General features: G+C 33.6%; 32 protein-coding genes and 3 long non-coding RNA genes across 102 annotated transcripts; 20 read left to right on the top strand and 15 right to left on the bottom strand.

Moving 5' to 3' along the window:
• Positions 1-878, top strand: LOC138941669 (uncharacterized). The gene is made up of 2 exons (XR_011448184.1): positions 1-40; positions 219-878. It is a non-coding gene; the product is annotated as an uncharacterized lncRNA (long non-coding RNA).
• Positions 879-5317: 4439 nt separating this feature from the next.
• LOC138941667 (CDK5 and ABL1 enzyme substrate 2) lies at positions 5318-14163 on the top strand. 2 transcript variants are annotated; one of them, XM_070311510.1, is made up of 10 exons: positions 5318-6412; positions 7941-8318; positions 8628-8751; positions 8837-8964; positions 9472-9510; positions 10661-10746; positions 10843-10949; positions 11037-11143; positions 11224-11428; positions 11508-14163. In XM_070311510.1, the coding sequence occupies exons 1-10, from the start codon at positions 5970-5972 to the stop codon at positions 11646-11648; spliced, it is 1758 nt and encodes a 585-aa protein (XP_070167611.1). In that variant the 5' UTR covers positions 5318-5969; the 3' UTR covers positions 11649-14163. The 2 variants fall into 2 exon arrangements, with proteins under 2 accessions (XP_070167611.1, XP_070167612.1); XM_070311511.1 differs by lacking the exon at positions 9472-9510 and having other exon boundaries at positions 5320-6412.
• Positions 14164-15666: 1503 nt separating this feature from the next.
• On the top strand, positions 15667-24379 carry LOC138941841 (piwi-like protein Siwi). Its single transcript, XM_070311725.1, has 12 exons — positions 15667-16228; positions 17582-17676; positions 18194-18220; positions 18565-18640; positions 18843-18938; positions 19197-19405; positions 19536-19721; positions 19828-19995; positions 20490-20769; positions 21441-21793; positions 21915-22323; positions 22567-24379. Exons 2-12 carry the CDS (start codon positions 17584-17586, stop codon positions 23205-23207), a joined length of 2538 nt encoding a protein of 845 aa, XP_070167826.1. The 5' UTR covers positions 15667-16228; positions 17582-17583; the 3' UTR covers positions 23208-24379.
• A 2668-nt stretch (positions 24380-27047) lies between these two features.
• Positions 27048-36235, top strand: LOC138941748 (serine/threonine-protein phosphatase 4 regulatory subunit 4). Of its 5 annotated transcripts, none has more exons than XM_070311632.1 (17): positions 27048-27327; positions 28305-28555; positions 28705-28778; positions 29080-29186; positions 29544-29773; positions 29901-30023; positions 30140-30243; positions 30493-30684; positions 30760-30918; positions 30998-31180; positions 31254-31700; positions 31783-31897; positions 32335-32374; positions 32526-32596; positions 32867-32912; positions 33189-34657; positions 35739-36235. In XM_070311632.1, the coding sequence occupies exons 1-16, from the start codon at positions 27281-27283 to the stop codon at positions 34651-34653; spliced, it is 3654 nt and encodes a 1217-aa protein (XP_070167733.1). In that variant the 5' UTR covers positions 27048-27280; the 3' UTR covers positions 34654-34657; positions 35739-36235. The 5 variants fall into 5 exon arrangements, with proteins under 5 accessions (XP_070167733.1, XP_070167732.1, XP_070167731.1 ...); XM_070311631.1 differs by lacking the exon at positions 35739-36235 and adding an exon at positions 34751-35371; XM_070311630.1 differs by lacking the exon at positions 35739-36235 and having other exon boundaries at positions 33189-35371.
• Positions 36236-45234: 8999 nt separating this feature from the next.
• On the bottom strand, positions 45235-53534 carry LOC138941759 (uncharacterized). Its single transcript, XM_070311646.1, has 6 exons — positions 53192-53534; positions 51637-51682; positions 49557-49787; positions 46484-49352; positions 45776-46007; positions 45235-45572 (listed from the first exon to the last, which is right to left on the bottom strand). Exons 1-6 carry the CDS (start codon positions 53246-53248, stop codon positions 45564-45566), a joined length of 3444 nt encoding a protein of 1147 aa, XP_070167747.1. The 5' UTR covers positions 53249-53534; the 3' UTR covers positions 45235-45563.
• A 540-nt stretch (positions 53535-54074) lies between these two features.
• Evi5 (ecotropic viral integration site 5) lies at positions 54075-78746 on the top strand. Of its 12 annotated transcripts, XR_011448208.1 has the most exons (13): positions 58332-58597; positions 61302-61492; positions 62057-62311; positions 63021-63284; positions 63498-63762; positions 64044-64406; positions 64601-65278; positions 65368-65850; positions 65936-66034; positions 70174-70329; positions 75261-75357; positions 76942-77666; positions 78554-78620. XR_011448208.1 is itself a non-coding variant. In XM_070311742.1 (12 exons), the coding sequence occupies exons 2-12, from the start codon at positions 61428-61430 to the stop codon at positions 75549-75551; spliced, it is 2847 nt and encodes a 948-aa protein (XP_070167843.1). In that variant the 5' UTR covers positions 54075-54289; positions 61302-61427; the 3' UTR covers positions 75552-76068. The 12 variants fall into 12 exon arrangements, 11 of the variants coding, with proteins under 11 accessions (XP_070167843.1, XP_070167848.1, XP_070167844.1 ...); XM_070311742.1 differs by lacking the exons at positions 58332-58597; positions 76942-77666; positions 78554-78620 and adding exons at positions 54075-54289; positions 75390-76068 and having other exon boundaries at positions 75261-75317; XM_070311743.1 differs by lacking the exon at positions 78554-78620 and having other exon boundaries at positions 76942-77736.
• A 379-nt stretch (positions 78747-79125) lies between these two features.
• Fax (failed axon connections) lies at positions 79126-108829 on the top strand. 2 transcript variants are annotated; one of them, XM_070311753.1, is made up of 4 exons: positions 79126-79713; positions 103917-104255; positions 105108-105260; positions 106001-108829. In XM_070311753.1, the coding sequence occupies exons 1-4, from the start codon at positions 79369-79371 to the stop codon at positions 106355-106357; spliced, it is 1194 nt and encodes a 397-aa protein (XP_070167854.1). In that variant the 5' UTR covers positions 79126-79368; the 3' UTR covers positions 106358-108829. The 2 variants fall into 2 exon arrangements, with proteins under 2 accessions (XP_070167854.1, XP_070167855.1); XM_070311754.1 differs by having other exon boundaries at positions 79127-79713; positions 105123-105260.
• On the bottom strand, positions 107919-117499 carry LOC138941851 (uncharacterized). 4 transcript variants are annotated; one of them, XM_070311757.1, is made up of 7 exons: positions 117421-117499; positions 114772-116325; positions 112919-113149; positions 111925-112086; positions 111615-111822; positions 110984-111179; positions 107919-110611 (listed from the first exon to the last, which is right to left on the bottom strand). In XM_070311757.1, the coding sequence occupies exons 3-7, from the start codon at positions 113099-113101 to the stop codon at positions 110419-110421; spliced, it is 942 nt and encodes a 313-aa protein (XP_070167858.1). In that variant the 5' UTR covers positions 113102-113149; positions 114772-116325; positions 117421-117499; the 3' UTR covers positions 107919-110418. The 4 variants fall into 4 exon arrangements, with proteins under 4 accessions (XP_070167858.1, XP_070167859.1, XP_070167856.1 ...); XM_070311758.1 differs by having other exon boundaries at positions 114772-116274; XM_070311755.1 differs by lacking the exon at positions 117421-117499 and having other exon boundaries at positions 114772-115489; positions 115654-116405.
• A 37-nt stretch (positions 117500-117536) lies between these two features.
• Sec61beta (Sec61 translocon subunit beta) lies at positions 117537-118498 on the bottom strand. The gene is made up of 3 exons (XM_070311759.1): positions 118215-118498; positions 117931-118127; positions 117537-117624 (listed from the first exon to the last, which is right to left on the bottom strand). Exons 1-3 carry the CDS (start codon positions 118215-118217, stop codon positions 117537-117539), a joined length of 288 nt encoding a protein of 95 aa, XP_070167860.1. The 5' UTR covers positions 118218-118498.
• Positions 118499-118920: 422 nt separating this feature from the next.
• LOC138941711 (general transcription factor 3C polypeptide 6) lies at positions 118921-123886 on the top strand. Of its 2 annotated transcripts, XM_070311576.1 has the most exons (6): positions 118921-119176; positions 119306-119564; positions 119653-119749; positions 119998-120101; positions 121646-121797; positions 123787-123886. In XM_070311576.1, exons 1-4 carry the CDS (start codon positions 119018-119020, stop codon positions 120020-120022), a joined length of 540 nt encoding a protein of 179 aa, XP_070167677.1. In that variant the 5' UTR covers positions 118921-119017; the 3' UTR covers positions 120023-120101; positions 121646-121797; positions 123787-123886. The 2 variants fall into 2 exon arrangements, with proteins under 2 accessions (XP_070167677.1, XP_070167678.1); XM_070311577.1 differs by lacking the exon at positions 119998-120101 and having other exon boundaries at positions 118926-119176.
• On the bottom strand, positions 121350-126286 carry LOC138941707 (amidophosphoribosyltransferase). 3 transcript variants are annotated; one of them, XM_070311567.1, is made up of 9 exons: positions 125904-126286; positions 125218-125358; positions 123807-124026; positions 123354-123646; positions 122974-123223; positions 122631-122870; positions 122394-122521; positions 122036-122257; positions 121350-121938 (listed from the first exon to the last, which is right to left on the bottom strand). In XM_070311567.1, the coding sequence occupies exons 3-9, from the start codon at positions 124018-124020 to the stop codon at positions 121666-121668; spliced, it is 1620 nt and encodes a 539-aa protein (XP_070167668.1). In that variant the 5' UTR covers positions 124021-124026; positions 125218-125358; positions 125904-126286; the 3' UTR covers positions 121350-121665. The 3 variants fall into 3 exon arrangements, with proteins under 3 accessions (XP_070167668.1, XP_070167670.1, XP_070167669.1); XM_070311569.1 differs by lacking the exon at positions 125904-126286 and having other exon boundaries at positions 125218-125414; XM_070311568.1 differs by lacking the exon at positions 125218-125358 and having other exon boundaries at positions 121351-121938.
• A 639-nt stretch (positions 126287-126925) lies between these two features.
• Positions 126926-131457, top strand: Paics (PAICS bifunctional enzyme). 3 transcript variants are annotated; one of them, XM_070311574.1, is made up of 7 exons: positions 126926-127034; positions 127537-127860; positions 127951-128294; positions 128377-128652; positions 129251-129395; positions 129470-129668; positions 131376-131457. In XM_070311574.1, the coding sequence occupies exons 1-6, from the start codon at positions 127028-127030 to the stop codon at positions 129628-129630; spliced, it is 1257 nt and encodes a 418-aa protein (XP_070167675.1). In that variant the 5' UTR covers positions 126926-127027; the 3' UTR covers positions 129631-129668; positions 131376-131457. The 3 variants fall into 3 exon arrangements, with proteins under 3 accessions (XP_070167675.1, XP_070167676.1, XP_070167674.1); XM_070311575.1 differs by lacking the exon at positions 131376-131457 and adding an exon at positions 130341-130566; XM_070311573.1 differs by lacking the exon at positions 131376-131457 and adding an exon at positions 129745-130246.
• LOC138941709 (xaa-Pro aminopeptidase 3) lies at positions 130286-132856 on the bottom strand. Of its 2 annotated transcripts, none has more exons than XM_070311570.1 (5): positions 132391-132856; positions 131283-132227; positions 130841-131203; positions 130563-130767; positions 130286-130357 (listed from the first exon to the last, which is right to left on the bottom strand). In XM_070311570.1, exons 1-4 carry the CDS (start codon positions 132437-132439, stop codon positions 130595-130597), a joined length of 1530 nt encoding a protein of 509 aa, XP_070167671.1. In that variant the 5' UTR covers positions 132440-132856; the 3' UTR covers positions 130286-130357; positions 130563-130594. The 2 variants fall into 2 exon arrangements, with proteins under 2 accessions (XP_070167671.1, XP_070167672.1); XM_070311571.1 differs by lacking the exon at positions 130286-130357 and having other exon boundaries at positions 130500-130767; positions 132391-132563; positions 132646-132856.
• Positions 132857-132926: 70 nt separating this feature from the next.
• Positions 132927-150688, top strand: Herc2 (E3 ubiquitin-protein ligase HERC2). Of its 4 annotated transcripts, XM_070311564.1 has the most exons (14): positions 132927-133296; positions 133586-133825; positions 134118-134318; positions 134511-134721; positions 134978-135235; positions 135466-142250; positions 142344-146600; positions 146672-146995; positions 147176-147485; positions 147611-148332; positions 148429-148867; positions 149318-149541; positions 149777-149931; positions 150007-150688. In XM_070311564.1, the coding sequence occupies exons 2-14, from the start codon at positions 133633-133635 to the stop codon at positions 150238-150240; spliced, it is 14313 nt and encodes a 4770-aa protein (XP_070167665.1). In that variant the 5' UTR covers positions 132927-133296; positions 133586-133632; the 3' UTR covers positions 150241-150688. The 4 variants fall into 4 exon arrangements, with proteins under 4 accessions (XP_070167665.1, XP_070167664.1, XP_070167663.1 ...); XM_070311563.1 differs by having other exon boundaries at positions 132927-133101; positions 135466-146600; positions 150007-150687; XM_070311562.1 differs by having other exon boundaries at positions 132927-133248; positions 135466-146600; positions 150007-150687.
• On the bottom strand, positions 150660-157249 carry LOC138941712 (peptidyl-prolyl cis-trans isomerase-like 3). 3 transcript variants are annotated; one of them, XR_011448195.1, is made up of 7 exons: positions 157095-157249; positions 156948-157022; positions 156528-156808; positions 156324-156454; positions 156034-156174; positions 153413-153575; positions 150660-153301 (listed from the first exon to the last, which is right to left on the bottom strand). XR_011448195.1 is itself a non-coding variant. In XM_070311578.1 (5 exons), the coding sequence occupies exons 1-4, from the start codon at positions 157095-157097 to the stop codon at positions 156328-156330; spliced, it is 486 nt and encodes a 161-aa protein (XP_070167679.1). In that variant the 5' UTR covers positions 157098-157249; the 3' UTR covers positions 155978-156174; positions 156324-156327. The 3 variants fall into 3 exon arrangements, 1 of the variants encoding a protein (XP_070167679.1); XR_011448196.1 differs by having other exon boundaries at positions 150660-153256; XM_070311578.1 differs by lacking the exons at positions 150660-153301; positions 153413-153575 and having other exon boundaries at positions 155978-156174.
• LOC138941706 (sarcosine dehydrogenase, mitochondrial-like) lies at positions 151454-156179 on the top strand. 2 transcript variants are annotated; one of them, XM_070311565.1, is made up of 15 exons: positions 151454-151797; positions 151921-152026; positions 152222-152475; positions 152567-152779; positions 152980-153303; positions 153422-153584; positions 153677-153824; positions 154050-154188; positions 154308-154508; positions 154608-154875; positions 154965-155094; positions 155190-155446; positions 155523-155685; positions 155791-155898; positions 155973-156179. In XM_070311565.1, exons 1-15 carry the CDS (start codon positions 151774-151776, stop codon positions 156130-156132), a joined length of 2658 nt encoding a protein of 885 aa, XP_070167666.1. In that variant the 5' UTR covers positions 151454-151773; the 3' UTR covers positions 156133-156179. The 2 variants fall into 2 exon arrangements, with proteins under 2 accessions (XP_070167666.1, XP_070167667.1); XM_070311566.1 differs by having other exon boundaries at positions 151455-151797; positions 151880-152026.
• Positions 157250-157569: 320 nt separating the features above from the next.
• On the top strand, positions 157570-176636 carry Nocte (no circadian temperature entrainment). Of its 11 annotated transcripts, none has more exons than XM_070311825.1 (18): positions 157570-158054; positions 159203-159350; positions 159573-159821; positions 160121-160277; positions 161316-161555; positions 163341-163421; positions 163516-163820; positions 163920-164430; positions 164517-167140; positions 167469-169406; positions 170062-170256; positions 170353-170661; positions 170763-170948; positions 171034-171169; positions 171255-171599; positions 171853-171998; positions 172306-172573; positions 172662-176636. In XM_070311825.1, the coding sequence occupies exons 2-18, from the start codon at positions 159258-159260 to the stop codon at positions 172814-172816; spliced, it is 7938 nt and encodes a 2645-aa protein (XP_070167926.1). In that variant the 5' UTR covers positions 157570-158054; positions 159203-159257; the 3' UTR covers positions 172817-176636. The 11 variants fall into 11 exon arrangements, with proteins under 11 accessions (XP_070167926.1, XP_070167932.1, XP_070167930.1 ...); XM_070311831.1 differs by having other exon boundaries at positions 161313-161555; positions 171853-171977; positions 172321-172573; XM_070311829.1 differs by having other exon boundaries at positions 161313-161555; positions 171853-171977.
• A 793-nt stretch (positions 176637-177429) lies between these two features.
• On the top strand, positions 177430-180305 carry LOC138941691 (protein-associating with the carboxyl-terminal domain of ezrin). The gene is made up of 5 exons (XM_070311542.1): positions 177430-177935; positions 178086-178539; positions 178642-178831; positions 178932-179068; positions 179199-180305. The coding sequence occupies exons 1-5, from the start codon at positions 177741-177743 to the stop codon at positions 180134-180136; spliced, it is 1914 nt and encodes a 637-aa protein (XP_070167643.1). The 5' UTR covers positions 177430-177740; the 3' UTR covers positions 180137-180305.
• A 583-nt stretch (positions 180306-180888) lies between these two features.
• On the top strand, positions 180889-182906 carry LOC138941878 (GSK3-beta interaction protein). The gene has a single exon (XM_070311822.1). It carries the CDS (start codon positions 180942-180944, stop codon positions 181332-181334), a length of 393 nt encoding a protein of 130 aa, XP_070167923.1. The 5' UTR covers positions 180889-180941; the 3' UTR covers positions 181335-182906.
• Positions 182907-183801: 895 nt separating this feature from the next.
• Positions 183802-195535, top strand: Dmtn (transmembrane and coiled-coil domain 2 protein Dmtn). Of its 13 annotated transcripts, none has more exons than XM_070311815.1 (12): positions 183802-184109; positions 185127-185576; positions 187140-187351; positions 187533-187764; positions 188285-188450; positions 188578-188806; positions 188972-189016; positions 189237-189319; positions 190377-190705; positions 190851-191251; positions 191568-191728; positions 191882-195535. In XM_070311815.1, exons 3-11 carry the CDS (start codon positions 187209-187211, stop codon positions 191722-191724), a joined length of 1785 nt encoding a protein of 594 aa, XP_070167916.1. In that variant the 5' UTR covers positions 183802-184109; positions 185127-185576; positions 187140-187208; the 3' UTR covers positions 191725-191728; positions 191882-195535. The 13 variants fall into 13 exon arrangements, with proteins under 13 accessions (XP_070167916.1, XP_070167913.1, XP_070167915.1 ...); XM_070311812.1 differs by having other exon boundaries at positions 184710-185576; XM_070311814.1 differs by having other exon boundaries at positions 183802-184261.
• Positions 195536-195557: 22 nt separating this feature from the next.
• On the bottom strand, positions 195558-200491 carry LOC138941875 (zinc finger protein 260). Its single transcript, XM_070311807.1, has 4 exons — positions 200056-200491; positions 199350-199784; positions 198832-199077; positions 195558-198665 (listed from the first exon to the last, which is right to left on the bottom strand). Exons 1-4 carry the CDS (start codon positions 200194-200196, stop codon positions 197202-197204), a joined length of 2286 nt encoding a protein of 761 aa, XP_070167908.1. The 5' UTR covers positions 200197-200491; the 3' UTR covers positions 195558-197201.
• A 635-nt stretch (positions 200492-201126) lies between these two features.
• LOC138941692 (RNA helicase aquarius) lies at positions 201127-223088 on the top strand. Its single transcript, XM_070311543.1, has 15 exons — positions 201127-201506; positions 201644-202280; positions 202420-202598; positions 217479-217592; positions 218006-218109; positions 218212-218323; positions 218415-218628; positions 218732-218780; positions 218877-219112; positions 219348-219735; positions 220162-220410; positions 220597-220954; positions 221031-221287; positions 221360-222494; positions 222581-223088. The coding sequence occupies exons 1-15, from the start codon at positions 201423-201425 to the stop codon at positions 222809-222811; spliced, it is 4347 nt and encodes a 1448-aa protein (XP_070167644.1). The 5' UTR covers positions 201127-201422; the 3' UTR covers positions 222812-223088.
• Mthl5 (G-protein coupled receptor Mth-like 5) lies at positions 203586-206127 on the bottom strand. The gene is made up of 2 exons (XM_070311547.1): positions 205025-206127; positions 203586-204559 (listed from the first exon to the last, which is right to left on the bottom strand). Exons 1-2 carry the CDS (start codon positions 205866-205868, stop codon positions 203907-203909), a joined length of 1497 nt encoding a protein of 498 aa, XP_070167648.1. The 5' UTR covers positions 205869-206127; the 3' UTR covers positions 203586-203906.
• Positions 206971-216352, bottom strand: LOC138941697 (G-protein coupled receptor Mth2). The gene is made up of 7 exons (XM_070311548.1): positions 215631-216352; positions 211985-212249; positions 211365-211669; positions 211115-211193; positions 210877-211037; positions 210555-210792; positions 206971-210469 (listed from the first exon to the last, which is right to left on the bottom strand). Exons 1-7 carry the CDS (start codon positions 215680-215682, stop codon positions 210271-210273), a joined length of 1299 nt encoding a protein of 432 aa, XP_070167649.1. The 5' UTR covers positions 215683-216352; the 3' UTR covers positions 206971-210270.
• LOC138941698 (uncharacterized) lies at positions 223070-225773 on the bottom strand. 2 transcript variants are annotated; one of them, XM_070311550.1, is made up of 3 exons: positions 225312-225773; positions 224666-224886; positions 223070-224270 (listed from the first exon to the last, which is right to left on the bottom strand). In XM_070311550.1, exons 1-3 carry the CDS (start codon positions 225345-225347, stop codon positions 223433-223435), a joined length of 1095 nt encoding a protein of 364 aa, XP_070167651.1. In that variant the 5' UTR covers positions 225348-225773; the 3' UTR covers positions 223070-223432. The 2 variants fall into 2 exon arrangements, with proteins under 2 accessions (XP_070167651.1, XP_070167650.1); XM_070311549.1 differs by lacking the exon at positions 225312-225773 and having other exon boundaries at positions 224666-225023.
• On the top strand, positions 224572-228593 carry LOC138941700 (protein C3orf33). Of its 3 annotated transcripts, XM_070311552.1 has the most exons (7): positions 224572-225824; positions 226057-226266; positions 226344-226403; positions 226506-226704; positions 226767-226876; positions 226982-227215; positions 227953-228593. In XM_070311552.1, exons 2-7 carry the CDS (start codon positions 226192-226194, stop codon positions 227983-227985), a joined length of 711 nt encoding a protein of 236 aa, XP_070167653.1. In that variant the 5' UTR covers positions 224572-225824; positions 226057-226191; the 3' UTR covers positions 227986-228593. The 3 variants fall into 3 exon arrangements, with proteins under 3 accessions (XP_070167653.1, XP_070167655.1, XP_070167654.1); XM_070311554.1 differs by having other exon boundaries at positions 226982-228593; XM_070311553.1 differs by lacking the exon at positions 224572-225824 and having other exon boundaries at positions 225959-226266.
• Positions 228082-234163, bottom strand: LOC138941695 (adipocyte plasma membrane-associated protein Hemomucin). Of its 6 annotated transcripts, none has more exons than XR_011448194.1 (7): positions 233689-234163; positions 233519-233596; positions 233292-233441; positions 232953-233158; positions 231301-231586; positions 228916-230299; positions 228082-228407 (listed from the first exon to the last, which is right to left on the bottom strand). XR_011448194.1 is itself a non-coding variant. In XM_070311545.1 (6 exons), the coding sequence occupies exons 2-5, from the start codon at positions 233399-233401 to the stop codon at positions 229144-229146; spliced, it is 1758 nt and encodes a 585-aa protein (XP_070167646.1). In that variant the 5' UTR covers positions 233402-233445; positions 233519-234163; the 3' UTR covers positions 228082-228407; positions 229098-229143. The 6 variants fall into 6 exon arrangements, 1 of the variants encoding a protein (XP_070167646.1); XR_011448191.1 differs by having other exon boundaries at positions 228916-228947; positions 229098-230299; positions 233292-233445; positions 233519-234162; XR_011448193.1 differs by having other exon boundaries at positions 233292-233445; positions 233689-234162.
• Positions 233561-235489, top strand: LOC138941702 (uncharacterized). Of its 2 annotated transcripts, none has more exons than XM_070311556.1 (4): positions 233561-233806; positions 234729-234901; positions 234981-235099; positions 235175-235489. In XM_070311556.1, the coding sequence occupies exons 2-4, from the start codon at positions 234868-234870 to the stop codon at positions 235397-235399; spliced, it is 378 nt and encodes a 125-aa protein (XP_070167657.1). In that variant the 5' UTR covers positions 233561-233806; positions 234729-234867; the 3' UTR covers positions 235400-235489. The 2 variants fall into 2 exon arrangements, with proteins under 2 accessions (XP_070167657.1, XP_070167656.1); XM_070311555.1 differs by lacking the exon at positions 233561-233806 and adding an exon at positions 234516-234660.
• Positions 235490-235613: 124 nt separating this feature from the next.
• Positions 235614-240071, top strand: Ttc30 (tetratricopeptide repeat domain 30). Its single transcript, XM_070311544.1, has 9 exons — positions 235614-235916; positions 236025-236090; positions 236162-236500; positions 236562-236697; positions 236791-236955; positions 237037-237305; positions 238836-239243; positions 239330-239714; positions 239792-240071. Exons 1-9 carry the CDS (start codon positions 235851-235853, stop codon positions 239932-239934), a joined length of 1977 nt encoding a protein of 658 aa, XP_070167645.1. The 5' UTR covers positions 235614-235850; the 3' UTR covers positions 239935-240071.
• On the bottom strand, positions 236055-238398 carry LOC138941699 (zinc finger CCHC domain-containing protein 17). The gene is made up of 2 exons (XM_070311551.1): positions 238183-238398; positions 236055-238098 (listed from the first exon to the last, which is right to left on the bottom strand). Exons 1-2 carry the CDS (start codon positions 238309-238311, stop codon positions 237433-237435), a joined length of 795 nt encoding a protein of 264 aa, XP_070167652.1. The 5' UTR covers positions 238312-238398; the 3' UTR covers positions 236055-237432.
• A 337-nt stretch (positions 240072-240408) lies between the features above and the next one.
• On the top strand, positions 240409-243171 carry LOC138941704 (AN1-type zinc finger protein 2A). The gene is made up of 2 exons (XM_070311560.1): positions 240409-240795; positions 241170-243171. The coding sequence occupies exon 2, from the start codon at positions 241221-241223 to the stop codon at positions 241851-241853; it is 633 nt and encodes a 210-aa protein (XP_070167661.1). The 5' UTR covers positions 240409-240795; positions 241170-241220; the 3' UTR covers positions 241854-243171.
• A 789-nt stretch (positions 243172-243960) lies between these two features.
• On the bottom strand, positions 243961-246698 carry LOC138941725 (RNA transcription, translation and transport factor protein-like). The gene is made up of 4 exons (XM_070311592.1): positions 246502-246698; positions 245842-246063; positions 245516-245614; positions 243961-245421 (listed from the first exon to the last, which is right to left on the bottom strand). The coding sequence occupies exons 1-4, from the start codon at positions 246560-246562 to the stop codon at positions 245054-245056; spliced, it is 750 nt and encodes a 249-aa protein (XP_070167693.1). The 5' UTR covers positions 246563-246698; the 3' UTR covers positions 243961-245053.
• Positions 246699-247461: 763 nt separating this feature from the next.
• Ranbpm (Ran-binding protein M) lies at positions 247462-258350 on the top strand. Of its 4 annotated transcripts, none has more exons than XM_070311641.1 (9): positions 247462-247769; positions 253041-253423; positions 253840-254027; positions 254285-254397; positions 254627-255055; positions 255378-255695; positions 255808-255991; positions 256293-256323; positions 256496-258350. In XM_070311641.1, the coding sequence occupies exons 1-7, from the start codon at positions 247562-247564 to the stop codon at positions 255939-255941; spliced, it is 1773 nt and encodes a 590-aa protein (XP_070167742.1). In that variant the 5' UTR covers positions 247462-247561; the 3' UTR covers positions 255942-255991; positions 256293-256323; positions 256496-258350. The 4 variants fall into 4 exon arrangements, with proteins under 4 accessions (XP_070167742.1, XP_070167743.1, XP_070167740.1 ...); XM_070311642.1 differs by lacking the exon at positions 256293-256323 and having other exon boundaries at positions 247463-247769; positions 256496-256625; positions 256679-258350; XM_070311639.1 differs by lacking the exon at positions 256293-256323 and having other exon boundaries at positions 247463-247769.
• Positions 252618-255722, bottom strand: LOC138941752 (uncharacterized). Of its 2 annotated transcripts, none has more exons than XR_011448200.1 (5): positions 255525-255722; positions 254593-254962; positions 253817-254459; positions 253008-253455; positions 252618-252941 (listed from the first exon to the last, which is right to left on the bottom strand). It is a non-coding gene; the product is annotated as an uncharacterized lncRNA (long non-coding RNA). The 2 variants fall into 2 exon arrangements; XR_011448201.1 differs by having other exon boundaries at positions 252618-252927.
• A 1695-nt stretch (positions 258351-260045) lies between the features above and the next one.
• LOC138941754 (uncharacterized) lies at positions 260046-261219 on the bottom strand. The gene is made up of 4 exons (XR_011448203.1): positions 261188-261219; positions 261053-261074; positions 260683-260878; positions 260046-260607 (listed from the first exon to the last, which is right to left on the bottom strand). It is a non-coding gene; the product is annotated as an uncharacterized lncRNA (long non-coding RNA).
• Positions 261220-262700: the final 1481 nt, after the last annotated feature.

Here is a 262700-nt window from a genome sequence, read left to right as displayed (position 1 = left end):
AAATAGGTTTCCGCTTCCCGCAACTACAGTTGGAGAGGAGGTAAAATTAATGCTTTCTCAAACATACTTATTCAAGAATTTGTTTCTATTGGAAAAGTTTTTATAATTTTTATGGAATAAAATCCATTAAATATTTTTGTGGATGAAATTTCGCAGTACTTCTCACATTTTTAAAAGAACTTACGATATATCTTATTAATTGTTTTTTTTTTACACAGGCTCAGGAACCATTGACAAGTCCTGGAACAAACGATTATGTTTAAGATCAATCTGTCTTCATGCAGAGGGCTTAACAGGCTATTGAAATACTATATCGACCAAGTGATAAAACCATGTAAAGAAAACCGAGATATTTGCGTCGAAAAGGTTTGTCCAAATGCATCATGCCTGCGCTCGCTCGCGAACCTGCCAACCAACTGTGATTATGTTTATTTTTTGTATCTATTTCTTTACAAATTTTAGCACTTTGTCACTCAGATATATGTATATAATGCGTTGCGTATGCAACATATTTAGATTTGTGCTCAGCGGCATAAAGGGAGAAAAATCTAAACAAACTGTTGCCAAATATGCGATCTTATCTTCATGTATCCAAGTAGTTCGATAAGAGAGTTTAAGATTCCTATTTAATATTTTTCCCATTCAGTTAAGCACACACATACAACATATGTAATTTGTAATATAACACTTTTTAGATGAATCTATATAACATCATGGCCTGGCGCACATAGCTTGTGATTCCACATGCGCTATGTATATGTAAGAAAATATCACAATTTGTTATTGTTTAATTATTTATTTAGAAATATGTAGTGTGAATGTAAACTATTTTTTTGGTAGTCTGTAGGAGCACAAGATATTACTTTTTTTTAATAGTATCTTATAGATGTAATATGTAAATAACGCGAAATCTTACACATAACTTTCCTCCTTTCTTCCCATGATGTTTGAACTACTTACAAATTATTAGACGAGCTGTTAAAACCTGATATAAAAGTTATAGTGCATACTGTGAAATAAATTATCATCAAAGTAAAATAAAGAATAAGGGAAATATGATTTTTATTATATTTATTATTATGTGGATAAAAATTATACATAAGAAAAAAAAACACGCTTTTGATTCACGATTCAAGAACATATTTTTTATTATATATGATATTCGTTTTGTTAATGATTAGATTTAATATATATATTTATTCCTTTTATTAATTATTTAAAAAGAAAATTGAAATCTGCAAGTAGAAAAAAAAAGATGCATTGGAAGGAATTTCTCCTTTTATGTCTATAAAATGAATATAATGCCATATACCATAGACATATATGTCACATATGTCTATATTTTCATGGGCGGTCCACATTGCAGAGAATGAAAATTGCTTCAGATATTATGTTATTATTTATACGTGCAATATAATAAAAGGGAAAACGATCATTGTTGTAATGATATGAGCTCAATGACACTAAATATGACTGTGCGTTCGTTAAAAGGAAAGGTACTACAACCTACTAAAGAAATCAATGTATTTATATAGAATTATTGCGTCGGGCTTAAGAATTTTATTTACTATATAAATATGAGTATGTATGTATACGTATATGTATATACACATATATATATGTACATATTTAGAGTGTTACAAAAATTGTGTATAAAAACATCGCAGCCAAAGAATTCTAAAAAATTGGATCATAAAAGTGCATACAATTCTTTTTTTATTTAAACCAATATTTTTTAAATATAAATTAAAAATTTGATTAGATGTTAAAGATTATAAACTGTTTGAAAAAAAAACAAAAAAAAACTGTGATCATCGTAAAATCATCGTTTATGCGATTTTTATGGGCAGATGACTGTTTAATTATCATTTATATAATTTTTAAAAAACTTATATTTAAAAATATTAAGTTTGAAATAAAGATGCATTTTTTGTATTCGACTTTTGTAATAATCTATATATGTATATATAAAGGATGTTCTAACAAAGGGATGTATCAGTAACGAACGAAATTATATATATTTTTAAGAAAAGTTTGAATAGACATTTTTTGTTTAATCTGTTTAATATCTGTTCCTATTTTTGTTTATTTTCAACTCTTAATTTTAATTACATCGTTAGTTAAATTTTAAAATAAAATTTCTGCTAGGAGAAAATTGCATGTATCAAGGCACTGTTGATCCATATCTTTCTTTGGAATATCCTACATATGTATATTTATAATATATTATACTATTACTATATTAAATGTGAGACAAATGCGTTCTATTAGGTAAGTTTATTAAGAGATATTGTAATATTAGATTGATAAAAAAACTGTGTATGTTGACAGATAGCAGATTGTTTTCACATAAATACAAGATTGTATGTAACAACATTTTCATATTTTTGGTGAAGTATATCTGAGAAAATTAATTTATGACTCTTAATAATTTATAGGTATTTTATCTGGTCTTATCTCTATGGGACCAAAGAACTTTGTATCCAAAACATGAATAACTTCTGGTTTTTATTTTCCCATAAAGATAAAACAATCATCAGATATAAAAAAAAAAAAAGAAAATATGATATTGAAAGTTGCGCATAATTTCATATTTTTCTAAAAAAAATTTTTGGCACTTGATTCTTCTCTATATTGATTAACAGATATCTTTCTATATCATTGTGCTTTGATTTCTATCTTGATTGATGAATGTCAATCCTATATGATACCGAGCCACTTCTACTAACTTCTCCATCCACAATCGGTTGTCTGTTAACAGGAACATAGTGCAATCGTAAGTGCAAGAAAGCAAAGTCCAAAATTAAGATAGAGGCTTGGTGGTAATTTTAATCAAAAAAAAATAGGAAGCGTATGTGTGATGAGAGAGTTGCAATTAACTTGTGTAAATCGTAAAGATATAACTTGTCCTAGCCAATCTATTTGCCAAAATTGTGTCAAACATTATTTCTATGCAACGTATGTATATGTACATATATGTACAATAGGTCTCTAAAATAGATCATCAAACTTTGCAGATGTATTCTTGGACCAATTTAAAATCGATTTTTTTTTTAATAACAATCAATAGTTCTTCATTTATATAAGCGATCTATAATGGAAAGCTTTTTTACAATTAAGAGAAATTCAAAAATTTTTTAATATATAACAAAACTTTCTCCCCCCTCCCCCCCCCCGCTCTCTCTCTCTCTCTCACGATTTAATTTAAATATATAATTTAATTAACAGAAAATTTAAATTTGAATAGTAAAAAGTTAATATAAAAATAAGATATGATATTCAATCAAATTAGCTGTTGGAAAAAAATCAATTCCAAACTGGTCACAGACTATATCTATAAGATTTGGTAACTTACTTTAGAATCATTCTATGATGTATGTATATACAGGGTGAATCTCACACACACACACACACACACACACAAATAATGTATTTATATCTGAAATATCTTTGATGCAATGATATCATTCATTCATAATTCACTCTGTATACATATTCGGAGTACACGCGTACATAAATATATATTTAAAAAAATATATATAATTTATTATAACGAGATTATTGTATAAATAAATATAAACAAAATTGCAGTAATGCCATGTGTTATTATCACACCTATAGAAGATTGCGAAATGTAAAATTTGTATATAAATAAGCCTATTTGAAAATATAAATAGTGAATCATTCTCCGACTTGTGAATCTTCTTTGAGGTTCTTGTATCAGATATAATTAGTAAGCATGATTCTCCTATTATTAGAATTACATAAAAGGATGAAAGATGTATGTGTGAAGCCTTTTTATAAAGTTAATAATAGAAGAGTTCTGTGCATTCTCTTGCAAACATATCATATATGTATGTAAGAAATATAAATTGTTTTTGTTAAATTAATATTATTTTCTACACAGCGTGGCTCGGTGAATATTTAAAAGAATTATTGAATTTTTACGTTAATTATTTTGTAAAAAAATAAACGCATTAATTGTATTTATGTTAATAATGAAAATTTATATTGATTATATCTTTTTATATACATTTATTTTGAGAACATGATTATTTTCGGTGTCGACAAATATTCCTTTTTTATATTTCATTAATAATAAAACTGACGAAAATTTTCAAAATACTCATACGTCCCGTTTTTACAGAAACAATTGATATATTATATAAATATATATGTATAACAATAGTGAGTATGAGGAATATATCTATATGCGTCTCTCGTCAGAGAGAAAATCTTCCAAAAATAGTCAAAATCTTTGACTATATAGTGACAGATCGAAATTATTACGAGAATATATTTCTGCGAGAAGTAATTCATACAAATTAAAATCAATTGCGAATTCAAATTCGGCGGTTAGTTTCTCGATATTAGGGCTACTTTCGAAAACATCAACCGTGTGCACACGAGTGTCGCGTTCTATCTTTGTTATTTACTAAAAGTTGAACAAAGATAGAACGATGCTCGGGTACTGTTTCCGAACATACTATTGGAGAACAGAATATGAATAAAGAATCCATAAAGTTAACTTCTCAATATTAATAAAAGAATATGAGTTGAAAGAATTCGAAATATCTAAATCTGTAATTTCACTAAGTCTAGTTTACTTCTTGTTGAAATATATTCTAATGACGATTTTTCGAAATTTCCTCGAGAGAAAAATGCATATATGTATACATATTCCAATAATACTCATTATTTTTTATTCATATTATGTAATATGTATATTATATATATGTTTCTCGAAAATGGAATGTACAATAAATGCTTTTCAGTTTTTCGTTTAATTATTTCATTTACGAATTATTCTATTAAATAATTACTTCCATTATTATTTTTTATAAAAGTCATAAAAAAGATAAAAATAATTTTTTTTTTTTTTTTTTTTTTTTTAGAGTTATAAATCTGCTTATATAATTATTTACTATTTTACTTAAAAATGAGATAAGAAATATGTGTACACGCATGTATCAAAAAACTACGCAATATAATTTTCGAGTTCACAATCTCCTATCATTTCTTATCTAATCCAGGGTTTACGACAGTCCGAGATATATAAACCGCATTCTTAGGCATCATTCATAATGTGCTACTACGTACGATCTATTATCATATATAGAATACAAGTTTTACTTATAATATAGTTCTATTGTTTCAATATACTTTGTTCTAATTTCGAAATGTTCCAATTTTGAATGTTGTTGCGTTATCGAGCCATGAAAAACATGATCTGTGACATATTTCCCTATGCCCTATGCCCTATGTATATACATATATATACACACTCCCCTCTACACTCGTTCCAAGCACCATTCGTATGCGGCAGGACCGGCAGAGGGCGGGAGGATAGGTCGCTCTTCTCGCTGTTGCGTAGTAGGTAAAGTCATACGGTAGACAACGTGTGTGTGTTTTGTGAAGCAGCTCGTTTGAAGAAACTACATGATGATCAGCAATATCAGTTCACGTTTCTACGTGTGCTGCACGGCTGCGATTGTAATTTATGATGTTAGAACTAAGTGTATCAATAGTGACAATGCGTTGTGATCCTAGTAGTTGTCCTTGTTCGGTAAAGTCGTCGTCGCCGCCGCCGTCGTCGTCGTCGCCGCCGTCGTCGTCGTCATCGTCGTCGTCGTCGTCGTCGTCATCGTCGCCGTCGCCGTCGTCGTCGTCGTCGTCGCCGTCGTCGTCGTCGTCGTCGTCGTCGTCGTCGCCGTCGTCGTCGCCGTCGTCGCCGTCGTCGCCGTCGTCGTCGTCGTCGTCGACGCCGTCGTCGTCGTCGTCGTCGACGTCGTCGTCGTTGTCGTCGTCGTCGTCGTCGTCGTCGTCGTCGTCGTCGTCGTCGTCGTCGTCGTTGTCATTGTCGTCGTCGTCGCCGCCGCCGCCGTCGTCGTCGCCGTTGTCATCGGACCCACGTTATCACTACTTATCTCGGTATCTGGTACCGGTATCCCGACACGGTTTATCGTGGAATGGCAGCGGCCTTAAAGAAAAATTACTCACGCAGAAGATTGGCCGCCCTCACATTCCTTTCCAACATCTCTCTTGACGGCAGTCACCGGGACACCAAGTTTGCCATCTTGTCACAAAGTGAACCGACTCACGAGCGTACGTTAAGCGATGGCCAATCAAATCAACAAACGGTGCTCGAAGTGTATCAGAGCACTGACTTTGAGGTCTCCATGGAAGAAGTTTTAGACGGTTGCACGGAAGAGGAGACGCACGATTTCTCGCAAAATGAAATGATAGAGCAAACCAACTCTCCGCTATTAGTGCACAAAGGCACCGATCATAACTCTTACAGTTCTGATTCGGATGGACTATTCACACCTGCCAAGGCAGCAGTTACCATGTTCTTAGAGCAGGAGAGAAATCATCTGCAATTGTCTTATGGCATGCATTCGTTTAGAGAACGGTAAATGTTTACTTATCAGCTGTCTACTGCTCTGACAGATGGTCGATATGTGTATTTTCTAACATTATTTAAATTCATGGAACACTTCTTTCTCTATACTCAAGAGTATATAAGTTACTTCTCGTGCAAGAGAGAGAGGTCTGTGAGAATAAACAAATTTTATAATATAATAACAAATGAGACACTTCCAAAATCTTCTTCCTCCATCGTTCCTTTAAATTGTTCAATATTAATTATCTAAAATAAAATGGTTTTTTATATTACGAGTCTTTTAATAATTATAATTATTTAATAGTTGTCAAAGAAATGTATATATTGCAGTGTAAAGTTTTACAGTTATTCTTTATTGTATTTCTATTGTTTGATTGAAGAGAGCAGATGATATAACTGAGACAATACAATCTATCACAATAGCAATATAATATGGAATAAGTTAATAATTTATATCTAAATTCTCTGAGAGACACAATAACATTCAAAAAAATATTTATATTGGATAAATAAAAGCTTTATTTTTCGCAAAATGAACTATTTATTGTAAACATCTAATTATAAATAATTATTGTTCTAAATAAGAGATATTGCTTATTAAAAATAAATTAGGGTGATAGACTTTGTTTTATCTTTTCCATTTATCTGTTTGAGAAAGCCTATGATAATTTTGTATAAATTATTAAATATTGTAAAATGACTACTATATATGTATATTATTTTGAAAATATTTGTATTAAATTAATTATATAACTTTTAGAATATAGATGACTTTAAAAAATTCAAACTGCATAGTAAACTTTATAGAATAAATTTTGTAAAATAATTGATATATAAATATTATCAAGCAAAAACTATTATGTTTTATAAATACTACAAATATTTGTAATATAAATTATGCACATTTCAAATATTTATTTAATAATAAAAAAAATGTTGATATTAAAGGTATTCGTAAATCTTTACTCTATAATGTTTCATCTATGGAAGACGTTCTTGGTACAGATAGGATTGAATGACACTTATGGATTCAGATAACATTATCAAAAGTGTACAGTATCACAAATGAAAAACATCAAGAAACTTGATTGCATTCCATTCATTGCATGCATATCTAGGGTATATTTTATGTTCAGGATGTAAAACTATTATTTCTTTATCCAGAAATTGTTTTAAAAAAGTATAGAAGCACCGGCAAATTTTGTACAATAAGAAATAATAATATTTTTATATATATGAAAGAAATTTTAGAGAGAGACAAACGCACGGATGATAACTTTATTTTTTATTTCATTTTAAATTAGATCTTAGTTCTCATATCATTTTATGTGAGTTAATTATAAAAATATTTAAAATAAAAAATTGTGAAAAAGTGATATGTAAGTTTTTGCTAATAGAAGATTCAAGGTTGACTTCAAACTAAATATATAGAGAAAAAAAGAGTAATCATATACAAATTCATCTTTTAGTATATATATTCTAATACATAAGCATTTTAATATTTTATCTATCTTGGTACAAAATTGTATATTTTCAGAACCGGAACTACCGGAAGCGACTATTCTTTACCAGAAAGACGTGTAGGCTCTTTACAATATAAGAAGCGCATAAGTCATCAAACATCTACGCTTTCGGAAGACATTAAGCATCAATACAATAGTAGCAGTGAGAGCATTGGTTCCATACATTCAAAAGCCCAATTATCAAAACCAAAGACAAAGGCAGTGAACAGTGCGCAACCTATTTCTACAAATAGTACCATAATACCAGAAGTTGCAAAGGAGTTGCGTTTATTACAACGGCCTGTGAACGGCTGTAAATTTGGAGATGATAGATTGGTCTTGGTATCAAACCAGCATGTACCATTTGTAGTATTTTCTGCTATTCCATACAACAAAGGACAACGTTCCAGTTGGTAAAGATTTCTTTCAATATACACAAATATATACTTATGTATACAAATTATCCTAGGAATATTATCTTTTTTATTATAAATTTTTTATTACGAATTAATTTACTTATAACAATAATTTATATATCATAGTTACCTAGCATATCTAGCTTTTTATCTGTAACATGATTAAGTATATAAAATTGACATATTAAAATGTCATCAATTTATTCGAGATGGTATTCTTCTTCTAGTAATTCTCTTCTAATAATTTGCAATTTAATAAAATTTACATGAATATTGCAATAAGATCCTATTTCTCATTATTTATAGGTCAGAATTACGTAAAGACACAACTCGAAGAAAAAATATTTCATCTCAAAGACCATTATCAGCAATTAATGACAGTATTGATCCATTTAGGTTGTTGGGTATAGAGCATGCTAAAGATGGCCAGGTATATTAGAAATACGTTATCTTATCCATTTAATCTAAATGTTTCTGATAGTAATAATGGTCAATTAATAATTAATTTTATATAGGAAATATCTTATGGGCAATTACTTGTACCATCTAGACAATTCCAAAGGGATAAAAAATTGAATTTTAATGAAAATGAAGCTATGGAATTAACACATTTTATACCTAATAAACATCACGTGGTACAAAGGTATATAACAAGAAATATTTTTACTAGTAATAATTTTTTTCTTTCTTTATGTTTAATTTGACACAAATCGTATAACTGAGTTATGTATATACACAAATGATATATCTCCTCTATGTGCTTTTATTTATGTATTCTATCCTTCAAATTCTTAGATAAGCTTTAGATGAACTGGAGATCTTCAAAAATGTCAAGCCATTGTTTCTAATTTTCTTTAATGTTTTTAATTATCTTTATATAAGATGTCTATAGTTTTATATATATATCTTATTGCATATTTGATAAATGTCTGTAAATATTTTCTATCAAATTTTCATTGATAGTAAAACTGGATTGCTAAGTGAAACTCACTATTTATCAAAGAATTTTTTATCTCAAATTCATAGCTTATGCAGTACTATACCTATAGACGTCTTCTTTTCATCTCTTTCAGTATCATATAATGTGTACATGCATTTCATGTGTCATATATTTGTTTTATAACAAAACATGTCAACCATCTTTTTGCAGGACAAAAACAATTACTTGGAATGTGGATCACAAAAAATGGTAAAAATTATTATACAATATATATATGTAACGAGATATATAGAAAAGCTTAGATAGATATAAACATACAATAATACGATAATACAACATATATAACATACAACAGATTTAAATGTCTACAAATCTATTTTTTTTAATCTCGTTATAATTCTGCAAAAGATGTGTTGTAAGGATCAAACATCAAACCATTCACAATCATTTTACAAATAAGAGATAATATGTTTCTCCTTTGTGCAAATGTATGAAAATTTAATGTAGATAATATATAATCTTGTTTATAATGTTTTACATATAATATATGCATATAATATATAAAATATAAACATAAAATCTTTTTAATATAATTTATTTTTAAATACATTAAAATTATATTATTAAATTACATTATCATTATTATGGGCAATATCCCTATAACAATAAACAAATTACATAACAAATTTTTATCATTTATACATGTGCATTTCTCAGGTCATCTCTTCAACATATTTACATATGTCTATCGTATAAAAAAACACATACATCTTTTTATTTATTTACAAAGATATCTAATAAATATTCACACATTATATATAGAATAATTTCACATTTTTATATGTATGAAAAAATGCTTATTTATTTGTAAGTATTCTAAAAATATAGCGTGTATATATATATATATATATATATATTTTATACACTTTAATTAATGATAGTCTGATAAATTTCTTTATTAAGAAAAAATTTTAAGTTTATTAAGAAAATCTGTACTTTGAAAAATGTGTTAGAGATTTCTGGAATATTGTATATATAATGCCAATTTAAACGTATATAAAAGAGTATACATATATACAGGATGGAGTATTATTATATATAATAATTCTTTCTTAACAAAGAAATTTATGAGAATATCATTACATTTGCATATTTTTCAGTTTTATAATTTATTTATATTGAAATAAAGCTTACTTAAAAGTTTTTGTTACAATATTTTTTTCATTTGATATTAAAAAATTAATAACATTTTTTAATTCTTTTATTAATATTTCTAATATTATTTTTTAAACTACAAATATCTATGAAGAAAAATATTACAATTCTGGAGCACATTGTATATATGTGTGTGTATATATATATATATATATATTCATATTAATCTTTTTTTTTATTTTAGGTGTTTATCTTATGATACAGCTACAAATCGGACTCATTACATAACTTCCGAGTCTCCACCATTATCTTTTAGTGCTGATTCCAAAAGTGAGCACAAAAAGAAAATATAATGTTTCTTTAAATTTTTTTATCAGATTAATGTACAATATACAAAGGTAATTATTTTATTGCATATTGTTATAGCTTATGAGTGGGATGAACAATCTGCCCAATATAATCCAAATTTATTGGATGATCCAGAACTTATTGCTGGGAAACATAGAACACTATTAACATTTACATCATATATGGTATATGTTTTAATTAATTATCACTGTTTTAGTCATAATATTTTTATATACTTTAATTAATATATATAACTCAATTTATGTATGTAGGCATCTGTTATCGATTATGTAAGACCTTCCGATTTGAAGAAAGAGTTAAATGATAAATTCAAGGAGAAATTTCCTCATATACAACTCACTCTTAGTAAGCTTCGTAGGTTAGTATATAATTCATATATTATTTATATATATTAATTTTTCCCTTTCTCCCTCTCCTACTATTAATTTCTTATTCCAGTTTAAAACGGGAAATGAGAAAAATAGCTAAATTAGAATATGGCATCGATTTACTCACTGTTGCAATGGCTTATGTATACTTTGAGAAGCTTATTCTTCGAAATATTGTGACAAAGCAAACGCGGAAATTATGCGCTGGTGCTTGTTTACTTCTCGCGGCAAAATTGAATGATGTGAAGGGTGATATTCTTAAATCGCTTATTGAGGTACTTTTATATTTTGTGTTTTATAATGTAATGAAATTTTTTCTTTACATGCAATAATTATCTTTTTTATTATTTACAGAGAATTGAGGGTATATTCCGTTTAAATCGCAAGGACTTAATTACATCTGAGTTTGCTGTGTTGGTAGCTTTAGAATTTGGTCTGCATCTGCCAACATGGGAAATATTTCCTCATTATCAACGATTGATCTATGAGTCCTGACATTCTTTCATTCTTTTTATACAATCCCAAAATGTCTCTATGAAAAAATCTCAACAGTAAAGCACATCCGTAAAAATAATCTTAATAATTTGGAAGCTATATCAACAAGCTTCAAGACATTATTACATTATATACTTGAGATATCTTCTTCGTCCATTTCTTCAATTTAATTCAATTATGTACAACAATGGTTTAATATGAAGGACCTTATCAAAGGAATAACGATTGGAAAAACAATGCTTATGAGATTCTTATTGTAATAGTTTCTGTGAGTTACCAATGTAGTACTTGCTGCATGCTGTGAATATTATTTTATATTTGATATTTAATATTATATATTTGAATATATTTAATTTCCTGTTTAAATATCAGAAAATGATTGATGTTAAAGAGAAATCATATTTAACTACGGCATGATTCAAATATTTGTAATAAGTAGGTATTATATGCGTGTAAGAGAAAGAGAAGTTTATAAAATATTTTAACTCTGAGTTGCCTTTTATGAAAAATATTATGTCAGCGGTTTTGTGTGATATGCAGTCTTTTTTAGATAAGAAAATAAAAATAAATAGATATATAATAATTTTATAAATAAGTTTATTTTGATGATTGTGCGCGTTTTTATATATTTCACTATTTTATCTGTCAAAATATATATATATATATATATATAACCTTTAATCATTTTAATTTTATAATAAGCATACTAGAGCAATGTTTGAAACAAGATACCTAAATAACTTCTTACATTTTGAATTGCTAGAGATAAAGATATGGTCAAAGAAAAATATCATAATTTTTTTTTCTTTCTACAATATCACAAATTTATCTGAAACATTTTCCTCTCTACTCAAATATAGAAAAATTATTTAGGTAACTATTTTTTGTGCATCATCTCGTGTGATTATATTGTTATATAGTTCACAAAACCGCTGCTATTTTGGTTATACAGATTCACTTCTTTAACAAAATAAAAATGTACTTGGTTTAAAAAGAGAAAGAATGTTAACAGAAAAATTGCTATATGTAAGAAAGAATAAACAAACACAAACTTGATGCTTCTTACAAAAGCATGATAATAATAAAATATTGAGTATAGATACCAAATACATATAACAAAATATTAAAATAGTTTAGAGAGTACATTTCTCACAAATGGTATGTGTTAGCATAATAGTCAAAATTTAAAATAGTATGTACTTCATGGCAGTAAATAATGACTAAAAATGTGAATAACATATAATTACTTAATTTTTTGAAATATCTTATTAATTTTACAATAAAAATATTCTCTCACATTTACAATAATAATTATGTTACATAATAATTATAGAGTATGAAAAAAAGTTTCAAAATTCCATATAAATGTTCTTTTAATGAAGTTTGTTATGTATGTAGATATATTAGATAAATCCGTGATACATTGTAAAGTTTTTAATTAAAGTTCCTCATTTTTTGTAGTGTCTATATAAAGTATTGTATTTCTGATATATCTATACAAAGAGTTACTTCAAGTTTGTATAATTTGCATTATAACATATTCATATACTTTCTTTTGATTTATAAATTAGAGATTAAAAATAATCATTAGTATTATAAGTGTTATTAAAATATGATTATGTATTTCACTTCAAAAACTTATTTGTTTTGTATAACATAAATGTAAGTAGTTGTTTTTTTAATTATTGAGTATATAGTTTATTGAAAAGTAATGTGTTTGTGTGTGTGGGGGGGGGGGGGGTACACATATATAATACCAGCTTTTTATTTTTTCAATAAGTTTCAAGTGTTTTTCCCAATTTAATCAATCATTGATAATCCTGATCAAATCGTAAATACTATAGAAGTTAAATGAGTGTGATAAAGATAAACTCTTGTGTAGCATTATAAAATAATCTATATCCTATATCATATATATTTTATTATTTTGTTGTATTTAAACTGAGCCATGTTCTTTTTAGAGATTACTAATATATTACAGATATTTTTCAGATTAGAATATATAGATGTATCCCTTATTTTTAGAAAGATATTAGGAAGGTATGAGATAGGTGTCTTTCCGAAGGGTAATTGTAATCAAGAATTGTATCGTTTTTCTCAAAAACTGATCAAGTTAAATATGCTTGATACATAGTTTTTATTTATATACTTTATACTATACAAAACCTTTCCATCATAAAAATAAACCAGTGAGACTTGTGAGAAATTGTATTTAAACTGACTTGTAGAATATGTGTTTTGTGCTCAATTATATTTATCCATATAGAATTGATATTTAGCTCAATTTTTATTTACATATATCAGCTATTAATTCTTTAGTACTGTTATATGTTCTATTCTTATATATACTACATAATTTTCACAGACAATTATTTAAGAGAAAACAAGAGCATTATAGTATTATTTTTTGTTAAATTATTAATTTTATTATAATGTGCATTATTTTCTTATAAATTGTAGCAAAATTTTTAAACATAAAATATTAGTCTGTACATGATAATATGGTAACATGCCATATATATATATATATATATATGATATATACACTATTTGTACAGTCAGCTTTAAAATTGAAAAGAAAAAAAGATAGACTCTTAGCATACTACTCTTGTAACACCAGTCAAAACATTGTAAGTAATTGAATAAGCGCTTATAGAAAACTTATGAGATAATTGGATTATTGGCTTGAAAATAAAAAATAGAATGTGTAGAGAATATTTGATGTATATCTATGTTTCGTTTAGAACTAAATATAACCATGGGATTCCGTATTTCATTCGTTGACTATGAAAACGATATTATATCACGAACTGAGAATCATTTAACCATATTTGATCCTAAGCCTGTGATGTGAATATATATCTTTTTTTGTTTGAAGATATACTGGTAGCTCTGTAATATAAATTATTTTTTATGTAAACCTCTACATTATATATAATATCACTTTTATATATTCTCTCATTTTAATATCATAAGATAAAGTATGTAATACTTCAATAATAGTCCACTAAATTTTTAATATATTCATTAATCTATCATCTTTTCTATTTTAAAAGTCAATTTTAGGCTGAAGCAACTCATTCTTATATTTATTAAAGCAAATCCCACATAGATATATATAAAATGTCTTACATTATGCATTTTTTCTCAACAATGAATTTACTGTACAAAATTTTTATATCTTGAGTTTTAGAGCTCTCTAAAAATTCAGATACCATATTAAAATTATTAAGATAAATTCTACTTGAAGATAATGAATAAGCATTATCTATTTGCATTTTTTATTAGTAAAAATTCTAATTCTTAATCATGTGTAACTCAAAAATTGATGAACCACTATTTAGAAAAATACTATTATTTTAGCATTGTCTTTGATAATGTTTAAAGAGAAAATGCACAATGTCTACATGTACATACATATATAGCAATCCATTTTACATAATATGTCACGTGTAGAAGTGACACATGTCTAGAATAAACTTTTAATAGTAATATATAAGCTATATATTCTAGTACTTAAATGGTATGTCAATTACAACAGAATCTATTCGATGATAGCATACACTTATTTTGTGCAAAGCAAATTCTTTTTGGAAGAATTTTTTTTTTCTGATTTATATATCTATAATTCATCATATGTCTGTCTACACACACACACACACACACACACACACATATATAATACTTATATCAATATTGTACCAATTATGTTGAAATATATGTGTGTACATTATATATATAAAAGACTATTTTCCATTACATATTTTGCTATTATATATATAATATTGTTATATAGATAACTTAAATAATTAGTGCTTATACTTATACATAGTGTAATATTGATTATCTATACAAGTAATGATTCTTTACATATTTCTTTATAAGATAAAAAGATTGAAACGTTTTTCTCAAAATATCTTTCAATTTTTATTATACGAATTATTTTTTGGTTATATTTATACAGGACGTTCAATCATTATCGAATTTCGATATCCAATAGCGGATTTTTTTCCTTTTAACCTTTGAAATTTATATGGAATCAACTTTATGTTAAAGGATATCTTTGTATATTGTACGTTCAAATTTATTTAGCGCGCGAAAATGCTGCTCATTGATTCGTCAATTCATATCGCATTAGCCACGCTGTTTATCTATTTTATTGCACTCTTGATTTCCTTCTTCTCATATATTTTTTCAGTTTCTTGCAATATATTAATATGTGTACCTTATGCAAGTAATATTATATCCAATGCTATGAAAATTATTCCGTTTCAATATGTTGTACATTATTTTAACTTATTCGAAAATACGACCAATAGTGTCTTTCTTCCGTGATACGTGATTGGTCACGAAAGACAAAGCGTAATAAAAGACGTTTATCTGTCGAGTGTCGAGACTGGCGAGAGTGTCGAGTGAAGCATGAAGCCTCGGGTTTGGTGAAGCCGACAACGATAACCACTTCCCACTTCCCACTTCGATACAAGTGATATTCGTGGATAGTCACGGATTCTTGCAACGTACTCTGTAGAAACGGTCCAGTTGTTAAAAGCAATAGATCTGAAATCGTGCAAAGATATCAAGTAAGTATCCGGATATATGAATATCTGATATAATTGCCAAGATTGAAAGTTTCTAGTTATCTTTATGTTTAATATCGCGACGATGTTATGAAGTTGCTTTATGAAGACGCACGTGCCTGGCTGCGTAAGCAAACAAAAGGCGCGTACTTGCTAAGGACATACTAAATTTATAACAAATAAGAAAAAACGAAACAAAAGGCGTATTGATGGTGTATGTTTGGGAATTGAGTTAGCAAATATTCCATTTATATATTTTAGTTTCTTATTCTATCGCTAAAAACGAGAAAATATATTAAAATCTTAGTTAATTTAAATTAATTTTATGGAAATGTGCATGTGTATACATAATTGTATTACAAGATTCGAAAATTGTTTAGAAATATCTTTTTTATATAATTTGTATATGTATATATTAACAATAAGAATAGCCTCTATATACTATAAAGATGGGAAAGAAAAATGTTTTTTATTTTTCACTTATAAAATTACATTGAAAATTAAAGATAGATTAGAATTTTATCAAATTTATAGAAAATCTTATGCGTAAGATCATATAAATTAACTCAAAGATGTATAAATAGATATTTTTTTAGCTGCAGAATAGTAACCACACATAAGATAAAAATTATATATATATATAATATCAAAGTATGATAAAATATTCTGTTCAAATAAATGCTACTTTAGAAGATAGTTGCAAAATTATGTAGCAAATCTACCTTTATATTCTTTATTTACAACACTACCATATTCATCATTTACAAATAATTCTTAGCATATATAAATAATTTTCTTACACTTTTTTCTCATATATTTGGAATTTATTGAATAAATTTTTCATACATTTTGAATTTGCTGAATAAACTTCTTGAATTTTAATTATATTTTGGTGAATAAGGTCAATTTTAGCAAATTAGTTTGTAATCTGATAATATTACTTTTTTTTTAAACAGATAAATTTTATCTGGTTTATTTATTTTGGAACAGATTTTAAAAATGATAATAATTAGAGCAATATTTTTTTAATAAAATGTCAATAAAGAGAAAGGTAACAAAAAACATGATCTTATAAAAGAATATTTCAAAAGTTTTAATACTATTTTTTTACATTTAATATCTCTCTATAGATAGGATGTATACTTAGGATGTATAAAAATTATTTTATATAGCTTCAAATATTCAGGAAATTATCTACTTTATAAAAAAATAAAGATTTTGATATATTTTAATCACATTTTTAAATATATCTATCTTATTTATTTAAATCGGGATAAAAATAATATGTAAGTTAAGTTATTTTAGGAACATATTATTTTATATTTTTATTTTTATTACAAAATTATTAAATTTTAGATATGTCCAGGCAAGGAGATAGAGGTTTTGATCCCTCTGAGCCATCAACTAGTAGTGGATATCGAAAGAAACCTTACTCTAGGTCATCAGAATCAGTAAGTTAAAAGTAATATAAGAACGAAACCATTCACAAGAAAGAAACTATTACATTTTTTTCCAAGTATTATTTCTAAAAAATAAAGTAAAATTTTAAATTTCAACTGTACAATTTGCATTTTTTATAATTATTTTATTCCTACAAATAAATATTATATATTGATTAGTTATTGATGAATATATTAAAATATTTTTTAAAGTATTGTTATTCAATTCATAATATATTTACATTATTTACATTTCATTGATATTTTAATTTAATTTACTAATTTTTTTAAATAATTATCTTTTTTAACCATAATTTTATATATTTATTAGAAACAATTAAATTCTTAAATAAAATAATTCTTTAATAAAATTATTATTTATTGTTTATGAGAGAGAGAGAGAGAGAGAGAGAGAGAGAATTTGAATCATATATATATATATATATATATATAATAATTATATATATATAATTATTAGTAGTATGTCTTAGTTGCATTTTTGAATTGAATATGGATTTTTTTTTTGCAGGAATATTCAGTAAAAGGACTAGTAAAGGTTAGTATGTAATTAACAATATTAGGATAACTTAACTTTAAATATATATTCTGTTTTATACTTGATATTATATATACATAAATTTAACATCTATTCTAACATATTATATTGATATGTGTGATAATGCATGAAGAAGAAACATTTTAAAAACATATTATTTTGAGAATTTTATGTTTAATATTTACTCTTTTCAATAAGAAATTTATAATTATTAACACATGTACACATTATACACATATAAATAAATTGAAAAAAAATTTGTGTGTGAATATAATATATTATTATAATTATCATTATCACAATTATCATTATTATATTTTTTTTTATTTTATTATTTTTTTAAGGATGTCAGTCAAAAAGGTGATCTAAGTATCTCTACATATTCACAACAACCTATTGAACCGGTAAAAATTAAATCAGGTATTTCATTTCCTAATCTTTTTATTATATTCTTTCATCTTAATTTATTTTAATTTTATAAGCAATGAAATTTACATTTTTAATAAACAATAACGAAATCAAAGAAATTCTTTGAAAATGTGAAAGATCTAAGAAACAAAATTAAATTTTTAAACTTACTGTATAAAAGAATTTTTTTAAAAATTTTATATGTTGTTTATAGAAAGTGGAGATGCCGTGTCGACAAAAGAAACACGTGGTCGACGCAAAATGGAAACTATTTTTGTTACCAAGCCAGCTACTTTAGTAACTAAAAAAGGTTGGTATAAGAATTTTTAAAACATTAAACTTTTATTAGTTTGTTACCATTTACATTAATTGTATATTGAAGAGACAATTTTTAATTTTGTTTACAATGTTAATATGTTTATATATATATATATATATATATATATATATATATATATATATATATATATATATATATATATATATGAATCTATTATATATTAAAAAGTGATTAATATTTATACTATACTTTTGTAATATTTAATTTTTTATTTGTATTCATTTATAGGAACGTCTGGAAAACATATAGTATTGCAAACAAATCACTTTAAAGTGCCTACAGTACCTGATTGGTGCCTTTATAAATATCGAGTTGATTTCGAACCAGAAGAAACTCGTACATATATTCGAAAAGGTTTGCTTAGACTTCATAAAGAAAAGGTTGGTGCATATATCTTTGATGGTACAACCTTGTATACAAGCTGCCGTTTACCAGATGTAAGTATTATATATCGATATATATTTCATATTACTGTTTGTATAATTAAAATATAAACGTTTTTATAAATATGTTTCATTTAAACGGGTTTATACATATGTTTCTTATAAATAAATACGAAAATTTTAGAAAATGGAACTGGTATCAACTAGACAATCTGACGATACACCTATTAAAATTATTATACGTCTAGTTGGGGACATGATGCGGGATGATTCGCATTATATACAACTTTTTAATATAATAATGAGAAAATGCTTAGAGCACTTACAATTGCAACTGGTTGGCCGTGATTATTACGATGCTCGTAACAGGGTTAATAAAAATTTATACTCATATATTAACATTTTATTAAACTCTGAAATTTTAATAATAATTTTTATATATTATATAGATAAAGATATTTGTGTATATGTTATAGATTGCCATACATCAGTTTAGACTGGAATTGTGGCCTGGCTACATTACATCCATCAGACAATATGAGCGCGACATTCTAATGTGCGCCGAAATAACACATAAAGTAATGCGTCAAGAAACTTTGTTAGATATATTAAGTGATTGCTATAGACGTGGTCAGGATTACAGGGTAGGATAAGCATCAAAACTTTTATTTGTATGCTTTACATTTTCATATTTTATTTCATACATATATACATACATAAATGCATACATACATATATAAGATTTGTATATAAAAGTTTTATAAGATATAATTTAACATGCAAGCCACACACACATACATACATACTCTTTCTTTTCTGAAGTAAATTCAACATTATTAAGCGAAATAAAAATTCATTTAAATATCTCACTTTGTTTATGAGTAATTAAATTTAAAAGTTTTATATATTTACACTGGTCATTTTCATATGAGATAAACATGTAAGGTAAAAGAAATATCAAAAATCGAGTACTCTGCGTTGATACCACTGCTTATTTGGAGAATGTCGATCTGTGACTCAAAATTAAAATCTTATATTTCCCAAAGAATAGTAGTTACTAGATTATATATTTTATATTACAAATTTACATATTTAGAAATGATAGAAGAATTTTATATATATATATATAAATTTTCAGAAAGAGTTTTGCAACAGTGTAATCGGAATTATTGCACTTACGGATTATAATAATAACACATATCGTATCGAAGATGTTGATTTTGACACAAGCCCTTCTTCAACATTTTCTATGAAGTCTGGTGAAAGTATATCTTATCAAGAGTATTACAAGAGGAGATACAATATTAGGATAACAAATGCCACACAACCAATGTTAGTGACAAGAACAAAACCAAAGGCAAGAAATGCTGGTCAAGGAGATTTGGTTTATCTAGTTCCTGAATTGTGTCGTGCTACAGGTATGTTATGTGAATATTTTGTGACATTTTTGTTATTAATGCATAATTTTTTATTTATTTATCAAATAAACATTATTTATGTAACATTTTATATTTAGGTATATGTACTGGGTGTTCTAGGGTTTACCCGACAAACTGCGGGAGCATATTTTACAAAAGGAAAGTACTCTGCGTTGATACCACTGCTTTATAGAGAGAAATGGTTTATTATAAAGTTATAAGCAAATATTGAAATGGTACATGAAATATGTAACCACGGATTTACCATTGTGCAGAATATGAAAGGTCAAACGCGTTTATCTTATCTGTGTATTTATACCATGTTTACTATGTTCAATGGCTGTTAGATTTCAATCGTATGAACTAGCAACTACCATCAAAATGCCAAGAGTTTAGAATGAGGTATACATTGATATACACTGATTCTACATAATAAAAAATCCGTTAACCATTTCATGTTTCATTCTAATATTTGCTTATAACTTTATAATAAAGCATTTCTAGCCAAACTCCGTATAATATTTTTTTCTTATTTTCACTTGTAGAATATCCTCCTAGTTTGTTGCAATTAAATCCTGGGACAGCCTATATATATATATATATATATAATAGAATTTATATATAATAAATATATATAAATTCTTCTTTGTGCACTAATGGTTATGTTATAGGTCTAACTGATAATATGAGAGAAAATTTTCACCTTATGAAAGCATTATCTATGCATACTCGTGTCTCACCTGTATCTCGGATTGATAAATTGATGAGATTTAATGAGAGACTTCGTCAAGAGGCAAGAGTTTCAGAAGAACTTAAAGACTGGAATATGAAATTAGATAGAAATTTACTTGAAGTTCCTGCTCGTATATTACCTTGCGAAAAACTTGTATTTGCTAATAATAATACCATTACCTGTATGGGAGGAGATTGGACGAGACAAATGCAAAAAGCACGTTTAGTCCACTCTGTCCATTTGAGAAACTGGGTATTAATTGGAAACCACCGAGACAAGCAAACTATAGAGGTGAATAATTTGTAATTAATCGGAACTAAATTAAATATAAAAGATAATGTAAGATGAAATAAATTGTATATTTATATTTTTTTATGTAAATTATCTTTATCTTGTTAATCTAATTTTGCAGAATTTTATGATCAAGCTAAATACAGTATCATATGGAATATCGTTCCGAATTGAACAACCACAGAAACATTGGTTGCGCGATGATAAGGCGAGTGTATATGCCGAGAATCTCGAGTATATTCTTAGCAAGAATACTCCGGATTTAGTATTGTGCGTAGTGAGCAATAATCGCAGTGATCGTTATGCAGCAATTAAAAAGAAGTGTTGTGTAGACAGACCCGTACCATCGCAGGTTATTTTACAAAAAAATTTAGACGGAAGAAACGCCATGACTATCGCTACAAAAGTAGCAATACAGATGAACTGTAAATTGGGTGGTGCAGCTTGGCATATTGAATGCCCGTTAAAAGGATTAATGACAATTGGTTTTGATATATGTCATGATTCGAACACCAAAGGCAGAGATTTTTGTAAGCATCATTTAAATATTTTTTTTTAGACATTGTGCTATTTTAAAATTCGGTGATAATAATTCTCTATATAATATTTATGTTACATTCTCTACTGTCCAAATTCCTCTATATATATATATATATATATATATATATATATATATATATATATATATATATATTTTCCATATTGTTTTACATATATACATAATTATGAATCAAATATAAACTAATTTTGCATATTGATTTATATGATTACAGTGGCTATGGTGGCAACTGTCGATCAAACGCTGACGCGATACTATAGCTCTATTACTTTATATCACAGCAGCGAGGAGCTTGTAGAGGAACTCTGTACAAGTGTATGCAAAGCTGTGCAAGCTTATCGCGTTCTAAATAAGGCTTTACCCAGGTATCTTGTAATTTATCGTGATGGCGTCAGTGACGGTCAGATACCGTATGTTTATGAGAATGAAGTAGAAAGTCTGAAAAAGAAACTTGAAGAAGTGTACTATGGTCCGAATTTCAAGATGATATTTATAATTGTGTCTAAACGAGTTAACATTCGACTTTTCCATAACAGAAACAATCCTCCGATCGGTACAGTCGTTGACGATGTTATAACCAGTCCGTTTAAATACGATTTCTTCCTTGTATCGCAAAATGTTAGACAAGGCACAGTTTCGCCAACCTCGTACAACATTGTTTCGGATAATACCGGTTTAGACGCAGAAATGATACAAAACGTGACTTACAAATTAACTCACATGTATTACAATTGCTCAAGTACCGTTCGTGTACCGGCACCTTGTCATTATGCGCAAAAACTATCGTTCTTAGTAGGACGAATTCTTCACCGACCTCCAAATACACAACTAGAAAATAAGCTGTATTTCTTGTGATATAACAAATCTCTCTTCACGATGATTTTGCTTGGTGTATTATTTTAAATAATTAAGAAAATCGTTAATTGTTTCCGTGATTTTATTTTTTTATGTCTTAAGGTTGATGTGCATTACTATTAGATTATAAGATTTTCTATATAACTTGTTACATATATATATGATGCAAAAAACTCAATTTCATATAAATATGTTACCAATATTTGATATGTTATAAATGATTAGATAATTGGATACACACAGTGTTAATGCAATGCTATTATATAAGATGGTACAATTTTTTTTAAATATCTATTTAATATTATATGGATATTAAAATAATTACTATTAGTTTAAATTTTTAATATAATAACCAAATATAACAAAGTGACTTTTTTTGTGAGCTCACAGTTAAACAGTATTACATTATGATAGATTGATACACAGGAATTATAATGACTGATATGTTTGAATAGTTTCGAATAGATTTTCAATTACTTTATTTAAAGTATATAAGTTTTTATTTATTACACATCATATATTTTTCTTCTAATAGCACCTAACCATGTATTTTTAAAATACACGGTCATATATAAGAATATATAGATGCGTTATCGTTAATACATATAATATATGACTATAAAAAAAGTAGTCAAACAATCGACATTATTTCATGTGCTATGTTCCGATTCCCCACTCGGATGTACCCGATATTATAATATATGTCACGTATCTGGGTGGGGAATCGGAATACAGTCACGGTTTAGAGAAATAGAATCTAATTACTTAATCTAAATATGTGCCATTTATCTTAGTTTTATACAATCAAATAATTATTCTATATTCAAGATACAAGATTGTTGATATCTGTACTTCGAGTTTACTAATTTACTAATTACTCTGATAATTCACCTATTTTATATGATACTTATAATGATACGGTTTTTATAATATCCATTTAATTGCCAATTGATATATGTGAGCTGAATAGGTATTTTATTATTTCAATACATGTAAAGTACATCTTATTTATATTGTACAGTGCAGTGTGTATATATTCATGTATGATCAATTATAGGAATGCGCATATGTGAGGTCTGAAGAAAATATATGAAACAATGCGATTATAAATGCATTTATTAAATAAAAAACTATTTTATAAATTTTATAATCATAAATATATTTTTGTTGTAAACTTGATAAAAATATATTTTTTCAATAGAAGAATACGAATAATTTATTGTATGACAACATCAATCTAGATAAATATGTTAGGAAATTGGGTTAACTAAAAATTATAAATTAATCTTTATTTCTTACAAAGTAGAATATTAATTGTTAATCATTTAATGTTTAACTATTATGTAATCATGGTACAGATGGCAACATTAAATATGACTTAATTTCTATCATTCTTTTTAGGCTATAAGTTGGAATCTAAATTTCATAGTGTTCTATAAAAATATATTCATATTTTTGATAAATATGCTGCATAATTTATAATTTGCTGCATTTCTACCTATATTCAATATAGTTGCAATATTCACACAACGACCTGTCATTAACATATCTTGACAGATATTCTTACAATCTGTCTTGTCGCGTTGTCTTGCCGTTTCGATTATGTTTAACGTGAATATATTTTTTGTTCTCAATAAGGATGAAATATAAATAAGATTATATAAAATTACAACACAAAGATAGAAGCAAAATCATATGAATACAAACAATCATGGAACTTGAAGAGTTTGCGAGCCTTCAATTAGATAAACCGTTACCCGATGTGAGGGTATGTAATATTATCATGTTTATCAATGATTTTTCAACATTAACATTCACGTCTTTATTATTTATGCACATGTGAATTTGTTAGAAGAAATTTTTATTATTAGCCATTTTATTCAGGAATTCAATTTCACACTTCATCAATTTTATTCAAACATTCTTGTACAGAATGAAGAACAGTTACGAAAGCACTCCTTGGATGCTAACTTAGAAAGGAGACCTATCGATAGAGCACTCCATATTCTCTTGTAAGTAGAGATTATATCTCTTAGATCTGTATATAATTAAATATAAAAATATCAGGGTTGGAAACACGTTACTCTATAAAAGTAACGCGTTATCGTTACCGTTATTTTTTTATAAAAAGTAATTCGTTACCGTTACTCGTTACTGATTTTAAAAAGTAACGCGTTTTTCGTTATGTTTTTTGTTTTTTGTAATGCTAAAATAAGCTATCGGATTATAAAATTATTTATTAATAATCAATATATTAATTTTAATAATCTATATTACAATTAAAAATTCTAAATTACTATAACTCTACTATATATAGCAAGCGTTTTTTATATTAATATCTTTATTTTTTAATACACTTATCTTTATAGGAATTTAAACTGTAATTTACAAATTTTAATTTTGTCGAAAATTTTTATCAAACATTGTTTTTAAATATTGATAAGAGAAATATTGATATTATTAAGAGTATATATTCCAATATTCACTATCAGTATTATAAAATCTATAATTTATATATATATATATATATATATATATATATATATATATATATATATATATATATATATATATACACACGTTTACTATAGATTTTCAGTTTTGACAGTGACTATCAGAATGCAGCCTATGATAGAAGGCTACAAAATATTTTTCAAAAAATACATCTATTGAATAGACATAAGGTAATAAAGAACCAAAAAATAACGATAAAAGTAACGGTTAATTCGTTACCGTTACTGTAAAAATGTAACGACATCACCGTTATCGTTACAAACAGAAAAAAGTAACGATCGTTACCGAAAAAAGTAACTGCAACGTCGTCGTTACAAGAAACGCGTTACTTCCCAATCCTGAGAAAAATAAATACATCAACTTGTTAAAGCTTGATCGGAAATATACATAATTCGCTTCCGATTACCAAATCAAGATCGACAACGCATTAATTAAGTCTCGCGAACCTGAGCTCGATTTCAGAATAGAAGATATTTCTCTCCAATGTAATATGATACAAGAATTCACGATCTCTGATATAATTATATCTGTATAAAAAAAAAAGAAATAATCCAAATTTTTAATTTAAATTTTTATAGATATTTAATTTTATGTGTACCGCACAATTTTAACATTCCATTATACATATATATATACACGATTGTAGATGATGAGGCTCCTTAAAAATATTTATTATATTCATAATAAGAAGCTATTCTAAAATAAAATAAGATTGTACAGCAGAAATAACTTTGTCAAAATTATTTATGAAGTTTTTCTAAAACTAGGAAACTATTTCTATTATCTAACAAAATAAAATCGATTTTTCAATCGCAATTCTCGAAATTAAACTTTGAATGAGAATTTTAATTAATATGTTCCTTCTTTCTCTATAGATATACATTATAATTATATACGTATATATTTCAACGTGTATTCGAATACTTTTTCTACGTGTTGAATTATTTCAAAATCGCATTTTGCTAATCGAGGCATTCTCGGACAGATTTTCGCAAAGTGTGATATTGTGAATAATCCGCTTGTGCCGATGGATTTTTTTTCCCGATGCGTCGCATCGGATTGCAGGATGACGCGATCGTTAAATCATATCTTTTGTTCACACCGGGAATTACGCAACGACGACGCCCTCGGCGTATTATACATACATAGAACGTACATACGTCACATACATGATGTATTTATGTCGCGCGATGCATCACGACGTATCTTTTCAACACCCAGTATGTGGGCCGCGTTCGTGTCGACTCGGCGTGATTCGGGCGCGTTCGTGTGACATCGACGGCAAATCAGATACAATCGATAGCGTGGAAATCGCGGACGGAGAGAGAGGCAGAGGGCAGAGAGCAGAGAGGCTGCCTCGCTTCGCTTACAATTAAGTCGCTCACTCGCGTCCAGCTAGTCTAGCTGTCAGCTGTCAGTCGTATTCTCGTATGTCGTGTCGCGTTCCTCGCATGTCATGGGAGCGCGTGTAGTGTCTACGTAGAGGAAACTTACCACAATTGATCCCTCCGCGCGTACGCTGATTGCGACATCGATGAATAAGAAGATGCGCCTCGAAAATGTTGCAAGAGGAAGATGAAGCCCTGTACGAGATCGCGTCCGATCCGTAAGTATAGTAATTGGCGGTAGTATATGATACGGTCTTTCTGTCGCAACGAAAGCCTTATACGCGTAAATCAATCGTAGGTTCATCCTTATTGTTAGTCGTGTCTGTCATCCTTATCTCATATTCCATGCGTGCGCGCGCGCGCGCTCGTGCTCGTGCACTTCTAAAAATAACGCGCGTTTAAGGAACGTGCTGTCCTGTCATAGTAAAGCGCGCTAATTATAGTCCTTTAAAGAGATGACTAAGGGAACGAGGCATTTCCCCGTGCGAGTATCGTAACACGCCAGGAACGATATGCCAGGATTGTAAGAGGTTTACAGACCCCAAGATTTTTAGGTTAACCGATCGCTTTTCGTGTAAAGCTATTTCGTTTTTTAAATGTAATCTATACTTTGCAATATACAACAAGTTTAATAGTATATTAATACTTTATTATACTTACAAAAATAGAAAATATACTAGATAATTAATAAATTAATGAAAATATAATATAGGTGATATTTAAGAATAAAATATAATAGATCACATTTCTTAAAACTTTCGATATCTCATATAAATATTTGCTTTAGATGAATTCACAAAATTATATCTCGTTATTAAGTGATTTTAAGTGATTTTCTGTTTCTTATTCATCAATTAAATTATAGTTAAATGGATGTTATAAAATGTAAATTTATCTGTTATAAGCCTTAATCTCTTTTTTTACATGTGTAGAAAATACAATTTGTGTGAAACGCTGTTGTTCATCTTTTTTTCTACAAAATATTTCTTATTTTTTTAAAGTGAAAAAATTCAGAACTGGAAACAACATATCTATGATCGTTACATCATTACTACGATATTACTACTGTATATTTAAGGGAATAGCATGTTTTATATAATTTCTCATTTAAATTGAAAACAAATGAAATATTACAAGAAGTATCTTTCATCATTTTGATTTATATCTTTTGAGAAAATATGGAAATTTTTTTTAGGAAGGGAGAAGAGATCCAAAAACTTAGCGTTATACAAAGTCTACCAAATCTTTTAGCTACCGACACGCAATCATGTATGTCTCGAGTGGTACCTAAAATGCAGCAGTCTCTGGCTACTGCATCAACCGAGTTTCACATAGCGGCATCATCTACGTTTAAAACAATTTTAGAGCAAAAGCTTGTCAGTCATAATGTTTTTAGTCAGACATTCCTTCAAAGTATATTAAATTCTCTGGAGAGTCGTGATCCAGGTAAACATATATCTAATTGTTAATTAACTAAAATAGCAATAATTGTTATTTTTATAGAATGCAAAATTTTAGAGTTAAAAATATTAAATATTATCTTCGTATTTATATTTTATTCTAATTTGCTTTGATTTTATGTGTCAATGTTAAAGTTATCTGTCATGCATGGTTGGAGACCTTACTGGATGTGATAGAGTTACTGCCGGTAGAAGTTGTAAGAGCACAGGTTTGTAAAGGCAATCTTTAGAAATCAAATATATTTAATTACATTTAAGTAGATGAGGAAAAATATACATGTTTTCAATTTATTTAATGTATATAAAATATACTTATGTCAGCAAACAATTTTATAAAAAAAATAATGCATAAAACAGTAAAGTAAAATACAATTATGCAAATAGTTTTTAAATAGAGAATTAAGAAGGAAGCGCTGTAATTGAATTGTTGAAACATTAAATTATTATTTAAATGTAATAAAGTAGCACCCATTTTTTTGGATGGATGATAACAAGAATACTCTCTTATAGATTCTTCCATTGACTATAAGTAAAGGACAGTTGTCACAACCTATCTACTCCAGGATAACGTGCAGCAGATTATTGGGAAAGATTTGTACACGATTTGATTCTGCTATGTGAGTATATTTATTTATTTATATATTTGAATATAACTAATTTTCATAATTGTAGCATGTATAATAAATTGGTATAAAAAAATTGATACAAAATTTTTAAATAAAATAATCTATTTTTAACATTATTTTCTACAGTATCTACATAAATGTATATATCAGTTATTCGAGTGTCATTAGTGGAGTTAATTTAAATCATATTTATCAAATAATCGCCTATTATTACATTCTTGTATATTATAAAAAAAAGTACTAACTAAAGATTTACATTTCATTGTTTAAATAATTTATAATTTATTGTTTATATTTTCTATTTGATAAATAAACATCCCATTATTTAACCGTTAAAATTGTTGTCAGGATACAAAAGGAAGTTTTACCAACGGTACATTCTCTCTGTCAGGATGTAAATAGCGACGTGCGCGCTAATATTTGTTTGCAATTACGTTTCGTTGCGGAGGGTCTTGGTGCTGAGTCTGTGAAACCTGCTTTACTACCGTCTTTAGTAGAATTAGCAAGTGACGAAGAAAGCAATGTAAGATACGCCTCTGTACAGACAATAGTGTATTTACTACCTCATCTTCAGGAAGGTGAGTTTTGTAAACAATATTTTAAAAAGAGCTATTTCAAATTTTAAAGAATAAATTACATGAAAGAAAGAAATATCCCTTGACACAGTAAACAACAAAAATTAACTAAAATACAAATTGTTTATAGATACAATAAAAAATATAATAGCACCACTTGTAAAAAAATTATGTGAAAATGCAGCTAAATCAGAAGATAATGTGATATGCATAATAGCTCAAGAGTTGGGAAAGCTTGTACTTTGCCTAGAAAGTAAGAGAAATTATTTTTGCATTTATATATGTTGGCGACAGTGCGTGTTTAAATAATAATATTTAAGCAGGACTTAATTGATATCTACTTAAATATAATCGAAATAATAATTTTAGAATGCTTATCAACATCAGAGAAAACATGGTTCTTAAAGTATTTTCAACAACTTGCACAGATGGGAATACCATCATTAAAGAAAGAGAAACCGCAATTTACATTTGTGAGTATATATATTTTATAAATCATACATGGAATTCTTATTAAATAAACGTTTTATATATAATACATAGTTACTCTATAAATAATAGTGTATTGTATAGTAAATAATATAGGCATATACTTGTATTGTGCAAATATATATAAATCATAAATAAACGTATTTTTATAAATTATTATGTCTTATGTAAATTGATTCGAAAAAGTATTGACATTTGATTGTAACATATCATATTTTATCTAAATTTTGTAGATTAGTAGCAATCCTACACAAGATGAAAGATACGTTGAATGCAGAAGACATTGTGCATTTAATTTGCCTGCAATGTTTATTTTTATATCAAGCTCTTCAGAAGATGTAAATGCGTTACTTACGACATTTGATGCATTGACAAATGATCATTATTATATGGTTCGGAGGACTGTTGCATGTGGAATTCACGAAGTAAGATTAAGTATGTTATGTTCATTAGATTATCATAGCAATATTGTATATATACAGTAAAGTAATAATTTATAGGTGACGAAGGTTTTAGGATCAAAAAGTGCACGGATAAGGCGAAATTTAATAAAATTATTGAAAGATGATTCGGAGGAAGTGCTTCAAGGCTTAATTCCTCATTTAGGATTGACATTAGAAACTTTAGCTGAAAATCAAACTGTTGGAACAGATAGAGTGGTAATTAAATTTTATAACGGTTTGTGATTCAAGATAATTTGTTTGTTGTTATCTTAAATTATTGTATTATCTATTATAGGATTCTAGCCTGATGGAAATAGGTAAAGCCTTATTGAAGTGTGAGGCCAAAGTCGCGAGTACATACAATTGGAGATTGGCGTCGTTAATGCATGCGCAGCTAGAGATTTTACCTAAATGTTTTCCCAGTGATTTTATATACTCGTACTTCGTGCCAATGGCTTTCTCCAGAATTTTGCATGCAGTGAGTCCATAACATTTTGTTGTTACTTAAAACATTATAGATTTAATAAACAGTTTTAATTCCAAAATTTTAGCGACCGATACCGGTACGTCTCGCCGCAGGAACACTTTTTCTTGTCCTTCTACGATACAACATGAAACCTATACAAAGAGCGGAATTGCGTAATAGAATCTTTACGGATATAGCCAATAATCCTGATTGTTATGTGAGAATGATGTTTGTTCGTATGATGATCGAAGCGTTGGAAATCTTTTCTTCCGTTTATTTTAAGGAACACTTTTTCAATGTCTTATTGAGTCTGGCCGAAGATCCAATAGCTAACATAAGAATGAAAGTAGTATCTTTACTGCCACAATTAAAGAATCAGCTGTGGATACCAATCGATAAAAAATTATTGACATCATTAGAGTCGATTGTGAGGCATTTAGTTAATAATGAAAAGGATAAAGATGTGCTATTTATGTTAAAAAGTGTCACGCAAAAATTAGACGAAATGGATGTCAAATATGAAGGCCAGACTGTAAGTAATTTAGCAAATGTGCAAATCACACATATATATATGTATGTATGTATATATTTTTTGCATACAATTTTTTGTTTAGTTAACAACGAAGCTTACCAAACAAGATATAGAAGATGCCAAAAAGTTGGAAGAGGAAAAAAAGTTGTCAGGTATAGGTGCAGGAAAGTCAGCGACTGGAAGTATAGTAAAGAAAGGTATTGATATAAATATTCATTAATATATTTATTATCTTTATTGATTAAATATTATTTAGAGTTTAGATATTTATTTGTGTGTATATATACAAATTACATATATAATTGTATATATATACATTATATATATGTAACTTTAAAAATGCATTATTAACCATACATTTTTTTTTTTTTTTGCTTTATTGTAAAATATATATTTTTAGTTTTAATGACATACACATATATACACACTTTGTTTTATTCTACACACACACACACACACACACACATACACACATATATATATATATATATAATAGACAATTTTTTTTAATGTTTAAAAGCGATTAAAATCTTATAAAGTAATAAAGATATTATTAATTAATTACATTAACAAGAAATAAATTTTTATGTTAAAAGTTAATATATTGATAAAATATAACATTATATTTTTTTAGGTTGGACAAGAACAGGAAGTGATATTTCTACAAGAGGATTGTAAGTTCAAATTTTGAATATACTAGTTTATTAAATAAGATAATAAAATAATATATCTGTGTTTGTCAGAAATTATATTATTATATATTATCTTAACTTATTTTATTGCATATTATTATTTATTAGTCAATATGTATCCAATATGTTTCAGGCAGTCAAAAGGTGAGCGTCCAGTGGTGAATAATGAAGCATCTTACGAAACAAAGTTGTTATTAATGAAATGTAAGCAACTTATATTATTTAATGATAACAGAAATTGAGAAGCGGAAATCTGTGTCCAAGTAATCCTGTCATCTGTGTTGCAAGCCCAAGCTATTTTTTAAAGTACAAATCTTTGTTTTGTGTTAACTATTAAAGGGAGCAACTAGATTAAACGAATTTTAGCTAAAACATTATTTCGAAATTAATTGAACAAGAAAAAAGATTGATAACAAAACTAATAGTAATAATTCTTATTTTAACTTGTTTTAACTAAAATTTAATGTCTTGCAGATGGAGCTGCATCATCGCGTCAAACAGTTGAAAGCTTAAAAACAAGGTAAGCAAAATTTAACATGAAAAAAGAAACTATTCCAAAGGATACAAAAAAATGACATAATTATTTATATGTGCATTCATATTGAAACAATTTACAATTATATATAACAAATTTTACAGATGGCCAAAAATTTATCTAGTTTTACACTTTATTTATTATATAAATAATATTTCATTAACATATATGTTTTAAGATAGAAAGAGTAGCATTCTATTAACATTAGCCTTATAGAAAAAATTTTAATTGTAAGTTATGCCTGCTTTATATTTCTAACAGAATTCTACTAACACACACACATCCTTGGGAAAGAGTAGGATATTTCAATTCGCATACTAATACGTCACATCTTAACTTTGAAAACGAATCATCTAATGATTATATCACGCCAAAGCTGCAATGTAGCTGCTCCAAGTTGGCTGTATTCCAGGCTCTTTTGCAATTGCCGGATACGTGCGAGCAAGAGTATAAAAATAGTGATGCTTCTCAATACGGTTCGTATTACGATACCGACAACGATCGCGCAAAGTTTCGAGAACAATCGATCCAAGCAAGCGAATATAATAACTCTTCCACCTTTGCTTCATCAAAACCTTTCCTTCTGCCGCTTGTAAGAGAAGATAATAAGCAAGAGTTGCAACAGCATTCCCTACTAACGGGGCGGGATTACTCGCATGAATTTTCTACTAATATCGGCGACAAGAACAGAGCGCCGAACTTTGCCGGTCTGAGAGCTCTCACGGACGCGGCTCACTATAATTCCTGTTGGGCTTTTAGCTCCATGCCAGAAATACCCGTGATGCAGTCGGACGATGAATTCTTAGTGGACGCTGGTATCAGAATACCCGCGCAATTCTCCGCTTCCCCGAGTGCATCTAAAATCCCGCATTTGCAAGACTTTATCGCCACGAGGAGACGACCAAACAACAGCGCGGTTCGACCTAGACGAAACAGTGTGAACTTCGATAAAGCCAAGTTCAAGAGACATTCCTCTGTTGAATACGAAGATTGCATGAAACGTAGGACAAGTGAGAATGATGATCCGTCAATGAGAAGTACACCAACTTCGATAGATTACGAAGAAGGTTTGCGACAACGTAACATGTTGAAGGAAAATCTGAGCGACCAGCAATCGTCTAAAACTAAAAGATATTCGGCGCCGTACGGAAGAACTAGGTTTGGATGGGATGCTAGCCAAGAGAGATCTGTGGACGAAAAATTTAAGAGAAATTCTTTGATACTCGATAAGGACAAATTGAGATTTGCTAATTCCAAATGCGTGCTAGATCGCACGAAACGTCATTCCACAAATTTTAGTTTGAAGCTATCCGATTCTAAAGAAACGAAGCAAAACGTGAAACGTCACAGTCTAGAAGATCATACAACGGTACATCGAGCTATAAAAGGATACTTTTCAACATTGGACGTAAACCATAATCAAGGTCTTAGCAAAATCCCATTGAGAAATGTCGAGTCTCGCAGCAGAACCGCACCCGCTACCAGAGCATCCAGCCCCGTACTCATGGAATCGCGATTTAGATTCGACGTCGAGAATTGTGACGATATTCGAAGTTCTGCTAGCGACAGACATTTAAGTAGATTTAGCTCGAGTGACGAGGAGGTCGACAAATTATGTAGGATGTTATTACACTCTCAAACAAAGAATGTAATAGCACAGAGTAGCACAAGCGGAACACCAAGAAGAGAAAGATATCCTATTCACCTGTTAATGAAGAAACTATAAAACGGTATTATTCTTTCTGTTATCTATCTCTCATATAATTTCTATATAACTCTTTTATGATTGCATTTAACAACTGTATGTTAATTTTTATATGCAGATTTCCAAATTCATTTACAACAAACCTAAATTGATTCGGGGTAATATACCATACCATATAACTGCTTTGAAGTTTCTTTGCGAAATTTATAATTGAATATAAATCTAATTTTACGTGATTAATTTTTCAGCATCTCAAATATAACATTATTGCAAGTAAATAGATAATCTCATAATGTTCAATATCTGTTATAAGCTATTTATTATTATTGCAAATAGATATTATTTATACGATATTAATATGTATTTTTATTTATTTTTGAAATTGTATCGTTGTATACTACCATTCTTTCAAATCTAAAATCACATATCTTAACATAGAACATCATTGATAATTCTGATTCTGGAATAAGAGATTTCAAGAGAGAGAGAGAGAGAGAGAAATCACAAATCTTGCAAATAATAAAATTATTTGGAAAGTCGTAGCTATATAAGAATTGTTTTTGAGAATGTATACAAACCTTAATTGGATATTGGCATTAACGAAATTAAGTTTGCATTGTATAATAACTTTATATACTTGCTAATTATATTAGCGTATCAGTTATTGTCATTGTTTTTAATTAACGCTCTATAAACAGGGTATATCTTTATAATTCATTGAGTAACATGGTAATTTTTCTGCATTGTGCCTTTTCTATACAATAATTTGCATTATTCGCTTAATGTAATGCAAGTATCTGTAAATTCTTATTTTATTCTCAATTTATATAACAAAATGTTTTCTATCCGATTGATAATATTTAGAATTATATTATAAAAAGAAGAGGATTTTTTTTCTTTTGAAAGTCAATATTTTATCTAATATTCTTTTTAGCTTTAAATTTAATGTACGTAATTACTTATATAAATAGCTTTGTGAAATATCAATTGGCGATAAGAGATGCTTTTTATTAAGAATATTTAGGCTTAATACAAAATTAATTGCCCGTAAAATGGTCCTATGTACTTATATATGAGATAAGATAATATTATATTGATTTTTTTAGTATTTTTTATTATTTGCTGAATCAAATTATGAAGAAACAACATGTACGCTTATTTCGAGGAAGACTGTTTTTTAGATTCTGCGATTTAAAATTATAGAATAAAAAAAGTAAGAGGGAGATATTTTATTTATATGTTACTTCAGAGATACATATTTAATAATATTGGCCTTTAACATAGTAAGGTTATATAATTTCTAATTATTAATAGCATTAAAAATGGTTGTTATTAAGAAAATGAGTTATTCTAGATCTTAGAATAAAATATTACTAAATGAAGATTTATTCTAGTAGCGAGCGCCTAGAATCTAGTCTGCATAAATATAATCTATGAAAAATCTGGAAAGGTATAGTTATGATTTGAGATTTGAGAAGTAATAAAATATATAATAAAATAGATTAGTAAATAAATATTTACATAATTTACATAATTTTTAATTTTAATCAAAATTGATACATGTGATCCTCAGTTATAAAGATCTGATGTATATTATTATTTTCATGCATCCGTTTCAGTATAGTTGCTATTGTTAATCATTATTTAAGTTAACGATATCATTATTTATGTTAACCTTTTATTTTTAAAATTTATTATTTATGAGAAAGATTAATTAAAAGAAGAGAATAAATGCATGATTCAATAAAAAGATCATTTCTATACAAATCAATCATAATACTTTTAAAAAGAAAGTTATTTAATATTAATACATTAAATTATTTTATTTACAAAACACTAGCTGCCTGAACATATATTTAGTTCAATTCATAGATCTCAAATTATGACTATATTTCTTTTTAATATAATACATCCAGAGTATCCCATTATGATGAATATTTTTGGAACGATGCAAAGTATATCATATCTCTGCTTTTCAAATGTATGGTTTATTGGAATCCTTTCAAGATTTGAGAGAAAATATATATATTAATAAGTATTTTCGGGTTTTTACAGATATAAGTTATGATTTTTTTGTACAAAAACATTTTCTATATGCACAAATATTTCAGACACAAATGATTTTAATGAGACTCTAAATAGGTAAAATTTGCATTTTAATTTTAATCAAACACATGCTACATTTCCGCCGAGGAAAGCATCCTTTTACATAACAGAAAAGGTTCCATTAAACTATAAGTTTAAAAAAGGAGAAAATCTATTTTGCATTTTTATAAAAATGTGAACCTCTGATATTTTTATTGGAGCCTCTTATAATGAAGAGACCTAAATGCATCCAGAGCATAATAGAGCATTTAAATAATTGTTTTTAATTTTCTTGCTGCTACTGTTGCCTGTTTTATTAATATATTTATAAATTAAGTTTAAAGAAATATAAAGCGCGATATGTTTCAATGAAACTTAAGTAAGTTATAGAGAGAAAAGAAAAAATTTTAGGTTGCATAAAGTAGACATAAATTCGTTATTGGATATTTTAATAATTCATAATTGAGCTTTTAAACACACATGGTCGAAAAATATTTTTAAGCCAAAGAGGGTTGTTAATGATATATAATGATGTACAAAGTTTCAAAGGCATTATATACACACTTGTATATACAAAATATCTTTAAAAAGGCATACGGTTATATTATTATTGGATTCATCTTTTCGCGTTAAAAATTTACGATTTAATAAAATTCTTAACGATCAACATTTTTTATTTTTTATTTTATTTTTTTTTTTTTTTTTTTTTATGTTAAAGGAATCATTACGAAAAGAATATTTTACTTTATGATTTAAACCCTTACAAAAAGTTTTTTTTTTTTTTTTTTTTTTTTTAAAGGAAAGAATAGTTTCATTTATATCTTTTTTAATATATTTTGTATATATTGTTATGTATGCGTGTGTATGTGTATATGTATATGTGTCTATATATATATATATATATATATATATATATATATATATATATATATATATATATATTTATACATATATTATTTATTTATAACTTTACAATATACAAGTGCCATTGAATTTATTAAAAAATTAGCATAAAGCACTCTCAGAATATATTGTGGATAAATAGAAATATGGATTAAAAAGTTTCAATTGTGTATATCTGATTATATTAGTATTTTATTATGTAATATGCTGTTGTATAGTATAGTGATCAGAGTTTATAGTAAATTTACAATAAGTTTTTTGACAGTGACAATTGTTTAACCAAATGGGATTTAATTTGTATTATATTTAAGATTATCTCTCTTATGATTATTTTTTTCGTTTCTGTCATATACAAATATTTACAGATGTAAAATTGTGAGCTACATAGAAACAAAAACCAGGATTTGCAGTATTTTGATTTTTAACATAGCATTTATTATTGGTATATTACGTGATATACTATAAAATCCCGTAAAAGTGTCGAAAATCTGAAGAAAACACAATTTATATTTCTCTGAAGAAAATATTATTGATATTATTTTTTTATATTACACAATACACATATATTGCACTATATATGTAGACGTTATATTTGTAGACGTTATATTTCATATAAACATTACATTTCGATAATATGATTTTTTTTGGCACAACTATAACTAGCGACGGCTTATAGTTCGGTTAAGTTTATAGATAATAGAAGATACGAAAAAAAAAGAACGACATGAACTAACGACGATTTAGAACACCAATGTTATTAACGCGCGTATATTTTCACATGTTCAAGATATAAAAATCTTTTTTGCAGTCTAATTTTTGTGCTCCAAATTCTCGTTATAAATCTATTTTTATGCAAACGAAAATGCATTCACTGTTTTAGAAAATTTTCATATATGAGAAACTTACAATTTAGAAAAATATTGTTATAAATTGTATCTTTACATATACAATAAGAAGGGAGAGAGAGACGAAGAGAAAAAGCAACGACATGAAAACTAGTGTGTACGAAAATAAGCAAATTAGCTTGACCGAAGATTATATGAATAGTTAAAGGATCAAAATGTGTGTAGAGGTAATGCGATTTTCTCTTTTTAATCTGCTTAAAAGTATTGCTATTTATTTTTGTAAAGATATATAAAATTACAAATTAATTTTTGTGCCAGAAAGTAAATAGAAATATGATTATATATATATATATACATATAGCAAAAGTTTACGCACTGTTATATTTTGTTTCTGTATATGAAGGAAAATGATTTATTAAGAGAATGTAACACATGTTATTCGTTTTATATATGTATATATATATTTTTTTTATTTCACGTTCTTTCATTTTTATTAATGAACTTATATTTTTTCTGCGAGATCGCATGACTTTTCTTCCAATTATTCACATAAATTGTCTTATTTCAAGCATTATGTATCCTGCATTAGAAGAGAAGTAAACTGTGATGACAAAAAAAGCTTATTAATTTCAAAAAAAAAAAGAAAATATTCAAGTTATACTAATGAACATACATATGGAATCGAATATATTTGTGAAACAATATTTTTATTACTTATATTACTCCTATAAAAATAAGAAATATACAAAATTGTATTTTTGTGAAGTATATCTGTAATAAAAATATAGTTAAATACGAAAGAAATAAAAATCGGACCTATGAATTATTAACAATTGTCAATATTATTGTGAACATGCTTTAATATGTTATATGCTATATCATTAATAAACCAAAAAGAAGTCTTGTTAAGTATTTGATTAATAAAACTTCTATTTATATAGCTAATACATTTCATATAAATATACAGCATATACTTCTTCTTTCCTTCATTATAATAGGGTATAGGAGGTATTAGGGGGTATTAGAATAGAGAAATTAGTTCTTTACAATTTCGCCTTTACACAATTTAGTTTTCAAATTTTATAAAAAATATTTCTTTCATATATAATTTCTTTATGTCACTATTATAGCACATTCACATATTTCTATTGTTAAATATATATACTAGAATATTTCTTTGAAATATTTGATAAGGATATCTATTTTAATGTCTTTATAATTTTAATACAGACATATTATTATGCATAAGTTTTCTCATATAATTAGATATAATATGAATATAATTTCATTAATAATATATAAGCTTTTAAGACCAAGATATTATTCTTATATAAGCGGATTTGGTTTGGAAAAGTAAAATGCAAAAGTATTTTTCAAATTCTTTATTTTTTTCTACTTTCTTAATAAATTAATGACTTCAGCTACTACGAACTGTGTGTATGAGTTATAATTTATTTTTATAGCGTACTATAATAATTTAATTAATTTCCTTCATCTTCCTACTTATCTTCTTATCATAATTACAAAAATTTGGAGTAAATAATTTTATCCTTTTCATAAAATGCATTCTACAATCTGATATTTAAGCTCCATTAGTCATTACTTATTATTATATTTTACTTTTCTTACGATCTTGCGGGATGGCCTAGAGAGAGAGTGTGATAATTTCATTACATTAATTTCAGAAAATAAAGAAAATCTGTATATACTTTTCAATCTCTCGTAACAGAGTTAAAGTTATTTGAAAGCGTTTTAGAATACATATTGTGCCTGTTTTACATATTATATCATGGATGTTTTTGTTCATAAATTATACAAAAAGTGTATACAAATAGCAGTTAACAATTAAAAAAAAAACAAAAAAAAATTCGACTTGTTTTTCAAAACAAATTTCTTTATATAAATTATGATTTTGATTCATTTAGAAGTAATAAATCAACTTAATGATAGATTATTATTTTAATTATATTTTTATTAAAAAAAAGATCACAATTTAAATAAAATTATTGATTTTTATTTTCGAAATACTATTGTATTTTCCACATTAATTTATAATATATATATAATCGGGCATAAATCTATATATAAACAAGCCTTAGATAAAATTTTTAAAAGGAATTTATATAATTCAAAGATATATGTATGAAAAATTATCGATAATTTATTCTAAGAATAAAATTTTGCGTGTGTGCTATTAGTATACACTTTTCTCAAATCCTGTAGAGAGGAAAAAAATTATTCTTTGACGGACGACTTCTCTCTTAATTTATGTAAAATTTCTCTAAATATTATCTTATATATTTCTTTTTTCATTAAACTGACGTACAAGTAGTCGTAGTGCGAAAGCGCCAGCACTTTGACAATTCCATCATGTTATTACAACACGAAGAGAATTTTATTATTTCATATAACAGATTGTCAAAGGAAATAGATCTAGTTTACTTTTCCGGACATGTGATTCTATTATCTTTAATGCATTTTTCTAATTACAAGTACACATTACTGCACGCTAAATGAGACCAGTTAATATAAATGATGTATAAAGATGACTTTTATCAAATATGAAAAGCGATATCATCAATGATCCAACTTTGAATAATTTATTTAATGGATCATCAGTTATGCATTTCTCAAAATAGCTATTTTCATATCTGATAGTGCAAGAGATAAAAAATAGCCAGTCTTATTTTCTGGTATTCACGTAACAAATATAATGAAATAGTATGTAACATAATAGGTAAATAATAAAATTAAAAATACGACAAATTATCTCTGTATCACTGATAATTTCGGAAATATATGCTATATAAATCAGATTTTAAATGCATATTATTATAAAATATACTCACAGAATGTAATTGAATCGCTATTATTTTAATATAAAAGTATTTAGAGACATATTTTGAGCGCATTTCACCATGATAAGTGTTATGTACAATTGAAATTCGTTTTTATGACATCATTTTCGAATCACAAAAAATAAAAGATTTAATATATACTAAGGCTACACCAAAACTATGTACATCGATTCTGAATAGTGCACTGGTAATACCCTTTGAAAACTTATTTCTAGTTAATATATATAATATATGTATATATTCATTTTTTTATTAATCAATGTATATCATTAATAAATTCTTAGATATGGTTTCTCGTAGCTTAAAAGCTAGCACATGTATTTAACTTTATAAATATATTCGACATACACTTATTCTCCCAAAATAACTTTAAATAATTCTCAAAGCGTGACGACTAAATAGTAAAAATGTTGCACAGTTATAATATGAAAAGTTATGAGTGAATATAGATACTGTGAGATAAAAGTGAATAAAATAATAAAAATTTGTTTATGAATGGAGATATGTGATACTTATTTATCATTTAATTTGCTCTTATTACAGTATGTTTGGCCATAAAATTACATATCGAGTTAAAAAATATGATTAAATTTTTCCTATATATTAACGAATATATCGTCCATAATTTTATCGAATTAGAAGACAATTTCAAAAATAAAATAAATCAATGAACATGTGCTTAATTTTTAGGCTATAATAATATATATAATTCCTTTGCAGTAAAAATATATCATGACTACAATATATCATACTTAATTCTTGACTAGCATGTGTTTATACGAGTGACTTCCTACTTCGTACATACGATATTAAAAACGGAAAAAATTTATCTGATCATTAAATTTAATAATATGATTTTGAACTTATCTCATTATTCTCTCTTTCTTTTTCTTCTCTACAGATTTTCTACAGAGTGTCGATGTATGAAAATGCATATTTGACATAACAAATCTATAAAAAAAATTTAAAAAGAGAGAGAGAGAGAGAGAGAGAAACATAGAGTCACTCAATAAATTTACATATGCAAGCAAATTCGCATTCAACACATTCTCATACCCAAGATGCACACATTTTCGCCTTCATTATCGCGTATGTTCATATATGTACGCGCGCATACAACGCATACATGCAAATCATAGGGTATAATGACAGCTTTATCTCATGAATAAATGTTTTGAAGGTATTACAATCTATGAATTCGAGGCCGTAAAATTCAGATAAAGAGGAATATAAATATTGTTTCTATTATACCTGCGTAAAATATCTAATAAACGATATATATACGTAAACTTCGTCGCGAAATTCAATGTGTCTTCAATGTGTATCACTTTCTATAAATCATTTTTGTATACAGTATTTCATTAAGGCTTCTACTGTCTATTTGATGTAAATGTTAAACTATAATTCCTATACACTTTAAGCAAGAACAAAAGAATATCTTCGTTTGCATGTATTGGTATTATGGGGAATATTGAATATTTTTCTTGAGGAATGCTTAGTTAGACAGAAAAACTAAACACTTTACACAGAATTGATTTCAAGTTTTGCTTAGATCTGTACATATATAAATTATACATTCTAGCGCTGCGGATATTTCTTACTATTCGTTACATCCACTATTTCTCAGTCTTGTAATAATACTACGCTTTAATACTTTTATAATTTTATATAAAAATCATTGAATGTACGTATCTATACATTGTAAAAGAACACTATGTCTTCGATTTAAATTAATACATATTGCAATAGACTTGTATGGATTTAATGTTTTTATAATAGAATGTATACACACATATGATACATAAAACATAAGGAGATAGAATCTAGAAGATACTTCTTGTATAAAACAGTATTAGATTTGGCCTAATAGAGATAAATCCATGTTTAATTAAAGGATAATATAACATAGATAAGATACGATAAGATGAGAATAAAGCAGCGCAAGACAATTTTAATGCTATACTGAAAAAAAAGTTTTTACAATCATCTAATCTAAAAAAATTAAAATCACGGAACTTTTCTAGTAAAATACTTTCATATTGTGACACAAAGTTACTAATGTTGATGAAATCCATAACTCATCCTACAATATGTATTGTCCTGCAATGTTTATAAATTTTCATTGATAGCCACAATATCTTTTTCATGATTTTTTAATTAGAAATATTAATTTGATTATTTGCCAGAAATATATAGCACGATAAATATAGAACAGAATTCTGTGTATGTATTAATTATATATCTCAGTAGGAAATAATCTAGATCGATCTCTCTTATAAATGTATAACTCTAAGTTTTTATTATTGCGTTTAATATCACTATTAATGCTAACTTCCTCAGCATGATATATTCACTGTACGTGCAATGTTATATGAATAATATTCCTTCTCATAAATTTGTAATCTCTTCTCATGATAAGAGAAGAGTAAAGAGAGGTAAAAGAAATGAGAATATGGAAGAAGCACAAAATATTATAAATATGCTCATGTATAATTTGCATATTTATATTTGTAAAAAATAATACTAAAAATAATATAAAATATAGCTTTAGATTTAATATAATTATTGTAAATATATATTATTCAATTTGATACTTTATCTAATCGTATCTAATATAAATAGTGAGACATGTACCACCAAAATAGAAATAAATATTTTTGGTAAAGGCTTTGTAAAAATATATAAAGCACGTACCATAATCACAATTAAATAATTAAGTATACGAATTATTTTAAGTACAATGCAACAATAAATGAAATTAAAATAATCGTATGAATGTAAAAAAAAAGATGGCGTTATTTGCATCTTACTTTAATTTATGATATCAAGATATTCGAGTGATCTAGTAAAAAGTAATAAAGATGTAAGACCTAAATGATTTTAAAAGATACATGTTGTAAACAAAAAAGAAAATTGGAAAAGTTCATTATATGACAAATGTCGAACTAGATCTTTACACTCAGGTTGTAAATTTTACTTAGAAATAGTTTTTAATCTATATATATATATATATATATATATATATAGTGCCGTCTTTGATTGCCCAGAGACTATGGTATTTACCATGTGTGTCTCACTAGAAAGAAGACCATTTAAAGGCTGTAACATTTTATCTTAATCTTTAAAAAGTAACTTGTAAATGTGAAAACCCTGTGAATGCTATGCGACTGATTATGTTCAGTGCATTTTTTGGTTGTACAGAATATGGATAGATAATATTTCAACCAGTGCAAACAAATGTTGTTTAATGGTATCTCTTCTAAATGAGACGAGTTTTCAAAACTTTATAGCATATGATAATCAACTATAATTGCGATGGTTTCAATACTTTGTAAACTTGTTACATTAGAGCCACTCTACTTTCCTATTTAATATACAATTTCATATGTTTCTCTCTAGCGTTTCTCAAGTCTAAGATGAAATACAAACTAGCGTTTTTAATGTTTTTACATGTTGTATTTTAAAAGAGATATAGAAGAGATAAGCTAAAACTATTTGATTCGAAGTCTTACAACTCTGTTGTATTATATATGCACTGATATCATATTGATCGATCCATAAAATTTCAAGAACTCTGACGTGAAATCTCTAAAAGTTATTAATCTCATTCAATTTTTTCGAAGATGACTGTACAATAGTCTATATAGAAGTATACTCATACAAAATAAGAAAGTATTTAAAAAACGATATACTCATATAAAGTATACAATGCATATCTTTTACATCCTAGGGCAGGATTTTTACTATACAAACTATTAGTTTCTTATTGAGCATATTTTAGAAATTGTTTGAGTCGTTGTAGGAATTGTGTTTGATTACTGACATTATTTCGACTATACGCTAGTACCTAGATTTATATATATATATTTTTTTTTTTTTTTTTTTTTTTTTTTTTTTTTTTTTTTTTTTGATTGTGCTTTTTAGAGGAAGACTTTTACGAAAACATCAATAAAAGAAACCTTTAATTTGATTAAAGAGTGCTTTCGTGTTCTTAGAATTATAATTTTTTGATTGTTATTTAATACAGTCATTTGGCATGTTATACTATGATATTGGCATGTGGCGAATGATTATATATAGATAGTTCGAAAGTAATCCCAGATATCCGCGTATAGTGTAAATAGTCACAATGCCCCAATTATAATTTCCACCATTGAAATACCCATTCTTATTCATTTTGTTTGGAATTCCTAGGAACTTCAAGTTTTTAACTCTTTTTTTTCCCCAAACAATATTACATTCAAGCTTCCTGCAATAAGAAAAAATATGATGTAATTATTGCCCATAAAAATGTCACACAAGTATAAGTAAGATTATATTTTTGATTGTAAATTATTGCTTCATGTACGCATCAAAAAAGCTTTACCGTTTTAGAGTTCGATGTTATACACAAAATGATTCACAAAATTCAATTTATTACCATCTCTCATTTTATAACATTGTAATACTTACTTCAGGAAACAGAAAGTGTTCACGAATAGGTTGTGGTTGCTCGAACGGTGAGCTGCTCATGTAACCAGGTGATGGTGACTCGCTTTTTTCTAACACTGGAGTGATATTTGCATAATTAGCAGATGCCGTTGTGAGAATTCGTCCCTGCTCTACCAAGACACTTCGATCAATTTTATAGTATTCCTTCCCACTACGAGGTCGTAGAGTGGTTGCTACTGCTCTGCCTCCTAATCTGTATATATATGATATATTTTCGTATCAATTACAAATTACATAGATAAAAAAATATACAATTGGTTTATAAGAATTAATTTATGTAGTTACAAATAGAAATTGAATTAAGACGATAGTTCTTTATGAAACAAGCTGTCTATACAATTAAAATATTCAAACAAATTGGACAGTAAGATTATAAATAGATAAAACATTTGATTCTTTGTTCCACAATTTAATTATCAAAATATTTTAAATCAAAAAACGATAACGTATTTTTACGTCCAATTAATTAAAATTTTATTAAAAAATTCATAGTAATTCAGTTATAAAAAAATTGTTTTAATAATTTAAAATATTGTACATAAGTTTGAAGAGTGTTCCATGTAATTTGTATCTCTTGATAATCATATAAATCAAGAGGTGAAAAGGGAAAAATAAGTTTCTACAATACTTGTTGCATTACAAAATACTTGTAATTATGCAAAATATTACCTTAGACTGTCGGGCGTGTCGGATGAAGAATGTGACGATAGCGATAAGGTTTCAATATAATCCGACATGTCGGAAGTACCACTACTGGTACTTCGAGAATCGATATAGGGTGTATTCGAGACTTCACCGGGACTGTTGAAACCCTTCGTGGTTTTCGGCAAACACGTAGGTATGTCAGCTTCCGCGGACGAAGATTTCGTCGGTATTTTGATCTTTTGAAATTGAAAGGAGATTTCACGAAGAGGATCGCTGGACTTGGATTTCCTCGGCAGGCTGCTGTGGTAACATGTGGGCGGTGGACTCTTGCGACAAACTTGCGACAACATATTCTGCTTTATCACCGAAATGGCGGGTCCCGTTAACGATAACTCATACTCGATAAATTCCGCCGTTCGGTGACTCAAGGAGCCAGTGGAGACGCCGGAATCGTTGCTACTCGACGAGTCTCTGTTGTGACCGGTCTTGGATGGTACGGATGACGAGCGTCGGATCTTGATAAACGACGGCTGAGACGCGACACCGACCAAGGTCTGCCCGTTCTCGTGATCGCTACTGCTGATCTTGCTCTCGGAGTTTACGTACGGGTTATGTGGCTCACCGGTTATCAGAGAATTTTTGTCCGCTTCGCTCGAACACTTATGGATGGTAAGCGTGGACGGAAATGTGTGACTCTCGTCGTCCAGATAATGCGCGGACTCGGCGGAGTAAGATCGTTTCCTGAGAAGTATATTTATGCCGCTACCGCTGGACTCTGTGACATTACCCGTGTCCAAATAACGACGCCTGAGATACGGACTGGATAACATCGCTGAACCTGGCACACGATACTCTGAGTCGGAACGCTTCTTATTCGCTTCGAGTAAAGTGGATCCCGATAATGTCGGATTGCTGGAACTTTTGATGCCACTGCAGAGCCTGGACAAGATCTCTTTGGAACAAGCATTATGAATCGGTTGCATTGGTAAATAGCTGGAGAATGGTTTCTTCGGAGTGTGCTTGTCCGGATCCATAACCAAATAATCGTTTTCCCTTTCCTTTGCGTGACCGCACTTTTCGCAAACCTTGGAAACGCTCTCGCTTGCTGGCATTTCGGGTGCCGGTTCCTTCAATTGATCCGCGAATTTCTCAATCTCTTCCTGCGAGATGCTACTCTTCGTTAATATATCTTTACTGTTTTCGTAATGTTCGAGCGATTGCGTAAAATCTATGTTCACATAATTCGCCTCCTTCGATTCTGGTTGCATGTCTATTATCGGCTCAATGTTTTCATAATTGTTCGATTTACTTGTCGTGACACAGCCGCAGCTTTCCACGGTAGTTTTCTCGTCGGTCAATTCAATTTTATTTACTCTTTTAGCGGTTGCGTAAATAGCAACTTCCCCACTGGCGTTCACTACTGGCATCTTGCCTTCACCCGAGAGTTTCACCGGATGCACCGTGACGCCGGTGGGCTCGATTCCCGCGCCGCGTCGACAATAAGGCAGGACGAAGCCGGCCCAGCTCATAACATTATGACAAGGACATCCCGAAGACCTGGGCGACTGAACTGTGAGTTTTGCGGGACATCCGCATCCTTGCAGAACTACAGCCTGCGGCACCTGAGGCGTGTCGTAATTGGGGTAAATTTTCGGCAATGTAAGACACTCTTTGATTTTTCTCGGTGTGTCATAATGCTGTTCCGGTTGGGGACCTTGCTCTAGCAGCATATGATGACCTAAAATTGTTTTCGGAATGTCGTAGTTCTCATAAGGTCCTGTGGCGCTGCGAATCATGAGCTGCTGCGATTGTTGCTGAGACTGTTGAGTTTGTTGGGGTTTTAATGCGTGTACACAGGTCTGCTGTTGCTCGGTTGGCAATGGCATCGGCGGTTTCTTAGGTTTCTTGGCAGTGACGGATTGATTGGCTATCGGTAGTGATGGCGGTTGGGACGGTTTCGGCGGTCTCGGTGGCAGCGCGCTCGGGCTCGGTGACATTCGACGAGCCGTCGTCTGCTGTGCCGTCTGAGACTGGGCGGTTTTCGATTGTGCACACTGGCATTCGATCTGTTGCGAGCCAGAGTAATCACTGTCATGACTACTACTACTGTAAGAAGATAGCGAGAGTCGATCGAAAGTACGAGGTTGCAAGTGAGATCCTAGATTGTTCACTGTACTGGCAGCTGGACTGCTTATGCCACTCATAGTGGCTGTGATCAAGGTGGACGATTTTGAGACAGTGCCGAGCTTGCTGATACAACTGGCGCATCTCTCCAGACCAGTCGCGCCTTGACGAGTGAGCGAACAGCTGCGCCACTCACCGCTAGGCTGCTGATCGGGCAGTTCTGATATCGACATCGTGTCCCTACAACTATAATCGCCATCGAGCTCCGCTGTCTGTTGTCTGCTCTCCGCGGACGACCAATACGGCGAATTCTCGTTCTTACAGCTGTCGCATCGCTCTTCGTACGTAGATGTCGAATACAAAGCGGTCGAGGGGAAGAAATCGCTGGCTCTAGTCTCTGCGCGGGAACACTGACGCCGTCCCGGGCTGTCTTGCGTCATCGATTGTTCTCTACCGAGCGGCGATCGTTTTTTCGTCGTGAGCTTTCCCTCGGCCGCCAATTGCAGCGTCTTGACTATGTCGTCTCCCTGGTCGGTTATCAGAACGTGTAGTCCTTCGCCTCGACCGCATCTAGAGCCGCCTTCGAAGCAAAATCTACCCTCGATCACACCGTACCGTCGGAGATGCGCGATCTCCCATATACCGACAAGCCGTGGATGCACGCCGACGGTGATGCAGAAACGACGATCCTGAATGTGCAAGTGCGCCGGCCCATTAGTGAACTTCGCCTTTGACGGTACCGAAGAGATGAGTATCAAGAATTGCTGATCTGCTGGGCAAAGTTGGCAAGTTAAATATACGAGGTACGATTAACTTTTTCAAACTTGTACTTTATGCATTCTAGAGAACTCTTCGCATAGGATACTGCATAACTATAATATATGCTTCCCTCTCTTCTCTCTCTCTCTCTCTCTCTCTCTCTCTCTCTCTCTCTCTCTCTCTTTCTTGCTAATGTACTTTGCGTGCAATTTACCTTCGCCCAAGTTGTTCGAGATCTTAACCTGCCACTGTATCAATCGCTCTCGCGTGTCGAACGCGAGAACGACTGTCACATCCTGGCAAATTATAGCGATTGTATTGGATTCTTTGTCAAGCGTAAAACCGCTCTCCACTCCCAGAAAATGTTGTAAGCTCAAAGACGCTTTCGTTTGGCCTTGCTTGTAACGATCCTTACTATCTCCATACAATTGTAAATGCAAGCAATCTGTTAATAAAATTAAAAAAATATTCGTTTATTTCATATATATTTTCAGAGTACAAGTGCAGTTGTAGGGCAAAACTATCTTTATTTTCCTTTTTTTCAGCTCTGGGTTTTAACATACCCGAATATATATATATATATATATATATATATATATATATATATATATATATATATTTTTTTTTTCCACATATGTTTGGCTATCTTTTTTTAGCAGTGCTTTTTGTTATGTAAGCTCTTTTTAAGATTATTTTATTTATAAGTCAATTTTTAAAACAATTCTGTATGTTCTTAACCTTTGATAAAATTATGATTTCTTTATATCAAAAATCATAGTTTATTTATTTCTGATCAGATTTTTGAAAAATGATAACAATAAAACCAATGGTTTTTAAAGAAAAGATACATAAAGATTGAAAAATATGATTTTCAAAAATTTTAATGCCTTTCTTATATGTTTAATATTTTTAAGATATATAATACATAGTAATATTGTATTATATAATGCTTGCAATTTCTTGCTAACTTTATTTTTCATAAATTAGAGAAGATTATTTTTTTATGCCGTAATGTACGTACGCGAAATAACGTGAATGCTTGATATTTTATTAATACATATAAATATAAACAAAAGGTATTCTTATACGTTTTGTTTCACATATTATTTCCTGGTACATATTAATTTATGATAAACGCAACACACGTTCCCCCGATATACAGAAATAAGTTTTGCATCACATATACCGCATTTACTTTCTCTTCGTTAACTGCTACCTAAGAAAAATTTATAAAACGCTGAGATCCTTGGTTCTAAAATAAGTTATAGGGATCACGTATTAATGGTTATTGCCAGGAGCAAAGCTGTTCTTGGAAATTTTTTGTTGCTTCAAGCAACCAATCTGTAACAGATGTGGCAGCTGCCACCCTAGGTAGATCTAAAGGGAGAGACTCTTTTGTACTGATAACAAGTAGGAAGGGTCCCTTTAAAGGGACAGAGAGAAATGGAAATAATTAACTTTTCGGCTACAAATTCCAGCAATTTGTAACACATGGAATGCAGACTGTAACTGTAACGTCCCGATCGCTATAATTCATTTTGAACAAAATGGATATTAAACAATTATATGAACGATATCTCGACTGTATTAAATTGCTAATTAACAACCTTTTTGATTACGTGCGATCGAATTTTATTCGATCGAAAAAAAAAATATATATATATATATATACATATAGCTTATTAAAAGCATATTTTGTAATAATATTATTGTATGATATGCGTGAAAACGAGAATCAATTACTAGAGTCATTTTTCGTTATAACGATGTTTTTAAGCCAATTTTGCATATCCTTGCAAAAGATAGTTGTTGGTGTTCCATTTTTATGAATATATTAGCTCGTAACAAGCTAGAACAAAATTTCCTCCGCACACAATAAATTCCATATTTTCTTAATTATAAAATCACAAAAAGTATCTTGCAAAAATAGGAATGTACTACATAGTTTGCAAATAGATACGAAGCACAGAATTTATTATGCAAATTGCCAGATACCATCCGTATCAACATGATAACGGAAGCAAAAAGTAGGAGCTTCAAGAATATATAGTATTTCCTGTTTATTATCTTGCTATCCCCCTTCCCTTTCTCCCTCCCTCGCTCCGATAATATATAATATAATATAAATGCGATAAAATAATGCAGATTTTTTACATGTCACGCCATTGATACAATCTAATCTAATTGTCAGTAATGACAAATTATTATTATAACCCGCTTAAAGATAAACGGATGACAAAACAATAAGGCTATTGCTTGCAACTGCGTTTAAGAATAAAAAAATTTTACTTTACCTGCTACTGGCGATAATTTTCGCATAACGCACCATCTTGACTTCCACTGTAAAATAAATTATGCTCGTAAGATACATTGTTTTATATATATATATTTTTTGTTAAGAATAATCGTGATAAAAATTAATAACGAAATTATATGGCTCACCTTACGAAACGTGACATAAAAGTAAACGAGGGCTCTTTTTAAATACCTTAATTCTACTACTCTCTTTTTATAGACTTGGATTAACTACTTCCCTAGCACGTCCTTAAATAATGTAATCCCGCCAACCTCGCTACAATAATGTGGTTTTTCCAAATTAGATTTTCATTTTTTAGATGTATAATCAGATCTCTCCCATTTCAAATATATGATTTCATTTACGTTAAATATATCAAGAGATAAATTGTAGTACCAATATACGTATAAATAATAAAAATTATTAAGTTAGTATATAAATAATGATAATTATTAAGATTTATATGTACATATTATAATATTTTTAAATATAATTTTTATATATATATATATAAAATATTAGTAGAGGAAAGATAATGTTATAATTCTTAACTTTCTCTCGCAATGATAAAAGAAACAAAATCACGCTATCAGTATAAATATAAAAAAAAATATATGATAACAGACACGATAAATATTGTATCTGCGTACTGATAATATACAATATAAAATTACAAATGTCACAAGAATTATTTATATATTATCATTAAAAAAACATCTTTATAAAATAGTAAGACAAGAATCATTTATTATAAAAATATATATATATGTATATAAAAAATTGGATACGCATAAAATAAAAATATTATTAGAAATATTTTCTGTAATAATCTTTTCGTTTAGTTTTTATGAATATTGTTTAATATCTACTTTCAAATATTTAACATATCTGCATATAAAAATTTATGATATAATAAAATTTCAGCTTTAACTAATAAACGCAATCTTTAATATACTATATATGTATATAAAATGTATAAAAACAAGATAGAGAAGATATATTTGTGTAACAAATTTTATGCTTTTTATTTTTAGATAAATAATCGCAAAAACACAGATGTTATTAAACAATTGTTGAATTTAAATCTCGTATCTCATATCCGTATATCGTTTTGCCAAAAATTAGATGCGACAGCTCGAAGGGGTTGCGCATCTTCTCAGGAGCATTCTATGTAAACGCGGACTTATATAAACGAGCCACCGGCGTCGCGCAAAGTGCACATATACACGCTATAAACCGCCCCCGTAATCGTTACATAATTTTTATCGCGAGCGAGAGGAGTCAGGTGATTCTCGTCGACAAGCGTCGCGTGAGAGCACGCGTATGAAATTCGCCAAACGAGCGAGACAGGCGCAGCGACACACGCCTGTCGGAAAGGCGTCGCGGATAAGATTCGCGAAATCGCAAAGGTACACGGTCGCGTGCATTATCGCGAGTTCGCGAGGGATGTGAGAATGAAAATGGAGAGAGCGCGCGATTTTTCTGCGCTCGGTGAACGTGCGTCGTACGCGAAACGCAGGCGGATACGCGGGGTACGATCCTCGGAGACTCACCTTCTTGCCGTCGCGAAATTTTACGTTTCCCTCGATAATACAACTGTTATCCACCATTGTAGAGGCCCTGGCTCCGTTACCGCACGCTGCTCCGCTGTGATATTTTTCCTCATTACCGCGTTCGATCGGCCGAGCTTACGCGACGCGACACCATTTGCGGTTTGCGTTACCCGGTATAACCGCACTGTGCCGTCCCTCCTTTTTTTCTTCTTCTTCCTCACGGAGACGGACGGGGATCACTGCGGCGTCAAGAATCACGCGGCAAAATCCATACCGCGAGCTATCAGTCCCGTGCACCGACTGCCATCTTGACGATGTCGGCTTGCTGCGCGCACTAGCAACTAGCAACTAGCACACTAGCGGACTAGTACCAGCGCGTTTCTCGCGCCGCGCGAGAAACACCTACGCGATACACCTAGCGCTCCCTGTCGGACGACAGGGGAAATCGTGCCGATAAAAGGCGGCAATTTCAAACATTGGTGTGGATTTTTCAAATTCTCATCGATCCGTAATATAGCGCTCGTCGGGGAGAAACGTACCATTTATTTGATTTTAAATTTCTTCGAAATTCTCTCCAAGTTCTAATTAATTAAAATATGCATTAGGATATCTATATACTAATAAACTAGGATATGTGGATCTTTTAATTCAGGAAAACGAAAGGTTCATTTTCATGCACCGCATTCATATATATATATATATATATATATATATATATATATATATATATTGTATATATACATGTGTAGAGATGAAGAGCTTTGAGCAAGTCTATCGATCACATGATCGATGACGTAGGCGCGCATGCGCATGAAAGTTCCGCCTGGAGAGATTTGTGATTTGTCGCAACACTGTTGTTGCTTGCAAAGCGAATTACAGTAACAAAACGATCTCATTCGTTGGTAAGATTGCGCGTAGTCGAATCCATCGTAATGACAGTTTGAGCGTTGACAGCCGTGTATACGCTCGTTAGCCGTGTAACCGTGTTAGTTGATCCCGTTCGGTCAGCAGTCGAGGAATTCGGTCGGACGCTTATTAGACGCTCCTTCGACACGCGGACGATCGTCGACGACACGCGGCAGCGCGAGTTGGCTCGAGGTAAGCGACCCGAAAACATTCGACACACGACGAAACCAGATGGCTGCGAAAAACGGCCATCCACCTGTGTGACAACCAGTTTGTTTGCTAATACGGATAACGCGGCCGTATACATATCGCTTTTCCGGTTTGTGTGCCACTTACTGCGTGTGTGTCATTATATTGTTATTTCCTCGCCGCTCTTCGTTCCTCGCTTTGACGGAACGCTCGCGTAAACGTAATCATTTATCGGTATTCGAGGTTGCCGTCTGTATTAATTGAAGAACCTAAGAGCGATAAAGGTGGGCGAGAGATGTCGGAAATTTAGAAAAGAGGGGCAGGGGGGGGGGGAGTTTCTACGAAATGAATTTTTCCGAACGAGATTATAACTGGCCTCTCTTGTATAGATCGAGGTTTTTTTTTCTTTTTTTTTTTTTTTTTTTTTTTTAAGCATAATTCTTTTTGATACGACACAGTAATGATCGAGTGAACAGAATTCAGTTAGTTATTATCTTTCAACAATTGAAAAAATATATCTTGTAATAAAATATTTGTAGTTCTACACAGTGATTGATAATAATGAGATGCATAAAATCGATAAAAAAAGGAAAAAATTTTCTAAAGAAATATTGGAGAGAAGTAAAATTAAAATGATTTATTTACATATTTATTTATATGCAATTGACTAATATATATCTTGATCTAATTTTATAATTAATAATTTTTTATAGCTACTGCATATTTAAAAAATTTAAAAGAGTATACATACTCGTCAAATATTCAATGAAATACTAAAGTATTATTATAATTATTTATACTTGTATAAGTGTACTCCATCTTAGAATTAGGTTTTGTAATTAATTATTATATCAAATTTCTGTAACATATTTTACAAATTGTAATTAAGTTGTAAATGAAAGTATCTAACTAATTTATTACTTTTCGCGTATAATTTTTCTTGGTATTATAAATAATTAATAAAGAGGAATATTATAGATATTATAGAACATTATATTGTGTTTTGAAAGTTTGTGTCTTACATCATATCGCTAGTAGGTGATGCATTTGGACAATTTTAGGTTGCCTGTTACCTAACTTGGGCAACGATACAGAACGCGTTTCATCAATGAAACTCGGAAGTAGATAGCGACCTTCAGCGCTTAAATGTCGCTGTAGATTACGGGTCGATAACTGAATACCGGATCTACGTTTCTTCCTTTCATCTATATTTTATTTGTGTTTTTGTGCGGAAACTGAGAATGAATCGACACATCCACATATAAGCCTTACAATAATTTGAATGCGACCTAATTTCTTCCATTACCTTGATTGTGAATCCTTTATGTTGTATATCGCAATTCCATTGGGCTCTGTATGCTACATTTAATCAATAATATTTTATTAATATTACTCCATATGTTCATATATTATCAAGTTTATTATATAATAATTAATATTTAAACGGAATAATATTATTATGCATTTATTATTTAGAAAGAGAATATATCTCTATTTAAGAATGGTATGTTTAAAAATCAAAATCTATTTTATCTAGAGAAATAATATAAATGCTCTCTGCACATAATATATTTATATTATGTTGCCGATAATATACAGAAAATGTAGACAAATAGAATTTTCGTGTATTTTTTACATATGTATTATTTAATTTGTACGAATATTGATCCGAACAATTTATTTCTATGATATAGTAAATTCTCGTGTTTATTTAACTAGTAAATTTATTGATGTATATTTCTACGTAAATAATACATGGGATTATCAAAGTTAATTTTTCTGCAAAATAATAAATTTTGAATTTACTGAATTTCCATTTGATAAAATGATAATTCTGGAAATACACCTTCTAAAGTTCGATTTAGCACGAAAATGACGCCAATTGCACTCAGGTAACGTTCATATATATCTAGGTGTGTCTACACACAAATGAATCATCTGACTTTTCATTGTAATTTAATTTTTTTCAATTAACATATGTGTAGATGTTTGCATTAATGTACCTACAATTGCGAAAGGACTTACAAGCTATCCGTATTTAATCTGAATTCTTTAAATAAAATCATCACAATAATCTCTTATATGATACATTTTTGTACATTTATTATAAAACTGATTTGGAGAGAATATGAATATCACAATTTTGCTTCAATATTTTAAACAAATATATAATGTAGGTTTTCTTCTGTTATTTGCTGAATAACAATACGATTATTTTATATCTTCTTTTTATTTAATTAAATCGAAATAAAAATATAAATTGAAATATTAACTAAAGACAGCGAGAATTATATTGTGGCTTATTTAAAAAATATAATAAGAATTTTTTTGTCACATATGTGCATATGGACTTTTCACACGTGTCTTAATTTTTTTCTGGAAGTATTATGTATGTGCGCGTATATTTTTATTATATATTAATTTAGGGAGATCGCTATTAAAGTCGTTGATATTTCAAATGCACTCACTTTTTTGTAAAACTATTAACTTTTGTAAAAGTATAAAAAACTTATATCCCTTTGTCATATTATTATACACATAAGCGTTTGAGGCTACGTAAATGGTGTGTAAAATTAAAGGGATAGCATTACATAATTGGCCATTTCCCGTACATGAATATATATACGCTGATTAAAACAAGAGGTTATTAAAGCAAAATTATTATGTAATTTAGCGAAATATTGATTCGACATAAATATTTATAAACGAGAAAAGATAAAGCATGTTTCTAGATTTCCTAAAGTCTTTCCTTGAGAAGATTATTAATAACTTCATTTTTATTACACTTGTTAAAATTGATTCTATAGGAAATATTTAAAATATTATTTGACCATGTATTATTTCGTATAAGAAAGACCGCAAAATTGTTACGCCATGACATAATCTAGTAAACGAGCAGACGACCGTTCCGGCAATAAACGATGACGAATGCACACGTTACACACGAATGCACTCTTTTTAGGAAAATATTCAGATACAATTATTATTGTATCGCAAAATATTGTATATACTTTTATTACTTTATTGTTTTGTAGAGATTTTTTTAAATCAGGATTATTATATTTCCTTATATACAGCTGTTAGTATTATATATAGGTATGAGTCTTTCAAAAGTCAAACTAACTCTAATTATTTAGAATTTAGAGCATTAATCATGTGTTTTGATATTAAAATGAGAAGAAACTTAAAAAAATTGATCAATTTGACTTTTAAAAAATTCATATATATTTTTGTTTCTAATTAATAAATCTCCATGTTAAATTATTTGCGATAGAATTATGTAGAATTTGTAGTATTGCAAGAAGCAACTTTTGAATATTATCTAAGCGTATATATTATTAATATTATGATATTAGTACGTAATCTATAAATAATAATTTTTACCGTCACTAATTTAGTGCAACGGAAGATCTTGACATACCACGATATTAAAGTCTAATCCATTCTTCTACTAATCTGAATTCTTTTTATATCTTTTCATATCTCTTTAGATATAAGAAGTTTTCCCAACGTGATAAGCAAGTAGTAATATTTTGTTTTACGAAAGTATATTTTCAATCATGAAATTCTTTTATCGAATCTGATTTTTTTACTGAAATTTAGACGGTTAATTTCAAATATATATGTAGATGTTTAATAATAAAAAAGTGATCTATACACACACCCACGCTAATAAAATTTTCGGTATTAAAAATGTTCTATTGTTCTTCGATAAATTGTTTGTTAAAGATATAATAATTTTATTCAGCACCTCAATATAATTTTAATTATAAAATTTCGCGCTAAAAAATCAGTTAAGTGGGTTAATAAAAGCAATATTTTCAATATTTGTGAAGCTATACAGTGAGGGAAAAATTCCAATGAGAACAACATGATATGCATGAAATTTAAAATTAATTTTCAACTAGACAGAAAATGAAGAATCTCTCGATCGTTCGAGTACTCATCATTCGCTACTCGAATATAAAGGATATAATTGGTCTCTGGAAAAAATTTAATTGAGATTTTGACGCAAAATTTTAAATATTCTATTCAATGACGAGAACGCCCAGTCGTTTTCCGCGCGACCATCGGCTCGGGGAAATCCTTTTATTTATTTGTCACGAGGCGGACGTCGCTGCGCATGTGAAGCGTCCTGGCCTGCGCGGGCTGCATCGACCCTCAAACCCATTTCGTACTCTCGAACAGTACATATCTAGCCGGAACCTATCGTGCCGGGTAATCGGAAAATAAGTGAAACGATATCGTATCGGATCGGATCGGCACGTTGAGTTGACTGTTTGACAATTCGCCGTTCGGAAGAAGAGAGAGGTAGAAAGAAAGATAGAGGAGAGCCTATGTCTTGATAAGGCGAAAGAGGAACTGCGGACATCCGAGAGAATGCGTTTTCGATTATGTTATCTGCTTCATCCGAGTATATATGACACGGTTCTCTTTAAACGTGTTTCTTTTTTCTTTTTTTTTTTCTTCTTTGAGTGTCACATACTCATAGAAATAATTTAGAAATTGAAAAGTAATCTCTTCATATCCGGGTTCGATTCAACGAGTGTGTATTTATGACATTTCGCGCACGTACAGAAATTGACGTTGAAAATACGCCGGTTGTGTTCCTTGATCTTATATTAGACACTAATTTATATATTTTTAAATATTTCCTTTCCTTTATACATATATTCTTCTTTGTTTATCGACCAACGTTATTTTGCACATTAGAAGCTAAACACAATCGAAATTAATTTAATATGAATAGGAGTGAATTATCCGTATATTATATTAGGTATAACTTATATTGCGTGTTATATCGCATTGTGTTTAATATAATGTAATATAATTTAATGCTCGTTGTATTATTCAAGTAATCCATCATTTACGAGTTGCTATACAAGCCTTATAAATCCTTTCACTATGCTGTAGAGTTCACTACGCTCTGAGAAACGCTTTCATTATGCTGCAGCAATATTGAATTATGAATCTTTGCTGTTCTAAAATTAATAGAAAATGTTGCTTATAATATATTTCATAGATTCTAATCTGAACCGTCTGAATTATTAAAAAACATATTTTGATATAATTTTTAATGAATATAATCCATTAAATATGTCATTACTTATTAAAATAAAAATACATGTTTTGCATCTTAATTGTTTTTTGTAAAAGTGTAAATTCACTTAACGACGGAAGAATTCATGCAATTAATTTAACGGTATTTTTTTAAACATTGTTTCAAAAAGAAATATATTTCTCTGAAAAAAATTTATTTACTTTCTCTCTTTCACTTACAAGTCATTACCTTGTTTGTTTTATATTTGCATAAAAAAATGGCTTTACAGTATCTTATGTTATTCCATTGCCATCATATAATTGAACCACGTGCGGCATATAGGTCAATAATTTGCCTGATAATGAGTTGAAGTTTTTGTACGACGTAGCAATTCTGATGATACGACGCAAGTGTTCGTCGCGGTTCGCAAACAACGTAACATTAAGATAATGCGAGAAAAGCCGATATTTTAAAATAAACTTTTTCTCCCGAAAAAGTTCTCTTACCTTTCAGCTACATTTTTCAAATATGTACGATAGAGAAAAAAAAACGTACGTAACATCCTGAAAAATAATGTACATTAAATATCACAATCTGTTAAATCTCTCAAAATTTCCGGAAGTAAGATGTTTCGATAAATTTTCAAAATACAATAAAAATTTCTTGTATTTTTAATAAATACAATAGCTGTTTTTATATAAAAATTTCAGAATATTCGTTAATGTAAAAGAGATAAAAAAATAGTATGCAATAAAATATATTCTTTAACAAGTAACTTTATAAAAATATGTAAGAAAGAAACGGTAGATATGAGAAAAAAGTTTGATTTTAAAATCATGAAGATGATTCTTGAAAAACGGTATCCCGACGTGTTCCGTTTGCTTCCGGGGGGGGTTTTTTTCCCCCCCTCCTTTACACCCACATACGATATACAATACGTAGTCATAATAGCCGGCTCGAATTCACCTGCTCTTTCATTCGCTAATTCGTTCACACGCACTAATTGCTTCCTTCTTGATTTCGTATCGTGTCGAACTGCTTCGCGCGTTGCTTCACCGAGCGCGGCATTTATGTAAGGCAAGAATGCCGTTGCTTGTGAAAATGTACTGTTAGTCATTATAATAAAATATTAAATTTCCTATAAAGATAATCTATGTGGATCGCGTCACATTTATTAGAATATATTGTACTGAATAATTTTGCTAAACAATTTGTAACAAGTTACAAATTGAAATTTTTTTTCGTATCTTGCAATGTTTTTGTTTTTTATACGTAGCTTGTAAATTGATACGATCGGAGAATTTTGATAAATGAGATATAATTCAAAGAGATAATTAATACATTAAATTTATAATTTTTCTCTTTTACCGGTTATAATAATTATATATTTGCTTAATAGAAAAGTTTTGCAATATGTACGTGCAAAATAAGATACCTCTTCACTCGGAAATGCATGAAAGAATATAAGTGAACGTTTAAAAATGTATTTAGAAGCCTAGTAAAAAACATTTCGGTGTGCAAAATTTTGCATAGTAAAATCTTTTTTATAAAGCTTCTTAACTCATTTCTCAAAGTTGTGTTCACTGATATTCTTTGATAAAATGTCGAGTGCGGAGTCCACTTGTTAGGCACGTGCAGATTACAAATTTTTTATATTAAACAAATGTTGACGGCAGAAGCCGTTAAAACAAAACTGTAATTTTTAAATTTTTTTTCACCTTTCATATGAAATCATAAACCCCGCGCTCCGTTATGTATACTTTAATTATTGGAAAATTATGGTTTGTTGATATCTATAATCAATAAAAATATTTTTCATTTTAACTGATATTCGTATCCTGTCGGAATCCGGCATCCTCTTAAAGTATTTTGAAATGATTCGACGATTGTTGATTCGCAAAGGACACTCCCCCTTCTTCCCTTTCTCTCTCAAAGTATATAGAGTTAATCGTAAAGAAATGAATGGTTTTATAGGCGTGTATGTCAGCAATTATCGTATGTAAAAATCGCGTGACAATGTCAAAATAAGAAGGGCAGAAACGAGAACGCTTTCCGCGAATACTACAATCGCGATAGTGAAAACGAACAAAACGCGCCTCGATGGTTCTTCGCGGTTTGTTGGCCCCTGCGGCAGCTCGTTGGAGGAGAAATAAAACTGCGAAGAGGTAAAATAAGCTCTTTGACTGATGGATATAAATATGTATACATTTATATAATTTTTATTATATATTAATATTTATATAATTTTTCTTTTATCTCTCACATTTATTAGATGCGTAATTTTTAAACTGACAATGAGACTAAAATTCTAAAACTGAAATTAAATAAAAATAAAAAAACGCCACTCGAATAATAAAGTTTCATTAATAACGAAAAGATTCATATTGAAATTTAGAGAATAACAGCACGAGTGATATCTTATTGAATTTTCATGTGGGATTTTTCGAGACATTAGCAGCAATCAGCAGATTGTTTACGGGCGTAAAATCAATATAATTAATTATTTCACGTAATCGTCTTACGATTAAAATTGAATTTCTCCATTTTAATTAATGGCTTTCGATCGAATATACACGGTTCGTAGAATCGCGCGATTACCAGCGCGAAGAGGTACTCGAGCATATATAATAACCGCTTAAATAGATCACCGCGGTAGATCTGCTGAAGCGTTAATCATAATGCGTTAATTGGTATCCGCGTTAATTTAACCGCAACCCGTTTCATTTCAGAAGCCAGAGCGTCGTTCGGGACAGCGTAAACGCGTCGGTCGGCCAATTAGGATTGTCACGTTATGGACCGCAGGTGATGAGTGTGCTGTGTTTATGCACCTCCAGCATCCACCAGTCTACCCGTAACGTCACACAGACCGGCAAGATACTCCCGAGTCCGCCGTTAGACACCCTTTGCGAGCAGCAAATAACGCCCTCGCAAGAAATACCCACTGACGAGCTGGCTCTATTAGCTAAGCTGGAGGAAGCCAATAGGTGAATAATCAAGTGACCCCTATGGTTTTATCAGTTGACGTTACCGCTATATTCTCGAACTTTCAAGAATCGAACAACGCATGGACTGATAGATCGATACGTCAAATTGGTCTAACGATTCCAGAACGCAAAATTCTCACGTTTTCCACTTTTCAAGATCTGTGCTAAAATTGGAGGAACGTCTCGTGTCCGTGCAAATTTGGATAAATCGTTTGGATTTCTTTTTATTTCAAGCTTAAAGTAGAAATGCTAAATGTTAATTTTACTGCACATTTTGGCTTGGAAATGATGCAGAATAAGGCTGCATTTTTAATTCAATCTCGAAAAATTTGGGAAAAGGCGTAAGTTTGTAGCTTTAAGTTCTGGCTTTTCTCTACATCCCTCGTATAACATATCAAGCTAATTTATCATGGAAATATATTGATAAATTTACTTATATCGTTGCATATATCGTTTGAAAGAGAAAAGATTTAATTTACAAGAACTATTACATCCTTAAAGAGACCTGTATAATTTCACGAGATATATCGATGGTCAAAGGAGGTAGTCTTTAAAAAATTTAGTTGCGTCTAATATGATTTACATACAAAACAATAAATCGTGAATACAATATTGATTTGTATAAAAAATAAATCAATATATCTATGCATTATTGTGTAGCGTAGACATCGCAAACAGATTTTATAATTCAAAATTTCCTTAATTCCAGACTGATCGAATCCGATGCAAAATCGCTGAACTCTCTTCAAAGTAATCATAGCAGAAAAGGCTCCGATACATCACAGGTGTCTGTGGCGTCGGGGGGCAGCGGAGGTAACGGCGATGCTGCGCCCCGACGCCACAACCCGGCCGACGGTGAAGAAAATACGTGGACTCTCTGGGGTCACATAGTATCTGATTGGGATTATCATTGGAAGAAACGGAAAGAATTTGTTAAGGAATTGGTTCGTCAAGGCATACCTCACCATTTCAGGTAGCGCGCGCGCGCGCGCGCACACACACACACACACACACACACACACATATTACTTTCAAAAATATTATTAAAGTTATTATTTATCAGTATCATTTTTAGATTTCAGAAAATTAATTACTATATGTATACATTTTATATATCCAACAACAATGATTATATGTTTTAGACACAGTACGCGCGCGATTTATATAAATTATATATCATTTTTAGGGGCATTGTTTGGCAATTATTAAGCGGTGCCCATGACTCTCCCATTAAGAAACAATTTGCTGAGTATATTAAAGCGACATCAGCCTGTGAGAGGATAATTAGAAGGGATATCGCTAGGACGTATCCTGAACATGACTTTTTTAAAGAAAAAGATGGTCTTGGTCAGGAAAGTCTGTTTAATGTTATGAAAGCGTACAGTCTTCACGATCGTGAAGTAGGATACTGCCAAGGCTCAGGGTTTATAGTAGGATTACTTTTAATGCAGGTAAACTACTCTAACAGCATCTTCAACAAATTCTCAATCAAAAAGTTTTATACAAAAACAAATTATTTATAGAAATCCATGAAAATTCATAGTCTCAATATAACACATAATTTAAATCTTTTATAAGTATATATTTTTATTAATTCTTTATATTCCACGTGAAAAGAAAAAAAGAAAGCAATCTGTTTATATATATATATATATATATATATATATATATATATATATATTTTTTTTTTTTTTTTTTTTTTTTTTTACGTAAATTTTGTACATTGTTGCAGCAAATGCCGGAAGAAGAAGCTTTTGCTGTGCTAGTAGCGCTTATGCAAGAATATCGCTTACGGGACATGTTCAAACCAAGTATGGCCGAATTAGGAGTATGCATGTATCAATTGGAGCATTTAGTTGCTGACACGCATCCCGAACTTCACGCTCATTTCACGACCCAAGGTTTCCATACGTCGATGTATGCATCCTCTTGGTTTCTTACTTTATTCACCACAGCGCTAAGTCTTCCCCTAGCATGTCGCATTTTTGACGTCTTTCTATCAGAGGGCATGGAAATTATCTTCAAAGTCGCGTTGGCGATGTTACATTTAGGCAAAGAAGATTTGCTCAGTTTAGATATGGAAGGCATGTTAAAGGTAAGATTTTATTTGAAAATCTACACAATTTCTTAAGTTGTTAGATTAGATTATTGTCAGTGCTATAAGAAATTTTAATTTTTAGTATAATTTTATGTTCTTAAATAAGTACACAAAAATGAGCAGTGTATATATATCTTTTGTCTATTTAATAAGTCGCAAAAAAAAAACTATAATTTTGTCTTTTCATCCAGTTTTTCCAGAAGCAATTGCCTGGAAAGGCCGAAAAAGATCCTGATGGTCTCATGACACTCGCTTATGGAATGAAAATCAATCCGAAAAGAATGAAGAAATTGGAAAAGGACTACACTATCCTAAAGATGAAGGAACAGGAAGAAATGGTCGAGCTACGCAGGCTTAGAGCGGATAACAGATTGCTTAGACAAAGAACTGAACTTCTAGAAGCAGAGTCCGCAGAATTGGCCGATAGATTAGTTAGAGGTCAAGTTTCACGAGCGGAAGAAGAAGAGACTGCTTTTATAGCGCAGAGAGAATTGGCGGCACTTCGACATTCGCATCTCGAGACGAGTCACCAACTCGAACAAGCTCACGAGGAACTGAGATCGCTTTCGATTCTTCTCGAGGAGAACATGACATCTAGACAGTCGTCGCTCGATGAGATATTAGTGAAGCAAGAAGCATTATCGCAGAAAGAAGAGATGATACAGTGTTTGCAAGAGGAATTGGTTAGAGTTAGATTACACGAGGCAGAAAACGATGCACTGATTAGGGAACTCAGAGGAAGAATACAAGAATTGGAACAAGATAAAAAAACTTTGCGCGAATCGACACCGGACAACTCTGTTGCTCATTTGCAAGAGGAACTCATTGCGGTTAAACTTAGAGAGGCGGAAGCTAATTTATCCTTAAAGGTAAGAGGTTTGTCATTTTTATATATAATTCCTATATTGACATTCTTTATAAATATATATTAATATTAGAACAATTATACATTATGTAGGATTTACGACAAAGGGTCATGGAACTAAGCACAGCTTGGCAGAGGCATCTACAAGAACATCGGTCTGCTCAATCAGCACCTGCCGCTGATTCTACACCAAAGAAGCTACTGTTTTGGGAAAATCGGGGTCACGAGGTACAGAAGTTTGAGGAAGACTTAATGACGACGAGGATTCGAGAGATGGAGGCGTTAACCGAAGTTAAGGAGCTTCGACTTAAAGTTATGGAGCTTGAAACTCAGGTGCAGGTGGCAACCAATCAGCTTCGTAGACAAGACGAAGGTGGGAAAGTACTTAAGGATGATTTGGAGGCTGCATTAGCTCGAGAAAAGGATCTGGCTGCTAAGCTGAGGGAACAACAGCACAAATATTCCGATCTGGAATCGAAAATGAAGGACGAGGCTATGATGGCCAGGATACGCGATGCCGAACATGCACAGCAAGTGGCAGAACTTATGCAGAAAATATCTCTTCTCGAATTGAAGGTTAGTTAATATAACTTATATAAAGATTATCAGATATTTATGTTATAGTACTAAAAAATGAATAAGATATTTGATATATTTATAGAACGAAGAAATGCATGCAGAGGGCGAACTTAGAAATAATTTAGATGACAGCGAAAAAGTAAGAGAACTTCAGGACAAAGTCGCTGAATTAAAGGCTGAGGTACGTGGAATTTAAAAGAATTTACATCTTTCTATATTGTATTAACAAAAGCAGTATCTCGGAATATTGCAGTAAGGGGTGGAGAATTATCTTATTTATAACACATATTTATTTTCTTCATATAATGTATGTCAGACAACTGTAAGTTTTCTCTTTTAGTCTATGTAAATATAACAATATACAAATCACATAAACAGTAGCACACGATATATATATATATATATATAATATCTTATTATATACAATACATCTTAAATATTTTTATTATATTTAATAAAATATGATATTTATGTAAATAATTAATGAAAAACGATGAACGTATTACGATATGCATATTTGCTTATTTCTTGAAATAAGTATTACACACACACACACACACAAATGTTGTTAATTATTGTATGTTATTAAATGTTTCTATTACAAGCAAAGAAAAAGAAACAATAATTTGAAATAATGTAATTTATAATTTATAGTTTTATAATTGTGATCATAATTGAAATTTTTGACAATTGAAACTTTTCAAATATTCTGTGGAAAAAATCTATTTTATAAGATAAAGATAAAATACTTTTACTGTTCTTTTTTCTTTTTTTTCTCCTTTTTTTCTTTCTTTTTTTTATTATTATTGTTACTATTAAAGCATTGTTTTATTATGTGTTTGTTCTTTTGATTTGTCAAATATATATAACATTGTGTTTTATCGAATAATTCAAATATTGAGACATTATGGAATTGATGATAATTTGATTTAATTATCATTTCTTTGTTTGCTATGTTATCTTAATAAGCCAAATATTATATATTTGCATCTCGTTTAATATATATGTAATATATATGTTATTTAAGATTATATATATATATATATAATTATATTATATATTCCTAACAAGTGTTTTTTCATACATAAAACTGAATCTTTTGAGTTTTTATGTGCTACCTCATACTGCACTCTTATAAATTTATTTATTATAAATTCATGCCTACTGTACACAAAAGACATTCCACTTTGCTAAGTTCATAAATGTAATAATGTAACTCGTTTCTTCATTGATGTGTTGTACACTTATAAGACAATTATGCACAAACTGCACCTCTTACTGCAATCTAATGCTAACCAACACGCTTCGTAACATCGTCGCTTCTGGTGGATTGCGAAGACAAAACTTTTTGTGACTAAAATTTATTTTACCGCTAAATACTGAGAACTATTTCATTTTTTCAATAATTCATTATATTTTATCGATTTACACAAAATTGCTCTTTTGTGCTCTTTTTCACAATTATTTAAAATTGTATAAAATAATATTTGTAAATATCTGTAAAGGTAAAAGACACGGCTGTCATTCATAATATAACTTTGAAGAAATGGAAAATATGTAAAAATATATACAAACGGGTTTCTTTTTTTAATTTAGCAGTTATAATTATTAACAATAACAAGTATGAAAAAATACTTATAGTGATGATTAAACGATTAATTATTTAATTTACTTAACTTAATTATGTAATTTATCCCCCAAAAGATTGCAATTAATTTAGTCACACAATATATGGTATATATATATATATATATATATATATATATATATATATATATATATCAAGATAATTAGAAGAAATTATAAGGAAAATATTTCTTCTCAGTATTTATTATATACACCACTGATAATAACAATGCTTAATTAGTTGGGAGAATATGGCTTTGTTTCTTCGTGGACATAAAACATATGGCTTTATACATTGCAATAATTTACCATTGTATAAGTACCTATACATATTAAGAATTCACATTCATTTAGAGATGATTCATTATTTTACACGATCGAAGATAAAGTCGATTACTATTTGTATTCGCGCTTGATATATTGCAGCTTCTCATATCTGCACTGCTCTTTGACGTATGCTTTTGAAAACCGAAATTTTTAATTACTCAACAGTTTAGAGAAATATATCATCTTTTTATATTTATATATAATACATGTATAATATACATAATTTATATATTATATTTTTTCTTCAATGTTTTACTCATCCATGATATGAGGCAAATTAAAATTATCTGTAAAACTGATCTAATTTCATTGAATATACGTTAACTAATGTCGGATTAGAAAATGAGAGTTAGCACAGCATGAGGATTAATTAGTTATTATCAACTTTACAGAAATAAAACATTATTAAAAATTGTAAACGAATTAAAAAATGTTCAACTATACATCTCTCACAAATTATTATAATAGCACATTTTATTCAAATTAACATCAAGTATTTATATAAAGGTTTTAATTTATTAAGATGATAAAATTGTAATTTTATTACGGCGATGAATAAATTTGAGTCATGCTGTTGCCTAACGTTTCTTTATAACATTGATATAAAATGCCGCATTAAATATACCTTTTGCAATACGAGAAATTAAACGATAATCGTATAAGAGCAGATTAGACATCGATTTATTGAATTATACGTTCAATATTATTCCGAGTTATGTAACTTATTCTAGAAAAATCAAACAGAATGTGTTTAATTTGTATTTTGTTTCCTTTCGCAAAAGAAATTGTATGACTCCTTGACAAATCAACTAAAATATCTTATTGATGCGATAAAAGTAAATTTTGACGCCTTATCGAGTTTAAATATAAATTTAAATTTAACGAGCTAGTGAGAGGACGGATAGTAGTATCGTTATTGCGTTTAATTTCAGAAGCGTATACGTATGTGTACAGGTACGCGTAATTTTGTAACCGGAATACGCATGATGATTGTTGAATGAGAGAGATAATAGGCACAGTAATGATTCTTATTGTGTAAAGGTACCGAACGATGACTAGTGCTAACCAGAAGAGACTAATTGTTGTTGCAAAATTAACCCTCTATTGCTGTGTTATCTCTGTCTCTCCTCAGTTCCCCACGCCAATCACCAGCCCGGAGACTGAGCCTTGGCGCTGGCTCGAGTAAGTCTTTACTCACGTGTAAGCATCATTTTCTACCGTCTCCGTATGTATGTGTGCGCGTCGCATGATATTTCTTTTTTTTTTCCTTTTTTTTATCTTCTTTACTGTAAAAGAATTTATCATTGTAATTGATTCTCTATTTATTGCGTTATATGTTTCCCTTCATATAATCTGGGTTCGGAATGTTTACTTTTATTAATAGCCATCGGAAAGGTGTACATTTACATAGTGAGTAAACAGATTTATATTAGCTATTCATAATTATATGAGAGCCATTATAAATGTGCATTATAAATATATGTAGTATTAAATGTAATCAGCTTAATTTTAAGTATCCAATTAAGTTCGATCGAGGAACCAGAATTGTTTTACGAAAAATATTGGATTGAATTTTAAACGATTTAACTTGATATATGATCTCTTATAAATCTTCCAACGATATTGTCACGTGAAACGCAACAATTTGCACCTACGGATGAGTCTGGTTTAAATAAAACGCGTGGCTCGCTTTCTGTATTATACGCGTGGTGATGCGTGAGCATGGCTGTTCTTCCTATTTAACTGCATGCTTCCTTAAGATTAAGTTCACTGTTTCGTTCTAATAAACATTCACGGCTGTTGCTTTTAGCTCGAAGAAGAAGAAGAAAAAAACATAAATGTGAAAGAAGCGTGAGAGTAGCCGCGAAAGTATCATAAATGTTCACTAAATCGGTGTGAGATCGAATTTAGCGAATTTTTTCTTTTTTTTCTTACATTATTCATATTTGCATATCATTTCATCTAGTTGATGTATTGATACATATTTAATGCAACAGAAAGATTTGCGAACTTAAATGTCCCTTAAGTTATGACTTTTAAAACTTTATGTAAGAGAAAAATTTTTAATTTGATAATTTAATTATATTACATCAAGATATAAATTTATAAGATAAATAACGACAATAAATAAAGAAAATATACATTAATAACGAACTATTTTTAGAATAGAAATAGATATAATTAAAGTCGACGTTATATTTCAAAAATTTTAGATTTGACGTTTCACTTTTTTTTTTTTTTCCCCTTAAGTGAAATTTGAATGGATACTTTGTAAAGGGAGATATAAAGCGCTCTCTCATTTTCTTTCTCCCTTTTTCTGGAGAATTACTTGGAAGTATGTCTCACGTCACGTTTTATCTGTCACAGGTCATGAGGCTAGAGAGCTGGAAACAACGATGGACGGGTTTCGGCGGGCAAACTGTGCGAAGTTTCAGCGTCGATACTGAAAGTGAATTGGATGAGCGGGATCTCAGAATTTGCTTACAGGATCATATCAATACGACCACGCCAAACTCACCCGAGGTATAGAATTCTATGTATACCAGACCATTAGTAGGCAGCTAATTAATACTCCGTTATCGATGCGTACGAATCTTTTGTTCGTCGTTCGGCTTTCGCTGTAGGAAATAACGCATATGCGCTTAGATTGTAATATACGGGGGAGTAGACCCGTAATAATCCTGTTTAGGTACGTGTATTACTACTAGGCCAAATATAACAAATATGCATTAGCCAATTAATTCATTAATTATATAACGATAATGAACGAAACAATGAAATAATAATGATAGACACTTTCGGTAATCGACCCAAGTAATCTCGATCGTAATCAGGAACAATGGTTTTAAAGAAATCAAATTGTAATTTATAATTCGATATTTGGAGATTTCTTTAAAGCTACATCTTCTCAGAGCGATCATCCCAGAAAATGAGAATCTGTTTTAATGCTTTATATCTGCAGCACTATAGCCGAATATTGTTTATTATACTACTACAGCAATATAAATATTATTATTATGATACTTTACACATTATATTATATGGAGTATTATAAAGCATACGGAGACGTCATAGTTTTAACAGCACGCAAAGTATTATATAGAATATAATAATCGTGTTTATTATTTAGTAAATAATCAGTGATTACATAACAGTAATTTTCGATCGAGACTGATACATGATAATCTCGAAAGAACTTCAGAATCTAAAATCTACAGATTTGAATTTGTTCTTGCCGTGAAATTTGTTGCAAGCAAACTTTGTATGATCATCTTGCAATGTCTGAACCCTCTCGTCCCCAGATACGCAGTTGAATTATTTATTCTACATTCTATATAAAAAGAGATCGGATAATTCCAATAATTAATCATTTCGTATAAAAACTTTGTATATTTATCCGTTAATAAGTATAGGATTCTTAATGTATGATATGTTATAATAATCCCAGATGTGTGAAAAGTTCTTGTCTCTCTTATTTAAGAGTTCGAACTGTTTAATAATTGCTCGAAGCTTGATTACGATCCGCAGATTATACGAAGATTATCATAGACTATTTCGTGACACACGCAACTGTTTTTATACGCATGATATACTCTGTGTATTTTTTGTAATTCATACCAAATGTAATCGCATTTAAAAAATTGTATATTAAACGTGACAAATGTGGTGAGAAGGGAATGTATTACCGTTTTTTATAAATATATGTATTTATATATGTGTGTCACGAGGGATCATCGCGCAAATACACAAATCATGATATTCATACAACATACAGCGTGGGTTATCCTAATTGAAAAATTTGGCTATCTAAAGTTTAAGATACTCTCGAATGGAAGAGTAAATCGAATTCTTATTATTGTTGTCCCATATATGTATATCATTTGTGTATCATTTTTTTAATGAATTTAAAAAAAAAGATATAAAATATTAATTTTTACGGATAATATGCAATATGCGCACAGCACAAAACGTGTAATTTAATTACTTAAAAATGAACTTTCGAGGGAAATTGTAAGGTCGTAATGAATCGACTATAATGTTTCGGGAAAGAAAAGCTAAAGTTCTCTCTTTCAATTAATTTATAACAATTGCAGAAATTGTCGAAATTGAAACCGAACGAGATAATCGGAAATGCTTGTAAAAAATTAGTATTCGCACTGTTCACGTTCCTTATAATGGCTTTCTAGAATAATTACTTTCAATATAAGCACTCGCGTAAACACCTTGCTGCTTTCTTTCATAACGAGTCATTTCAGCCTACTTGCAACGCATCTTTTCTTGCTTGGCCTAAATCGTTTTTTTTTTTTTTTCGCGCTAACACACGCAATTGGCATCGATTAATGTTTTAAGCATTGTAAATCTGTGTGTAAATGAATTACACGAGTCACTTTTGACGGAAGTCCTCTTCGTTTTCACGCATGCATGTGTGCAAATTAGCATGAGTGTATCTCGTAACGAAATAACGATGATACACAAGCAAAATGATATTTTGTGATATTTTTCGATTATTGCGTTTTACAGCGAATTTTGCATAGCGTTAAAATCTGAATAAATAAATTAATTCGTTTTTGTCGCACGAACCGTACATACATTAAATGAAGTACCAAAATTGATATCAATTAAGGATTAAACGAAAATTGTAGAAAACACGAGTAATTGATTGTTATAGTGTCGAGTATTGTATTTATTGTAAGTAGCACGACAAGGAATAAATGTGCAAGACCGAAGAGAAAGTGACGTTTGTATTTGCGTTTTGAATTTAGTAGAAATATTTATACGGCGTTTCAGATTCTGTTGCGCGTCATAAATTATGCTATTTAAAAAAAATTGTGTCGTTAGAATCAATTTAATCATCACAGATTCTTAGCATCGTAGATATGTGAACCGCGTTGTAGTATCGTATAACACATATCTGTAGTCTATCTTTCTCTTTTCTACGTCATTGAATCTGTCTGTATATACAGACTGTTCTAGACCTATCGAGGGTGTGTTATCGTTCAGCTCCAAATATATCGGGAACTAAACCAATTGAAATGATGATTCAATGTTATACTATTTAATATAGTTATGAAATTGTCTTATTGTTAAAACGACAAACTGAAAAGTATACGCTTAATCAAATTAAATTTCAAAAACGATGAGATTATTGTTCTTCAATCAATTTGAAGCAAATCTAATTTTTTTCTCTTTAATCTCTTCTTATTCCGAGATTTTTAATGACCAATATATATATATATATATATATTATTTACATTTGTTGTCAAAAACTAAAAAGTCGCAGCAAACGAGATTCAATCTAAGTTTCTCACTCGCTTAAAAAAGGTCGATATAAAATTAATTGAAGAGTTACAATTTAATAAATACAGCTCGCTAGGTCGAGAACATCATCTATATTTCTGTATGATACGAATTCATTCCATTAAATTGAATTATTGATCGTCTACACGATAAAAGTGAAATAATAAATAAATCAGCGACTATGATTGCATCCAACGATATCAATTACGATATAAATTAAGTTGCATAAACCACGTTGTTTGCGAAGAGAAACTATTATCAATCATCGTGCATTTTGGTATTGAAATCCACAAAACATTCCTTACAAGATTTATTTTTAATTAAATTTGATATGCGTGCGTTTATCGTGCAATTTCGAAATTTTAATAAAGATAACTGACGTTAATTGAAAATAAATAACGTTAACTCTTTTACTGTAAGATTATGCATTTGACAAAATTTTATCATTCCACCTCACTCTCGTAAAGCATGTACAAGATCCAAACAATTTACATATAATTAATACAGTAATCTCGTACGTCTAATAATAACGACATTCGTTCGGTTCTTATTATCATTATCGTCGTATTCGAATAACGCGAAGTGTAGCGGGAGTTACAATGCGTCGCGCCGTGCCATTAATAATTTAGCGCACGTTTTCCTGCGGAAACCAGCACGTTCGATTGTACCTCGGCTACCGTAGGCTATGATGTAGCACGCGTTCGTTCTTATTGCGACGATAGAAGGTCATCCGCGCACGAGAGACGATTTAATTCTTTTCGATCTGTAATGGACAGCGTTACGTCTCTCGGACGATTAATCTGTTCTCGGATCGATTTGTTGTTCCACCGGCATTCCGTATTTTTTGGCGTTATCGAGATAGACAGTGTATTTATAATGGACTTTTTGCATCGCAATTGACGGTGCAATGTATATACGTACGTACGTACGTGCATGCATGCATGCGGGCTCTAATAGACGAAATAATCCGTATCGATGCGTTATTGCGTGACAATGTGTGAAAGCCGCTACTAAACACGCATATTAAACTCATATGTGTTCCGTGTTGAAACAATATACTATATATATATATATATATATATATATATATATATATATATATATATATATATAGACAGATACGATCCCTCTTCAATAACGACATAATACTCGGCGTAATCTGGAGGGAAGTAGCGCGTGTTGATATATACCAATATTTTCCGAATAAATCGTAGATCCGATAGATTTGAACTGCCAGAGAAATCGATAAATTGGATTAAACGAGAAAAACGATATTTAATTTTTTTAATTCACGCGAAAAGCTGACACTTTTAGAAACGCTCCTAACAATAATCATCCTGATTTGTTCACACGTTGAAGGATACATTTGAATATGCGTGATTATTTAGTGCAATTTTCTTTTTATCGTTAATAATAACGTGAATTTTTTTCATTGAAAAGTTGCGGTACAAAATTCAATTTAGTAAAGATGATTTTAAACACGAGAGAGAGAGAGAGAGAGAGAGAGAGATCGAATCTGCAAATATTTTACTTTTTATTATCACGCTCTATAAAATACGGTATTTACATTATATATTTTCAACACGCAGGTTGAAATTGTGCATCTAAAAAGTCTGAAAATCTGAACTAACTACGGATCTATCTTTCGCATATATACTTGGCGTTTTATCAATAATGTGAAGATATGTGTTGCGTGTGTGTATAAGCATGAATTGTCATTAATTGAGACACACGAAAATATTTTTGAAAAATTTGTTCCACTTTTTATATCATGTATATATAATCGAATCTCTTTACTTTAGTTTTAAAATTCACGAATATCAGGAGAAGATAATATACCATATATACAATATATATATATATATATATATATATATATATATATAAGAGATAAATCAGAGTGAAATAAATCGCGAGTTTAAATTCAGAAGCTAACTTTAGATTGAGAAGAACGTGATAATATAAAACTTTAAGAGTAATGAGTCTTTTTGCAATGTATAGATTTTATTACTGCGATGTACTCGTAAACATTTTTCAATTTTAATATTACAGGTAAATATTCCAACATTTCTGTATTGAAGATATTGTCGTAAATATCTAAATTACATTGTTACACGCATTCGAAAACACAATATTTTAACATAGGATTGAAATAGGTTAAACGTTTCCTCGACGTAAAAGGACGCATAGAGTTCGAAAAAAACTCTTGGACGGTGAATAATGCACAAACGCATCGCAAGATTTTACACATGGGTGAGTTTTCTGATAACACGTCTCACTTACAGATCGATATCGTTTCTTTTCGCGCCACCGACATTGCCGGTAAAGAGGGAAAAAGAGAAGCAGAGGGTGCACCCTGCACCCTTAAGCCCCATTTTAGACGAATCGATTTTCAAGTATTGTCATGCGAGGAGAACTGTTCGTATGCAACTCGTAACTCGTTTTAATTTCACGTACGACACATAAGGACTATAGATTTTTTATATCGCTTTTCATTTTATAAGTACGTAGTATAAAATATCAATCTTTTTAATTTTTTACGTATTCTTACTCTACATATGTTAATGAATCTACATATGGATATTGAATAATTTATTTACTTTAATATATTTTATTTCCAAACAAAAAGAAAGAAAATAGGATAAACGAATTTGTTAATAATATAAAATTATATAAAATTACCGTAAATCGGTGTTTCATCTCGTGATAACGTTAGTGATTTTGTGACGCGGCATTTCTTTGTCTTATTTTCTTAGTTTACATAAACGTATCTTGTGTATCTTTGCCTATTACTTCCAAGTATTGATAAGATATGGATTGTATTATGCCGATGAGTTATGTGATTAGGAAAAGAAATTCTATCTCAAGAAGCCACCCATGCTGCTAGAAAAAAAAAAAAACTTTACAGTACATTTCTTGTTTAAAATTCTTTTTTAAATTACAATATAGCTTCTATAAATCATATTTTTATGCTACAATAAATGAATTGTTAAATATATATATATATATATATATATATATATATTACTCTATTTTATATTGTTATTTTTAAAATATGAAATTTTAATGAAATGAGCATATAATATATATTTTTTACTTGGTATTATATTCGATTATTTTCTTTTCTTAATGATACGAAAATTAATTCATCTCTCAGTTGAAACTTATTATACTAATATAAGACTAATATCAAACAGTAACATCAATGTTATTATTTTCCACTCAACAATATAACTATTACGTACAAACCATGTTACATTATTGTCGAGTAGAAAATTATTATAACATTAATGTTATGTTATTGTTACTTCGTATTTGTTGCGTGGCACCTAAAATAATATTATCTTTTTACCAGCGTCTATATATCGCCGTTAAATTTTATCACAATTTTCACATTATTCGAGAAAATTTATTTTTCTTTTCACGCAATAATATTTTGCTGGTCATAACAATAGCCGATTGTACGCGACTCGCGATCTCGTCTCCCAAAGGCAACTGATTAATTATCTGACGTCACAATTTATCCTGAATCATCACTCGTATCGATCGTTTGTCATCCGTGACGAACGCGATCGCCGCATTTGAAACATTAACGAATATATCAAATTGAGAATATCTCGTATCTGAATATACATACATGTACTCCTTCATCATTCATTAATGCGATGAAAAAGGATACAATGACTCTGTATCAATCTCTTTTTCTTCTCAATTTTGAGATTATTAACCGAGAATTTTTTTATCGTTGCAATATTCGACGTCTTCGAATTCATGATGTTTCGAAAAAACAAATTCCTATTTCACGTATTTGTGCAAATTATATTCGTTAATTTTCAGCGCTTGAAAACAAGAAACATATATTTGGAATCTCTTCTATGAAAGCTCTACGTGTGGCGCATTAATTAAATCAGTTTAATACAATTTGGTTCATTAATTAAATCTCCCTAGATTGCTAAAATATCACTGTGCGGTTTAAACATCCTATCGAAATAAAGATGTCGTGCCTATCGATCGCGTACACGTTCACCGTCACCCGATCTATCGATAATTTTCGAGGTAAAGTAGTGCACGAAGATGTAATATTCCAATCTAGGCTTAACGATCCCTAGAGGATATTTCAGTTAGAGAAAAAAGAAGACAGAGAGAGAGAGAGAGAGAGAGAAAAGAGACAAAATAGACGAGAAAGCATCAGGCTGAATTTGCGATTCATGTGGACGGCGCAAGTTGCAGCAACTAGTTTTCCAAACAGAAACCATCGATTGGAGAGAGTGGAAGAAAAGTAATCCCTGAAGAGGGTTTCGTTGTTGCACCGCGCTCTCTCGACACAGGGTTGCCATTTCGCCATGCGCGCACCGCGCTGCACTTAACTGCACTGCACTGCACTGCGCGGCGCGGCGCAGCATCCAGCAGGGTCGCTACGCGCATGCGTCGCGACATCGGCAGTCCGGGACGTGCGAGCGATGGGCCCGATCCGATTTTCGACTCTCCGGATGCATTCAAGAGCGATTGTCCAAATACGAACGATAGGACTGTGACTAGATCAGCGCGCCGACAGTGTATAGGTTAATCCTTAAATCCTCAAGTATATATGTATGTACGTAGTGTACATAAAAGAGAAATTCCGATATTCCCCCAGCAAGTATAAACGAAATTTTATTCTTTATCAGACCAAGTTGCGAAGATATATCCTCGTAGTCAGGTTTCTGTTTTAATTTTTTATTTTTCAATGTCGATGTTAGATTGAAAAGCGATGCAATGAGATGTTATTTATACTTATGCGATCGCATTTTATATAATAAATTATGATACGTATATGTGATAAATTATTGTACATTGTATTATAAGACGAATTGATAGAGTTGGTGATTTAAAAGTTATTTACTTCAAACGTATACAATTTTGCAAGATTTTTACAATATTAATTGTTTCAAAGAGAAATTACACTAGTTTGAAAATTTGGTTATATAAGTAAAAAAGACACACAACTCAGGTAGCAAATGCACGTCATTTGACGTCAAAATCACGTGCGCCTTGCTAGCTGGAAACTCTCCATTTTTTTTTTCTTATTTCAGACGATAAAAATTTCCGGCCCTTAGAGAGAAAAATATTATTACAATTGAGGTAGAGAATTCCGAAACCGCATATTGATAAAAAACAGTTGTTCCAACGACGATTCATTTGATGAGACAGTAAATTTTTATCGCTTGAAAGAGTTTTGCTGTCGAACGACAGCGCATTATCACAATGATCTTACATGTGTAATAAAAAAGTAATAAAAAAAGACCTTCGGGAAGGAATTAATGGAAGGAAAATATTTTGCACAAATGAATTGTCCATAAATTTAAAATAAATAAAGATCTCTTTTACACTGAATATCAATAAAATAAGATGCATTTTTACTTTCTCATCTATCTGTATTTTTTTTCATTACTTTCTTTCCTTTTTATAGTATTTCACGATGAAGAATAAAGACGACGCAACGTCGTTTATCATGTTCGGAGGTGTTCCCCGAAGATATTATAAAATGAAGTTATCAAGAGATATGAAGAATTGATAATCGCGTTTATTCATATACATTTGCATTAGAGTAAAAATAATCGAGAAATGCGATGCTGTAAATTCATTGATTCTTGTCTGCAAGATTATAAATGGAGACAATGTTTTTTGTCGAAAATATTTCTGGAAGGAGGGAGCATCTTTCAGAAGCAGCCCCGCGCATCGTCGATCGTCCTTCCCAGGTATCGATACCCTTTTCGCCTTGCTCGAAGCCATCGCTAACCGCGGCAGCAACGTTGCCGATTTTCCTGCTGATATCCTGTTACGGGGAAAGGGGAGAGAAGCGTGCGCGCGCGCGTGTGTTCGTATAAGCGCGTATAGGCAGGGGTGGTCGACCAATTAAATATGACGACCACGGCGCGGGGTGTGGCGCTTGCGCATGCGCGCGGCAAAGGGGAGCGCGACGATCGGCAAAGGGTCGCTAGAGAAGGGGAAGACGGGAATCGCGAACGGACCAAGCGACATTGAGGAGCAACCGGCCGGCGAGCAGAAAGAAGCGACGAGTGCTCGGCGTACGGTTTGTGTGGTGCGCGCTACCGAGAGACAGACTAGAGAGACAGACCGAGTGTACGCGATCGAGAGGCGAGGCTTCTTAGAAAAAAGGAGAACGAGCGACTTTGCGCAAGGAGTGACTGCGAGTAGCTTCGAACGAGGCAAAAGAGGAAAAGAGAGAGAGAGAGAGAAAAAGAAATAGACGCAGTAGCAAGAATGACGATGGCAACCGAGACGGAGAACAACGGCCCCGAGAGTAAGGAGATCAAGGACGTGAAGGAGATGAAGGAAGCGTTGAAGGACGACGCGCCGCCGGATAACAAGCAGGAGGAGAAGGACGCGACGAAGAAGGACGAGACGGCCGGCAAGAAGGACGATGACGCCGCCGTTGCCGGCGGTGCGACCGCGGCGCCGGCGAAGGCCAACATCGTGCATCATCCCGATTACGAGAAAGATGTTGTTTATCTATATCAGTTCCCGCGGACGCCCCTGTTACCCTCCTTATCCCCGTACGGTCTCAAGGTGGAGACGTGGTTGCGATTGAACGGCGTCAAATACGAGGTAAGTGTCGCGAGTATATTCTTCCTTTTTTTTTTGTTTCTTTTCTTTTTCTTTCTTTTTTTCTCCTGGTGGGCCAAAGGGGGTGTCCCCCCCCCTGCCCCACCTCTCGCTTTTCTTTCGTGCGTGTTCGTGCGTGTATAGTGCCGACCCGGCGAGGGAGAATCGATTTTCTTTATCCTGCTTGTCGAGCGCCGGAGTCTCCGGCCGTTGTCTCTTTCCCTCCCTCCCTCCCTCCCTCCCTCCCTCTCTCTCTCTCTCTCTCTCTCTCTCTCTCTCTCTCTCTCTCTCTCTCTCTCTCTCTCTCTCTCTCTCTCTCTCTATTGGACGATGCGACCGACTCTGCGCGGACGATCGCTTTTCGGAGTCGAGAGATATTTTCGAAATATAGAATATATACGAGATACATATAATATGTAATGCTCCGCCTTCGAAGTGTGAACGAACGGAGCCAGGGATTAATGTGGCGCGCGCGCACGCGCGTTCAACTCCGTTCACGCGAACGGAATATAAACGTTATACGAATTTATAATCGAAGCTTAAAATTAGTTTCGATGAGTTCGATTAAGATGGATCGTTATATAACTGTGAAAAATTCTGTCCCCTATGTCAACAGTTCTATTCTCGCCATTTAAAAGTGAATCATTTTTCGCGCGTCTTTATCATCGGCGTGCCCGTACTCGCGTGAATTGATAACGATTTAAATCCCCGTTCGTAGTCTCGATCCACGCGTCGTAATTTACACCGCCTTAAAATATATATTTCCGCGCAGATTGATGCAATCGGGGAACGATTTGTGTCGCCAAGGGTTTGCCAAGATGCAGCAAACGCGCGATATTTCGCTCGGCAGGAATCAGGGTGATGGATGAAGGGAACGGAACGGAACGGAACGGATCGGATCTTTCATATAACTCGACGTTTCGACTTTCCTGATGCAGGCCTGATCGAGGCCTCTGTTTATATACGCGCGCGTGTTTGTGATTGTTTCTCGAGCGTCTCTCGACAGGGGAAATGTATATTGGTAAATGTAACGGGCTTGAAAGGTGTTATGCGAAGTTATCCGAACGAAGCTATAAGAAGAAATCATAATATTTATCTCTGACGTATTTTTCGTCTCTATTTAACTCCTCTATTTAACATTACATTGATTTACATCGTATTTTCATAGTTGCTTTTCAAAATTAATTACAGAGACATTGAACGAATTCTCTCTACGAAAGTGATCCGAAAGATCGTCATTTTCTTTCAAATTTGTACGTAATATTTTTATACGCAACGCATTCGAAATTTCTGCGCGGAGAGAGAGAGAGAGAGAGAGAGACTTTTACATTTCCATTTCTCCCTCGAACGATTCCGTTCTCGTCGATCTCTAATACGAACATTCCTCGAGATAATTTCGTCGTACGACGAAAAACGCGCACGCTTAAGGCCGATATTACGTTTGTCGCGCGACAAACTTTTCAAGCGCATTGATTAGCTAATTTCTAGAGACTCGAGAAAGTTTCTATTTTGCAGCCAATCGATATGCTTAAAAAGTTTGTCGTACGACGAATGTGATATCGGCCTAAGTATGCGTCGCGACATGGTGAGGATAATTATCGTGCTATGACGTACGATAAAAGTGCATGCGTATAAAGTCTCGGCCTTCGCGCGGATCGCTTCAAAATGGCGGCGGCTGCTGTCAACTTTCGGAGCTCGTGCGTTCGACCTAGGCGTACCCCGGTAAAGAGCCGTGAGGTCGTGTTCGATAAATTTATCCCCCGACTCGTCAATAAAAGAATCATAAGAACGATCATCGCGACGAAAGTGTATAACGAAATTTTGGGCACAAATTATGACGGCGTAAAGTGAAATCGTGCGTATATCGAAGTTGGAAATATGTACACGCGGATAAGAATAATGGTCTTTTTTTTTTTTCCTCATCCGCGTTTCTGGATCGAAGGAGATAAAATCCGAGCCCCATAATATCGATACTCTAAAGGAAACATATACACTTGTTACGACTTCTCGCAATATCAAATTTCCTTCAGCGCCGCGCTTGAAAAAATTGTAAGCTATCTCTATAATCTTGCGTATCGTGTCTTTGCATTTCGAATATCTATCTTGGCGTTAAATTGAATAGATTTTTTTTTTTTGCAAGATTATATTCTACATATATTTACGATTATTTATCTATATCCACGAGATTCTTTGTTATAAGAAAATCGGGGGAGGAGAGAAGAGACAACGCATTCCGTGAGAGGCTCTTATTCGACTTTTACGGGATAATTTGCGGAAATTCGACACGATGATTTCCGAATAACGTTTATTTATGGCATATCCGTTGCCTTTGATCGGTCATTTCTTTCCGATGCGCGATTTTATTGATATAAGAAAGCGGGGCATCCCGCTTCCGAGACGGTAAGAAAACCATCTAGACGAAAAACTTGCCGTTTAATTGCCAGCTGTAAGAAGAAAAGAAATCGAAAGACCGCTACAAATAAAAATAACCAGATTTTTCATTATATTTTTAGAAATATAAATTGTAATATATTAAATATACTGCGAAAGAGAGAAGAAAAAAATATTGAGAATAAATTTTAAAATGTATCTGTGTCTTTTCGACAGATTTTATAATCGAGAAATTTGTATAATTACTTTTCTTTTCTTATTTTAAACAAAGTTCCATTTATAATCCACAGAATCGTCTCGACTCCTTTCCGGAGAAACAAACGCGAGCGATAATCGGTTCGTTAAAAAAAAAAAAAAAAAACAACTCGCTGTCATCAATTCGTACAGATCGATATCGGCGTATCCCCGCGAAAATCGATTGTGTTACTCGCGTCGTCGCGGAGAGTTGGAATGCTTTCTCGCGCGAAAGTTGAAATTCTTCCCAAGCGTTCTATTCGACTCGCTTAATTATCGCGATTCATTAGAACGATATTGTGAGCGAAAATCATCGCTAATGATCGGAATAATGGCCAATTGAGAATTCGTTGGCCGGTTCGCTTTTGTATCTTCATCGTCGGCTGCTATATAGTCGTTAGCTTAGGAACAACGGATTAACGGGCTTTTCACATTTTCATTAATGACGGACTGTGATACGTACTGAATGCTTCTAACTATAAGTATTGTATATTATAACAGACGTGACTTGAAAATTATGTTAAAAAGACATAAACAGATTTTTATGTAAAATTATTATAATTTGAAACGCAAAATTTTCTCTTTTATTCATGATATTGCGCAAGCTAAAAAATTCAATTCATATGCAAGGTATCTCTTATTGTTAGAGATATCCCGCTCTTTCTCTTTCACTTGCAAATTTCTCCAACGATCTGGCGCTATGGAATATATCCTAATAAAAATCATGACCGCAAGTTTTTTAATTTTTTTTTTTATTTAATTATAAATATTCTATTAACTACCTCGAATGAGAAACTTTGTTAAAGTCTAAAGTAGGGTTGCACGAGACAAGATCAAGACAAGATTTAAAATTAATTATCAAGACAATACCAAAACAAATTATCAAGATTTTTGATCTTGTCTCGAGAAGTCTTGGTTTTTAAAAAAAGTTATCTAATTGTTCCCGATCTCTGAACGGAGATTTTAATTAATATGGAAATAGAGGAGAGAAAGACAAAAAAATTTTATTTATTGTTAGTAAATAAAAACATTGACAAATTTTAAAACTTTAAAAAATTTAAATTTAAAGAGCCTGCGCATCATTATCATTGCACACTTTAATGTGACATAAAAATAGCGCAAATTAATTACTTTATATTACTTAATCTATAAAGTTTAATTTCAATATTTACGTTTAAAATTATATCTATCGTTTTTTGTTTTTCTGACGATATTTTATTTTTCATTTCTTTTAATCCAAATAAATCTTCATATGATTCTTTATGATCTTTCGTCCAAATTTTTTTTTTTTTTTTTTTTTTTTTTTTTTTTTTTTTATCCAGTAGTGTTACTATTTTTCATTTTTATTTCTTTAGTCACATTTTCTTTTTGACATAAGAAACATACGCCGATTTTTTCATTGTTTTTTGTTTTATACTTAAAATAAGTTTTCTATGCGTCTTGTTTAACTGCACTTACTTCCGAATTTTCATTATCACTTTCGGAAATGTTTGCATGTTCAGCAGAAGAACTTGGTTGGTTTAGTTTTTCGTAGACTGCGTCTACGCAATCGAGACGTGAGCATAGGCGGTAAAGAACGAACGAAAATCTTGCTCGGCGCTTCGGATAACAGAAGAAATCGGATATACTTATTATTTTCTGTTTTTTATCAAGCTGACAAACAATTTGGTGTTAAGTAAAAACTGTTAATAAAAATCAAGGCACGACAAGACAAGATCTCTGATACAAAAATCCTCTCAAGACCGAGACAAGATTAAAATTTTCAAGACCAATACAATATTTTTGCGAATATTGTCTTGTCTTGGGTCTCGTGCAACCCTAGTCTAAAGTGCAAAACTGCGATATCATTATGATATTACGAAGACATTTCGCCAAGAAATTAAAATTCCTTCCTCTCGTCAATTTAGCTTCGTAAAATTATAATACCGCGCCACCGTGTCTACTAAAGAAAATACATTCTGAATTATTCGAGGAACAATTGGGGCAATTGTTCTGGGTGTATACGAGAATAAATTATCCGTAGTTAAAATTTCGGTAAAGAAATTCCTGGTGATCTCTAGCCTGATGGTTATCGACCCTCGTGACACATTTGTCTTCCTTCTACATTGTCGCTCTTGTCTACCCCCGCTAGTCGTTAGTCGTTACCCCGACATCTGTTGAACATAACGCTTCGGAAAGGAGCGGCGATATAGCCGTTCTTCGCTAAACAGAGGAATGCCTTTTATTACCCTTGCGAGCCTGTCTTCCTAACGAACTTTAAAAGAATCTTCAAAGAATACTCGCTTTCACTTTCTTTCAATAATCTAACTTTATTGACAGTACTATTGAATTACGTTGAAAGACGATTTTTAGAGAAAACTCAGTAATATTATCAATATGTATTTTCATTTGTACCTATTTTAAAAATATCGTCATATCTCGTTGTATCTAATTTTGACATGGAATGTTTTCAATGCTAAAGTATTTAATTTAGTCGTCATCGTTAATTCCGACTTTAAGACGTCTTAACGTCATATATAGTCTATTTATGAATAAATATAAATAGCGCGCAACGCAAATTTGCGCTGATATTAAAAGCTATTAATCATTTTAGAACGAGAAGAAAAATAATTATACAAATTTCTCGATTATATAAAATCTTTTGAAAAGACAGATATATTTTAAGATTTATTCTCAATAGTTTTTTCTTCTCTCTTTCGCAGTATATTTAATATATTACAATTTATATTTCTAAAGATATGAATGAAAAGTGTCTTGTTATTTTTATTTGTAGCAATCTTTCGATTTCTTTTCTTCTTACCGCTGACAATTAAACGGCAAGGTTTTTTTTCTTTTTTTTAATTTGCACGAAATTAAGCTTCATTTTGTTTAAGTAAAGAACAAAATTTTGTTCTTGTCCATTTACAATCTTGAAGCGTCATGTAAATTTTTTAATTTGCGATTACCTATAATTTCGAAACTATGATTACTCCGATATCGAAAAATTGCTTTTTTTCTTATTTCGTCCTTAGCATTTCTGCTTGAAAATATACGAAGTATCCTCTTCGTGCGATTTGCTCGTTGACATGTGTATTTAGCATCCAAGTATATCACGATTTTTCACGTTAATTATTTATTTCGTTCCCCGATTAGCTGTGCCATAAATATACTATAATAACATGCCAAGAGACGATAACTGTCTTGCTGTAGCATCGTGTCGTGAGATATCGTCTGTCCCCTTTCTCTCTCCACCTCTTTTCCGTTATATTTTCCCAATGAATAGCCATTCCAACCGCGAAATGACAGAATTGGGAGAAAAGAGGTCACAGGTAATACGGAGGAAGTTCCTATTGAACTAATCATTACCAAGATGGCTACAAATAACGAGTGGAATGATCGAGAACAATTGATAGAGTCGGCCAACTTGGAACATGTTAACATTAACGGGCACCGCTAACTCTAACGCGGTCTTTGGACGAAATGACACGTGTCATTTTCGAGAAGTTTCTTCTCTTGAATTTTATTTGACTCCTTTTCTATTTTCCATTAACACCTTTGAAGTAGGACACCGATATTATTTTCACGACCTGGAGATAGCGTGAAAAGCGTCCTATATCTAGACAGACGCGCTTTACTCCATCTCCAAGTCGGGAACGACTTTTTTTATTATCCCAGTTTCCGAATTTAACTTTCCCCAAATAACATGTAACCTTGCGCGAACGATATTTCAGATAAACTTGGAAGCCCGCTTTTAAAACGATACCTGATTAAATGTCGGGAATATAAAATTATCAAAAGATTCTTTTTTTTTTTTTTAATGTGTCTACATTTCAAGATATGTCGCTTCTTTAATTTTCCGAGCATACACGGAAATCCTTTTTCCTTGATGAAGCTATCGCTTAAATTGCTTTTGCGCGATACGATATGAAGGGAAAAGTAAAATTCCTCAGACTTTCGTCGAGACAGCGCTAAAATGTGCGTTACCGTCGTTCAAAGAATGCGACTTCGTTCGCTTTTTCCCAGCTTTGCGCAAGTAAGTAACGAAACCATGCCAACGTTGAATTCCTTCGCTTCCGCATTTTCGTTTTAACGATAAGTAAAAGTTCGAAGACGAGGGAGAGCACTCCTTCTTTTTTTCTAGAAAAACTGCTTGTGGATAAAAAAAAAAAAAAAATTATACTAAGCATAATTGCAAAATTAATTGTTCGAAAATATTGCGAATAGATTTTAAAAATATTACATTTTTATACACGGTTCTCCAATATGAATACTATAACTATGACAAAGCGTGCTTATAAAAATAAAGAATAGACTAATTAAAAAATAATAATTAACAGTTTGCTGTCAAATTGTTTCTCCAATTATTTAATCGTATAAAATATTTTAATTAATTTATTTCTGAATTTAATATATGCGAAGTAAGCTTCTAATTATTTTTTTAAGCGAGTCGCCACTATGACAATAGACGAATAATTAATTTTACAAGTAGTATAACAAATAGGAAATTAAATATAAAATTATAAATTATCTCGTGTTTGTTCCGTCGTCGCCCGATGTCTCCTCTAGCCTTCTCTCTCTCTCTCTCTCTCTCTCTCTCTCTCTCTCTCTCTCTCTCTCTCTTATACGTTCTTTGTTTCTTCTTTATAATGCCATTTACTCGCGAAAATACGGTTAATTGCAATCGCGCTCGCAACACGGCGATCGCTTTGCACGACATTCCCAACATTAATGGCATACTTTATTTTATATTGCAACAGAACGTGAAAAAATCACGGTTACACGAAGCTGCGATCCGTTCGGCGCTGAAAAATCGCGCGACCGAATTCACACGATACTCTATCTCTGTTCCCAACGAATAGTATATGTATACCTGTGCATTTTATGACAATTTTACTATCTCTTATTATAACGCAAATAAATATAAATATAAATATATACAGATTAAAAATTAAAGATGAATATATCCGCGGAAAATACAAGCATCTGAATTTATATAACGCGAGATTAATATAAATAATAAATATTAAGTTATGGACTTTTCAATACGATTATCTTTATTAATTAAACGCTTATCAAATTAACCCCGATATTTTGTTAATGACTGAGATTTTTTAAAATAATATTCGCAACTTTATTACGCGATATTATTAATTGGGACGCAATAAACAATCGCATATTTGTACAAAATTTAATGTACGTTTAATTAATAAACACAGTCGTTATTAAGAGCTCTGTATTTTTAATAATATTTATCAATTCCGTATCATATTTTCGAGAGATGATGCAACAATAATACGGAGCGTCTCGCGTCGTTACCTTCTCGTTCTTGTTGTCGCGAGAAATGATAACAAGGTAAACAATAATGCGGCATATCTCGCAAAATTGGGCGTTTGTATCGTTATCTGTCTCGCGCGTAATAAATAAATAAATATATATATATATACCATATATCGCGTAAATTCGACTACGCGTTCTTTTAATATCGAACGATTCGTACCTTCGTGTAACGTTGGCATTTTTCCGTCGCAATAGAAAATAAAGTTTGCGATTAATATCGGGAGTGTCGTAAAGTATCGCGATCATAGTGCCGATTGGTGCGAGCACGATTGTAATTAACTGTGTTTTCGCGAGTAAGGAGCATAAGGAGCGACAAAGGACACACGAACGAGACGGAGAAGAAGACATCGGACGATGTCGACGACGTGAGTAATTTATAATTTTTTTTGGTAATCGATTTTCTATAATTTCGTATCTCTATGAGAAATTAGTAGGAATTTTCGGCGTGAAAGTTTTATTAGAAAAGAAAATGGAAGGGATTGGAAACGAGGTTGAAATATTAAAACGATTTCGTGTGATCGGCGGGTAAGAAGAAAATAATTTTCCATCCGAAGCGCGGGACACGCTCATAGTTACGATGTAGAAACAATTGGCAAATTATTAAGTACCGCATCCGTCCGTTAATCCTCTCGGAGTGTTCACACGTGTTTTGCACCCGTCTCTGTCACGGGGTTCCCACCACCATCGTCGATCAACTAGCGCATAGAGAACGCGCGAAGCACTCTTCAACCGACGTTAGATTTTGCTGCATACGCTACTCCGACTCTAATGAGAGTAACGTGCGATAAGAATAGCGTTCCTTGTAACGTGAGAATTGTTAATGTAGCCTTTCTTAAGACAGTCGGAAGATCAACACTCTCTTGTTGTGCCGAAATGTAGAAGCCATTGCCATACGATACCAGAATTGAATCGAAACTTTTTATATTTAAAACGCCGTTTAGGATTATTATTTTGTGAAATGTTACGTGAAAACTTTTTTATAAAAGTTATGTGTAAAACGAGAATTTTCTTCCGCTACTAACTCTCTCGTTTGTATTTTAATTTCTGTATTGTATTTATACGATACGAAAAAAATCTCCTTACATTGCCAAAATGATATTTGGAAAATTACACAATTTTTTAAACATTTTAAATATCATTCAAGAAATTCAAGAAAATTGCACGTTGAGATTTCCATTTGGTTCGTCCTGATTTATCGCTGAGGAAAGGGATGAGAAAGGAAAGGGCGGGGCGGCGTAAGAGATGACTCTTGTTGTACTCGATACAGCTGCACGCGTCTTTGACCTTCGGTCGTTGCATAGGCGTACGTTACTGTAGTGTTCACGCTCAGAAAATTAATAATAATAAAATATTTCAACGATTTGTCTTATCGGCATCATTTAATCTAATTAAATCAAATTGTAATTTTTTTTTTTTTTTTTTCGCAAAACAGGAAATATTTAAAAAGAAATTTGTAACTAATTTATATCATATAATTTTACTTATCGAAATTTAGTATTTAATTTCAATATTACTCTCGAAATATCGAATACAGATCTTAATATCGTATGTTAAATCTTGCGATTCAGATAGCGAATCGGTTTCAAGCGATTAAGTTTCGATCGTTTCCTGGATAGATTCTTACCTAGATTTCACGTTACTTACGGCTTTATGCTCAACCGCGTAAGAATCCTCCGATAAAAATGGGGCCAATCGGTTTTCTCTACAATTACAAGTGACCACCGGGTACTGTGTAAAGGATATAATCAACACGATCGAGTTATGGTGTACGGGCTGGGTCGCTTGCAACTTAACGAGCCGTGAAATCAGCTGAGTCGTAGGATTTAAACAACATTCTACGGGAGAAAAAACAAAGTGCCCCTCCCCTCGGTTAAGTTAGAAGGAGCCGCCGACAATATTTTTCCCACTCGTTTCTCATTCGTTTCTTCACGATGCTCCTGCCGATTATGAATCAAACGATTCACCGTTACAGAACGGCGTGTGTTGCGTTGGTTCTTTAACAGGAGATGCACGCGAACGATGTAAAAATGTTATTGGAATATAAAAATTCCGCGTATATGTGGTAACATATAAATTTTCTTCTCGGGAAACACGAACGAAGGTGCGCCGCGGTTTGATGACTGCGGATGACACGAGTTCTTTTTCTCGAATGAAAAAGATCAGATGAAAGGATAGCCGTTCTTTTTTATTCATTTACGACGATACGACGATAATGTTTATATATGAGAATCAAATGCTGCTATTTCTGGAAGACGAAGTATATTTGTACGGGATGTCCTCCATTTACTCACTCTCCTTTCAGCCACAAATGCAAACAGATGCAAATTTAAACACGCTTAACTCAACTCTCTACGCTATCTTAATAAAGATTTAATTAAAGTTTTAATTATACTTAACGTTGAAAGTATTAATTATCGTGATAAATATTAATTTCACAACATTTTTATCGTGACGGAAGACATATTTTACGTTTATCGATAAGAGAATACTTAGAATAACACGCGTATTTCATTGATAAAAAATAAACGACTGCTGTAAGCGTCGTACTTTTCTGAGAAAGCATCGACTCGTTTTTACCGGCTAAAGAAACACCCGGTAGGTTTAGGGTATAATCTGCATTTTATTTTCTTTCTTTTCTTTCGGCACGAGGAAAAAAGAATGCGGATAGCACGAAGCCGACACGCCACTGGCATAACCTGCTTTAAGGTGTACACGTAGTCGTATAACGGCGTTGACCATGATTATCGGCCATGGTGCCTTCCGAGAAGCTTTCGAAAGGCGACGAAAATACAATGTCAAGCGATCGGGAAGCGGCGGAAGGACGGGGGGTGGGCGGGAAAGAGTGAGGGGGGAGGGAGGGAACGCGTCTCTCCTCTAGTCGCGCGTATGTTTCCGGCGATTTAAAGAGCGCGACCTGCCTCAACCGTAAAGTAGGCGCATATTTTCCTCACCTCACCTGCCTCTCTCGGCCAAGTAGCCGAGTGTACACGTACGCGCGCGTATACGCGTGCGCGTACGTTCGCGAGTTTGGGCGTACACGTCGTTGCGCGCACGGCGCGTGGCCATCGGCGAGCACACGATAATCCGATATACGTACAGATACGCGGGTACGATGAAAGTTTGCAAATAAAGTTTCACGTCGCGACGACGTGAGGAATTCGCGATCGATGTCACGTCAAACATCTTACGACGCGCTAATTTTTGCAGAACGAAGGGACACCCGGGGCGTTTCGCTAAAATCGCGATCTTAATTTTAACGATCGAGTCTCTTACGAGAAATTGAAAGGCTGTCGTCATTTACTTAGCGTGTAACTTTCTAATCTTCGATACATATCCTTGTTTTACCTTTGTTTTAAACACGAAATCAAAATTATTTTATTATTTCTTCGGTTTCTTCGGTATCCGAAAGATATAAATGGAAGTCATCGTCCTCCTCTTCTTTTTCTTCGCCATCAGATTTTTCTAACGATTCAGCAATTTATCGCGCATCTTCAGGGTTGTTTTGGATTTTTGGACTATTAAAATTAGTATTAAAAATAACGTTGGTGACGTAAAGTACCTGTTTCGAATAGAGAAATAATTATTCTTTCATAATCTCAAGCATATTTTTCTCTTTAGAATATTACGATTGGAATGCGAGCATTCTTATTAATGCTGTAATCAACATACAAATTTGTTTATCTGAATACTTTATCCGAGATTTTTATAATAATATCACGGACTATAACTCGAATGTCATTAATATCCCGCATACTTTGTTAATGCTTCGGCTTAACCGAACCACGATCATGAAAAATTGTTATCTATATTTATTTATAAATCATACGAGTCATGTTTTGATCGATAAACGAAGTATTTTGTAAGGATTTTTTATCAGCGTACCGAGACGATGAAAATAACTGCGATACTTTTCTATTTTCGTTGATATATTTGCGTTTAGAAGTTTAAATTATCCGCAGAAGTTTTATAAGAATGAAATGGCCGAATCTGCTATTGATATGTAGGACGATTAAATATTATTTTGTAATATATTGATTCCTAAACGTGAATATTAGTAAAAACAAAGACAAAGCGAAGACAAAATCATGTTTTTTCGCTTTACAAAATTCCCATTTAAGTAAAATTCCATACAAGTAAAAGACGAATGGTTCATTCTCAATCTAATCGTGATGTATCTAAAGAAATAGTAGCTTTATCAAAGCATTAATCGACAAACGACGATGCACATGGAATGTTTGATAATAAGTAAATAACATTTTCTATGCACCTGACGATATTTCTTGTTTGAAATGAAAGAGCAAATTTTGGAATTTTAGAAAATTTTGTTGTAAAATTATGAATGGACAGACTTTTCAATTAAGTGATCCTTAATTTAATAAAATCCTTATTTCCAAGGTAGGGGAACGGGCATAATTGCACAAATCAATTAGCATCAATTTAGCGATTTTTATTATTATAGATTTTATAATCAAAACTTTAAAAATTACGAGAAAATGTACACGCGAATAAATCTTGGTGAGAAAGGTTCTCCCAATTTTCAACACGATTAGCGCCTATTATCGAGCATCTCGTATTACATTCCCTAAGAATCTAATTCGACAAGGCCGGGCTACGTCACGATAATTCGACGTCGCAAAGGATTGAAAATCGGTATTCATAAAACGTTTTTCTCGCGACAGGACACGACGACAAAGAGGAATGTATAATATCGATCACGGTCGCGATGCCGGTTACAATCCTTTATATAGCGATGCGCGAGAGAGCGTGTCGCAAAGATGGACAGCCCTGAAACTCCATGCCGTAACGCTAAAACGGCGAACGGGAATAATGCGATGCGTGAATATTGACGAGCTGCCGATGCTCGGTTAGAAAATAATTTTCCACGCGCACAACTGCGGAATTACTTTTCGCGCTTTCCTTCCGTCCTCTCGCCTCGCGAGGTACGCATTCGCCGTGTGCGTATACCGCCGAATGATTTATGTTCTTTGCCGACCCGATTAATCCTTACGGAGCGAGAGAACAACATCAACATTCCTAAGCTCTATACTTGGTATTTATATCGATATTTATCGCATTTGCCATTTACATATACACACGCGTGTGTATGCCGAGACTGTGTTTCGCCCTGATTTTTGTTTACATCAATTCTTTTAAATATCGTTTTAGTGAAAAATAATAATTTTTGCCGATTAATTTTTTAACCATTATGTTAGATTATTTTATTTCGGAAGACGCGTTGTTCAAGCTAAATATATGATGTCACTTGATAAACAAGATTGTGGTAAATATTACTTTGCTACGATATATACATTGCTACAATGTAAGAGTACGCAAATAAAATTTACAAATATTTTCCTCGAAATAAATGTGATAGAGAGAGAGAGAGAGAGACAATATTTCGAATATTTAAAAATTTATATACTCTATTCTCATTAACGATTGTAACGAGTAAAAAAAAACAAGAATGAAAATACGTTAGTATAATAAAGACTGGTAGAATATTCGTTATCTTCGATTTTGTTAAATTAACAGAACATGGCATAATTATATATGCAAAATAAAGAACATGCAATCTCTCTCTCTCTCTCTACATATATATATTTATATATTTAATACAAGAGATACAAGTTAATTCTTCAAGAATTTCAATTTAGGCCAACTTTTGCTTTCAATCTCTCAATTGAAAAATTAATAAAGTAATGTACATTGCTTTATTCGCTATTTGTGATCAATAGAGTAATTACACATCCACGCACATACACACATAATGGCGCCAGTCTGAAATTTTTTTTTCAATGATGAATTCTTGCATTCCACCGCCGAGTCAAGCTTAACTAATCAGCGGCGATCGGCCGTGATGACATCTCGTAACGCATAGCTGATAATGTCGATCGTAAATTAAGCGATTTCAGAGTGTATGTATACATGTGTTACGATTAAGCGATGCGTACGAGGATCGGCGCGTGTTTTTATCGTCCGACACGATCGGTCACTCAGCGCAATTATTCATGAATCGAGTGACTCACCGGAATGGTATATCCTGGAATTGAATCTTATAGTTACCGGCGCGAGAATCATTGCAGCGTGCAATCGTACGCGCTGGATTTCCGCTCGGAATGTCGGTTTAGATAATCTTTCGAGGACGATCAGCAGCACGCGCCGTTGCGAAAGCAAGAACATTAACGAGATGGTGGGTAGGTGGATAATCTTCTGGAGGAAAAGTCGCAAAGATTTAGCCATTATCGTGAATTGCTCCAAAACAAGTATCTATATTCTACCTCCTATAATTCTTTGTTCTTCGTATACATGGTATATGCAGTGTCCCATTTTGCAGTGTCACGTTTAACGCCTCGCGATTATATGGTATGCTGTTTGACGTGTTTAAAGACTTATGTGTCTTATCCATCCTCTCTCTCCGTTTTTCTTAAATACGCAGTTTCCCGACACTAATAACGTCGCTCTCGCGACAGGCGACAGGCGTTCGCCCGACGCGTATCTTATCCGCAATCCGCGTAACACGATAGCTCCCCGACATTATCGATCCCGTTCCGCGATATTATCTGCGGTACCTGAGCCCCTTGACGTTTCAGGTGCGCAAATCTTCCCGCACCTGGCACATTATTGTTACCAAGTGTGCCTTTAACTGACTGAGATTTTTTCCAATAGCGGTTGTCATCGTCAAGAAGATGCACAGCTGCAAATCCGCCCGAGCGATCCTTTATTCCAAATCAGCCATGAGATTTATTATTCCACATCGTATCGTCTTTGTTTCTCTATCAATTCTCACGCATCTATTTTTAAACGTTACGCGAATGAGAACAGGACTATCAGTTTTGTTTATCGGTACGGTTTCAAAGCGAGTCCGCGATAAAATCTATTCCCTAGATAATCTTGAATTTCTTTTCGTGAAACTTTTGTCCTACGGATTTCAAGATGCGGATTTGTAGAATTTCTGAGAAGAGATTCTTACGAGAGAAGGTATAATTGGAAGCGCGATCGATTTTCCATGTGAATGTGGCTTAAAATATCATATTGGCTCTTTAACATTGCATTTTTCTACATATTTATATTTACAAATATCAACGGTATATAATATCTGCAGCTTCTATCGAGAATTTTATTCTCATTCCTATTGAAACTGAGAAATGTAAAGTTAGAATTTAGATTACTTATAATATTTTATACATGAATCCTTAAACAACTTTATGCAAACAAAATAGTTTAATAATGTAACATTTAACTTCTTTCCAGTAACATAATTTTTATTAAATAAAACCAAATTACATGTTCAGTCAACAAAATGGTTCAACCAAATAATTTTGTTTTATTTAACGAAATGGGTCTCTCAATGTAGATGCGTTAATTCCATCTCTGAGATATGTTTGGACTTGTCTTGATAACGAAAATGTTGGGTAAATTTTTATAAATCTCTATTTTCTCTTTTATAATGTCTTTACATATTAATATTCTTATTAATATATAATCGATATTGTTGTAACGCGAGCTCTTGCGGTTTCGGAATTTGCCCGCTGTCATGGGCAAATTAATCACGGCCAGGAAACACGGAGCTGTACCGTACAAAGTAAGCGTTGTTCCAAGCGTATAACGAACGTAATCGAATAATTCTCACAAGTATCCCCCCTTCTCCTTCATTTACATTAATAATATTAAAATTTCTGACAGAGCGTTTCACCATTTCGGTATTAACATTAATTTCATAAATTTTTTATTAATAGAAGAAAATTTTCAATTTAAAATTAAGTATTTGTATCGAACATTTTAATCGAATGAATTTACCTTTTCACTATTTAATTTCGAATATTTAAATTAATTTAATATTTAATTTATTTGATATTAAAACTTAATTTATAGAGATCTTAATCTATTAAACATTTCAAATAAATATCTTTAATTTACATTTATTAAATATTTCTGTTGAGCTAATTGACCTATATTTTTCAATCCTTTATAAAGAAAAATATGACTTTCAAATATATATTTAAAAGAAAAAGCTTATATATATATCTTTCAAGAAAATTTAATTCAATGAAGACACAAAATAGCTTGTGTATCTCAACAGACCAAATTGTAATATTAGAATATTAACAGCACTAGGAAAGTTTTTTTGTTGATACACACGAATATATGTTACTATAGCGACGTAATTATATAAATTATGATGAAGAAGCTTACGAGACTAATATTTCATTCTCCGAAGTCCAGGTGCAAGCTAATGAAATTATCGTCTTTCGCAGTTGTAAAGGATAAGAGTTTATATTACAAGATACAAAGAGTCAAAAATTTAAATTCAGCATTTTCCAAGGCGAATAGTATCGCGCGATTATCACGTCGCGCGTTCGTTTCTGTTTCGAGTTTTATTTCGTATCACATCTATTTAAAATATATAATTGTATTTATTCTTTCAATTTCTATCTATATTTATTATCGTTTGTTTTTTTTACGAAAAATTTTTTATCAATATTTAATATTAATAATTTTCAATTGTATAAAGTTGTAAAATTTCTTCTCATTTTTTTTCTTTTCTTTATATATATATATATATATATATGTGTGTGTGTGTGTGTGTGTGTGTGTGTGTGTGTGTGTAAAAGGGTATTTAATATGCCGTCAACTGAATGGTTATTTTTCAGTTTATTTTTTTCCTCTTCTTTACTTTTCGAACTAAGTGAAATTAAATTATTTTCACAGCTAGGGATTAAAGAATAGCCACGTTAAGACAATTGGTCACAATATGGATGATACATTTAATCCTTGCGATGTGCGTAGACAGAAAATAATAGTTCAAAATGTGAGCTGATTGAGGATTTTTTGCGGCGCGACAGCTGACTAATCTCAAATACGGCAACACATATAGGAACAAAAGGCGGCGGAAATAAATGCGGGGGCGGGAGCGCGGCTCTTAAAATAGCGCGGCGAAAGACTTTTCAAGTCACCACGATCGTACATATCTCTCGCAACAGGAACAAAGCGCGTGGACAAAGAGAAAAGTCTGCGGATGCGTCGGAGGCGAGCGAAACGAGACGGAGAGGAAAAGAGGAACGAGACAGAAGAACGAGATGAGAGGGTAAGGGACGGGTGACTAGGCAAGCGTTCTATTACATTCCATTAGTCGGTGACTAGATTGCCCGTCTTGGAAATGCGATTGTCCGTCTCGTTCTTTTTCTCTTCGTTACGAAGCGAAATCGTAATGCGTCCGTCCATCGTATTTTCCGAGAAAGGCGTTACTCGCCGTAATTATTTTACGGCTGGTCACCGCGCGATATCTCGTGACCTCGTGACCCGAGAAAGAATTTCAACCAAGCTTTTTTTATGAACGCTCACGTATAATTTATTGAATCTTTTAATCGTACGATATTTTATGAGGGGGCACGATTATATACATAGTTTAAAGGGAAGAATTAAAATACATTTGATTAGAATATATATATATATATGTATTTCTATTTCAAAGATCTTTAAATTTTGCAAACTAAATTTACGTTTAAAAATAATAAACTTTCATAAATGGACACACGTGTCACATGTATGCCAGGATATATCGCACTATCTCCGATAGCGCAAAAAGCAGTATTTAAAAAATTGATTGGATTATTCAAAAGAATACATTTAAAAAACGCAACTTTTCTAAGTAGCGTGATTATTATGACGCGAGTAACAATAAATATCTATTATTAAAAAGAACACATTATATAAATAATGCGATTATAATGACGCTAATAAAAATTAATATCTATCCCTTTTCGCGCGCGAGAAGAAAATAAAATGTTTTGCTATAAATTGATAATACGAGATTGATACCGGTATTAAAAAGATATACCATATATCGTATCTACGAGACGACATAAGAAATTCAAATTAATGCTTTTCACTCTGTGCTTCAAAAGATGTTTAGAGATACCTAAGTAATATCGGGGGAGGGGCGAGTCTTTTTTGGAAACATCGTAGTAAATGAGTTCGAAGTCGCGGGCTCTTGACGCCGCTGTTGAGAAAGAGAAGACGCCGTTCGCGTTCGTCAACGGCGACCACGATATAATTACGGGTCTCGGTATATCCCGGCAGCTGTAAATCCCTCGCGCTCTCGCTCTTTTTTTTTATTTTTATTTATTTTTTTTTTTTCCTTCTTCATTCGCCTTCATCTCGCGGACGATGAGCAGCAGGCGGGGTCTCGTACACGCAGTATAAGAGAGCGCGGCGCGCTCTCTCCGACACAGTACGCCTGCACGCCATCCCGTAATATTGTCCAATTTAACTCCTTTATCGTAGGTTTTAATTAATTAATCTTCCAATTGAACCTCATTACGGCTTATCTTATCGCGGAAGAAGAACGACGACTTCGATCGTTTCTCTCTCTCCCTCGCGCGCGCGCTTTCTCTCCCCCTCTCTTTCTCTTTCCTTCTTTTGGCTTGACATTCCTCGTCTGCGAGAAATTTATTCCGTCACGCCGGGTACGGGGGATTGGCGAGGAGGATAGAGGTTCATTGCACTCCATAGAAAAATAGACGACGCACACTGATCTGTGCGCATCCTTCAATGCTCTCTCTCTCTCTCTCTCTCATTCTCAAATCGTTAATTTAAAAAAAAAACAAAACTTGAAATATCAATTGATATCACGTAGAAATACAATATATGCATTTAAAATAAATATTAAAATCTTTTTAATGCGTGTGTTGTATATTTATTAAAAATCTAGAGCGTGATTATTTTTGAATTTCTAATCTGTTTATTATTTCTAATCTGTTACGTGTCTTTTAAAAAATATCTTTTCAATAGTTTATTCGTTTATTTTGCTTCGTACAGAAATAAGGAAACGTTGTAAATTTGTAATTGGACCAAAATCCCGTTTTCAACTTGGCAATATTGAATAAAGGAGCTTCCTTGGGGTCTGTAGACGATGCTATTCAGGGCTATTTACTGCATGAAAGGATATCGACGCGGTTATCGTGTTTCATAAGATAGTTTACGCGGCATGAACGGGCCTCATTGTGCGACTTTATGGTGTCACGCTCGAGGAAACAACGGGTTAAATGTCGAGATAATTTACCGTCCATGAATGCAAGGCGTGGTGTTTCTCCCAATTTGACTGATTATTTAAATGCACTTTGTCGGTGTGCGCGCATTCAACGTCAATTCGAGATTCGATCTTTTTATTTTAATCTTTTAGAAAAATATTGCTTTATAATTATTCGTTTAGATGATAAAGTTTTTGTAAAATTAAATTTTATCCTTCATCTCACTCGTTTGCCCATATATATATATATATATATATATCCAGTACTTGCAACACGATTCCTTAGAAATTAATTTCTATTCGCTGCCTAACACTTTGAATATATGTAAGTGGGAAGAAGCCAAGGATTATCTGCTATAAGCTAGCTGAGCTAGCAATCTACTTGATTCAACGCGACGTGATCCTACGACACGCTCCGCGATGCTGTGCATGTTCAACTCTTCTCTAGCTTTTTTTCTTTTATTTCCATGCTGGTTGATTAAGAGTGCTTTAACGTATTTAATGTTTATACGTCACGTGTAATACGCAGGGATGTATTATTGCGAGCGATGCGTGCGCGGAGATTGTTGAATATATGTATGTATTTCGAGAATACTATTTTTGATTAATAAAAACGATACGATCTCGAGATACTTGATCGCAAATTTATTACCGAAACGTCATGTTTCCGTAATAAATTCCCGATTAATTTCAAGTGATAACTCGAATGCGTGGGGGATATCTCTCTCGGTTTTCTTTACAATATATGGTACTTAACGTGTCGAAAACGTCAAACATTAAAAATCTCGTTGATTTAAAGCCGAGCGAAAGTTATGATCCCCCACGATGATAGGAAGAACAAAGGAGATTCTTTTTTCACGCGAATATTATAATTCAATAATTTCCTAATCATTAATCGATTGGCGTTCTTACGTGGAATTACGAAGCAGGTCGTATGCGTGTTTCGCGAAATACGTAGGTATTTGACGTATGTCCTCGCTGTGGGCAGCGCGCGGTACATAAGTAGTCAATTATACTGTGCCACGCGATCCACAGAGCACGCCTATAGCGTATGCACATGCAAATCTTGCAGCGACATCCGTCGCGTCGAAACGCATCGACCGACGTAACGCGACGTGGAAACAGTAATGCTTCTAGCCCATTAGGATGAATGAGGGATCGGATATATGCATAGATTGCGCGGCGCGTCGTGGAGATCGAGCTGATTTATAGCTACTCAACGGACAAAGACACACGCGTCTTACGGCGTGTAGAAACTTCCCCTTTGTATATCTGCCTTGAAAACTTATATATCGCGTAGTTTTATATCTATCACATTTTCCGCCACTGCGTTTTTCTCAAGATACATTCTTTGCGCGTTTTGTTGCGGTTTCCTTCCTCCAAAGGAGTTTTTCACTTCGACAATTTCGTAACGATCAAACTATCACGAGTTAGTATATCTATCTAAATTTGTATTTGGACAATCTGTATTTCTTTTTTTTTTTTTTTCTTCTTTTTACTTTTCATTTATTTGGCACTAAATTTTTTTCAGAAAATTCAAAGAGGAGAGATTTATTATATTTTTAAATAAGAATATATGATTGTGAACAAAAAACACACACATATTTTTTTTTTATTTTTTCAATGAATTTCAATACGTGTACTATGCCCCTTGATGTTTGACGCCTCGCTTTACCTGGACCTAGCTTAACGCAAAATAATGCGGCATCTAATCGATAGCGCCCCGAACTTTGACCCTGGAAACATCTGTCCGTATACGGACAGATTTATTCCCCCCCTCCCCCCATTGACTTGTGTCATGATCGAGACTGGTTTTTCGGCGATAATCTTCCGCGCGATACATGCGTGCTCTTACATCGCAGCGACCATCCCGCGCGATCAATATCAGCGCAAACGGCGGCAGCCGCGACTACGATCAACGAGGGTGACTACGACGATGACAGCGACGAGAGAGAGAGAGAGAGAGAGAGAAAAAAAACCATCACGACCACTAGCACGTGGCGTGTGTACATAATACGTATACGTGTACATATATACGAGATACGGGTGCATACGCTCGACGATGACACGACGCTGTGGGTGTGGGTGTATACATGTGCGTGTGCCGATGATGGTGTTTGACGGTGCGCCCGGTGGGTGAGGCGAAGGGGGGGGGACGTTGCCAGGCGACGGAAGCTGCCGCGCGAGTTCATCGTCCTCTGCGCTCGCGCTCGCACACTCGCGCCTTCTCCCTTGCGCTTTGCACCGGATCCAGCTCTAAGCCACCTTTCGTCCGTTTCTTTTGGCTTCTCCGGCGTCCAGCCGGATCCGCCCTTGCCCCGCGCGCGAGTACCTCTCTCGCTTCTACATTCTTATGAATTGGAATCGAAGTATGCAAAGTATCTCGATAATATGTTCGCGGTTTGATAGCGGGGGACATCTCCGATGTATCCGAGGGCGGTGACTTTTTCCTCGATACAGTTCTTATTCGAATGAAAAGGGCAAATCGTATCCTAAAATGTTTTCTTCGCGCCGATAAAGATACGCGATATTTTTTTCTTCGTCTTATGGATTATCACCCGACACGTTTATTATTTGTTGAATGAAAAAAAAAATGCAAGAGACTCGAACGAGTAATTTGTCCGAATAGTTTTTAAATAAGTTTGATCTTTTAATAGAGATATGGAAGCATAGGTCACGTAAAATGTTACGAATGTTTCGAAAATTTTGAAAACAATGGAGAGGTGATACTTTGTTATCATATTAATGAAAATTTTAAAAATAATTGTAGTAAAATATTTCAATAATATCTTGTATACATTTAAAATGTCATAAATCTTGATAAAATTTATGAGGAGTTTCTATGAATAATAAATGAGATATAATAGAAATGTCAATGCATTTTGTCGATACATAGACTTCTGGTCATTTGAGTTCTCTTTTTTTCAATCAATTTTTTTTCAATCGGATCATATTTTCCCGACACTCGCCGTATTATTGTCCAAGATATACATATAAACTTTCCATGTGCCTGCGTTATTATCGTTATTTTATTTTAGTCGAATATACAAGGAATTTCGATGAATAATAAGCATGACGTAATAGGGAGGTCAATGTGTTGCATCGAGAACAGGCCGCGGGGCGTTCGATGCAAACAACCCCGCCCTGCGCAACCACCCCTCGTTATTGACGTTGTATTAGCATCGATGGTGCAAATAAGTCAATTAAATAATAAGGGTAATATCACGTAAAAAAAAAATACAATTGAATACTGATGATTTTAATAAATGTAAAAAGATTGAATATTTTTTATATTCGCTCGAATTATTCTCGTTTGTAGGTAAAAATATCGAAGGCTCGAAATCGGCGAGAATTTCGAATATTTCGAGAGAGGATGAAAATAAAATGAAAGGGTAAATTGGGCACAAATGGGCGCGCAGGGTGACTCATTTGAGCAAATACACGTGCGTCGGCGTTCTGACTGACCCTTATATAGCCGACACACGCGTATTATATGCACGTTTCTCAACTAGCTCTCATCGATCTTGTCGTCATGACCAACTCGAAGGGGTTAAAACTGGAGCAATGGATCTCTCGTTGCTTTCCTCGTGTCGACAGAGATCCCCGCGCGATATTTTTCTTTAGTATCATAGTTTTACTCTTGTTCTTAGATCGACTAGATTTCACGCATTCTGGTCCTCGTTTCGTTTTAGCGTTTACGTCTCGGCTCTGTAAAATTGACTTGACGGTGCATCCTTCGGTGTTTGTTCGTTTCGAATTCGCTCTTCCGAGTTTGCTCGTTCTTCCGTATTTCTCACATCGTGCACACGCGCACAAACAGGCATGTTTTAATCCCATTCTCGCAATCTTACTCGAGCTTACGTGCGATTTATCTTTTTCTTTTATTTCTATTTCGATTTCCCAGCGAGTCGTGCGTTTTACGGGATGACATTATTAGTAGATCCATATATACTCTCTTCACTCGTTTAACTTTGACTGCGAATGCTCCTCTCCATCTTTTACGAGCATGAAGTACTTGATCCGCATAGTAAATTATGCAAGAGAGAAGGCATACTATTTAAGTGTTACGGAGAAATTCTATTTAAAAGCCTACTTTGCATTTAATTACATTTGTACTGTAATTGATGATTAGAACTACACTCTTTTATGTTGATCGCACAATTATACCATCATAATCCCGAATTCAGAAAGTATTTAAAAATTGTTTTTTTTTTAACTAATGTTTTATTTTTCACTTATTTGAAATATTGTATAATCATGTTTATATATATATATATATAAATTTAAGTTCTTGGATACGTCACTCTTTCTCAACAATAGTAAATTAACGAAATAAGAACTTATTTTACGAGAGAAATTATTTGGTAATCATATTACAAAACAGTTCATTATTAAAAGAGAGAACATTTTTTACGGTTGAATAAGCACGCACTCGACGCGATTTTTGTTTCAATTAATTTTGTTTAAGATGAGTTTATTTTAACATTTATTTTATTATATAATATTTCAAAGTTATTCAATATTAGTGTATAATATTAAGAATAATATTATTCAATATTAATGAAACATTTTGTCAAGTAAAAGTCTCATGAGAAATTATCGTTAAGAACAAAATTGTCCGTACATTTATTATAATGAACATTTATCGTTAAAAAATATAGCGATAAATTCGAGACACCCCCGTATATCATCATCGTGTGGAATAGCTTCGCAGATTAGATGTAATAAGCTGATTCACCTGTGAAAACCACGATATCCCACTTATACGTTTAACGCGGTACGTACATCTCTATAAATAGAGCATGTACTTCGCGAGAGTATAAGTGCCTATGCCCCTGTCCGTCACACAATGTTATTTATTACGCACGATGACGAAGAATCGTGCAGGAAAGAGAGAAAGAGGAGAAAAAGTGTAGCATTTTTATTAATATATATTAGTTGATATAAAATATATAGAAAATTTTTTCAACAATTGAATTAATCTGGTGATTTTATTTTAAATTATTCAAATAAAATTTTACTACGTTACAATGTCAATAGAAAAGAATTTGCGAAACTACAAAAAAGAGAAAGACGATACATTAAAATATATATATATACTGTATTTCAATTTGGATTATGCAAAGTTAGCGTTTCAATATTCGAGATACATCATAGACAAGCGCCATCGCAATTTAACATAAATTCACGCTTCGATCAACGATAGATACCGACGATTTATTTGGCTTGGTTTCAGAATGTTGATCACAAGATGAAATTCCGCTCTAAGAAGGGCCAATTGCCGTTCGTTGAACTGAACGGCGAGGAGATTGCCGATAGCACTATCATCCTGCGGGAACTGAGCCAGAAATTCGGCAAGGATCTTGACGCCGGTCTCACATCCGAACAGCGAAGCGTTTCCCACGCCATGATATCCATGATCGAGAATCATCTCGTTTGGGTCGTCGCGTGCTGGCGCACGAAGAATTTGGATCAAGTGCTAAAGGGCTACAAGGTCAATCTGCAGCTTGCTCTGGGATCACGTATACCCAACGCGATTTTGAACTTCTTCTTCAAGCTCACGTTTGGACGCAAGGTAAGTTTCGTTTATCGTTCGCCATGTGTGATATCGGTGTGACCTAGCATACAACTTGGACGTTAGATCACTGATTGATAATTCTCACATTTCACGCTCTCTAACTGTTTAACTGCAATAATTCATTCGCATCTCTTTACGTTTTTATAACTTATTTACATATTTTCATAATTATATTCCACATTGTATTTTCATAATTATATAGTATGCATATAATAATGATGTATGCTGTATGGAAAAGAAAGAAAAAAAATCAAAATATTCCTCGACTTGTTCGCATTTTTCAAAACGCACGATTCCATATATCCATATTTGCGATTAGTCATGCATGTGCATTCACAGTTGTATTCGTGTATAAATACTGATTGTAGTTTTTTGCCATTTTTTTGCACATATTTCTATTTCTCTCGATATTAAAAATGTTAGACTTTAAGTAGCCAACGTCATCATCGACGATTAACTTAACTCTTGAGTCCTGGTCGAGGTGATATGTTTTTGCCTAGATATTAATAATATGGAATATAAAGATGACATATACTGTATGAAATGTTTGTTACGTGAAATAAAATACAAATTTTGATCGCGTATCTATTAAGATCTATGCTACTAGATGCGAAAAAAAAATAATAATAATATTTGTTTGAATTTTACTTCGACCAAGTTTCGCTACTTACACGTTATCACACGTTACTTCATGCTATCCTTAGAATCATTCATAGTATTCCCTTGGAGTGCAAACCATTGCGCTTGTGGCCATAGATGTCTATGAATGTGGTAGCTGAGGTATATTATCAAGACAGGGAAACGCAAGCGTAGAACAAAGCAGCGTGACCATTTGTAGTGAGATGGTAGTTGGATTGGTTGCAGGGTGCGAGGAAAGTGAAGGCTCAAGGAATGGGCGTGCATAGCCCGGAGGAGGTATCTCAGTTTGGTTGCACCGATCTCAAGGTACTTTCGGACACGCTTGCCGACAAGCCCTTCTTCTTCGGTGACGAGCCAACTACCGTAAGTATCCGTTAATCCCTAGTAAACACATTGCCAATCGCAAGTAAGAGATGACATCTCTCATTTTGCAACGCGACGATACATTTTCTGTAAAGGCAGTTGGCACGATAGCAGTTACTTGTAAAACGATACCAGAAATGAATATCCGTGAATATTTATACTGCCTGTAAAAAGCAGAGCTCGGAATTATATTAGTGAGAAAGCTATGCTTTGAGATATTTTTTAAATATTTTCAAAAGACTTTATTTTCTAGATACCAAAATATGAAATATCGGATTAACAAACAGTGATTTTTACTTGAATTATAATAAACTCTCTTTAAATTTTGAATACTAATATTTTTGTGATTTCACAAAAATAGAACAGAATAAAACATCTCATTTTTAATGTTGAAGGAAATTACAACGACTTAAATATTTTAAAAGAATTTTGCTCCAAGTGAGAGTAATTTCGTATGGTTAATTGTTGAATTGAAGTATCGGTTCAGATATAAACTTTATTATCGGTTTTTTTTTTTTTTCCATTGTACAAGACTGTTTATGAATGCATATTTATTTGCAAAAATAATTTCTTTCAGAATATAATTTTTTAACAAGAGTGATTTGTGTAAGATCAACCAGTACGCGTATAAATTGTTTATTTTAAAGCAAAAAATTGATACAATTATCAGCTAGAATTTCGACGATTTGTATAATCGGACCCACTTGATGGGTTTTATCATCTATGTCGGATTTGTGCAGATGGACGTAGTAGCGTTCGCGCATTTGGCTCAAATCTTGTATATCGATAAAGACACGCCCTACAGCCTGCGAGATTACATGGTAGAGAACTGTCCCAACTTGGTCGGCCATTGCTCGCGCGTCAAGGAACGATGCTTCCCGGATTGGGACGAAATTTGCTCCAGTCTGGATATGAACACGCATCTGCCGAAGCCTGAAAAGCAAGAAGAAAAGGAGGGCAAAGAAGAGGCGAAGGAGTCCAAAGAGTCTAAGGAGGAGAAAGAGGGCGATAAAGAGAAGGCGGATAAGGAGGAAAAGGAAGTTGAAAAAGACAAGGAGGTTGATGAGAACAAAGAAAAAGAAAAAGACGGCAAATAAGCGATCTTGTTGTAAAGGGAAGTAATAAGTGATTTAAAGGCGAAGAGTCGTAAAGACGTGCTGGTGAATGAAAAAGAGAGAGCGAAAGAAAGAGAGTGAGAGGAATGGTTGATGATGAACAAGAATGTGCGTATGCGTATGCGTGGTTGCGAGAACGTTGACGATGTTGGAGACGAGAATGGTATAGAAAGCATGAGGAGAGAAGGGAGATACCGGAAGTGAGAGATTGTATGTATGGGTGTATGTGTGTATGAGAAAGAGAGAGAGAGAGAGAGAGAGAGAGAAAGAGTGAGATAGAGAATGGAAGAAAGAGCAAAAGAGAATGTGTGCGTATATGTGAGAAAGAGAGGAAGAAAGCAAGAAAGAGAGAGAGATAGAGATAAAGTTTTGGACTAGAGCTCTCTACTTATACGTATAGATATTAATAGACTCATAATGTTAATACTTGGTTTATATACGTTCAATACGCGTCACGCGTTATTTCACATTGACACACTCGAAACACATACGACTGGAGCGACTATTCTCTTTAACCCACGCCCTTTCTCTGCTCTGCTAAGAACAAACGAAAACGGGGCTATTTCATAAGTCATTAGAAACGTAGGATTGCAATATACGAACTGCAATAGTCTGACGCAGCTGGGGTCTTTATCGACAGTGGCCAAATGCAATATAGCGTATGCTATAAGATAAAGTAGTTGTGGAAGAAGAAGAAGTGAGAGTAGGATCACATCGATTCTCGCCTCTCGAAGGCGAAGAGCGTTCTACTTCGCTTCTCTCGATGATCCTTGCTGTGCATAGTTACCTTGCGTTTTGTGCGCAACGTAACGCAATTTTTTTTCTTTTAGTCCGTATGTTTTTTATGTTTATATACGGTATATCGCGCATTTTACTTTCGCTCGCCACGTTACATGAAGTTTTTAAAAGCTTTTGTTTTTAAAAGATTTTGTTTTTAAAAGATTTTTAATGATGTATCAATGAAAAGTTGTCTATTGAAATCATCTGAGGAAATACCGTTGCATCTCACGTAGTCGATTTGTCAGCGATGCGATACTTGCATTATTAATTACGATAATATTAATAATAATACGTTAATATTAAAATAACGATAATATTAATATTAATAAGAATGACAACAATAAGAATATTAATAATGATAGTAAGAAAGCGGAATATATATACGATATCTATACGCGGAAACAAGTGTCAGGTTATCGATTGTGACTTGAATTGTTTCTCTCGTGTTCTTTTAAACAATTGAATCGGAAGTCGAGTCACGCCAATTGACCAGTTAGCAACGGATGTCCTCAGACAGTCTAATGTAGAATGCAAATGGAGTTGACAAGTCGTCGTACGTAGTTCTCGATATCCACTCTTCCGTACGGACGCAATTCCGTTTGCATTTCAGCATCATCAAGCGCGCGTGATCAAATTTTACTTCAACGACGATACTTATTCCTATATTTTGTACGAGAATAATGGAATTCTTTTTGCAATCTTTTTGCGATAATATTTTAGATATGGAATACATAATAGAATCGCGATAAGCGCGATGAACGACACATATATTATTATTACTATATATTATTTGTATATTATATAAATATATCTATTACATAGACGCGCGCGAATGCAGTCGGACTTAGATCGGACGGGAGGAAGATGCCATTCGTATAGCGGAGTCGTAATATTTCGTCCCCTCCTTCCCCCCTTCGTCCACCATCCCCTGTGTTCCCTATATATTCTTGTTTTTTTTTTTTTTCCCTTTCTCTTTTGTAGCGAAGAGGCACAGGTAATGTTTTGATCTCTTTTCCTTTGGTACTCAAAACACTGTGCTGCCCACGTATTTTATTGATACGATTTTTCGAACGTGTTAAGAAATGATAATGAAATTTCCTTGCGTAATACAAAGTGTCTTTCACGCATCGAAAATCGACATTTGATGTATAACGGGAATTGAAATTTTTCTACGAACAAATGTGTAGCAGCTGCAGTAGTTTTTCTACGGCAGCTGAACATATTCCACGAAGACACGAAGATATATTACAATTTAAGTAACTTACTATATTATATTAATAACGATTATATGATCAAGCACACACACACACACACACACACACAGACGCGTAAAGGAAAAAATGGAAAAAAGATTAGTGGATGATGCTGTTTATACCTATAGAACGACGCATATGTTTTCACCTGTGGTTACATATTATTATGGATTATTACGTACGTATAAATAATATAAATTAGAGAATGAAAGAAACATTTGGACAAGACCATAACGTTGCAAGCACAGTAGATATATAGGCCCACCCAATACAGTAAGATTATTATAAGAGGAATATTAATAATTATAATATGACTGCTCGTTTTATGCTCGGCGCTATACATTTCATTGTCATTATTATATCACCATTTATTAACGATATACATACGAACAAATAAAATGTGTTTATAAATATAAAGTGAACTTTACGAAATTTGCCAATGTTTATTGCGCGATCCATTGTCCAATCTCTCTTTACTTAAGCGACATCATATATATTGATATAATTTGTGTTTCAATATTGTACAATATATAACGTTGAAAGGAAAGTCTACATGCAATCAATAAGTATGAATCAGGAGAATTAATCATTATATATTATTAGATACACTATTTATTATCTAAACTTTGAAGATTCTTACATAACAGTGAAGTAGAGAGAAATAACATTTGAATCATTTATTCATAAGAGGGTTTCCGCGTTTCATTCGCATCAATTTTCACTACTTCTATATATGTTTTATAGATTCTTTTATAACTTTTTTTTTTCCCCCAGATATCTCATATTTTAAGGACGTTCTATTTCATACAGAGATATGTTTAATATTGCTAAAATTCAATAATTCAATTGAAAGCCACGGGACATGAATTGTACATGTAAATGTATCACATTTGTATTGCATCTAAAATTTCTCTTCACAAGCATCCTATATAATAAAATAAAAAATGGAATGGATAGCGATTATGACGAGATAATTGATAATTTTATTACATTTCACTATTGTTGTGTCTTTGGCGATAAATATTGCTTATTTCTCATAATTAGTTGCAAGAATTAAGATACTATACATATAATTCTTTTTCTCATTTCATTTTCTGTTTCTGCCAATTATTTTGTCTTTAACAAATGCATACAATATCAAACCTTTTTCGATCGCATACAGATTGATTTCAGAAATTATTACTGGTTTTAGAAACGTACTATGTCGTTTTATCCAATACATGTCATGTACATTCGAATCTCTTCAAATTGTTTCTAATATTTAAGACACATATTTTTTATTAACGATAAATATGGATAACGACAGCCTAATTTACTTTGGCAAGAACTACACTTTTAGAACAATATATTATTCATTTATACAATTCAAGATACACTTTTTATACAGCTTTTCTCCTAAAATCTAAATATTACTTTGAATATATAAATTATCATATGTTGATCTCCAAGTCAATTCTGTATTAAAGAGATTAAATACGTGCAATTAAACGAAATCGCTATCAAATTGCCAATGAAATCATTATTGATGACTTGTCGTATAGGAACGATGCTTGCAAATTGGTCAACAAATTAATTTTTTTTTTTTTTTACATTGGTACCCATATAACATCGCTACAAAAATAATTATTTCTTTTTCTCGCATTCACTGTTCGATCCTATACAAAAAGTCGCCGGTACCATTTCTCGCCAAAAAGGACTTTTAATTACAAAAATAATATAATACTTTGTCTTAAGCCTTCCCATCTTGTAGACCTATTCGAAACAATGCCCGCATATCAAATTTGTTGTGCTTGATCAAGCAAATTTGCATACGTCTTTTATGAAATATCAATATCGATTCAAGAGGACATTGGAAATTATATGATTCGGTCTCGTCGAGATAGTATTTTCCAGACAGACGGGGACTACCAAGAGGTGAAGTAACACTTAGAAGGCTGTGCTGGTCGTAGCTGTCGTAGCCGTCAATTGCACGCCGGACTCGGAAGTTGAACGTCCGGCGTGTGGCTACAGCTACGTGGACGCGGCAAGGCTGATGGACGTTGACTCGGTGATGGCCGATCGCGGTCTCACATCCAAGGAGTCGTATAGGGGGAATTCGCAACACAAGATGAACTTGAGGAAACGTGGCACTTCGACGTAGATAGCCGGTGGTATCGGTATCAGCGGTGACGTGGACTGTTTGTAGTAGCGATATTCCGCATTACTGTAGAAATGTTTATAGAGCACACGTTATAATGGTAATATGATTGTAAGTAATAAAACAAAATTTTTTTTATAGATGTGTAGTACTTCACATATAAGATAGATAAATTTGTCTTTAATCGGAATTTGTTCCTTTTTAGTTCCAGAGAACACATTGTGTTCTCTTTTATATATATATATATATATATATATATATATATATATATATATATATATATATATATATATGTTAAAATTTTGATTTTTATGTTAAAGTTTCTTAATAAGTTGATACAAGCAATGCAATTTATTTGATTATTATATTTATTATACTTAAAATTGTCAAAAATTATTTGTTTAGAATCATAAAAATTTTCAATACTCTGATACTCACTCCCGGTAACGTTCATCTGATGCTTTTTCCAATAATGGCATCCCCGATAGGAACAAAATAATAAACGTTGTGAAGATCGGGGAAGCGATAGCTACCCACTCCACTCCTTTAATAACGTTTAAGGATATTATGAAGATCCCCCACCAGACAACGATTTCGCCGAAATAATTTGGGTGCCGTGAGAGCCTCCAAAGTCCTAGAAACGTGAACTTAAATAATAATTTAATTGAAGTAGTTATATAATAAGTAGAGTGCAGAAATTCTTTCGAAGTTTCACGGATGAAGATGGATATGCATTAAAGCGCATATAGTCCGCGTATAATTGTTTTATCTAAACTAAATCTTCTACTCTATTAATATTTAAATAATGCATCTCAAATTATCGAAGAAATAGGATGATTCACCGTGAAACTTTCGCACTCTAAAAATAAGTAAGATTAAAAATGCAAATGTAAAGAAATTTTTTGATAATGAACACTATCCAATATAATATTTTATTTCATTTTTAAATTTTCAATTAATTCCGTATGTATATATATATATATTTCTTTTTTATTATTCTCTTATTTCTGATCCAATTTTGCCGATGCTATGTAAAATTATATAATTAAAAACTAGCCCTCCCCCTCACCGTCGTTACACCATTTGCCATTATTGACTGGATCCTGTTTGAAGGCAAATTTTTGCAGGTCGGCATAGGTTTCGGCCAATAAACCGATCAAAAAGAGACCCGTACCGGCACTGTCAAGTGTCGTCATTGTTTTCGGAGCGGGCGGTATTTTGTGACGTGGAGAATTGATTATTATCACGGGCAGACTGACAACGTACACCCACACAGCCTGCGAACATCATCGATTCTTTGTAACATCATCTTTGTAGGAAAATAAAGCGGTCGCAAAAGACTTTGCAGAAGTGATTGAATATTACGTGGATTATTTCACCTGAAATGTCCAGAACACGGCGAAACGAATCACGTTGCTACGACGATCATCGAATCTTTTGTCACGACCAATCTTGATTATTCTATATAAAAGGTATCCGGAAAGCCGTACACCCCACAGGCATACAAACACAGTTACCATAACTTGTCGGCTGTCGTATGTCTACACGGGATAAAAATACAGGTATTATTGCATTAATGAATTTTCGTACACTTAACAACCAAATGTGTCAAATAAAACGCAAACATCGTATAAAAAATGTATAGATAATATAGGTCATCCGTCGATAGATATTAAATATATCTTGCTATTTTATTTATAACGTCGGATTTTCATTGAGGATAAAATCCTTTATGATAATATGCCTGCGATATAACATACTTCCTATAGATGTATTTTACGATGTATTCATCAGACTTTGAAAGATGCATATATAAAAATGAATCTATATAGTGTGATTTATGAATGATGTAGATTCAACTCGTAAATATATATTTTTTGCAATTATAACTATTATTAAATATTTACGATTAGTTTATGTCGCGATAAAAGAATGAAATAATGTTAATATAAATCTTTTAACTTATAATCGAACAGTAATTAATGCAATAGCACGTGATAACATCTTTGTCTAATTTGTAATACATGCTTATCTATTTTTTGTCATAGAGTCTGTTAAATTTTTTCGGACATATCTTGATAAATATTTTTCTCTGTGTTAAAGAATTAATTTAAAACAGAGAACATCCGGTTAATTTAGCACAGAGGCCACCTGGAACGCGTCAACTATATATTATTCCGGAAAATTCGTTCATTATGATCGCTCGTTGTATAACTTGTCAGCCTCTTCGCGCTTCCGTAAATATCCCGTGTATTTTAATACTCGTTTGATATCCGACCCGGATTTTATCTATCGTACGTGCGGGATCGCATATGCGTCGCACGTGCACGAGGGAACAGTGAGAGGTGCCAGTTCTAGTGTTGAAGAGGATACCTTGCCCACTTGACCGAGGAAGAAAGTGAGGAGGGCGAGGATGATAAAGTTGGTGCCGCCGGCAAAGTCTGTCAGTTTATCCAATTGGAAGGTGGCCGCGATTGTGAAGAAAATGAGCTGCATACCGACGGTCACGATCGCGCTCACAGCGAGATGATCCTCGTCCAAAATGTCGACCGCCATATCGTGTCCTCGACAAATCACACTGCCGCGGACAAATTATCTTAGATCCTGAAATGTGCGCATTTATTATCTGCATCGATATCAATTAACTGTTTCTCGTCTCTTTATTCGTATTTTAATCTTTATTTTAATTAACTCTTTAATCTAACAATTTTTAATTTAAAATTTATTAAACTATATAATTTTCTATTTTAACTATATAATATGTACATATTGTTTTCGCGTAAAATCCACATATATATATATACAGAGTGTCCCCAATTTAAATGGCAAAACTTCAAGAGCGTGTAGGGGACCGAAAAACTAAGACAAGAAGTCCTTTAAAGATTTGCTCGTTTTTGCTCCATTTTAGAGAAAATCGCAAAAATTCAATCTCTCATTGTCAGTTGCTCTCTTGAGTCGATTGGCACCGAATAAACTTTCTGCTTCAAGGTTCCTTATATATGTAAACACTCGATGTTATCCTTTACGGTGCCGATCAATTCAAGAGAGCAATTAAGAGACCGAATCATAGATGCGGTGCACCAAATATCACTAGAACAATGTCTAGCTGCAATTAATGAGGTCAGTGCTAGATGTAATGCTTGCATCGCTGCAAGAAGGCAACATTTTGAACAATATCTGCATTAAATAGATGATAACATAAATAAAATGTAAATAAATAAGTAAAAAAACGAAAACTTGTACTTTTATTGTTTGTTTTTATGAGATTTTCTCCAAAATGGAGCAAAAACGAGCAAACCTCTAAAGGACTTTCCGTCTTAGCTTTTCAGTCCCCTATACGCTCCTGCAATTTTGCCATTTAAATTGAGGACACCCTGTATATATCCCAATGAAAAGAAAATGCTAAAATATAGATTAAATAAAATTTTAAATTGCAATTTTTATTAAAAAATATGCTTCGCAATTATTAAAATAAAATGAAATTTTTAAATACGCGCAAGAGTCGACACAAGCACTTAGACCTAATTATATTAATTAAATCTTCCTCTTTTCCATCTGTATTACAGGCAGGTTTATAATCTATAGAAAAGAATAGTGGATTACTAATCTGGGTTTAATCCCGATTATCGATACGGATACATGGATCAGATACTTTACGATTGCGTTTCAATTAATCTTGTGTCTAACAAAATCCGTATTAAGTTGTTATATTTGTGTGCATATATATATATACAAAAAAAATTTTAATTTTTAGTTTCCTTGTTTATGTTAATGTTTCTTATAATGTCGATATTTTTTATTTCAGAAATATGAGAAGGAAAGAAAAAGCTCTCCCTCTCTATTTTTTCATATATAAATCATACATCTTATTTTTAACATAACTTGTTAAAATTTGATTTTTTGTTTTCTTTATGAACTACATGCAAAGAAATTGGCATTGAAAAAGATAAACATTCATTTAGCATTAGACTTTCTTTTCTGGCAGATTAACAAAAGTAACATGCTCCAGATAAACGTTCGTATATCGAACGTGTAATTATATTACGCTTTCCGCAATGCGGAAAACGTTAGCAGATTGCATTAAAGATGTATCCGTAAGAGAGATAATACCAGGATATTTTTGAAAAATTTACTCTAAGAACCTTATGACACTCTTTATAAACATTCTTGGCAGCAATATTTTGAATAATATGAGAATATTTCGGAGTCTGTAATTTTAAAATTACCTTGAAAGCTGTTCTCTTACGAAACGATTTCAGGATATATCTGTGTCCAAGAGCACATCAGAGAGATCTTCGTGTATAATATTATTACGCGAAACGCTTAAACAAATCGAAAGAAGCTCTCTCTTTAAGAAAACATTCTCAACAATTGATAGCGTTATCAATATTGCATCAATATTGCAATAACACGTCCTCCTAATTTCTTAGGACAACGAGCGACGACTCCGTATGACTCGAAACTACTCGCCGAGAGAGCGATTTAAAAACAAGGACACGGAGAGTTACCTCTCTCGAGGAGAGCCGCATCTCGCGACTCGTTTTTCCAACGGTGTGCGCTCGTGTTATCGCCCCGACGTTTCGCTCCGCTCGGGCGTCAGGCGGACCAACAGGAAGTCTAATGTCGCCGCGCGTCTAAAACGAGGCGCGCACTCCCGCACGGCGATATCACGTGTGAGTCCGCGGCTCGACGATGCTCGAACCTCCCCGATGCGCGAACACATCGGGACGCGTCTCCACCTCCTCTCCACTTCGTCGTGGACAGAAATCGCGACGGGATCGCCCCCGCGGTATCTTTGCACCGCTCCCTTCCTCTCGTTCTTGCGGTGCGCGTTCCTCCAGCGCGCACGCTTCCTCTGCGGAACTTATAGGTCGGAAGATATCTCTGACAATTTTGGGACACCTGCACTAGACGCGAATTAAACCGACTATCTAAGACAATAGTCTTAGATAGAATCGTGTCTTTTAATTAATTAAAATTATTTGAATATGATCGATCTTTTATATGTATCATAATATGTCCTAAATGTTTCTGAACATTTTACATATATTTTTCTAAGTATCAGATTTTCTTCTTTCATATAATCTTGCGATTAATGATTTACCTACTTAAATTTCAGATTGATGACTTTTTAGCGGAGAGACTTGTATACTGCTAGATATATATGCTCTTTTATATGTGCCATTACGAAGAAGTTTAGCTTAGGGTGCCTAAACACCTTGAAACGGCTCTGTCATCAGCCCCGTTCTTTCTTGCATCCCTGCCCCACCAACCCTGCTCTCGTAATATGTTTCTCTGCGTCCTTCACCCTATTTTCTTTTTTGATTTGCACTATATCTGTGTTTCTCTCTCCTTTCGTTCTCGATATGTTCTACAATTATCCCATATAGATACTAATCACGTATCTTCATCATCTATCCTAAATAGATCTTATCTCTTTAATTGCAAGGCAGAAAATATTTCTTTTTCTTCTTTTTTCTTTCCATTATTTTTCAGTTTCTTTTTTATTTCGTCTTCCAGTCGCTATATATTTTTTGCCTTTCCTTCCTCGTATCCTATTTCTCATTTATATTCATTTATGTTCGTTTGCAATTTTTCAATCTCGATATCGCTTGTTTGCCCAATTCAGTGACATATGTTTTTCTTATGAACGGTCTTATACCTTTTATTGCGATTATCTCAATACTCTCTATCTCTTTCATTTCGGGAGTGTCGCAATGGAATCCGGTCTATCGAGCCAAAAATCAATATTAAATGCGCCGGCGCCTCGCTGAAAATGTCTGACAAAGGATATATAGTACGGAAATTTTTAGTAATAATGATGGACGCAAGAGCATCGATTTATATATTCGTGGTTTAAACGCACAGAGGAATTAAGGAGTTTCGGATATAATAAATGTCTTTTCATGAATATGTAATTCGAATACTGATAAGAAAACCTACCATCGAATTACCGCATATTTATAATATATGTTTTATCCCCTTTATAAACATCTATTTAAATGATTTTCTTTCAGAAACTCAATTTAAATGAAATTAATTTAATTTTTTCAAAATCAATTTTCGCAACACATTGTTTCTTTCTTAAAAAACGTAATAAACTTTACAAAATTTCTCAATTGATACTGAATAGTATTTTCGCGGAAAAAGACAATCGTTTTTAAGAAAATAACAATATTAAAAAGCAAAAATTATTTTCAAATTGAGACAAAATAATTTTCAATATTATTTTTAAAAAATATTAAGTAAACATTATAAGAAACATTCGCTGTCTCCAATGCAAAAACGAAATGTTCCTGGATAACACAAGTAGTCGAATGACTGTATTAGCTTAATGACAAATTGAAGCAATTAAAAGAGAAAAATTTTATTAACAATTGTCTTTATCGCACGGATAAAATTCAAATTCTACAAATTTTATACTTTGAGTTTCTTCCACCAATTTTAACTTAAAATTTTTCAGGAATTATATACGCTATGAAGATTAATTATCGAAATAAAATATTAAAAGAAATCGCTATTTGATCGAAAGATTTAATACAGTAAAGATTTATATATGACGAAAATTATAAAAATAACATTTCAGATTAAATTGACTTATGATATTGCTAGATTTGGGCAAAAATAAATTATATTTCAATATTATATATTATTATACCCTTAATATTACAAATGCGAATTAAATACTTTCATACTTTTTGCACAATACATATAGCTCATGGATTTATGTAAAAAAACTTCCACTCTCTTAATGTATTATTTCATAGTTTGAGTACATTTCAACCATGTAACAATAATGATATATAGCACGCATTACAATGAATTTTATGATAATTTTTTCAATGATGTATTATAATATATGTATATATATTCACCTTTTCTTGGTAACATATAAAAATCTACATCTTATCTGCTCAAGATGGTAATTTATTTTGCATTATCCATTGCTTCTCGACTCTTTCAATCCAATCTTATTAGATTACGCTTAACTCTAGTTTCGAGTATATTTGCCCCAAATATGAAGCATAAATACAGATGCAATGAACAAAAGTGACATTACAAGTACTGGTACGGGACCTCTGCAACACAGAAAAAATGATAACATTTAATAAAATATCATCAAACACATAGAAATTGTACGGGGATGGATCAATTATAAGAAATGTAACTATTATTAATCCATAATTAAAAAGAAATATAATAATTAAAAATAAAATTCATCTTATATAAATATATAAAATACGACATCTTTCTATTATATTTTGTTGCAATATATATCTAAAATACATTATAACGAGTTAAATGTACATTATAAGTTTTTTAGTATTCAATGCACATATGGAACACACAACAATCTACAAAACTTTCAGAAAACTTATACTTACACTTTGATACCTGGTGAATCATCTGTGTAAAACCTCCACATGCCACCGGAACTTGTGCCTGTATTTCTATTCCTAGCTGAGGAGGTCACAGTGGTTTTCCTTTGCCTAACAGTACCGCTACCACCTGTTCTTGGTGCGATGGCTTTACTCGGTGATCGCCCAACCGAGCCAACGGAAGTAGCACTAGGTGCAGCAGGCTTTTAAGAAAAAAAAAAAGAAAAAGACAAACATATATTTTTTTCTTTAGAAATATTATACTCTTTCATTTGAAACATTATGCTCACCATTGTTTACGTGATTACTCTTGTCGCAAATAGTCCAAGAAATTGTGGAAGAGATCCCTTTTCGTTTCAATGAAAAAACGTTATATAGATTCCGTTCACGCGGCTTTTGGTGCAAAATACACCAAATATCTCGACAGCGTTTATTCCGGTCTTCAGACACTCGTTATAAACACGCAAATGAAACGTTCGACGGACAAATCGTCACTCAGCTTGCGACGTGTGACAAATAGCAGACAATGTCAACGCAAGCTGATGACGCGACGCGGAGAGTAGGAGGCAACGTGTCATATGTGCCTTATCCACGTGGTATGCAAAGAACACGTCACCATACACGCTACGGTTACGCATTCATGCCAAGTGTATCCCACATATATCCCTATTTTTTAAGCTCAAACTATGATCCAATTGGGCGTTCTGTTAAATTGGACAAAATGTCATCACCTTTCATTCTCCAATATGAATTATTTTATATGTAAGCACGAGATATTTGACGAAACGGAAACAAAAAATTACTTGCAATATATATTATTTTTTAATAATAATTAACAAAGGCCGTGTTCCAAAATTGCCAATACTGAAAATCTATAATATACGTAACGTAAATTATACATTTTCAGTACTGACAGTGAATTTTGGAACATGGCCACGCGCACGCGCATAAACAATCGAGATGGCGATCTTTCCAGATGGAGCAGTGGAGAATACGACTTTTTAGGTTTTAGGTTGAATTTATTTCATGTAATGTAGTGTAGATTATTGGATCTGACTGACATGTGACGTGTGAACAAGAATTCATTATAAGAATGCAATCCGACGATAAGCTGCCTGAAGATGAAGAAGAAATGCTTGTTTATGTAGAATTTGAGGGGCTTGTCGGTAGTAATGTGTTTAATAATGAAGAACTACAATTAGATATGATTGGAATAGACACGGAGCATCCTATAATGCAAATTGATGGACGGGTATGTTTTTATGACCTCTATAGCATTTAATACACGTGAAATACTAAAGGTCACGCACAAGATATAAATTATATATTTAAATTTTTTTTCAAATTTATTTCTCTAACTGTTTTTATATTTTTGTTTTAGTTTTACGAGGGATCTTATGAAGACACTGTGGGTACCTATATGTTCTTTGAGAAAGATGACAATCCACACGTGGATGATGTTGTATTCGATAAAGTGCCGACTCTAAAATATTTTGCTAAAACCAGAAAGGTACTGAAGATGCAGAGAGTTTTTACGAAATCAAGAGTCGAAATATTTGGTGATTCTGAACACGATAGTTGTATTCCGAATACCGATACTTTATCACAAGCTGGAGTGCCTCCAAAATATCAAGAAGAAGGTATGAAATGTTTGTTTATATAAGTTTTAAACTTTTTTTTTTTAATTTGGAATTTGGCTTTGAATTTTAACTTGGAATTAACTTTCAGCTCTCCAATATTGGAATAAGATACGTGACGATAAACTGGAAGAATTAAGTACATGTTTGGAGAAACAAAAAATTAGAGAAGAAAAAGAAATCCAAAGGTATTTTGTTAGATTTAGAATCTGTATAAGAATAACTTTATACCATATAAAATCAAACAGAAATCAGAAAAAATCGTGATTATATGTGAAAACCCATTTATTTGAAAGAGTAAACATTTTCTTTAATCAATAATATGTTAAAAGCTTTTAATTTTGACAAATCTATAAATCTATCTTAAGTAGAAGTAGTTAGTAGGAACATATGAAATATTAAAAATTTTTTTCTAATTAAACATTTTAATTTTTAGGCATATTAGTGTTCTTATGCCATAAATATTATGCATATCCAGAAAATGAAGCTGATACAACTCAAAAACAATATTAATGCTTTAACAGAGATAAGAAAAGTCGTGTTAGTTATATACAAATGATTTTTTTACAAACAATTATAATTGCATGTAATCATAAATAATTAAATTCAAGAGCAAATAATTAAACAAATTTTACATACTACTGCACACATCACATCATCATTGTCTCATGAGATTATTCTCTGGTAGGAAAAATTGCTCAATTTCTATTTGATAAAGATATAATATATTTTTATATGTAATGGTATATATAATTTGTATTACATAGATAATATTCAGTTGTCATGTACAATACCAAGTTCCATATTCACTAACACTAATATTGATCAACTATTAATATTTATACAGCTACATTTAAAATGTTGTGGAAATATATATTTATATACGTTTGTGTTATAATTATCTGTATCAAATGTCAGAGATGAGTAAATTTATTTTTACGAGATATATAATGACTTCATATATATATATATATATATATATATATATATATATATATATATATATATATATATAGCTATATAATTTTTATTGTAGCTATTTTACAAATGTAGATCTATTATTGCATCCACGCAAATTTTCCAATCGAATCGAGTCAAATTTAACATTTTATAAAATAATATCTATATGAAGTAATATTTAGATATGCACCTCATACATTTATAATAACATGATACTTTATCAATTGATATGACTTCATGAAATATATATAGATTCGTTATTCATGTATTAAAATGCACAACGATATAAATTATGTTTCCAATTATAAAAAAATAAAATATTCGATATTAATATATAAGTAATATTAGTTTCATATCATTTTGTCATTTTATATATTGTCAATTTTTGCCTTTATTATTTTTATTTTACTAATTCTATAAACAGCTCAAAATAGACTTGACTATAGATACACTATTAATATCTATATTGCATGCAAAGCAGATATTAATTATTACTTAATTGATTTGAATCTGTTTAAACTAAATAGATTCAGGAAGAGAATTGACTATATTTGTACTTCAAAGATCTGTTTTTGTTTTAATTGCACTATCTATGCTTATCGCTTTCTAATTTTTTTCCTTTCTATTTTTCTATCCATAATGCTTATTTTATTTTTAATATAATGTATAGCATATTGTGCAGTAAAAAAAAAAACAAATTTTACAATTAGATATTATTGTCATGTGTATACACTTAAGAAATGATTTTTTCTTCGTACACTCATTTTTTAATTATACATATATCTTTATATATTGTGCATGATATAATGTATAATTATGAAATACTGAATTGAACCCAAATATGTAATTTATTTTTACAAAGTATAATGACTTCATATATATATATAACTATATAATTTTTATTGTAACTATTTTACAAATGTAGATTTGTTATTGAATCCACGCAAATTTCAATCGAATCAAATCAAATTTGACATTTTATAAAATAGTATTTATATGAAGTAATATTTAGATATGCACCTCATACATCTATAATAATATGGTACTTATCAATTGATATCACTTCATGAAATATATATTCGTTATTCATGTATTTAAAAAACTAGAGTTTTATTTGCTTCTAGAATAAAATCCTGACACCTCTTCACCAATCAAGGTCTCCAGGAAGTTCATCTGGATACTCCCCTGTTAGACAAGCAGTACAATGTCCAATATAATTGCTTTCACGATTGTCCATACGATATCTGACTGCTTCGACAAGCCCCTCGACCGAAAGGTACGATAAACTATCTGCTCCTACATGTTTGGCTAATTTTACATTATCAAGCTTATTTGCAATAAGTTCTTCCCTCGTTGGAATGTTGATGCCCATATAACATGGATACTTCAATGGTGGTGATGCTATTCTAATATGAACCTATATGTGATCATATAAATGACAAATAAATATAACAAATGTAACATTAGGAAAAAGAATACAACAATGAGATGTAGACGAATATAAAAAAGCTTACTTCCTTGGCGCCCGCGTCACGCAGTAGTTTGATAATCGGACCGATTGTATTTCCTCTGACAATTGAATCATCAATAAGGATTATTTTCTTTCCCTTTACATTCTCCGACAAAGCTCCGAACTTCTTAGCTACTCCGAGCTGCCTTAGTCGCGTACTCGGCTGAATGAACGTTCTACCTACGTATCTATTTTTGCATAACACTTCGGTGAAAGGTATTTTGGACTGTAATGTAAAACAAATTTTATTCAAATTAAATACCATTTAAGTCAAACATTGTATCCTTATATACACGTATTATTCATTTCTATTTTTATACATATACATAATATTATTTTGTATTACTAATTTTAAAAATAACCTGTCTTGCATATCCATGTGCTGCTGCCGTTCCAGATTCGGGTACTGAGCTTACTATATCTGCTTCAACCGGCGATTCCATCGCTAATACTCGTCCGCATTGCATACGAACGGAGTATACCATCTGCCCTAATATAATACACACACACATATATATATATATATATACACACATATATAAATATTCTTAAACATATCTTCTCATCAATTTTTAATGCGTTATATCATATTTATTTACCTTCAAAAATGCTGTCGCTTCTAGCGAAGTAGACATATTCGAAAATGCAAAATGCCTGTGATTTTTTATTTGGTCTTTCTACTATATCAATAGTCTTAATACCTTCTCGAGTCAGTTCGACAATTTCACCAGGGAACACTTCGCGGACATATCTCGCGCCGATGCTTAAGAATCCGCAAGATTCTGATGAAATTACCCAACCTTCTGCTTCATCATCATCATTGTCAGATTCATTACTTGCTGCGAGATTTAAATTTGCCCAGTTTATTATTTTGCATTAAGATAAAAGCAAAATATCAATAAATAAAAAGTAAAGTATGGGATTAAGTATTTTAATATGCACCTAAATTGCCAATCGGTACTATTTTTCCTAAGCAAAGAGGACGATTTCCATAAGGGTCTCGGACACCATAAATTTTGTCCCTTTGCATTATGACCAAGGAATACGATAATGGTGCTAATTGAATAAGATGTTTAATACGGGCTGGCCAATCTGGTCCATTGACTTCGCCTTCCGGTGGATTCAAACAGAGCGCTTGCGTTATAAGTTCCGAATCCGAGTGTGTTGATAAACCAACACCTCGACCTAATACCTAGACACAAGATTTAAATAATATTCAGTTAAAATTTTTCTAGTCGATGTATTAATGAGCAATTTAAACATTTAATATGATAAAATAATCAAATATAATAGTTGATGAAAGGAACATAAATTTTGTTTACCATTTTTCTGAGCGATTCAGTGTTTACTAATTCTCCATTATGAGCAACTGCTAATGCCCCATGCGCAGTATGTACCACAAATGGTTGACAGTTAACTTCTTCACTGGCTGCACTTGTGCTGTATCTAGTATGACCAATCCCAAGATTTCCTCTAAGCTTCCTCATAATTTCATCATTGAAAATATTATTTATCATTCCCATGCCCTTATGTACATGAAATGATTTGGAGCAAACACCCTCACTTGTAACAATCCCTGCGCTTTCTTGGCCTCTATGCTGTAATGCCACTAAACCTATTGAATGAAAATAACAGAGAAATACTTTATCCTGCTTTAATTTTACTAATTTTTTTCCTTTAATCTTACTTTTGTATTATTATTTATATTTATATATTAATTTCTACGATTAATTTCGATTGATTTCTTTCACATAGAATGAAGGCAAACAACTCACCTAGGCAAACAACTTGAGCAACATCAATTTGTGATGGCCAGTCCCCTGCAGCAATACATCCAAAAACACCACATTCATGAGTAAGACCAGTAAGCCTTTGTCCTCTGGTTTCACCTTTGCTTCGTGGCCTTATACATTTTAATTCCTCCGTAGAAAAACGAGATATTACTTGAGAATCTTCTATCTTACTATCTTTATTGCGAGACGTTTCCATTGTAATCTGTAATATATAAAGTAAATATTATTTCTTTTCTTTCATTTCTTTTGTACAAATTGTAATAATAATGAAATATGAGTTTTAAAGGTTGTCATTTGAAAAGGTCATATAAAATATATAATGTTTATAAGTGAAATCTTATAATTAATATGTATACACATTAATATGTATTAATTAAGACAGATAAGAATCAAATTAAGAAATCAGAAGAAAAAAATGATATAGCAATTGTAATCTTTTTTTATTATAAAGATTTATAATTTAACTGTTATTATTGATATTTCTTAAATTATAGTGTTGAGAAGCTTTTAAAAAATATTATATAGTATTTGAAATTATTTCCTTAAATATGGATGTATTAGTAAATTCTATATATTATATTCGAAATTTACAAATCATATAAATTGAATAAATTAGATATAGTGTGTATCTCATTGAAATGTATCTAGGAAATTATTTTCACAATTCCTCTCCGCATATAATCTGTATTGCCCTTATAAACTATTGACCCCCAGCAGACTGATAGAATCGACATATCTTATGTTTGTTCAATATTTATAATATGTTTTCACATATATTGTCACATATGTTTTCTTCTCATGCTTGCTCAATCTGTATTTCGCAACTGATTTCATCATCTTGCATCGTATTTACATCATGACTGTCAGAATATGGAAACAGTTATATGTATTCATAGCAAAATAATCTTTTACGTCACACAAAATAATATTTTACATTATATAAAATAATATTTCCAAGTTATTTTTCCACTGTGACAAATATAAATTATACATAGACATAAAGTAAAATTAATGCTCTCTTTTCTTCTAAAATTATCTTATATTATCTACATAATATAAAGTTGATTTTGATTTGATGTTAAACAAAATGAACATAAATTACAAGAATAAATATTTTATAGAGATATAAATTATTTATTATAAGACAAAGAAGATAAATTAATGAAAGTCGATTTTTATAGGAAGTTATAAAATTGGTTTTTTACTATATTAACGTGGCTAATTAAACACTACATTACAAAATTTGAAATAATAATGATTCGAATAAAAAAAAAAAAAAAAAATCATGATATTAATTTATCTAATGCTCGAGATTTAAGGCAATACAGAGAGTTTTGATGTTAGCTAGTGTGATCACACAGCACAAACGCGCAAGTATTATTATTTTACTTACAGAATATAATTTACTGTCCTTCTTTTTCAGTCCAATAACGCAAGATTAAATATATAGATTTATTATACGAGTAAGTCACTTGTTAAGATATCGAGATCAAATAAAACGTTTCTACGCATCTTCCGCGAATGGTCTGACCACCTGTGGAATAAGAACATGCTCGACGTAATTCGACGCGATATTCTAAACCGGAAGACTACGATAAACGTTGGAATTCGTAGCCTTTTAAATATCTCGTTTCAAAAAAAAAATGTTTAGCTTCTTTTCTCCTTTAATTCTTTTTCTTATACGACATGATCGCGTACTACGGTAAATCTTGATGGTCGCTACACTTGATCCGTTCCGATTCTGATTGTCGGATTTGTAATTATTCGTTTAATTAATTTTGAGTCGAAAAGAGTATGAGAAAGAACATGGAACTGCAGAATTATGCCGAAAATGTTAGCGTGTAAAGATAAAAATACGCTGCATAATAAGCTTCAATCTTTTCTTTTTAAAAGCGCTATATCTTTTTTCGAATGAGAGAATTGAAATTGTGCATAACTTTTTTATTTCAATTTGACTTGCATTTGTTATAATTGTACAAAAATACACGAAATATAAAGTGGAATCGAAAATTGTAAAAAGCACGTGAGCTCGAAGAGTTGGAAGAGATCGGTGGTAAATGAAGTGATAAATATATGTACCTCGTGTGTGACAACTTCTTCTTCTTTTTATTAGATTTCCATCCACTTATCGAACGCGGTATATTACGATTACATTATACATGTGTAAAAACTTCGTGCTGAGAAGCGCGGTCGTATTCTTCGGAGAAACGTTTCTCTCTGGTTGTACAAATGATCGGCTAACACGTTGCCAAGTACAAATGGAGCGATTGATTCTCCGGGCCAATGAGAAACCGTCTTTGTTTGGAGAGGCACGGATATTCGAATATAGCCGGCACGATTATTATCTCTGCTTTCTTTCCGAAAAAGGGGGAATGCGGAAGGTGAAGAATCACATATCATATATATCGCATGCTCCCCCATGAAGAGGACGTGTACGTGTTATTTATCTTGAAAGAAGCGCTCTCTTTTCTCACAATCGTATAAACAAGGATTGTATATGCACATATTACATAAAACACAAATATATCCTATAGGAAAAAAACTGAAATAGATTATTAAACGATATTTCGTCACTAAATGTGTCGCTATACCTATATAGACTTTTGATAACAAGTAAACTTGGACTGAAGATATACCAGTGTAATCTCACTGTGTTGATGAATTTCGAAAGTATGAAGTTTCGAAAGTAGTAGAACTATTTTAATGATTTCCTCCTTGCTCGCTCTGTTTAATGTTCAGATTACGATGTTATTTCAATTTTTCTTACAATATATTTTTTTTTCAACTTACCGATGTACTTATATAAAAGTTAATATGCGCGATTTGCATAAAAACAAATTAATCGATAATAGCGAAACCGCAAGAATCACATGAAAATGAATCTTATTGATTATATATTGATAGATTATTTATAATTATACACAAAATAAAAGCAGAGCATTTCTTCGATCTACTCTTACGTCATATGGTGACAAGCAAAAGAATTTATTTTGATGTATAATGCGAGAAATTATATTTGTATATGATTTTTCGCTTCTGATGTAATATTACTGTAATAAGGGGCCAAGCATTGAACCAATCGCGAATCAGATTGACAAAGATCGTAGTGGGGATTGCCAAAGAAATTGATGCGGGATCAGGCCATCAGACTCGATTACATGTCTATTCTGATCCATTCGAATATTAGACGTTAAAGTGATAACATGGCTGGTGAGTTAGATAGTTTATAAGAACTTTAATTAAACTCTCTTTTTGTTTATATGAATATGTTTGGTATATTAATTGCACCTATGAATATCATATAAAACATTTATACGGATAATTTATATAATATATAAAAATAACGAAATAATTCTACAAAATAAATATACCTTTGTTAAAGCAACAGGTTGCGTAATGTATTTTGCAATGGCCTACCTCGGATTTGCCGGCCGGCATTTTGTTCTGTTCATTTTTTTGATATAGCATTTATTGCAGCAAACATTCTATCGGAACATCTACTTAATTCTAGTCGTATATTTTTCGGAACAGCGTGTTTTTATGTTTATCTTAATAGACTATTTGTACAAAAACATTCATGTGTGTTTGTGATTGCAAAATATTTACCAACAAAAAAAAAAGAATTATTAATAATTTATTCATAAACCAAAAGAAAAAAAATTTTTCTTTATTATTACCTTTAAGATATCAACACCACATCTTTTTGTTACAGATTATAAACTTGGAAAATGTATCAACGAGGGAAAAACAAAGAAGATTTATGAACTTCTAAATGATTCTACATTATGTTTGTTGGAAAGCAAGGATCGCATTACTGCTGGTGATGGCGCCAAGTCCCATGATTTGGAGGGAAAAGCAACAATTAGCACATCTACTACTATAAAGGTTTTCAAACTGCTTAATGAAGCTGGTATTAAGACAGCTTATGTTAAACCTGCAGGTCCAAAATGCTTTATAGCAAAAAGATGTTACATGATACCAATTGAATGGGTTACCAGAAGACAGGCAACTGGGAGCTTTTTAAAAAGACATCCAGGTATATTTGAATATACTGTCCTTTTGGAATTAATAAGTCTAAAAGTATGTCAGAATGCATGATGCATTCATGTATAATTGTGTTTCACAGGAGTTCCAGAGGGTTATAGATTCAATCCACCTCTGCAAGAGACATTCTTTAAAGATGATGCTAATCATGATCCACAGTGGTCCGATGAACAAATTATTTCTGCAGGTTTTAAAATGGGTAGCATAAAAATAACAAAAGATGAAGTGAATATTATGAAACGCATTACTCTTGTCGTTTTTGAGATTCTTGAGCGAGCCTGGACTGTGCGTAATAGTGCTTTGATAGATATGAAGATAGAATTTGGCATAGATTCAAATGGAGAGATTTTAGTTGCTGATATTATCGATAGTGATTCCTGGAGACTTTGGCCTTCTGGAGACAAGAAACTGATGAAAGACAAGCAGGTAAAGATCTTTTTAATGGATTTGATGTTTCCATCAATATTATACCAATATGATTATTTAAAATTATTATATCTGTTATCAGGTGTACAGGGATCTATCCAATGTAACACAACAGAATTTAGAAACAGTAAAACGTAATTTTAAATGGGTAGAGGAGCAGCTGGATTATATTATTGAAGCACCTAGTCCATTAGTTGTTATATTTATGGGCTCTCCTTCTGATGAAGCGTATTGCCAAGAGATTGCAAAACATGCTAAAGCATTGGGTCTGAATCCGCAACTCCGGATCTGCAGCGCTCATAAGGGTACTCTAGGAACTTTAAATGCTCTTGCTGAATATGAAGGCAATGGAGAAAATGTATGTTTTATCTCATTTTATCTTTTTTATAATTTACCATAATAAAAATTCAGTGGACTAGATTTGTTAAGAATCGTTCTTTTTATCTATAAATTCTTTAACAAATGTGAGATCTTTTCTTAACAAAAATATGCATTTAAAAAAATTTAATCTTTGAAAGAGAAATATTAACAAAAATGTTTCTCGAATTTCAGTTTTAGTAAACAGATCACGTTATATGTCGATCACTTAATATCTTAAATTGTTTTTATTCCAAGAAGTAGAATTTTTTATTTCAGCAATTACTCTTACATATTTATTTAATATCGAACATTAAGTAATACAATTACGCAATGCTGATAATGATAGCAGTATGTTTCAATATTGCACTTTTTATCATGATATTTCTCACAGTCGGTCAGAATAACTTGCTACATCAAGTATGATAGTAGATGGATAATTACGTATCTTTAAATCTATATTGACCTGTTGAAATAGCTTATGTTATTCTGTTATATCTTAATTTCAAACTCTGTATGATAAAAGAAATGAGCTATAAAAAGATTATTTATTTCCGTTTATCACGAATTTTTTTCTTGTTTTTTTTTTATCTCTGTAGGTAGTGCTGATAGCTGTAGCCGGCCGCAGCAATGGCTTGGGTCCAGTACTCTCCGGCAATACTGTCTTGCCGGTCATAAATTGCCCGCCTCTGAAATCGGATAATATCGAACGAAGCGTGTGGTCTTCGCTTGATGTTCCATCAGGTAAATAATTATGTTCATAACATGTAATAGTATTTATATCTTCTGAAGAATCTAAAATTAAATATAACTTACAGGACTTGGTTGTACCACAGTTGTATATCCAGAAGCTGCTGCACTCGCTGCGGCGCAGATCCATGCAATGCACAATCATTTGGTTTGGTCTCGTTTGCGAGCAAAACAACTCGCTAATTTCTTAAGTTTGAAACAAACCGATAGTAAATTACGAAAATCGTAATAAATTCAGTGCTTGAAACAACAAGCCTAACATACACAGTAAGTTACACAAATTTTTCAATGTAATGTTACAAAAATTTAACAAGAATAACATTCATTTATATCATATTGCTAGGAAAATATCAACTTTCTTTCTTGCTCTTCCAAGAATCTTGTAAACAAATGGCAATGCAATTGTGAGAAGAACTGATATACTCTTTTGATACCGTATTTGAATTTTTAATAATTCATTTTGTATCCTCTTGATTTATTTTATATAAAGTATTCATTCTCGATTTTTTTCCTTTATAATATTATATACAACCTATTATATGTGCCATACATCTATATAGAATTTTGTTGTGTTAAAAGTATTAATATTAATGTTTCGTATATGATTGTATCATAGCTATAACTGAATTTTATTGTATCAATGATTGTGTTAGCTCTTTTCGTATACACTTTATTGTTATTGATTCTAATAATTCTTTACTGGTTTCAAGTATGTAATATTCATCTATTCCCACTTGAAAAAATTTTTGAATAATATGAAACTTATGTAATTACATAACATAATAAATTACAAATATGTTTATATAAATATAAAAGAGAGATGCTATGTCTGAATTGAAAAACCGAAAGTGATTTCTACAATATATACATAGATACATCTATATACATATGCATACATACATTTACATATAGAAATGTCCATATTTTGAAACATTTTAGCTCCTCTTGTATTAGACCTAACAGATAAATAGATATTTTGGAATTAAATAAGAATGAAATTTAGAGAAATGTGGAAAGTTGGATTTTGTTGAATATATCCAAATATATATGGAAAGGAGAAAATTATATGAGGTTGCAATTTTTCATGTACACAATTAATATGCGATATTCGCATAAATACTTATATTTTTTTATATACATGTAAATAAAAAAACACCTTACTGCATGTATGTTAGATAATTGAATTATCGACATTAACATCCTTGATTTTGACTTGCTAGAGTTTCAATCTCTGCTATCTCCTTTGGGCAATTTTTTGTCAAAACTTCTGAACCGTTTTCTGTCACTAAAATATCATCTTCTATACGAATACCTAATCCATGAAAGTGTGACGGTGCATGAAGATTTTTTGGACTTATATATATACCTAATACACAAAGAGGAATATGCATAAAGCTATTTTACAAACTGTTCTTCAAAGTGTATGTTATAAATTATACCAGGTTCTATGGTTATTATCATTCCAGGTTGTATCCTTATGCTTCTAGATATTTTCCCCGTATCATGCACGTCCATTCCTAAATAATGACTGACATGATGCGGACAATATGTGTACGCAGCTGTTAATAACTTCTCTTCGTCTATGTTCTTCGGTATCAAATTAATTTCTTGTAATCTTTTGCCCAGAAGAAAGCACATATGACGAAATACATTGTCTAACGATGGCATATTTTTCAAGGTCTCTATTAAATTTTTTTGCACATCGAGCACTATTTCGTAAAGGACTCTTTGCTCTGGTGAAAATTTTCCGCTAATCGGCCACGTTCTCGTTATATCGGATGAATAACCATGATATTCACAGCCTGCAAGTAAATAAGGTTCAAAACAGAAGTTTTTAATAAGTTTTTGTATGGTCATAATTCTATATATATTTGTATGAACCTGCATCCATTAAAACCAAATCACCATTTCGAATAATTTGGTTATTACTGATATAATGTATTATGTTTGCATGCCTGCCCGCTGCTACAACAGGAGGATACGCCAAATACTCAGCTCCGCGCATACGACATTCATAATCTACAGTAGCGAATAATTGATGTTCACTCATCTCTGGTTTTGAAGATTGAATTGTTTTTATAATAGCGTCGGAGGCTATTTGACAGCTTTCGCGCATCAAATTGATTTCGCAAGTGCTCTTGATCAAGCGAATTTGATGAAACAAAATCTTGGGAGAAGCAAATATTTGATTGTCCGTCAGTTTAATCAATTGGCATAGCTTCTTGTGTAAAATCGGTTGAATAACATCAGCGTGATCATACCATATAATGCTTTTGTTATCCTCTTGAATGAGTGAAGATATAAACTGTTCAAATTTTGTAATCGGCAAAGCATGATCCGTTCCAAATATTTCAGCTGCTGTTTCAACGCTAGTTCTCGGACCGTCCCATAATTCTGAATGTTCGTCTTTTGGTCTCACAAATAAAGTGAACGAGGACTTATCTTCCTTGCATGTAAGCACTAAGATACTATCTGGTTCTTGGCATCCAGAGAAATACAGAAAGTCTGTATTTTGTCGAAAGATATATGGTATTTTGTCGGACATGTAGATTTTAGGCGACGCAGGTATGATGAGAATTTGTTGCCTATGTATATTCTTAGTATGCATTGCTAGCGTAATGCTTTCTACTAACTTGGAACGTCTTCCTTCAAGTTCCTGAAGCGATATACCTGGCAGTACTTCTCCATACTTTATTAAGTGAGGATGTGTTATTGATGTAGGTTGTCCACACATGGCATGTGGATAAGAATTTCGTGTGCATTCTCGTTGCGTTGGATCGCTTTTAATTGTTGTTTCTGCTGAGAAATGTGCTAATAACTGATAACCTGAAATTAGAATAAATATGCTGAACATTGATCGATTCTTTTTGCTGAAAAAGTACAAAATAGATACTATAAAATTTACTGCTATTTTATGTAATTACGTTATCAAGAAACTTTATTTCACATTAAATTATTATGAAAATATAAAGATAAATGCACTTCTCACCAAATTTACTTGGATTATATCTTAGTAAATGTTTTACGCTATTAAACATATTTTTCTTCAAATATTTATAGCGTAGAGATGATTGATGCTTATTGTGGCTTCGTATTTTATTTATTTGTAATAGATACTATAATATTTTACAACATTTGATATAGAACAATGTAGAACATAACCTACAAAGAATCTTTAAGCCGAATTTGCACAGCCACATACATACTCTCACACACAAGAAATTACCCAATCACATCAGCTTACATAAAATGTGCCGTGTTTTTCATAAATGATAGTTTTTTAAACAAAAATGGCATTTAAAAAAATATATCGGTTAATAATATAAATAAAAAATATATATAAACTAATAATAAATTAAACAAAATATGTCGTTCTCTCTCTCTTTCTCTGTTATTCATGCAATTCACATGACCAATGCCAATATACACTTGACGCCACATATACTTGACAAGAGGGCGAGTGTGTGTGTGTGTGTGTGTGTGTGTGTGTTTGTGTGTGTGTGTGTGTGTGTATAATGTCATTTGCAATCAATACTTGCATGTCGTACATATGGTATGCACCGATTCGCTTTTTAAATATATATGAAAATGCATAGAATGTAAATAGAATCGAATGGTATTATTTGACAAGTAGATTCGAAATATCGCGATGAATTAGTAAACGTGCAAAACCAACCACAAAGTGTGGCAGAACTTACAGGTACATAGTTTTCGACAGGTCGATTCATCGCGTCGAGATTGGATGAGACATGAGACATTAGACGACGGGACAGATGGAAAGGGCAAAAACTCTGAAAGAAACATTGCAAACTGTGCTGATTGCTAACCTTCCCTTCTTTGAAAACAAGTACCGCATTCAAAAATACATTTTAGCAATCTCAAAAACTCGCCCAATGTACGTCTTCTCTCTCTCTCTCTCACTCTCTCTCTTTATCTTTCTTTTTGTTTGTATTAACATGACCTTAAGTTAGAAGTTTAATTCTAGATATTTATTTATTTATCAACCGTGAGAGACGTTTTCTATTTATTGTTCTGTCAAAAGATAGATTAATAGTTGTCATGCAATTGCATCAAGACAAGAATGGAAAACAATTATTTGAAAGGAAGCGAAATTATTAGTCTTAATTGTATTTCTTGCAGTTGTTTATATTTTTATTTCTAAGCAATCTGTTTATATTTCTAAGAAATTAGATTGTACATCGGAGAAAGATCTACATAAATTATAGACAGAATGAGTAGCCAATTAAACATAACAGTTAGACCCGAAGTAAGATTGGATGCCAAGTGGTTGAAAACTGATCTACAACGATTTCTTTATCGGGATGGATTGGCTGAATTGTGGAATGAAATGGTGCGAGATGGTGAAATTGTTGGTTCTTTTAGCGATGGTTTGATCAATGCTGCAGGAATTGTAGCGAAGAAGGGTATGAATATAAAAATTAATTGCGATGAAATGTAAAATTCTTTTTACATTTATATCATCTTCTCTCCTTATGCTATGTCAAACTTATTTAATCTTCATATATATAATACTTCATATGTTATAAACATAAATATTCATAAAAAAAAAAATATCAATGCATGGCTTGCATTATTCTCAAAAGAGATAAAGAATTGAAAATATAAATAAAAAGAACAGATATAATAATTATAATTATATATCAATAAATCCTTTTGAATAATATGTTTGATTAACTTTTTTTATATATTTTTCAGGTGAGAATGGGCATTATTATTGTGGTATGAAAGTATTATCTTGTCTCTGCTGTGATGGAATTTGTGGTCCACAACATGGATGTAATTGTACTCCATGTCAGAAACTGGATGATGAAGAAACTGCAAGAACAGCAGCAATGGTTGAAAGGGCTACATCTGCTCGGCGGATAATGGATTCATGGCTTTGGGCACCGCAACCATGTAAATATGTTTGTATATTATATATATATAGAAAAAAAAACTTTCATATTTTATTTTGAACTTATATTTTATTTAAAAATTATTATTTAAATATCTAAGCTTTCATTAAAAAGATTTTTTAATGGATATTACGTTTATATATCTTTGTTAGATTTGAATTGATATTAACGTTTTTTCAAATCTTTTCTTTAGCGTTAACAGACTTAAAAGGATGCATCCATTTATCGATAAAGGAACAACGCAAGCTATGTTGTGAAGTCGCAAATAGCACATTATCAGCGACGCGTTTGAGACAACGCCTAATAGTCGCCAGAAGATATTTTACAGCTTTATCTCGACATAAGCCACAAGAAATCAAAGACACCGTGAATATACCAAAGTCTATTGGAAAATTACAAAAAACGTACAGTATAAAAAATATTATATTAGATATATAACATACATAATTATATAAGTAATATAATTATATTGTGCAAACTCCTATTACATACAGCACAGGCCAAATTTCCTAAGTGATTTGATTTGTTTTCTTGTGCACGCAGAGTATCGATATACAATTGTATCTTGATCCTCTTCAGAGTACGTTATTTTTTGTGTTCTGTTTAAAATAAAATATGAATTGTTCCTACAAATGCTCTATATTTTCTAAACTTTTGCAGACCAAGACCTAACGAAAAGGCAACCTTGGGATTAGCGCGCGTTGGTTCACGCGCGGCCCTAAATTTCTCGTTCGCATATTTAAGACGAGCTTGGAGATCTGGGGAAGACGTCGAATTTTGTAGCGAATTATTGACCGAATCATTGGAGGCGTTGCAATCGTTACCCGAGGCGACTCTTTTCGATGAAAGTAACGTTTCTCAAGTTTGGTTGGAAGTCGTAGAAAGATCAGCCAAATTTTTGAGACAAGTTGTGACGGGGTATGCTTTAACATTTTATAATTTCCATCATATATAATATGTAATTTTAATAGTAATATAATTACTATTTAGTTATTTAATTAATTATTATTAATGTTGTAATATAATTTTAATGTATTATATATAGAGAGAATAATATATATTTTAATCATATAATATTAATAATATAATAGAGAATATCATATTTGATATTATTATATATAATGTAACATCACATTTTTCATTTTTAGAGAAGTAACTACTGGACGATCGTGGCGACCAGTGCCACTATCAGATCAACATACGGCTCTTTGTTTGTTATTGGAACTGGTCGCACAAAGGGCCACTCTTTCTAGTTTATTGGACTCTGTAGTTTTATTGCTTCATCTTAGTGGTAAACATAAAAATCAAGACAATCGAGTCATGCCACCTGGAAGCACGGCACCGCTTGTCCCTCTGTTACGACGATTGAATATGATACCAGCGACAAAATCTCGCAGATATCTCGACGGAAACGTTACACCGGGACCATGCGAAGTGCTACTTAAATATCTACGACTGCCGGACGACGATGCCGTGTCTGTCGATTTGAGAAAAGCTGCAGTTATTATTATGTGTAATTTAAGCAGATTAGCCGCTCCTCTCTTACCGCCGGTTAATACCGAGTACGGATTCCCGAGGAGCGGAAACTGTAGGCAAACGTTTCAGGAGGTATTGGCTTGGGGTGGTGTAAAGTTTGGAAATGGCTCCACTCCCTTTTATTGTGACGCAATCGCAGAATTGGGCATAAAACAGTTATGTTGCACCGAACGAGCGCTGATGATATTATCATTAAATGGCAATGTTTACAATATGTATCATGGATCCGAGATTCAATATCCGCAGAGAGTACATGGTTTCTCCGATAAATCGGTCATGATGATCGCGTCTCATTCGGACGGCAAGCACCATTTAGCGTTAACACAAGACGGCTGCGTGTATTCTTGGGGCAACGGAGATGGAGGTAGGCTTGGACACGGCGATACCATCTCCTACGACGAACCAAAATTGATCGAGGTACTTTTAGAGAAGAATATCGTGTTCATAGCATGTGGTAGCACATATTCAGCGGCATTAAGTGTCAGCGGTGAATTATACACCTGGGGAAGAGGAAATTACGGTAGATTGGGTCACGGTAATTTCGACGATGTTATGATCCCGACTCTAGTGACAACGTTGAAGGGTCACACGGTTGTGCACGTGGCCTGCGGTAGCGGTGACTCTCAGACTTTGTGCGTCACTGCGTCTGGCATAGTCTTTTCTTGGGGTGATGGTGATTATGGGAAGCTCGGAAGAGGAGGCACGGACGGATCCAAGACGCCGAAGATCGTCGATAAGCTGCTAGATATCAACGTAGTCAAGGTGTTTTGCGGTAGTCAATTTTCAGCAGCGTTGACAGTCCATGGTGAAGTGTACACATGGGGAAAGGGTGATACGTACCGTTTAGGCCACGGCAGCGAGGAGCACGTGAGATATCCCAAAATTATCGAATCGTTGAGAGATAAGAAAATCAAAGAGTTGTCTGTAGGCGCAACGCATATACTAGCGCTGACAGAAGATCAGTTTGTTTATGGATGGGGTAGAAATGATTATGGTCAAATCGATGCCACGTTAGGTTCCGTTATTTCCGAACCTACTTTATGTCCGACATTATCCTCAAAGACTGTCATCGGTTTGGCATCAGGTCCGACCCAGAGTTTCGCGTGGTGCATGTCGGCATGGTCGGGTGGAGCTAGCAGAGTGGCTTTTGTCGTTGATATATGCGAAGAGACCTTTCAACTGCTCGATACGCTTCTGGCTAAATCTTGCGAGGGTTTACCAGGAATACGACCGCCTACGCAAGATCGTGAATGTCTAGCTGTAGCTACGCTGAATTTGCTCCGATTACAGTTACATACGATGTTGACGCATAATATCGACACTAAATCTGTCGGACTCGCTGCAAGTAGTCCTCTGTTAAATTCTCTGAAGCAACGATGTGTTAGTCTAGCGAGCGCGACTGGGATATTAGCGACGATACAGGAAGCAGCACAAGCAGTTCTACAAACAGGTTGGAGCATACTGCTGCCAACAGCTAACGAGCGTGCGAAAACACTGTCCAGTTTTCTACCAAATACATCGAACAATGTAGAACAATCGAGTTCGATAAATATATACATAAATAGTGGACAGCGGTTTATGGCTGATTTACTGGTATCCAGTTTAATGGTGGATGGTGGATTGGAACTAGCATTGAAAGCTGCAATTAAGGCGGAAATAGCAGATATGCCAGATGATAAGGACTTTCTCGATATAAGCATATCGTCGAATATCGTCAAAGTGAAGACTGATACGAGACAGGGAATGAAAGACGGTTTCAATTCTGGAAAGAACATCACGACCATCTCGTTGCTTCAACTTATTCAACAGTTAATTAAAAATGGTACATGCATTACGCAATCTCGATTGCAACAAGGGTCATCACAGCAAATGGATCGAAATGAACATCTAAGAAGATTTGATAATTCGCCCAGCTTAAACCTTCTGCTGCGCTTTCAACGGTTACTAATTGCGCAAGTATACGAGTGTATCACACGCAAATCTCGCACGGAAGATCTGCATGATCAGGAGATGATGGGCGCAGAGTCGCTACTGAAGAAGTACATCGCGCAAATCTGCGATCACGCAGCTGAGATACTGCCATTAGCGACCGAGATAGGCGGTCGTTCCGTCAAAGATTTCATCTCCATCGCTAGCGTTTTGAAAGGTGACATAATTAATGTGTTACTTTCCGAGCTGATAACATGCCTGATATTATTGCAAGTAGATTACCCCGTGCTATTGATTGATATGAACTGGATGGAGGTAATCGCGCCGATTCTAGATGCACTGGACCATTTTGTAAAGTTGGCGCCGACGATGGAGAAGAACGAGACGGATGATCTGTCTTGGCCGGGAATCATTGCACCGCAACATGGAAATAAGATATTCATTCAGGAAGAACCCACATTGATACGCTGGGCGGATTTGGAAAATCACAATCGCGACGGTGGCCTCTGGGTAGTGGTGAATAATAATGTTTACGATGTTCAGGATATCAGAAACGAAGGTTCCTGGTCTCCTTATGAGGTACTTCAAAGATACGTCGCCGGACGGGACGAGGTGGTAACGCAATGTAATGTACCGTACAGTCAGTTATCGCCGCCGCGAGGCATGATGGATTCCTGTTTCGTCGGCCATTATTGCCACTCTGAGCCCGACGAGAATACACGAGTCACGATCGAAGTGACTGATGTCTGTTCGTCCCTCCTGGATACGGAAAGAGCTCTAGGATTTTTGTTAGGTTTACATGCCTACCGAATGCGACAGAGCTTGACTCTTCAATCAGCGGAGGAAGAAGCTGGCGTGTGGCTTACTGCAAATTTCTTGCGCGGCGGCCTGCAAGTTCTGCAACCACCAAATCCATACGAAGAGGAGAAGGACGAGGCGAGAAGCAATACATCGACAGCTGCTAACTCGCCCACAGAACCACCGCTTCCAATACATGCAAAGAACGAACAGCAAAAAGAGAATGATGATCGAACAATTGCGTTTATACATGCACTAGCGGAGGCGCATAAAACCGACGATAGCCACGTTCGAGCATTTTTAACGATAATCGACAGATACTCCAAGGCTAATAATCTATTTTCTCACGCCGATTTTTGCGGCGACCATCCAGTTGAAGAAATCAGTCGCGTCCTAATGGCTGTGATTGTCAAGCACCTTGGCTTGGGGCAACAAACATTTTCATTAGCAGAACAAGAATTGAAAACCGCTAATAGCGCGAAACTGAGCAATCAATTAGCCGATATGGCCCGAGCGATTTATCAGACCAAGTGGAACTTGATACGGATTAGGCAGCAACAGAATAGAAGTTACAAGGAAGTATGCGCGCCCGCGCAAGAAAGATGTAGATTTCTTTTGTACGAGGTTCGGTCTGCAACGAGTTACGAAGTTAAAGGACTGGAAGACTTGAAGCTATTGCATACAGTCCCTAAGTTCAAGAGAGCCGTTCGTACAGTCATAGCAGATATTCGTAGAAATAAAGATTCGTCTGGCGGAGCCGGTGGTAAGCCGGAGGATATATTAAATGCATCTATACAAAATGCTAAAACAAAAAATAAACCGACAGACGGGGATATAATGTCTTCCTCTAAGGAAGGTCTGACGGCTTCTTCTTCTATAAAGTTAGAGGACATATCGGACATAAAGAACAAAATTATGCAAATGACAGAAAAGATTCGGTATGGACCGATACGGTGGGCTACTGATTATAATGGTTTAATGACGAGTATCATCGAGTTCGTCATCAACGACGGCATTGGCGGAGATGTTGAGACTTTGCGCCGTGCAATGTATTGTCAAATGCAACGTGCTCGAGTGCGAGAACAAGGTATCTCAATGATGCGCGAATTATTGAAGAAGGATTATTTGATACCATCGGTGAAATATTCCTTGCTCAACGGTTGGCTCGGCTTGACCTATGAAAACAAGTCTCTTAGCGACGGAATCGCGCATTGTTTGTACGATATACAATTGACTACTCCTTATCAAAAATCAAAAGTTATTCTGGCCGAAGCCGAAGTAATTTCATGGGCGGTACAAGCTTTACGAACTTATGTCATACAGGCGGAGCTGCCGAGCAAACAGAAAGTCAGCGGAAAGAGCAGTTTAAATCAAGGTACTTATACCTGGCTGCGAAAATTACCGAGAGCAAGATTCCTACTTACTATCCTCGGTATGTTGACCAATTATCAATGTGCCAACGAGATCGGGCTGTTAGTTAATTCGGGCCTGTTATCGAGCATCTTGACTTTATTGAGACAAATCGGACCGTCATCAGCAACTTTCTGCGAAGGCGGTGAAAGCGGTCAAGGACAGCAAGGCGGAGACAATCCCGAGGCACCGAAAGTTAAGACTGAGATCACGGCGATTTACGAAGACGCTCTTCAAAAGAATAAGCCACCGACCGTACAACTCAGCGGAATGGAGTTGGCAGCATTAATGAAAGTGGGCACTCGAGTTGTACGAGGAGCCGACTGGAAGTGGGGCGATCAGGATGGTCCACCGCCTGGCGTGGGTAGAGTAATCAGTGAACTCGGCGGCGACGGATGGATAAGAGTTCAATGGGACAACGGTGCAACAAATTCGTATCGCATGGGCAAAGAAGGTAAATACGATCTAAAATTAGCAGATCCGCCGACACCTCCTGATGACGACAACGATGAAACCGATAGCGATGCTCCGCTCGATGTGAATAAAACGGAGACCACTACAGGTTTTCGTGCAGAAGAATTACATCCAACCACTTGCCTCAAATCGGCATCTACGACTTTACTACGAATAATCTTACTCTCATGTGGTGTAGAAGCGGATAAAACACCTGCTACATCTATCAAGATTCTTACTTCCACTCTGCATGGTATAATATCGACTGCAAATAAATCCAGCGAATCAACCATGCATGTTCAACTAGCAAGACAGCATCATGGAACTTGGGCTACCTTCAGTCTTTTAAGGGCGATCGCAAGATCAACGAGATTATGCAAGTCTTTGAGCTCGCAGGCCTGGCTTGACCTTCTATTGAGCATCATTATTGACGAAAATAAGCCCTGCCTCGAGAAACAAATTATGATTACGAAATTACTGGCAGCCGTTTTGCCCTCATGGGGGATGGAAACAGTTCTGAATGATATGACACAATTTTTGCAAAAGTCCTTCGAGATATTGGGTCAAGTGGCACTCACATGCGATATTACCTCCGGTTCCGAGCTTCATTCGAACAAATGCCGTATGTCTTTAACCGCGTCGTATAGTTCCACCGTAGCTGAGGAATTAATATGGTTAATTAGATTCTTGCATTCTTTTCCTGGTTGGAACGAGGCCATAAACAAATTTCTCTCCGCAAAATTGACCTTAACGGTGGATCTCTGGAATGATAGTCCGTTGTTTCATATACAAATGAATGAGAATGGTGGCGAAAATGGTCTGTGTATTCAACGTACAATTATGGCGACTCTCATTATCATTGGTGGTTTGGATAATAGAATAAGAATTGGCGGTTTGGTGAATTCCGACGGTGAAATGGGTATAGTCTGCAAGTTTACGAAGCACTCGAAGATTGTTATGCAGCTGTGGAATGGCAACGGAACGCGAAAGATAGTTCCATTTCACACAGTGAAGCGAATTAATGATAAATTTCAGTTGGACAAAATGCCTTTAACGGAAACACTTATATCTATCTGGGCCAATTTATTTTCAGGCGCTACTTGCGGTATGGATAAACGACCCGGTGGTATGCCCGTTATCGCTGGCGTTGTCAACGCCTCGATATTGCGGAGCCAGCAGCAACAACTCGCAGCCTTGAATGCTGGTAAAACAATGCTTGCTTATCAGTCGAAATTGCGGAAGATCTTGAAATATCCGTTGGCCAATGACGTCAATGACGATGATAAACGTATCTCCACACTTTTGCAAGAAGTGCTGTTGCGCGCTACAAAGCCGCAACCGCTGAAACCGATATTTAAACGTAGAGAGTTAGAGGAGGCCGCTCTGGCGGTCTCACAATATTTGGTTTCTGAATTGAGACACACGCCTATTCAACGAACCGGCATGACTTCAGATCCTACTACTCCTACATCCGATTGTTCATTAGTTTCCTTAACATCGAGCCAGAGGAAACATTGTAAAACCAATGCAGCAACGAGAAGAAGCTCCGTAGCGACGCCTGCGACTCCTCTGGTAGCTCAGTTAGTCGAAATGGGTTTCCATAGGAAAAGCGTCGAATTGGCTATCAAAAGCATGAGCGTCGCCGAACAAGGCAGCGTAACGGCGGAAAACGTAGTAGGTTGGTTGTTGGAAAATCCGGACGCCGCCCTTAGCGACACCGAAACTTTATCCAGCCTGGATGGATTAACTGATGGTAGCGACGATTCAATTAGCGAGGATTTGGACGACTCCCCATCGGGACAAGAAGGTGGTGCTACGGGTGGTACACCGCCGACATACATGAAACGTTCGGATTTCTTATCAGTTGACGAGTACGCTATATACATACGTGATAATGTAGTTCCAGGTATGTTAGTACGCTGCTGCAAGAGCTACGAGGAAGTGGAGTACGGCGATGTCGGTCAAGTAATGAAGATTGACATGGAAAACTTGCACGATTTGAACGCGCAAGTTACGTGGCAACGCAAAGGCGTCATGTACTGGGTTCGTTTTATTCATATAGAACTGCTTGGCTATCCGCCATCCTTGCCAGGTCCACCGCCTGCGTTGAAGGTCGGCGATAAAGTTCGAGTCAAAGCATCGGTAACTGAGCCAAAGTATAATTGGGGATCTGTAAATCATCACTGTGTTGGAGTGGTCACAGCAATAACTAATAACGGCAAGAACGTATCCGTAGATTTTCCACAGCAACATGGTTGGACTGGTTGCGTCTCCGAAATGGAGAAAGTGCCGTCTTGTCATCATTCCGTAATCTGTAACTCATGCTGCCTGTCGCCTATTTCCGGTCCCAGATTCAAGTGCAAGTATTGCGATAATTATAATTTATGCGAGAATTGTTTCTATACCAAGCGATCACACCGACACGGTTTCAATAGGATTGCGGAACCAGGTTCGGCGGCTGTTTATGCCGGAAAACCAGGCAGATACCACAGGCAAGATCTATTAGAATTATATTTGATCGATGATTGGTCCAAGTGCATTAGAACATTGAGCGTATCTTCGCGGGAGAACTGGGCGACACGTCTGGTAGATGGATCTGGAAAATATTGGCAAAGTTGCGGATCGCAGGGGAAACACTGGATTCGTCTAGAGATGCTATCCGGAATCCTGATATATTCGTTAAAGATTATCGTCAATCCACAAGATAGTAGTTACATGCCCTCTGTAATAACGGTTAATGTAGGAGATTCCTTTACCAATTTAGTAGAATTAAGAACAATAACCATACGTTATTCAGACACTATTGTTACGCTGCTTCAAGATATGAAGGAATATTATCCTTGTGTAGAAATAGCAATCAAACAATGTCGAAATGGTGGCATAGATTGCAAGATACACGGTTTGCGCATAATCGGCCGCCAGAATATGTTTGAGAATCAGTTGACGACTTCGGTCTCTTTTCTTGCATCCGATTGGGAAGTCTTGCAAGAACAAGTAGCGGTACAACGCAGTATCGATGCAACTCCACCTCAAGAATCGGCTGTCTACGTCTGGGGTTTGAATGATAAGGATCAATTGGGAGGTCTGAAGGGATCTAAAATTAAGCTACCGGTGTACAGCGAAGTCCTATCCAAATTAAAACCTATTCATATAGTCGGAGGAAGCAAGACTCTCTTTATCGTCAGCCAAGAAGGCAAGTTGTACGCTTGCGGGGAAGGAACAAACGGCAGACTGGGTTTAGGAGACGATAATAACGTCTGTGAACCAAAGTCCATACCTTTCCTAAGTCAATTTGTGATCAAGAAAGTGGCAGTGCACTCAGGTGGAAAACACGCACTAGCACTTACTCAGGACGGTAAAGTATTCTCGTGGGGCGAAGGCGAGGATGGCAAATTGGGACACGGAAATAGTATATCGCTGGATAAACCGAAGCTTATTGAGACATTGAAATCGAAGAGGATTCGGGACATCGCCTGCGGATCGGGACATTCGGCGGCAATCGCGAGTAACGGCGAACTGTACACTTGGGGCTTAGGCGAGTATGGTAGATTAGGCCATGGAGATACTGTCACACAAACGAGACCAAAACTGGTGCAGGCTTTGGTTGGACATAGAGTAGTCCAAGTGGCATGCGGTAGCAGGGATGCACAAACAATGGCTTTAACTACTGACGGTTGTGTATATTCCTGGGGCGATGGTGACTTTGGCAAACTTGGTCGTGGTGGAAGCGATGGCTGTTACACACCTTTAGTGGTAGATCGGTTGAATGGCTTGGGTGTCGTACAGGTGGAATGCGGCGCGCAATTTTCCCTCGCTTTGACGAAATACGGCGAAGTATGGACGTGGGGAAAAGGAGATTACTTCCGGTTGGGTCACGGTAATGATCATCACGTTCGAAAGCCCACACTGGTTGAAGGTCTCCGAGGCAAGAAAATCGTTCATGTGGCCGTTGGTGCATTGCACTGTCTTGCGGTGACTGACACAGGTCAAGTGTACGCCTGGGGTGATAACGATCATGGACAACAAGGTAATGGCATGACGAGCGTCAATCGAAAACCATCGTTGGTGCACGAGCTGGAAGACGCGAGAGTGAATAGAGTATCCTGTGGTTCGAGTCACAGCATAGCTTGGGTATTAGTCGATCAGCCAAGTAGTGGAAATCAAGAACCGGTTACGTTCTCAACAGCGAGAGATCCGTTAGGCCAGATGTGTCTAGGTCTGACTAACGCGCCGGAGCAAAACGGCACTGTCGCCACGAGTAGTAATGTCGGCGCCACCAGGCCATCACTAGCCAGTATAATACTTTCGCTAGAGAGCAATGTTGCCAAACAGCAAGCCTTACAACATGTAATTAATGCTCTTCTCATTATGCAGGCACGGGCAGCAATAGTGACGGCTTTGCAGAGTCATTCAACCCTGAACGGTTGTGTGCCAGTGAAGCACGCACCAATGATGCCAATAATGGATGTGATTCTACCGTCGGAGGTAACTATGACATCGAGTACCGAACACACAGTTTATCAAAACGTTGGTGACATTGCACAAGGCGGAGGTGAAGCTCCGGCAAACGTCGCCGAGGCGGTCAATGTAGTAACCGCTAGTCCCAAAATGACTCCCGAGTCGGAAGATTATCCGTTAGCCATGTTAGCTATGTCTATGTCCAGTTCTGCTAGTTTATCTTCGCGCGCTTCAAGAATGTCGACAAGTGCGATGAGTGTTATAGCTGCTACTTTAACATCCAACGCACAGGTAGTAGGCGAGGATAGTATCACAGCCTTTGGTTTGGATGAATTTACATCGGCATTAACGGAAGATGATGCCAGAGTTCTAGTTGACTTGTTGAAACTGGCTGTAGCTAATAGAGTTTGCGCATCGGCCAAAGAAACGATATCGTCGGTACTGATCGCCCTAGGTAAGATCAATAGTTCCATTGGCAATATGTTGCTGGAATTGTGTGTAACGGAATTGGAGGATACTGCGGCGAATAGCAACTGCGTCAACAATACACCACAACCCGTAATGCAGGAGACACCGCATCCTTATATAGATGACACAACATTGACGGGTCACGTAAAAATATCTGGCGCGGAAGCGCTTCGAGTGGAATTTGATCGGCAGTGTTCCACGGAGAAACGACACGATCCGCTCACAATAATGGACGGAAGTGGCAGAGTGGTGGCCGTTAGATCCGGCAGAGAATGGACTGAATGGGGACCAGAAATCAAGATCCAAGGTGATGAGTTGAAGTGGCGATTTTGTTCAGACGGATCTGTCAACGGTTGGGGTTGGAAATTCACAGTATATCCCATTCTAGCGAAAACGGCACCGTACGAGCTTGGATCCGATCGTGCGGTGCTGTCGCAGCCAACTATAGCTTTGGCCGAACATTTACTCATAGATAATAGTCTGATAAATTCCGACGGGAATGTCGCCTCTCGTCTGGCCACCGCTCTAGGCCAATGCAGTCAATTAAGTACTCTGTCCGCGCAGCAGAGGATGTGGGCGTTAAGAAAATTACAGGTGGTTTATACAAACGGACCAGGTATAAGACCTGAAGTGGCACTCTCGTCTCTACTTGGTTCCTTACCGCAAGCACTTTTACGACAGTACACATATGAAGATCCTCTGGTCAGAGGTGGCAAGCAATTAATGCATAGCGACTTTTTCAAGGTTCTCGTGGCGCTCGCATGCGATCTCGAATTGGACGGAATGCAGTTCTGTTCCGAGGTACACAAGTGGTCCTGGTTTCGCAGATATTGCCTCGCTGCGCGCGTGGCAAAGTCGCTCGTCGATCGCATTTCTTTACCGAAAGCGTTTTGTCACGAGGTCACAAAGCAACTGAACGAAATGGCAATGGATGGAGACACTGAATATACGAAGGATCACGAAAATCACAATATATTCAAACAGGGACACGATGAACAGTTACTACAATGGTTAAATCGTAGACCGGAGGACTGGACACTATCATGGGACGGTTCGGGCGCGATCTACGGATGGGGTCACAATCATAGAGGTCAACTAGGAGGTCTGGAGGGTCCGAAGGTCAAGCTACCTGCACCGTGCGAAAGTCTGTCCGCGCTCAGACCGATACAACTGGCTGGTGGTGAACAAACTCTGTTTGCCGTAACTGCCGATGGAAAAGTTTATTCGACGGGTAAGACGAAACTCTTGATTATAAGATCACTGTGTGACATATATCGGATTTTAATTTGCTATGGTTTGTAGGTTACGGAGCTGCGGGACGCCTTGGGATAGGAGGAACGGATTCCGTTATGATCCCAACGCTGTTGGAATCGATACAGCACGTATTTATTAAAAAAGTGGCCGTCAGTTCGGGAGGAAAGCACTGTCTTGCTCTAAGTTCGGAGGGTCATGTATATTCCTGGGGTGAGGGCGATGATGGCAAACTGGGACACGGTAACAAAATGTCATACGATCGGCCAAAATTGATCGAGGACCTACTTGGCGTAGAAATTTTAGATATAGCTTGTGGAGGTCATCATAGTGCCGCTATCACGAACGCTGGTTGGCTGTATACATGGGGGAAAGGTAAAAAGAACATGATTAAATGCAAATAACGTATCAAAATGTTTTTATATTTTTAATGATTTCGAGATTATTATATCTGCGCATACCATATATCGAATATCTGACTTTACATGTATAAAGTTATTGAAAATGTAGATATGTTGTCTTATATCACGCTAAAAGGAATAACTGATTGTGCAGGACGATACGGACGTCTCGGACACGGTGATAGCGACGATCAATTACGACCGAAAGTAGTCGAAGCTTTACAAGACTACAAAGTAATCGACGTGGCTTGCGGAAGCGGTGACGCGCAGACGCTTTGCGTAACCGATGACGATAATGTGTGGAGTTGGGGCGACGGAGATTACGGGAAGTTAGGTAGAGGTGGCAGCGATGGATGTAAAGTTCCATTGAAGATTGATTCCTTAGCTGGGCTCGGCGTAATTAAAGTCGAGTGCGGTAGTCAATTTTCAGTCGCTTTAACGAGATCCGGAGCTGTCTATACTTGGTAATAACAATATATAACATTTATTTTTTTTATATATATTTCATACAGTTATTCGATAATTATCTTCTTCCCTTAATTTATTTTTACGTTTTTTATTTCCTCTTTATCTTCTTATCTATGTACAGGGGTAAAGGTGACTATCATCGTTTAGGCCACGGCACGGACGATCATGTGCGTAGACCGCGTAAAGTAGCCGCGTTGCAAGGAAAGAAGATTATTTCGATAGCGACGGGCTCGTTGCATTGCGTAGCGTGCTCCGACAAAGGAGAAGTCTTCACCTGGGGCGACAACGATGAGGGTCAACTCGGTGACGGTACCACGAGCGCGCTTCATAGGCCGAGATTGGTACACGCGTTGCAAGGCAAGAAAATTACGAGAGTCGCTTGCGGTAGCGCACATACGCTAGCTTGGAGCACCGCGAAGGCTACACAAAGCAGAATGCCGGCGTCCACGCCTATGGAATATGATCTAGTTAAAGATCTATCGTACTCCGTACTGCGCAATAGACTAGTATTACTACATCATTTCGCGGAACTCTTGTGCCCTGCTTTGGCTATGTTTCCGATCACCGGTCATGTTGGACTGAGTAAGCTAGCCCCTATGCTGGTATACAGTATAAAGGAAGCGACATTCCGCAAGGTCATTCAAGCCACAATGGTTAGAGACCGTCAGCATGGACCTGTGATCGAATTAAACAGGATACAAGTGAAAAGGGCTAGAGCAAAGGGTGGATTAGCTGGACCGGACGGTATCAAGTCTGTTTTCGGCCAAATGGTGTCGAAGATGTCTCTCCTGACGCAAGATGTATTATTTCTACCTCACAGAGTTTGGAAAGTAAAGTTCGTCGGTATGTATTCTGTTTATATAATCGTTAGGTCTTATTACAAAGTATGCACGATAGGATATGCGAAATCATTAATCGCGTTCGTATTATTTTATTTAGGAGAAAGCGTCGACGATTGTGGTGGTGGTTATAGTGAGAGTATAGCAGAGATGTGTGATGAATTGCAAAATGGTTCCTTGCCGCTATTTATACCTACGCCAAACGGTCGCGAAGACAACGGCACGAACCGAGACTGTTTCTTATTAAACCCCATGGCGGACTCCCAATTGCATATGAATATGTTTCAATTCTTAGGCATTCTAATGGGCATTGCTATACGAACGGGCAGTCCGCTGAGTTTAAATCTAGCCGAACCAGTTTGGAAGCAACTTGCTGGTATATCTCTAACACCCGCGGATCTGACGGAAGTCGATAGGGATTACGTTCCTGGCTTACTTTGTATTAGGGATATGGATCCCGACGAAAAAGTCTTTCAGAGTTTAGAAATGCCATTTTCTACCCCCTCCGCTGCAGGACACGATGTGGCATTATCTAACAGGTATTATATTTCCAAATTTTTTACTATATTATTTTTTGATATATATTTAGTATATATATATATATATATATATATATATATATATATATATATGTATATATATATTTTATATTTATATTATATAAAATTCTAGAAAGTATTTTAAACAGAGAAAATGATCTTATATCTTTAAACCTAAATAAAATTATTTTTATATGAATGATATATTGTATAAATATATATAAGAAAAAAGATTCATACACACACATATATATTTTATAAATTATATTTTAAAATTGCATAATTATTATAATATAAGATATATTCAACCTATGTTGTTTCAGAATTCAAACCTATACTACAAAATAATATTTGATATATGAAAGTACAATTTATGTTTGTATATTTAATAATATACAAACTTGAAAGAAAAAGATTTGTGTGATAATAAACTACTCTTTAAATTTTCAGATATCTTAAGATAACACCAGAAAATAGACATGAATATGTAAGATTGGCACTAGATTATAGGCTACATGAATTTGATGCTCAAGTAGCAGCTGTGCGAGAAGGATTGTCGAAAGTCGTTCCTGTGCCCCTATTGGCACTATTTAGCGGTGCTGAACTTGAAACGATGGTTTGCGGTAGTCCAGATATACCATTGAATCTATTGAAATCTGTAGCGACATATAAAGGTAGATATTCTATTTCAATGCTTATATCATATCAAGGTACTTATGGTACTAATTTTTGACATAAGAAATGGAAGCATTAAACAGATGGTTTCAAAAATTTATCCCAGTTCTTTTTCCTACAAGACTTTTTCATCATAATTAGCCCATTAAAATTCTTTATAATATATATATATGATTCTTTTTTATATATGATTTATTTATTATGATTTTTAATTTTTAAAAATCGTCTTTGCAGGTATTGAAGCGACCGCACCGCTTGTTCAATGGTTTTGGGAAGTTATGGACGAATTCTCCAATCAAGAACGATCGCTTTTTCTTCGTTTTGTTTGGGGCAGAACCCGTTTACCACGCACAATCGCAGATTTTAGAGGCAGAGACTTTGTTTTACAAGTAAAAAATTGCAATTTATATTTTATATCGAGTATCACTGTATGCACGCTCTTTTATCGATTGTTATTTTCTCAGGTAATGGATAAGTACAACCCACCGGACCAGTTTCTTCCTGAAAGCTATACCTGTTTTTTCCTTTTAAAAATGCCGAGATATTCGTGTAAAGCAGTTTTACGACAAAAACTGAAATATGCGATACATTTTTGCAAAAGCATCGACACCGATGAATACGCTCGAGTGCAAGCTGCAACTAATTCAGACACTGAAGATACAGATAGTTTAGCGAGCGAAGAGCACACTTCGCTCTAAGTCATTCGCTAAATGAAACGTGTTATTTGTGTTTGAAGTGGCATTTTGTTGACTTCTTTACAGATGTGTTCACGGGGAGATTCTCTAAAAAAAATCCTATTTTTCTTACACGACATATTTATCACACTGTATTCAATATATGTATCGCTTTTGTAGCATAGTTTAATGTATAGTAGACGATAATAAGAAAACGTAAATAAAATAATAAACTACTAAGAATAAGTCTATCAGACTTCTCTTAGTCGATAAAATATCCTTTATTTTGTAGATAAATATATCGAATATACAATTAATTTATTCCGATATGTTTCATTAGTTTCACCTTTAATTATAGAAATAGTTCTTCTTTAATAAATAATTATATGTATATATTTCGAAATACATTTTAGAAAGAATATATTATAGTTTACAAAGTCCAAAATTACCAAAGCATTTTTATATATTTTATCATAATTTTAAATGACTGCATGTTGTATATTAAAATAATTAATATGTAGCGAGAATAGCCATCAGACTTGTTATTTTTAATAAATAATTAAACTGCAGATGAGAAGTATTGCAATATCATCAGTTCTTTTACACATTTATTAAATTCCTTATTGATAAAAAGACATACAAATTGCTTGCATACATATTCATACACACACACACACACAACATATATTTGAGCACAGAATATCAAAATTGAAATATTTTAATGCAATATATAGATCGAAAGAATATTGCTTCACTTGTTTTATATAATATATAATTTAACAATAAATAGATAAAGTATACCATGTAAGACAGAATATATCAAAGAAAGATTCTTGAAAAAAATACAAACAATGACAAACACTTCCCACAGAATTTAGAGTAGTAGAGAAATATTGGCGATAGAGAAAATTACTCTAACAGTGAGATTATTTTGAGTGAGGGTTTATGTGTAAGGCGGGTAAATAGATAGATGTATAAACAGAGCGATAATACACATAAATAGTTTTATCTGGAAATGATAAAAATTAATTTTATGATGAAATTACCGTTCCTTTACCTCTTATCATTAGTATGAAGAAATAGATATTTTTAATGTACAATAAAGTATACCAATACTTGTGCCATACACATACAAGTTAGAAAGAAAAATAATATGGATAACAGATTGAGTATATAATCACACAACTATATAGCATTTTAAATCTCCTGTTAAGTGTCGCTTTTTCTTTATCATGCAAACACATTGGGTAATGTTTTGTCGCTTCGTGATTGACGTCGTTTGTAATCTCTTTTTCACTATACGGAAACGAGGTTTTTTTTAATTAAAAATGCATTTCACCGCGAACGCGAGCTGATATCGCGCGCGAAAGAGAAATTGACGTTGAAAAATGTGACGAGAAGTTTCTTGATAACATGTATATGTTATAAACAGTATAATTTTGAAGATAAATCACAATTAGAGTAATAAAGCCGCGCGATCTTGACTGAGAAAAATACAGTCCAGTTTGTGTCAATATCTTGCAGTCATACACAAGCTGATTCTGTGAAGCATAGAAAATGCTTCGTCTAGTGACAAACAAGGTATATATCTATATTTGATTTCGTCAAATCTGATACGTTCAGCAAATACATTATGAAGTTAATGATTTTATTTATACTTTAGCAAAAGGATAAATCGCACGTAAGATATTCTTCTTCTTTCAGTTATCTAAATGGAGTTTCAGAAATAACCGAACAATCACTACATACAACAAAAAAAACATGACAAAGAAGATTGACATACCCAGTAATGCAGATGTTGTAATAATAGGTAACTAAATTTGTATCCTTAGAAAAGTACAAAAAAGGACTATTTTATTTGGATAAAAATTGAATATTCTATATTATGCACATATTAATTAAAATTAACTGAAGTTTAGCGATATCCTTTCATATATAAAACCTTAAGAAAACGTGGAAAATCTCAGCGCATACAATGTGATATATACAAGAATTCTTACAATAGGTGGTGGCAGCGCTGGTTGCAATGCGCTTTATCAATTAGGAAAACGTGGTATCAATGCTATACTCTTGGATAAATCTAAACTTATATCTGGCACAACATGGCATACAGCAGGTCTTGTATGGTGTTTACGCGGAGTATGCGATATAGAAATGGAGTTACTAAAAGCTTCGAGATTGCTTTATGCATCCTTGCAAGAAACAGATATAAATCCAGGCTGGATAAATAATGGTGGACTTCTTATCGCGAACTCTCCCGTGAGTCTAAATATCCTGACATTTTCTCAAACGCGCGGTTGATGTCTTTATCCACATTTTTTCGAAGAATAAATATTATATTATTTCATAGGAACGAGTGGCCGAATACGAAAGATTAATTACTAGTTGTAAGAATTTTGGTATTGATGCATATATAATTGATCCAGCCGAAACGAAGAAAAAGTTTCCCCTAATAGATGAAAATGCATTTCTAGCTGCGATACATTCTCCAGCAGATGGTACTATAGATCCTGCCATGTTAATAAATGCATTAACAAAGTCAGCAGAAAAAAACGGTTGCAAGGTAATTTCATTCATTTTTCTCTTTCGTATCATAATCAGCCTACATAAATATTACTCACTTGAATATTTATAATTCACAATAGCATGATAAATCTTTGTATCTGTATTCAAAGAATAACAAAGTGCTGAATCTAAAGTAAAGTTTTGCTGCTAATTACAACGTTTGTGAAAAATTGATCCAATTAAATATAATTCTTCAAGGTTATCGAAGATTGTCCAGTGATTAAAATTCTCACAGAGGATAACGATGGCCATAAAATCGTTCATGGAGTAGAAACGCCTTACGGTATTATAAAAACTAATGTCGTATTAAACGCTGCTGGAGCATGGTCAGGAACGATAGCACGAATGGTAGAACTGGATATTCCATTAATACCGATGAAACACGCATACATCGTCACTGAGCCGATGAACGTACAAGAATTGCCAAACATCCGAGATCCCGATCGTAATATCTATTTTCGAGTGCAAGGTGGAACTATAAGCATCGGAGGTTACGAATCAAATCCTATCATATTAAAATCTGTAAGTTATATATATACATGTTACATGCAAAGATTTAAATGCTGTTATAGAAAAAATATTTGCGATATACAATATAAGTTCTCTTGATCAATTTTCAAACAATACATACTATATAAAGGCACCAGAAGACTTCTCCTTTAGTTTGTACGAGCTGAATTGGGATGTATTCAATATGCATGTAGAAGCGATGAACCAATTGATACCCGTTTTGGCAACCACAGGAATAAGAACGACAGTGTGCGGTCCAGAAAGTTTCACTCCTGACCATAGACCTATCATGGGTACAAAATTTTATCATTAATTTATAATTGATGTTTACATTCATTAACATTACATGCATATTAACTCTAAAATACAACAATGCTTCTAAAAGGTGAAGACCCACGTTGCACAGGTTTTTATTACTCCTGTGGATATAATAGCGCTGGGATGATGTTCGGAGGTGGTTGCGGAGAACAAGCAGCATTATGGATAATTAACGGAAGACCAGACAAATACATGTTCAATTACGATATTAGGCGGTAAAAGTTTATTTCCAAGTTAGAAATATCAAATTTCTTAAATAAGCAATATGATATAACATCACATTTACTTAACGATTTAATTTTTAAAAGTACTGATAATTCTTTTTTTTATATATATTGATATAAAATGTAATATATATCAGCAACACAATTAATATTATTCTATTCATATTTAAAATTTATTACATTTTTTACATTATTATATTTTCTTCCTCTTTCCAGATTTATACCAGAACAAAGAAAGAACTTAGTTTGGATTAATGAGCGAAGTCATGAAGCTTATGCAAAAAATTATGAAATTATCTTTCCACACGACGAACGTTTAAGTGGCAGAAATTTAAAGACAGATCCTTTTCATAATGTAAGTTATGCTTTACACAAATATTCGAACTTTGTCAACATTTTTCGCTTAGATTATCCATTTTCATGTTTTTTTTATTTATCAATAATGTGTTACTGTTCATCTTTTATATATGATAGTTACTCATCAATGAAGGCGCCGTCATGGAAGAACGGCAAGGATGGGAACGTCCAGGATGGTTCTTGTTAAATAATAAAAAAGCCACAGCTTTACATTACGATTATGGTGGCTATTATGATACGCCTAAAAATACGAATGATATATATGCCGATATATTAAAAACGGAACGTACATTCCAATTTCCACCACACGATAATATCGTAAATCTAACTTTTTAATTTAGAATAGGATAGTATCAAAAATTATTTTTCAGCAAATATGTTAAATCTAAAACTTTTTTTTTTATATATCTGTTATAGATACGAGAGGAAGCGCTTTCATGCAGAAATAATGTTGCCTTATTTAACATGTCGTACTTTGGGAAATTTTATATATGCGGTCCAGAAACAAGAGAGGCGATAGATTATATATTTACATCTCAAGTAGATCGAGAGATCAACAAGACTGTTTATACTTGCATGTTAAATGGAAATGGAGGTGTGGAAGGTGATTGTACGGTCACCGGTCTAGAATCTGGCTTGGGTGGTGTAGTTGATCCCATATTTAAAGGAAAAGCATTTTACATCGGTATAGTTTTATACATTTATATTTTATCAAATGTGTATATATTTTATCTCGCAAGCCAACCTTATCAATTTCTTTATTTCTGATTTTAGTGAGTGGAGGCATGTCATCGTATCATATCTGGGCACATATCAACAAAGTAATCAAAGAAAAAGATTTCAGCGTCTCTGTGCATAATGTCACAGAACAGATAGGAATTTTATCAGTTCAAGGTCCTAACAGGTATTTAAATGAAAAGCAAATACGAATACATGTACAAATTATGACATTATATATCTCACACTATTCATTCAGTATATTTTTATTCGTTATTGCAGCCGTCAAGTTCTTCAAATGTTAATTGAGGATGATCTCTCGAACAAATCATTTCCATATAGCACTTCAAAATTAGTACGAATAAATGGTGAACTAGTGCACATGTTTAGACTTAGTTTTGTGGGTGAACTTGGCTTTGAATTACATATTCCAAGAAGTTCGTGTGAAAAGGTTTATAAAGTTTTAATGGAATGTAGTAAGAAATATGATATGAAATTAGCCGGTTATAGAGCACTCTATAGTTTAAGTTGTGAAAAAGGTACATAGCAGTTCAATATTTTTGTATCATTTAATCTATATGCTGTGTTGGGATTATGTATTAATTTGCCTATCAGGGAATCATCTTTGGGGTGCAGACTTAAGATCGGATGACAATCCAATAGAAGCAGCTTTAGAAACTGTCTGTCGCAAGAATGGCAAGTATTTAGGTAAAGCATCTGTCGAACGATGTCGAGAAAATGGAGTAAAAAAGAGACTGGTGCATTTACATATAAATGAGTAAGTATATCACTTTGCAATAATTTGTTTTTTTTTTTAATACTGCTGATTTATCAATATTTCGAATGCATATTAGTCATGGATAAATATTCGTTTAATTTACAGTGATATACCACTGTGGGGTATGGAAAATGTATATAGAAATGATCAATTAGTTGGTTATCTAAGAAGAGCTGAACATGGATATACTTTTAAAAACAGTATTGGACAAGCGTAAGTAAATGAGATAAATAATAGAAATAAATATAAATAATTTATATATTTATATATTTACTTTTTTTATTCAGATATATCACAGCACCAAATGGACAAAATATTACAAAGGAATTTTTAGAAACAGGTACTTACCAGATCGAAGCGATGAGAAAAAGATATCCTGCAAGAATGTATCTTAAAAGTCCATTTGATCCACATAATAAGAGAATATTAGGTATATATACAATATAAAAATATTTTTCGGCAGCATTATTTTTTGTGAATTTAAAACATCTGTAAAAAGCATATATATATATATATATATATATATTTTAATCATTACACTTAATATTTTGTACAAATAGATTATATTTAATTAAGGAATTGATATATAAATTACTTATGTCATTACAATAAATAATAAAAATTATTCAAATACTCACAAATTTATCCCGCTAATGGGTTAGCATGTATGGTTATATTGTTTATCCTGATTTCTGCAAGTGGTTTGAAATTCTTAGGATCTACTGGTAATTTTTCCAATTGTTCCAAAGTCTCCAAACCATCAATCACTCTGTAATAAATAAAAATCTGATAAAAGAATTACAACTTTATTTGTTATAAAGTAAAAATAAATATAAACTCACTTTCCGAATAAAGTATATTTTAAGTCCAAATGTGTCTGCGGTGTGTAAGTTATGAAAAATTGACTCCCATTTGTATTAGGACCATTGTTAGCCATAGAGACAAGACCTCTCGTATTATGCTTCAGCTCCTCTTTGAATTCGTCTTCAAATTTACGATTCCATATAGAGGTTCCACCTTTACCTGTATTGGTAGGATCTCCAGTTTGAACAATAAAGCCTTTTATGTTCCGATGGAACAGGCAATTATCATAATATCCACTAGCGCAGAGTGCAAGAAAATTCTATATGAAACAAAAATGTTAACGCTTGAATGCGAAATGCTCAAGAATGAATATTGTAGGTTATACATCGCTAATAAATAATGTTACGGGATTGTATGTATGTATTGATACGCGATAATATGTGTACATTGATCAATACCTCACACGTTTTCGGGCACATCTCGCAAAATAATTCTATTTTAATGTCACCGACGTCCGTATGCAATGTAACGCTCTAAAAAAAAACATAACATTTATATTATTCAAACTATGCGTACAATATGTATTACGGATTTATATTACATACCATCTTCGATACTTTCACTTTTCAATATAAATTGAGAAAACCAAAATTATTTTAAACGGCTGTATATTTGACAGCAGATAAATGACTTTTTAACAGTCCCTCAAAACAATGATTCTCACTTCTCACGCTACGAGCTGAATAGTCTTGAAGGACGATTAAAGAGAAAGTGTAGAAAGTGCAGTTGAAAGACCTGCGATGCCCGAAATTATTTCGGAGTCAAATAATATCTTTAATGAGACTCGACGAATCCACGATGCGATTTAAAAACGTATTTAAAAATATATATATATGTGTATAAACAAAAACAATGTTTTTTTTACTGACGTTCAAGAAATGTCAATAAATCAATCGGCGAATCGTGAAATTTCGTTTCGAAAGAAATCGTGAACTTGACTCTGTTGGTGGCAATGAAAGGAATTTCCGCAACAGCGCCACGAGCGGCCATGAATGCGTACTATTTGCGTGCGTTCACTCTCTTGTCGCGCGCACAGCGGATACAAGCTGAACGGAATTATAGAGAGAATTCCGCTCAGTACTTCCGTGAATAGTAATCTGCGCGCATCGTCGACGATAGTGTCGCGAATATCGTGTCGAATTTGCGATCGTGCGGACCGTTAAAAAAAAAAAAAAAACCGCGGAGGAACCGCGTCGTGAGAATAGACGCCGCTATCGCCATCATTGGCGACAGCGAAAATTCGCCGACGAGTAGCACGTCTGTGTGAGAGCGGTTCTCCTTGGTAAGCGTGACGTAATTGTATTGATCGCGCGCGCGGAGGAAGGGCCCCTCGAGAGTCGCGCATTCGCCATCTTGGACGAATTGTGGAGAAGAAGTTTCTTGTGTCTCTTGTAGGCGCGGCGCGATCCGATCGGAAGTGGTAATCCGCGTCGATCCGTGCGTTAATCTAGTTTTACTGGGAGTTAACCCTATTGTGAATTGATAACCCATTTGGACGGACCAAGGTAAGTCCTTATTTCGTCGATATCCGTTAACGTCCGGGCAAGCGAAGTCCTCCTTCCTACGTGGAGGATGCTTCGCTGTATCCCGACACTTTTTTTTTTCCTTCCCCCTTCCTCTTTCTTTCCCCCCTGTCAACGCGGATCGGCCTGTTCGCTTTCTTCGACAACGGGGTACCGTTATCGCGGCGAAATTACACTCGCGTATCCACGATATCGCGAAATTTTTCTACCTACGACACGGCGAATATTCGACAACATGATGCGTATTTAGGGACGGCGCGATTGTTGTTTTTGGGCTATCGCGAGCTTTGACATCGCGCACGGTCGAGAGAGAGAGAGAGAGAGAGAGAGAGAGAGAGAGAGAGGGGTTTGGTCCGGCGTTACTTGCCCTCTTTGGCTTTTCATTCGTAATATTATCAGTGCACGAATTTGGATTTGCTAGGTAATAAACAGAATTCTTTTATTACCGCGCGATGGCTTGTTCTAACAGCGTGACAGACAAAGCGTTTTCTCAGGCTGTTCGCCTCCCCCGTTAATGCGCTGTTACCGGAACGGAATGCGCGTTTTAGACATTTTCTTTTCACATTTCTTATTCCCATTCGCGTATCGCTGTAATATTATATGAATTATAATGAAATTAATATCGCAACATTGATATATTGCTATATCATTATTATAAATAGTCTTGGTCCCATAAAACATTTAAAAAATAAAGTATTGTATGCATGTGCACAATTATTGTTGTACTATTGTGCATCTTGTTATAATGTATTTTTTTACTTGATGTTCTACAAAACAAGCACTGTAGAGATACATCGATAAACACAGCTATTTACTAATTCATACAGTTTCCTCACAATTGTTTTCTCAGTTTAAGAATTCTCTGATTTTGAATCGAAATAGTATTAGTTTCCATTCATATATTTAATTCCTAGCATATGCTTTTTATCTTCAGAGAAAAACTCAAAATATAATTAATATATCATATAAAATTTTTTTTATTATATTCTAACACACACACACACACACACATGAAGATGTCGTATTTCTTTTATCACATTCTTTAAATTACAATTATGTTGCCATTGTTAATTTTTATAAAGAAATGAAAGCTAAAAAAGACAGATATTTATACAACTTTGTCCTTTTAGATAAAGGGTTCGTTCTTTGGGTCTGATTGGTACTAAATGGTTGCGTGCAGACAGCATGTCTACTCTGTCAGGGATTGTGTCGAAGGGGGAGAAAGGAAAATCCAAGTTTCAATCACTAGATATCAATAGCTTGTATCGGGTGAGTAGGGTAAGTATTGACCACATTTTATTACTTATTATTTTTTCAAGAGACATTTTGTTCAATTAAATGAAATAATAATCTCTCACTGAAAACAATTATTTTTAATTTTCTTAGTTTCTTATATATCTGTTCAACATATTTCATGAATCATGATCTTCTTTTTCATATTTTAATATTTGAGAGATAAAATTTTTCTGCAATGTAAACTAACTAAATATTTTAATATAGGGCGAATCTTTGGAACCGCATCAGCAAAAAAATACATTACCGCGCAAACATGGAATGCAAAGTCTTGGAAAGGTGCCTTCGGCACGGCGTCCTCCTGCTAATCTGCCTAGTTTAAAAAGTGAAACTAGCAGCAGTGATCCAGCTGTCAGTCTTGTGCCAAGTGGAGGAAGTGGTTGGGCTACTACTAAGGATTCCACGTCGTCGACCACTACTACTACTACAGTAGCAACTTCATCTGATAACATTGTTGTACGTTATAAATTAATATTCTTTAGTTTATAGAAAACACAATTATTTTAAAATTAACAATGTATTACTAATAATTTTAGTATCATTATAATTGCCATTTAATATGAATTAATTTAGATAGTTGTGAAAAGTATTATATTCTTTTAGATATTTTTAATTAAATTATAATTAAATTATAATTAAATTTTTTTATAATAAAAGTTTACAAAAAATAGTGCTAATTTTTTAATTTTTATATTGCGTATTATTATTCATAATTTAGAAATAGATATTATATTAAAGCTAATATTTACTTGCAGACTGTCTCTTCAACAGCACAATGCGCGGCAGGAAACACTGTTTCAACATCTCTACACTCGTTATTACCGGGACAACAAAATGTGTCACAATCTCCTTTTTTGGATCAAACAAACAACAAATCATCATGGAGCGCGATTATGAGCAGATTAGAAGATGGTACGTAGAAAAATATATATTCCATATACTGTAGCACTACTGGCACATAATGCGTAACATTGATAAAAAAAGATATTAAAACTTTTAAGTTACTTTACTCATTTTTCACATTCTTTGTTCCGTTCAAACACTTTTGAATTCGTTTATCCAGAAGCAAGCTTGACTTCAAAAAATTAAAAACAAAACGGCCTTGAAAATGTCTTCCAAAATTTCTAAAAACTGAAATTTAAATTATATCTAATTATTCAAAATTTTTTAGAAATTTATCTAAATAATATCTAATTATAGTCGCAACTGTGAGACAAAGAAAAGTTTTAGTTTTCCATACATAAATGTAGCTGCTTCCTCCTACGAATAGGGGATATGCAAGATCGTAGGTGGAACAGCATGTGTGAAAGTCATTTGCATATATTATAATTATTAATTTTACATAAACATCCATTTTATATATATAAATATTTCAATATATTAATCAACTAGGATTAACAATCGATATATAATACTGTTCATACACATGTATAGTATCAACTATATAATTATTAGTGTATAGTTGATACAGTATTGCCTAAAGTCTAAATGATACAATATTTTTCTAATGCCAAAATCGGAAATATGTAGATATATATAGAAAAAATTTAAGTAGCAGCAATTTTAGTATTATTTTACTACTTGATGATATGCCATAGTATATCATAAACCATAGTATTGCCATAAACAGTATTTATTTAAAAGAAAATTCATCGAGATATATAAATACACTTAATATCATAAAATTTTAAATGTCCAGAGTTGGATTGATAAAGGACGATGCAAACTCTGAAATTACAATATGGTATATCACAGTAATAGGAGGATGTGACAATAATTCATTGTCCAATTCGCATTTGCGATATACATATACATATATATTCTTTTAACATCCATTTCTGGACGTTGGGCATGAGCAAAGTGTTAGCGGAGCGTCGGTGTAGGTTTTTTTTTCCTTTTTTTTTTTTGGGTGGCACAATTAATTGATAGGTACGCCCATTGTGGCAGCAGTGGTTGGTTACGCGGGGCTCGTGGGGGGCGCGAAGGGGACAAGAGGTGCCCTTGGACTGAGTTTCCTCGCTCATCAGTCCCCGCAGTTCCAACACGAGTTTCCCAGTCTCAGCGGACAGCCCTCCGCCTCCGTCTCCACTCAGAGCCAGACTCAACAGTCCTCAACAACATCCAATGCGATCTCAGTCGCAGTCCATCATTCATTACTGCAGCAACAGCCGTATTCCCACAACCACTCAGGTGGGGTGCTGCTTGCCTGTTGCTGCTAGATTCAAATTCTTATCTCTTTGCCAGTAGTGCTCTCTCTGTGCTTCTTCCCATGGTTGCTTTTTTAAGATCGTATTTTGATTAAATGAATTATACTATATAAGTAATAGAACATGGAAGTTACATTGGTGTAAACAAATTTATTAATAATAAAAACTATGCAATAGAGATTTACAAGAATGCGCGACACATGCGGATTCTTGACTCTATATCTGGTTACAAATAAATCTAGTAAATTGTGCTTCGAGAAATAGAAATTTCTTTACATATCAGATGTTTAATGAAGACTATTCATCTGTATATGTCTTAAAAGGTATTAGTAATAATAAAAAATAATAAAATAAAATTAGAGAAACAAAATTAGTTTTATTTTGAAAAATTATATGATTGGAGCTTCAGACTTTTTATCTAACTTTTTTTCTCTTATTATTAATATCTTATGACACTCGATGCGTTTAGAAACATACACAATATGTATATCAAGAAAGTTAAAGTCATAAAAAATCTGTAATTAAATATTTGCAATCTCTAATTGTATTTAATTATATTGCCTGATATTTCATATAAAAATGGAAAACTTGTATGGAACCATTTATGTTTTTTATCTATCAAGATTTTACAAATAACTTTTTGTGTGCAGAGCAATTTATATATTTTTACGTCATCAATAGCAATAAAATCTTAAATTATGATTTTATATGTTTGACGTAATTTGTTAAAAATATTTAAATAAAACGTATGTTGTAATTTTAGACATAGATGTAGAAGATTGATTTGACGATAAATATTTATATGTATTATTATACGTTTGTAGAAAATTGTTAGATAGTATTACAATATGTATCAAATCTCGCATATATCATTATTTATATATTTTAATATTTATGATATAACTTAGAAGGAGAAAAACGCATATACAAAGACTCGAGATTGGTACATAATGTTGAAAGACAGACTTTTTATCTTTGTGATTGAGTGAATCTCTTTTATTAATTTATAAGTATGTTTTTATATTCCCAATTTTCTTATTCTCATATTTTAAAACTTGCACTGTGAAAAACATTACATTATGACATTCTGTTATGCGAAAGAGATATGTTACTTAGTCTTTTTCTTAAATAAGTTTGTATGCGTTTCTATATAAAAAAAATAATTTGAATAATATTATATCTTTAAATATCATTAAACATACATGATTATCATAGAATTATTATAATTTATTGAGATTTACATTGATAGTATATTGGCAACGTTTATAATTCTTTTAATTATATATTTACATAAAACGAAATTATAGTACACCTTAATTCGCACAGCTTATTTTTATATATATATTCTAAATCAATCAATTAGATAATAGGTTTGTTTTTTATAGCTAAACCGACTGCACTAGTTCAGAGCTTATCTTTTTCTTTCAATGTGGAAAGAAAAGTACAGCCAGTTCAGCTATAAAAACAGATCCAATGATTTATTTTAGGAATATTCAAGAACTTAATTTTTTTTATTTGTTTTATTCAGTTCTTTATCATATTTAGGACACTATCTGTAAAGCATGATATATACATGGGAAAGTTTTATGCACAGCCTGTGGAACAACCGCGTGCGAGCATGCGTGTATTTTGTTTTTATCATGTATCTCGTTAAATATCGATTCTTTCTTTATCAGTATTGATATATTACTGTTATTATGTACCAAAATACATAGTATATATGTTATTTGTTTATATATTACTTCTCTGTAATGAATGAATTATGTAGGAGGCATGCCGGGAAATCAACAGCAATCGAATCGAGAGTTAAATGCGCAGTATGGTCCAGGGTTAAGCCTGCGTCCACAGAGTAAGTCTCTCGAAATTTAATGATGGTAGAATTCTTTAGCTTTTGAAAGTATATGATATTAATTTTGATAATTGGATTATGTAAATTTTTGTAGCCGAAGGAAGTTGGATTCAAGGCGGGAGTCGCATGGCAAGTGGCGCAGCGCCAGCAACATCAGCTGGTCCCGGAAATGGGAATACTCCGGGGGGCCAGGGCCTCCCTTTAAATATACCTGTCTCAGGAGGACATACCCAAGAGGGACCCGGTGGAGGGCGGCAGAACTTGGGCCAGTCGCCCAACATGGGCGCGGGCCCGGTAGGCCAGCATAATTCCGTGAATAACCAAGGTTCTGCGCCTTCTTCCGGTGCCCATCAAATTGGGCCGAATCTGCATCACTTTCGGGGTCTTATCCCGCCATTTGTAAGTTTATTATTAAGAAAGTTTGAGTGTGTAAGTTCTCTCTTTCTTTCTTTCTTTTTTTTTTTAGTTATGTGGTAACAAGATGTATAATCTTTTTAGATGTATAGATCAAATTTTCCTGGTGGATTTCCTCCGCAATTTTCATCAAATTCTGGATCCAACAGTCCCCGACCCAGATTTAATCATCCTCTGGATCGATTTCCACCTCCTCAACGTGATCGCGTAACCGAGGAAGAAATTCTGACTAGACCCATTATCAAGGAAGAAGATCTTACTCGTATGGATGATATTTCACATGATGCAGGATGGGCTGCGCACGATGATATTGATTATAACCAAAAATTGGCCTTTAGCGATGATGAATCCGAACCAGAACCATCAAAAAATGATGAAAAAAAAGAAATCAAGGAGAAAAAAGGCGATAATAATGCCGCAGAGGAGAAGGAGAAATCTCGAGATAATCCTCGAGACTCGAAGGAGCTTCGAGATCCGCCGCATCGTCCTTGGACTCAACCTTCTATGAATCGCGATTACCGTGGGTCAAATGGCGCGAGTGGTAGTGGCGGCTACAACAATCAATCGCAATTGCACTCTGTACATTCTTTGAGAGGTTAGTTCACTTTTATTAGAAAAAGAATACCAAGCTCAATGATCTATTTAAGTCTCATTCATGATGCATGTTTTCATCACAAATAGGTGTCGAAGACGACGAGACGTGGAACGAAAGACGCAGAATCAAGGTTGAAGTTGCGTTCGTTATCGAACGTGCACGATTGCGCAAGGAAGAAGAAGAGAAACGTTTTCAAGAATCGACAAAACAAGCGGCAGCTAAGAAATTACAGGATTTAGAGCAAAAGATGAAAGAGAAACAGGCGAAGCACAAAGACGAGGAACGCACACAGTCGAGTGAGTCTAAAAGCTTGATCAGCATTCCACCTGTACCACTTCCTATACCCGAATGGGAAAGGGAGAAGGAGAATAGAGAACGTGAAAGATCTCGTACTTCATCCGAAGGAAAGGATGAGAAAATTATCGCTTCTGGACGCGATAATCTTGCAAGAGAAAGCCGAAATCAAGGACTGGCAGACTTTCGTCAAAATGACCGACAGACTTTCTTACGGCAACAGGACACGGTGCGCAGCGAGCGCGAAAGGGAACGCGATCGCAATCGCGATCAAAGAGACTCGCGAGATCGCGAGCAACCGGCATTTTCTCGACATTTTCAGAATAATTTACCGCCCAGATTTCAAAAGCAGCAGGCAGAGAGAAGCAATGCGAATTTCAATCGAATTTCGCCCAATGCGGAAAGTAGACAGATTGAGCGAGGTGATAATTCACCAAAGGCGTGGGCCGACGCGATATCGCCAACTTTTGAAAAGGAAGAGGAAAAGATAGCGGAGGCTGCTAAAGAAGGCCAAGAAAACGATGAAATTAAGCAAAGTTTATTAGAGAATAGAGAACGAGAACGTGAAAGATCTCGTACTTCATCCGAAGGAAAAGATGAGAAAATTATCGCTTCTAGACGCGATACTCTTGCAAGAGAAAGCCGAGATCAAGGATTGGCAGACTTTCGTCAAAATGACCGACAGACTTTCTTACGGCAACAGGACACGGTGCGCAGCGAGCGCGAAAGGGAACGCGATCGCGATCGCGATCAAAGAGACTCGCGAGATCGCGAGCAATCGGCATTTTCTCGACATTTTCAGAATAATTTACCGCTCAGATTTCAAAAGCAGCAGGCAGAGAGAAGCAGTGCGAATTTCAATCGGATTTCACCCAATGCGGAAAGCAGACAGATTGAGCGAGGTGATAATTCATCAAAGGCGTGGGCCGACGCGATATCGCCAACTTTTGAAAAGGAAGAGGAAAAGATAGCGGAGGTTGCTAAAGAAGGACAAGAAAATGATGAAATTAAGCAAAATTTATTGGAGAATAGGGAACGAGAGCGTGAAAGATCTCGTACTTCATCCGAAGGAAAGGATGAGAAAGTTATCGCTTCTAGACGCGATAATCTTGCAAGAGAAAGCCGAGATCAAGGACTGGCAGACTTTCGTCAAAATGACCGACAGACTTTCTTACGGCAACAGGACACGGTGCGCAATGAACGCGAAAGGGAACGCGATCGCGATCAAAGAGATTCGCGAGATCGTGAGCAACCAGCATTTTCTCGACATTTTCAGAACAACTTACCGCTCAGATTTCAAAAGCAGCAGGCAGAGAGAAGCAATGCGAATTTCAATCGAATTTCACCCAATGCGGAAAGCAGACAGATTGAGCGAGGTGATAATTCACCAAAGGCGTGGGCCGACGCGATATCGCCAACTTTTGAAAAGGAAGAAGAAAAGATAACGGAGGCTGCTAAAGAAGGCCAAGAAAACGATGAAATTAAGCAAAGTTTATTGGATAAATCAACTTTGGAAAAGAGAGAAGAAGCTATTACCGAAGATGTTAAAGAACAAGTGAAAGATGAGAAGCGAGAGAAGAATACACGTAATAGAACAAGCAGCGGTAGCTCTAGCTCTAGAGTTCGTGAATCTCGTGGCGGACGTCAGTGGGGTGGAACCTTCAGTGTTTTCACTCGTTGGCGTGGTCCGGAGTCTAGAGGACGAAGAGGCGGTCCACGATCTGCTGCTGGTAAGTCTGGAATGTCTGCCAAGAGCGGTTCTTATGGGCATACCGATTCCGAAAACAGTGCTGATGAAGTATCCGGCTCTACTGAGTCTGAAAAGGAGGATAAGCGATCTGCTCGCTCTCCGAAGCCGTCCCAGAAGGTCGAGAAAGAGGAGCGTAATCGCGAGGTGTCAAGACGAGACGATAAGCGTGGTACTGAGACATACTCTCAAGCGCGCAGTGAGAAGAGAGGGTACGACGGAAAACCCAGCCATGAGGCTTTCGCACCGTCAGGCGAACCGTCCCGTCGTGGTAGAGGCGGCGGTTTTCGCATTCGGAACACAGCAACGGGCAGCCGCATGGAAGGTTATGGACCGCCGTCCAGCAAGAGTCCGTTTTCATCGGAACGTAATGCGGACGAGAAACATCAACAGAATGCCGGACGGCAAAATCCACCGACACCGACCTCAGAGAAAGAGGCAAACCTCTTGCAATCCGCACAAGTCGAATCTACTGATGATAAGATAATAGCCAAGCAACAAGCGCTTACGGCGGGTATTACAGGCAGACGTAATAAATCCCCGAGTCAACAAACTCAACAGCCTGCTAATAAACAAGAAACAAATCAAGTTACCAACGTTCTGTCCCAAAAGGCGCAAATACGAAAAGAAGAGTCTCGTTCCAAGAGAACTCGCAGTGGAAGCAGAAGGGTATGTATAATTTTATATATTTATTATTGCCTAGTGCTTTGTACATGGGCTTAGAGAGAAAGAATCTTTCATCCGCTAATACATGATATATCTTCTATTCATTATATATCTTTTTGTTTACCAATTTATTTAAGTAGAACATTTTTAGAATACAAATCTTATACAGAAAAAAATTAAGTTAAATATATAAGATTTGATAAATATTTCATTGTTAGATATATTTCTCGCGTATATTTATTTATTTCTTTTTAATTTGATATAATAATATAAATAATGTAATAATAATCTAATATATACCATGTAAATAATGCGCGTTTTTATTTTTCAGGGAAGAGATAATCGTGAAGCTCGTTCGCGTGGCAGTAGTAGCAATGTGTCGAAGCAGCCCCAATCAGATGTAGGAAACGAGGATTGGGAAACTACGTCGGAAAATAGTGAGGAGCATATAGAGGATCACAAGGAGTCTCGTAACAGTCGCAATAAACATTTTGGTGGACGAGCCATTCAAGCTACAAATCAGAATGCTATCGGCGCAAATCCGCATTCGCGTAGGAACGAACAATCTGCGACGAATACCAGAGAGCAACGTGAAAAAAATCCCAAGTCTTCCAATCCAGCGTCGCGAGCACCGGGAGCGGAGAAACGGAATTTGCAGAACGCCGGGTTCGGCGCTCAAAAAAATCATAATACTGATGGCATACCGCCCTTGATGCAAAATACGCAAATACAGAACGGCGGAAGGTCTAGAAGTCAGAGTTCGACTAACAGCGGCGCAATCTCAAATAAATCGAATAACAAAGATAGTATGGTTAATCGTATCGACGAAATCAAATTGGCCGATCCGAACCTCGTGAATCAAGCGCTGAATGATCTCAATAAAAAGTCTCAGACGAAAGATAAGAAGCTAATGGATTCAGAAATGGAAACTAACAGTTGTACCGAAGACGCTGCGAATACGGCAGCGGAGGATAAAATAGACGCCGACGGTTTCCAGGAAGTACGTTCCAAGAAAAATGTGAAAGAGTCGAGACATAATCAGAAGGAAGAAGCAAAACCGGTTAAGAGAGACAAGGAGAAGGATCGCGATCGCGAACGCGATCGCTCGAAGTCAAAGTCAAACGGATCGCAGCAAGTTTTGCAGCAACAAATACAAAATATCCCGCCCTTACTCGGTCAGAATATCCCTCAACCGGCAAACATACCGCAGAAGCGGGAATACGACAACAGAAATTCCAGAAATCCAAGACTAGCTCCGCGTTTTCAACGTCTGGTGAAACAACAGCAACAGCAGATGTGCACGACCGACGCGAGCGACATGAATAAACTTAATAGTTCTGGAAACAATTATACCAAGGACTCATCTAACAATCCTGCGCCACCACCGGCAGTCAACGCTTGGGATAAACCTTTTACTAGCCAATTGCGTTCAAATTCTCCATCCGCGATTCCTACCGATATTCAGCTAATGTCGAGTTTAACAACTCAAAACGATCACAGTCATGAAGGTAATGAGGCTAATTCCGGACATAGTAGTCAACGAAATTCCCCGAGCGGCGAGAAAATAGTGAAAAATCTGAAGGAGACTCTGACGGAGAAGAACATTGTGTCTGATGTGTCTTCGCCTCCCGTACAGACCTTGATTTTTGAAAACACGAATTATTCAAAGACTACAAAGACGACCGGACCGACAGATCTGGCAGTGAAATCAAAGTTCTCGAATCACATTAAGACGCAACAGCAGCGAGCTGAGAAACGTGCAGAAATGGAAGAAGAAGGCAACAATCAGGTGCAGCAACATTCGCAGCAACCAGCGCTTTCCGTAGCTTTTCCTAATAAACCGAATGATCTGATAAAGGATAAGAATCAAGAACCTATCCAAATGCCGTTATCATTCAACAAGAACGAGGATAATGCCGACATGAAGTTGGACTTTACATTTGACTCGGATCTTTCGCAGCTGACGGAGGACAAGAGTAAGAGCTTAGGCATGCCGCGTTCTATACATATGACCGGCGGCCAGAGCACGATATCGCCATCGACCGCAGAACTCAACCTGAAAATCGCATCCGTGAAAAAGGTTTGGGAAAACGCGCCACCGATGCCGACTGTAGTTGAACACGAAGATGGTAGTGGTGTGGTCGGAAGCGCGACCAGCTTCCCGCAGGCGTTCGAAAGCGGCGATGTTGATGATAGTTACAGCCCGCATCAGCAATACAATCAAAACAATATGAAAAGCGAAATCACGACGTCTACAAATGTGTGCAAGGTGAGAAATCATTTCGCGAATATTTGCTATTACTACTGTGCATGCAATAGAGAATTGTTATCACTAATAATTTTCCAAGTATATTTTCTATTTTTATTTGCATCATTATTGTTATCATTACTATTATTATTGTCATAATATCGTTTTTCTCGATAATTTTACTTTTTCGTTGAAAAATTCTGTCTAGTAAAAGTGTGGTGAAAATGAGAAAGGTAAGTGGCTAATTTTTTTAGCCGAAGGTGAATATTCGATAGTTACTTATCGATAATCAGTAGACGATTTAACACAATAACCATCATTGTTTCTCATCGTTATGTTAGTGTTATAATTATTGCAATAATTATTATAATTATTATTATTATTGCTCATTATCATTTATATGCATTATTATTTACATGTATTATAACTTTTTTGTAATTATTATATATATTTTAATATCAGTTAGAAGACAAGGTATGTGTGTTTTTACAAAGAGTATAATGAACCTATTCACATTTTCACCAGATTTTCTCAAAACAGATCTGAGAACAATTTTCTTTTTTGCCGACGAATGTGTTTGTTGAAAATGGCTGTTTACATGATGTATATAGCAACTTAATATTGAAACATATAATGTCCCTTGTGGGAAGATGCTGACTCTTTGCCTGATGCGCAGCTGGTTCCCCCGCAGGTGAAGCCGCAGCAACAATCTTCGGGGGGTAGCGGTACGCAACCAGGATCCACCGTGCCTGGGCCGAGTCCCATTGGAGCCGGTCAGAGTCCTATTGGCCATCCTCCCGTTAGTCTTCAAGGTCCTCTAAGCCCACCCCCGTTCAATTCTACAGGCCAGCCCTCGCACATCAACTATCAGGTACGTTGCGTTTTTATCCCATTTATAATTTCGAAAATAATGATATATGCAGAATGGAATAGAAATTTAAAAAATGGTTTTCTTTTTCTTTTTTAGGAGTTTCCGCAATATCCTGGTTCACAAGCGGCACAATATGGTGGCATGTCGGCCATACCATCGCCACCGGCAGTATTATTTAACACAGGCTCAGGACAATTGCCGGCTCAAGCGGGCGGTTTATACGGAGCATTTCAATTGGATCAAAGTCGATCGCCGTTTACGCAGTACGCGCCGTATGCTCCGTCTCTCCAGAGCTCGTTTAGCCAGCAAAACGTATACTTGCAACAACCGCCACCGCCGCCGCCTCACGCACCGAATGCCCCCACACCGGAAATGTATCAAAACAATTTATCTCAATACCGGATCGTATGTGAATTTCATTTCATTTATAACTATTCTCGTTTTCATTACACGGATATTGAAATGGAAATAGATTAATCTTTCTCATTATGAATTTCTGATAATAGACTGCGGCAGCTGCTCCCCCGTTTGGACAGAATCAACAACTTAGCAACAATCCTAATACAGTACTTATCAGCTCATCGTCAAATTCTTTGATGTCGGCGAGCGTCAAACCATCGTCTCAACCAATCGGAGCTATCGGAACCAAAGCTCCGCATTTCCAGACCCCATCCGCTCCTCAACCTAATCAGGTGAGATTTCATTATAAAGTTATTCTGATAAAGATAAAATAAATCTAACAATATTAACAAATTATTTTTTTTTTTTTTTTTTCAGTTGACTTATATACCATACGATCCAAATCAAGTGCTTGGTGTAAGCGGTAGTTACTTGAACAATTCGCAATTAGTACAGAGACCTGGCCCAAATGTTCAAGCATCTGCCAATAGTTATTATAGCGCCACATCTGCCGGTAAATATGATGTTTTTATTCATGAATATTGCACGCGTTACTTTTTATTTAACGTATTTTATTTATTATTTTAATGTATTTTTAGATGTATTCCCTGGATCACAAACGGGCTTTTATCAATCTGGTGGTGCCACTCAACAAACTGGAACTCATTACGGTTTGCAAGGATTTGGCCAGCATAATCAAAGTCTGGCAACGGGTAATGCGACACCTGTCGGTCTACAAAACTATGGTCCCAGTTTTTTGTCTAGTTCAGGATTGCAAATAGCAGCTGCGGCTCAACAATTTCGCAATCCCACTGGTGGTTTACCAGGACCAGGAAATGCGGCGCCCACATTTCTTAGTAAGCACCAACCACAGGAGCAACCCAGACAATTGAAGAGCCCGTCGGGAAATCAACAAGATGTACTTGCATCAGTTTTTGGTTCGAGTAAGCTCATTATTCAGTCGTTCGTCAATTTAAAAAATAGTTAACGAAAAATTGTTTTATCACAAATAGCTTTATTTGATACAAAGAAATAAATTTTTATAATTTTATACTTTAGATGCATCTTTCAAAAGTTTCTTTTCTAAAGTATTAAAATTATTGGATAAATTCATAATTGTTTCTTTGAAAAAATTTAATGATTATTCGGTAATGAGTTTTCCTGTCAAATTGCATTAAGTCAATATTCTAATTCTAGCTTCTCAAATACCGTCACCTAAATCGAGAAATTGCAAACAACAATCTTCGTCGCAACAGCCACAGCCAAGTCCTACACAGCATCACAAATATCAACAATATCAGGGCGTTAGCCAGTCTGCTCTGGTAAGCAGCTACAATAACTACGTATGTACCATTTATTCATTAAAATTATCATTTATATGTTATGCATGCATCTTTTTCTCTATATATTTTTCTCTTATCAAATTAAATTAAACATGTGTAGGAATTATTTTCTGTCAGTAAAGAAATAAGAATTATATATGGGCATAAATATATAATATATATAAGGACAAATTGTTTTTTTATAAAAGAATTTTTAAGTATAATCTAATACTGCAATAAAAAATATGTACATTTAAAACATCTGGTTATACTTGAAAAATGATATAATATATAAATTCTACAATTTTTACTTTTACAAATAAACAAGCAGGTTTTGCAACAGAATGTACGTGGAATGGGTATGCCGCCTCGTGCTGGTATCCAACCATCGCAACAACGTTATCCGTCTCCGATACAGCGACCTGCAGTACCATTTGCACCAGGTCCAAATCCGAATAACCCCACACAGCAGCAACCTGCTTGTATTCCAACGCAACAGCAGCAACAAGCTCAAATTAATCGTCACAGACCAAATTTACACCAGCAGCAGCAGCAACGTAACATGAAGATGCAACAGCAATATTACTCATCGCAAGGTTTGTAAAACACACACACACAGATATGTGTGAAATTATATAACTATATGATTAATATTTAATTAACAATTGTACTTTATCTCTTTAGGAAATGTTAAGATGGATTCAAATGACAAAGCTGATAATCATAATGACAAGATGAATGATGGCCCCTCTGGAACACAGCCTGTAGGTAACAAGTCCAATGTGAATCAGCAAGATAGTGATAACAATAAGGAGGAAGTGAATCAGCAGAACGAGTGAAATACGTGAATATTTATTATTATGTGAAGGTGAACATACTTGCTCTTCCATTTGTGTGGAAAAACATCTTTCTTTGGTTAAACCTTTGATATAATTTCGTCGAAAAAGATAAGGGCAAAGATTGACGTGCTTTTTTATATCATGAGAAAAAGAGCACACAGTGTCACAATGAAATTCGTTTATCTACGAAATCACGTGCTTATATAATCGACTATAGCAGTTAAATAGATGAATTAAAAATCTGATTTCTGTGCTATATCGAAAAAAGGAAACTTGTAGGAAAATAACATTATTTATACGCACCTCTATCCGTTCTTTAGTTTTAACAACATAAACTTTTCGTCTCTATGCATTCGAAAAGATGTTTATATTAAGCATTTCCATTATTAAATATAATACTGAATATATATATATTTATAAGAATGGCAAAGAATTAATCATGAGCGCTGATTGATACTGCTACAAAAAGCTTGGAAAAAGTGACACATTTAAAATGTCCTGTACGTTTAAATATTCGACTCAAGAAGAAATATGTCGTCGTCGAGTGAAATGTTAGCTAATCGATCACAGATGCGAGTTGGATAACAAAATATTCTGTATCATTATGTGTTAAGAATTCATGAGATTGTATCTGCGGGAAGAGAGATAAAAAAATGATAGACTTTATATATATATATGTATATTTAAGTATATATATATATAGATATATCTCTGTACCCAGATCAATCTATGACAAATGATAATGAATCTTAAAACGGCTGATACAGGTTTTCTTGATCATATAGAGATAAAGAGATGAAGCAAGAAAGAGAGAGAGAGAGAGAAATCGAAAGAAAGAAAAAAGCAATTAGCGAAGGAAAGTTATAATTATTGCAATCTCGTATGTAGCATTGAAAGAACTGAAACAAACGGCGGTAATAAAGTCCTTCGTTTATTCAAACAATAAGAAATAGATTTACTTATCGATTATGATTGTGTATCCATGGATCGGATCTATGCATATGTCGCCTCTATGTATCGCGACAAGAAAAAGCTCTATATGTATATTTGTCGATGACGCGGGATCATGGCGAAACTTGTGCGGAATAGGAAACGTTGTTGATAGGTATCGCACAAATCATCATGATCTGGCTTTACTCACAACGAGTTTCAATCATTAGATATATAAGATACTGCTTGTGAAGCGTGAAAAGCTGGATATAGTGGATTACGTCGAGTCTTTTCACGTTTAGAAAGATTATGTTGGATCAAGCGAACCGCAACCTAAACTACTATCGCAACGTATGAAAAAAAAAAAAAGGATTGTATATTCTCTGCTTTCGTTGCAGTTAAAGCTTTGTTATAAAGATAAAGCTCATGAAAAATAAATAGTAGTATTTACAGGAGCCCGTCGTTGCCAGATTTATTCAACAAAGAGACAGTATGGCCATGCCCATTTCGCCTGATTTTCGTAAGAAATCTAAGGCGTTGAGACAAATAGGATGTTAATTTTCAACAAAAACAAAATATACTGCCAGTCGTGCCGACGACCACTATTCTTGAACTCTGAGGATTTTTCATGTCGTATTCGTGATATGTCTGTATGAATAGTGAAACATGTATTAGAAAAAGAGAAGATACTCTCTTCACATGTAGACTTGTTAAAAAAATTAACACTTCAATGAATTTAGAAAATATTGATTAAGAAAGAGGACGAAGATTGCAGTTTTACTCCTTTTTATCCCGAACATCTTTTCTCTAAAATATTGTGGGAATTAAAAAAAATTATTAAAAGATGAATATGTAATATGTAAATCGATATAATGGCCAAGCCACAACACTTGAATTAGAAATGAGGCCACACAATTCCTCTCGTGTTGCAAAGAAATGAGTATTTCGTGAAATCTCGCCAAATAATACGGGGGCAAATGTATAGAATATTTAAAAAAATATTGGAATCACGAAAAAAATAGTAGTAAATATTTCTCTCTTATGTTGTCTTAATTCTCTAGTATTCGTATGGCGTGCTCTAATGTAATTTATCCCTAATTATTGATTTTCTATCGCTAATTATGTGCATATGAGATTTCCTCAGATGTTTTTATATAAACATGTTGAAATTTTGTCTGGAAAGCAAAATTTCAAATGTATTTAAATCCTTAAAAATACATTTATATTATAAATATAATTTTTAACCATACTAGAGCATGATATATGAATACTGAAGAATCAATTTCTCTATCATAAATATTATCGCGATGGCTCTATTACCACTTTGATTATCAGCAGCATTGTAACAGTAGTATAGGAGAATAGAAGTAACAGTGGTGATAGTTGGTGTTTGCAGTAAACGCGATATATAATGATAGTATTAATAATAATAATGATAATAGTAACTTTGCACACAATGCTAGTAATAGTGGTAGTAATAGCATATATTTATAGCAGCAGTAATAGTATTGAGAAATAATTGTATCACAAACTTTTATTATCATTACTTTTGTTTTTTTATGGCCTTTTGCTTTTTTATCTAATATATTATCATTACATATATGTATATTATGAAAAAATAATTGTTATCAGAACTATTACCATTGCTATTGTTGCTGTGTGATCACCGTTATTTTATCATTGTCACAATTTATATTACTATTTTGTATACTCTATTGTTCCTATTACTGCTATTGCTATCATTTGTTGTAATACTATTATTGTTATTATATTAGTTATAATATGTTATTATTAATACTATTATTCCTGTCGTTATTATTTACTATTATTATTGCTCTTATTAGTACTATCGCTGTTATTGTAATTACGACTATATATATTATTTGTCTATTACGGTTATTTTATTATTATTATTAAAGATACTATTATCACTACTTCAACACTATCACCTGCTATTGCTGCTGCTGCTGCAATTATCACTATTACTATTAGTATGATTGCTACTATTATTATTTTATATTGTTATTTTAATTATTTTAATTATAATTATATTATTGCACGTGTATACTCAGTGGATAATGAAGGTGAAGAAAGTAAGCTAAAAAGAGTAAGTAAATTAAAAAGTATGTTTAATTGTATGGGTATGTCTCTCTCATAGGATATTCTCATAGGATAAATTTTATTGAAAATATTAAAATCTGTTTAATAACATTCATTATATAGCTTAAATGCGAAGTGGATTTTGTTTATATTACATATATATATATATATAGATCCGAGCTGATGGTCTGTTGTATTACAATAGTTGCTTCTACAATATGTGTGCTAAAATATTTTAATATATAAATAATTTTTACCATAAGAACGCGATTTTAATTTATAGAAATGCGATTATTTGTTTAATATTAGAGAATATCGTTTTTGCGGATTTTTTATGTATTTATCATGATTTTTTTTTCTTTTAGCAAGTGAAAAGGTATCTTCTAATATCGTATATGATTACTATTGATGGCAATATTGTAAATTGTTGATATTTTATTATAAAGAGACGAAGTTTTGTACGTTTTCCGATATATATAATGTTGTAAGTATTAACAGACGAAAATTTATAAAAGTAATACGACAGACCTATCACTCCAGGGCGCCTGTAATTATAACGATCTGTAGTTAGAAATATAAAAATACTACTTATACACCTACGTGCTAAATCGTGAAAATAAAATAGTAAACGGGACTTTGTTCCTATTAATTTATATAATTAATTAATACAACCCAAAAAAACAAAACTATATAAGTTGAGGAAATTAATAAAAAATTTAACAATAAAACAAAGTGCAATATGTGTATTGGCTGAAATAATATATATTTCTGTTAGAAACGTCGTAAATATTAATCAACAAACTGAATATGAAATTAGCTGAATTGATGCAACTTTAAAATGTATATTTTCTTTCTCTTTAATAATTAAATCCAAGAATTTTATCCAATAGCAATATTTTAATATTAATATTAATAACAAATGCGGGATATATAGAATGTATAAAAATATATCTTGAAAAAGCGATATATATAATTTTACTTCTACAGAAATTAAAAAGATTAAGATATAGCATTGGTGGTTTGGTTTAAGAACAAAAATTTTGTTTTGTGAAGATCAAATCATGTGTGTACATTTGTCGTTATTTGAGAGATGAAATATAAAAATATGTCGAATTGCAATATAGTGGTAAGTATTGAATAAATTAACAATTATCTTGGATATGCGCATCTCTGAGATAAAGATAGTTATATGCAATATACAATATATGATTTTTGAAAGAAAATATAAAAATCTTCAATCATCGTCCCGAATGATGCATATTTTATCTCTCTTTGGTTTCGATAAAGAAAAAAATCGTATTCTGACGAAATACAAATAAAAAAATGAAATTAAATCCATGTATAATTTCTTGGTTCGATAAAAAAATCTCAATACTTATTTTCACACAGAAAAGCAAATTCTTGTAAAAAAAAATAGAAAATAAATAAAGACAGTTCAAGAATATATATTTTGATCGATAGAATTAATTCTGTTTCTCATAAAAAAATTATTGAACGATTGAGTTCAATGGAGATCGAAGAAATATGAAAAGATTTAATAATAAGCGAATCGATCAATCGTAATCGAATATTTTCCTCGATCTAACCTTATAATGTTAGAAGTACGAAAAAAAAAGAAAATACTCAATAATAATTGGTTGAGATCCGCGCCCGGTCTAACGTCTAACCCAACTCAACTGACATGTCTTCTTGAAGTGTAATGTGATCTGCGTTATCAAAACCTATCAGCATCTGTCAGCTGAGATTTTATTAGTGTTGGCTGTGTTGAGACGCACAAGTTATAAACCAAATGGGATTCATAGCTTCTAGCTTTGTATTCACGATATACCTGAAAAATCCTTTCCTACATTTGACATAATTGACAATCTGGAACAACGTATATGCCAATCAACTAATGGGGAACGAAAAAAGTGCTCTACGCGGACTTGAAATCGAAGATAAGGCTGTCGAAGTTACAGACTATTGGATGCATTATGACGCGAGCATAAACGATTCAAATCTACAAAAATTGTCGATCTTCATCAGCGAACCATCCTTGCATTTTACAGCAACATTTAGAAGACCATCACCATTAGAGCGAGCAGCAAAGGTTGATCCTTATTTATTTTATTACAAACGATAAGGAACATTCTCGTACACTCAATATTATAAAAAATATAATATATATATATATATATATACATGTTACTAAAATAAAATTATAAGAAATATAAATGTTATCTGTCATATTATATTCTAGAATTTCATGTTACATCGGCATCCTTGTATTTTGAAATACATATCTTCATGGAACAAAGGTAGCAAGTTTTTTCTTGCCACAGAAGAAGCCAGGCCATTGGTTCAAGTTGTTGAGAAACAGAATATATTACAAATATGTATCGGTTTACATAGTGTCCTGCGAGCTTTAATATTTCTACACGAGACTGCATTGGCATCGCATAACAATGTATGCAGCAGTTCTATTTATGTTACTGCGGAAGGATATTGGAAATTGGGCGGATTAGAGTGCCTATGTAAAATGGCAGATGCAACATCAACATATTATCAAAGGATAAAAAGTTACAGATGTGAAAAAGCGATATCGCCAAACGAAGACATAGCCGATGTAATTAAATCTGATAATTTAACTTCTATTGATTCATATGCATTTGGAGTATTGGCGGACGATATTTTGAAAAACTTACAAGATACGGGTAAGCAAAGACTGAAAATTATCTATTATAGATATTGTATACATGTCAAGTGATATACTATGTTACAACACTTTATATTTCATGTCAAGTGTATAATTTTAGATGAAGCATTAAATTTATCGGAATTTAGAGAGTTTTGTAAAAAGAATCTGCAGAATCCAGATGCATGTTTGAGAAGTAGATTATTGAATGTATTGCAACATTCATTCTTCACTCACGAGTTTATAAAGATACATGCATTTCTAGAAGAATTACCATTAAAAATTGACATTGAAAGGGAAGAATTTTTCACGTAAGTAAATATTCGAAGAAAATTATGGTAATATTATGTGAATGAATGTGTATATATCTTGTCTAAGAAAATTAATATATCGAAACATTATTCTTTACAGGAAGTTGAGGCAACAGCTACAGATGTATCCCGAAGCTGTTGTTGCCGAACAATTAGGCAGAGTACTTCTTTCCAGAATTGTTTTGTTAGATAGCACTGCCCAAGTAAAACTTTTACCTTTTATTTTTAAACCCAAAGGTGAGGATATATTTATTATGACTATATTATTAAAATCTTCGTTATCATTATTATAATAGTTATATGATGTGTACAATTATATCTCATTTCATATAAACAAATAGTCTAATGAAACGTTTGATTTTTGCAGGTGAGAAAAACGATTTGGGGACTGGTCTATTCACAGTTTCTACCTTTAAGAGTATTCTAGTACCGAGACTTTTGCAAATGTTTTGCATTCGAGATGTTTCCATCCGTTTGTTACTATTATCCCATTTTAATTCGTTTGTACATGTATTTGAAGCGGGTGAACTGAAGAACCATATTCTTCCTGAATTACTTGTCGGGATAAAAGACACTAATGACGATCTCGTCTGTGCTACATTAAGGGCATTAGCTGACATAGTACCGATCTTGGGTGCAGCGGTGGTTATTGGTGGAAACCGGGGAAAACTATTTACAGACGGTCGGCCAAATAAGATAACAACTCGAAACAAAAATATCGACGTTAGAAAAGGTTTAACGTTTGCGCAGGAAATACCTGTTTTTGTAAATATAGATGAGAATAATGTGCATTTATCAGAAAGACCATCACCGGATGGTGGCGAGGATAAGAGGGAAAAAGAATTTGCGTTCGCCGAAGAGGAAAGCACTTGGTCGGATTGGGAAACGCAAGAGACAGCCATTGGAAATAGCCAGTGCGATATAGCAGAAGCTCCTTCAAATACTGTGCAGACGGAATTGCAAAACGTTAATTGCGATGCGCAATCATCGCCGCCCTCGGAATCATCGTCAAGTGCTATGAGAACAAAGTATACAAAGAAACTAGTACTTTCCGACATCACAGAGCTTGATATAAAGAATTCAAAGGTAACAAAATCTCCAAAGGAAGAATTTGATTTCTTTACAGATATGGAACCTGTTATACAGAAGACGCAGGTCTTACATATTCCAGAGGTGCAATCACCGAAAAGCATGTTTGATGTAAAAACAGTAAATGCTGCTTTGGAAGAGCATGACGATAATGGTTGGGCAGAAGATTTAAGTGATTTGAGTATAGATGAGACACATGAATTAGCAGAACAATGAGTTGCCTCTGTAAAAAGACAATTATTTGCACAAATAGGATAGTGAGATTATGATACGATAAACGATTTAGTTGTATCCATTTTTATCAACTTCCAACTAGTATATGTGATTGCCAACAACACATCATGTGTATATTATTAAAACAAATATTTTTAATAAATGTAAAATATATATGTTAAATACACAATACAAAGAGAAGGGATATTTATTCTTCATACAAGAATTTTATGGCAAATTATAGAAAAATGGTTAGAATGCATGTTTATAACAATTGTTAGATTGTTATTTGCATATAATCGATTAAAATTTCTCGCTCGATTAATATGGAAAGAATATATCAGGATAATTGAACATAATCATACATCTTTTCATCTAATTTCTTAGTATATGTTTTTCAAACAAACTTTTTTTATATGCACCATCTAAATCTAAAAGGTCGAATGTGAAAAACGCAAGAAAGTGCAACAGCGTCAGCAATATATATATATATATATATATATATATATATGTGTGTGTGTGTGTGTATAGGGATATATATATAGGGAATTATGTTTATATAGAGATTTTGTCTTTCGTGTTGTCTATGGCTGCGGTCGGGAAGACGCTAGAAATGCTTTGAAGCATTCGATTGACCAATCAGGATAAAAAGAGCAAAAATTTCTTTATTCTGATTGGTTAATCGAATGCTTCGAAGCATTTCTAGCGTCTTCACGACCGCAACCTATGAAAACAAAATCTATCATCCATCGTGATTTTTCAGTTCTGTGAATAAGAAAGAATCGCGATTCTCTGCAATTCCCATTAAATGTTAAATGTCTCTGGGCAAGAAGCGAGTCGCGTGATGTGGGAGGACGCGGACGATCGAGTTCTCGACAAGGAGCAGTGGCGGCTGGAGGCGCAAGCAGTGATCAATGACGTGAGAGAACACGTGCGGGACCTGAGGGTATCCGAGCGGCTGATCAGTACCAATCGGGTCATTTACCTGAATCTAACGACGCTGGAGAATCTGCGATTTTGCGTGGAACTGTCGGCTGCCGGTTTCGCCATCGTTGGCAATCGCCACGACGACACGTCCAATACGGATAACGAGCGGTTCGAGACGCCCTACAGCCTCCTGGATTTTGTCAGTCCGCACTACAGGAACTCCTTCGGCAATTCGCTGTTAGATAAACTAAAGGAGCTAAACGATCGACAGTAGATTTTATACGAAACGCACGTGTCGTTTCCGTCGACATAGGTTAGGATTAACTGTAATTAATTAGGTTGTCAAGTACCTGTGTATCATATTGCGCGATTTGGAAACACAATAATCATGCTAACAATTCGTGAAATTGATTCGCAGAAAATCTTTTTAGACATTCGCATTGTCTGTAATTATTTTTAAGATCACCGAAAGTTTTTGGGGAATATAAATTATTATTTAATATTTTTGCTGTTTAATTGCTCCGATAATGAAGTAATATGTATTGAATCAATGACAGAAATAGCTGGAACAAAAATTGACAGATAAGCTATATTCGGTTTAATTATTCTCTTTTTGCTCTGTTTTATAATATAATAAAATGTTTTCCTCTTTTTATTTCTGTGAAAAAACGAACTCATATTTATCTCAAGTGCAACTATATGTATAGGAAAATATAATTATTTATAAACATGACATAAGATAAAAGACGTGATATCGATTCTCTTCAATATTATTATGAAGAAATTATAAACTCACAATATAACAGAAATAAATTATATCATTAAAAAAACAGCATTTTGCGCAATTTTTTTCTTTCCTTTGGAAAGAAAAATCTTTAAAGGGCTATAAACGTAACTTTAAATAATAGTTAAATTAAGCATATTAAAAAGTTACAAATTATCGCAATAGTTTGAGAGTCAATTTATTGTTTCACAAAAGCTCACCGTATATTCTTATCGTCTTCTGCGAAATAATTTTACGATACTGCTGAGTTAATCAGTGGCTTTACAAAACATACTGATACATATACTTTATTGTATGTTATTATAATATAACTGCAATGAGATAATTTTACAAAGGGACATAGGGGATAATGAAAGATTATATAATATTATAAACTAAAAAAACCATACATTTTATATATATATATATATAGGGTGTCCCCAATTTAAATGGCGAAATTTTAAAAGCGTATAGGGGACCGAAAAACTAAGACGAGAAGTCCTTTAGAGGTTTGCTCGTTTTGCTCCATTTTAGAGAAAATCGCAAAAATTCAATCTCTCATTGTCAGTTGCTCTCTTGAATTGATTGGCACCGAATAAACTTTCTGCTTCAAGGTTCCTTACATATGTAAACACTTGACGTTATCCTTTATGGTGCCAATCAATTCAAGAGAGCAATAAAGAGACCGAATCATAGGTGCAGTGAACCAAATATCATTAGAACAATATCTAGCTGCAATTAATGAGGTCAATGCTAGATGTAATGCTTGCATCGCTGTAAGAGGCCAACATTTTGAACAATATCCGCATTAAATAGATGATAACATAAATAAAATGTAAATAAATAAGTAAAAAAACGAAAACTTGTTTTGTTTCTTATTTTGTGATTTTGTCCAAAATGGAGCAAAAACGAGCAAACCTCTAAAGGACTTTCCGTCATAGCTTTTCGGTCCCCTATACGCTCCTGAAGTTTTGCCATTTAAATTGAGGACGCCTTGTATATATCTCGATGAAAAGAAAATGCTAAAATATAGATTAAATGAAATTTTAAATTGCGATTTTTATTAAAAAAATATGCTTCGCAATTATTAAAATAAAATGAAATTTTCACGAGCTTGTTATTATTCTAAACTGTCCTCGAATACATTATCACTCATTTACTTGCAAAACAATTTTATTCAAATGTGAACTCACATTCAAATTTCAATATCTCTACATAATACATTTGCTGTTTTGCCCAATTTGCATGCGTTCAAGGATCAAAGAAGTTTAAAACGACTTTTGAGGTGGAACGCGACTGCCTTTTGAAGATACAGATATTTTTTATCTTGCTTTTCATAAATATCAATATTTTTAAAAAATTCAAATTTCGCGCATAGGTCACCTTATTATTTGTACGCTTTCAGCTACGAATTAGGCTCTTTTAAAACGAATATATCTATAGCAATAGCATATCTATATAGGTTTCATGCATCGTGGTTGTTGGTCAAAGAGATCGAAACTATTTTCTTTATTATTGACTGATTTAATATTATGCAACTTGCTTTATTTATCTTTTAAATTATAATTATTATTATATTTTTTGAAATCTTTTAATTATTATATTATTTAATCTATCTCCACTGTCAGATGCTATTTCGAGATAAATAAAAATATTTAGATGAATAGCTAGATGTACAATGCAAATAAGGCATATGTATATACAACGTCAAATATATATCTTTAATTCCCGCAAGAATTCTACGAGAGTTTTAAAAATGTATTGAGATTGTCTCGCTTGCTATTTCCGCGTCAATACTCGATAGTTACCTAATAGTATCTTATCTCGATAAAATCGGGGGCATCGGAATCTCCGTAGCCGCTCGTGCAGTCATTTAATTAATGCACCGTGGCTATCGTCAATGTGACGTGTGACGTATGATCAGTCGACCAGTCTCGTCGCTCGTGTCGCTCGTGTCGCTCGGTGCGCGCGCACTTGAAGTTGCACCTCCCTGCAAAGCGACTTTCGAACGAAACAGAGACAGAGAGTTCGGTACAAATCGACGTGTTGCCGCGCGACGATCCCGCCTGTTGTACGCCCGTCGTGGCCGCGAGGATGTCGAGGTCGAGATCGGTCCGACGAACGACGACATAACGATTATACGAACGGATACACACGAGAGATACTCCGCGAGGAAACGAGACCGGAGGCGAAGTCGTCATCGCCGCCGATGCTACTGCACTTCGATAGATCGCGCATCGGTGCGGCCGAGGTCGCGTCGTAGGCTGATCGAGCGACGAGGTGAAGGTGAGCGGATCGCGAGGCGAGGTGTCGACGTTGTTCGTTGGTTGCGATTCCGACGATGTGTCCGTGAAATCTGTAGAGTCGCTGTGCCGCGCGATAAGCGGGCTGCGACGAACAGCTGTGCTCGACAAAAGTCTCGTTCTTGGACTCGCGAGGTAACTTTGACAGATCGCGTATCCCGCGAGAATGTCTTCGACGCACTCCCTTGCGTATTTTTCTCGGAGAGGAAAAATTTCCGATTCGAGGTTGACAGCCGGCTCGTTTCTACAAAAAAACTCACGTCTCGTCTCATTTCGAACGACGATGATTTAAACAAGATGTGTATTTTACGCGCCGAATACACCCGTCAGATCTCTGTTTATATACGTGCGTGATGTCCGACGAGCGAAGAAAGTCTCTCGAATCGGAGGAGGCGCAATTTAACACAGCCTGACACAGCCTCGACATCCAAGGCACTTAATATTCTTACACGCGCGCTGAACGTGCCCGCTCTCACGCACACGTCTGCGTGTTTTTACTCTCGTGTGAGATCATCTGTGCTTTTCTCTAACAATTCGATGCGAATCGCAGTGCGAATGAACGCAGGGTGTTTTGCCGTTATAGATCTGGTTGCGACAACATCAAGTTCGGCGCTATACATCCTTGCCAAATCGAATTCTGTCATCCTGTATCAGAAGCAGAATTATGACACAAATAGTTGGCATCGTGATGACAAGAAACTTAGTTAAATGGGACTAATTAACATTATCAACGCTATCATATATATTAGCGGATCGAGTGTTCTTCTTCCTTTTTCAATTAGATCGGAATAAGAATATTGTGTGCACATCATTAATTTCAGTCAATTTTAAAGAGATTTCTTTTGCACGAAATAGTAGATAAAAATAATATCGAATCGTTCCTATAAATATTAATGAATGCTTTCTACATTCAATTAATTTTCTATCCTTTTTTTTTACGGAACTACAATAAAAAGGGATTAGAAATAATTGAGTTATTAACTGTGACTAATATTTGCAGGAATGCAACCTGTGTAACGTAAGAGAAGGAAAGACAGCCTAGCGAGAAATTGACATTGTTGTTTCGCCGATCCTATAAACGCACGCGCCACTTATGTTAATACACGGTGTGGATTTTGCATCGATACCAGTGCGAACTACTTTGCGGTTTACAGTACGTGCACAAGCAAAATCGACAGGAGAGCAAAGTCCATGGACTTTGCATTTCTTTCAGATCGTCGAGTAATGCGAAAGAGCAACACCGTTACGCGAATGCGTTTTACAATCGTCCTGCGAACTGTCTCGTATGTCGTGCAAAGTGTATCACCTCTGTGATTTGTATTATTATCGCGAAACGTTATGTACGTTTGTACAGAGTTGTACGTTTTGTTAAATTGTGTAACCAGCTACTCTCTTGCTACTCCTGGTCTAAAAAGGAACATCGCCGAGACCTTCGCCAACCACGTGATCGGCAAGTTTAATTTCGTTTACCTTACATCAAGTATGGTAACGAATGCGAGCGAGCATTTTTTTGTCGCTCTGATGAATGACAGATTCGACGAACATCCTAAAATTTAATCGCTTGCATCCCTGATTTTCTCATTCTCGACTTAAGAGAAATTTTCCTTACTTTTTATGTAATTTTATAAAGAGAGAGTATAAATATCTTTACTTTCAATTCACATGCTTTGAAGTTTTCTATTCTTTTTTTAATCTCATATCTTGTATATATGTATTTATAAAATGATTAAACAGCGAGATGAACGAGATGAATGTAGTATCTTGAAAAGCTTGTATCCTTTGGACTCTAGTTTTCAGTAGGATCATGTTGTTTACTATGCATTTTTAATCCTAGATCTATATTAGTAGTCGGTCATGATACAATGTCATGATAGCAATGATTCATTGATTCATTCAATCAAATTGAATTATAAACAGCAATGTATAGAAAAACTATTTGTGCATTTTTTTTTCCTTTTTATTTATTGTTGCAGGCAGTAACAGGAAAATAAATTGTAATATGTTAAATTTAATTTTGTAATATAATTATATAATATGTAGTAATTTATAGTGCATATATATATATATATATATATATAACATCAATATATTAAGAGGGTAAAAGCTTCTTTTTTAATACAATTCAGTTACATATACATTCTTTTAAATATACATTTAAAAGATTTGTACAAAACTTCTAAAAATCTTTTTAACTGATGAATTTTTGTGTTATATTATTATCTGCGCATTAAGCAGGACTTTTAAATAATTGTTATTGTAAATTAAATATGGATTTATCTCTTTGACATATCTCTCTGTGACATCTCCTACATTCTATATTTAGATGCACAGACTGTGTGCTCAATGTATATTTAAAATACAAATTAGATAATGTAACCTCTTAGAGAGAGAAAATTGCTGTTCAAGATAGGTGCAGGGGTTCGGCACAATGGAATGTTTGTTTTGTAACTTGTTATGCCTTATGTTTTATATTGTTGTAATAGAAGGAATATATAAAATAAGTATACTGTTTCAGAAAATTAACATTAAAATATATTTATATTAATATGATAATGAGATTAAATTAATTAATAAATATTTATATAATGCAAAAAAATTAAGAAATAAAATAAAATTATACGTGCATTAAAATAAATCTTTGAAATTGAGATTATTTCATCACTGGTTTATTCTCAGGAAAAGCCTATGAATCATAATAAACTGTAGCAAGATAAAGTTTATCATAGAAGAGATATACTCTGCTGATACTGACTTTTATCTAATAATACTAGGAAGCATGAGAAATCTCTTAGATTATCAATTCTTTAATTCCTGATATTAATTATTAGAATTGTATCTTAATTATTTCAACTTAAAATTATTAAATATTGATTTTTATTGAATATACAATTTTCAAATAAATGGATTAATAATAGATTTTGTATTAATTAATAGAGCATAATAATTATATAAAATTATACTATTATATATTCCATAATTTTTTTCTAATGCTTATATAATTTGCTTTGTTTAGGTGTGAACTTGCCGAAACAAAGCAATAGATAGAACAAGGGATATATGATAACCTTTTTGGAACGAAGGCATGGCAAGCTTGATGGTGAACACTTCCAGTAAGAACAGCTCGCGCAGTGGATCTCCTAGTAGAACGCCTTCGACATTCCAACTACATCAGCAGTCATCAACAGTAAGCTTGGATCATACTTCGAGATTGCGTAATGTTTCAATGTAAGACTCTATTAAACAATATAGTTATAGATATTATTTATTACATATTTAATATGTAACGACCATCCAACAAGTCATATATATATTCATAATTTATTTATTTGTGTATAATATTTTTGTATTAATTTCAATATATTGTAAATGCTAATTTGAAAAAAATAAGGAAAATAATAGATAGAAGTGACATGTATTTTAGTTCTCAAGCAGGCGAGGGTAGCACAGGCAGTGGAAGTAGTGGTGGCGGTGGTGGTGGTACAGGAAGTAGCCTCAGCATGAAGAGCAGCAGTAGGCAAAGATCACCAGGAAATTTAATTCGCATGGGAGATGCTATGGATGAATCAAGTAATATTACAAACACTGCCGAACCAGAGGAGTTTGTGCCAAATATTCATCCACCGACTGACGACGAAGGAGTATGTACATTAAAATGTTTTCTTTGATCCGAGAATTAAGATATTTCTTCAAATTCTCGGATTTAATAAAGTACTGTACGAGATAATAAACGTTTATATCAATGGCAGGCAGGAAAATTGTCACTTTATCCGCCTAATGTGTATGTGTATTGAGCATATAACATGACTTTGCATTCTTACATAAAAAGAGTTATATAATATTGTACATGTACTGATCTAGTGGATTATCAACTATTCACATACAGTTAGGTCATAGGTCAAATAGTATGACTATGCGCATAATGTTTTCAGCAAGACTATATTGGTTTTATATTTAAACTATTTATATTCAAAATTAATTTAAAAATTTTTGGTTTTATTTAATTTCTTACTAGAACAGAGAATATAAGTTAATTTGTTTCTAGTATGTTGAAACTCTGTTTTAAAAAACATGTTCTTATATTTAACATTATATATATGACTTATATCTTAAACATTTTTAAATGATTCCTGTATATGTGTGTGTGCGTGATATCTATAGGAACAATACCATGCAACCCAATCGTTCCTATCAAATGGTTCTTCTGAATTGATAGCCGATGATGTTGACTCTAGTGCAACACGAGTTCGCCAAGCTATTGAACATATACAAAGTAAAATTGCTAAGACGCGAGAATTGATAAGAATAGAACAAACCACGCGAGATGGTACGTAAACATTTCTCAATTTAACTAATAAGGAAATATATAAAGATACAAAGAATCTGTCTTTCTTGTTTTGATATGTATTTTTTTATTCTTAATATACAAATTATGCATTATTTGATTTTTATAGAAAACGTCAATGAATATTTAAAATTGGCTGCTAATGCGGACAAACAGCAATTAACTAGGATTAAAACGGTATTTGAGAAGAAGAATCAAAAATCGGCTCATAGTATTTCACAGCTACAAAAAAAGTTAGACAGTTACATGAAAAAATTGAAAAATTACGAAATGAATGGCGCACCCACGAGTCATAGACAACCGAGAGAAATGTTACGCGATATGGGACAAGGACTTAAGTGAGTATTAAATAGATGATTATTTCAAATACAAGTGTGATTAATTTTTTTTTATATCTAGGGAAAAATGTCTATTTGTTGTGAAGGATATAAATTTTACTGTATATCTTATAAAATAGATATTACAAAAATAATGTCTTTGGCTAATTTGGACTTACATTTCAGACATGTGGGAGGAAACATAAGAGACGGAATCACTGGTTTTTCAGGGTGAATGTTCATTTAAAAATAGATCCCATATCCAAATGTGCTGAAACTATATTCTTATTCTTTGATTCATCGCAGAACTTTTTAGAATCATGTTGCCATTAATATTACTGCATCTTAATATTAATTAAACACATTTACTCTTTTCTTAAAAGTTTACAAAAGGTATTATATAAAAATATTGTGCTTATTTATATTTACAATTGTATTCTCTCTATTGCAGAACTGTAATGTCTAAACCAAGAGAGTTTGCTCATCTTATTAAAAATAAATTTGGAAGTGCTGATAATATAAATACTTTATCACGTAAGTAGCAATAAATAAATTTCTAGTGAATTTTATATATTTATATTTATACATATATAACATCTATTATGTTAACTAATAACTATATATTAATATAACTATAGTATATTAACTAATAACTATAAACATTTATTCATATATTGTAGCAGTCGGTTAAAAAACATTGAGTCAGAATAATATATTTTTTTAAACATTACACACATATATATGTTATTTATATTGTATATTTTATTATTAAAAAAATTAATTTTATATAATTTTTACAATATAAAAGTATTTTTTTAGCATTTATTTGAATGTAAAATATGTTAAATAAGAGAAGAAAATAAACATTTTTTTAACATTTTTGCTATCATGGCAGTTGAGAGTAGTAAGTAATGTGTTGGTCAAGGAACGAAAGAATTCTGTTACACTTTATTATATGCTTTTTGCACACAGTATTTTTTCGGCTCTGCTTCAAGCTTCTTATCTTCTTTATAAAATTAAGTGATAACAATATCGCTATATCTTAAGTATTTGATATTAAAAATTATCTTGTTTATATAATGTATTTCTTACTTTTAAAACTTTTGCTTGTTAATTTTCTATTTCTTTATTGGCAAGAAATTTATTTCTTCTATTTTTTTAAATATTATCTTATCTTGTCTTTTATGTCGCACATATATATTGTATGTATATATGTGTGTGTACACACAACTCACACACACACACATATGTATATATCTTATTATGTAGTGAGATATTATGTAATTTGCAATTGCTTCTTCTGTGATTATGTATTTGTCTTTCTTTAGTTACCAGTTATCCAATACTTAAAAAAATAATGCTAAAATATATAATTTATCAAATAATCACAGTTGTAATATATATGTACTATTATAATAAAAAACAAAAAATTTTTGCTTTTTAACAATTATCTAAAATAATAAAAAGTGATTTATGCAAAGTTTTTATTTATGTAAGGAAACTAAATAATAAAAATAATTTTTATTTCTCGAAAGGCTAAACTCTTTGGTATTGGATAACATTCTAACTTGCCACCTCTGTGTCTCTACAGATGGCTCGACTTTTTATGTAAACGATACACCGCATGCAGGTAATGGTGATAACGCTAGCGTTGAAGAAGACAAAACTCATCATGGTTCAGCCACACTTCCTGGTGGATGCAGTCTAGGATCTACTCAAAGCGCAGCGGCTATGAAATTCCCGTCCGAGGAAGGATCAGAATGTTCTAGTGTGACCAGTGAAAGCGGTCCTGGTAGTAGAGGACAGCCACATGCTTGTCACAGTAATAATGCAGCCTTGAGTCTTAAATCTATTTTCGCAGAACTACAAGAACACCGGGAACATCTTGACCAAATGAGGGAAAAATTAGATAGCGTAAAGGTTTGTTTTCAGTCTCAATTGTATGATGCATTCAGTACATTTAAACTGATATTTTAAATAGATTGTATATGTGTGAGATAAAAAAATTACATATGTAATTTCGTAATAATAGAAATATATAGTTAATTTTCTTTTTGTTATCTAGACATTACAACAGGAAGTGACATATCTTTCCCATTCCCTCCAAGAAGAACGTTTCAGATGCGAACGTTTGGAAGAGCAAATTAACGACTTAACGGAACTACATCAAAATGAAGTAGAAAACTTGAAACAGACTATTACAGATATGGAGGAAAAAGTGCAATATCAAAGCGAGGATAGACTACGTGATATACACGAGATGTTGGAGAGTTGTCAAACTAAAATCTGTAAAATGGAGCATCAGCAACAACAGCACCAGCAATATGTTACATTGGAGGGTCTAGATAATAGCAATGCAAGAGCATTGGTTGTAAAATTGATAAATGTAGTATTAACTGTATTGCAAGTTATTTTGCTTCTCGTTGCAACAGTTGCTGGTATTATGATGCCTTTCCTCAGAACTAGGTAAAATTGTTATTAAAATAACTTTTTTTTTTTTTTATCCTTTTCATTGTAATAATGAATTATTCATCAATGAAATATTTAAATTATATATTCTATATTCTTATCATTTTGACGAATAATTAATACATAATAGTTTAAAAAAATGTGCAATATAAATAAGATACCAATATACAATATAATCTTTCTTTTTCTCTTAAATTATAATTTGTTTTCTCTTCTTAAGTTTCATTCATCTTTATATTACAATATATGATTTTAAATCTGATTTTATTTTGCTCATTCATTATTCTATTTTGTTTTTGCATGTTTGTTACAGCTGTACTAAGCCTCATTGTTTCATGTGTAGGGTGCGTATATTAACAACCACATTCGTTGTGCTTGGCATAGTGTTTGTGCTAAAGCAATGGCCTGAGGTACATGATGTTGGTAGTCACCTCATACGCCATCTTAAACAGACCCTCGCTATGAAGTAGCATTGTAAGTATATTAAATCTTGCACATTCTTTTGTCGATGCAATTTATTATGTCATTATAATTCAGAAAGAGAGAGAATTTAAATTAAACCAAATATATAAAAGTCAAATAGTTTATCACAGAAATATTTTAAGTGAATAAAATTTATTATTTTAGGGTGGAATACTTAAATTTAATTTGATTTTTTGTGATGAAGCTGGATTAGATTGGATATACATTGATTGAAATCTTGCATCCATTTATCAATGTTGTAACATTGAAGCAATAATAGTGTGTATATAAGTATGTAAATAAGTTTATTTGTATCTTTGGTTATTTAAACTTTTTATTATATTATTATTACTATTGTTTTCATAAAAATAAGTAATATGTTAATTTTATTTTTGATATAATTATTTAAATTGACACAAAGTTATTTTGCTATAAGAAAATACGCGATTTTTATAAATTAATTTGTACAAATTGTCATTAATTTATATCCTCATTTTGATCTGATATTAGCTTCAATTTTTCATGATTTATTAGTATGATCTATATTACTGGACGAATGACATTAGAAATTAAGGCACAGAAAATAATTTTAATAGTATTATATAGTATGACACTGCTTGGGTGTATACATATGTGATACATCATTATGAAAGTTTGATTTCACCAATTGGCAACATATCTCATATATTTATTTTTTGGCGGATGAATGGTCAAAAAGTAGTGTAAAAGAAATCAAGTGAGAAAGTGTTGTTAAAGTGATGCACACCAGAACACTGTCTTCAATCTGCATGAGATGATAGGTCCAACGACAATTCGTTAATATAAAAACGGTTTGTTTCGATTTCTCTTGGATGCATATGTCGATAAATGAAACGAAATGAAGAATTTGTAACATCCCAATCGTCCAATTGCTAAACAATAATTGTAAATTAAGACAGAGCTCTTATATCACTAAAAATAGCTGCTGTCCGGCGTTGTATAAAGTAGTATATATAGTTGTATATTGTTTACTTGTTATTTGTAAGATTCGATATATAAAAAGTATAAATTCTCTAGAAAATGCAAGCTTTTTAATCATAGTTGTGCATTGCATAAAATAGTTAGCGTGTAAATTGAGCCTCGAGTTTAATGAAAGGGACAATGAAAGAAATTTTGCTGGAAACTATGTTAAAAGATATTATGTTTGTGGAAAATCAAAGTGAATATGAAATTTGGATATAAATAACAAGTTTCATATACAACGCTCGCATGTGCTATTAAATCCAATATCAATAAAAGAGGACCAACCGTCTCTTTCCTCTTATACTACGACTAAGATACAATTTACATCGCATTACATATATAACTTAAAATTGTGTATATGACAATGAAAGATGCAGGAACGATTTATTATTATCCCAGTTATCAGCCATTATTAGCAATCTAATCATCAAAAACATAAATCTGCATATATTAGATTGAACAGAAAGCTCGTTCTGTTTTTTGCTAACAGATGAAGACTGAAAAAACAGCACGAACTTTCGGTTTAACCCAATATATTATAATGAGCATAAAGAATTGAACCATGACAGTTAATTGAAATGAGAGAAAGACTGAAGGACTACAATATTGTAGGAATTACAGGTTTAATTTAACATTGGCTTGAATTTAATAACGTGCACTATAATTTCGAATTTTTAATATTGGAGAAAGAAATTTCTTATGTAAATTAATATCATATAATGTGAAAGAATACAAATTTATAGAAATGTGCAAAGTATTTGATATGTGGCAAAAACAAGACAAGTTAAAATCACAAAATAGAATTCTAAAACAAGCGTCTAGTTTGTGTTTCTTCTGTGTACACTATCATTGTTTAATAACAGAGCATAAATATGTCTTATATATTCACTACTTTATAATATACTTTTCCATTTTTTCACAATTCTATGTTTGAGATAATCCATGTTTAAGCACTATTGTTACTAGATACAATCGCAATATACAATACACATTAAAATTAAATAGCAAATATTACTCAATTCATCTCATTTATGCAGTTTCTGTCTTGCACATAGAAATTAAAATGTTTATCTTTATTTCAGGCTGTTATGTGTTTGTAGCTAAATAATAATATGTGTATGTGTTTGCAGTTAAGTAATAATACAATAGCTTGTATTCAACATTTCGGTATCTGTGTCCATTTGTCCATTTAATAGCATAGCAAGTACAACAGCACAAAGAATATTCAGAAAATAATTCAAAATAGCTGCTTGTATTGCATACATAAAAAAATTTAGTGATATGTTTCACTATGTGTCGACACGAATATCTTGGATATTAACAGTATACATTGCTATCCAAATGTTGTATTAATTTATAAATATGCAATAAGACGAAAAAAAGGATAAGAATATTTGGTAAATGAGCAGTAATTCAACATATAGAAATTGAAGGCGTGATGAAATAACTTTATGCAAAAAGATTGCTATTCAATTTATTCTTGATCTCAAAGCAAGTGAAAATTGACTGCATATTCATCAAGTGTATTTATTGTTCTCGAGATTATTCAGTAAATTTCTCGTGCATAGTTTAGCATTGATTTGGACAATTCAACAAATTAACAATTGACGCCAGGAAAATGGTGTTTCAATATTTTCAATATTGTTTTTCATGTTCCTCTAGAGTAAATATTCCATTTCGGATTTACACAAATTGCTGTGATTATGCTAGGTTTATATATAAGCTTAAAATTTAAGAAGCAGCTTTGGGATCAATATAATCACAATTGGGGAAAACTCCACAAAACATATATGCTGTATATATACAGAGATTTCATAAATACTGTTCATCATTCATATATATAATAAGTAATATTTGCGACAAATAAAGACGTATTCATTTAACCGAATATATAAATCAATATATAAATGTTTTTTTCGTTATATAAAATACATGAAACACTACTTTTTAAAATTGTAAATATTTAGTATTACATAATCACATAAGTATAAGTAGTCAAAATATATAGGGTGTTAAACATATATTATGTTTTATATTAAAATGTGACAATGTTTGAACTGCATTTTGTATTGCCATTTTAGCTTCTTTAAACGAAATATATTTAAAAAAACAAATTCATATTAATTCCGCGTTCTATATATTTGTTAGATAATATACAAAACACCCTATATGTTTGTAATTTTAAATCATGGTGCTTTTGTAACATATATATTTAACACTATTAGAGGATTAGAGAATTTATCCACACGATTGACCACCGATTTTTAATGAGGGCCCCTACACGCTTATAAAAATATTTGAGCGATATGTAGAGGAAGAAAACTGAAAGATTAAAATATATAATAGAGAGATGGTGCGCTAATTCTTGAAATTAAAAAAGTTATTAAAAACACACACAACGACGAACGTATTTTGTACTTTATTGAACTATCGCATAAGTTTACGTTTTTCTACATAAAGCCGTTTACAATTTTATATGTATTTTATATTTACGAGGCTCTACGGCACAACGTCATACAAATATATGCACCGTATAATTTGCGATGTAATTAGCATTAAAAATAATAATTTGTCGTCGTTTGTAGCTTAGGGGCCCCCTACATGTAGATATAACTTAGACAACAGAACTATTAAATAAATTATGTCATCGATGCCTTGCGTAGGTAGATAGTTAATGTCAAATTATAGAATAAATATTCGTTGTCAATTGTAGAACGGTAATAGGCAATGCCAGCAGCAGTTATTGTAAAGATTGTTACATTCATTATTCATTATGCATAAATATATATATATATATATATATATATATATATATATATATATATATATATATATATATATATATATAAAACAGCTACGTTCGCAACTCTGATATTCAAGAGATAATAAAAAGAATATGTCAAAAACTCTCTAAATACATATGCTAAATTTATATCCATTTTTCGATACACCGGTATACTTTCTAGACGTGCATCGTGTTATTGCTGCTGGTAGAGTCGACGTACCGAAGTACGGATCAAGCGGCTGCTCTACGATTCACATTATTTCGTACTGTCAAAATAAAACGAATTTTTAGTAAAATCAGTTATCATGTTCAATTCTACTTTGACACCTTGCTGGTTTGATTTTTCTTATCAAAAATATATAATCAATCTCGTTTTACAGAGAATTGTATGCTACTTCAATGGGACATACACGCTTAGGAATAATAATGTGGCCAATCACAAAAACATATGTCGATGTAAAGCTCTTTATATTTTCTCTTACAAGAGAGTTTCTGTTAATAATAAAATATTACAATCATATTGTGTGTAATCTTACAAATAATATATTCAATTATTTTATTATATATCACAATTTCTAGTTTGTGTTGCCGTGCACAGAAAGCTGATTTATATTTGTTGGGATATTTTTGGATATAGCTGCACACATAAAAATATGGCAGCATATATTTATTGTTAAATCTATCTCTTCAAAGTTTCTTCCATTAAAATTTCGAAAATTGTTATCGTTACAGAAGCATCGTAATCATCGTATAGTGTCTTGCTGTAAAAATGCATCAGCCTTCGATTTGTTTTAAATAATACTTTGTTATAGTATATATAAGAAAATATCTTACTTTTATACAACACTGTTAACATTTTTTTTTTTTTTTATGTGACGGATACACAAAAATTCAGAAATATATAAAAAAGAATGTTCAATTTTAAGAAAAGTTGAACACAAATAATGCGTTATGTGTATTAGTGAATAAAGTAAAATTAATCGCGTTTTACATATTTTATATACATATTATATATCAATATAATATTAAGTATTCGAAAATGTACCTTTTTTATACTCCCGTTTTTCACATTCAAACTTATTCTTCATAAAATCTCAAATCATAAAAGTAAGTCATGTCTTAATCTTTATCATTAATATCATCGGTTATCTAAAATTTGACTACTATTAGATTTGTATTCTATATAAAACACATGTGTTCTTATATTCTTTGTAAAAGAATTTATATCATTAAATTCATCTGTATCATAACCTTTCAAAAATTACAAATTATGTTCATTCGTTTATCCTATTATTCGAGAAACAATTATTAGATTTTTATAACATATTAAAAAACAATACAGAAAAATTGATATAAAAAAATTTATATTTACATTACCTGAAATTACAATATGTTGCTTCAAAAAGAGAATTAAAGAATGATACTGTTGTAGAGAACATATAAAATCATATATGTTGTATCTCAATAATCCAATTTAATTTCTAATTATATTTTCATATACCACAAGAACTCTGTTCCTTGTAAAAATATTTTTATATAAAGTTTTTGAATATACATTAGTAGAGAGAATACACTATGGTGAGACGAAAGCAGTTTGTAACAAATGCGGATGAAATTTCCTTAGCACCCCGGAACTTTGCACCTTATCGCGATTCTCGCGAAATTCGTATGTCATCTTCGCCTTGTGACTTCTTCAATCTACGTTATTTGAATTCCGTCATGTGAATCTCTGACCACGATATCGGACGAGAGGATGATTTTGATCTCCCCCTCCTCGTTTGTAGACGCATCCTTTTGCACGGCGATCGTTGTATTATGATGCTTCTTTCTGTGGCACATCATGGTTGACCTAGACACAAAGCCTTTGCCGCACGCGTCGCATTTGTATGGCCGTTCACCAGTGTGCAAACGCTTGTGAATGGCCATCGGACTGAACTGCGTGAATGTTTTATTGCACACGTCGCATCTGTAAGGACGCTCGCCCGTGTGTGATCGTCGATGACAGCGTAGCGCCGCACGTCGGGCAAACACCTTTCCGCATATTTCGCATTTGAAGCTCTTCTCGCCGGTATGCATAGTCGAATGGACCTTGAGATCAACTCTCGTCAGGAATCCCTTTCCACACACTTCGCACAGATACGGCTTCTCGCCCGTGTGAATGCGTAGATGCGTGTTGAGATAACTCTTGCTGACAAACATTTTGTTACACACTGCGCACGGGTATTGGCGATTGTCCGTGCCCGAATGTATCTTTTGATGACTCTTGCAGAGGCCCTTGGTGATGAAACCACGGCCGCAGATTTCGCACATGTACGGCTTCACGCCGAGATGACGGTTCTCGTGATCCAACAATGATTGCTTCGTCTTGAAATTCTGACCGCATGTATTGCATGGATATGGCTTTTCGTCAGAGTGCACTCTTTGATGTACAATGAGATAGCTCTTACACTGGAATCCTTTGCCGCAGGTGGAACAATTGTAGTCGAATTGACCCGTGTGCGTGGCCATGTGTTGCGCGAGACCGATCTTGCTGCGAAATGCCTTCTCGCATGTCGTACATTGAAACGGTTTCTCGCCCGTATGCTTGCGCATGTGTTCTTGCAGTTTGTAATTCGTTCTGTACTGCTTGCCGCATTCGTCGCATGTCTTCGCGGTCCATTTCCGTTTCACCGTTGGTGATTGCTTCTTTTGTTCTTCTTGATTGCTATTTCTTTCTTGCGACGGTGTCGCTACGTTCAATTGTATGTCTTTCTTTTTCTTATCGACTAGTTTATCTTTATATACAATACACTGCTGCTTATGTAAATTTAACATCTCGACGCTAGTAAAGTATAAATCGCAATAACAGTGACAGAAATGTTGTTCGAAATGCGCCGCCAGACTGGTCGTCTCTAAAGCTGCCTCGTTGCAGAACGGGCACATGTACCAATGCGAACCAGTTTCGTCCATGGTAGGATTATTGAGCGCAGATTCTAGCAATGCGTGCTTCGATTCCTTTGTGTATTTAACCATTATTTCGCAAGATATGTCATTTATTTGACTTGTAGACGGTAAAGTGTTTACTGAATCGACATGTTCGCGAATTCCATTTTCGTTCATACAAGATTCTTCTATCTCGGCTTCTGCGTCAGCATGAGAGGAGACAAAATTATCCGTAGATACCTGAATTACAAATCTTAATTACAATTTTTAAATTGCAAACTTTGATCACAAGTGCAAATGTCACATCAAGTAATTTTTATATTTTTACTTCTGCTAACATGTTCTAAATTGTAATTATTTTTCTTTATACAAGTTGCCCAAACATTGTTTCAAATAGCATACTTACATTATTTTCAAGTACATGTTGCGAATCTTCTGTAGTTAATCTATTTTGTAATGTACGATATTCCTGTTTTATTGGCCCTGCCTCATATTTTACATTTTCGCAATAATGCACTATCTGCTCTTGGCTTTGATCTTCGGGATTGATAGAAGTAACATAATTAATCCCTAACTGACTCAAATGACCATCCAAATTTTCCACTACAGTCATATCACTCTCCAAATGCATTGCAATCTGATGGTTTGAAACCTAGAAAATATAAAAAAATCTACAATTTATACTCTACAAACTGAAATTCATAAAAACGACAAATTGCAAATATCTAATTTTTAATTAAATTATCAGAAATTATATAAATTATCTTGCGCTTTTCCCACATTCTACAAGAATTAGTTTCTTTTAATTGCAACAATATAATCATATCATGTATACAAATGCATATATAAGATGATCCACAAACACTTACAAATTACCCAATATGTTCAATTTACAAAAAAATAAACATAGATTGCTTCAATTACTTCTCGTATATGTTCATCGACCATTCTCACGGTATCGCCATCTAAACAGTCAATGCCTGCCACTTGAATGTCCGCGTCTTGCTGCCCTATCTCTTCCTGAGTAACCACTTGTTCACCACCAGCTAAATCCATTTCATCTATTACTTGCATTGTATGCATGGTAGATTCCACAGTCTCACGAGATATAGCCGAATGACTTTGTACATCTTCATTATTAATCTGTATGTTGTTCAAGTTTCTCCGAACAGTGCCCATATTATTCACTCTTGCCAACTCGTGCTCTGATATATGCACAACTTCCTCTTTAATTTCTTTCAACATCTCCATAAACATTCCTTCTGTATGTAGGCATTTTTCACGAAAATCAAACAGCTGATCTAATTTAAACGCACATTCTTCGCAAACCACTTTGGGTAACTGATCTGTCAATGATACCTGAAATTTGTTAAACTATAATATAATACACAATGTATTTTATGAAAATTTATAATATATTAGTTTTTTTTTTAAATTAGTCAATCGACATTATTATTAATAAATATATGGAATCTGATAATAAAAATGTAAGCTTCCAAGAATAAATATATATTCGTTTTACATGTCACAATATAACCTTTGCATAAGACGCTTAGAAGATCAAGATCGGAGTAAAAAGTTAATCCATTGATATCGCGGTACCCGCAATCGCTCGTCATATTTCATATACCTGAACCGGCAGACAAGCTGCTATTTTCTTGTCGATGTTGCGCATTTGTTCACCGGCCTCGAAAATCGGCAATCCCATCAGAATGCCGGTTTTGGTCGCACACAAACGACACAAATAATCGAACTCCTCGACGACGGCCATATCAACGGGAAATCCTCGTCGTCTTCTAGCGCGGATTGTCTCAGATTGTCACGACATAGAAGATCCCTTCAGAGAACGCGACTGTGATCGCGGTTCGCTCGTCCTGTTGCGCGCATATCCCTCTCGCAAAATTTTTCGTGCTCCGGAACCTCGTTATGACAACACGTCCGAGATGTTTGTCAAATCGGCGGCTGTCTGTATCGTACCATTGAAACTCGTCGTGTCGCGATATCGCGATCTCCTGGATCTCCCAATCGCGGAGCGTTTAGTTCGAGAGGAAAACGATAGAAGAATTGTTTCTCGTTGCATAGATGAAGAAAACACTTTGATGCAAAACTCTACAAAAAGGACATTAAGGCTAAGTTCCAAAACAGTGTAAAATTTCCTCTCCGAGAAAAATTTTACTCATTGGCCAGCCTGGAACCAATCAGAGACGCTCAAAAAAGTTTCGCAACGACCATCGGAGTAAAATTTTTCTCGGAGAGTACGTTTTGGAACATAGCCTAAGGCCGATGTTACATTTGTCGTACGACAAATGTAATATCGGCCTAAGATTATAAGATTGTGTTCAAAAATTTACTCGTCGGATAAGATAATGTGTAACTGACCAATCAGGATAAAATATTTCTTTATCCTGATTGGTCGATCAAAAACTACTTGATTTCGACGAATAGATTTCGAATACAAACCAAAGTGAACCTAACTTTACGAACAACCGCTATTCGAAATCCAATGCATCTCGCTTGCGTTTTGCGTTTATTTCTAAATCCTTCCATCTTTTCTTGCCGATATCGCAGCTAATCTATTTTATATCTGTGGCTGATTGTGAGTTTAGTTTTATTTTACTTGGCGTTATAAATGCTTCGAATCGTTTGATTGATCAGGATAAGGCTTAATTATTTCTAATTTTTATTTTTTTTTATTTCATGCATTAATCCATTTCGTTCCCTTGTTTGAAGTAAAAATAATTCCAAATTGCTCCTCCTTATATTTAATATTTTATTCCTATTCCTAATATTTTCTCTATTATGCGCAAGGCCTAAGAGGGACAAGGATTTCTCTATTCTGATTGGTCAATCAAATGCTTTCAAACATTTGTAGCGCCAAATAGTTAAATCAAGCGCAGTCTCGGTTGCATGCTGATTGCATTCAATTGTATGTTGTGTTACATGTGCCAGTGAGGTTAACGTACGATTCTAATTAATTGATTATAGTTTGTAAATACGATGGAGAATCAAAACGCACCGCCTATCAAGAGCAATAATCCTGCTCCGACTGTAGAACAAATCAATGCGGACAGGATCACCCAGGTAGCTTTTATCGATTATTATTTTACTGAACATTACAAGCAATGATAATATGAATCTTGTAATTAGGCAAAATTTTGTTTCGTGTTTTTGTTGCGTCTTCGTATATTATCTCACCGTTACATTATTATTCTGTGCAGCTTGCGAATAAGTATTGGGCGCCACACACTACAGATACGCATCTACCATTCAAACCTCAGATAGTTGAAGATATTTACATACAAGAGATATGCGCGTCCAAGTTCTCCATTCGAAGAATCATGATGTTGGAGTTCAGTCAGTATCTGGAGAATTTTCTTTGGCCAAATTACAACGCGGAAAATGCAACGCGAGCGCACACCATGTCCATTGTTGTCATGGTGAATGAGAAGTTCAGAGAGCGAGTACAAGTTTGGGAGGCATTTGAAAAAAATTCAACACACTTTCCTGGATTCTTTCAAAAAGTTCTCGAAGCATGCTTAGAAGAAAGCATAATGGATTTTGATTTAAAAGAACAGACGGCATTGATAGTATTTTTAAATCATTGTTTTAATTCTATGGAGATATTATTAGTTAGAGAGGAAGTCAAAAGATTGGTATCTCTGTCTATGTGGATTTCCTTGCAACACGGTAGAAGAGAACTCGAATTTAGAAAGTATCCAAAATGGAGGAAATATTGGAAAGTTATAAGAAAGAAGGATAATCCAGAGCAAAAGGAGAAACTTGAGTGGGAACGCAGATTCTTGCATAAGCTCATGATAAAATTCATGACAATATTGGAGACAATTCCCGCAGAAGGTACATATCTTTATGTCTTGTGCAAAAAATTAAATTTTACTTGTCTTATTTAAAAGAAGTTAATTTCTATGGATCTTATTAAAAATAATGTCAAGTATATAAAATAATTTAGCTCCAACAATATAAATATTCTTGACAGGACCTGTACTTTCGGACAAAGTGCGATACTGCGAAAGATTTTTGGAATTAATCATCGATCTTGAGGCTTTACTTCCCACCAGACGTTTCTTCAATACTGTCATGGATGACAATCATCTAGTCGTGCGTTGCCAGTTATCTAATTTATTACATCGTCTAGAGGGAAGTTTATTTGGACAGGTAAGTCTTCACACAAAAGTATATTATAGACAAAATGTGTCAAATAATTTAATCCAGGATATCGATTCGGATTCATTTATCGAATTTAATCTTATCTTTCTCGTACAAAAATCGAATTTTATATATATACACACACATATATACTATATAGATATAAATACTATGCAAATACGATTAAAACTATAAGATCATTTAAGGCTCAGTAACATATAATTAACTATATTGTGCAACACATTTGCATAACAGATTTGTTTGTTAATTAAATACAGCAATTGATAATGCACAATATAATCGATTTTATATGTAGAACCTATCGGTATATTTATGATGACATAATATGCTATAAACATTGATACATACAAGATATTAGATGTGTTAAAATTGTGAAGTATCAAAAAAACGTCTCGCATACATTTTTATAAGGCAAGAAATTGATTTCATTTAAGGCACATCAAATCATCAAACATGAAATATCAGATACACAATTTTACCAGTGCCGTGTCATTTGCTTATCAATTCAAACATTTTAATTGATTATATATTTCACATATGTAACTTTCTAAAAATTTTTTAAATTTCTAAGATTCTCTTTAATGTATGTGAGATTCAACAACTTTTCATGCTTTGTTTGTCCTCTACTTCTATATTGATCCGATTACCCTAATTTTTGCATAATTATTTACAATATATTGCTGCCAATACATTTTATCTTTCTCAATTTCTTTTTTTTATATATCTTTTTGCACATTTTACGTTTACTTTTATATAATAACGTTACTATATGCATAATACTTTTTCTTTTTTTAAATATAAAATACATATTCACGCATTTTTTACATAAGGAATTCCATAAGGAATATTTCTTTTGGTTTTAATACATATGCATATATATTTATATATGTGCATATATATTATATATTGCATATATATATATATATATATATATATATATATATATATGCATGTATTTATGCGTAATATATATGTAATAATATAAATATAAATATAACAAAAATTACGTGAAAAGTATACGTTTATGAAAAAAAGAGCTATGACTTTTTAAGATAAATCTAAAGGCAAGTTTTTGATCTCGTACGAAGAATATATATATATATCGTCAATTCTCGAATATATACTTTGGCGACTGTATAGAATGTTTCTCATCTCGTACATAAATCTCCGGTATTTTTTGTATACCTCACTTATGGCCATGCGCGCAAGTTCACGATTTAAACGATTATTGCTTGATTACGATTCCGATCAGGATTACGCGTCACAGATCGTAATCTATAAAAGATAAATGCCGCGTTAATAACCCGCGTTGATGGCTGTCATTTCCTCGCCCCAATCGAGACCCTCGGTGTTGTCTCCAGGATTGCAACAGTTGCACGTTTTTCCGAGTAGGAACGTGACTCTGCGCTGACCGAACACGCATACATAGAATACGAATAATGCCTGCAGCAGGTTCACGATGATATGGCAGTATATCAGAGCATCGAATTTGAGCCGTGAAAGTAGCAGCGAGAACCAGCCGGTGCTCAGGATCGCGTATAGAAGAACGAACATGCGGAAACTGTATTTCATTTTGTGATGAATTCGGCCGTACGTGCTCATCCGTTTGATCCTGTTGGCGGTCGTCAATACAAAGCAGAGATCGATCACGATGGTAAAGGCGATACACATGAACATCACGGAGATCCCGAGCCAGCCCACGGTCTCCTGGGCGGGATAGGTCGTGCCGCCTACGGTGGGCTTATTTGTCTCGAGGGCGAAGTGCGCAAAGATCGCAGTACTGGCTATACAGATCGTCAGACACCAGACCCACGACGAGTAGTAGCAGTACTTCCTACCATCGGTCACCCTCAGGAAAACGTTGCGTGACCTGAATGTATTCCACACGTAGTAGCCCAGGGCGCTGAGCCAGAAGAAGGCAGCCATGAGGGAAACATACATGACAGTGTCTGAAAAAAGAAATGGACGGAAATGAGATATTTTAGTGTACATTTTCAGTCCGGCAATTTGTCTGGTAATTTTACTTTCGGAGCAAAAGACCGTTTATGAGCGGTCGCGCTTATTAATTAATCCTTCCGTTGCGAGCACGTTGAATCGTGACTCATTCGACTCTCTTTCGCAGCGCTTGACTTTACGTGTCTTGTAAACAATATTAATGGACTTGAAAAGGATATGACCGCAAATTTCGCTGTATAATTGATGCTTGAAAAAAAATCTATCATTAAAGCAGTGTGTCACAGCAATGCTGGGACATTGAATATGCTTTGACACGTTGGATTACACCGAGAAATGATTTCTGAGAATTGTTCGCATCTCCTTAAACAAGACATAGTTCAAGAAGTTGTACACACAGACGCGTGTGAAAAAAATGATTCGCGCTTTCGCGCCTAATAATAAGTAAAAAAAAAACCTACCGGCGATCATGAAGCTGATGTGATTGCCAAACTCTGTGAATATCCTGACGGTGGAGGCGCACTGATTGACCACGAGGCAGAGAGTCATACTGGTGATGATGTTGCCAACGAGGTCGCGCAACTGCGGCAGCACAAAGTAAACCACCGCGACGATTAGATAACAAGCCATTGACACGGCGTGGAAAGCGGGATCGATTGCATGCCTCATCAGGTAATTGGTGTCGGTCCAACGCATGGCGATGTCCGGCACGCAGAGCATGGCGTACGTCGCCACCAGCTTATCATCGCTGAGCACCGCCTTGTCAGCGCAATAATGTCCGAACGGATAGTCGTAGTGTATGGTCGCACGTTCGTCATCGTCATCATCGTCGCTGTCGAGATTCGGCATCACGGCGCCGTAGACGCCTCTGTTTTCGTCCGCAGCTTTGGTTAAATCGATGATGTAGTGACGTAGCACACCGGTCGGCAGAATCGCCAGGCGATCCGGCCCGGACGGATAATAGTACACGTGCCATTGATGCTCGTCGGGATTACACCCGGGCCGTCCGATCTTCAGTTCGTATTTTGGTGCGACGAATCTCGATCTCCCAATTGCCGCGTCTCGCGATTCCGTCACGAATTCCGGTCGCCACTTGGTCTCGTTGACCTCCGTCAACGGCGTGCATCGGTCATCGAGCAGCAGCTCCTCAGGCTCGCAACACTTACCGATGTTCACCGAAATCGTATCAGCACCGTTTATCTGGCCGCTTTCAGCGGGTCGCGTCTCGGCATCGGCGAACGCGTTCCTCAATCCTGAGATACCACAATCGACGACAAGCAACAGTAGCACGCTCTTCGGATACATGACGCCGAAACACGCGCGCGCGCACGCAGCTCTTTCTCTTTACGTTCGCATTCGTGTGCTCGCTTTCTCCTATCTTCTTGAAGGAAATTTCACCAAGTCTCCGTGGCCGTTCACTCGATTGTATTTCGCGAACCGTCCATGTGTGATTCACTCATTGTCAACTCATCGCGAGGTGTATCATACTCGCTTCGCCATACCTGGCCATACGTCGCCAATGCCTCCCGCCGTTATCTACCTACCTACCTACCTACCTACCTACCTACCTATCTACCCCTGCCAGCGTCCGCCGCCATGACATTCCCATTCTCTATCGTGTCGGGGCTGATCGGGGGCCCCCTGATCCCCTCCCGGTACCCCTCGACGACCTCGAGCGAGCCTTTGCGGCGGAGCTGCGGCTCCGAAGACACAATAGCACGCGTCGGTGCTGCGCTCACACGTGTCTCTCTGCGTTCGTTTCTCTCATCATGCATTCTTTATTCTTAAATATACTGCTACAGGGAATAAAATTTTTATAATAATTTTTTTATAAACAAATTTAAAATACTATCGTAAAATTTATTGTATAATGTACATTGAGTATTAATGTAGGAGTAGTTTTAAAACTAATGAGATATTCTTTTATACACACACATGCATATACAATATATGGCCTTTGATATTAATATAATAATTTTACAATGCGCCAATGTGATTAAAGATTAAATAAACATTATTTATCACGGGACAATATTGATAATTCGAAACTTTGATGAAATGTCGAAGAATTATCAATATACGATGTACGATAACGATAACAATAAATGAATGACATGGAAACTAAATTATATCTAACTCAATCACAAGAATACTTAATTTATTTTCTTATTTATCGATATATAAGAAACGAATGAACATTTTTTAATCTAATATTTTCTTCGAGTATATACAATTTCTCGCACAGATACAAAAAAATATTTAAGACCTTTTTTTTTTTTTAAACGTAGCAATTTTCATCTTGTGTAATTATTCCGATCAAACTTATCATTATTTTTCAACAAACTCCGATATTATATGAATGTATAATCGCAAAGATGATTCCCTCGCACGTATATATTTTATTTATTAAAATGTCACAACGTGCGTGGAACGGGTAGACAAAACGAGATTGCAAAAGTGGTAATATTTTTTACGACGATAATATTTTTTCTATAAATATCATGAGAATTAACATACGTAATATGAGTTCGCGGTATTTACGTACAGTTCTTCATAAAATTCTATATAATTTTTTCTGTTTTCTTTCTCTTTTTTCTTATCTTTATGTGTTCGTATTACTCATCCGCTACTTCGATGAACGCGCGCGTTAACTTTAGACCGCAAAGGCGTGCGTAAATACAGCACGTGCTCGTCTTGTCACGTACTCTGAGAAAACACTGAATCGCTGTCGAGTATATTACAGCTGTAAAGTCTTGAAAAATAAGTGAACAATTTTTCTCTGAAATTCTTTGAAACTGATCTTAGAATGTATTTAAAAAAAAAAAAAAAATTCCCGAGGACAGATAGTTGGATCCCGGACATCTTTCCGGATCGTCGAACCGCGATAATTTGTGGCGGCTCTTCTCCTCTTCTGAATATATTTTTTTTTACAGCCACTCCCTTTCAAGACATGCAATATATGTTAGCATACGAGCTGTTCTATTTACACTGACAATGCATTATACATGACAATCGTGTATCATCTCTCTTTCGTATCTGAATACAATCGAGTCATTGTATATAGATATTTAAAGTATGATCAATAATAATCGTGTTTGTATTTTTAATATCTTTTTTTATACAACGTGAGTTGGCCCCCAAACAGATTAGTCGGATAAAAACCCCGGGTTCTATTCTCACATCTAATTTCTTCTTGTACCGAAGACAACTGATTGTAAGAGGAATATGTAAAAATCCTTGCAGTATCTCCCATCGCTTCTAATATGTTTAACGGTACATCTTATTAACGCAGCTGCGATAAAGTTCCGGGATTGTCATGGATTAATTTTTATGTCTAATCAATTATTATATTGCTATCGATCATGACATAGTATGTATAATATATCCATACAAGTCATACATGTGAAGAAACAATATAGCATACAATATATACATAACATTTACATGTCTATCGATCGTCTCTTTCTTCCTTCGTTTCTATTATACTCTCTATACTCTTGATCTTTTCATCTCTATTCAAACGATCGTTCGATTACGTTATTTTACATATTATTAAGTCATCTTGATATTATTATACGAGCAAATGAAAAGAAAAAAAAAAAACCCATAGAGTGAGATTCCCTCATTATAATGCATATCTCTATTTCCGCATAACAACAGGAATCAGCATATTAGATACTAACAAAATACTTGACTTGTTTGCGAAGAGACTTGTTTATGAAAGATTCTGTGTTCTTAATAAGAAAAACTTTATTTGCATAGCGATGTTTCTCGTGATTTGTGTGAATAATATTAACGAATAATTGTTCATGAAATATACATACTTGCATGCTTGCAAATATCTGTAAGAATTTCGCGTACCATCTTGTGTGCGAGCATCGAACGTGATTTATACATACTCGTCGCATCCAATTCTATCGATTGTCACGAGACGATCCGATTTGCTTAACAAATTTCGTCCGCGTCATGCAATCGTGACCTACTATCTATCCGCATCAGTATCATGAGAAGCTTGTCAGTACCAATGACGAAATGTAATCGAGTTTGTTACATCTGGATACTGCGTCGTCGTTCATGTCACTTTATATACAAGATGCAACATGATAATGGTATAATCCGAAGGGATAATCCGAACTTGTGGATCACCTCTTATTCATGCCCGAGAAAAAATAGATTTATGTAATTATATAAGATTATATATATGGCCATATATAATCTTATATCCATTTTTTCTCGGATGGAATTTTCGATCAATTTTTCTATTTAAAAAGAAAAAGAAAACTGTCGACGGGGACCTATAATTTTGATGTTATAAGCCTTCATAAAATATCCTTGACATTTTCGTCGAGGATTCGGAAATGGATTTCGGGATTCAGATTAGTGTATAAGTAAAGATTGGTCCATTAATTGGTCCCTCTAGTATCCTGCGTAACTCGCAACAATATATATCGAATTATGGGATGACGTGTTACAAATTACACGTGAAATCAATGAAAGTAGGACAGATGCGGCGTGTGTTTACAATACTCGATATCTGCTCGTGGCGATAATTTTTATACGAATCTGTTTTCTAAACTTATGTCATACATATACACATACACGCATTGAGTGGATCGGATTTTATCGAGAAAGATACATACTGGAACTAGGGAGCACGTATCACATGTACATTGTTTCTTTGTGAAAGCGTCAAATAGCCTTCAAATTCAGAGGTACAAACGACCTTTGTACGGTAAATTATTTCTCAATACTTGTTATACCAGATGTTTCGGAGAGATAATCGAATTCACGGCGAATTCTCTTACGTAATTTATTTACCGTATGCGAAGATTTTGGCGTGTCTCTAAAAATTTGCATAGTACGTAACGAGATGTGAGGGTTTATAACGGTCGATAGATAGAAGTGGAGTAAAAATCATTCTCGTGAATGAATCGGATTTACGTGATTTTTTTTTTTTTTTTTTTTTCGCGGGAAATCGTAGAGACTCGTGCGGTGACGCGAATGACTCGTCGTCGTCACGTTTCTACGAATGAGAAACTGAATCATGAGCGCGAATTAAATGATATTACCCATCGATGAATAATTGTAATCTTCAATATATTTTTAATTTTTCCTCCACGCACACACAGCGATTTAGTCCAATAAATCTATATAATTAATATTTACGGAGATTCTTGTACATTATTTAATAATAATATATTCGGCTACGCTAATCGTAAAAAGAAAGCACAATAATTCACAATAATTGATAATTTACGTGGAAACATACGATATTTATTGTTTAATCCGTTATCAGCCAAATATATCGTGTCTTTTTTGAGAATATATATTACAAGAATAGGTAATGTGTGTAGACTAATAAGAGATACGAAGTAACATTGATTTCGCGAATCTTAATCGACGAGACTGATAACAGATGAACATAGTGGAGATATAATTTATCATCTAACGCGATATTAATATACATAACGGGAATATTCATACAGAGGATAAAATGCGTTTACAAATATAAGCTATCTTTAAAATCGTATGCATTTTAAAGCACGACAACGGTCATGTTATCTATGCTTAACTCGTCGGATAATATACAGATAATTCGAGATTGTCTTTTCTGTTAAATGATATTTCTTACATCTACATCCGCGTGTATGATAATGATCCTGGGAAATATATTTTGGGAGGGTAGGAAAGAACGTAAAAATGTGTCTTATTCCTGTTGAGACAATTCGACTTCCTCGGGAAGTATTTCTTCGCATTCCTCGTTCTCATAGGCCGCCCAGGATTTTGGGAAATCGATACCGCATGGTCGCTTCTTCGCCAACAGCTTCCGCACCCTTTTTCGCATCACGACCAGCAGTAGAAATATGATGAATCCTTGAAGACCGTTCAACAGATCCGTCAGTATCCTAACGAGAACATCCGATTATCTTATTTAATAATTGATCTATATATTGATAGATGTCGGGATAGAATATTTTAAAGATTGCTTACCAAAATTCTATGTTCGTATCGATGGCGAACGACAATAGCTCGAAGATCCAAGTGATACCCGTGATGAGCACCAGTTTAAAGTACAATAGACACTTGAATCGCAAGACTCGCAGATTGCTTCCCGTGTAATCGCGATATTGATGCCACAAACACCAGCTAGTCAGCCCGAGGTAGATTATGTTTAACATTAACAAAATAGCGATCAGCCCGTAAAAGTACGCCCACGTTTGTTCGGTTCCTGCAAAATTTGTACGTTCCGTGTGTAGTCTATAATCGATTTCTGTTGTTGAAGAGAACGGAGGATTACTTCTGTATAACTTACCGCCGAACCAGCAATTGTAATCGCCGAAGCCAGGTTTCAAATGATGTCCCTGCCTATAGTGCATCGTCAACGTGGTGATTAGCAAAAACGCCGGACCGCCCCATCCCCAAATGCAATAAGCGTAGTAGAGCGATTGGTCTTTGATCCTGAAGTTTCTAAACCTACGCGGATAATTAAATTTTGAAGATAAACGCGGAATTTCAAATCTTCATTCACGGAATTTATTTGTGTCACTTACCACACAGTACGCCACACGTTGAAGGCCACGATGTTCAGCCAGAAAAACGCGGACATGAAGGAAAAATACAGTATGAATCCTAAAACAAATGTGTAAAGATATAAGTTGGATATTGATGAGACATTGAAAAGAGATGCGAGAAAATTTAATGATTATATATCCGATTATATACTCGGCAACAAGAGTTTTCTTATATTTATCAGCTCTCTCTCTGCTTAATTTTATAATGTATAATTATATGTATATGTACCGAAAGATACGCAAACGGTGTAATCATCCTCGATTATCATCGGTCGCACGTGCTGAATGGAAAGGACAGTGTAACTGACTGCCAGAGTGGTGACGACGGCCATCATCGCCTTGTCCTGGAGCTCTCGCAATTCCGGCAATATAACATAAACCGCCAGGGTGGCGATCAGGAAAATAGCGGAGATAATGGTGGCGATGCAGATGAGTGTGCTCTTCCATATTATCCACATATCGATTAACAGATCCTCATCAAAGCACGCGAGAGCGATCTCGCCGCCGCTCCGCGCTGATTTGGCTATGCAAAAACTGAATAAAAAAAAAAAAAAAAATTATGAAGAAATTGATTAGTGATAAAAATACCACCGTCTATCGATCACGGATTTATCGATGATCCATTACGAAAGATTCTGTAAGCGAATATTAATTAACCATCAATCGCACGTCGTAATAATAGGATATCATGCGAACATCAGGATTTTCCTTATATTTCTTAACATTCCGGTGCTTACAACTGCAAGTTTCTTTCTCTTTTTTTCTCGAATGAATGCGCGAGAAATGAGTATTTCCCGGCACGATTACACGTGTGATAACTTCCGGACGGAAGTTGCGGGATGACCTTACCTGTCAGCCGGGATTCTCTCGTGGTTCACGTCCGGCAGTAGCCAGGCGGTATCGTTCTCGTAGATGATGGTGAAGTTATCGCGCTCGTTTTGCTCGGGATCGATCAGGAAAGTGTTGTTCGGGCATTGTAGACGAATCTTCGTGCCGTCCGAACAGTTGGTCGAGTAATGCCATACCGTGCCTTCGGGGCAACAGGATACGTCAATGGACAGGCTCGGGGAGATTGTGCTCGCGAGCAGCCAAAGCCACGGCAACCAGAGGAAACCTGAAAAGCATCGTATCTCTCGATGAACGGCGTCGTATTTAATACGCCGTTTCTTGCCAAGGGACACGCCCGGGAAGATTTAGCTTGATATAGTACAGCCGTGTCTTATCCGCTAGAAATTGTTTATAAACGCGGAAACTGATAAGGAATTATTTTTTCGTATTAATCGGGTCTCGTCGCGCAAATGTAACTTTTTTCTCGGAAAGATTATTGTAATAATCTTGAAGTGATTTTTTTTTTAAATTTGATTTATAATATATCCTTTTTTTTTTTAATATTTATTTTAAATTTTATAATATTTCCATTTTTAAAATATTTATTTTTCTTGTATACGATATTTCATTTAAATATAATATGAAGTTAAAGAGTTACGATAAGATATATTGAACATTAAAATAATAAAATGTTGAAGTCTTTTAATGATATATATATAATGTAACGAATGATAAAACGATCTCGTCGTTTCTATGTTACGTCTAGCATATTAGCAAAAGCGGTTGTTGCAGAATTTTCGCGTGCGTCACGCAAGGTTCGGACTGATACCGAATATTTTTATTATTATTATTTTTTTTTTTTTCTATCGTCGGCGATATTAGGCTCGGCGTTATCGCGCGAGTGTATCAGAGTCCGGAGATACGAGTGATAGAGATTTGCAACGAGAAAATAATAAAACGGATCGCGTATGTATCGCATATGTATTTATGTAATGCAGCTTCATTTGCGAATGTCGTGATTCTCCTTCTCTGCGAGAAATGAGAAATGAATGCGTCGATCTAAAGAACGCAATTCGCAATAAGAAACGTAATAGGGATGGTAACCCAGTTTAGCGCTTAATGGCAGATGCGCGATATGAAATAATCGTTATGAAAGAAGAAGGGATATGACACACACACACACACACACACACACACTCTCTCTGTTAACTGTACGCTAACACTTCATTAGAGACGCTAAACCAGATTGCATACACGCGTGCATGTGCACCAGATATATACGTGCGTGTGCAGATCCTCGGTCCATCCGCTGTACCGTTGGCACGAGATCGTATTTTTGCTTCGAATTGTTGGATGTCTTCTTTTTTTAGCAACGCAAAATGCAAGAAGCGAGAAGCAAATGCTGAGATGTGCCGCGGTTAATTTATCTTATAAAAATTGCAGCGCCACATTTTCGCGTGTCATAAAAATTGCAACGCTCGTTTAAGACGTTAAAGGAATTCGATTTGTTGTATTAAAATTGTTTGCAGTTGTATGAGATAAGTAAAGATTATATTATTTTAATTAACCACATACGTACGCGATACATATGTTTTTTTGAGAACAGTCGCGTGTCCTTTCTATTTATTTTTTTAACACTATCCCAGCGAGATTTATTGCTATTATTATTATCAGTTAAAGTAAACGTCTCATTTTTTTTTTTGCATCTCTCATTTAAAATGATATCGGTTTGTTGCAATCTTGGCGGATAATATTATTTTTTACAATACAAGTATCGTTACATACGCTTTCCTCTCTCTTCCTTTCTCTCTCTCTCTCTCTCTCTCGCTCTATCCGAGTTTTCTGGGTCAATTTTTTGATCCGAGTGTTGTAATTATCCCGTCACTGCGTAAAACATCAAAATTGCAAACTTCGAGAACGTGATAGCTGATATCATAAGCTATTAACAAAGTCTATAGATTGTGTTTTACCGGTATTTCGTCGCAGTAATTGAACGCGATAATCATAATTAAACGTCGGGATTTTGCATAATCATAGTTTCGTATAATTTCTAGGAAGTTTTTCTCGGTATGTTGAAATAAAAATTTTTAATATTTATATCGCGCGATTAATCGTGAATCTCGTACGAACACACTCGCCACCTTGGATACTTGGCTACTTATACGATGAGGACTTCATTAACGCAGATGTAAATGCGGTCCACGTTTAATTAAGCGCAATTTGTGTTTAATAATGCGTATAATGATTGAACGAAATAAACGCATTGTTTTCGTGTCACACGTGTTATTTACATCGTTTATCGGTACGAAGAAAAACAAAGAGCGTTGTAAAAAAAATTCATTCAGTATTGATCGTCACGTAAACTTGATACGATAAGCTATTTGTATACGATACGTATATATAATTTATATAGGGTAAAAACATAAAAAGCATTGACGTTTCATGATTAGCGCGTTCTCAACATGTGTTGAGAAAAAGAAGATAATCGAAACGGAACGAAAATGAGTAACGAGACCGCTTCGTGTGCTTGAAATATCTCATTTTAGCAGAAACGAATGAACGGAAAGCGTTCTCTATTGATAATCTCAAAGATGCTTGCTTAATGCGCTCTGTATCTTTTTATTAAATAAGGTTTTTATGAGAAATTACGATAAGACATAAATCTTATCGTTTATTTGTAGACTTTGGTTGCAATTTCTTCTACCGATTTGCAGTATCCGCTGTTTTTCAACGACTTTTATAGGATTTAAGTTTCCCGAACGGACAATGAAATATTGTTTATCCCGAGAAACGCGCACTATATATAATGTATTCGTTGATATTTACACTGCAAGTTATCTAGCAATAATCTTCTTCAATATAACGTCTTCCTTGTCGAGGAAATATTGTCGATGAAAGATTTTTACAGATGTTTGTGAATTTTCTTACTTTCAATACGTGAATCGAAGTCGTTGTATAACATTAATCCAACCGCTTGCTTTGATCATTGATAAGTCAATTAATTATCAGCAGAGTGTTCTATTCCCAACATATATCTACATGTCTACACAAACAACTACAATTATGTTTGAACAAAATTTACATCGCATAAAATACCTATGAATTACGCTTCACATTAATGAAGTAATTCTCTCATGCATACGTCGTGAATAAAAATTACGACAAATCGAAGCGCATTTATGAAATAAAAAAAATATGACCAAGAAGCAATAAATATTATTAATCATAGCTTATAACGCGGATATAATTTCTGAATATTGCCATTATTTTCACTGATATTTTTACGTGACAGAGTCATAATATTTCAAGATTGATATAAAAGATGGACTTTACAACGGTACGTCATAATATTATTGGAATTCTGTTGATTGACGCAAGGTGCATTTTTTTTTTCACGCAAAAAAATTTTCAGTTAAGTCGAATCTTGGGAGGTAGAATTGGAAAATATGAAAAGCTGGCTAATTTTGCCGATTAATGATAATTTTATTAATTCAACAATCATTATTGTTATGTTTTTAGTTAAATAATATTGGCAGGAACGGAAAGTTGAAGGTTTCTACAGAAACAAGGATACGTCAGTCGCACGAATAAATGTAGAAACGAAAAACAAAGGACACAAAGACGAGGAAGAAACGTTACACGCAAACGTGTAAGGAAGTTTACGCACCTCTGATCGACGATGCGCCAAGCTGCCTGTTGTAACTCGCGTCAAACGACATTGCCTCTCGCTCTCTACCGCATCTCTTCGTTCCTTATTGTAGGGAGCAAGCCTGTTTCTCGCCAAGGTAGTCGAGTTAGGGGAAGCTGAGAGGGTCCAACGATACAAATTTCGAAGAGTCTCGCCCTCTCTGGGAAAAAAATACCACGCTCGATCGAGGTCAACGGACTGTCCCGGATCGCTCTGGCGTTCGCCACCAGAAGGACGATGCTGCTTTCTGCAATTTCTTTGGGAAATTCTTCGGCGATTGGACAATGACAAAGAACGCGATGTGTGTTACGATCGCCTTCTTCGGTCGGCGCGTTTTCTTCTCTCCTTTCCAAAGCCACACGACAGCTGACGCTCGAATAAAGAGCGAGAACGCTACGACGACCTTATCGATCCTTTTATCAATCGGTCTTGATTTTCAATTTAAAAATTCCGGAAACTGACAAGACGGTCAAGAGGAAAAACGCTTTGTGTAAAGCGATCTGGAACGTTATCAAAATCGCGAGAAAAGTCCTCGTGCGAGTCTTTACGGAGAAATCGATCGTGTTTTATACGGTTGATACGATCGAACCCCGATAAGCGCATTGGAGTGGCGAGCTCAATGAGACGCACTCACGCACTTGCGCTACGAGTGGAACTGAACGCGACGACGAACTGTTCACCGGAGTCTGCCGGCAACGCGGACTGCGCGACCAGAGATATCTACTCCCACTTTTTTGCGTTTGAACGAGGTCCGTGCTGTACGGTTGAGCATCGTGCATTTTTTCTTCTCGTCCTGTCTAGCGTCTCATTCAACTTCATGTAGAAATAATGGTCAGAAAGACCGGTTCGCCAGATTGTCATCAGATTTCTTCGTAGACTTTTAAAGCGCCGTTACGTCAAATAGGGATGCGACGTAGTCGTGAAACTAGGGAGAAGAAGGGGTAGCACATGCGTTCTTCAAAAAGATAGACATCTATAAAAGGAAAAAAAAAAGAGAACTGTCTCTATCGACAGGTAAAGAACGAATATATCGCACATTACCGTATTGCTTTACGAACGTTACGTCGCATGAATATAGGAATGCGGCGAAGAAGTATGTATATTAGACAAGAGTGTACCGTTATGCGGTATATTTTTTTTATATATCTAAAAATTAAAATATCGATGATAGGACGTTCTGATTACTAATTGCTATATCATTAATGTTCACTACTATGTTGCCTTCAAACGTCAGTCAGCTAATCGCGTTTGAAGAGTTGCTTGATTGAACATACAAATGAGTTACAAGCCATAATAATTGTCTATTCTTACTTCGCCGATTAATTTAACCAATTTCCGTTAAGAGAGAATGATTATTGATGAAAATTATATTACAATCATCAAGTATATCTTTACATCAAATTGTTTTAAATACATATTCTCAAAAAATAGGAAGTTTTGAACACATTAATATATCATCTCGATTTTTTACAAATATGTATCGAAAATGATTCAGAAAATAAGCCTTCAATGAATGAAACGTAGAGAATAAATGTAGACTCTTTGACAGACGAATCTCGAACTTCTCCGCTAGATACATCGCTGAAAGAGGAAGGAGAATCTCGTCCGTCAAGAAGAACGATTAACATACCTGCGAGTGGTTCTCTCGTCGGCTGTGACGTGGAAACACGATTTTAAATGCAATTACTCTGTTGATTCTGATTTTATCGATGCACGCATCAATCGCAGCCAATGGCGTTTCTCTATGAACAAAAGACTATATGTAACGCTCGTAACAATAAATGCCACTTCCACCAAAAAAACAATCACCTTTACTTTTAATTGCAGCTTCTGGAAATGCTCAAGTTCTATGCCCGATTCGAGATCAGTGAGGAGACCGGCAATCCATTGACGGATCACGACATGACGCAGTTACACTACGCTAAAATCACGTCTCTTCAAGTACATAAATTTCATAAATATACGTCATAATTTCTAGAAAGTATTTAAAAACTATTTTTGAGTTTTAATACATCAATTTTTCAAATTATTCTACGGATAATAATCTTCGTTTTTCGTATATATACCGATCTTATATAGATATTCCCGAATTAAATAACCAAACTTGAAATATGAATTTAGAATCTCAAAACAAAGATAATTTTTCTCTAGAAATATGCTCGCAAACGCTTCTTTCAAGAGATATTTACTTCTTAACTTACAGATCTAAAGGAATGAATAATGTCGTTTACCGGGTTTTAACACTATTAGATTTTTTTATATGAGGCGTGCTATAACGCGTGCTTGTATATTAAACATAAGTATATATTCTCGAAATCGAGAGACTAACAAGTAGTATTTGAAATTCTGTTTAGAATGCTGTCTTCTTGAAATTTCCGGACCTGAGAAACTTCGCGTTGGCCAACGTAGCCAGTGTCGACATCAGAGACGCTCTTTACAAGCATTTCGGTTCGCTCAGGTGAATAATTCTATATATAAAATTCTTTATTCTTAACGTTAAAGCATTGCGAGTACTCGCGGATCGATGGAACGCTACGAGTGACGTGATTTTTATTTTCAGCCAAGAAAAATTGAGATCTATCGCGAGTTACATGAATTTAGTGCCACCGAAGGAACGAGAAAAGGAGGAGAATTGGTACCGTCTAGATATAGAGTTTTTGCGCGAGCTGCTGGTAAGTGTAAGAAAGAGAGGAGAGAGAAACATAAATTCGAGAGCCCATTGAGTACGATGCTGGATTCTGAAGAAACGTATTTTAATTTCAGATATCGCGACACGAGCGTAGACCGTCGCAACTTGAGGAGTTGAATGAAATGCCCCTCTATCCGACCGAAGACATCATCTGGAACGAGAGTATTGTCCCGACCGAGTATTTTTCTGGCGAGGGCTGTCTGGCTCTGCCGAAATTGAATCTGCAGTTCCTCACGTTGCACGATTATCTGCTACGCAACTTTAATTTATTCCGCTTGGAATCCACGTGTAGGTAGAACGAGTGAAATGATAAGATTCTTGTTTAAATCTAAATATTTACGATTAATAATTATAGTGCTATATACAATATTTATTACTCATGTTTTCATAGATGAAATACGACAGGATATCGAGGATGCCGTAAGCAGATTGAGTCCTTGGTATGTTATTATAATTTGTATTTACATCATATTTAACTACCTTTCCTTTTTGTGAAAATAAAAGTAATCAATTTTTACTCTTTTTTTCGTTTGCAGGCGGGCGGAAGACGGCGGTGTTTATTTCGGTGGATGGGCTAGAATGGCACAACCTATTACACAATTTGCTGTAGTCGAGGTAGCCAAGCCTAATGTCGGCGAGAATAGGCCATCGAGGGTACGCGCCGACGTTACAATAAATCTCAGCGTTCGCAAGGAGATTAAATCCGAATGGGAGAACCTTCGCAAGCACGACGTATGCTTCCTCATCACAGTTAAGCCACCGAATCCTATTGGTAAGACAAACGTTAAAAAAATATACATATCATTCTTTAAATAAAAAATATATAGAGAAAAATGTTTGTCGGTATCGCATATTTTATATGCTGTAGCAAATTTCATCTTTATATGGAGCTATAGCAAAAAGATTAATTAAAGATATTAATTTTGCCTACTATTTTATCCATGTAATAGTCACATATAATTATAACAAATGAGTAAAATAATCAGATAACTGTTACATTATCTCAGGCACGAAATATACTCACAAGCTCCCCTTCGTACCGCAAGTGGGTCTAATGACGGTGCGAGGGTGTGAGGTTGAGGGTATGCTCGATTCGAATGGCAGAGTGATAGAAGATGGCCCTGAACCGAGGCCGATTCTACCGGGCGATTCGCGAACTTATAGAGTATGGTTGGACTGCAATCAATATCGGCTCGACATGGACAATGCCAGTCACGGCGGCGAGGATGTATATGAGGGATTTAATATTATTATGAGGCGTAAACCTAAGGAGAACAACTTTAAAGCAGTTTTAGAGACTATAAGGGAGCTCATGAATACTGAATGCGTCGTGCCCGACTGGCTGCACGACATAATTCTTGGATATGGTGATCCCGGTGCAGCATGCTATTCTAGGTAATTTATATAACTATCTAACTATATATCTAACTAATTATCTAACTTTATATATATATATATATATATATATATATATATATATATATATCTCTTTTTATACGTTACTATAATAAAACTGAGTCTATATATATATATTTATTTATTTATTCATTTATTTATTTATTTATTTTATTGCTTAAGAAAGAGCATTGAAAATGGCTGAACGACTTTGTCTAATATTTTAATAGCAGATGCAATGTGTCCTTTCATAGCTACATCATTAAAAATATTTTTAAAACAATAATTAATTATTAATATTGTTTGAAGAATAGATCAATATTTTTATGCTATTTCCTGCACTCATTTTGCGCGTGATAATTTATTCAATAAATTATTAAGCCGTAATTCAATTGACTGTTAAAATATTTTAAAATTCTCTGTTAGAATGTCGGATGAAATTGCGACGATGGACTTCAACGATACATTCCTTGATATAGATCATCTACGAGCTAGTTTTCCTCAGTACGAAATCAAAACGGATTTAGAGGACGAAGGAAATCTCGTACGGCCGTTCCAGTTAACTTTTGAGGATATTCTAGCGAAGCGCAACAATGAACCGATTAAGAAAATTATTAAAGTTAAACCACACGTACCGCCCAGTAGAGGTCCATTCAGAGCAAATGAACCGAAAAAGTTAGCATTTACTTTTATTATTATTATTATTCTCTCTCTCTCTCTCTCTCTCTCTCTCTCTCTCTCTCTCTCTCTCTCTCTCTCTCTCTCTCTTTCTCATAGCGTACTTATAAAGTATATTATAGAATGTGTTATTTTTCGAATAGAGAAAAAAACATGTTATATTTTGTTCGTTATATATTGCAGAAATCAAATTCCCTTTACGCCAACGCAAGTCGAAGCTATACGAGCTGGAATGCAGCCAGGTCTGACGCTAGTCGTCGGCCCGCCCGGTACCGGTAAAACGGACGTCGCTGTGCAAATCATCTCGAATCTATATCATAATTTTCCCAATCAGAGGACATTGATCGTGACACATTCCAATCAAGCTCTCAATCAATTGTTCGAAAAGATAATGGCTCTCGATATTGATGAGCGGCATCTATTGCGTCTCGGTCACGGAGAAGAGGCTCTTGAGACTGAAAAGGATTTTAGTCGCTACGGTAGAGTTAATTATGTTCTTGCCAAGCGTTTGGATTTGCTTATGGAAGTTCAAAGATTACAGGTATTGATTTATTTCTTAAGCTATCTAAATTGATGTGAGATGTCCAGCTGTTCTTACAGTTACATTTTTCCTTCAGGAATCTCTGAATGTGAAAGGTGATGTTGCATATACATGTGAAACGGCGGGATACTTTTTCATGTATCAAATATCCACGAGATGGGATCGCTTCGAAGCCAGAGTTAAGCAGAGGCAGCACACGAGCGATAAGTCCATTTTATCTTCTATAGTCGATGAAGAGTTTCCATTCCACAAGTTTTTCGATAATGCACCGCAGCCGCTTTTCAAGCGGAATTCATACGAGGAGGATCTCAAAATTGCGTACAGTTGTTTTAGGTAAACATATACACGATAAACTTTAATAGGATGAACAATCGGGCAGTTTCTAACGAGACATTGTCTGTGTAGGTATATCGAAAGGATATTCGCGCAGTTAGAGGAGTTTCGCGCTTTCGAATTGCTGCGATCGGGTCTCGACAGGTCAAAATATTTACTAGTGAAGGAGGCCAAAGTGATTGCTATGACCTGTACACACGCGGCACTTAAACGGCGCGAACTCGTTGACATGGGTTTCAAGTATGATAATATCCTCATGGAAGAGTCCGCGCAGATTTTAGAAATAGAGACTTTTATACCGTTGCTACTGCAAAATCCCCAGGATGGATACAATCGTTTGAAACGTTGGATAATGATAGGAGATCACCATCAGTTACCACCTGTCATTAAAAATATGGCCTTTCAGAAGTATTCGAACATGGAGCAATCATTGTTCGCAAGATTTGTGAGATTAGGCGTTCCCACGGTCGATCTCGACGGCCAGGGTCGTGCCAGACCAAGTATCTGTAATCTCTACAATTGGCGGTACAAAAAATTGGGCAATTTGGCGCATGTGGAACATAGTCCTGAATATCTTGTAGCGAATGCCGGTTTCCTGTACGACTTCCAATTGGTAAATGTTGAGGATTTCAATGGCGTTGGTGAGAGCGAACCAAGCGCTTACTTCTATCAGAATCTTGCTGAAGCCGAATACTGCGTCGCGGTGTTCATGTATATGCGTCTGTTGGGATATCCGGCTGATAAGATCAGTATATTGACCACGTACAACGGTCAGAAACATTTGATAAGAGACGTAATAAACATCCGTTGCGCAAACAATCCTTTAATAGGTCGACCGAACAAGGTGACGACTGTCGATAAATATCAGGGTCAGCAGAATGACTATATTCTGTTGTCTTTAGTGAAAACGCGCGCGGTTGGTCATCTGAGGGACGCGAGACGTCTGGTGGTGGCAATGTCGCGCGCTCGCCTCGGTCTTTATGTCTTCGCCCGCGTGTCCCTCTTCAAGAATTGCTTCGAACTTACGCCGGCGTTCGATCAACTGATGCAGAGACCGTTGAAGCTGCAACTACTGCCACAGGAACTATATCCGACCGAGCGACCAAACAACGTCGTGCCCTCGATGGTCCCAATGGAAATTGAGGATATGCCGCATATGGCTAAGTTCGTTTACGACTACTATATGGAGAAAGTCAGCGGAATGAAGGTAAATTCTCAAAACTTATTACAAATTGATTGATATAAATCTTGTCTTTTTGATATATTGATCGGTCTCTTTCGTATCATTTTAAGGGATCGCAGAAAATGTGGCAGAAGCCAGGAACTATGCAAACAATGGACAGTCCAACGCGTAAGATCCCCGCTCATCCAGGTGCTGATGATGACACTGATGAAGAAGAGGAAGGACTTAGCCAGGAAGACAATGAAGTGAAAGAATCTAAAAAAGAAAATGTAGAGAAGAAATACGAGATTATAGAGAATTTAGTCGAAGATCCTCCGAACGAGACCGAAGACGACCGCTGAATGAATTACGCCGTGATATACTATGCTTGAGCAAGGACTGATACGTTAGTACAAAATAAAATAATCAATTTTACAGCTTGGAAATGAAACCATTATCTGCTTCAATTCTAAGATATTGATATATATCGTAACTCTCATGGGTTAACGATCAATCGTTGATTCAATCACACTATATCAAGAATAAGCGTTTTATTAAAGAGATTATTATTATTATAAAATAATATATCGAAGTTTTCTTACATACTTGTATCAAAATAAACTAGGTGAATGTTCAGTTAATTGATTGTCTCACTGATCCTTTTTAAAACGCGTATTTCGAGGCATAAAAACTGAATGATTTTATGCATTACGATGAAGACATTAATTTTTTATTTCTATGTTTCGAAGTAAGTATAATAGTAAGTTTAAAAAAATTAGAGATAATTCTTATTATATATATTTGTATATATATTCATTTTTTATAAACTATATATTATAAACTATAGTTTTTTTACAAACATCAGTCTCGTATCCAAAATCTATTTTCTAATCCTGCGGAATTTTCTTCGATCACTTTGTTTGTTACTTTACCGAATTCCGTATCGACATGTAACTGTATACCAGAAATATTCGTATTATATCTCACGAAAAGAGATCTATCTTCTTCTTGACCAATGTTCCCTTTCGACGCGCCTCCACCAACCTCTGCGTCTTGAATTTCTCCGATTTACTCGGAGTTCTTTTTGAGTTGTTCGGCGTATCCTGTCGCATGCTCGACGGCACATAACTATCGTCGAACTTCATCAATTTGCTCGGTGATTTGAAATCAGGCTCGTACTCCTCTATGGAAGGCTTGACTCCTTTGGAATTAGGTACGTATTCCTCGAGGATATCATCGGGAATCATCATAATGGCGCGCGGTTCGTAAATCTCATGAATTGTCTCCAGCTTCTTGATAGAGTTCGGCACGTAACTCACGCTTTCCACCACGTATTTGCTGTCACAAAGAGTCGGCGTGTACTCGTTCGATGTTAAACGCATACTTTCCAATGCGCTCTTCCGGCTCGGCACGTACTTGAAGTCCGGACACGATCTTTTCGCTTTCGGTGCGTCCGGGATATATTCCTCCAACGGTGCGTTCTCCAAATCGTCGGAGAGCAGATATTTCCGACTCTTTTTCCTCTTTAGATCCTCTTGTTCCGTCGCAACAGTACGCGGGGTCACAATCTTTTTCGGGGAAGTTTGCATCGCTTTCTCCAGTGTTCTCTTCAATCGATCGGATTTCAAATCGTTCATTCGATCGGGAGATTTTTCTTTTCTCGATCGTTTCGCCGCACCGTTATCTGTTACCACTTTGTTCTTCTTCGAGATGTCGTCTATTTTTCGTTTCACCGATTTCTTTCGGGCTGGCGACACATGTACTTGGATCGTGGGTAAAGATGACATGTCGCTTGCGCATCCCGAATGCTCGAAAGTATACCTGTTATGCGAAATATATGTTTTCTTTTACTGCTTTTTATACAAATTTCTGATTGTGAATTAAGAAATTTGTTTCTTAATTCATCTATTTTTTGCAAGCTAAATTCATCTTTATCATTAATTCTTTTTAAAAAAATATGTAATTCTAATATTAAATTTATTATAATTATTATTTATAGCAATATATATACATATAATGTGTATGTATATATAAAATGTATTTTTTCGATTTTTTAATAAATTGTTCACTTCACGATGAAAAACTAATAATTTCATTCAAAATACTTTGTTCGCAGATATCTTGAACATCTGGATTAACAACATTAATCAACGATGCAATCAACTCGCTAAAGAACAATTAATCCGAAGTCGTCGAATCGATATTGCATTTCTTACGTGATTTCCAACTGGCGAGTGGACTTTTTCCATTCACCCTGGTTTTCGCGATGTGATCTGTCATCCCGATAATTTCGCAGGATCGCTCGCTCCAATATCTTATAGAGCGCTGCCCAATCCTCGACCTGCAGCCATTTGTTAGTGGTGACCTTTTGCTTCTTGATTTCCACCGTTTTCTCCTGCACGGTGACCACGGCGGTCGCCAAACAATCATCCGAAGCCTGCGAACACACATACATCGTTATAAAAGAATATACACTCGATACAAATTGCCGTATCGTTGCGCAATGATAGATATTCCGTGCTACGTCAATGTATATTCCCGATATCTCGATTATCAAAATAATTGTCATATATAACAACGGTATAGTATTTTAATATTATAAATTATAATACATCTGTCGATTGTCTGCAACAAATACATATGCTTCCATCATTCGTTGCAGCAGGCGATGTTTTTCAATGATCGAAAATATCGATAAGTATCACTAATACACAGTACATTATGAAGAATATTGTCGCTAATTTATCGTTCCCTCTTCACAGATGTTGCATTCATTCTCGTGTGATTCGTACGCGCGGCGATCAAGTGCGCGCGCGCGTGCACGTTTGACAGCCAGCTGTTGACAGCTGTTGCACGCGGTACCTTGATCACTTCCAGATATTGGCCGTTCCGGAACATATTCGCGCTCAGTATGTTGGACGGTGCAAGGATACGACGACACGATTGCCGAGCATCCGCGAGAGTCTTCTCTTCCGTCCTTCCTAAGAGATCGGAGCGTCGTGTCGTGTCTCAATCGATGTCTTACCGCGTGTCTCTCGAACCGAATAGGGAACCGAACGAGCTGATCTGATGTCGCACGCGACTCGCTCGCTTCTCGGCGCACGCTCCGGACAACGGCGCGGAATTGGAGCGCGCGTGAAGTCGCATCTTTTTTTACGATCGAGGTTTCGACATAATAATACGTAATTAATATACGTAATAATAAATCGACGTCCGATTGACTGAAGCGCTTCTCTTTTTTAGTGGGTTCTTAATACCTAATTTTTTGTTATAAGACGAGAGTGACAATGACAATAGCTATTAGAAGGTTTAACATACCATATACAAATGTATTAATTATAATAATAAGTTATTTAAAGTAGTCTGTAAGTAAGTGTAAGTTTCTTGTGTATGTACAGTGTCATCAGCTAATAGAAATCTTTAATTTCGTAGAAATTTTGATATGCTCAGATATATGATATGAAATAGTAAATATTTAATTATAACCAGCATTTATATAAAAAAAGTTTCGACTATAAAAATCGTTAATATTGTACAATTATTATTATTTACGATTTTGATATTCAATAATATAATAATTGATAATATAATGTTCAATTTAAAAAAGGTCGATGGGAGTGATGGGACGCGATACTCGTCGTGATAGTAAACGTGGCCGAATGATCGCGATTACAAATTTTTAATTTGATCAACCGCAGGAGACACATTGCCAACGACATTCCTTAATAAGATCGAATCAATCATGACGCGCGAAAAAATACCTACAATTTTCGAACGTTTTCAGATTTTTATGGAGGACGAAATGGGACCGGGCAAGGTATATATGACACTTTTCTAACCTCTCTCCTCTGCGCTGTCATATGATTGTCACTTACTTGCTCTTTCTCTTTCCAGCTGATTACCTACGGGATCGCTAGCTCCAGCTTATTCGTTGCTCTATACAGGATTAGACCTGTAAGTATAAACTATCTCTCTCTCTCTCCCCACCCCTGCACTCATTATCGCCAATGTCTTGTCTTACGAATTTCACACTTGCTTTCTACCATTATTTTTCAGTTTGCAAAATTTAAGAAACCATCCGATGTCCCATCTCATTTCTTGCAATCACGAGTTCCACTCCAAGGCACTGTAATGCGTGTGGAACCGAGTCATGGTGCTCTACTAATGGTCAATCATCAACCCTTATTGCCTTTTCTTAATTTTAATAATAATTATTTACCTGTAAAAATCAGTGGCGTTAACATTACGGGTAATGGTATGTATCAAATCGATTATGATCTATAGCTGCTATCAAGAAGTAATACGTCAATCTTCTAGGTATAAGTTGGTTACAATGCGTAGTCAGTGGAAAACATATAACATTTATACCTATAGTCAAAGAGAAGGAATATCTGGAATGTATAGTTGCAATGTCACAGAAAGATCAAGTAAGAGAAGCGAAAATATTTTTACATAAATATGTATATATATATTGATATATGTCATTTATACTCAACTAATTATGCATCCTCACGTGTTATTTCTGCAAACAGGACTCGTTAAAGATTGGCGAGGAGTTAATCAAATTAGGCCTAGGTACAATACATGAACCTTGGATAAAGTTAAAGGATAAACCCATAGCGTACAAAAAATCTTTAACAAGTGCACAAAAATGGGCAGCACGCAGAAGAAACGGATATTGGCATTTTATCAAACAGCCGACAGTTCTGTGGAAAGTGCAAATGTTTTTAATTGATAAAATGAAGATGTTGTTACCTATTTACATAGTAAGATGGCTTGATCTTTAAAAGTATTGGCTTTTGATAATAAATATATATATATATTTTTTATCAGAGGTATATATTTCAATAGCTCACACTTCAATTTTCTTTGAGAGAGAATATTGTGTGTATATTTAAAGTTTTTTTATAACAATAGTTATTATTTTAATAATTTCCTATATGTTTCATTAAGAGAATGTTCATATTAATATTCAGATAAAACATAAATTTATAGATTCCAGTGATGTAAAAATAAATTTTTACATCTCTTTTTTAATTTTCTGCCTCGAGCTCCCTTTTTGAATATCACAATTTATTTCGTATAAATTTGATATAAGCAAGCGGCATTATTGCGAAGCTTTAAATACTTGCACAAATGGTACAATTATTTAAAAATTGTTTTTTATTTGTATAATTTTGCTAAACTATATAATTCTTATAATTATCATACATTTCACATCTGACACCATATAACATATAACAAAGTTATTATAATTCATATTTGTCATCCAACTTAACAAAAATATTGATTATCAGTCCTTTATCATATATCAGTATCATTCCGAGATTTATTCAGTTATGCATAACTTACATAAATTATGTTTTTGTGAATATTTTCGATATATCGTAAACGAAGATATAAAAATAATAAGCATACTCTTAATTTAAGATTGTTTATTGCACAAATAGAAATGCAAAATAAAACTTAGATAATTTAATATATTATTAACTTTTTCTTATAGATTTATGTTACTGGTTTAGTTATTTTAATATAATCTTAATTCAAGTCTGAAATTGAAAGACGGTATAAAAACAGAAGTAATGCTCACAAAGCAACTAACATCGCGAAAAGAAAGAACAAAACAATGAGAAAAATATAATTCTTTTCATATATTATTATAAGAATCTGGGAATATACATCATTCAGATATATAAATGAAAATTAATATATACTATGAAATTTGTATATATCGTCGAAAATATAAGAAAATATGTCAAAATAATACTTTCAACTTTATATCTATACATCATTCTTTACATGTAAAAATTCTTTAAACTTTTATTCTTATAATCACTTAATAAAGTTGTTAAATTCTTCCAGCGTATTGTTGTTTTATCTCGTTCCATTATGGAATGCACATAAGATAAATAATTGTTGTACAATCGGAAAAATTGAATGATTCCACATAAAGTAAATCTAAAAAAAAAGTGCAAAATGTATTTATATTTGTTTTAAAAAAATTGAATTGAAAAATTGGAAAATTAGTAAAATTCTTTTATATCTTAATATTTTCTTTATTTGAGTGTTAGACTTGTATGATTTTCACTGATCTCATTAATTCAACAGCGGATTTTTTTTTTTTTTTTTTTTTTTTTTTTTTTTTTTTTTTTTTTAATCAATAGAATATATATATATAAATGAAAATAGAATGCACTAATTGTGAAAAAATGAAAATAATTTTATATATTTTGTAATATATGTAACCTTAACTTTTATTTATATAATTTTGTATATATATACGAATTAACATTCTAATATATAATATGTAAATTGAATAATTTATATTGCAATGTAATTAAAAATTATGGTATCACAAAAAAGCGTGAGAAAGATAATTTTGATTTCCTCAAAAACAGAATCTCGTACGTAAAACAAATTCTTACAAGTAAATTATTTTTCAATATAAAATTACTAAGATAATTACCTTTCCAATTGCATTATTGATAATCGATCATCCTGTACATACATAATTAATTGTGCATGACTTGTATATAATATAACAACAAATTTGATATAATTGTATTTAAATAAATTACTATGAAAAATCAATATAATCTATAACCATAAACTTATTTTGCATTGAAATATCTGAAAAATGGAATGTACCTTTTCAACAAGTATCACAATGCATCATTATTTATTTATTTTTTTATTAGAGATCGTCTCTTGGACGTTTTGCTTCTACCGATTTACTCTTCTCAGGAAGTGATTTTTGTACTTTTTCTTTAATAGAAGCATCTTGTTCCTCTTTTATGCTCTTTCCAGATTTAATATTTTTCTTTCCAGCATCCTTATTTTTATTATCTGTTTCGGATTTCGCATTCGGCGAATTTGATTTCGTATTAAGTTTTGCATCGCAAACTGTTTCTGTACTCTTTTTCTTTACTTCAGCATTCATAGATGTCGAAATTGGTTTAACATCCGACGATTTTGCATTGTTATTGCCCGTAGTAGTAGGTTTATGTACTTTAGGAATTGAGGATGGTATTGACGTAGTAGTTGGCTTAGATGTTGTCGGGGCATCAATTGGCTTAGGCATTGTTGTAGGAGTGGAAGTTGATTTAGATGTAGTTGGTGCAGATGTTGATATCGTATCTCGCTTCGCTTTTTCTGACTTTACATTCGAAGTGGCAGCATTCTCACTTCTTGTACGAGAAGATTGCTTTTCATTGTTAGCTAGGTCAGGGAAAGCTTGTTTTAACGGAACTCTTGCGAGGTAATTTTGCCATGGACTAGCAAACCATACAAAGCCATTGTGTATAAAAGCTTCACTAATACCATTGATTGTGTTATCGTCCGAAAAAAGGACTTCCATAATATTACCCAATGCATCTATTCTCAATACAAAACTTTTGTCAATATTATTAAATAATTTTCCCATAATATGATATGATCCAATTGCATGCATAACTTTCTCCGTAAAGATACTGGGATAAATATTATGCAACAGTTTAAATGGTAATTCCATCATCAGTAATAATCGCACAATCATTTTTCTTAAATATGGATGTGGTGCAAGAGCAATACTAAGTTGAGGATGCTCAGAGTCTATAGTAATTACTGTAGTCACAAGAAAACCACCTTGACCATCACTTTGAATATTGTCTGGTACACCTGGCAACCCCTCGATGAAGATCTCATGTTGACCAGCTTTTGGTCCTTTCAAGTGGTACTTTATGATACGGCATGCTAGCGTTTCTGCCACAAGTATGAAACTTTCGTCGTCACTTAGTAACACTCCGTTTGCAAATGCAAGATTTTCCAGCAATACTTCGTTCTTCTTTTTAGCTGCATTATAATGTATAAGCCTGTCCATATATATATATATATATGTTTATATATAATTAATATATTTATATTTTATGCGTTACATAATTATACATATTTATATTTTTTATATACACACACATTTATATATATATATATATATATATATATATATATATATATATATATATAATATAATTGTAATATAAGAAGAATACAAGACTGAGCCTAATCGCAAGCTTTAACTGCCGAAAATCAAATTAGCCGAATTCATAATGTTGCTTTATCCCTCTCATCTTATTTTTCTACACAAGCCGCCGGCAATATTTATAACTTTGTGAAAAGCTATAAACAAGTTTGTTTCGATTATAGGAGACAATGACCAGACGGAAAAAAATTGTATATATATATGTATGCATCTACACAACCTACATATACAAGATAAAAATTGGGAGAAAAAGAATATTGCGTGTGTATATACAGAGTGTCCAGTAAAGATTGTGCCACCGCTCGTGAGAGGGTAGAGCACAGTAAATTGAACAGAAAAGTCCTGTAACATTTTTTTCTATAACGTTTAATAAAGGAGATATTATTGAGAAAAATCTGGTCAATCAGCGCAGACTTTTAGCCGGACGTACATCAGTGAGCCGCCTGCCTGGTAGTGTGTGTCGCCGTAGCGATGGAGCGCTCACGCACACTACCAGACGCGCGGCTAAAGATCGGAGCTGATTGGCAGACTTTATTCAATAATAACTTCTTTATTAAGTGTTATAAAAAAAAATGTTATATGACTTTTCTGTTCAGTTTACTGTGCTCTACCTGCTCACGAGTGTTGGCACAATCTTTACCGGACACCCTGTACATATATATATATATTAAAATAAGAATTATATATATATATATAATATTATTAATATATATAAAATTATTAATATATATAAAATATTATTAAAATAAGAATTATATATATATATATATATATATATATATATATTCTTATTTTAATAATTTTTATTTTATATTATATCTATTTTTTTGTTACCTCCCCGATGGATTTGCAAAAAACGACAGCACTATGTCGTAAAGAGCGAAGTCTGTACTGCTAACAGTCCAATAAAGATCTCCATTCTCCGTTATATCTATACTATTAGGAAATAATGGAAATTTCCCGTCGATCGGTTTAGAAATGTTCACTATATTTTCGTCCTCTCCAGTTGCAATATTTACTTTAAAAATTCCATAATAAGTATCCACTACGTATAAATTGCCCTTCTTATCAAATTTCAATCCTAATGGTCTGCCACATTTGTGTTCTTGCCATATGCCATCTGTAAAGTTTGTGGAAGAATATTATTAATTATTATTTTAATATAAATAATTATAACAATGACCATAAACAATAGCAGATTCATCGGTATTGCTAATAAAAATCAAGTTGTAAAAAATGCCAAGAAGTTCACGACGTATAGAAAAGTTTTGTTCAAACTATAATATTTTCAATTCTTTTTCAAAACTTTGGATTTACATTATTTTGATAAATAAAAATTGTAAAAATTTTGAAATAAGATTTATGTGTTGATCATATTGTCCTATATGTAACTTACAGATTTATATTTAATTCTTTTGTTAAATATAATAATTGTGTTAATTTTTTAAAATAATATTTATGTTGTTCATATTTTTTTTTACCTATAACTTATGTTTGAAACATTTTTGAGACACAGAGATTTGGTGTTAATTTCTTTAATAATAAATATAATTTAAAAAAATAATAAATATAAGTATCTTTATATAATAAAATAAATATAGTAAATATTTTCAATAATAAATATAATAAATATATTATATACACATTTGTCGAACTTTTTTAGAAGAATCGCGCAGAATATTTTCTAATATTTTGCTTATGAACAAACACTATATTAAATAAATTATACATGGTCTTTAAACTATGTTTACCGAGTTGATCTTTGATATCTGTTTATCATTTCATCTATTTTTTCTCATTTCAGTAAAATAGAAGGTTAAAAAGATAAACAAAGTTCAAGTATATAAATAAAGTTATTAATTCGTGATCGAGAGAAACTATTTATTATCAAGTATATATGTAATTTAGCCCACACACACAATTTATCGATTTATTTTAATATTGATCGTGAATCCACTTTGAAAAATTTTGTTACGAAAATTTATTTTTACGGCCGTTGATTGTCACGATATATATGTATTGTATATCTAATCAGTTTATTAATAGATTAGTCGTCATGAGATTAGTTTAACTCTCAACAAGATATCGTTCGTGTTTATATATATATATATATATATAAACACACACACACATATATATATATATATATATATATATATATATATATATATATACACATACATATATTCCATTTTTTTTTAAACTTATACTAAATATTTCATCCAATTTAACAAATATCTTTAATTAAAAAAAAAAATTAAATTTTATTCGATTTAAAATATACCTATCAATATATGTATATAGATTAGAGATTATAGAAAATATTATCTCTCTGACACTCTCTTTCTCTAATAATGATGATGGTACATCTGGTGATGAACCATACATGATTTAAACTTGGCCGAGAAATCTGTCCGATTTATCGATAATATCGAACGGTAAATCGCGTCTGTATATATATATCTATTCTTACACATACAACTCACCGCACTTTTTGCCAAATTTGGCAACCGGTACAAAGTCATCCTCCTCGATTCTCAGGATGTAACCGTCGTAAATGCCGGTGTAGAGCTGACCGTTGTAGACATCCAACGCTTCCGGACCGATAAATTTGCCTTCGAATAGCCTTTCGGCGTTGTTCAATCGATTCTTCGGGCCTAGTTTAGGATGTACATCGCGCGGTTCCACAAGACTGTAAAAAGCCCAAGGATCAGGGACGGTAAGAAGGCCAGAAACGTCATCAGGACGCACTCGCGATCCGCGCCGTTAGATACGTGTGGACAACACAACGTTAATATATATTGAATATAAAATATAATATATACCTGTATTCCCGGAATTCCGTGTTCGGTGGTAAACCAGGAATAAATGTGATTACGGCCAAAAAGAGGCCGATGTAGATGACGGCGGTGCCGATCGACTTCAGGTAGCTCATCTCGCTGATGAGCGTCTTTAGAATAATTACACCGTTTCTTCTTCCTCGAGAACCGAAAGTAACGGGATAAAAAGAAAATTCGATAAATAGGTCAGAGACGTGTGTGTATAGTATTACCTTTCAAGGACAATATAATATTATCTTGTTGTATTATTCCCTCTTGCCTCAATTTTCTTCTTTATCTTCCGCGTGACACTGTTATAAGATATCTCTTGTGAAATAATTGCGTTTTGAAAAGCTGTTTTCGAAAAACTTCGTGGAAAGCATCGACGTTGTCAACGGCCTACCGTCCTTAACGATGGCTCCGCGAGGATTGAGCAAACTGACTGAATTAAACGATAGACGATCCAAGCGTCTCTACGATGCACGAATAACGGCATTCGGATAACCAATGGCGATAATAAGGTAATATCCGTATATTTTATGCGTGATATCTATGCGTGAATCATGATGCAAAGGTGACTCTGCTGCAATAGAGGCCGCGTAACGCCAATGATTTCAAAATTACAACTCATCTAATATTTCGCGATCTCATCGACGGAAATTTACGATGCACAGACCATTTGTCAGCGGCAACGAGCATCGTCGTGTAATATGAGGTTTCTTCAGACGGATAGCCTCTTGTAAAGCAAGGAAAAGTTAAAATCAATTACGCGTATATAGTATAGATAATACAATAGCAATACAATTTTTTTTTTTTTTTTTTTTACAGGTTCATGATTATTTGATTATTCTCGATATATATACTATTCAAATTTGTCTGAACTCTGAACGTGATTACATAGTAATGCGATTTGAACGGTCCTGTCATCCTGTGAAATATCCATAGACATGTAGAATGGACTGAGCGTTGCGATAGACAAACGCGTGATCACTGTAGAGAGAGAGAGGTACTATATGGGAGGGCTATTTTGTCTCTTTTCCTAGCATCTCATTGGTGATTTTGTCTCCCTCCGTATAGAAAATCACCAATGAGATGCTAGGAAAAGAGACAAACACGTGGGGTGTGGGTACGTATACGGACACATATCTCTACATAGAGATCGAGAATTTATTTCTGAGATTTGGTAACCCTGAAGCCGGAGTTTTGCATTGTCACCGCGCGAGGTCTCCAATATCAATTCGGAGTTTGGCCGTCACCCTTAAATTGAAATGTCGTTGCGTGAAATTATTCTTGTTATAACTGGAAAATAATTCCAATTACGTTCCTTCACGCTTTTGACATGTTGACATTCTGCGACTTAAGCATCTTTCATCATGTAAAGCCATTTGACATATCTACATGCAAAGATACTTTTTATAACATTTGTTTATGTTTCTTTCTCAGACTATAAAGAGAACCGACTGGCATATAGCCAAATTCTACATAGAATCCTAATCCTAAGGCTGCATAGAAGAAGAAAAAGAAGACTATAAAGAGAGAGATTCTTATTAGAGCGAGATTTCACAAATATGAAATAATAAATATGTGTGAGGATACAACTTTATATCCAGAAATAGGTAGGTGTTTTAGCTGCATTTCATTATATTGAAGATGATTTTGTCTGGTTGTTCATGATATCATTGATCTTGAATACAGATGACCTCGAGCAACAATGCGAAGATGTATTGTTTGAAGTCTGCGATGCTCGGGAAAGATATCCACTGCAATGCGCAAAAGAACTGGAGAATTGCATCAAACTTACTAATGAGATATGTGTAGGTATTATTTATAGAACTATTATTATTATATCGTATTTTTTATTTTGACATTATCAGTGTATTTTGTTGCAGATGGCCAAGGTTCTTGTAAAGCCAATAAAAGTTCCAGATTTGCCGCCTTTTACAAACAAACAATCAACAATGTTTGAAAAAAATCTTTCCGAAGCGACTGAACTGCTAAAAACACAAGAACATAAATTGCAGATAATGATAGACAAGATTGAAAACTTGACATCTGTTTTAGATCAGATTAAAAGGGACAAGTTATGCGATATAAATAAATTATTGTGGCAATAAATATATTTTTCAACTATAACACATCATTTGGATTCACACAATTCTGACATACCATAAAATAATATTACATATTCCAGCTTGCATAAAAGTCGTCACATTTTTTTACTGCATACACAATTATAATGTATTATCTAAATATAAATAAAAAAATGATTTTTTAAATTTATAATGCATATTTATATAATGATTCTATCTATTAAATATTTTATCAATAAACTTTGCATTTTGCAAAATATCCAACCATTAGTCTCTGATAGTAACAGAGATATAAATAATAAGCAATCTGAAATATCGAAATATTTCCTCGCATCGTTTCCTTGACAACAAATCTTGTGTAATGTCAAAACAATGCGCGCGAATAGATGGTTAATACGCAGTCATATTTCACACATATTCAAGCAAGGAATAATACCAAATATTAATTAAAGTTTCATGTGTTTTAATTTTCGCAATGTCTACATTCATAGAAAATGTGCATATAAAAGATGGAGAGTATACGAAAACAATATATTCAATGGTATACATCATCAGCTATATATATATATATATAATATAAAAAACAAACGTTGCTGTATTTTTTATCTAAAAATGGATAAATATGTAATTGAACGCGATTTTATTTCAGATAAAAGAACAGCGATATACTGAAACTATTAAAGTTCTGCTAAATCTTTTAGATTCTCATCCTGATGTATGTATATTATGGTGTAATATATTCCTCTTGCGTAAACATTGTCAATATGGAATAAAATATTCTTTTAGTCTAGACCATGTTTATCCCTTCTCGCTCATTGTTACTTTTACACACAAGACTTCATAGCTGCAGCTCAATGTTATGAAAAACTGGTCCAGTTATGTCCAGAGGAAAATCTATACAAACTTTACTATGCCCAGTCGTTGCATCAAGCTTGTATGTATCAGGAAGCATGGATGGTCTGTTCAAGTATTATCAATCAAAGTAATTTAGAGTTCAAGGTGAAGAAATTGCAGGCAGCTATAAAATATGGACAGGAAGATATGGTCGCTGCGAAAAATCTCGTTGATCAATGTCCCGCTGATGATGTTGATACGGAAATCAACCTGGGTTGTCTTTTATACAAGGTAGATATAGGTAGCTATAAATAAGTTCAATTGATAAATGTATACAAACTGTACCTTTTAGGAGGAGCAATACGAACAGGCTCTCAAGAAATTTGCAAATGCATTACAAATTGCAGGTTTCAAACCTCATCTATCGTACAATGTTGCCCTTTGCTATTTTAAGCTGAAAGAGTACGCAGCATCATTGAAACATATAGGTATAATGAAAATCTTTATCTTCAGTTATATATTCATATAAAACGGTGTCGCATTTGTTTGCTTATTTTCAATTAAATTTTATTATATTTCAGCTAGTATTATCGAACATGGTATAAGAGAACATCCAGAGCTAAGTGTGGGAATGACTACTGAGGGTATCGAAGTTCGAAGTGTCGGAAATACACTGACTCTGCATGAGACAGCTCTGACAGAAGCGTTCAACTTGAAAGCCGCCATAGAATACCAATTGCAAAATTGTAATTTTATGCGTTACTGCAGATTTCGAATTGAAAAATGGATACTTCTTTTACACAATGTTCTTTACATTAATATTACAGACGATGCGGCGAAAGAGGCATTAACAGATATGCCACCGCGTTCCGAGGAGGAACTCGATGCGGTTACCTTACATAATCAAGCATTAATAAATATGGACACAAAACCGAGTGAGGGATTTGAGAAATTACAATTTCTGCTCCAGCAGAATCCATTCCCGCCTGAGACTTTTGCCAATCTATTACTTTTATACTGTAAATATCAGTATTATGACCTAGCTGCCGATGTTTTAGCTGAAAATGTACATCTAACTTACAAATATTTGACAGCGGTAAGTTTGATTTTTACAATTTTCATTTATTTTGTATGTTTTGTATGTCAGAAATTGCATATCATATATGTAGAACACATATTAAGGTTAAGCTATATCTATGAAAAAAACGTTTAGCTGATATCAATTAATCTGGATGCTTGGTTTTAGAATGTTTGCATTTTTTTGTACGAGTTTCATAATCCTCCGAGTGTTTTCGTTTATGGGCTTTTACATCATGGCTGGATGACGAGCTATCGGAGGAGTCATTTGAACTACTGCTACATTTCTTTCTGTGCTTCTTACGTTCCTTGGAAGATTTTTTAATTTTTTTCTTACTTTTCTCTTTATCTTCCATATTACTGTCATTGGTGGATTGCTTACTCTTCTTCGACTTCTTTTTTTTCTTTTTCAATTTATGCTTCTTTTCTTCCTTTTTTTCCGTCTTCTCCTCAACTGAGTCTGGAGGAATACTCCCTTCCTCAATTTCCGGAATCAATTCGTACTTTTTCCCATCGGGAGACATAAAACAATCCTTGGACAAATGTCCTCTAGTCCCGCACTTTGAACATGTGGTATTGAGTACCGCCTCCAACTGTATGGCTTTACGTTGAATCATTCCTGGTGCCTTCCTTCGCTGTATATCCCTTTGTAACTCAACGCCATTAGGATCTAAATCCATACCATTTCCTTGATTTACATGTTTCATGGATAATCCTATCTTGCCATCCTCCGCCACAGAGATCACTTTACACCAGACCCGTTCGCCCTTTTGCAAAATGTCTGCAACATTGTCGACATGAGCCGAGCTTACCTGATAGAATTGCATAGATATCAATGCTTTATGTTACCTTGGTAATATTAATATTAACGTATATATTTGTGAATCTAATAATACCTGTGATCGATGTATTAAACCTTGTTGCGACGTTCCCGGTATTCTGACAAAAGCTCCATAATTTTGAATGGACGCAATTTCGCCCAAAAATATTTGATTTAATTCGCACTCCGTCATATCGTTTTTCATCGAAGCAATATTATCACACTTCGTCGCGATCGATGCATTAGGGGAGTACGAGAGAAGAAACAGGTTAAGTTTCTAACAACAAACGCAGGGCCGTAACATCGATGTATCCGACCATTAATATATCAAGGATTTCTCTATACTAAACATTATCTATTATTAACAATTATATTTAATGATAATTATTAACAAGATAATTTAATATGATATTATAATATTTAAATAATTAATAATAAAAAAAAATTTAATAAATAATAAAATAAATTATTCAATAAATATTTTTCTAGCTTATGTCAATATTTGTAGAAAAAAACATATATATATATATATAAAAATTCATTATTAATAAATTATATTTTGCAAAGATAAAGATCGATTGTTTTAAAAGGATTTTCAAATAAATTCCGGTCGAGAGAGAGAGATTATATCTCAAATATATATATATATATACTTTCTCTATTTATTATATATATGTAAAATTTTTGATTAGATGTATCTGAGAGATTTTCTTTTGAAATTATTTTCAGTACTTGTACGATTTTCTGGATGCGCTAATAACGCAACAAACTTCGCCAGAGGAGGCATATCGTAAATTCGACGATCTCGCTAATAAACATACGGAAACATTGCGCAAAGCGACTAAGCAAGTTCAAGAGGCGAGATTGAATCACGATGATAATGCTGTCAAGAAAGCCGTAAACGACTACGAGGAGGCTTTAGACAGATATGTTCCCGTCTTAATGGCGCAAGCGAAAATTTATTGGGATCTAGAGAATTATACTCAAGTGGAAAAGATCTTCAAAAAGAGCGTCGAGTTTTGTAACGAGAACGACGTGTGGAAATTAAATGTTGCGCACACGCTTTTCATGCAAGAGAATAAATTCAAGGACGCGACCCGTTTCTACGAACCGATCGTCAAAAAGAGATTCGACAATGTTAGCGCGCGAACACAAAAATATAAAATACAATTCAATCAATTTTCGCGATTTTAATTTATTTATTCGCACGCTTCTTATTGCAGATTTTAGATGTAAGCGCCATAGTTCTCGCAAACTTATGCGTCAGCTATATTATGACTTCGCAAAACGCGGAGGCCGAGGAGCTGATGAAGAAGATCGAGAAGGAGGAGGAGGCGGTGTCGTTCGAGGATCAGGATAAGAAACTTTTTCATTTGTGCATCGTAAACTTGGTAATCGGAACGCTGTACTGTTCCAAGGGTAATTATGAATTTGGCATATCTCGAGTAATGAAGAGTCTGGAGCCGTACAATAAAAAACTCGGCACCGACACCTGGTTCTACGCGAAGAGATGCTTCTTATCACTCCTGGAGCAACTGGCGAAACAGCTAGTGGTCCTGAAAGATTCTACGTTGCAAGAATGCATTCAGTTTTTGGAACATTGCGAGGGTATATATATATATTTCTTGTATTCAATGCGCGCGCTATATTCGCATAACTTACTTATTTTTTCCCCGAAATTTCAGTTTATGGTAAAGACATAATGACAGTGATAGATCAGCCGTTCGATATACAGGACATGCTCAATGTTTCACCTCAAAGCAAACGGACGGTCGTTTACGAGGCGCGATATCTGAAAGCGTTATTTCTGCAATTACAAATATCTTAGATGCATAAAAGAAGATATCAATATATGTGTGTATATATATATATATATGTATATCATTGTATGTACATGTATAAATATATATATTGTTTTAAAAACCCACTTTCGGGGTCTGATAGACTATGTTGCGATTTAACATTTGCGGCTATGACATTCTTAATTTGTTATTATTTTTGTATTAATATAATTTGTCATACATCATTTTCTTTTGACATTCTTAATATTTGGTGCGACATAATACATTTGAATCTGGCGGGAAATTTTGTTCGATCGTCACGGTTTCGCGATATTGCATCATGATCGATATTTTATATCGTATATATTTCTATTTCGATAATATTCTTAAGCCGATATTACATTTGTCGCACGACAAACTTTTTAAGCATATTGATTGGCTGCAAAATAGAAACTTTCTCGAGTCTCTAGAAATTAGCTAATCAATGCGCTTGAAAAGTTTGTCGTACGACAAATGTAATATCGGCCTTAAGATACACTTTCCACCGAGAGTGTACAGTGTAGATTCGAAAATCGTCAATCATCGTTAATCATCGGTTTATATCGCTGCGCGAGAATATATAAAGGGGATACACGTGTCTGTCGTCTGTCTTATTAGTGCATGACATACAATGACATATGTTGATGTACGCGACCAACGTGAAATTACTCGACGTCGAGGTTAAATACTCTTTTGATATCGCGAAAAGTCCGACGAAATTATTCGCAATTTCTAGTAACGTCCAGTTGTAAAATCTGCGACATTCTTTCACGAACGCCCTTAAAGATCTATATTACATTGAGGGTGTAAGAGGGAGAAGGAAAGTTGCACGGCATCTGTCTATAGTTTTTCATTTTGGCTGAGTCAAGGTACATTATCAAAATTAATTACGATAATTACATCATTTTTTTCGCGTTTTCTAATAATTACGTTTATAATGCTCTCTCAAGAAATTACTTTGACCGATATTTATAAAAGTGAGACTTGTGACAAAACTAATTTTATTAAATAATGTGGGCAATTATTTCAAGACAAAATAATGAGTCTTTGTAAAATATTCAAATTTATTATCGATAAGGAAAAGCTTGTTTAAGCAATTGTTGATTTTTCTTATTATTAGAATAGAAATTGTTATTGCCATGGATAAAATCGGCAATTTAAATCGTTTATTGTTAGAGGATATACGTATATGGCTTATTGTAAAATGAGAATCATTTTAATTTTATTAAAATTATTTTTGCAGAAATCTCATAAAATTCTCAATAGCTTCTCATAAGATTATAACACGATCAAAATGGAGTTTCCAAATTTGGGAGAGCATTGTTCTGAGAGTACATGTAATCGTTTGGATTTCTTACCATTAAAGTGTGACGCCTGTGCGGGAATCTTTTGCACAGATCATATATCATATGCAAATCACAGCTGTCCCAGTGCATACAAAAAGGATGTACAGGTACCTGTATGTCCATTGTGCAATGTTCCTATACCGATAAAACGTGGTGATCCACCTGATACGTCTGTAGGATCGCACATAGATAATGACTGCAGAGAAAATCGTAGAAAAATATTCTCCAATAAGTGTTCTTCAAAGGGATGCAAGGTCAAAGAAATGATACCAGTAAAGTGCAGCGAATGCGATGCTAATTTTTGTTTAAAGCACAGGCACCCTACAGATCATGCTTGCATTGGAGCGGAAGAAGCTTTGAGACTACGTAGGCTGGAAGCACTAAAGAAAAAAGCTCAAATGACAATATCGCAAAATAGCAGCAACAGCAATTCACATTCATTTCGAAGTCTTCAAGGAACAATAAGCGAGGATGAAGCACTAGCCAGAGCTCTCCAAGCTTCTTTAGAGGATGAAGAGAGAAGCAGAAGAGTATTACAACCAGTGCCTTCTGGAAACAGAGATAGGTGTAGGCTTTCGTAACCGTTTGTACATTATATTATTATAGAAAAAAATATTTGTTTTCTGAAATATCGTTTATTTGTATAAAAATATATATAATTTATTTTTACCCAATGTACACATACAACAAAAGTTCTAAATTTTCTTGATTTTATTCCTTTCTGAACTATTATATAGTATTCATTTTTGAGCTGTTATATATCATTGTAGGAGTAAAGACTTTGTTACACTTATATGCTGTTATTATGTAGTGTATATAGAATGCAACAATATATTTACAATATAAAATTGCTCATCTAGTTAAGCACATTGTACCACAGAATTTTGTGAGACATCTCCTAATAAAATACGAAATTTTGTAAAGCTAAGATTTAAAAAAAATCAAATGATAAGATATTAGTATATATGTAATATATTGTATTTTGAAATATTTAAACTATATACACAACATGATACATCAATTAAAACATTTGTCTTATAGGCATTATTATATAAAATTTTAAGTTGCATGGGTATATATTCATAATTTAATATATCATTCCATAAATCATAAAGGTAAATCATTACATTTAATTAAAATAACAAATTTTTTGGCTTGTAGCCAGAAAATATATTCTGCCGAACTATAATAAAGCTTCAATCTAGAGTGCCTTAGTAGATGAAGCATAATCCACATTAGAATATGCGCTCATAAGAAATCTTTGTTCATTTTAATAATAAAAATATGCATAGAAATAATTTTTAAACTCACACATATTAACATTTGTAATCCATTTATCTTAAAAATTATTTCCAAATAATAGCTATTGTATAGATTTTCACTAATACAAAAATGTATATTCAGATTTAATAAATTTATAATATTGTCCTCAAATGAAACTGTCAATTATCATCAATTTAGTTATTGTGTGTGTGAAAATATACATAATTATTATCATCGTTGACATTGTACAAGGTGCTTCTTATTACTATTTTAACAAACGATATCAAAAATACACATTGATTTCTTAATGCAATATCAAAAACTGTGATGGCAGAAGGAAATTGTGTAAATGTATGATATTTAAAAGTGTTCGCATGTGTTATAACTCCAGCAAAGTCTTGATATAAAAATTACATTTTGACATATCATAATCTCACAGGCTTATAAAATTTCTTCACATTATACTGCTACAAAAAAAGGATAAACATGAATATATAAGCTTTGTACTCAAGATATTGCATTGATATTGAGAAAACTGATATTCATAAATTCTGTGATAACTTAATTATCATATTTTTATAAATATATATAATTTTACAATATATACATAACTCAGTTTTTTTGGGGTTTAATTCTGTTAAAAGTGTATATAATAAGCACTTTCTTTTTAAAGAAATGATATGAATTATATATATGATGTGGTATGAGTTTTAAAATAATTATAATAAACAAATATATCGACAAATATCTTATGATACATATAAATGCATTGACAATTAATATGGTCATATACCACATCCATGTTTTTTGTCACTACTACATATTTATATTTATCGATGAATTATATGCGCTTTTAATATTTAAAAAACTCGAAAATAGTATAATTTTTGAAAATATGTATGTATATATATATATATACACTCACATCTACTAATTACATATATACATACATACTCTCAGATTATATATATATATATATATATATATGTGTAAATAGAAATACGCTTTTTTGCCATTTCAATTATACTGTTATATTGTACTCACCTATGATGTATCAGAGATACAAAAAGTAGAAAAAGACATGTTTATTATCTTTTGTTTCGAAATCGTTATTATTTTTTAGGGAGAAATATAGATTATTTAATTAAGTTAGTATAATTTTGTTTATTTTATAGCATATTAACATCTTTGTAAAAAGTATTTTAACATACAAATTGCTTCCTTCAGTATTTCTGATAAATCTTTTAAAAAATTCAAAATATATAAGGAGAGATAGTTTATTATATACATTCCAATATGTTCACATATCTTCTTATATATATATATATATATATATATATATATATATATATATATATATATATATATAATAATTTATATTTAATGGATTCTCTGATATGATAACACAATAAATATAAAATGGATAATAAAAGCAAGAATGGCAGAGATGGCAAACAAGTAACGTCAGAAATATATAGACAAGCATACGTATAGACATTTATAAAAGCTGATTTATTGATATTAATGTACAAAATTCGTAATATTTTTATTTTTTATCCGATTTTATTCAAATTGTTATATAAAATTTCTAAAAATGCTATCAATGCGATAACTTTTGGAACAAATTTTTTTCAAATTAAGATATGCATTATATTAAAAAATATTCATATATATATATATATATAATAGATCTTATTAGAGTAAAGTGATAAGAGGCAGTATTTTTTCTCTTGCTTCGATATTCTCAGGATTTTCGTTATCATCTAGCTATAATAAATCTAGACATATGTATTAATTTAAATCAATTTGGAGAAAGTAATAGAAACATTACAAAAAACTAAATTTATTTTTAGCTAATTACCCTAAGCAGCTTGCATTCAATATATATGTTGTACATGAAATAAATTTATATTTTATTCTTTCAAAAAATATTTTCTAATAAATATAGATAGTTGAACACTGGTATAATGATGTAGAGAGTAAAATGATTTTTGTATTATAAGCTTTAACACAATTTTCTCCACCAATTTTTAAATAAATGAATAGGATTAGATTTACGAATATTTATTGTTTGGTATTTATGTATTATGATGTGATGTAACAACTTAATTTTTAAAATCTTCAGTCTACTTGCCTATATATAAGTTAATAAGATAATTTTTATTTGTATAAGAGTTGAGTATTTTGTTATTATATGCTTATTCATAATATGTATGAAATATCGATTCTGTAAAAATGAGAAACGATCGTTATATGTTACATTTTTTTACAAAATCGATGTATTACCATATTTGGCACAAACTAACAAAGTAAAAATAAATTAACTTTTATCTCATCTTATTTTGATAAATACCTCGTTTTAATAGAACATTTAGTGTATGTTTATATTATTTCTAAAATTGCTTCGAGATGTATACGTAACAATAAATATTTTCCTAATTTGATATACTCCATATTCTTGGTTTAAGGTATTAAACGCTATGTATTATTCTAGAATATAACATACACGTATAGCCGTTCATTTACCGACTTTTCCTAATTTGGTGTCTGTTTTCGGATCAGCTGTTATATTTTGTACAGCAACTATCGTTTCATTAATCTTTGTCTGAAGATTCCTGAGATCCTGTATGTACAGCAAAGAAAGGCCTTTAGCAGCATTATCCAGCATTATGTCGCCCATATTGAAGCTGGGCACTATACTCATTGCTGTCAGGGTTTTACCCTTGACAGTTACAGCATTATTAGATTGCTTAACTGCATCTGCATTCAATTTATTACATACAAGTTTGCTACATGCTTGTAGTGTTACAAGATGATCAGAATGTTTTGGTACTTTTAGCAAATTTGCAATTGAAGTAACTCCAGTTTTGAAAGCATCACTATCAACTGAAAATTAAAGAAAAGCAAGATTTAAAGAGTATCTTTTCCCATATATGATATGTTTTTACATAAGACATTGCAAACTCTGTGATTTACATACAATCTAAATTATCTAGAGGATTTGTGGATTTGATATTAGGTATCTTTACTTCTTCCTTAGCCTTTGCTTTATTTCCTATAACCTGTTGATATTTTTGACCTATAATAAAAATATATTATATACTTTCTATCAATGTGTTTATCAATCATATATAATAGATTGATAAATTAAGATTGATAATTAGATTGATTAAATTCTTATATATATATATATATATATATATATATATATATATATATATATATATTTTTTTTTTTTATATGTTGTGTAAATATGGAAGATAGAAAGTTTTTCAATTTTTCATATTATATATTTCAAATACTTACAGTCATCTTCAAATTCAAGCCAAATAGCGTATCCTATGAACCATTCTAATTGATCAGCCTCATTTGTGGTTATCGGACACTTGATATCATTGCAATATTTCTCAAAAATCTTGGGCCATTCTGGGGATGTAATGTTCCTTAATTGTTCACGATCCTCTATCGTATAATGACGTATCTTTTGATCTTCCAGCCATACAATTACTTTTCTAAAGTGCTGAGTATCTAAAATATTTGAATATATAATAATAATATTTTTATCATGTTATATTTTTATAGAGAAAACACTGTTCATTTCATCTATAAACTACTTACAGAGAGTCAAATATAATTTTTGTATATTTTTTTTGTAATGATTATAATAGTTATAATAATGGAAATATTCTTAACAATATCTCAATATTCATCCGGTTAAAAATGTAAAACGAAATATGAAACGAGATATTTGGAATAAAAAAAAACAAATGATGCAACACATATAATTTATGAAGCAAATATTAAGTTTTTAGAGTATTTTATGATTAATGATAAATTAACATGTATGCATAAAATTCGAAGTGTTTTTCCTTTTTTTTTTTGCTTTTTTTTATTGCTTCTTACTGAAGAGTTATATAGCACAAAATTTAAAATATCACAGCTTATGACGTGTGAAAAATCACTTACTATTTCCATTAACTTTATCCCATTCCATATAACCGAGGGCCTTTAATTTTCTTTCAAACATATTAATTAGAGAGGCCACTACTTTCAGAAAACAATAATTTTTGTGACGTGATGTATAGAAAGTTTTGGAAAATAAAGACAGCTAATCTTGGATGGTTTCAGATGATTCCAGATATATATCGCACTGCGCTTTCTGACGTAAACAGCTGTTTAAAAATTTGTGACCAATCGTGATATAGGCTGCGATCGGGAAAAGGCTAGAAATGCTTCGAAGCGTTTCATTGACCAATTAGGACAAAAAGAGTAAAGATTTCTTTATTCTGATTGGTTGATGCAATGCTTCGAAGCATCTCTAGCATCTTCTCTACCGCAGCCATATTCGCAGTGGTCTAGTTTCCACCGAAGTATGGTAATTCGCATCTAGTTTGTTCGTATTAATTATCAAAATGGAAAATTAACAAAAAAAATTGTCAAGGATTATATTTATTTACATTCACAAGCAAAAGTTAAGTTGGCTCTACTGAAATATCAATTTTTCTCGCTTCTATTCTACTTTCAATGGAAACAGTACATTAAATTCGACGCGCACCGAAACAGAATCGGATCGACGACTTCGGTGGAAACTAGACCAGCGTAACACACAGTATCACACGATTGGCTATCAAGTACAGAATTTTTAAATTTCTTTATTCGACAGCCAATCATGTGGTATTGTGTGTTACACTGTCACCTGTGTACCTTGCTGGAAAACACCCTACATCTATTGTAGACCCGGCCTAAAGGACGCAACAATATGGCGCTCTTGACGTGATTGGTCATCGAATAGCGCGGATCATGCGAAGCGGACTTAAAAAGAAGATCGTTGAGTAGAGGTGGTAGGGTGGGGGGACGGGCATCGCGCGAGCATACGACACGCGCGTCTCGATCTTATCGTCGTTTAAGTTCTCGCGTGTCGTCATGAGAATGCGAGTTGCGCGTGCGACGTGCGCGACGGCATTCGTAATCCAGGATCGCGCATAGGCATAGGCAGGCCGTAGGTAGAGCGAGAGTGGGGCAGCGGATGATAATGATGGCCGCCACCAGCGATGAACGGAGTGTTATGGAACCTGGGCGAAGGAATTCGGGACAGAGCGAGCCCGTGGATCGGCTAAAGCTACTCTATCCGATGGTGAACGAAGAGGAAACACCATTGCCGCGTTCCTGGAGCACGAGAGACAAGTACAACTACATAGGCCTGTCGCAAAATAATCTCCGCGTTCACTACAAAGGTACGTGGATAGCCCGTGTACGCGCGCGCGACCTCTCCGCGCGAGGCGATGCGTGTCTCTCCGCGATGTACATCCTCTGCGCGATTTTACGCGATCGGTCGCGACCTGTCAACGGGGCCCCGGTGTACCGGGCATCGTATTCGTGGCAGCGATCGGGAGTGCTCCCGGGGCAGGGACGGAGTATCGATTGAAAATGGCAGGGCACTTTTTCGCGTGTGTCAGCGACCTAAACAAAGGAATCAGCTGATCAGTCAGTCAGTTTTCCCCGGCACGATCGGGCTATTACTCTCTACACGGATATCATCGTCGGCGACGTCAAGCTACGTACCGACAACGTTCGACGTCGCGTCCGTTTCCCGAGATTGATCTTTGCAAATTTTACGACTTCTCGAGATGCTTCTCGATTTCCGTTGATGGGTTGGTAGGGAAAAAAACGAGAGAGAGAGAGAGTTCGAATGAAAGATAGAATATACATAGTGAGAGAGAGAGGGAGAGAGACAAGCGTACATGCACATATATATATATATATACACACACACGACACGCACAATGTCAATGACAGCTGCGTCGTATGAACATGGACTGATATGTGGACTCGACCTCGCGCGTCAAGTCGACTCTCGTGTTCGAGTTATTCGTTCGAAATGGAATTTTCGGCATTTCGAATTTCATGCATGTTAGTTCACTGCTATACAGGGCGTCCCACTTTCACTAGCTTCAATATAAGCTGGCGCGTTTTCGAAGTAAATTATTTTTTGAAAATCGACCGAGCGATGATTAACGAATTTAAAAATTAATTGGATTTTCAATTTGAGTAGGATAGATAAATAAACAAAGAGCAGTTAAAATGATAGATTCCATTAAGGTGGAATCTATTGGTAGAGGCGTGGGAGGAAGGAGTATCGGACAGATTTCATTGTTGAAATATTTCATGATTGAAAATAGAAATTCGTCCTTTCCATTTTAATTATTGTTGCCAAAAACATATGCTGTAAATTCGTCCAGGAATTTGTCTTTAAAAATTGATATATTAAAGAATGACATATATATATATATATATATATATATATTCTCGGGAGGCACCCTGTACATTTAAATCTTATAAAAGTTCCGCTTTAATAATATAGATTCTTTCCGTTGTTTTTGTCATAATAGATTTCCTTGTGTTGTTAATGAATAATGCCAGAAAATAGCGGTCTTTTCTTTTCTCCTCTTGCCACCCTGAGGGCTCGTTATGTGTACAGAGTATATACCGGACCTTCTGTAAGATCCGGGTTGCATAATGACGACAATGACAACTCGCCACTGCGGTATTGACGATACCGCGAGCATTTATCTGTTCCTTTACTGCATATATGCATGAAATGAGAAGCATACAACGTATTTTAAACATAAATGTGCGTTATATGTATATCTGCTTCGGACGAGCGTTCACGCTCGACGAGCGTGATGTGTCTTGCGTAGCGAAGAAAAATATTGTTTTTCCTCGATCCGTGACGAGACACAAAGGTTGTGTCGAGAGAAAGCAGAATAAAAGACGCAAATAAAAATCATTGCGTTTGTTTATTTATTATTATTATTATTATTATTATTGCGAGAAAAAATGATGACAAAGATAATTTTTCTTTTGTTTTTGTTTAAGAAAAAACGATTTTTGTTATGTAATAAGTATACGAATACTCACACAACATTGTAAAGTATTAAATGTAATAAGATCTATTGTGTGCATACATACATATACATGATATAATTAAAAAAAAAAAAATATATATATATATACACACATGTTTGCAGGGTTGGGAAGTAACGCGTTACTTGTAACGTCGTTACCGTTATTTTTTCTCGGTAAAGATCGTTACTCTTTTCTATTTGAAACGGTAACGGTAACGTTGTTACATTTTTACAGTAACGGTAACGAATTAGCCGTTACTTTTATCGTTATTTTTTGATTCTTTATTATCTTATATCTATTCAATAGATGTGGTTTTTGAAAAATATTTTGTAGCCTTCTATCATAGGCTGCATTCCGATAGTCACTGCCAGTAATGAAAATTTATAGTAACGTAAATTATAGATTTTACAATACTGATAGTGAATATTGGAATACACTCTTAATAATATCAATATTTCTCTTATCAATATTTAAAAACAATGTTTGATAAAAATTTTCGACAAAATTGAAATTTGTAAATTACAATTTATATTCCTATAAAGATAAGTGTATTAAAAAGTAAAGATATTAATATAAAAAAATTAGAATCATTAAATAAGTTTAATATAAAAAACGCTTGCTATATATAGAGACTAATTTAGAGTTTTTAATTGTAACATAGATTATTACATTTAATATTGATTATCAAATAATTTTATAATCTAATAGCTTATTTTAGCATTACAAAAAACAAAAACATGACGAAAAAGTAACGAATAGTTACTTTTTCCAAGTAACGGTAACGCGTTACTTTTATAGAGTAACGTACCCAACCCTGCATATTTGTATGTATACATATATTGTATATATATTTTATACAAATCATATATAATGCTCTATTAGAATACGAATATTCTATCTCTCGATCCGTATGATAAATATTCGTAGAATATTATAATTAATTGCGACAGCTATTAAAATCGCAACTATATATATGGAAAACATGCAATAAAATATCGTGATAGACGTGGTAGACACGATGAAACATAATGCACGCGTATACACTCGACTTTAACTATGCTGCGCGTCAATAAATATCCGTTGCTGGCGAATCCTCTTTAATTTAACTTCGATCGTTGTCTCTTCTACGAAGTCTATGCAGCATTCGTTTCGGATCGTTCTAATCTACACGTAAATATTTCAGTAGTTTTAATCTTCAGAATCCTATTAAATTCTACTCATAATTTCTATTTATAATTCTACTTATAATTAAAGAATTAAAATATTTTATTTACTTTACATTCTCTCTTATATATTGTACTTGTTATATTTATAATTTATATATAAATTTTTAGATATTTATGGTTTATTACAAATGTTTATTTATTATGATTTGTTTTTTTTTTTTTTCTTCGTATATTTCTCATTCATGAAACTCCGTAATTTGCAAATTACCGGTACTTTGATTGTTTCTTTTTATAAGATAAGAAATCGCAAAAAGATGCACAATCTAAAAATATCAATTAAACAAGCCATATTTCTGAAACACCCTATAAAAGATGGTATAAATTTAGAACCACGGCTGCTCTTTTTGCATTTCCGATTAAATTGGCGAGTCGTGCAATTGTCGTTGATTGTGAGCCTCCCGAAGACTCGCCAGATCCGGGGCTTTCCCCGTTTACGCGCAGGTCCACGATAACGATTTCGAGTAAACGCGGCGGAATACGGTGTAAGAAATCAACCAGAAGCTCCGTCTTGGATCGCGAATGCATCGCGATGTTTACGGAACACGGCTTGGATGCACATGACATTCCTTGGATTAAATTAGGAGTATCTAAGAAAATGGAAGGTCGCCCATCCGTGCATCTACCGTTAGCCCTTAACTGTTCTTCTCATATTTTTCTTGCGCTTACATTACACCTTCGATTCTCTTAAAAACGCATATCTTTTAATCTTCCTCGTATCTTTTACGTATCTTTTTGCAAATCTGAGAATTTTACGAACTGCCGATTATATGTTTATTTTATCAGAATTTTTTTACCCCGAAAGGATCCCGACATACTCAAGTATCCGATTTTCTCTCTAGCTATTTTAGAATAAACTATGGATATCGCCGCGTGCTAATATTACATCAAAGGCACAATCATTTACAACGGTTTCACTGTAGTCTGTGCAACGATGTTTGCACAAACACGAATATAAATCTCATAACGACCTAATAAAAGTGGTATATCCGAAAGCTATATAATTGATGCCCGATGAAGATAGATACGGTATATTACATTATGCAAGGGTGGGACATGCGCATAATATACAAACCCGTAAATTCATAGATCGGCAGATAAAGCTTGTAACATTACATCGATGTGCCGCGCGCTGACCTAATGCCCTACTTACATCTGCTCTGCTAAATCGTGTATTTCAATTTGTTCTTTAGCTTCACATATAATAGGTATATTGATTATTTTTTTCATAGCAATGAAGCTTATTTTTCCAAACATTTCGTTCGAAGTATCGTAATATATGTATACAATATCGAAACATTTCGAAATTGAGTATCAGAAAGTCACGACAAGTAAACAACATTACGGAAAATCGAATGTTAAATTTTGCTTAAAAAGATATGCGTTTATGCGAGAGAGTTTTCATGCACGATTGCATGATATTTTATTATATAAGGTAGACACTAAAAAAAATCATCTTACATTAAAATTTCTTAACGCGCACGCGAAAATCGCTTCCTAAAGCGCGCATTCTTCATCGCCACCGCATGTTGCGATGTTATGCACCAAAAATACATCGCTCGCGTTTCAAGTTACGACGGCGTGAAAGCACTCGGTCGCATTTCACTTGTTTATAATAACCTGAACGTCTCTAAATCGCGCGTTCTTTCGCGCTAGTACTATGCGACTTACTCGAAATCAATATTTCGCATCGTGTCCAAGGCGCATAATGTATCTCGAGAAAGGGGACCATATGTTCTCGCTTAGCTCTATCTTGATACGAAGACTAGCCGCTATTGCTTGGCCAAACTTGCTTCAAACAGCGAGTGAAGTAATAAATAAAATGGAGAAATTTTCTTTTCGAAGATTTGGCATTCTCCTGGTATTTCTATAAATAGTATCATGAAATTGATAAAATACGAAATATATATTTCAATTATTAAATATATAATAAATAAATATTTCTATTCTCATTTTTGGGTAATTTCAATTGATCGTGTACTTTTACATGTACGATAGTGAAAATTGATAAATGCAAGAAGAAACACATGATATAGAAATAAATTATACAATATATCTTCAATAACGTAACTATCCGTGATAAATCGTTTCCGTGTTTCCGCACGCATTCTGATACGCATGCGTTTATCCTGCAGTCCAGTAGAAAAACAATCGGATGTGTAGGCAGAGAAGATATACACATTTAAACGCATAGCATTCGTCCTTGCATCTCCGAACCGCACGATGATCATGGTTTGAATCTCAAGTGACAGATACGTTTCATCTACGAAAATGCGTCTGTCTTTTCATTATTAATATACGCTTTTATTTGCAACTCGTAATCTTTGTATATATCCGGATTACCTAGAGTTGTCGGATTCACCGATTCCTATAAAGTGAGTCGGGGCCGCGTTCTTTCCCCAGGTTACGGCAAAACTCACAAAGACGCTGCCAGCGTTCGCACAACGCATGCAATACCGGCCGCCTGCGGCTTGTATTACTTCGAGGTGAAGATCGTGAGCAAAGGACGCGATGGTTACATGGGCATTGGCCTCTCGGCGCGCGACGTTAATGTAAATAGATTACCAGGCTGGGACAAGCACTCATACGGTTATCACGGTGACGACGGTCACAGTTTCTGCTCAAGCGGCACCGGGCAACCTTACGGGCCGACCTTCACCACCGGTGACGTAATTGGCTGCGGCGTTAATCTCGTCGACAACACCGCCTTCTACACGAAAAATGGTCATCATTTGGGCATTGCCTTCACGGATCTTCCCGTAAGTTATTCGTTACGTCAATTAATATAACGCTGAAACAGATCGTATTACATTTTAAAAAGGCTAGACATGCGTAAAAGATAAGGAAAAGCGATATTAATGAAAATCTGAAATATATTCGGATAAATGTAATCTCTCTTTCGCATATTCTTTACATCTTATTAATCTCAGTAAAGTATAATAAATCAATTTCCTTTTCTTGTGTTTTTCATATTTGGAGAAAAATTAATCTTTTACTTTAAATTTTTACGACAAGTAAGTTTTAATTTTTTTTTTTTTTTTTTTTTTTTAATCTATTGTTAAATTATGAAATTTATTATACGGAAATCATAATTAAATTTGCAAATTGAATACGATAAACTTAAACTTTATCCTAAATGTTGAATGTTTTACTTAAATGCAATTTGCTTTCGCAGACCAATCTCTTTCCAACGGTCGGTCTACAGACTCCGGGTGAAGTGGTGGACGCCAACTTTGGACAGTTGCCGTTTGTCTTCGACATCGGGGACATGATCAACGAACTGCGTGTACGAACGAGATTACAGATCATAAATTATCCCACGCCAGACCACGGCCAGGGACAGTGGCAGGCAATCCTTCACAGGTACATATCCAACCAGAAAGCGAGACGGGGACCGGGTGCGTGATTTTCTACTATTTTTCTCCCTTCGTGGTTATTTTTCCTCCTCCTTCGTTTGTCATTGTTGTCCGTTAAGACCCTCCTCGATTTGCGAGAGTTTCTCTCAAAAACGCTTGCGCGGATAAATCGAGGTAGTTAGCGAGAAAAAAATTTTGTTTCCAACGGACCAATTTTCATAATATCTTTCAAGAGTAACGAAGTACTCTGTACAAATTCGACAGAATGGTGTGTACGTATCTCGTCCATCATGGGTACCTCGACAGCGCCGAGGCATTCGCCAGCAGCACGGGTCAGGTGTTCGAGGAGGACTACAACTCAATTAAAAATCGACAAAGTAGGTGTTGTGCCTTGCCTCATGGTTGCTTATTCGAAAGATTGCCTTTCTTCCTAGAGAAACTAGAGAAACAGAAAGATATAAAAAAAGATTTTAAAAAGTTATTAAAATCTTATATAAGTTTCTCCTAAATTTTTCACATTTTAAAAGTTGGTACAAAGAGTAACAATTTTATTATTAAATCTGTATCGTCACCTTTATTTCACCATATTTCAATGATGATTCGTAGGGATTATAAAGCTGGTATTATCCGGTCGCGTGGGCGAGGCGATAGAAGTGACCAATCGATTATACCCCGGTTTGCTTGATCGGGATCCGAACCTGTTGTTCGCACTCAAGTGCCGCCAATTCGTGGAAATGGTGAACGGAAGTGATTCGGAGGTCTGTCAGAATGGCAGTCCAAATCAGACCAGTGTAATACAATCGACCAAAGCGTATGCGAAGTCCGCGACCGGTACCGTGGAAGAGATGAATATCAGTAACGTGATGAACGGCACCAGTGGCCCGCAGTTTGTCAACGGTCAGATAGAGGATGATGTAGATATGGAGGAGAGCGGTGTCAACGCTATGAACGGTATCAAGAACAGTAATGGGTATCAGAATGGTAATCTGGGCTCGAATGGGTACAAGTGTCAAAATGGGGAGGATGTAGATATGGGTGAGATCTCAATATAGTTGATAATATGATATGAATAGTTTACGTAGAGGATAGATTGTCTTCTAGATAAAATTTTTATATCAATATCTTATAAGATTTATGTGATAGACGGAAATAAAACGAGAAAGTTAATCAAATTAAGAACATAACAATGTTATTGAATGTATATGTAATCAGTTTAAATATTATTTTATGTGGTAAATGTGATTTGTTATCTTGGATAAATGTAGAATGTACTGTTCATAGACAAATGTGGTAAATGTGATTTGTTATCTTGAATAAATGTAGAATGTACTGTTCATAGACAAACATCTGTTTGCAGAAATCGACAACAGTGCCAATCAAAGTCAGCAGCAAAGCAGCAATATTACTGATAATACGACAAGTAAAAGTAACAAGAAGCAATTGTGCGGCGGTAACAAACAGGCAATCGAGAAAATGTTGGAGTTTGGCAGGCAATTGTACTCACAATCGATGCATCTGAGACAGCAGTATGGAAAGAACGACAGCAATAAAAAGATGTTGCAAGACGCTTTCAGTCTATTGGCATATTCTAATCCATGGAATTCACCTGTTGGCTGGCAACTCAATCCGCAGGAGAGGGAAACAGTTTGCCAAAGGCTGAATTCTGCTCTTCTCGGTAAGAGTGAATTTTCGCAGTAATATAAAAAAGAAACTTTTTTCTTGATCTCTTATGTCCATTAAATTATGAGAAAAAATGAGAAAGAAATTTGGATTGTTATGATTAACAGAATCTAGTAACTTACCCCGTCGGCCACCTTTGGAAGTCGCGGCATCCCACACAAGAGATCTTGTCCGCGCGATGTCGACTGCCAACCTAGGGGCTTGCGGATTTGCAGTAGTAGATAATATTATCCAATATTGACGGTGCCTACCTCTGCTACCACGTCCGCCTCTTCTACCAGCGCGAGTATGGTAAGTAACATTTATTTTTGTTCGCGCATAGGATCGCGAAATGGCTAATTCATCGGAAAATATCCTCTTAGAAATTTGTTTCTGTGTAAAGTGAGACACATACGAATAATTAAAGTCTGATCATTTTTAAAGGAAATTAAAAAAAACGCAAATTTTATTCTCGATATAATGAGTTTTGAACTGATTTAAAAAATGCAAGATCTAACGCGGACAATCTTTTAAAATGGTTATTAGGACTAAAATGTTTAAGGAGTGTGAACTCTCTTCTAGGTAAATAACGCGGATTTTCCTTTTTATCTAGGTATGGAAACTCCATACAAAGAAAAATTAAGGTAGGAAGTGCTCAGGAACGTACCATTTTGAAAATTGTTTCGATTTCAAGCGCGGCGATCCAATCATTACTGCATTTGACGGGTGTCTCTCTTTTTATCTCTTTTTCTCGCTATGATATGCATGTAAACTGTCTCAAGATTGCAAAAGATATTTAGCGAGCGAATCTTGTAGGATGCGGAGGCGGAACGTGGAGCAGATTGTTCTGTTAACGCAGCAACATCGCGATGTCGCGTGCCTCTTCAGCTAGAGCAGCCGGATTCGTCGGTGCCTTGGCTCGATCTCACACCACAGACACGAACATGTAAGATGAACGCTCAGACCTGCCAACAAAAATGACACCTCATCAAATTGTAGCTTAAATCGGGAATGGACGGTCACTTTGGGATTACTATGCCGATCAAGAGCGAGAAACGGCAGTTCACGATGATGCTGATCCCCCGTTCCCGGCAATCGGCCATATCTCGGCCGACCACATCAAGTTTTTGACATTGTTGTGACTATTTATATAATTTTCTGTATCCTCCTTTATTTTTCTCCCCTTTGTACTTTCTTTTGTTTTTTTATCCGACAACGGTTTATCTTGATTCGCGAACCTCTCGGTCGTTTAATCGCGGTTAGCGCGTTACCCCAATATATGCGTGACAACATATGGGTATGTCGTCACGCGAATATCTCAAATCGCGATAATTCGAGCGTCGTCGATTTGGACGCAAGTATTGTGCAATACGACGGTTTCATGACACGAGAACACGTTACTGGTGATAAAACGGTAATGTACAGTCAAAGTCACTCCGCGCAAAATGACGTTTCTGTAAAAAGCATTGTCCTTATCGTCATCAAGTGAAAATGAGTTTGCGTACTTTTCAGCGCATGAGAGTAACGCGTAATCTCAAATTTATTTGCATTTAAATACGGGTTGTTTATATTAAAGTATATTCAATAATGGAAAATCTATCGAATTTCAACCTGAACATTCAATCAACCTGATTAGATGCATTAGCCAAATTCGAATGATGAAGGGGAATAACAAATAGGGCGCGTATTGTTACACATTGCGTCTCGTTCGCTTCGGAGAAATTGAGTCGTGTTTATTTTACGCATTCGCATTGGCTTAACAATTTTTTAACTCAACTTTCGTACATCCTAATGATAAAATATTACTTGTTTCATTTTGACGAATCGGCGCGACAATTTCTTTTTGTAATTCGGTTTTCTAATTATTCTGGGAGCGGCGGAAGCATGTTCATTTTAGAGATGGACGACATCTTACGTTTATATAAATAGTTGCGAAAAACAAAAAAAACCTGTAAACTTAACTAAGAAGCGATCTTGTACTCTATACTAAGTAATTGTTTTTTATATGCGACATAGTATATTATTATATTATATATTATTAAAGAGTAAAAAAGAGAAAGAGAAGAAAAATCGCAAATAAGAAAATCGTATGCAGCTAGGCGTGCGTTTAAATACAATAATTTACTATATATACACGAAAAAAAAAATCATATTAATTAAAATAGAATTACTCGAATCAAATGATTTTTAGTGTTATTGTTTTGTGTACTATATAGATAGAGCTATAATATGAATATGTGCGAATACAGCATGAATTTGGCTAACATGATTTGATAAATTATTTTGTTTCGTCGTACATGTTGTTATCGCGATTATCCCGCCTTTACATAAATTCACCTACGACATATATTGTTCGACTGATCAGAAATTAATTTCGGGAATAATCGTCATTGTTACTTGGAGATTTGTTAAGTTTTTGTTGACTTGACCGACGTAACAAATTGGCAGTCTGCTCATTCTTGTACATCGGATCACACAATTTAATCGAATCATTGAGAGGCGTCAGTGGATCGTCGATGTTCTTGTCCCTGGAGACATTTTCGTTCGCGCCCTTCCGATGATTGGCTTCTGAATGTCATTTTGCCCCTAGCCTGCCTTCTAAGTCTTTCGACACGATACTTTCAAAATGCATATATATTTTAGGTAATAAAGATTGTAATATACATATATATTTGTGCCTATCTAATGTAACTTTATTTGCGTCTTCGTTCAATTAACACTCGCGCGAACATGTATATATACGTGCATTTACGCATACGTTTGATACGAATCGTATACACCTGCTTTCGTTTCTCTCCTCGTCCAAAATTCATCAGCCTAGCGCGCCGAAGAAACCGCGTCGCGTTGTATTCCCGCATCGCGTACGTCCACAATGAGAAAAGCAGGAGGAATGATATCACGTATTCTCCTCCTTTTTCGAAATGAGATGCGCGATGATGCATATACGTGTGTAGAGTATGCACCAACTACGTCGATCGTCGAAGGATAATAAATGTTCACTCGGAAAAGATTTCTCCTCGTGAGCTTCTCACTGAAACGATTTGTGCACAAAAAAAAAAAAATGTAACTAGCGTATACAGAAGATGACCTGTTTAAGTAGAGAGGCAGTAAACACTCTTTTTCGCTTTTATCTTTAACTTTGAGAGACTACTCGCACTTCAACGCGCTCGCACACGCACGCACGCGCATAATTTCCGGTAACGTCAACGATATTCTAGTCAATCTCGAAGGTATTTTGTTCTCATACATTGATGGATATATATATATATATATATATATATATATATATATATATATATATATATATATATATCACGGCAAATCAAATCGCGTATTTTTATACTGTGGTGTTTAACTTTTATCCAGGAAATCTATTTTTTAAAGACATAAAAACGGATAACACTATTTTTTCCGTAAGAGAGAGTCCTACAAAAATATATATTATATACATACAAATATATATTTGTGTCTTTATACTTATACTATCATAAAGATCACATGTAATCTTATGAAGCTAGAAATGTATTTTAGAGAAAGTAGCTTTAAATTTCGAAGAATTGAGAGAAAGATTTTAGCTTGTTCGGATACGAGAGTTACAAATGTTATTCAATTAATTTATATAGATACAGAAAGATATGTAACAATTCACTAACGATTATAATACTTTGTTTCATATATAATTTTCATATATATATATATAAAAAAAATCGATACTATTCACGTATATACGTTTTGCAATACATACCCTTTTGTTACGTACGTGCGCGCGTGCGTGTGGTATGCACATCAGTAAAAAAAAATACATATATATATATATATCTATATTATGCTTTTTTACATATGACGAAATATAATTGTAGTTTATGTATGCGAGAGTCAAGTATATCTCTCTCTTGAATACAGTTTTAAAACGGACAAACACAGTGTGGCGACAGCTATCGAATTAGTTGTTTCTAACACGCTCCGAGTACGTTGAAATATATTTTAACAATAGAAATGTTATTTTTATACGTGTACGATGTAGTTATATTAAATGAGCTGTATGGCGTCGGGTATGTAACGAAATCGTGACATGTTAGTAGAAACATTAACACTCTGTCGTCGCTATATAAGTTTTCCGCATAGGGAATATGTGTACAGGGTGATTCAAGCGAAACACTCTGTATTGTAAATAAAAAAAAAAAAAAAAAATCGAAAGTTCATACTGTTAACAAGTTTTTAGCAATACTTTGTAATAACGAGAAGAAAAAAGAAGAAATGCGAAATATATAAATAATAAAAGCAACGACATTCCGCAAACAGCGATGTGATGCTGCCGTGCATCTTTTTCTTTTTATTCTTATCAGCACTAAACGTCTATTATATATATATATATATATATTTTTTTTTTTTTTTTTCACGAAGCTTTCGAAGATGCGAATCCTCGACAATCGCGGCGAGCTTCGAAGCACAAGGGTGTATCCGCTATGAGCTTTCGATTCCGATTACTGTGGCAAAAACGCTTCTATCTGACATTTCAAGAAATTCTCGAGTGTATAAAACATACACAAGTATGTATGTATGTATATGTAAATATAAGCAAGGTACACATGCGAGCAACTTGACGGCACGGCGCTTTCTAAACAGGGATCGAAGTCGATGTAATCTCGATGGCAAGCTGAGAGCATGTGGCGTTATCATCGCCTGATTCGTGGTTTTTAAGAATCGAACATTGGCTTGAATACTCGATTGGTATAAATTTACATTCTTTTTCTCGTTTAAACGAGAGAGATTATTGGCAGCCGATTCGATTTGAAAGTTTGACGACGTTTGGTCCCTGCTTCGAAGCATATGTGTGATTAAGATAAAGCAATCGATTTACTAGCCAGAAGAATTTTGATGGAGAATATCGTATATGGTGTCTGCGCGCGTGCACGCGGAATACGAATCTGAAAAAAATGTGTCGTACAATTTTATTGTGTAACCAGCATTTTTAATCCGCAATTATATTCAATACTACTTACGCTATCAGCGATTACGTTATAAAGTCGTTACTCGGTAATAAAGCAAGCTGTATTCCCTTATATATGTGCAAGCTGCATAAATCATTGCATACGTCATTCGGTTTCAAATGATTTTACAATATTTTTTATAGATTTCTAATGTCGCACCGCGTGTAAATCTCGTCAGGATCGATCAAGTCTTGTTAGTGGTGTGCCGCTACAACAATAAGTTATAATATGTCAAGGTAAGTTTAACAATTATTTTATATATATATTTATAGGTGCGCAATTTTGTAAAAATATTTTGTCGATAATTATTATATATCAATAAAGTACGATTACACGTATATCGTAAGAAATATAAATTGCAATATAAATCCTCACATGTTACCTATAAAGTTTTAAGGCCGGTTCTACAATAAAAGTCCTATGTCATTAGTCGTAAGCAAATTGACCAACCACAGTCAATTTTTTGGGGGGATTATGGACTGTGATTGGTCAATCTCCGTACGATTATTGTACATACGACTTATTGTAGAATCGGCCTAATGCGACTGAGACATCGATAATTTTCGTAAACAAAAAATAATTATTATCGATTGAAGAGAAATCTCAGCTTCCTATAAAAAAGTATCAAAATTATAATAAATATGTATTATATAATGTTATATGGTATAATATAATAAATATAGCGTTATATTTGCGACATATATTGGCTCTCGACGGCGATGATCTACTATCCCGTAATGATCTCCCTCACCCCTCGACGCCGCGTGCCGTCAGATGTCGTCCCATGTCATACGGACATTTTCGAGATTCGAGATCGACTCGACCGGCGCAAGCGAGCGCATCGGGGGATCGGGTTCCCGCGACGAGAAACGAGGCGAGCGGCGAGCGTGGCGGGTCGCGGTCGGGTCGGGGTCGGGGTCGGCTCGCCGGCCAGTCCCGGGATCGATCGACCGACGTCCTCCTCCTGGCGGCGACATCGCGCGTTGCGACGCGACGCGACGCGCGGCCGCGGCGGCGACGGCGTCGTCGGGCGGGGCGAGAGGTCGCTCCGATCGTCGGCCGATCGCCCGTCGCGGCCGTCGTCGTCAGTAACTCAGTACGCGTCCAGCTCGCTGTCGTTAGGAGAGTGCGACTTTCGCGGAGCACGAAGCTGCCGGGTCCGCGTATCTCCCTCCCCTCGAGATTCGGAATAACGAGCGGGCGAGCCCTTCTCGGCCGTTCAATCTCGGGCTCGGAGAGCACGGCGCCTGGAGCCTTCCCGTTCTCACTCCCTCGCGCCTTTTATCTCTCGCACCGAGAAGTCGCGGACGTTGCGCGCGCGAGTTTTTACGCGGGGAGATAATCTCGCGTATTATTCGACGGGGACTGTAAAAGCCGGTAACTGTCGCCGAGAGATTTCGTTAATCTGTCGAACGCATCCCGGTCTCTCGCGATCGGTGGTTCCGCCGGTGATCGTTCGTCGACGTCGACGTCGTATTCGGCGACGGATATCTATCCGGCGCGATCGTGCAGAGTCGAATTCGCGCTCGGCCGGAATCGGCGCCCTTCGTTTTGGGAACGAACGAGAAACGACGGACGTAGGAATCGTCAGAGGGAGAACGGCCGCCGGAGAGCGAGAGACGCGATAACGTACCGTAATCTGTCGTTTGCGCGCACGCAAGCGAGCGAGCAAGCACGACGTACGCACGCACGCACGCTCCCTCGTTCGTTCGCTCGCTCTCTCTCTCTCTCTCTCTCTCTCTCTCTCTCTCTCTCTTTCTCGCGCCGTGTATGCCGCTCGTTGTCATCGCCTAACCGGAACGAGAGTCTCTCGCGCGCGGATCGAGCCTCGCCTAACTGCTCCTCCTCCCGGATCCCCCGGTTGAATCGAGCGGATGGACCGTTCTTCTCCCGGAAACCATTCTCCCGGAATATCGATCAAATAGGCTGAACTGAGCGAAGAATTATTCCAGGAGGAGCCGGGAACAGGGAAAAACGAGAGAATCGGTGGCGAGAATAGGACCAAAGAGAGAGAGAGTGAGAGACGGAGA

Source organism: Polyergus mexicanus, unplaced genomic scaffold (assembly GCF_030449975.1).
Source record: "Polyergus mexicanus isolate NDT 795.1 unplaced genomic scaffold, iyPolMexi1.0 SCAF_20, whole genome shotgun sequence".
Classification (NCBI taxonomy): Eukaryota; Metazoa; Arthropoda; class Insecta; order Hymenoptera; family Formicidae; genus Polyergus; species Polyergus mexicanus.
This window is presented reverse-complemented; position numbering and strand designations above follow the sequence as displayed.

Bases quoted from the DNA above. Each gene is read 5' to 3' on its own strand.
- LOC138941667 (XM_070311510.1), top strand. From the start codon at position 5,970: ATGGCAGCGGCCTTAAAGAAAAATTACTCACGCAGAAGATTGGCCGCC. The intron at 6,413-7,940 runs GTAAATGTTTAC...GTATATTTTCAG, and splicing joins ATGCATTCGTTTAGAGAACG to AACCGGAACTACCGGAAGCG. The intron at 8,752-8,836 runs GTATATTAGAAA...AATTTTATATAG, and splicing joins AGCATGCTAAAGATGGCCAG to GAAATATCTTATGGGCAATT.
- LOC138941841 (XM_070311725.1), top strand. From the start codon at position 17,584: ATGTCCAGGCAAGGAGATAGAGGTTTTGATCCCTCTGAGCCATCAACT. The intron at 19,406-19,535 runs GTAAGTATTATA...CGAAAATTTTAG, and splicing joins CAAGCTGCCGTTTACCAGAT to AAAATGGAACTGGTATCAAC. The intron at 22,324-22,566 runs GTAAGCATCATT...ATATGATTACAG, and splicing joins CACCAAAGGCAGAGATTTTT to TGGCTATGGTGGCAACTGTC.
- LOC138941748 (XM_070311632.1), top strand. From the start codon at position 27,281: ATGTTGCAAGAGGAAGATGAAGCCCTGTACGAGATCGCGTCCGATCC. The intron at 30,244-30,492 runs GTGAGTATATAT...TAAATTTTGTAG, and splicing joins AGAAACCGCAATTTACATTT to ATTAGTAGCAATCCTACACA. The intron at 31,181-31,253 runs GTGAGTCCATAA...CCAAAATTTTAG, and splicing joins TCTCCAGAATTTTGCATGCA to CGACCGATACCGGTACGTCT.
- LOC138941759 (XM_070311646.1), bottom strand. From the start codon at position 53,248: ATGGTGGATAACAGTTGTATTATCGAGGGAAACGTAAAATTTCGCGAC. The intron at 51,683-53,191 runs GTGAGTCTCCGA...TTTATTTTACAG, and splicing joins AATTTCGCGACGGCAAGAAG to TGGAAGTCAAGATGGTGCGT. The intron at 49,788-51,636 runs GTAAAGTAAAAT...TTTTATTAACAG, and splicing joins AAAATTATCGCCAGTAGCAG to ATTGCTTGCATTTACAATTG.
- Evi5 (XM_070311742.1), top strand. From the start codon at position 61,428: ATGGTTCTTCGCGGTTTGTTGGCCCCTGCGGCAGCTCGTTGGAGGAGA. The intron at 63,763-64,043 runs GTAAACTACTCT...ACATTGTTGCAG, and splicing joins TAGGATTACTTTTAATGCAG to CAAATGCCGGAAGAAGAAGC. The intron at 66,035-70,173 runs GTACGTGGAATT...TATCTGTCACAG, and splicing joins TCGCTGAATTAAAGGCTGAG to GTCATGAGGCTAGAGAGCTG.
- Fax (XM_070311753.1), top strand. From the start codon at position 79,369: ATGACGATGGCAACCGAGACGGAGAACAACGGCCCCGAGAGTAAGGAG. The intron at 79,714-103,916 runs GTAAGTGTCGCG...GCTTGGTTTCAG, and splicing joins TGAACGGCGTCAAATACGAG to AATGTTGATCACAAGATGAA. The intron at 105,261-106,000 runs GTAAGTATCCGT...GGATTTGTGCAG, and splicing joins TCGGTGACGAGCCAACTACC to ATGGACGTAGTAGCGTTCGC.
- LOC138941851 (XM_070311757.1), bottom strand. From the start codon at position 113,101: ATGGCGGTCGACATTTTGGACGAGGATCATCTCGCTGTGAGCGCGATC. The intron at 111,180-111,614 runs GTGAGGGGGAGG...TCACGTTTCTAG, and splicing joins TGGCAAATGGTGTAACGACG to GACTTTGGAGGCTCTCACGG. The intron at 110,612-110,983 runs GTGAGTATCAGA...ACATTTCTACAG, and splicing joins TCAGATGAACGTTACCGGGA to TAATGCGGAATATCGCTACT.
- Sec61beta (XM_070311759.1), bottom strand. The intron at 117,625-117,930 runs GTAAGTATAAGT...TCTGTGTTGCAG, and splicing joins GATTCACCAGGTATCAAAGT to AGGTCCCGTACCAGTACTTG.
- LOC138941711 (XM_070311576.1), top strand. From the start codon at position 119,018: ATGCAATCCGACGATAAGCTGCCTGAAGATGAAGAAGAAATGCTTGTT. The intron at 119,565-119,652 runs GTATGAAATGTT...ATTAACTTTCAG, and splicing joins TCCAAAATATCAAGAAGAAG to CTCTCCAATATTGGAATAAG. The intron at 119,750-119,997 runs GTATTTTGTTAG...TTTAATTTTTAG, and splicing joins GAAGAAAAAGAAATCCAAAG to GCATATTAGTGTTCTTATGC.
- LOC138941707 (XM_070311567.1), bottom strand. From the start codon at position 124,020: ATGGAAACGTCTCGCAATAAAGATAGTAAGATAGAAGATTCTCAAGTA. The intron at 122,258-122,393 runs GTTATTTTTAAA...TTTACATTACAG, and splicing joins CACATGGATATGCAAGACAG to TCCAAAATACCTTTCACCGA. The intron at 121,939-122,035 runs GTAAGCTTTTTT...GATCACATATAG, and splicing joins GTGACGCGGGCGCCAAGGAA to GTTCATATTAGAATAGCATC.
- Paics (XM_070311574.1), top strand. The intron at 128,295-128,376 runs GTAAAGATCTTT...ATCTGTTATCAG, and splicing joins AACTGATGAAAGACAAGCAG to GTGTACAGGGATCTATCCAA. The intron at 128,653-129,250 runs GTATGTTTTATC...TTATCTCTGTAG, and splicing joins ATGAAGGCAATGGAGAAAAT to GTAGTGCTGATAGCTGTAGC.
- LOC138941709 (XM_070311570.1), bottom strand. From the start codon at position 132,439: ATGTTTAATAGCGTAAAACATTTACTAAGATATAATCCAAGTAAATTT. The intron at 132,228-132,390 runs GTGAGAAGTGCA...TTCTAATTTCAG, and splicing joins ATATAATCCAAGTAAATTTG to GTTATCAGTTATTAGCACAT. The intron at 131,204-131,282 runs GTTCATACAAAT...ATTTACTTGCAG, and splicing joins TTTGGTTTTAATGGATGCAG to GCTGTGAATATCATGGTTAT.
- Herc2 (XM_070311563.1), top strand. From the start codon at position 133,633: ATGAGTAGCCAATTAAACATAACAGTTAGACCCGAAGTAAGATTGGAT. The intron at 134,319-134,510 runs GTAAATATGTTT...TCTTTTCTTTAG, and splicing joins GCTTTGGGCACCGCAACCAT to CGTTAACAGACTTAAAAGGA. The intron at 148,868-149,317 runs GTATTATATTTC...TTAAATTTTCAG, and splicing joins GATGTGGCATTATCTAACAG to ATATCTTAAGATAACACCAG.
- LOC138941706 (XM_070311565.1), top strand. From the start codon at position 151,774: ATGCTTCGTCTAGTGACAAACAAG. The intron at 152,476-152,566 runs GTGAGTCTAAAT...ATTATTTCATAG, and splicing joins TTCTTATCGCGAACTCTCCC to GAACGAGTGGCCGAATACGA. The intron at 154,876-154,964 runs GTATAGTTTTAT...TTCTGATTTTAG, and splicing joins AGGAAAAGCATTTTACATCG to TGAGTGGAGGCATGTCATCG.
- LOC138941712 (XM_070311578.1), bottom strand. The intron at 156,809-156,947 runs GTATTGATCAAT...TGTTTCATATAG, and splicing joins TGTGCCCGAAAACGTGTGAG to AATTTTCTTGCACTCTGCGC. The intron at 156,455-156,527 runs GTGAGTTTATAT...TATTTATTACAG, and splicing joins AAATATACTTTATTCGGAAA to AGTGATTGATGGTTTGGAGA.
- Nocte (XM_070311823.1), top strand. From the start codon at position 159,258: ATGTCTACTCTGTCAGGGATTGTGTCGAAGGGGGAGAAAGGAAAATCC. The intron at 159,822-160,120 runs GTACGTTATAAA...ATTTACTTGCAG, and splicing joins CTTCATCTGATAACATTGTT to ACTGTCTCTTCAACAGCACA. The intron at 172,574-172,661 runs GTTTGTAAAACA...TTATCTCTTTAG, and splicing joins GCAATATTACTCATCGCAAG to GAAATGTTAAGATGGATTCA.
- LOC138941691 (XM_070311542.1), top strand. From the start codon at position 177,741: ATGGGGAACGAAAAAAGTGCTCTACGCGGACTTGAAATCGAAGATAAG. The intron at 178,540-178,641 runs GTAAGCAAAGAC...GTATAATTTTAG, and splicing joins GAAAAACTTACAAGATACGG to ATGAAGCATTAAATTTATCG. The intron at 178,832-178,931 runs GTAAGTAAATAT...TATTCTTTACAG, and splicing joins GAAAGGGAAGAATTTTTCAC to GAAGTTGAGGCAACAGCTAC.
- LOC138941878 (XM_070311822.1), top strand. From the start codon at position 180,942: ATGTTAAATGTCTCTGGGCAAGAAGCGAGTCGCGTGATGTGGGAGGAC.
- Dmtn (XM_070311816.1), top strand. From the start codon at position 187,209: ATGGCAAGCTTGATGGTGAACACTTCCAGTAAGAACAGCTCGCGCAGT. The intron at 187,352-187,532 runs GTAAGACTCTAT...AATAGATAGAAG, and splicing joins AGATTGCGTAATGTTTCAAT to TGACATGTATTTTAGTTCTC. The intron at 188,451-188,577 runs GTACGTAAACAT...TGATTTTTATAG, and splicing joins AGAACAAACCACGCGAGATG to AAAACGTCAATGAATATTTA.
- LOC138941875 (XM_070311807.1), bottom strand. From the start codon at position 200,196: ATGGCCGTCGTCGAGGAGTTCGATTATTTGTGTCGTTTGTGTGCGACC. The intron at 199,078-199,349 runs GTAATTGAAGCA...TATATTTTCTAG, and splicing joins TCGATGAACATATACGAGAA to GTTTCAAACCATCAGATTGC. The intron at 198,666-198,831 runs GTAAGTATGCTA...TTTGTAATTCAG, and splicing joins AACATGTACTTGAAAATAAT to GTATCTACGGATAATTTTGT.
- LOC138941692 (XM_070311543.1), top strand. From the start codon at position 201,423: ATGGAGAATCAAAACGCACCGCCTATCAAGAGCAATAATCCTGCTCCG. The intron at 217,593-218,005 runs GTACATAAATTT...AATTCTGTTTAG, and splicing joins CTAAAATCACGTCTCTTCAA to AATGCTGTCTTCTTGAAATT. The intron at 218,781-218,876 runs GTATGTTATTAT...TTTCGTTTGCAG, and splicing joins GTAAGCAGATTGAGTCCTTG to GCGGGCGGAAGACGGCGGTG.
- Mthl5 (XM_070311547.1), bottom strand. From the start codon at position 205,868: ATGTATCCGAAGAGCGTGCTACTGTTGCTTGTCGTCGATTGTGGTATC. The intron at 204,560-205,024 runs GTAGGTTTTTTT...TTCTTTTTTCAG, and splicing joins CATCAGCTTCATGATCGCCG to ACACTGTCATGTATGTTTCC.
- LOC138941697 (XM_070311548.1), bottom strand. From the start codon at position 215,682: ATGTCGTTTGACGCGAGTTACAACAGGCAGCTTGGCGCATCGTCGATC. The intron at 211,670-211,984 runs GTAAGGTCATCC...TTTTTTATTCAG, and splicing joins GAGAGAATCCCGGCTGACAG to TTTTTGCATAGCCAAATCAG. The intron at 211,038-211,114 runs GTAAGTGACACA...TTATCCGCGTAG, and splicing joins AACGTGTGGCGTACTGTGTG to GTTTAGAAACTTCAGGATCA.
- LOC138941698 (XM_070311549.1), bottom strand. From the start codon at position 225,018: ATGACAATTATTTTGATAATCGAGATATCGGGAATATACATTGACGTA. The intron at 224,271-224,665 runs GTAAGAAATGCA...TTCGCATAACAG, and splicing joins ACTCGCCAGTTGGAAATCAC to GTATACTTTCGAGCATTCGG.
- LOC138941700 (XM_070311552.1), top strand. From the start codon at position 226,192: ATGACGCGCGAAAAAATACCTACAATTTTCGAACGTTTTCAGATTTTT. The intron at 226,404-226,505 runs GTAAGTATAAAC...ATTATTTTTCAG, and splicing joins CTCTATACAGGATTAGACCT to TTTGCAAAATTTAAGAAACC. The intron at 227,216-227,952 runs GTAAGATGGCTT...TTTTTCTTATAG, and splicing joins TGTTGTTACCTATTTACATA to ATTTATGTTACTGGTTTAGT.
- LOC138941695 (XM_070311545.1), bottom strand. From the start codon at position 233,401: ATGAGCTACCTGAAGTCGATCGGCACCGCCGTCATCTACATCGGCCTC. The intron at 233,159-233,291 runs GTATATATTATA...GGCTTTTTACAG, and splicing joins ACGGAATTCCGGGAATACAG to TCTTGTGGAACCGCGCGATG. The intron at 230,300-231,300 runs GTAACAAAAAAA...ATATATGGACAG, and splicing joins TTTGCAAATCCATCGGGGAG to GCTTATACATTATAATGCAG.
- LOC138941702 (XM_070311556.1), top strand. From the start codon at position 234,868: ATGTGTGAGGATACAACTTTATATCCAGAAATAG. The intron at 234,902-234,980 runs GTAGGTGTTTTA...TCTTGAATACAG, and splicing joins AACTTTATATCCAGAAATAG to ATGACCTCGAGCAACAATGC. The intron at 235,100-235,174 runs GTAGGTATTATT...ATTTTGTTGCAG, and splicing joins AACTTACTAATGAGATATGT to ATGGCCAAGGTTCTTGTAAA.
- Ttc30 (XM_070311544.1), top strand. From the start codon at position 235,851: ATGTCTACATTCATAGAAAATGTGCATATAAAAGATGGAGAGTATACG. The intron at 235,917-236,024 runs GTATACATCATC...ATTTTATTTCAG, and splicing joins CGAAAACAATATATTCAATG to ATAAAAGAACAGCGATATAC. The intron at 239,244-239,329 runs GTTAGCGCGCGA...TTCTTATTGCAG, and splicing joins TCAAAAAGAGATTCGACAAT to ATTTTAGATGTAAGCGCCAT.
- LOC138941699 (XM_070311551.1), bottom strand. From the start codon at position 238,311: ATGAAAAACGATATGACGGAGTGCGAATTAAATCAAATATTTTTGGGC. The intron at 238,099-238,182 runs GTATTATTAGAT...CAATTCTATCAG, and splicing joins GTTTAATACATCGATCACAG to GTAAGCTCGGCTCATGTCGA.
- LOC138941704 (XM_070311560.1), top strand. From the start codon at position 241,221: ATGGAGTTTCCAAATTTGGGAGAGCATTGTTCTGAGAGTACATGTAAT.
- LOC138941725 (XM_070311592.1), bottom strand. From the start codon at position 246,562: ATGTTTGAAAGAAAATTAAAGGCCCTCGGTTATATGGAATGGGATAAA. The intron at 246,064-246,501 runs GTAAGTGATTTT...CAAATATTTTAG, and splicing joins GGATAAAGTTAATGGAAATA to ATACTCAGCACTTTAGAAAA. The intron at 245,422-245,515 runs GTATGTAAATCA...TTTAATTTTCAG, and splicing joins TCCTCTAGATAATTTAGATT to TTGATAGTGATGCTTTCAAA.
- Ranbpm (XM_070311641.1), top strand. From the start codon at position 247,562: ATGATAATGATGGCCGCCACCAGCGATGAACGGAGTGTTATGGAACCT. The intron at 255,056-255,377 runs GTGAGATCTCAA...ATCTGTTTGCAG, and splicing joins TGGGGAGGATGTAGATATGG to AAATCGACAACAGTGCCAAT. The intron at 255,696-255,807 runs GTAAGAGTGAAT...TATGATTAACAG, and splicing joins GCTGAATTCTGCTCTTCTCG to AATCTAGTAACTTACCCCGT.